Source organism: Manis pentadactyla, chromosome 1 (assembly GCF_030020395.1).
Source record: "Manis pentadactyla isolate mManPen7 chromosome 1, mManPen7.hap1, whole genome shotgun sequence".
NCBI lineage: Eukaryota > Metazoa > Chordata > Mammalia > Pholidota > Manidae > Manis > Manis pentadactyla.
Genome location: NC_080019.1, coordinates 126,621,889 through 126,910,246, shown reverse-complemented (window position 1 = coordinate 126,910,246; position 288,358 = coordinate 126,621,889). Strand labels below are relative to the sequence as shown.

The following is a 288,358-nucleotide window of genomic DNA, read 5'->3' as shown; positions in this document are numbered from 1 at the left end:
AAACCAAGTATTGGGCCTTTCTAAGAACAAGGTAATTCTAGTGCTCAACCTAACATGGGGAGAATAAAACCAATACAAACCCTTTTACCCCAAGAACATTCCACTGTTATTTCTCAGTCTCACCAAATCCATAGTGATCTTGTCCAGGGCTGAAAACCACTGGCAAGATAGTGTTCCTTTGATAAGATAGTGGTTAAGGTCAAGGGTTGGAGTTCAGAATACACATGGCTTCAAATCCTAAGTTTTACTGTATGATTTTGGGCAGTGGCAGCTTTTGGTCAAAGCAAACAGGTCACATTAGTGGAACTGTGCTCATTAGACTGATTGGATGGGTTATTTTGGAGTCCCCTCAGGTGAGGTGTGGTAGGGATTTAAGGATATACATAGTCTTTTGTGGGAGGTGGAGGGGACACAGAGTGGGAATATGAAGTTGCCCAAGACAGCCCAACTGTTTGGTAAGGCCTGGAAAGTTGGCAACAGAGTCTTGGTGGAAGGAAAACTAGCCATTAAGTAAGAAGGTCTTGTCCTGTTCCTGTGACCACATGAGTGAAGAAATGAGAGGACTAGTAAAGAGGAGACTACCTAGGAGGAAGGTAAACAGGATAGAATGTGAATAAATGGTTTGGAATGAAGGTGGTGGTGAAAGGAACAACCTAAGACGTATGTAGGGGAAACTGTGAGCTCGGCCACTGTAAGTTAAAAACTATTCAAATGTATGTTACTAATACTGTGATGTTGAAGAACCAGGACCAAATCGAGAGTTTGTAACCTGTGCAGTTGCACAGGACCTTGTTCTTAGAAAGACCCGGTACTTGGTTTAACACTTTTCTGTAGCCATCTTGGAATTCTTAATATTTTTAACAATGAGCCCATGCTTATTTTGCATTGGGCCCTAGAAATTTCACAGGCATTCCTGTGCAGCATGCCTGTTTTGGATGAGTAGTTTTTAACCAAAGGGATATCCCTCTCCCACAGATACTTGGCAATATCTGGAGTGACTTTTGATTTTCATAACTGGGGAGAATGCTACTGGCATTTACTGGATAAAGCCCAGGGATTTTGCTAAACATCCTAAAATCCAAATTTAAGCAAAGGATTATCTGGTCTATAAATGTCAGTGGTGCTGAGGTTGAGAAATCCTCATTTAGTTTGATGGCAGTTTTATTAAAGGCAGATTTATCTGGGTCTCTGGACAATATTATTGTTACCTAATTTGGGAAGGTGCAAAGTTAACTGGTAAACTCCATACAGTTCGAAGTTGCACATTTTGTCTAACATTCCTGCTAATGGAAGTATGTATTTTTATGACTGGGTTAAGGCATCATAAACTTGGACTAACTTGATGCCAGAAAAGACTCATTTGACTTGGCACCAATAATTAGTCCACCAGCAGCACCTGTGTAACTCTTATGATCCTTATTTTTTAAATCTGGCAGTGAGAAGATGGATTCTGGCTAAGCAGTCAGAAAAGTTTTTTCTAAGTGCCAAATCAAGCTTTTTGCTGTGTAGTTCACTTCTGGGTCAGCTTCCTATTAGCTCAGAGAAAACATCTCACTCCTTATGTTCATTGGTTAAACAATGCCCTACGTAAAGTAGGGTTTCCTTAAAGATTATGGGAATAAATGTAGCATGTAAGGAGGGTCTTATCAACTGCTTTTCTGATGTTTTTTTTCATTTGTTCTTATGGATTACAGAAATTGAGGCAAATAGCTGGCACACCAGAGATTATTTTACATAAACTAAAATTGTGAGTTTCCTCCCTATGTATGCAGAATTGCTTGAGCTACAGGGAAATTATTTTATGACCACAGATCTGACACCTACTTCTAAGGGTCTGGTCAATAATGTGAATATGGCAAGGGCTGTAAAAGGGAAACACATGATGGGAAGTGGACGGACTCATTAATGTGACTGGAAAAAGAAACATAGGCTGCATGCCCTAATTACTGTGGAACAATCACAGTAGATTTATGTGAGAGAGCCAGCAGAGCTGTTTTAAAATTTAAAATTTAGGCCTTGGAGGTTTACTTTACATGTCTCCTCCCCAGATTATCACTCTTCTGGAAAAATTTAAGGATTAATTGCAATTTAATTAGATTATATCTGAGGGAGATTTAAATGTACTCATGGATTCTAAATCTGATTTCTCTGCTTTCAAACTGTTTATATGTTGGTTTACTATTTTTTTTTTGTCATAAGCAGCATTTATTATCTTGGTACACCACATGTTGTTGTTGGTTTACTATTGATTACATATTGTAATCCCAAATGAATTTTAAAAAGTGATTTTCATGATATTTTGAATGTTTTGTTATACACATCCTGGAACTCAAGACCACAGAGACATTTCATAAAATCTGGAGTCTCTCAGGCCTTTCAACATCTGAAATGTTTAACATGAAGAGACAGTCCACACATTCAAAGCATGTATCATTCCTGACAAAAATCTCTTCATATATAATAACAATAAAAAAGGAATGGAATCAATCCTGTTTAAGGGAATGCTTTTAATGTATTATTTAATTGGATTTCTTCTACATGGACAAATCAAACCTTTTTCCTGAGAACATTTTGTAGGTTCATACTATTGTAATACTATTTTTCATCCTAAAGGTTCAGAGACAATAACTTACCTTATTGTCTACTATGTTTTCTTCTGAATTGATTATAATTAAATTATTCTTGTCTGGGGAGTTTATTCCTCTCTTTTTAAAGTAATCTTTCCCAATTACTAAAAAAAAAATAACTTCAGAAGTGTATTAGCCAGGGTTCTCCAGAGAAAAAGAAGCCATGGGAAATATATAAAAATATATGTATGAAAGGAGATTTATTACTGGAATTGACTCATACAGTTATGGAGGCTGCGAAGTCGCATGATCTCATCTGCAGTCAGCCAAATGGAGAGGTGATGGTGTCATTCAGCCTGAGTCTGAAGGCCTGAGAACCTGGGCAGCGAGTGGTGCAAATTCAAGTCCAAAGGCCTGAGAGTCAGGGTTGTGGAGAGCAAGGGGTGATGATACAATTTCCAGTCCTAGTCTGAAGGTCCAAGAACTGTGAACACCTATGTCCAAAGGCAAAGAAAAGGAATGTCTCTGTTCAAGCAGAGAGTGAATTCACCCTTTTTCAGCCTTTTGGTTCTACTCAGGCCTTCCAGGAATAGGGTGATGCCCACCCACACTGGCAAAGGCAATCTTTGGTACTCGGTTGCCAGATTCAAATGCTAATCTCTTCCGGAGACTCTCTCACTGATAAACCCAGAAATGATATTTCTCTAGCTATCTGGTCATCTTTAGCCCATTCAGGTTGACACATAAAATTAACCATCATAAGGTATTAAACTGGAGGGATAATTTACATAAATTATTCCATGTAGGACAAGGGTGTAAGGAAAAAAAGAAATATATTTTCTAAGACCTATTCTGCCAAAAATCATATTCTGAATTCCTAATCCCCACTACCTCAGAATATGATTGTGTTTGGAAACAGGGTCTTTAAGGAGGCAACTGATTTAAAATGAGTTCTTTATGGTGGGCCCTAATCCACTGACTGATGTTCTTACAAAAGAAGAGATTAGGACACATACACACACACAGGAAAAATTCATGTGAAGACATGGAGAAGACAGCCATCTACAAGCTGAGGAGAGAGGCCTGGACCAGATCCTTCCCTCACAGATCTCACAGGGAAGCAGCCCTGCTGACACCTTGATCTTGGACTTTGAGCCACTTGAGAAGATAAATTTCTGTTGATTAAGCCACCAGTCTGTGATATTTTGTCACAGCAGCCTCAACAAACTAACATAACATGTGATTAGTATTTGGCATGGACCATGGCCTTTTATTTTTTATCTTTCTAGCATCCATTGCAGTACCTTGCAAGTAGCAAAAGTTCAATAAATGTTTCTCTCGCTGCATACAATTATGTGGGATAAGAAAAGAGGATGTTTTTAGCTTTTGCAGTATACAGCACCAGATATCCATCACATGTTCATTTGTCTTCTTCCACAGCTGCCTTATCAGGGTCTGTACATCCCTGTGCCCTTGCATCTAAGTGGGATGTTTGATTATTTCTCCTTATCAGAGTATGCTAGGGTACTTCTTTCCGGCCAAAGATGGAAAATGCACATGTGCCTTCTCCATTCTCTTTTCCCATCTGCTTCCTGGGTGTCACAGCCCAAGGCAACCTCACACTGAAGATTATGGACCTTTTATGGTCCAGATTTATGGACAATTCATGCAATGTAGTGTTTTTGATAAAGCATCTTCAGGGGACTGTTAGTTGATTGAGAAAAGCCAGTCCTGTGTTAAACCACTGAGATTAGGTGGTTCATTTGTAGACTTCCTAGGACGTCTTGAAGTTATATGGAATTGTTATATTCAGTGGGTACTGCTATGATAAAAACCTAAAATATATGGCATTGACTGAGCAATCAGGCAGCAATCAAAGAGAAAACTTATGCTACAGGAAGAACCATGTTCCACAGTGGTAAAACACTGGGTAAAATGTTGCCTGTAATCCACTGGAATACCAGCTACTTGTTTATGACGGCTGTAGGGGTAAAAGGTTGGAAAAAGTCAGATATTAATAGCCTATGTTGGCTGTTATTTGCTGAGTTTAACAAGTTATTATAAGGAAAGAGATGAGCTCAGACAATAATTTGTTTTATTGAGAGCACACATGAAAGAGAATAAAAACTGTGCAGGAATTTTGGGCCTCTCTGGATTGGAAAAGCCTCCATTGCCAACCATAGAGAAGTGGTAAGGCCTAAAAAGCTTTAGTTTCAAGGGCTCAGCACTGTGTGTCAAAGATCATATTCATTGTGAAAGTTGTCCTTTGCTCTATTGATGTTTAGCAATGGAGCCACTAAAGAAAGGGAGAGTTCTTGGTCCTAAGAAACCAAGACATGAATCAGGTTTGAGGATAAAATCTAGAAAGAACTTCAGTGTTATTATTGAAACGTGGGCACAAAGAATTCAGAATATGGTTGCCAGATTCAGCAAATAAAAATACAGGACACCCAGACATGGCTTCTGTAATGTTTTGTCTAAGAAAGATAGTATGTGATATTTGGGACATACTTATACTGAGACATATGTTATTTGTCTGAAATTCAAATTTAATTGGGTCTCCTGCATTTTATCTGACAACCTTAATTCAGAAACAGTCTTTTGAAGGAAACTAGATTACAAAGAATTCAAGAACCCAAATAAAAGTAATCTTTGAGTTTTGGAGCCTTTAAACATGGGCCAAAAATTGCATAAGAAAAAGTGGGCTGTGAAATCTAAGGAGCACACTAGGGAGGCATTACTTCCTAATACCTTAATGCTAACTCAGGTGTGACCATGGAGAATAATGTTAAGGAAGAACCTTCCAGAGGTCAGGACCAATGGCTGCAGAGGACACTGGACAAGGGCATGCCTCAGGGTTTACTCAAGGAAATGTTTCCAGTGCTAAAGCATTAATACCTGCAGGTGGTTTTCCATTATTTCTGTGGATGTTGCTGCTGAGTATCCTAATTTTTCTTGTCATGCGTGATGGTGGGGTGCTTTCCCACTTCATCATTTATAGTGACTGTGGGGAAGTGAGTGGAGGTGGATAATGCCTTGTGCCTAATGACTTTCTAGATCATGAGAAGCCCTATCTGGGCTGCAGGGTAGAGATCCTGGACTTTAAGGCTAATGCCATAATTGGATGGCATTTGAGGTGGTTCTCTTAGAGGGAGGTGTAAGGCTTGCCCGTGTGGGAAGGAGTCTGCACATAGGTATTAGGCAAATGAAAGGGCTGAAAAACCCGTTAAGGTTTATTTTTCCCTGGTGTAGGTAGGAGTCAGTAAAATTTTCTGTCAAGTTCAAGTGGTAAATATTTCATGTTTTACAGACCAAACAAAATAGAAGACATAACATAGGTACTTACATAACAATCATTTAAAAATGTAAACCACATTCTTAGCTTGTGAGCCATACAAAAATAGGTAGCAGGTTGGATTTGCCCCAAAGTGTAGTTTCTGACTCCCAGTATAGAGCTATCGGTAGGAAACAGCTTCATACCCAGGCATTTTATTCCCTACGCTCCCTTGGATTTTGGTGAGGCCAGATGAGTAATTCTTACCAATGGGATGTGAGCAGAAATAAGCATGGGTCACTTCTGACATGAAGGTCCACATTTTCTTTTCTATGGTCACCTGATTTTCATGCACTGAAATACCTGGGAGTCAATAATTAAAAATCCAGAACCCAAATCAGCTGTCTCTCTAATAAGAAGATAAAGCAGATGTCTTCATTCCCAGGAACATATGCACTAGCATATTTAGTGAAAAAGTAATAAATTTCTATAACATTAAGCCATTGAAATATTGTGTATTACTCATTATTCAAAACACTGCTCATTTCATAGATATGCTTCAAGATTGAGTGCTTATTAAATATTGAATCCCTCTAATTCATACATTTGCATGGTCATTAATTTGGGGAGAGGAGATTCTTCCTGAAGCATCTATTACTTTTGACCTCTCTACTTCTCTACTAATTCTACTAATGAGAAATAAAATCTGATGTCCTTCTTGTAAAATGTTAATTATTAAATATTCATTAAAATGATCAGAAATCATTGATTCTTCAACAGATGCAAATCAGACACAGAAGAAAGTAGAATGATGAAATAAAACTGTGATGCTCCTGTAGTAATTCAGTATATTTGTTGTATCACCGAACAAAACAGATCAAAGGACTAAGGGTGTCTTAAGGCTCGTTTAACAGAATTCAATTACGGGATTAAGGCAATTTAATATGGGAAGATATGATTCACAATGAAATAAAGGTTCTATTTTCTTTTTTAGTATCTCCTCTAAGCTAGAAGTAGTTTCTTGGTATTATTCTGCAGCTAAATATCACTTTTCTTTTGCAAGATTAGACAATTTGATACGCATGAAAATTTGAAATGCAATTTTAAGTCAGGGGTTTTAAAAAATGTATAACATACTCGAATGGTCACACTGTGTAATCCAAAAATTTCAAGTGAGTTTGACTTTTCTGTTTTGGTATTAGAAGTATGTATTTCATCATCTGCAATAGTTATAAAGGGATAAATATGGAAATAGGTATCAAAATATGGGTAGATATATCTTCCATAATCCACACAAATATTTGTTGATGTGATAAGTCAGGCTAATACTTACATAAATCATGTATTTCAAAACAAATAATGAATACTATATTCCTTAAATGGTGGAAAGACGGAAACAAAATCCCAGTTGTTAACTCGATCCTGAGCTGCTCTACTTGTCTGGTGCCTTCAGTTTTTGAAGCTTTCTGGAACCTGGTCTACTGAGGAATTTCTTACTGTCAGCACAGGTGTCCATTTTCTATGGTCCACTAATTCAGTTAGCATTTGTTCATAAGTTTTACAATTTCTTGAATTTTTTTGTTGTTTTACCTTCTCCCATTCTTTTTATTTTTGTGAGTGCATGGCTTTTTTTGAAAAAAGAAAAAAGAAACCAAAATAACTTTTGTTGGCATATCTATGAGGTTTCAGGAGAATGTGGAGCTAGCTAGTTATCCAATGCACCATGCTTATTTGTAAGTTCATTGTATCCCTTATTAGTAGGATAAACACTGTTTGGTGATGCTCAAAACTAGGTTTTGTACAAGCAATCATTTCTTAAGAAGGAAATGTCTGCTTTTTATCAAAATAACAACAGACCTCTTAGGAATGAACAGGAACCAAGGATCAGGGGCCTCAGTACTCATGCCATTAAAACAGAACAGGGAATGGCCAACAGAATCCACTCAGGTTTGTTATAAATCACCAGGATCTTACATGAGGGATTTAATCTTATTCTTCAGGAATCCAAATCTTGTACCAATTTACTCTGGACTAGGAATGTACTTTTGTTTTCCTCTTAAGAGGAAATTAGGAAAATATAATGAACACAATTTATTCTTAGATATGTTGGATTTGGTGGGGTCAGGCAAACTTTTCTCTAAAGGGCCAGATAATAAATATCTTGGCCCTGTGGGCCATATAGTCTCTGTCACACTATTCAACTTTGTCATTCAAAAGCCACCACAGACAACAGGTAACAAAATGGCACTACTGGGGTGTGCTGCTATAGACTGATAGCTCAGCAAGGCCAGGGAGGCATTTCATTGCACAGAAAACAATGGAGGAAGACAAATGGTTATGAACTAGATCATGACCTCAAACTATCAAATAGCAGTTCCTGAAAAATAATCTTTATCTAATTGGGAATCTCTTTTTACCCAATAGATTCACCCATAGCTGCTAAAACACAGGTACTTCCATAAACCATCTGTAAAAAAGGGGGCTCAAAGACATGGTTAGCTAAAGTCAAAGTGATGGGAGTTTATATTGATACTTCTTTTGTTTTTGTTCTTATTTTATCGCTTTGAGTTCCCTTAAGCTCTATGAGATATTGTAAGGTAGTGATTCTCAAACTTTAGTATGTCTAAGACTCACCAAGAGGGCTTGTTAAATTACAAACTGCTGGATCCAGCTACAAGAGATTTGATTTGGTAGGCTTAGCATGCTGCCTGGGAATGCATTTCCAACTTTCCAAGTGTTACTATGTCAATATAATCACCCAGGGAAATCTTCACTTAACATCTACTTAAGTAAATTCTCTAGGATTTGGACCTGGGCATATGAATAATTAAAAATCCCATCTTATGAGACTTCAGTATTAAACTGGATTTGAAATCAGTGGAGGTATAATTTTTTTTCTCTTGGCGCTTTTGTAGAATAACTCTGTTTTTGAAATCTTGCTTGTATTTGGCTAGCAGTAAACCTGATTCTTAGTTATTAGAAATGGATTTCTGAGAGAACAATATCTCCATTTGAGAAGTTCACAAACATTGAACAACTACTTACGACCATGGAAGATCTTAGAGTTTCTGAAGACTCATATTCTAGAAGACCAGATCTCAGACTCTACCTTTTTTGTTGTGTCTTTTATGGGTTAAGAAAATTTGACAAGGAAGTCTGTTGTTTTCCAAGTTCTTTCCTGATGATGGTGGTGATAATGGTGATAATGATGATGATTTAACAAATAAATGGCCATCTTTCTACATTGCTATTTACTAACACTCTGATGGCCGACAGTAGTAATTTTATCTAATGAAGGATTGAATTCATTTTGTGTGTGATATTAGATTTTAGAATACAGATGCTTGTATTAGATTTTTATAGTTATGACATAATCTTTCCTCTCCTACCCTAACTGGGAAGACCAACTGTGACTTCAAAACAGTCACATTAAAAAAGTATGTGCATTAGTAATACCTGTGGATTTATGGAAAATGGTAAAACAGAAGACAGACAAGTAAGACTGGATTGTAAGTTGCTTAATTTTTCTTAGAAAACAGCTATAATGCTTATTTTTTTTTACTACAAACATCATGTGATTTTGTGGGGGATTCAAAATAAATAATATTTATTATCTTTTCTGAGCACATTCCACTTGTTCTTTTTCTTCTTAATCATTCTCTTGAGTAAGTTAGACTTTTAAATCCATTTTCTCTGATGTTCAGAGTTCTTTTTTAAAAAATTTATGTCTTTCCTCTTGGCTTTTTTTTTTCTGCTTACCTCTACTAAGATTCAAAGTTTAGTGGAATGCTACTAGACTTTCTTTGTAGGAGATTTCTGTTTACAGGCTCCATCATCCCCTTATCTATTCGATTCTGATTTGACATTTCACTTATGAGTAAAGTTTTGAAAAAGCATGAGAACCTTCTGAACTTTCCTTCCAGTATGTTTTGACCCTTTTTGATAACTCTGGCCCTTTAACATATATATTGATTGATTATAGGAAAGGACAATAAGGAAATACTGAGTGCAAATTAGTTATTTATTACTTTCAGTGATCATAACCTTGTGTCCTTTAAATATCACCTGAGGGGAAGGGGGAGGCCCTGTTCTTGCTCACGTTGTCGTTTCTCTTATTGGAATCATGGAAATAGTGCAGGTAGAAATTTAAGAGTGTCCTTCAGCTTTCTAGTAACTTGGACTTTACATATTAATAATTTTTGGAAAAATGTAATTTGAAAAAGCATATTTTAAGTTTTAATTCCTTGCTTTGACCTCCCCAAAATCATTTGGTCTGCAGATAACCCAACTGTCAATAAATGAAATATGAAAATAAGCCACATTTAGAAAGGAAAAATATATAATGACCTCGCAGGAAATGCAAGGAAGTCTGGTCCTTTGTAAGTTACAACCAATTACTAATGTGTCTTCTACTGCAATGTGGATTTATATTACACCACCAATTTTCTCTCAGGGGAGGGGGTCCAATTAGGAAAGAAAGCCCAGCCTCATAGCTCTTTTATGTCTCACTTCTGCTGTCTGCATCAAATTCCCCTTGTTTAATGTCCACTCAATTATTTTGAGTTTTACTTTTCACCTGCTTTGAAAATCTGTACAAATTCTCTTTCTTGCTCTTTCTTTAGATAGTATTTATTTCACTCTACCTGAACATCTGTGACTTTCTTTTCCTGTTCTCAGTCCATTTTTGCCACTATCTTTCCCTTTTGGAGAGATTATTTACTTCCCATTATTCTCTGTGTTTTTCTATAGTGCCCACATTCTTTGGCTGATGTGTGCTCCCAAAGGTCCTAAGTCACGAGGTTTGCTAAAGGATTACATTCTGGGCATCTGGTTCCTTTGATGAGTGATATCATAAGTCCAGCTTTTGAATCATTATAGGGGATACATATCTATTGACTCTGATACCCAGAAAGCTTGTGTTTTATTGAAGGCATGTGAACTTTAAATAGCCAAAATCAGGAGATGATCATGGCTCTAAAGGGCTTTCATTTAAGGCCTGTTTACCCAAGAGACATGAACTTTACTAATCTCTTCCATATAGAATTTCATAGAATATTGGAGTTAAGGAAAAATAGTGTAGTACAAGCAAACAAAATGGAAAGAGAAAGACAAACGATATACGGCTTCACTTTGGGATCCCAGCCAGCCAAAAGAAGTGACTGAGGCAATCCTGACACAGATAATAAATTGATACAAAAATTAATTAGAATTGTGAGGGTGGATCCTCAACTAACAGCCTATTTGTACAAAATTTCTTTCAACTAAATACAAGGGTTGAAAATGTCTTGACTTTTTCTAATAATATTTGAAAGAAGGCAAAAGAAAGGATTAGAGGGATTACATCAGTGTATAAAATTCTCATCAATAGGGAGTAACTGATTGTTTTCTAGACAGAAAATGATGGTAGGAACTTGGGGAGAAGAGACTATACCATTTTATCCTATTGTTTGTAATCATAAAGGACTGGAAGAAACGAGTAGTCCAATATGAATTGCCGTCTTTAAGAAGACAGATTCTTAAATATTCAGAGTAAAGTAATTCCATAGTTTGACGTTTGGAAGGATGAAATGTTTGAAGAGAAGAAATGAACTTTAAAATTAAATAAAACTAACTGTAATCACAGATGTTATCAAGATTGAAATAAAGGGAGATGAATATTCTAAAATGTTATCTCTATATTGTTATAGAAATAAAACAACATAGAAGTTAAAAGTTTAGGCTTTAGAACCAGGCTGCTGGAGTTTGAATCCCAGCTACTGCATTTATTCACTGAGAGATACTGTCAAATTTTCAATCTCTCAGTGCCTCAGCTTCCCATGTAAAAAGTAGAGGATGTAATTTTCCCTACATTTTAGGGTTTTTTTTTTTTTTAATAATTATTTTTTATTGAAGGGTAGTTGACGCACAGTATTACATTACATTAGTTTCAAGTGTACAACACAGTGATAAAACATTTATATACATAATTCTAGGTTCCAGCTATCACCCTACCAAGCTGTTACAATATCTTGACTATATTCCTTATGCTATACATTACATCCCGGTTACTTATTTATTTTACCATTGGAAGTCTGTCCTTTTTTATTTATTTATTTTTATTTATTTATTTATTTATTTATTTATTTTGTGAGGGCATCTCTCATATTTATTGATCAAATGGTTGTTAACGACAATAAAATTCTGTATAGGGGAGTCAATGCTCAATGCACAATCATTAATCCACCCCAAGCCTAATTTTCATCAGTCTCCAATCTTCTGAGGCATAACAAACAAGTTCTTACATGGAGAACAAATTCTTACATAATGAATAAGTTACATAGTGAACAGTACAAGGGCAGTCATCACAGAAACTTTCGGTTTTGCTCATGCATTATGAACTCTAAACAGTCAGTTCAAATATGAATACTCATTTGGTTTTTATACTTGATTTATATGTGGATACCACATTTCTCTCTTTATTATTATTATTTTTAATAAAATGCTGAAGTGGTAGGTAGATACAAGATAAAGGTAGAAAACATAGTTTAGTGTTGTAAGAGAGCAAATGTAGATGATCAGGTGTGTGCCTGTAGACTATGTGTTAATCCAAGCTAGACAAGGGCAATAAAACATCCACGTATGCAGAAGATTTCTCTCAGAACAGGGGGGGTGAGGTTCTAAGCCTCACCTCTGTTGATCCCCAATTTCTCACCTGATGGCCCCCCTGCGACTGTGCCTGTCTTAGGTTGTTCCTCCCTTGAGGAATCTTACCCATCTCTGGCTAACCAGTCATCTTCCGGGGCCATACAGGGAAATGTAAAGTTGGTAAGTGAGAGAGAAGCCTTATTGTTTGAAAAGGTTACCTTTTTACTTCTTTGCATATTTATGGCCTGTGGCTTCTATGCCCAGCATTTGTCTTGAGGTATCTTTACCACTTGGAAGAATTATGATACTCGGTAAATTCGACATGTGGCACGAATTCTATGTAAGGGTTGTAATTAGGAAGGAAGAAGAAAAGCTATAGAAGTAGCAGGCGGAAGAAAACATGGGAAGATTGATTATTTCTTTGACATATCTTCTTGTAGAGTAACTTCAGCATGTATAGGTTTTAAGCTACTAATTAAATTGCGCACACACGTTAACATAATAGGAGTATAGTTACATAACCAAAGCATACCTGTAATAACCAGCCATCTCCAGTGAAACCAAGAAAACCAGTTAGGCACCTTAGGCATTTGTGAAAACTTATCTATGATATGGTGGATATTGTCCAACTGAACTTGAACAGTCTGAGAGAAATCAGACAAATTAAAACAACCCATTCCTGGGGAATGTTCACATCCCTTATGTTCTTTTAACAGTAAATAGTCTGTAGTTGTAAGATTTTGGAGCGCTATAATTTGCACTTCTCCTAATTCTTGGTTGAGTTCCAACAGTATAGATCCAGTCAAATTTGTTGTTTTACTGTATGCAAAGGCCAGCTTAGATATCTCCTTCCTCATTCCCATGGCAAGTCCAGGAGCTGGTGGGATGAGTGCATCTACAGTTGTAGCAGTGCGTGGATCGTTGTTGGGGTTTTTTGCTGATCATCTTCTGGCATGAGTCTTCCAGAGAGTGCTGATGTTGGAAGTTCTCTTTCATATCGTATCTTAGTTCATTTTCGGGGTAGCCAAATTAGGCTTTGATCTTCTGTATAGACGCAAACAGACCCTTTGCCTACACTTTTATATGCCCTTTATACCCTTGTGTAGAACTCATTGGAGGTTACCACACAGGAACTGCCTTTTTTTTTTTTTTTTTGATATCACTAATCTACACTTACATGACGAATATTATGTTTACTAGGCTCTCCCCTATACCAGGTCTCCCCTATAAACCCCTTTACAGTCACTGTCCATCAGCATAGCAAAATGTTGTAGAATCACTACTTGCCTTCTCTGTGTTGTACAGCCCTCCCTTTTCTCCTACCCCCCCATGCAAGTTAATCTTAATACCCCCCTACTTCTCCCCCCACTTATCCCTCCCTACCCACCCATCCTCCCCAGTCCCTTTCCCTTTGGTACCTGTTAGTCCATCCTTGAGTTCTGTGATTCTGCTGCTGTTTTGTTCCTTCAGTTTTTCCTTTGTTCTTATATTCCACAGATAAGTGAAATCATTTGGTATTTCTCTTTCTCCACTTGGCTTGTTTCACTGAGCATAATACCCTCCAGCTCCATCCATGTTGCTGCAAATGGTTGGATTTGCCCTTTTCTTATGGCTGAGTAGTATTCCATTGTGTATATGTACCACCTCTTCTTTATCCATTCATCTATCGATGGACATTTAGGTTGCTTCCAATTCTTGGCTATTGTAAATAGTGCTGCGATAAACATAGGGGTGCATCTGTCTTTCTCAAACTTGATTGCTGTGTTTTTAGGGTAAATTCCTAGGAGTGGAATTCCTGGGTCAAATGGTAAGTCTGTTTTGAGCATTTTGATGTACCTCCATACTGCCTTCCACAATGGTTGAACTAACTTACATTCCCACCAGCAGTGTAGGAGGGTTCCCCTTTCTCCACAGCCTCGCCAACATTTGTTGTTGTTTGTCTTTTGGATGGCAACCATCCTTACTGGTGTGAGGTGATACCTCATTGTAGTTTTAATTTGCATTTCTCTGATAATTAGCGATGTGGAGCATCTTTTCATGTGTCTGTTGGCCATCTGTATTTCTTTTTTGGAGAACTGTCTGTTCAGTTCCTCTGCCCATTTTTTAATTGGGTTATTTGTTTTTTGTTTGTTGAGGCGTGAGAGCTCCTTATATATTCTGGACGTCAAGCCTTTATCGGATGTGTCATTTTCAAATATATTCTCCCATACTGTAGGGATCCTTCTTGTTCTATTGATGGTGTCTTTTGCTGTACAGAAGCTTTTCAGCTTAATATAGTCCCACTTACTCATTTTTGCTGTTGTTTTCCTTGCCCGGGGAGATATGTTCAAGAAGAGGTCACTCATGTTTATGTCTAAGAGGTTTTCGCCTATGTTTTCTTCCAGGAGTTTAATGGTTTCATGGCTTACATTCAGGTCTTTGATCCATTTTGAGTTTACTTTTGTATATGGGGTTAGACAATGGTCCAGTTTCATTCTCCTACATGTAGCTGTCCAGTTTTGCCAGCACCACCTGTTGAAGAGACTGTCATTTCGCCATTGTATGTCCATGGCTCCTTTATCAAATATTAATTGACCATATATGTCTGGGTTAATGTCTGGATTCTCTAGTCTGTTCCATTGGTCTGTGGCTCTGCTCTTGTGCCAGTACCAAATTGTCTTGATTACTATGGCTTTATAGTAGAGCTTGAAGTTGGGGAGTGAGATCCCCCCTACTTTATTCTTCTTTCTCAGGATTGCTTTGGCTATTCGGGGTCTTTGGTGTTTCCATATGAATTTTTGAATTATTTGTTCCAGTTCATTGAAGAATGTTGCTGGTAGTTTCATAGGGATTGCATCAAATCTGTATATTGCTTTGGGCAGGATGGCCATTTTGACGATATTAATTCTTCCTAGCCATGAGCATGGGATGAGTTTCCATCTGTTAGTGTCCCCTTTAATTTCTCTTAAGAGTGACTTGTAGTTTTCAGAGTATAAGTCTTTCACTTCTTTGGTTAGGTTTATTCCTAGGTATTTTATTTTTTTTGGTGCAATTGTGAATGGAGTTGTTTTCCTGATTTCTCTTTCTGTTGGTTCATTGTTAGTATATAGGAAAGCCACAGATTTCTGTGTGTTGATTTTGTATCCTGCAACTTTGCTGTATTCTGATATCAGTTCTAGTAGTTTTGGGGTGGAGTCTTTAGGGTTTTTTATGTACAGTATCATGTCATCTGCAAATAGTGACAGTTTAACTTCTTCTTTACCAATCTGGATTCCTTGTATTTCTTTATTTTGTCTGATTGCCGTGGCTAGGACCTCCAGTACTATGTTAAATAACAGTGGAGAGAGTGGGCATCCCTGTCTAGTTCCCGATCTCAGAGGAAATGCTTTCAGCTTCTCGCTGTTCAATATAATGTTGGCTGTGGGTTTATCATAGATGGCCTTTATTATGTTGAGGTACTTGCCCTCTATTCCCATTTTGCTGAGAGTTTTTAACATGAATGGATGTTGAACTTTGTCAAATGCTTTTTCAGCATCTATGGAGATGATCATGTGGTTTTTGTCTTCCTTTTTGTTGATGTGGTGGATGATGTTGATGGACTTTCGAATGTTGTACCATCCTTGCATCCCTGGGATGAATCCCACTTGGTCATGGTGTATGATCCTTTTGATGTATTTTTGAAATCGGTTTGCTAATATTTTGTTGAGTATTTTTGCATCTACGTTCATCAGGGATATTGGTCTGTAGTTTTCTTTTTTGGTGGGGTCTTTGCCTGGTTTTGGTATTAGGGTGATGTTAACTTCATAGAATGAGTTTGGGAGTATCCCTTCCTCCTCTATTTTTTGGAAAACTTTAAGGAGAATGGGTATTATGTCTTCCCTGTATGTCTGATAAAATTCCGAGGTAAATCGATCTGGCCCGGGGGTTTTGTTCTTTGGTGGTTTTTTGATTACCGCTTCAATTTCGTTGCTGGTAATTGGTCTGTTTAGATTTTCTGTTTCTTCCTGGGTCAATCTTGGAAGGTTTTATTTTTCTAGGAAGTTGTCCATTTCTCCTAGGTTTCCCAGCTTGTTAGCATATAGGTTTTCATAGTATTCTCCAATAATTCTTTGCATTTCCGTGGGGTCCGTCGTGATTTTTCCTTTCTCGTTTCTGATACTGTTGATTTGTGTTGACTCTCTTTCCTTCTTAAAAAGTCTGGCTAGAGGCTTATCTATTTTGTTTATTTTCTCAAAGAACCAGCTCTTGGTTTCATTGATTTTTGCTATTGTTTTATTCTTCTCAATTTTATTTATTTCTTCTCTGATCTTTATTATGTCCCTCCTTCTGCTGACCTTAGGCCTCATCTGTTCTTCTTTTTCCAATTTCGATAATTGTGACATTAGACCATTCATTTGGGATTGCTCTTCCTTTTTTAAATATGCTTGGATTGCTATATACTTTCCTCTTTAGACTGGTTTTGCTGTGTCCCACAGAAGTTGGGGCTTAGTGTTGTTGTTGTCATTTGTTTCCATATATTGCTGGATCTCCATTTTGATTTGGTCATTGATCCATTGATTATTTAGGAGCGTGTTGTTAAGCCTCCATGTGTTTGTGAGCCTCTTTGCTTTCTTTGTACAGTTTATTTCTAGTTTTATGCCTTTGTGGTCTGAAAAGTTGGTTGGTAGGATTTCGATCTTTTGGAATTTTCTGAGGCTCTTTTTGTGGCCTAGTATGTGGTCTATTCTGGAGAATGTTCCATGTGCACTTGAGAAGAATGTGTATCCTGTTGCTTTTGGATGTACAGTTCTGTAGATGTCTATTAGGTCCATCTGTTCTAGTGTGTTGTTCAGTGCCTCTGTGTCCTTACTTATTTTCTGCCCAGTGGATCTATCCTTTGGGGTGAGTGGTGTGTTGAAGTCTCCTAGAATGAATGCATTGCAGTCTATATCCCCCTTTAGTTCTGTTAGTATTTGTTTCACATATGCTGGTGCTCCTGTGTTGGGTGCATATATATTTAGAATGGTTATATCCTCTTGTTTGACTGAGCCCTTTATCATTATGTAGTGTCCTTCTTTATCTCTTGTTACTTTCTTTGTTTTGAAGTCTATTTTGTCTGATATTAGTACTGCAACCCCTGCTTTCTTCTCACTGTTGTTTGCTTGAAATATGTGTTTCCATCCCTTGACTTTTAGTCTGTACATGTCTTTGGGTTTGAGGTGAGGTTCTTGTAAACAGTATATAGATGGGTCTTGCTTTTTTATCCATTCTGTTACTCTGTGTCTTTTAATTGGTGCATTCAACCCATTAACATTTAGGGTGATTATTGAAAGATATGTACTTATTGCTATTGCAGGCTTTAAATTCGTGGTTACCAAAGGTTCAAGGTTAGCCTCTTTAGTATCTTACTGCCTAAGTTAGCTCACTTATTGAGCTGTTATATACACTGTCTAGAGATTCTTTTCTTCTCTCCCTTCTTGTTCCTCCCCCTCGATTCTTCATATGTTGGGTGTTTTGTGCTGTGCTCTTTCTGTGAGTGCTCCCATCTAGAGCAGTCCCTGTAAGATGTTCTGTAGAGGTGGTTTGTGGAAAGCAAATTCCCTGAGCTTTTGTTTGTCTGGGAATTGTTTAATCCCACCATCATATTTGAATGATAGTCGTGCTGGATACAGTATCCTTGGTTCAAGGCCCTTCTGTTTCATTGTATTAAATATATCATGCCATTCTCTTCTGGCCTGTAGGGTTTCTGTCGAGAATTATGACGTTAGCCTGATGGGTTTCCCTTTATAGGTGACCTTTTTCTCTCTAGCTGCCTTTAACACTCTTTCCTTGTCCTTGATCTTTGCCATTTTAATTAGTATGTGTCTTGGTGTTGTCCTTCTTGGATCCTTTCTGTTGGGGGTTCCGTGTATTTCCGTGGTCTGTTCGATTACTTCCTCCCCCAGTGTGGGGAAGTTTTCAGCAATTATTTCTTCTAAGATACTTTCCATCTCTTTTCCTCTCTCTTCTTCTTCTGGGACCCCTATAATACAGATATTGTTCCTTTTGGATTGGTCACACAGTTCTCTTAATATTGTTTCATTCCTGGAGATCCTTTTGTCTCTCTCTATGTCAGCTTCTATGTGTTGCTGTTCTCTGATTTCAATTCCATCAATGCCCTCTTGCATTCTATCCATTCTGCTTATAAACCCTTCCAGAGTTTGTTTCATTTCTGCGATCTCCTTTCTGGCATCTGTGATCTCTTTCCGGACTTCATCCCATTTTTCTTGCGTATTTCTCTGCATCTCTGTCAGCATGTTTATGATTCTTATTTTGAATTCTTTGTCAGGAAGACTGGTTAGGTCTGTCTCCTTCTCTGGTGTTGTCTCTGTGATCTTTGTCTGCCTGTAGCTTTGCCTTTTCATGGTGATAGGAATAGTCTGCAGAACTGGGACGAGTGACGGCTGGAAGGACTTCCTTTCTTGTTGGTTTGTGGCCCTCCTCTCCTGGGAGAACAGCGACCTCTAGTGGCTTGTGCTGCGCAGCTGCGCGCAGACAGGGTTTCTGCTTCCTGCCCGGTTGCTATGGAGTTAATCTCTGCTGTTGCTGTGGGCGTGGCCTGGCTCGGGCAGCTACTCCAAAATGGTGGAGTCGCGTTGGAGCAGGAGGTGCTGGGAGGCTATTTATCTCCGTAAGGGGCCTCCCTGCTCCCTGCAGCCCAGGGGTTAGGGTGCCCAGAGATCCCCGGATTCCCTACCTCTGGATTAAGTGTCCTGCCCTGCCCCTTTAAGACTTCCAAAAAGCACCCGCCAAAACAAAACAACGACCACCAAAAAAAAAAAAGAAAAAAATTTTTACATTAAAAAAAAAAAAAGTTTTTAATTTAAAAAAAAAAGAAGGTGGTCGTTCGTTTTTCTTTATTCTCCGGTGCCAGCCTCAGGCCTCTGCTCACCGGTCTTTCTGCCCTGATTCCCTAGTATTGGGGTCCCTATCCCTTTAAGACTTCCAAAAAGCGCTCGCCAAAACAAAACAGCAAAAAAGCAAAAAAAAAAAAAATGGTCGCGCACTTTTCTTATGTCCTCCGACACCCGGCCTCCAGTGTCCGCTCACTGTTCTTGCTGCCCTGTTTTCCCAGTATCGAGGGCCCTGCACTCTGGCCCGGATGGCTGGGGCTGGGTGTTCGGCAGCCCTGGGCTCCGTCTCCCTCCCGCTCTGCCTGCTCTTCTCCCGCCGGGAGCTGGGGGGAGGGGCGCTCGGCTCCCGCCGGGCCGGGGCTTGTATCTTACCCCCTTCGCGAGGCGCTGGGTTCTCTCAGGTGCGGATGTCGTCTGGATATTGTCCTGTGTCCTCTGGTCTTTATTCTAGGAAGGGTTGTCTTTGTTATATTTTCATAGATATATGTTGTTTTGGGAGGAGATTTCCGCTGCTCTACTCACGCCGCCATCTTCCGCCCCTCCATTTTAGGGTTTTGAGAGAATTAAATAAGTAATACATGTACAGAACTTACCAAACTTATTAGTGTTTGGTAAGTAGCAAGGACTTAAATACTAGGTACCATTTTAAAAGAAAAGTTATACAATATGGACAACAAAAAGTGTTATAAAAATATAAATATGGATATAATATATAAAAATAAATGTGTAAATATATAAATATAATGCACAGTAAGATAGTTAAAAGTGGGGGGAAATAACCCCAAGAGAACAGTCATACAATGTATTTTATTTCCCATTACAACAAAATGGTGAACAAGAAAGGTAAACTTACTGTGTTCAGTAACACAACACTGATGGCTAAAAAGAAAAGCAAATCAACTCCCATCTTTCTTGTGAATTATCTCATAAAAATGATTCACAGTAGGAAAGGGATAGGAATGAACATAATTCAAACCCAAGATAAATTAACACTACATAAGCAAACATATAGCATGGTTTAAATAACTAAAAGTTTTGTGCTTACAATAAATTTTGCATCATTTCATCAAGATTTTTATGACAAAGTGGAGATTGAGAAGATTCTGGAAAATTGGAGGAAAACAAAAGTTTTCCAGCATTCCAAAAGGGATGGAAGCAAATTCCACACTTAGTAACTGTGGTAGGAATAGTATTAATAGTAATAGTACTAAGTAGTAATAGTAAGTACTAGCAGCAGCAGTAGGAATGGTAGTTAATATCAGCTGTGTAACTTACCATAGACTAACTATACTACATAAAATGCTTCAATTAATTTTAACTTCAAATAAATTGTATAAAGTATGCATTGGTATTATTCATATTTCACATATAAGAAAAATAAGCCTCAAAGAAGTTAGTAACTTGGCCAAGGTCATGGAATGAGACAATGTTGGAACAGAATTAGAATTCGAACAGCCTGACTCAGGTGTCCTGAGTGTCAGTACTGAACAAAATACATTTTTTAAGTGCATTTAACTTACATTTACAGATGCATGGTGATACAGATATTTAATATAACAAATATGTAGGCTTTAATTAAAAGACAGTTTTGAGAGAAATAGAATATTCAGTAACTTTGCTATCTGTCTGTTCTGTTTATTGTTAAGACATAATAATGATTTGATGTTTGGGCAAGGTGATTTGACTTGCAATGCCAAACATTTACCTGATGGCTTTTTTAGATTTTGAGTTGTTTTATTTTCCAGCTAGTTGATTTCTGACACCATAGCATCTTTTTAACAAAAACCAATGGTAGGCAAAAAATGATAAATTGGGACCTTTAAGCACAATGCAAAGTTGATGCTTTGGCCTGTTTGTTGATGGTGTAAAGACTAGCAAAACATATTAAAAGGGATCCACCCATTTCTTATGAAAATAATTATGATGGTACTAAGGATTTGGAAACTATTATATAAAACCATTGTTTGGACATTAATAACATATTTGCACTTATTTTTTTCTCTAATTTACCTCACCCTGTATTTATGGGTACTTCATTAACCAGGATCCCTTGCCTTTGACTTCCAATTAAGTGTTAGGAGGCTTGACTTGTATGAGTATGGAAGACTGGATATAAAATCCTAGGTTGACAATCTTTCACTTTCTAGAGCCTGCTGTCCTGCATCCTGTTACAGCTGTCCCTTCCAATAGGGGCTGACGGTAGTGCAGAGCTGGGCAACCTTCCCTACCTCTCTCCTGCTTGCCAACTTCTCCATTGAGGTATAGACGGACCATTTTATTTTATAAGAAATTCTAATTGTTCTTCTTGATCCATCTCCATTTCTGTCCTAATTTTCAGCCTCTCATGGAGACTTAACAGCATCTTTTCTCTCTGTGTTCTTCTCCTATCAGCTCATTCCCCAGGGAGGCACTGATCAGCATTGAGATAACCCAGGGGCAGTGATTGCCTTATCTTTCTATGTGACACCAGCCTAGAGCAGGATAACAAAAGTAAGAATATAAATGAATGCCTTTCCTAATGCTAACTCCAGGTGACTCACTTAGGTTTGAAATACATTATAAAAAGACTAGTTAAAACTGTTAGTAGCCCTAGAGAACTAATACACATGATGAAACTTCTGCTTATCAGGTATTGACATGGACCACCATCTCAGATTATTCTCCTGAGCTTCATGTCTATAGATCCAACCATACTTCTTCCCATCTCCACAGCACCCTACTCCAGAAAACTATTTGAGGGATCCCATTGTTGGTAGGTTAAGATACAAACTCTTTCATATTATACTGCAAGCACTCCATCATCCAGCCCCTGTCTGCCTATGTAGGCTTGCTATATGCTAAACCCCATTCTTTTACACATGCTGTTTTCTTTACTGTGAATTATTTCTAGCCCCTCTCCTAATCCCCTTGCTTTATCTGCCCAGTTTTAATAATCATCTGGCCTCAGCTTATACACCTTCCTCTTAAGAAGTTTCCCTGATGCCTGACGACTGACTTGCATATCTACTGTTGTCATCGTGCAAAAGACATCCTTCTAATAGCACAGTTTACTTGTCTTTGTACCTCAAAAGATGATAAGCTCCTTGTAGCCAGGGATGTGTTTTCTTTACTGTAGTATTTCTACAACATAGTACAATACTAAGTCAATAGCTCATAATAGATGCTCAATTTTTTTTAATTTTTAATTTTTAAAAATTTTGTTATCATTGATATACAATCACATGAGCAACATTGTAGTTACTAGCTTCCCCCCATTATCAAGTCCCCACCACATACCCCATTACAGTCATTGTCCATCAGCATAGTAAGATGCTATAGAGTCACTACTTGTCTTCTCTGTGCTATACTGTCTTCCCTGTGCCCCTCCCATGTTATGTGTCCTAATCATAATGCCCCTTATTCCCCTTCTCCCTCTCTTACCACCCACCCTCCCCAGTCCCTTTCCCTTTGGTAACTGTTAGTCCATTCTTGGGTTTTGTGAGTCTGCTGCTGTTTTGTTCCTTCAGTTTTTGCTTTGTTCCTATGCTCCACATGTGAGTGAAATCATTTGGTACTTGTCTTTCTCTGCCTGGCTAATTTCACTGAGCATAATACCCTCTAGCTCCATCCAAGTTGTTGCAAATGGTAGGATTTATTTTCGTTTTATGGCTGAATAATATTCCATTGTGTATATGTACCACATCTTCTTTATCCATTCATCTACTGATGGACACTTAGGTTGCTTCCATTTCTTGGCTATTGTAAATAGTGCCACAATAAACATAGGCGTGCATATGTCTTTTTGAAACTGGGCTCCTGCATTCTTAGGGTAAATTCTTAGGAGTGGAATTCCTGGTATTTCTATGTTCAGTTTTTTGAGGAACCTCTATACTACTTTCCATAATGGTTGAATTAGTTTACATTCCCACCAGCAGTGTAGGAGAGTTGCCCTTTCTCTGCATCCTCACCAGCATTTGTTGTTTCTAGTCTTTTCTATGTTGGTCACCCTAACTGATGTGAGGTGATATCCCACTGTAGTTTTAATTTGCATTTCTCTGATAATTAGTGATGTGGAGCAATAGATGCTCAAATTTTAAAATATGTACACATTTGTAAAACTCTACCACGCTGTCTTTGGTTCTACTCTTCTGAATCCATAGTAATTCAAATATTATTATGTTCATGTGCTTTATTGTTGATCAACACTTTGTATAATATTTCACTTTTCGCATGTTTTATATAATATGAGAACAAATAAGCTTTATAATAAAACAGTGCAGGTCACACCTTTTTCATATTTTGTTGCACAGTTTTAGTATAGTTGTTGGTATATTGTAAGCTATCATGATTTTCATTAATAAGGAGGAAAAAAAATGATTCTTTGAAGAAAAATAAATTTCAGCCTTGGTTGTAAGGCTGAAATCTCCTTGGAGAGAAGCCTATTTTGGGGCATTCCCTAAGAACACATATCAAAGGGATAAAACTGCCCTGCAAGTAACTTAACTGCTAACCCAAACAAAGTCCACACTCTTTAAAGAAACACAACAGAATCTACATACAAAACTCTAAATTCACAATACTCAATATCCAATAAAAAAATATTAAACATTTATTTTAAGAGGCAAGGAAATATTACCCATAATGAAGCAATAAACCAACCACTATAAATAGCTGAGAGATATCTGTAATAACCACATGTTTTAGCTTCTGTGCTTGATGTTTCAACATCTTGGGGTCTGGTTAACTTCGCAGGGACTCCCCCTCCCAGGGTTGGACTATTCCTAGAGACAGTAAAGTACTTTTCTGCAAGCCTGCTTTCCATGTGCAAACCGACCAGTCCAGAGCCCTGACCCCAACCACCACCTTTATCAGGATTTCTGACTCAAGGCTGCTCCTATTCCCTGTCCTGCTAGGTACCAGGCAATTAGGAACAACCCCTATGTCTCAGATGCTGCTGAAATTACTCAAACTAGCCAGTCCCTGACCTGCTTATCCTGCTTGTCCCATATTTCTTACAGAAACAATAATAAAGTCTCCTGTCTACATTTTCTCCTTACCCCCTCTGCCTTCTGACCAGCGTGTGTGGCCCCTCATGGAGAGGTGTGCCCCTCCTCCTGAGATCCTGGATATAGCACCCTTTCGACGGTACTCATCTCCTCATGGTTGACCTTTCCATACCTGAATAATAATAAAACCTATGTTTTAAAAGCATGGCAGAGGTTATGTAATTAGCAGTCTAGCATGTCAAAACAACCTTCATAACCATATTCAAGTACTCCAGTATTGAAAGGACAATATAAATATAATGAGAAGAAGAAAGGAGAAGAGACAAGAGCAGCAGAGATTTTAAAAGTGGAAACAGTAATAGAATCTATCCAAAGTGAAACAGAGAGAAAGGGTGAACAAAAATAAAGAGTCTCAGCAACTTTGGGAACAATATTAAGTGGTTTAAGACCTGTGTAACAGAAATCTGTAGCAGAGGAAGGAGCCAGAAAATACTTAAAGAAATAACAACCAAAACAAGAACAGTGATAGAGTAAATCTTTAAAGTATCCAGAGGTAAAAGTCACATTACATCCAAATGAATAAACATGGAAATAATTGCATACTTTTTGACAGATACTATTGAAGACTGTGAGTAACATCCTTAGTATCTAGAAAGGTCACATTCTGGGGTACTAAACATTAGAACTGTGACATACTGATACTTGGGAGACATAATTCAACTCATGGGACTTTATATAGAAGAGTTGGGAAAGGAGAGTGACTAAGATGTGCTAACACACATATTGGTTGGAGATAATTAGCTCATAGTCATGTAGAATCAACATCTATGGAGGAAAATAAAGCAGATAAAAATGGCTACAAGACAAGGTTGACAGTGACTATAACATAATCGATTAATCCTAAGTTATGAAGCAGAGAAATTCTGCATTGAGACATTTTTCCCTGCTGTGTTAGGAAATGATAGGTTTTTAAGAATTCTGTTACCCATTTTGGTTTATAAATTCTCTAATTAAAAATGAGGTTGCTGTCTCATCGTTCCAGGGGTTGGTTACTAGGCTATGGAACCACTGATATTATTATTACTATATCAAATAAGGATAATGGTCATTTTTATTCATTTCTTTTAGCTCTTAAGTCAGGCTATGATTAAATAAAATTCCATGAATACCTTGATCACTATGAAATGAAATGTGCTTCACTATATTTGGCACTCTGTTGGTTACATTCTGATGTTTCAAAGTTCTTTTCTCAACAGCAATAAAATACTCAGTCTTGATATTCCCATTGAGAATAGACCTAATTCTTTTGACCTGGAACTATAACTAATGGCAAAGTTATAGAAAAATCACACCCATGTTAAAATAGATACTTTGCTCTTACCCCTAAAAAGACAAATAATGGAAGCATTATTAAAAATGAAGTCATGCTTTAATAGTTTTTGGCTCAAGAATTAAGTGCTAATTTATTTCTTCCCTGAATTTGTTGAAAACTGTTTTTATTGCTTGAGGTACTCCTCAAGAAATCAGGATTCTGGTCTTTGAATCAAGATTCCACCATTTTGCATCATATTTTTTAAGTTTTTGGCTTCATTGTATTTTCTCACAGCTGACCAGCTTCCTGAAAAAACAGGCCAGTTAACAGTTCTGGTGCCTTTATCATCTGAACTTTAATCACACAGAAGAGACAGACTCTCTCTATTTGCTAGAGTTCCTAAATATTCTAGCTTAGGACTGATATCCACTCCTGATTGATCAACTGTCTCCAGATGTGGAATCTCAGAGAAGGAGAATGCCTATCTTAGATCAGATAATGATCATTAGGCAAAACATTATGGTCATGGCATAGGGAACTAATGGAACATATGAGGACTCTCATGAACCATATGTATGGGTGTAAAGAAGTGGAACATGGAGTGAAACAATTTCTAGAAAGAAGAAAGTGCTGAGTAGCTATGTTCCCAAACAGGTGTCCTGTAGTTATTTCTTTAAATCTTGCTTAAATTATGTATTCTTTCCCAATTTATTTATTCAGTAGAACCTTTTGGAGTATCTTTGTGCCTGACAGTGCTCTAGGGTTTTGAAAACACGGTAGTGAATAAAACAAAGTGTGTTATATCATGATTAGTTTCTGGTGTGGGGTTAGGAGATGGGCCGTAAACAAACACATGAATAAACACCTTGTTCCATGGTGTAAGAATCAGAGGAAAGGTAAGCAAGGAAACAAGGCTAGGGAGAGAAGTGACAGTGTGGATGCCATCTTATGTGAATGATAAGCAATGCCTCTCTGATAAGGTGATATTGAATAAAGATCAGAAGAAAGTGAGGGAGTGACCCATGAGGTTCCCTGAAAGGAGAACATTCCTGATGGAAGTACGTACATATTAAAATCACCTAAATGAACAAAATTTTTGTTTTGATCTAATCATGGTAGATATGTAGATTTGCCTGTTTTAAGACTTACTTTTCTTTAAGTACTAAATAATTAAATATAAAACTGAATGAAGATTTTAACATAAGATTCAGTTACTCAGGCCTATGAAAACTCAAACTAAGGTAGACCCCCTATCATCCTTCTTACATAGGCATGATGCTTAAAAGAGCATAAATAGTGCCCACTAACACTTGAAACTATGTGCTATGGTAAAGATATAATATTATCCATGAAATAGGGATTAGATTTTCAACCTCTAAGAAAAACACCAAAAGTAGCAAAAATAAAAGGTTACATAACCTTCAAATTTCTCTTGATTTGTGTCAGAGCTCCCCAGTCATTCATATGGGAGTGACCAATTTGCCTTAAAAATCAGTCTGATGGCTGTTGATACAGGTATCATTACCATAGTTTTACCAAGGCAGTTAACATCAATATGGGTAGTGAATTTCAGGGGCATCTTTACACTCTATCTTGTTTACATGGATGCGCAATATCCCATTTGTAGGGATGGGCAACATCACCATGATCTTAATTGTGGAGACTGGAAAATGAAAGCTACTTATTTATTTAATGCTGAAATCTGAGATTTTAATCTTTTTGCTACCATAATGGACTGAGATGAGCTTTTAGAAATTCACAAGTAAGTCTATAATCAACCAGGAAGAGCATATTCTCTCATATTGACTATAAGATATTTCTTAAAAAGTATACAATTCAGTTCAACAAATTACAGTGCTCTGTTCTATTCTTGCTACTGGGAAGGTAGCAAGATATGTGATTGTAAGTTATCTTCACTCTTTGGCTATTTTCAATCATAAATGTAGCAGATTAACTTATAAACTGACTATGAAAGCAAAGAGGAGTAAAAATAAAATCAGTCACTGATTCCTGGAATGCATCCCAACTCAGATAGTAAATTACCTGATGTTTTGGGCAGGGTTTTCCAGATGCCCATTAATGTAATGATAATTTTAAGGATTCTAATAATTGAAGTTATTCTTGAGGACTCAAAACCAGCATTCAAGGTGATATCTGGATGGTCACCTAATGCTTGAGCATCGGAAAAGGTGGTGGAGAAGGTAATCAGACTGTTTCCTGGTGAGAGCCATTGGGCATCTTAATTCCCAGTGTTTTGATTGGTGTAGTCGTAGTTACGGTACCATAAACCAAACCTTTAGGTGCATTACCTTCATTCTCCACTATTAATGGAGATAACTCTCCTTTTTAGGTGGAGGAAATTGTGATCCCTCTCATGTCAAGACATACTATTTAAATCTGGGTGGCTTTTCAAGTATGCGACAGTTTTTCATCAGATTTGGCATTGGCTGCTTTTTTCCTTCACCAGACTCTCTCATGCTGCCAAGTTCTGGAGTTTGCATGTTCAGGTTGTTGAGGGTGCTGTTTTTCTGAGTGCAAATAGAGTTCAGGTTTCTCAAAATAGGGAGAATTATTGCTCCCTTCCCCCTCCCACTTAAAAATAAAAAAAAAATATGGTTCAACATTATTTGATTTGGGTTAAAACTAAAAATAAAATTCCTCCAAGTTGGGACTAAACAAGGAAAGCTTCTAAAGAACACTTTAAAAAAAAGTCACACAATTGAATGTAAAGGAGACAGATGAAGAATGGTATTGCATTTTAGCCCTGACAAACTGTCTCCTGGAAAATAACTACAAGCCTCAACAGCCAATGCTTTTCAAAAAAGATCTGCAAGCTTCCATAAAAACCTGATTTTGTTGTTGTAACCTCAGCCACACAACAGATTTTTAGTTTTCCAGTCTTCAAAATAGGGTGTTGCTTGATTTGCACATGTTCTTGAGAAAGTAACTTATCAGCACTCTTAGAATGAGAAAGAGTTTTGAGAATGCTTTCTCATAAGTATTGTCAGATTTTCATGAAACGACACGCATGAAAACATTGTGAGGCAGATCAAGCATTTTGGTCCCCTCTGGCCCTTCCTTTCAGATGTTCCTCCTCCCCTGAGGTGGCAGCACCTGCCTGCTTCTCAGCTGCCGAGGGTCCTCACTTAGAGGTTTCCTCCTTCAGTGACACAACCTCAGCATGTATGGAGTCTCTTTCCTCCAGTTTTTCTTTCAATCTATCTCCTTTCACTAACTGCCCTTCCAAAGAACCACTCAAAGATGCTTCTCCTATATTTCACTCAGTACTTTTCACTGTATGTTCAACATCTACTCTGGGCCAGACACTATTGTAGGCCTTAAAGATATGGAGATATTCAGGACAGTAGGTCCCTGCCTTAAAGGGCTTCATATTCTGGAGAGAAGACACCTGAATAAATAAGTAACCAAACAAAAGTGAAAGAATTGCTGGTTGTGATGATTGCCAAGAAGGAGATAAGCATCATGATAATGAAGAGGGATTAGGGCTGGGGCATGTAGGGGGAGGTAGGTGACAGAGGTAGTGTGTTAGGGAATGCAGAGAAGGCCTCTGAGATGTTTATTTGCTTAGACTTGAAGGTCAAATCAAAGCCATTTGGGCAAAGAGTGCAGGGAAACTATGTCCTAGAACCACCTGTTCTAGGACAGTGTGTCCGCGGAATGGCACGAGTGGCAGAGCCATGTGACATGGGATGGAAAGGTAGGGAGGAGCCTGTTTGATCAGTTGATTCATCATAAGATGTTTGGATTTTGTCCTAAAAGCAATGAAATGCTATTGTGAAATCAGTAGTTTGCTCAATTCTGAAATAATGTTTTGCCCTGGCACAGTATGAAGTCAGAAGCATGTATTTGTTGGCAGTGTAATACCTTGACCAAGTTAGTGGTTCTACAGTGAAAGACATTTCAAGCAATATGCAAAGCTATGTCTCACACCGAGGCAGAAAGAAGACTTTTGAAAGAGTTTCTCTAAGTCTCAGTAAGTAGGAAATGATCTGTACTGCCTGAATGTGAGGTGGTCTCTTGACATTTTTTTCCTCCCAGATGTTTTATTTCGGGAGTAATTTAGGAAATCTGTTTCCAGATTCTTCAGTAATGATCCTTCAGTAATGTCTGTGGCATCCATGTGACCTGAAAAAATTTGTATAAGATTCTAAAATTTTTAATTTATTCATTTGGAAAATTTGTTTATCAGATGTTACTCTCAGTATAATGCATCAGAAGTTAATGTCAATCACATCACAGAAATTATTAAGAATAAGAAATAGGAAAGCTCCTGTCCTTATGAAATATTTAAACTAAGGTAGTCTATGTACAAATATAACTGAGAATAAAGTCTTACAGAAGTAAATGTTAAGGTGGGTTATGCTTGTTTAATGTTCACTATCGTTTTTGGAATCTTTTTCAAGCTTCAGACAACTGTATCATATACCCCATAGTATATGACCATTTTGTCTTAGTTGCTCTTCTTAACAACCCTTTCACTAGATTTTGCTAATCCATTTTTAGGTAGTATTAGCAAACAGTAACTATAGGAGTTAAAAGAGTGTTCACTGAACTCACGGATGGCTTCATAGGTACACCACATGCAGGGCTACCCTGCGGGACCCCATTAACATCTTGAAATTCTTAATAATTTTTTCCTTGGACTTGTGTTTTGTAAGTGAAATTTGATTGGGCAATGAAGCATGCATTTTTTTTTTTTTTTACTGATTTCTGAAATAGTACATAGCCTGTCCTGATTGGACTGATTGCACATACTCCTATGGTCACTGTTCTCTGGGAGCCATAATTTCCTCTGTTTCTTTATGATGGTTAGACCATGTAGCCAGTTTAAATGCCAGCTGAGCATCAATAACTTCGAAAGTTTCAAAGTATGAGATAAACTTCCAAGATGAGAGCCGGGATGGCTACAAAATATTTTCTTGTAAATTGTGGTAAATCTGTCTTAAAATTTTTTAAATTTTCTAAAATTGTGTTACTAAATACTTATGCCTTTAAAACCATAGTTGCAAACTGAGGGCCAGTGGGTCAAATTCAGCCTACAATTATGTTTGACCAGCATAGAGATTCATAAGATGTGGATGTGAAAGTTTTTACTGGGGCCTTTAGTTCCAGGATGCCAATGGCCTAACCATTTAATTGTCTTTCACAAACTAGTTACACAAACTGGTTTACTGTTTCTGGGCTTTGAGAGCACTTACAGTGGTTCCCAAACCTGAGCACATAGCCAAATCATCTGTAGGATTTGTTAAAACAGATTGCTGCTGACCCCGTCCCTAGACGGTCTGAGGTAGTAAGGCTGGGGTAGGACCTGATAATTTCTAACAAATTTCCAGGAGATGCTGGTGCTTGCAGACCAGGAAGCCAATCTCGAGAACCACTAGTCTGAAACAGAAACTGCCATTGTTCCTGCTACCTGCTATTCACTGTAATAACCTTCACTTACTTCATTATGAATACGATTATGCACACGAAGCATGTATACTTTAATTAGTTGAGCTCACTGAATAGAAAGCAGAGCTGAGGCATCTTACATTAGCTGAAGAAATTGGAAGTCTGCCAGTTTTTTCTCTTCTAAAAGGGAAACTATCCTGCTGTTCACTAGACATACCACAATCCCATTTCAGGGTTCTTCCTTTTTTTTTACTCACATGATTTGCTTTTTCCCAAAATGGTAAAAGAGCTTTAAACTAATTTAATATAAAATGTTGTAAAGTTTTGTCACCTTCCATAAAGATCAAAAGCAATGAGGTAACGGAGCAAGACTGCTGGGACTGTTGGTGATGGATATTCACTGGGCAGGCTCTTATCTGACTGTCAAGAAGTTGTACAAGTGCCCTGAGCTCATGATGCCAAGATTTTCTGAGAGATTTAAGAACTCAGAGACAGCCTCCAGATATGCACCTCTAACCTGGAAGCCGCGTGGCTCCAATGTCCCAGTGGAATACAGAGACCCCTTGAGGCATCTCCCTTTTCGGTCTCTCGGAGGCTGAGCGTGTCAAGTCACTCAAACAAGGTGCTCTGTGGCCATGATCAGCCATCAACTCCTCAAACCCACACCTTTTAGAGGGTATGTGATACGGCAGTGTGGTAACTAAAATGCTTTTTCTAAAGCTAATGTGTTCAAAAATCCCTCTTTATGTCTGCTTTCCATTTGTTTAATAACTTTGCTTGGGTAATGGAAACAGATGATTTTAAAAGAAATTAGCATCTTAATTTTACCTTTTTTTCCATTTCTTTTTTGTGTGTGGGGTAGTTAAAGGGGAATTATTAATATGCTTTTATTTGAAGCACCGGTGTAATTTTCTCAAATACTTGCCTTTAAATGGGTTCATTAATTTTACTGATTCCTTCAACCATCATCAGGCATAACTACAGTTCATTTAGTTTTTTAACTCCGAGCATCCATTTTCCATAATAATGGGAGATTGTGAGAATGTGAAAATTTAAATGCACAGTCCTGTAATTATATGCTTGCCTTTCTAATTCTCCAGACTGCAAATCACTTGAGCTGGCAACTATGTCTCATTTATCTTTGTCCCACCCAACAGTGAACATACTGTTGCTCTACAATAAAGGTAGTTTAAATTGAAATGACTTCCCCAAACCCCATTCAGCTAATACACAACTTTTTGCTCTAGTTTTTCATTTTGTTAAAGAGGGGTGGTGAGCTCTATCTCACAGGTGTCTCAAAAGGACTAAATAAAAGAATGTACGTAATGACTTAGCTTCATGCCAGGTATTACATGAACATGCAATCCATGTTGGTTTTATTTCCAGTTATAAAGTAAATAAGTTACAGGGATGAAAAGTACAGCATAGGGAATATAGCCAATAATATCCTAGTAACTTCTTATGGTGACAAATGCTAACCACACTTATTGTGGTGAGATTTTCACAGTATATTAATTGTCAAATCACTATGTTGTACACCTGAAACTAATATAATACTCTATGTCAACTATACTTCAATAAAAAAATTAAAAAATGACTAAAAAAGGAAAAAATATATAGCTATTTTTACTGCTTTTTTGATTATTATTTGTATTAATGGTTTTGAACTCCTTGAATGTTTCAAGAGTCATTTTACTGTGCACATTAGGCTGATTTATGTTCTATGTTCTTTCCTTTTGCCCACTGTTTCCTTGAATGTGAAAATTTAAATGCACAGTCCTGTAATTATGTGCTTGCCTTTCTAATTCTCCAGACTGCAAATCACTTGAGCTGGCAACCATGTCTCATAGTTCTGTAATTCAGATTAATTTTGAAATCCTGACTTCTACAAAGTGCTCTAATCTACAATACATCCTCAAGGTTCAGGAATATATGATAGAGCAAAAGGAGAGGTGAAGAATAAATGTAAGATTTCCCTCTTCTTAAAGGAAAGCTTTCTGTCTGAGGTGAGAGAGAATGCATAGGTCCTTTGGTGACTGGACTGAGCAAGTACTACAGTACTATGGACTGAAGGATCTTTTTTGTCCAAAGTCATATTTCAGTCACTTAGTAATTTGTGGTACTCTCTTTTGCATCTCATTACAATATGTAATGCTTCATTAAATTCCTTTTCTGGGAGGGTTTAGTCACAAGATAATACTGGAACAAGAATCAGAAGACCTGGACTATTTTCTACTCTCTCTGCTTTTGTAAAACAAATCATTCATTGTTTTCTGGTTACCAGCCACCTTATCTGCAAACAGAGAAATTTTTATCATAAAAAGAATTTGTTGGTCACATGGACTCATGAATTTTCTTCCCCATGGTACCCAAGAGGCTGCCCAGGTTGTACACTACACAACTCATGGGTGCAATTCTCAGAGATCCGCAACAAAGCTGACTATTTCTTCCATTTCTTTTCATCCATGAAGAAGTGAATTAAGCAAATGGGTGTGGGAGGCTTTGGTAGTCATGCTGTTCCTTCTCTGGCATGAAGAATTATGATCTATTACATAAATTGTGCACATTACCAAAAGCAACCAAGTGAACAAGAAGGGTATTAACCTTATTTAATAGATTTACTTTCTGTTTTTTTAACACTTAATCTTTAAATGGACTGGCTTTTTGAAATTCTCTAGAATTGAGGATTTACAGGCATCAATAAATATGGTTTAGAATTATAAAACTGAAGATATTATCAAAAATGTCATTCATCTAAGCACAGTCTGTTGTTTTTGTTTTTTTAAGGACAGAAAGCAATCACTCACCTTTACATGCAAATATATCTAGCAGTTTCAAGAAAGTCATCTGTATGTATTAACCGTTTATAGTACTTCACATACAGGAGAATGTGGGACTGCGTTGTAAGCCCAAACCACACAGCTGTTAGCAATAAGGGGCTGTCTATGGAATTCAGGACTGAGGCCAGATTTGCCTCCGCAGCACATCTTCTTTTAAGCATATGATTCCATATTTCACTTCTCAACTTGATTTCATGAAACTCAGAAATTGCTACAGAGGGGGAATACAAGCAAAATAAAACCTGCTATTCATTGGGATAGTGCCAAAGGAAAATTAATGGACTATTCTGTAATCACTGAGTTGTCTCAATTGGGGAATTATTGGGTATTCTGGAATTTCATACAAACAGACCCATAGGTTGCAGAATCTTGAAATGAATGAAAGTATTAGATATCATTTCATCTGTCTTTGACCCAATTTAAGCCTGTGCCCAAGTTCTCTTGATCCTGCCCCTTGCCCCTGCTCTGGGCAAGGCATCACCTCATCACCATTAGTCCTCTATGTCTGTGCCTGTCTGTGCCTGCCTGGGGATGAAGCTGCACTGTGCCTGGTACCCCAGTCTGACCCCACTGCACCCTCATTGGCTGGATGCTTCTACCCACTTCTGGGCTGAGAAGAATCCATGGAGTGTGAGATCTGGCTTCTCTAGCGTCAGAAGAGAGACACTAGGATTGAGAACCTGAAGTCTGGGAGGCCTTAGATACTAGTTTCCCGTGGGGCAAACTCTCACTAGTGAGAGGCAAGAAACTAGAAGGAGCAGCAGGTATGCTCTCCTCCCTTCCTCCAGCAGATGGACCCTTTTGTGCCCTAGAGATGCAATCTCCCTGAAAACACCGTTCATGTCAAACAACAGACTGTTTTTCCTTTAACTCTAGTTCAACAACTTAACACCTTCTGCTTGTGTCCTTCCTGCTCTGTTGTCTTCCTTTGTCCCTCACGCTTGTTGCCCTGAAATTGCTCTTCCCACCCCACACCCCCATCCCCCAAAGAATCGGTGTATAAACTTCACATTAGACTGTTTTTTTGGAACTCGACTTAAGCCCTGTTTTATAACTCCTTGTTTATAGGGCAGGAAATGGAAACTCAGAGCAATTACATTACTTTTCCATGGTCAAAGACTGTAAAGTACGTTTTCAAAAGTTCATTTCCTTTGCTCTCCTTATCAAATATCTGTGATAAAGCCACCCTGTTAACACCCAGCTATGCAACCCTTCCCCCTTACACTCATGCTGATCCTTCTCTGTTGAAAAAAAGCACATACTTTTTGATTTTGCTATTTGCATATTTTCATCTCATAATTTTAGATGGGATATGCCTTATGCCCATGTAAACTATTAAGTTCTCTGAGAGCAAGGAGGTCATTTTGATTTTCTTATTCCCTAGAGTTCTGAAGATAACGAAGAATCTCCTTGGAAGTTTTATGAAGGGCTCTGCTACATCTGAAGAATAATTCTTCTTCCTTCCAGGGACTTCTACATGCACAGTAGGACTCCTGGGAAACCCTCCACTATACCCTGTTAAAAACACCAGTGATAAATTCTTATACTCCTGCACCCCCACAGATTTTACAACACTCTTTCTCTAACATCTTTCCATCTATATCTTTTCTATCTTGAACTAATTATTTTATATAAGAAGCAAATTATCCCTAAAAGCTGTCTTTTAAGAGTACCCACTGCTTCCATTATGCTTTTCAGAAAACTTGTAAGACCTAGTATATTGCTAAATGCCTTGGTGATATATACTCTTAATTAAGACACTGCATGATAATACATGTTTATAATAAAGGCAAGCTTATTAAGCCTTGTAAATAAAAGACCACTGATGATAGTAGAAAAATAATGAATTCAGAATAAGCAGTTCAGCATTCGAATCTTAAAGTCATAATGTACTTGTATGAATACCAGTTTTCCTCTTCCATAAAATGACTCTAATCACAGTAATATGTAGGGAACATAGACGAAAATGTAATTAAAAATTGTCAAAAATGGAATGCATGTGATGCGATCAAGTCAAGCACAGATCTTTGAGGTTGACAAATAAAGTAGTGCCAAGTTGTAAAGTCACTTGGGGGCATTTGACAGTATTGAATTTTCCTATCTCTTCCAACACGTTACTCTGACCAACAGGCCACCATTCTCCCAGGAGGATCCTTTGCAGGAGTTTTATGGCATTCTCCTTTCATGCACGTGGACTCATCTCCTTATTTTCCTTCCACACTAAAATCTGCTTCTGGGGAAAAATGATCTGTTATAGGCAGTCACAGTAAGGTGATGTCAGAAAGCATGGTTTACCACTTCCATGATTCTATGAATTATTCCAAGCCTTATCAATGAATTCAGTTTTTGGCCAGATTTAGAATTCTATTGCTTGTGATCAAAGGAACCAAAAGAATCTCAGCTAACACAAGCGTTGTGTGAGATAACCTAAAAAGAAAGGTTATTTGTATGAACTGGATTTATGAGGGGATTCAGAGAGATATTTCTACCTGTTGTATACTATTTCCTGAGAAGTCTCTATCTTTCTTATTCTGTTACCTATTTTGTTTAGGTTTTATTACTTCTCACCTGGATTATAGAAACAGTGTCTACCCTTATCTCTCTGCATTTAATATTTCCAAGCACAGTAATTCTGAGTGGACCATCTTGGCCACCACGTGCTCCACTGTCTGTGATGCCTTTGTTAGTTCTTCATGGCCTCTCTGAGTAGTTCCTCCCAGGAAAAGCCACATGCTTACAATCCATGCTTGTGAGGAGCATTTTCCTAGCAAAACATACAAACAGATTTGGTTTCTTCAGTGTTTTTCACATGCAAGTGCACATTACAAAGGGTCTCCTTGTACCATGTTCTCATGGTTTAGTTTTAACCTTTTGTGTAACTATAATGCCTTGTTCCACAGAGCTTATGCCCATTGGAGAATAGTAATAAGAAATTATCTTCCTTAGGGGTGATTTTTTTTCCTACCTAAACAGCACATTTAGATTCAATTTCTTGTGGAAATTCTGTGCCTAATTTTAAGTCTATCTAAAACTGACTCATCATAATACTACATGTTTGTGTGCATCAGGAAGTAGAGGAGCATATAGAATTTTTCAACCACAATTAATATATATACATTTAAGGGCCTAGAAAAATATATAGAGTTGTATGAAGATTGGTAAGTATTATAATAAAATTTGTTGCAGTTTTAAATGGAGGGGAGTTGAGCTCCACATTTTTTTTAATGTTAACTTCCTTCTAGTTCATTGCTTTCTTTAAGATATGTGTTCTTGTATATGGAAATAATGTAAATCTGAAAAAAACAGCCAACCAGATTATTATATATTGCCATAATTTTAAGCCTCCTTCAAAGAAATGTATGTGCATGACAGGAACCAATTATTTTCTTTTCCTTTAAATTAAATAACCCTATTTATTATATATCATTTTCTGTATCTGTTTTACTTTAATATGTTCATATCATGTCTTTACGTTATTTTTCTTTATATGATACTGGGACTAATTTTGTTTCTACACATATTAAAAACTTACAATTTGTTCCCTAATATTTCTTCCCTTTTCTCTCTTTTTTTCCACAGAAATTACTTAACTAGGTTTTATTGTTGAGTATTATGATTCTAGACATAAAATTTCAATAAGTATAATGGAGAATAGGTGTGTGTTTAAAATTGCTTCAACATTTCAATATTTTTAAGGTGAAAATAATGAACATTTTATGGAAACGATTTCCACATGTATAATTCCTGCTACTATGGATAAAGCGAATACTGCCAACATTCCCATTTCCTTCTACCATTCCAACCCCACTTCCTTCTTGAGAAAACATGAAGGTTTTAATGTGTTCATCCTAAACCCTATGTTAAGGTGTCAAGTAAAGTAATTGTCTTCTCTTAAATGCAGTTTTTGACTAAACTGCAGGCACCAGGTCATTTAAATAATTTGTCTAAGAGACAAAATTCTGACAATTTCTTTCTACCTCTGATGAAAGGCAGGACAGAAGTGACGCCAAGTCAGTCACCTGGGATTTGTGTGCAGACCACCTGTCATTATGATCTGTATAACCAGGATATTATCTTTTGAACTACTGGGATTACAATTCCCTAAATTAACAAAGAAGCACAACAATTAAATTATGAAGTAAACGTCCCATATGGCTAAATATTAGGAGGCTAGGTGATTAGTACATAGTTTCGAAAGGAACATGTCTGGTGTTTACTTCATTAATTTGTATGAAAGAGAAAAATGTTTATCACCTGTTTTTAAGACATCAGTTAGATAGTCATGTTTGTGTTTCTTCATATCTGAAAAGAATTTAAAACATTAAATAGAACTCCTCATGGTTCTATTTTTCATCCTTGATGCTTGCTTATTGATTTGGTTCTGAATAGTCCTGAACAGTTAACTGATCAAGGTAATTGAGAAAAAAAGATATCACTGGCTTTTATTTTATACTACTTTGATGTGTGTGTTAATTGTGATTAAATAACTTAGACACAACAGCTTAGTCATGATAGAGAATTAGTGGTTTTGCAAAGATAGTCTTACAAATAATTTTATAATAATATAGTAAGTGTCTGAAATGTACCCCTTAAAAAAAAGATATGCCCTTTCCATGATGTGTTTGACACTGAAATATGTTTTAGAAGGGTCATTTAAGGTTTGGCAACACTCTAATATCTCAAAATATCTTTCACAATTTTTAATACAATAGTACAGTGTTCATTCTTCTAAAAGATCATTCTTAAATTTGACTGATGGAATGACTCTTCATTAATTTTTAAATGTGCATGGCAATACTGAGACTTACATTATTCTTCTTCAAACTTTCTGCCTCAATTTACTATAAATTATATTTCCTGCAGTAACTTTTAAATTAAAATTTTGCCTCCCCTAAGTAGAGGATGGAGGTGGAGTGAGGTGGAGGTGTGGGGAGGGGAAACTTAAAATAAATTTAATTTAACAACTGAGAAGTCATGTTTCATGGCAAACAGTCACCTGGATGTTCTATCAGTACCATTTATTCACTCATTTTCCTGACAGTTATTCATCAGTTATACTGCAGTTCACTACATGGATTACAAATATTGACTGCCTACTATCAGCACTTTTTTGTCATTAAAGGTAAATAAAACATGGTCTTTAAGCTAAAAAGTTAATAGTCAAAAGGAGTGTCTCCTACATGCATAGATAAAAATGCATGTTACAATTCAGAAAATTAATGATTTTTTTAAATTTCTTCCTGAAATAATTTGAAGTTGAATTTTGAAAGTATGATTTTTATGTAAAGTAAGGGATCTTTCCAAACGAAAGCTAACAAAGACAAATTTTGGAATATGGGATAAAGTTTAAAATCCAGACTGAGCTCCTTCAGAAAGCAGAGGCATTCTGATTACCTCTGCAAGCCGGTTTACCCAATGAATTGAACCAAGGGAGAATTCTTAGATTTTTATTGTGGCTTTTAGTTCGAGCAAATTTCTTATTCATGGCTTATTTTAAATAATAACATGTTTTAAACAGAAACAAAAAAGTATTTATACTAAAAAAAACCCAATGCCTAAATATCATCAACTATTTAATGAGTGCTCAAGTTTTTTACTTTCATAATTTTTTTTTCTCCAGATAGTTTGTTTAAGACAGTTTCCAAACAATAGTCCAAGCTTTGCATCTTGTGGAAGGTCTCTTGAGTCTCTTAATCCATAGGCTTCTTTCTTTTTTATCCTTGAAAATTTTTGTTGAATAAAAAGAGCTGTTTGATGTGTATTTTCTTATGTCTTGGACTTCGCTGATTTCACTTGTGCATCATTAATATGTTCCTGTGCTTTCTGTAAATGTAAGATGCAAACATCTGATTAGATTCAAGTTCCAATTCTGTGGCAAGAAGCCTTCATAGATGGTCATGTGACTTCTATCAGGAGGCACATAATGTTTAATTGTCTCTCTTTTTGTAACACTAGGGCAATAATGTGACAATAATAAGACAATAAACCTTGTCTAGTTATACCATCTTATTGGAGTTTGACTAAATGATGATTTTCTAATTCGGTCATTCCTTTTGTTTTTATTAGTTGGACTATGTTTATAAAGAGGTTTTCCAAAAACTGTTTATTGTAAGGTACACCTTATATAGGAAAGGTATATTAAATACTTATTTTTCCCTTTATCAATCAGCAGAAGAGAGAGTTAGTTCCTGAACATCTTCCAAATATGGTAAACAAACTTTCTTCCCTGTAAATATCTTTAGGGATGCCTGGATTTTAGTATACTTGATGTGTCTGAATCCATCGCAGCTTTTATATTGAAGCTCAGTTTGACAGTAGAAACTTTAATCATTTCCTTTGGCCTTTTGGCAAAACCCTAGTAGCCTCCTTGCTTTCTGGTGAGACAAGATGTTCTAGGCTCCTCTTATGCACTTCCTATCTGCCTTAGTTATTTTTCCCCCAAACCCTACCTTCATTTCATGGGAAATGGTAATTAGGGGGTCTAATTGCTAGAATATGTAGAATTGTAAAACTCAGGATATTTACTGTGAACATACTAATGAACACTAATACTTCTGGTTTTCTCCCTGCCCCCCCAAATGTGCTTTTTCTGTGTGTTTTCCTATTGATTTGGAGACATGGTGTCAATGGATGAGGTAAAATGGTATTACTGAGGTGACATTTGTAACTTTCCAGACAGAGCACTTCAGGGCGAGTGTGTGATGTTCCTTGCTCTGTTTCATCACTGGAGATAGAAAACCTGTGTTTATTCAACATCATAATATGATGAATCTTTCATCACTCTGAGTGTTGGCAGAGAACACAGCTGCCCCCACTGATACACATTCATCTTGCACATATGAGTTAATCCCGTGTTGTTTAAGCCTCTGAGATTTTTAGAAGAGTGCATTACCATAGCATAATCCTGACTTATGTTAACACTTTTTTTTAATACAAAAATGAATGCTGGTTCGACTTTCTTCCTTGCTAAAATCCATAGTGTAAAACTGGCTAATATAGTTAAATTTCTATTCTTCACTAATGAAATTCATTCACTATTACAATGTTCAGGATTATTTATATTTCCTTTGACATTTCGTTTTTCTAAATTTTAGCACAATTACCCTAGGTGTCAACTGTCTTGCAGGTTTATCTGTCGATCATTTTCAGCAAGTCTGGATTTGAATTGCTTTGTCTTGGAACCAGTCTTTGGGGTGTACTGGGACACTGACTGGTTTAAGTGAATGTGTACATATTCTGCCATGCATGTGATCTGCAAAGTATACTATGTTAATGACTTGACTGGATGTTTCTCATAGGATACTTTCCATGTAGGTCGCTATATCACAGTGTAGCTGTAAACTTACTTTGTTATGGAAAATACTTTGGTGATGCACAAGAACTTGGAGCCCAAAGATAGCCGCTATTCCTGTTACATGACTACACGTAACAAAGCTCTCTGTAATGTGGCACAGTCAGCATATAATGATAGCACAAGGCAAGTGCTTAGTAAGTATTTACTAAATAAAAGAATACATGTTGCTATATATGAGCTCTTATATTTCTGGCAGGAAATAGATGAACAATATTGGAAGATTTTATATACTTTTTTTTAATTGGAAAAATTCTGTTACAATAAGTGAAAACAATGGTACCTTGTACCCATTTTTTTTTTTTTTAAAAAGCACGGTAGTTGCTGCTGGCATCCCACCTGGATTCCCTTTACAAGCTAGTGCATACATCCCCCAGATGCTACAAGGGTTGGCTGCACTTCCCCCACTACTTATCCCCTTCCTCCATAGGAGCTGCCTGGCAGAGAAGGTCATGCTCTACTGACACCACCAGTGACAGCACATAGTGAAGACTCACTAATATGAAAATAGAAAGACTGAATCCCTAGCCCCAAGGTGAGACATCTCAGGGTGTGAATCTTAAAGAGTAATCCATCAATAGATGGTATGCCTCAAATTTTTGTTTTAGGCTCTGATTCTAGAAAATCTCATCTAAGAGAGTTGGTTCAAGGAATAGCCTTCAGAAGCAGTCCCTAAGGATGGGATTCTGGAATTCAGTCTCCCACTGGCTATGTGACAGTGGGGACCACATCACTGAAGGTACTTGGAGAATCTGAGTCTCACCATTCCCTGGAATGCTGTACTGATAAAACTAACATAATTATTCCTGGTGAACTGCAGTATGATTCAGGTGCAAGTGATGCTCAGGCCTGTGCAGTATATTTGATGTTTGAAAGGTACAGGAAAATAGTATTTGGAACAACTATGATACTGGATGACTATTGCTCATGATTTCAAAAGAGAAAATGAAGGCTTAAGGAGGTTTAATACAAACTCAGAAAGACATGGGGATGTCAGAGGGTCTCACTGACAGTGTCTTAAAAGCTCTTAACTCCTATAGCCCTGAGAAATGACCAATTTAAAGTCTAGGCTTATAACCTACTGATACCAAAGTAAAGGCTCTACTAAGGAAAAAGTGGGGCCCTGACCTTAGGGTGGAGATGCTTTTAGGAACCTTGGACTTCTAGATTCCCCTGAACCCACTGAGCCTGAACAAACATCTCCCTCTTCCCTTGTTGAAGGATACAACCTCACTCTACCTCCTTAGCTTGAAGACCATTCAGAAGCCTTCAACATTGTAGGGTGCCTTACAAGGCAATGCTTGCCCTCCGCAGGGGCTATATTAACTCCTTTCCCCTTAGCTCTCTCCTACCCATGCTCCTCACAACTGGAAATAACTACTAGCACAAATTTAATTAAGTAGTAGCCAAATCAAAGCTTGTGTGTCAAATGAGATGTCTTTACTAAAGCAGATTAACACTGCCTCTGATGTGGCTATTGATCCACTGAATGTATTATTTTTCCAAGTCATTAAACAGTAGGATTAGAAGTAGCTCATGAGTAATAATTAACTGTGTTAATCCATTGTCTTGCCCCAGGGCTATGTTGACTTATTGTTCTTGGTCACAATACATAGTCCAAAGAGCCTTGGTCCTTCTGGATATTCTGCAGAACCTTCATTGGTCTACAGTATTGATGATAGCATGTTGATTGGAACTAATAAAAAAAACCAATTCTGGATGCTTTGGTAAGAAATATGCACTCCAGAGAATAGAAAATAAACTCTAAAACCTTCAGGATAATAACCTTAGTGTTATTTTAAGGGATGCAGTTGTCTGGGAAAGCTGGGTTGGCCCTTCCAAAGTCTAGGACAAGTTATTGAACTTTGCATCTCCTTCCACAAAAACAGAAGCACAAGGCTGGTAGACTTCTTCAAGTCCAGTTTAGGGACATTACACCTAATGTCTCTGGTTGTAAGTGGGGCAAAGAGGAAGATATAGAAGATATAGCTCCGTGGCCACTGAAGTGGTTTTGCCCATAAGGCCATGCCATCTGGTAGACCCCATGGTCCAGAGACAGCCGTAGTTTAAAACAGAGCAAGAAGACATTGTGTGGAGTCTCTGGAATACCCCCAAAAGACTCTGGCAATGAAAATTCCTAGTGTCCTGGGGCAAGGTCATGCCATAAGTAGTAGCACCTTTAGTAAAATAACTTCTGACATGCTATTGCGCCCAGATGACCAAGCGACCTGTGACCAGAGCTGCCCAACAGGAGCTGGATCCTCTCGGAGCCCTCAGGTCACAAGTCTGAGCACCATAGAGGGATGGTGATTGTCAGGGATTATGTGTTAGTAATTTCCAAAGAGGAAATAACACAGAGAACTAGAGGTGGGAATGTTTGAATCTTTCCTTCTGCATATCTCAGAAAAAAACAAAAATTCTTATGTGTTTATGGTATTTATTTGAAGCTCTAGTGAGAGATCCAAGACAGCTAGGTCTTTTTTTCCCCAAAAGTATGATGTTTTAAAATAAACGGACATTATTGAAAGCCATTTATAGGGAGGAAAAAAATAGTAATGAACTCTTTATTCATTGTCCATGATAATAAGCTTCATTTGTATTCTGTAAAACTCCTCTTTAAAACAAAAAGGATAATTTTGCAGTGGTTGTCAACTGATTTTTAGCTTTTTCACTTCTGGAAATCTAGACTGGGTAATATTAGCACTTCTCAATCCAAGGAAATGACAAATGATAAAAATCCCCTGTGAAAACAGTTTGGAGACAGAAAAGATGCTCAATATGTGTTTGCTTTCCCTTCCCATAGGGAAGAACCAGTAAGTAAGAATACCAATTTATTTATAAAAAAAAAAAAAAACTCTTTAGAGCAGTTTTCCCAAAGCTACAACATCAATAACTATCTTTGACCCCTTAATATAGGTTTTGAATGTATTAGAGGAGACTGGAGTATTATTCTAAGAGGATCTCAGACTTGCATGAACAAATAATACACATACTATATCTGTCTGAAATTCTGCAAAACCAGTATTTCCAATATCCATTAGCTATATGCCTGTACATTCTCAAAATGGAGATCAATTTCTTTCATTAACACTTCGGGAGTTGATACTGGAGGTTTTCCCATATGTAATCTTATTTTGGGTTGTCTGAGAAACACCTCAGGCCTCCTCATAAAGACAAACACTTGAATGAATTCACCTTGAAAACTGAGAATCCTTGAGAAACAAATGTGAAGCTGCAAGTTGTATTGGTGAATAAATTGCATTGTGTGATAATCACAGATGTGTTTTCTGTTAATATTCAGTCCATTGAACTCTGTTTAATTCATTTATTCTTTGTTTAAAAGGAGAAAAGCAAATGAAACTGGTAAATGGACCATTAAAGACTAAAAATGGAATAATGCCTTTAATTGTCATCTACTTAATTTGTTAATTAGGTCACATAGTTAATTTAACTGTTTAAAAAGAAACAACTAAAACTGTGCAGTGATCTTCAATAAAATAGCCATTTTGTTTATTTATTTTTAAAGAAATGGTTTTGAATTTAATTGACTCTGCCACTAAGGTAGAAAGCAACAAAAACCTAAAAGAGTATTTAACATGGTGATCAGTCAGAATACTTTCTGGAATGGAATAATTTCCATTCCTTCATAGTTGGCTGTATATTATTTGACGTATCCATTTTAAGTGATATTTCCATCCTAAGCTAAATTATGTATTTTCCAGTATAATCAAATGTTTTATAATCTATATTAGGAATTGGTAAACTATGTTCTGTGGGCTGGCCACATCGTTTTCTATAAATTAAGTTTTATTGGAACCTTGTCATGCTCATTGGCTTACATACTGCCTAGGAATGCTTTCACTGTACAACAGCATAGTTGATTAATTGCAGCCAATACCTTATAACCCGCATAGCCTAAAATATTTCCCATCTGTCCCTTTACAGAGAAAGTTTGCTCACCCCTTAGTTTAATACATAAAGTAATATACAATATATGTTTATTATCTGTACTATATACATAACTGTCTAGTATATTAACTTAGCAAATAGTAACTGCTTTAAAAATCTCTCTCTCTCTTTTCCTAATAGGTGTAGAAACATGCCCTGTTTTCACTTAGCATCTGTAGAAAGTAGGAAAAAAAAGGGTATTTATTTATTTATTTTCGGGAGGTCAGTGCCTCTTGAGAAGCTCTGGATGGCTTCTGGTAACAGCCAAGATCACCAGGTACTAAGTTGAGATTTGCTAGGCCAGTTCCTGAGAAGTATCCAGAAGGATTTCAAAGGCGTCTCTGTAAGTGATGGCAGAGTCCTCAGGCTGTGGCTTTGGATGGCCTCAGGTCTATTCCCAGGGTAACCCTCAAATGAGATGAACACACTTGGTTTCCACTCTTTAAAATGAAGTGAAACTTAACCCACTAAAATGACTATTTGAATAATTTGAAATAATGATGTTTATGTTAACTATACGACATACATATATAAGATAAATTTTGTAATATATAAATATAAACTACATACTTATACATCATAAAAACTGTTATTTTTATTTTAATGAACAAATGAGATATTTCTCCCAGAAAATGATTATTTAAGATTTTTAGGCTGTGGCAACATGCTAGAAATGTGATCTGAGAAACTGTGTCTGAATATTTTTCTTCTTGCTTCCTTTCCTTCTTTGTTTTTTTTCTGGCCTCAAGCATACACAAGATCCTTTGCATAGGGATACAGTAAAAGTTCTTGGAATTGGTTGGTGTGATTGTGGGGGTTGGAAAACTTGATCTTGCCAGAGAGGGGTGTTTGGGAAGGAAAGGCTCACAGTGTGGGGCCATTTTAAGAGGAAGTACAAAGATTTAGGTTTAATTCCAGGAAAAGACAGAACTGGGTAAGTCAACAGTTTCCATGGGTGGGTCATTATATCCAGGAATTCGGTCAGTATACATGAGGTCAGGATTCTGGGAGGTTTATCCATGCAGGAAAAGAAAGCCAACAAGGACCCTGGAACAGACAGGCTCTAAGTCCCTGGATGACACATGGAAAGGAAGAGAAAAAGTACGTACTTAGGCATTGATTTCCCATCACATGGATTGGGCCTCAGTGCAGGAAAGCAGGGCACGGGGTGGAGTAACGACCTTTTGGATTCCCAAGGGAGTAGCAAGATATTTGACCTGAGCCTTCAGGAAGTTAATGATGGTAAATTGAGGACTGACTCCAGGCCTGCAGGACAGACATATTGAGGGAAATTGTACCTGTTTTTAGGTCCTAGAGATAGAACTATTTGAAATTCCCTGCCTCTCTGGAGGGTAGGAGAGATGCTTCTCCCAGAACATGCCTTACTATCACGGTTGGCCTAAGCTCAGAGTTGTCCAGAAGACAGAAACAAGCCAGCGTCTGATACTCACTGGAGTTTCCTCTGAAACCATAAAACATATCTGAATTATACAACTGAATCCATTTGATTTGGCAATGGAAGAGGGTAGTGGGGAGAGCTCTTTGACAAATTTCAGAATAGACTTATTATTGAATTCATAAGTAGTAGCCAAAAGGTCTTATCGTCGAGTCTGCTTTTTGTCATTCTCAGATCAGAGTCAGATATCATGAAACCCTGATAATGACTTTAACTTGGTGATCTGATTCATATCTCATGTGTTTAGTTATTAATTCCTGTTACTGCATTTATTTCATACCAGAACCTGATTTCAGTTTCTAACATCAGCATGGTAACCCTCGTGTTCCCCAGGAATTAACAGTTTGATATGTGTTCTTGACTAGTTGTACACTCTGACGCCAATTAACCTGGTCAGTGACTCAGGAAAGGCCCCAAACCCTTCCACATGCAAAATAATAATCTTGATGCTTCTCACACTCTTTTGTTCTGCTTTCCCAAAATCTGTCCAACCAGATTGCTGCCTGATAGCAGCAAGTCAATGCCACTTGCACAGGGAACTCTCTCAGAGTAAGTGCTCCAAGAATATTTGTTTATTGAGTTATGATGACAAGCAAAGGATTTTAGTATTAGTGAGATTAACTTACATCATAGTGCGAAATCACAAGAGAATGCTATGAACTCTAGTTTTCCATTCTGAAGTTTAGATGAGTATGTACATACATATGTTTGAACTTCTGAGAATTTACCTATTTGCAGATAGTACCACTGGTACTCTAAATTATTTTAAAAATTAAGATGGATATTTGAAGGTTGGAAATTTAATTACAAATGCTTTACAGTGGGAAATTAAGAGGGATAATCTTAGTATTTAGTTATAAACCTATGCTTCAAATTGGAAGCTCTTGAACAAACTAGATTTGAGTCACTTCTCATAGCCTTAATGGAGGGAGACATACTTTTTATGAATGACAAGGAAACATAAGCTTGCTCTATTTTAGGTTTAGGTCTAGTTTGTCTAAGCATAAGCTAAATGATTCTGTTTCATTCATTTATGCATAAAATCATGAAGATAATAATTTTTGAAAATAAAGATTTCTATGTGAAGAATTTCAGGGAAATTAGAGATAATGTGGAAATTAATAGCAAATCAATTGGCCATTACAAGAGAAAATTTTAAAAAGGTTACAGGTTGGAAAGAAGTTTAAGAAGGAAAGTCAGATTGGTTCTTCCCTGCAGTATAGACATTGAAAAACATTTTTTTCAAAGTCCCAACTAAGAAAACAAGTCAATGAAATTGAGGAGAAAGGATAGCATCTTGGAGAGATGACTCTTCACTTTGGACTTGACCATGGTCAGAGACTGTATCTAAACTTTGCAGAGTGTAAATTAAGTTAGACTAATAAATCCATACTTTGTTAGGTTTTTGGTCATTTAAATTTACTGAACACTTGTGTATTGACACTAATTCAATCCACAAGGGACTAATGACTAATTTATTGGCATTAACCATGTTTTGCAGTGCATATTTTGCAGCCAACTGATAGTTCCTGAGATGACTTCATATGATATATTTGAACATTTAAAACATTTTTATTTGGGTATTAAATATGAATTGAAATTATAACTAGTACATTAAAAACATGATTTAAGTAGTTGCCCAAAGTTTTTGCTTTTGTTTTTTCCATACATCATGTAAGTTAAAATGTGAGAGTGCATCTAAAACAAAATGTTAAATATGTAATACAACATGTGCTATACAAATTCGGCAAAATGTGTGAAAGTAATGTGAAATTAACTGATGCTGTAGAAACCCTGAAAGAGAATTTCAATTAGTATAGAACTTTCCAGGAATTAAAATGCTCCCAATTCACTACTGGGGAATCCCCCCAGTTATTTGTGAAGTCAATCTGGAAATGAGAAAGTTGATTGGAGAGCATGGACTCCACAGTGAAGGCATTTGCCTAGTTTTGATAACTATCAGCAAGGTCATGTCAAAATCAGGACTCCACTTTGGAAGGCTGTGGTCTTGTTACAGTCTATGATGTTGGGGAGAATGTAGACTTGTTTAATATTTTTTCTTATATACTGTGCAAGAGTTCCCTCTATTATCAGTGGATAGTCTTTATAGGACCATTTTGTAGGAGCATCCAGAGAGGCTCTAAAACACTAAAATTAACACTTCTGAAGAAAACAAAGTCTCTGTCAGTTACTAAGAAGGATAAGAAGCTGGGAAGTCAGGCTCTCCCCCTGAGGGAAGCCCCAGCTGGAAATGCATTTCCAATAGGAAATACCAGATTTTAGTTAACGGAGAGGTGCTTTTGTTGAGTATGAAATAAGGCTATATTCCACTCTGTCATTATTTCTTAACCCTCTGTTTCTAGTCTGTAAAATAACTTAACAGAGTTGCTGAGAAGATTGAACAGAATAATGTCATATGGCAGGCACTCAATAATAATATTATGATTTTCTGCCCTGAGAAGCCAGTCATGCTTTTTTGTGAGAACGGTGATTTAGAAATTGAAGAAACCATATTACTTGGAGGCACATGTGGGGAGTGTGGGCAGCCTTAAGTACAGACCTGAAATCACTGAAAGGGAAAACATTCCTTCCACTGTGGAGTTCTGGCAGTAACGGCTGCCGGGGTGGAACTGTGTAGTGACACAAGTCGTGGAAGCACCAAGATTGCCCTGGCAGCCTCACGGGGAATTGACTGTAGCATGAGTGAACACATACCTTGAGCTTCCAGGAGATTCCGGGAGAGAAGGGATGACTGATTTTAAGTCCCAATTTACGGAAGGTCTTGGGAGCAGTGTAGCGAGATGCTATGGATTCTGCACTTGATGGGTTCCAGACCAGTTATGCGCCTGTGGACAAATTGTTTAGCCTCTTAAAGTCTGTTTTCTTATCTGTAATAAGGATGGTGGCATGCTGAGAAGCTTGCTGAGAAGATGAGAGAAATCCAGGTGAAGTACCTACCTTGGTAAAAGCACTCAGTAAATACTGCCTCCCAAAGAAAAACAAAACAAATAAACCAAAAAAACAAAAACAAAGAAGTGTCATCTTTCATGCTGTTGTGTGACACCATGTGCACAGTGACCTCACATGAATCCATTATCACATATAAAACAGGTATGCTCTCCTTTTTTCATACTGAAGCAGATTTCATACCGAAACTTTTGATTTTGGCACTTACCTATAAAAGCCAGAATAGCAGGGATTTCTTGTCCACATTTAGGATGATCCAGTTTTCATTTGCAGAGTGTCCTTTGTCAGAGCGCCAGTGAGCTCCATCTCTGGACATACTTTTGGAATAAAGACGAGCAGCTTTTCGTCTCCTCATTTAAAACAAAGTGCCCTTTATTTTCAGGGAATTGGTGATAAGCCAATATCTTTGAAAATATCTGCCCTAGCCTATTTGGTAATATGTTCCACAGAAATGAGAAAGCACCAAAGTAAGGAGGGTGAGTACCAATTGCTCTGAGAAGTCATAGCCTGAAGCCTTGTGCCCTGGGATGACACCACTGGGAAAGTGCTAAGCAGGCCAAAGTGTCACCTTGGAGCAGGATACCAGGACAGCTGTCTATGGGTTTGATTTCAGAGATGAGAGGAGGGTACCTCATTGTTCACAGTAAGGGAGGATATGACTGAGGGTCTCTTTACACTGGGGTACTCATAAAAAAAATAACATTGAAGTGTTGACACAGCAGGCTAATGCGTACAATAATTTCATTCTTTTCTGTTCCTGTTTCTAGATCTTTAGTATTTAGTTATGGGGCTCCTCAGTGCAGAAATTAATTCTTACACCATGAATGAGAAATTTACCTTGAAGAATGCCAAGGCATCCAGAAAAAGGAGTATTCAATTAATTAAAAGAAGACTACGGCCTAAATGTATCAGTGTAATGGCCTTTATTATAATTGCTTTTGTAAATGCAATACAGGAAATGTTTATGAAAAGTAAAGACCTTACATGGGTCCTTTCTGTTTGCATTTGTTAGCTCTGTTGCCTCTCTGAAGTTACTATGCAAAAATACCTCTTTAAACATTGAGGAGATAAAGATGAAGTGCCTTGTAGTTCTGATTATTCCTTCATTCACTCATGACAGATGATATGAAAAGTAATGTTAAGGCTAAATATCCAAAAACAAATTCATCAGTCTTATCCAAAGCAGGCATTTACAGTCAAGAGAGGAGGGAGAGAGAGATCTATTTGGACACAAAAGGAGAAATTTATACTAACTGGAAGGTGTAAAGGAATTTCCTGAAAGTCCTGGAAGATGATTGCTGTCACGGATGAGAGCAGGGTCTGGCTTCAGATGGTCTCTGTTCCAAGCAGACTCCACTACTTGTTAATAGTGTAGCCTTAGCTACACACTAGTGCCCTGTATCTTAGTATCTTCACCCCAAAACCAGTAGTAATAGAATCTACTTCATTGCTTGGAGATATCAAGTCAATTATTAAGTGGGAAACACTTAAAACACTACATTGCATTTAGTCAAACCTACGTAAGTGTTGGTTGTCATTATTATAGAAAAGTGTGCATGTAAGTTACACATTGGTGCTTGTGTGCTTCCCTTGCATGTTTCCTCATGAACTTGTTTTCTGACACTGTGATTCCAAGGTTACAGTATGGACTATCATCTCCTTCCCATCATGTGTGTGTTTGTAAAAATGCCTATTAGTCTTGGCTGCCAGCCATAGCATCTGACTTTAATGGTTAAGGAAACAGAGATGTAACTTTGAGGGGATGGATTTTTTTTTTAAGTCTACATGAATTAGACACCTAAGAACTAGTGACTTCTGAATCAAATTATGAAAGTTAGTATGTTTGGAATAAAAATAACTAAAGATGTTTAAATATGGACGTTTCTGAGGTAATCCTTTTAACTGTGTCCTTCACCTAAAGTAATAGAATGGAATGTTGAGACTAATTTAATTTTGATAGCCTGAATTTCAGTACTGTTTTAAATGTAGTTTAATCATAGCTTGTTAAAGACATCTGTGGTGTAATGGAAAGTTGATTGGATTTGGAATTACAATACTGCTTTCCAAACTGTTGTCTTCAGGAAATAGGTCTTGCAAGATGTTTAAGAGTGTTCTTTGAAAAGAGATTTCCTTAGCCAAATAGTAGAAAAATGCTGAATTAGCAGATCTGAATTCAGAATCCAGCTCTGCCATTTATAAAATATGTACATTTGAAGAAGTCACAATTTTCTGAGCCCCATTTTGAAAGAATCCAAAAATACTATCTCACAGATTTTTTTAATGGAATAAATAAGATAATATACATGAAAAGACCTAAGAAATGTATCCTTTCTTTTAAGCAAGCAGCTTATTTATTTGAGACATGCACACATATGTACAGATACAAGCACACATTCCCCACCACCTAAAATTTATAGAATTTAAAATATCACTGTATTCCTACTTTATTAAGAGTCTCTAAAATTAAGGAAAGCATACTGAATATGTTGAATAAAAGTAGTGACTGGGCATTCTTGTCATGTTCCTGATCTTAGAGGAAAAGCTTTCTGCTTTTCACCATTAAGTCTGATGTTAGCTGTGGTTTGTCATCTACGGTCTTTGTTATGTTCTGAGACAGTACAATAGTTGGAATAGTTTGAGGATAGGTATTAACTCTCCTTTAAATGTTTAAAATTGATCTGTGAAGCTATCTGGTCCTGGACTTGTATTTGTTAGGAGTTTTTTGATTATTGATTCAATTTCATTAATAGTAATTGGTCTGTTCAGAATTTCTATTTTTTCCTAATTCAGTCTTAATAGATCGTATTTCTCTAGGAATTTATCCATTTCTTCTAGATTGTCATATAATTGTTGGCTTGTAATTGTTCATAGCAGTCTCTTATGATCCTTTGTATTTCTGTGGTGTCAGATGAAACTTCCATTTCATTTCTAATTTTATTTATTTGATTCCTCTCTCTTTTATTCTTGATGAGTTTAGCTAAATGTTCATCAATTTTATTTATCTTTTCAAAGAATCAGCTCTTGGTTTCATTGATCTTTTGTGTTGATTTTTAAGCCTCTGTATCATTTATTTCTGCTCTGATCTTTGTTATATCCCTCCTTATAGTATATTTGGGCTTTGCTTTTCTTTTTTCTAGTGTATGTATAAAGTTATATTGTTTATTTAAAATTTTTATTATATCTTAAGGTATGCCTGTATCACTAAAATTACCCTCTTAGAACTGCTTTTGCTATGTCTCATAGATTTTGACCAGTTGTATTTCCATTTTCATTAGTCTTTAAGTATTTTTTTACTCCCTCTATAAATTTTTCATACCCATTGGTTGTCTAGTAGCATGTTTAGTCTTCATGTGTTTGTTTTCTTTTCACATTTTTCTTGTAATTGATTTTTAGTTTCATATCGCTGTGTTTGGAAAAGATGCTTAATATAATTTCAATCTTCTTAAATTTACTGAGACTTGTTTGTGGCCTAACATGTGATCTGTTTTGGAGTATGTTCCATGTGCATTTGAAAAGAATGTGTATTTTGCTGTTTTGAGATGTACTGTTCTGTATGTATCTGTTAAGTTCATCTGGTTTAATGTGTCATTCAAAGCCACTGTTCTCTTATTGACTTTCTATCTGGGTGATCTATCTAGTGATGTAAATGTAGTTTTAAACTACCCTAGTATTATTGTACTACATCAATTTCTCCCTTTATCTGTTAATGTTTACTTTATGTATTTTGGTGCCCCTATGTTGAGCGCAGAGATATTCACAAATGTTATAACCCTCTTGTTGAATTGATCCCTTTTTCATTATGTAATATCCTTCATTGTCTCTTTTTACAGTCTTTAATGTCTATTTTGTTTAAATATTGTTATCCCAGATTTTAATTCCATTTTTATGGAATATCTTTTTCTATACTTCCTCTTTCAGTCTGTGTGTGTCTTTAGATATGAAGTGAGTTTCCTGTAGGCCACATATATATGGGTCTTGTTTTTTTATCTACTCAGCTACTATATGCCTTTTGATTGTATATTTAAACTAATTATTGGTAGATACCTACTTATTGCTATTTTGTTGAATGTTTTCTGGTTGTTTTTGTAGTTCTCTGTTATTTACAATTCTTATCTTGCTCTTTTCCCTTGTGAGTTGATGACTTTCCTTCATGTTATGTTTGTATTCCTTTCTCTTTTTGTGTATTTACTACAGATTTTTGGTTTGTGCTTACCATGACGTTCATATGTAAAAGGTATATAGCAATCTATTTTAAACTGATGGTCACTTAAGTTCAAGTGTGTTCTAAAAGTATTACATTTTTATTAAGGTGTCATTGACCTAAAGAATATAATTTCTCAGATTCAAAAGACATATGCACCCCTATGTTTATTGTAGAACTATTTACAATAGCCAAGATATAGAAGCAACCTAAGTGTCCATCAGTAGATGAATGGATAAAGATTTGGTACATATACACAATGGAACACTATTCAGCAATAAGAAAGAAACAAATCCTACCATTTGCAACAACATGGACAGAGCTGGAGGATATTATGCTCAGTGAAATAAGCCAAGTGGAGAAAGACAAGTACCAAATGTTTTCCCTCATTTGTGGAGTATAACAACAAAGCAAAGCTGAAGGAACAAAACAGCAACAGACTTGCAGACTCCAAGAAGGGACTAGCAGTTACAAGGGGGAGGGGTGTGGGAGGGTGAGTGGGGAGGGAGGGAGAGGAGGGAGAAGGGGATTGAGAGGTATTATGATTGGCACACATGGTGTGGGGGATCACGGGGAAGACAGTGTAGCACAGAGAAGGCAAATAGTGACTCTGTGGCATCTTACTACACTGATGAACAGTGACTGCAGTGGGGTATGGGTGGACATGATAACTTGGGTGAATATAGTAACCATGTTGTTTTTTCATGTGAAATCTTCATAAGAGTGTATATCAATAATGTCTTAATTAAAAACAAATAAATAAATAAAAATGAAAAAAAAAGGTATCATTCATATGCATTCCTATGAAGGTTTCACAAGAAAAACAATTTGGTTGCTACATTCACCCATATTGTTAAGTCCCCCCCATACCCCACTGCAGGCACTGTCTGTGTAGTAAGATGCCACAGAGTCACTACTTGTCATCTCTGTGCTACACTGTGTTCCCCATGACCAGCCCCCCACACCATGTGAACTAATCATATTACCCCTCAATCCCCTTCTCCCTACCTCCCCACTCACCCTCCCACACCCCTCCCCTTTGTAACCGCTAGTCCCTTCTTGGAGTCTGTGAGTCTGTTGCTGTTCCTTTAATTTTGCTTTGTTGTTATACTCCACAAATGAGGGAAATCATTTGGTATTTGTCTTTTTCCGCCTGACTTATTTTACTGAGCATAATGTCCTCCAGCTCTGTCCATGTTGTTGCAAATGGTAGGATTTGTTTATTTCTTATGGCTGAGTAGTATTCCATTATGTTTATGTACCACATCTTCTTTATCCATTTATTTACTGATGGACACTTAGGCTGCTTCCATATCTTGGCTATTGTAAATAGTGCCACAATAAACATAGGGGTGCATATGTCTTTTTGTATCTGAGATCTTGCTTTCTTCAGGTACATTCCTAGGAGTAGAATTCCTGGGTCAAATGGTATTTCTATTGTTAGCTTTTTGAGGAACCTCCATACTGATTTCCACAATGGATGAACTAGTTTACATTTTCACCGGCAGATTAGGAGGTTTCCCCTTTCTCTACGTCCTCTCCAGCATTTGTTCTCCTAGTCTTTTCTATGGTGGCCATCCTTACTGGTGTGAGGTGATATCTCATTGTGGTTTTAATTTGCATTTCCCTGATAATTAGTGATGTGGAGCATCTTTTCATGTGCCTGTTGGCCATCTGAATTTCTTTTTTGGAGAATTGTCTGTTCATATCCTCTGCCCATTTTTAATTGGGTTATTTTCTTTTTGGGTGTTGAGGTGTGTGAGTTCTTTATATATTTTGGATGTTAACGCCTTATCAGATGAGTTACTTACAAACATATTCTCCCATACTGAATGATGCCTTTTTGTTCTGCTGATGGTGTCCTTTGCTGTACAGAAGCTTTTTAGGTTGATGTAGTCCCATTTGTTCATTTTTGCTTTTTTTCCCTTGCCCAAGGAGATTTGTTCAGGAAAAAGTTGCTCATGTTTATATTCAAGAGATTTTTTTAAAGCATTATATTTTTTAAGCCCTTGTCTCCTCTGCCATTTCATGTTTTTGACATCTTATTTTACATCTTATTATTTTGTGAAAGGGTCTTAAGACCAGTTTGTATAACAGGTCATTTTTAAGTCAAGTAGCTATTTTTGTTCTGTGACTTAGCCAAAGCTATCCTGTCTCCAGTTGCTATAGAAGACAAAGAAAGAATAAATACAGCAATTATTACTCTATCAAATATAATTAAGTCAAATCCAGAAAGTTTAAATATGCAAATAACTATGAATCTTTGCAACTGGTGCTGACAAGAGACTTCCATAAGTAAAAAGGAATTCTAAAAATTTATATTATGGATATTTTGTAGTGCATCTCAAGAACTTATCAATTAAAATTATTCTGCAAAATAATCTACAAATTATTGTATATAATATTGTGTAAAACATTGTATATAATTTACAAATCTGCATCAGTTACACATTTTAATAAAACTCTGAAAGTTATGAATGCAATTTTCTAACATATAGACTTCTGGTTTTCCTCATCTTTCTCCTCTTTTGAAACTGGAGTTTTTCCACTACTACTTCTCTTTATTGCCTATTTTCATTTCTCATGGCTCACTTCAATAGTATAGTTACAATGCGAAAGCAGGAAGGATGTGTAAGTATCACAGAGAATCATTAAAATGTATATCCCCAGGAAATTACTAGTAAGGAATGGGATAAATGAACAAAGGGCTGACTGTGATTTCCAAGACTCATTTTCTAATTTTGTAGTCTTTGGGAAAATGAGATTTCTTTTTTTTCAGTAGTGACACATGCTAGCTGCTAAATTAAATTTAAATACATTGAAATATTGCTAATGAAGAAAGTGTCTAAATAAAACTTCAAAATAATATAAGAAATGAATAGGCTACTACATAAAGAACAATAAATTTATAGCAGCTTTCTTGTAATATGAAAGATAAAATTGTTTATGTCTGATACATTTGACTATCCAATAATTTAATAACAGTGATTTTTAAGTTTAAGTTCATGAAAAGACTTTTTTGAAATACCAAGTGCCATAAATTTTCCTTCAGCTCAAAATGGTGCCATGGCATGTCCTTACACTTAGGGCTATTTTTGAAATAAAAAATTTGATCAATGAGAATACACAAAAAAGAAGACACTTTATAAAATTTCTTTAAAAATATTTTAACAACAACTAAGTTGGCTCACAGAATGATTTAGATGAGAGATCATCTTCTAAGCCATCAGTGGATAAATATTCTATGTTCATTTATACTCTTAGTAATAGGTTATTACTATCAAATTTATTTAAATTATTATTGAAAACTTTTAATAACAAAATATGCTAGTTTCTTTTCATTTCATTTCCTCATTAAATCAAGGCTTCTTCTGGTGAGGTTGCTGCTAAATTTAACAACACAAAAGACCTTAGTTTATGTTATAACCAGAATGAGATAAGCCAACAAATCATTTCATTATTCAGTGCTGAATTCTCCCTGGTGTTCTCAAAGTACAGGACTCCTCATTCTCTTCCTATAATTACTTATGGAAAATATGTATGAATGAGTTTTAACAATGAATTGCTCAGTGACTAATAGCTAAGGTGGTGCATAGTAATTATACATTAGCACTTTTCTCAGTGGTTAAATCATAGAAATATGGATTTGATTATTAACCAACAAATTGAGAAAGAAAATGCTAGAATAACAAATATTGATTCCCTATACCATTTGGGGACATAATAGTACCCCTATTTCATTTGTTTTAGAGAACTTAACTATTACTGAATCCAGAATATTTCCTTAAATCAAAGTTATTTTCTTTTTAGATTATCTGATATTTTGAATAGATACATACTACATTTTTATAATCAGATTATCTTTCTATGACCATTCATGAATGAATAACTTGAGAAGTCTATTTAAAAACATCATACTCTTTTAAACTGTTTGCATAGTAAGGTGAGCAAGTTGCTTACCAAGTTCTTCCATTGTGTTTCAGCTAACAGACCAGTTTTAAGACCTGATTCAGAGCATCCAAGCTTTTGAATATAAGAGACTCTTGCCTATAACAATTTCTCCACTTGAGAAATTTTGAAAAAATTAAACATGAAAGAATTTTGATAACATTTTTCTTCTCTATATTTTTTCCCAAATCCAGAGTTTATAAAAAAATTTATAGATACTTTCTAAACAATGTCATCATGAAAGTATATCATGACTATTATGGGAGTAAGGATATGGCAAAGCTGTTATCAGTATCATAGAGGACTGAAAAATCCTGAGTAAGGCTACATCAAAATGTGGTATATCTAAATTTTCATTTGTTTTTATTCATGTTGAATGATAATTTCACTATGATGCATTACATATGTGCTGCTAAATACAAGCATAAAATAGTCAGGTTTTCTTGATGACTCCGGTTATGTTCAAGGTCTGGAAACAAAGATTTTTCAGGCTTGGACTAAATTCTTGAGTTCATCTAATCCAGTTAGCCATTTTGATACAGGCTTTTTAATCAATCAGCTGTTTGCTTCCAAATATAAATGAGTAGCCTGAATGAGTGTCCTGTGTGATCAAAATGATACTTGTATTTCAGATCTGACTCTTTAATTTCCTCTGCTATTTTGGGTAAAGCACCTGGCCTCACTGCACTCCCCTTTATCAGGTATAACATTAAAATAATAATATTTACTAGGACTGTTGTAAGGACTTGATACAATATGATGAAACATAGTAAAAGAGTTTCTATTGTGTGAATAATTTTTAAAAAATGAAGGGGGGAGGGTGACTTGAGGTTTTTCAACCACTGCATGTAACTTTGCTTTTACAAATTATTTATGTGCAGTCTTTTTACATTACCAAAGCCAATAACTTTTTGTTTAGATGAGATTCCCTCTCTGCTTTTCTTGGAATTAAGTTTAGCTCACTGAGACATATCAGAAACGTTTCAACTGTATACTGCATGACAATTCCAAAAGCCACTGTTATTTTGACAGATGACAGTGGAGAGACGATATAAAATGGTTCCTTTGTGCAGTCAGTGTTATCACGGGAAACCACTGGCTTGCCTCTGCTCCTGCCAGCGCTTGAGGTCTTGAAAAGTCACTTCATTAACTCTGGGTGCCGGACGATTCATCTGTAAGACCAGGTCAGTCATCCAAGAGGATCACATCTGAGCGTATGTCCAATTATGTGAGCACAACCTTTTCTCAAGTTCAGATAAAAAATTTTCAAACATCCTCTTCTGTGGAGTTTCTTCAGGAATATGGAAATTTGATATCCAATATTAGAGTTTTCATAGTTCTACAACCTGAAGTTTTTCTTAGAGCAAAACAAGCTAAACTAGGCTTTTATTTGAGAGATAAAATTTATAGGTTTCCAATAAAATATGGTGGCAGACGCTGTTAACTATCAACTGGACAGCATTTTACCACCCTCCTTCTTTCTTTCCTTCCCTCCTTCCTAAAAATAAACCCTTAGCTTTTTTAGGAATTTGATCTGGTACATACATTTCAGGGAAGTCTGGGTTTCTCCAACCTGTGCCAAAAATCTTAATTAGTTTATTTAAATAACAGTAATTCTGTACTCTGCCTGGGATTGATTAAGAAATGCCATTGTGACTTACATCTTGCAAATGACACATAGAAGATATATTGTTGGTGGCTTCTGGGAAAGGTTTCTTCTTTCTTCAAAGGAACTAAGAAAGGGAATTCTCTCCTGGTCATAGGGTATTGCTGTGTAAAGATTTGGAACTTAGGTTTGAAACCATAAAAATAGTATCAGATAGGATCCAGTAAGAAATGAGAAACCACAGCAGTTACTCTAACAAAGAAGAATTAATGTAAATAATTATTACTCATGTATTGGAGAACTAAAAAACCAAAAAATAGAACATTAATATAATGGGCATGGTAACTATAGGAAGCATCTTCTTATGGCTGAGGGAACAGAGGAAAAAGTTTGGAGTTATTAAACTCTGAGGTTGGATGAAGGGGTCTTATGGCTACTGTTAACACTTCTGAGGAAGGAACACCAGCTAGCCGTCTCTGGTCTCTCAGAGGGTGAAATGAGACTGCTTCAGAGACTAGGAGCACCCGCAAACTGAAATCACCTGGCAGTGGTGGAAGGAACTGCCTCTACCTGTGGGGAGAGTTCTTACCTGGCTCCCTGATGGGAACTAGAAGTAGCACAGCGCGTCTCTTCTCCACCCTGCGGGTCCAGGCCGTCTCTCACGCCCCCTACTGGCAGAGTCTAACAGGGAGCCTCCTGACGTCGCAGAAAGGTGTTTTGCTGTATGGGGCATCACAAGCCCAGTGCAAAAGTTTGGCTTTGAAGCGGAAAGACAGTTGCTTAATGGCTCACACGGGGTATAAGTCTTGAGGACAAAAATCATCACTATGCAGGTAAAAGAGTGGGAAACAACATCGAACTCCTAAATCAGGCAACTCTGAAAAATCTCATTATGTGTTTTTGGGTGTATTATTAACTCCTTATTGTTTAAGTCCATTGAGTTAGATCTTCTCTTTCTTGATGCTTAAAGTGTCCAAATTATGAAACTGCAGGTAAATAGTTGTTCTGAAATACTGGTCATACCACTAAAAACTGACATAACAAATGAACACAATAATAAAGTTAAATAATTTAAAATAAAATCTCTATATTTTGACATGAAATATTCAGAAAAGAATTATCAAGGGTATGTGCAGGAATATATGCACAATTATTTTCACAGTACAATTTTAATGACAAAATTTTAAAAGTTCTAAAAATTGTTTTCAAAGACTACTTGCATAAGAGTAGTGTCCCAGTTCTCTAAATAACCTGTATATTCTTTCTTTTTTCTCCTCATTCTCTCTCTCTGTCTCTCTCTCTCACACACACGCATACACATTAAGCCCAGCCATACTTAAAAGCTAGGATGAATCTACTATCATTTTAAGAAAGATTAACTACGAATGGTCGAAGTATAGATGATTATTTATATTTTCTGTGGGATTTTCTGAATTACCCTTTTTTAACCATCAGAAAGAAATGGATTCCATTTGTAGTGACAAAATATTTTTAAAATATTTTTTCCTTTAGGTCTTTGTTTCAATGGTATCTTCTCATATAGGTTTTCTCTGGTATATAGTTTTCTAAAATTGTAATGTAGAGATTTTAAATTCCTCTTTTTCTACTTTATTGTCCTTTTTAGTGCTTAATACTATTGAACATTTTATACATTACATTTCTGTATCATATTCATTGTTTCTCTCCCTTACTAACATGTTTCAGGAGGGTCAGATTCTTTCCGGTTTTGTTCATTGTATGTTCCTAACACCTACAATAGTCTCTGATGTGTTATACAAGCTCAGTAAATATTTGTGGAAAAAATTAATTAATTTTATAAATGCATGTCTGTGATATATGCATACTATGAAGTCTACGTCTTGCACAAAGCAAGGCAAACAGTAATGGAATTAAAGACCCATCTTCATGAGTAAGAAATTAAAAATCAAAACCTTTTAGTAAGATTAGCAAGTGATATCAGATAAAACTCTACACACAGAGGCCTTTCCCTAGTCAATTTGATACCATCCAGAGATGCCAATATTTTTGTTAATGACCTTCACATTAAGGCTTTTCATCAAAGTTGAGAATCAAAATGTTCCTTTATAATGGTTTGAGGGTGGCTCCATTTCAGAGAGAGGCAAAAAACTCAGTGTAGAAGTAAATAAATGATCTTTATAGAGAATGTAAATACATTTTTTGGTGCTGTGGAAAAACAATTCCAAGAAAAGATGGTTTTCAAATGTTTGGACAGTTCTTGCAATTCCGGTTATTCTTGTACAGAGGCTAACACGGGGGTGGCCTTGTAGCAGTTCCTATGAATCTGGCTGGTGCCCCAGCTGCTGTTGAGAGCCATTGAAACCTGGCAGGAAATCAAACTCCAGTTCTTTAGTCCGCTTTCTTCTGCTGCTTGTTTGCTTTGGAGCTTTGAACCACACTCATTAATGAGTGTTAACAAGACCTTTTAAAAGGAATAAGTAGTAAGGAGAATAATAACAAGAGCATGAAGGAGAGAAGTCAGTCAAAAAGCAGGAATAAAGTGGAAAGCAAAACAGGAAGGAGGCATTCTACAATTTTTTAAGTGAGTGCATTCAAATATGGATGCATATGACTATCTGGTTCATTACCAAATCACGGAAACAGCATCTTCTCAAATCCATCACTTCCTTTAAATTAAATTTCCTCCATGTGAAAGTTACTGAAAGTGAAGTCACAGCATAATAAATCATACTAAACCAGATTCAGTTACTGAATAGTACATTCATTCTGGCTGGTAGGATCACTGAAATGACAGGACCACCAACATCCTCATCAGTTTTATGCCTTAAAAAATAAATAGTTTTGACGTTTGAAGCACTTGATGTTAGTGACTAAAATGTTAAAAGAAACCAAACACTTGGTTTGTTTTATGTGGATATCATTTGAATAAACAGTTAATAGAAAACACATGTACTCTTTCAGCTTATTGGAATACTACTTACTATCCTGAATAATAATTTACTCAATGATATTTGAGTGACTTAAATGAGTATGTAAGTACCTAAATTAAGCCTAGTGAATAATTTGTGCACTATATACAATTAGGAGAGCCTGAAAAGGTTAATTAGCGAGTCATTTAATCTTAACTTATTAACTAGTTCAAATAACATATATCAGGCACCTTCTATGTACTAAACATAGGTATTGGGACATACATCAGTCAGCTTTTTACTGAGGCTGTGCCACATAACACATAACCTGTAATCCTAGTGGGCTTCAAAATCGTGTGTGTCTTGCTCATGGATCTGTGTGCTATCTGCCACTCTGCTGGGTTCTGCAGGCTAGGGTGAGTTAGACTTAGGCATGTATAGAATCCACATCTAACTATGGCTATCATTCCAGGAACATGCTCAGAAATGCAGCAGCTACCGTGGACATGCTCTTTTCATGGAGGGAAGTCTTTGTTCTAAAGTAGTACACTATCAGTTCTTCCCATATTCCAATGACCAGAACAATTAAGAGAGCCAAGTTCAACATACTAGGTCAGTAAAGTATATTTTTTCCATAGAAAGAATACATATTTGCTGAGGAGTAAAAAATAAGGAAATCTGTCAAAAGTATAGCAATGAACAAAAGAGAAAAATATACCTACACTCATGATGTGTAATTCTTGTGGGAGATAATAATACTATAATATAAATTATAATATAATATAATATAAATATATTAATGTACATTAGAAGATAACATTTGAAATAAAGTGGTATAGCACTCTTGAAAAGGTGAGCTTTGAAGAAAGACTTAAAGGAGTGATAGATTAATCCATGGGAATGTTTAGAAGAAAAGCATTGCAAGCTGAGGGGTTAACCTTTGCTAAATTCCTAAACTAAGAGTGTGCTTGGCATGTCAGAGAAGGAAGAAGCCAAAGTGTCTGGGATGAGATGGACAGGGTAGAGAGAAGCAGTGGATGAGGTCAGAGAAGTAATGGTGGTAGGCACCCGGAGGGACTCATTATAGGTTCTTTAAGGCCATTATACAGATTTTGGCTTTCACTTTGTTTGAATTTTGGAGCCAATGGGAGAGAACATAGGTCTAGAGATACCCATTCAGAATCACCAGTGTCTAAATGGTATTAAAAGTCATGGAACAAGCGGAAATCACCAAGGAATAAGTGTGCATCATGAAAGTAAAGAAGACTAAGGAAGCATTAGGGCCACCCAAAACTCCCCAAAAGTCACTTTCTTGTAGAATATCCTTTTATGTCATGTATGCTCAACAATAGTACAGCTACAACATCTAAGTGGCTTCCTTGTCTATTTCGGTTAATGGCGGGCTGGCTGTGCAATCTAGGTGTCTGTTGTGGTGAAATAGCTATTGTTCTTTCTGATTAGTAGAATTGTGCCTTTTGGTTAGTAAACCTTTTGAACCCGACCCTGGTCTGATGAATTCCTTCAGACATTTATTTGGTCTCCCTTTTTAAGTTTCCAGTGATGGAATGGGCTCACTTCAACAACAGGTAGGCCATGACCTTGTTATCAGGAAATTCTTCCTGATAGTTACCTGATACTGCTCTCCCTATAGCTTCCATCTGCTGTTCCAGCCCTAGCCTTAGGAAAGTCACAAGGTAAGTCTTGTCACTCTTCCATTTTCCAATATTTGTAAGTTCAGTATTTTGGTTCACATATTTATAAGAAGCTATATTCTTTTTAAGTCTTAACTCCTCCAGGGAATACATTTTAATAGGTTTCACTGTGTAGTATAATAGGGCTAGTTATGCCTGTATACTACCTTGATCACTCTTTTTTGGGTATTTTCTAGTTTGTGGGTTATAAGCAAAGTGACTTTAAAAAAAAGACTTACCATTAGAGAAAACAATGAATGCATTCTGTTTTTTAGAATTACCATGAATTTATTAAGGCCTTAATTTTAAAACAGTTCTTTTAAAATTATTATTATTTTATGAATGCTTCAATTTTATAATTACCTCACAGACTATGACTTACTTGTACTGAGCAAATTGTAGAAAACACTAGTCACTGCCCATGAAAATAACTAATAGGTAGCTTCAAATCTACTCACATTTTCGTTCATTTTTTTGAAAAAAATATAAACATTTTTATTGAGACAATTTAAAAATCACTGCTGTTTTAAATCACTTTAAATGCTCAGCTTATCTCAAACTCCCTATTTATCACCTTAAAGCTTGTTTTCTTCTTGTAACAATATGGAACTATGTAAGTGAAGATTCATTTCTGAGATGTTCCCTTTAATTCTGAGTGAGTTTATGTTTAATCTGACCATAGAATTTCCCTAAATTGTTTCATTCTACAAAGCCTGCAAGAACACACAAATTCTTCCTGGCCATTAATATCAGGGTTTACTTCTATCAGTATTCTTGTCATTTCCACTTCACCAACTATAAAACCCTATTTTAAGTAAGAACCAAATTAAAAAAAAACTTCTAAGAACAAAACTAATAGCAATAACATTTAAACATTAAAAGCTTCTTATGTGCTAGAACTGTTCTAAATGTTCTACATTTGTAAAGTCCTTCAATCATCACAAAATAGCTTCATTTTAAGGATGAAGTAGCAAAAGTGCAGAGGAAACTTGCCCAGTGTTAATTAACCTCAGTGAATTGGGCGGACCAGTAGTAAGCAGCCGAGGCTGTGATTGTTCCTCGGGTAATGTGCTGTAGAGAGTGCGCTACTGACCACTAAGTAGTTCAAGTGGGGGTTGAGTTGCCAATCATTATTCAAAATTCAGCAGATATTAATTGAGCACCATCTGTGTTTGAGGCACCATTCTATGTGCTCCATACTCTACACAACATTATGGAAGAATGGATGAAGGACATATTACTGAGTCTGCAGGGCTGAACATGTGTAACAGTGAAGTGATACTGCAATGGACCTTAAAAGCTGAATTGAATTCCACCACGGGATATATGAGTGAAGAAAACTCTGTTAGAAAGATATCTGATACAAAGGGAAAGAAAAAGACAGTGTGGCTGCATGAAAGAAAATGAAGTATAAAGTAAGTGGTGCAATTTGGGCATAAGATGCCTTTGAGGGTGAAAGAGAAGGCAGGGTTTGTAAGATAGTTTGACTGTACATCTGTAATCAGGAATTTGGGTTTTTCCTGAAAGCAACAGGGTCATCTTTGAATGTTTCAAAGCAGAGGGAAGATCCAAACATCTATAGATTTACAAAGATATCTCTGGCAGTGTTATGAAAAATTATGAAGATTTGTAGAACAATTTATAACAAAGTACATGTCTTTTAAAAATGTTAATTATTCCATATTTTGAGGGGAGGGTCTCTCCTAGTTTGAAAATTAGAAAAGAAGTGTCTCAAATCTGTCTTGTGATGAAAGTCAGCATATATGGACCACAGATTTTTTTGCAGTGACTAATTTACTCTGGAATTTGGGAAACTCAGAAAATTTGAGCCCAACTCTTCAATGTTTTTGCAAACCCCAACAGTTATGAACAAGAATGTGAGCACAGATAGAGATTTAGTAAGTAGCTACTCTAGTAAGAACGGTCTATATAGTGGTACATCAAGTAAGGTTCAACTTAATTTGAAATGGAATTTTACTTGAACTTGAACTTCACCTGAATTTGAGCTTGAACTTCACTTGAAGTCCTAACTTCTCCAATTATAAATTATAGCTATCATCTAGATGTGCACTTCCAATAGTGGCTCACTTTTCAAGAAACTTAAAAATTACTTTTTTCATCTAGTGTACAATAAAACAATGACTAGCCATAGTACTGAAACTGGCACTAAGATGAAACTCTTAAAATAAATCTGTACCTGATATTAGACTGTGCAGTGTCATTCTTCAAATGCTTTCACTATGGAGTTCATAGTCTTGGTTTTCATCATGGTAAAAGAGATATAATAAAATAATTAATTGTCCAAACTTCACTTTCTAATATAAACAGATCCTCGGTTTTTATAGTCCTTGAGAGTTTATTAAATACTGTTTTATACATTACTTTGTGTAAGACAACATATTTTAACAATATTAAAGAATATCACATGAGTAATATGATTGCTCAAACAGTATTTTCTTTGAGAAGTACTTTAAAGTGAAATTGATTTTAAAGTTCATCTAATCCAAAATTCTCACTTGTGGATGAGAAACTGAAGTCTAGTGAAGCAAAATTAATAAATGGGCTTAGACTGTTTGTATCCAGGTTCACTGCTCTTGCCATAACACAATGCAAGCGCATAACAACTTTGTGAAACAGGCCTCAGGATTAGCGAAGTAATCTTGCAGACAAATTTGAGGCTCCTATAGATCCACTAACCTTCTGAAGTTCAGGTGGTTAGTGCATGGCTCCATCATGGATATATTTTACAGCCTAAAGGACAGTAGTATTGTCCTTAAAATAATTGCATATTTTGTTTATTAATCAGGCACTTTTTAAACAGGACGTTACCAATTCACAACTGGATCTTAGTGAATGATTTTATTTTTCAACAGAAACAGTTTTGATAATCTTTAAGCTAATGACCCATGGCCTGATTACCTTAACCTTAGGGTGCCTTGACTGGCTTCTTATTGGCCCTTCCCATTGTACTTTCACTAGTGTGAACGTGGAAAATCTGCATACATAATAAAACCCAGATCAAGTCAGATATTCCCAAACTAAGTCATTTTTGTCAACTAAGAATTTTTAGATTAGTGAAAATTTGCATAAAATATGCTAATATTTAATATACTTAGTGTACGCTAGGAAGTAAAACTGAATCTTTCTTTGATAATCAGAGGACTTTATTGTTCTAAGGCTTAATTTCTTTTTATTATTTTCTTTCTACAGCACTTTCAAGCATCATAACTGGAGAGATAAATTCCACTAGGCTTCCACTGTTGACAATAGAATTGACTTTTTAAAAATAATGTTTAATACTATGTTGTATTCTGAAAGACACATTCTTTACACAAATAATGAATAAATATATTTTTATATGGGAATAATAAGGTTGTTTTATTTTTATTTACTACTTGTCTTCTTGAGGTTAACAAAACAAATGTGAACACCTGCACTGTTTTCTCATTAAGGGGGTGCTGTGCTGACTAGCCAATGTACCAAAAAGAATCCTATGTTTCTTGGTGGCAGAGCAAATCATTAAATTTTTAGAATTAAAAGTAGTAGTAACATAATTTTAGTGCTAGAGTTTCATAGCTTTTGTGTGATAGATTAACAAAAACCACCCAAGAACCATAAGGAAAAATGAAGAAATATAATCCCACACCATTTTACTCAATAGTAATGTGTCTTAACAATATAACTTGAGCTATATGATTGCTTGAAATTTTTTTTTATTATTTCATTTCCATTTGTTCTGCAGATATTTTTATTGTGTGTCTAACAAGTTCTGGGTGTGGTTGTAGACAGTAAGGACAATGAATAGGACATGCCTCTTCCCATTAATGAGAATCAGTCTATTAGCAGAGATAGGTCAAAACATTGCCAGAGAATTCGCTAAGTTCAGTGATTGAGATGGACAAGTTCTAGGGCAATACTATCCAATAGAAATGTAAGAGAAGCTATAAGTGTAAGCCACACATGTACCTTTAAATTTTCTGTATGCCTCATTGAAAAGATAAGAATGAACAGGTGAAATGTATTTTAATGATATTTCAGATAACCTAATAAATGCAAAATATTTTCATTTTATGTACAATCTAAAAAAGGATTAATGAGATATTTTATGTTCATTTTCTCTATTAAGTCTTCAAAATCCAGTATGTATTTTACATTCTACAATGCTCCTCAATTTGCACCAGCCACAGTTGAAGTGTTTCATAACTACACTAGGCTAGTGGCTACCAAACTGGACAGCATGGGTCCAGATTAATGAGAGGAGTGATTATTCCTAGTTGGGAAAAATCAGAGATGCTGTAGAGAGGCGGGGGCTCTGAACGAGGACAGAGACGGCACAAAGCTTTGAGAAGTGGAGCAGTGTGAGGAGTTTCAAATCACATAGTATGGCTAGAATGAAGGGATAGTGAGAGGAGGATGGAGAGGTGGGCATGGGCCAGACTTCGAAAGGCCTTGCCTACCACTCAACACCTAAAAAGCTCCCATCCAGTAACTCCTTGGCCCTATAACAAGCCTGTGATATTAAATTTCAATGACCTGATCCTGTTGGGAAAAAGAGATGTTTAACTAGATTTTTTTTTTTTTGTGCCAGGAAAAAATATTCATCTTTTTTTTCTAAAGAAAAAAGAGCATATGTCTCCACTTGGAGGCTGTCGCTGGAACCACTAGCCTGGTTTTTCGCCTTCCTGGCTGTTTCTTACTTTGAAAGGCAAATTTGCAAATGACTGGGAAACCTACAGAATTAGCATGTTTTTCTTGGTCTCTATTCAGATGCCCACATGACATGTTTGAATCCTATGCTGGCAGAAGACAGTAAAATATTTGGATTGCACAGGAGGGATGGAAGAGAAAAGTGTTGAGAAATGTTTGGTACCTTTAGTTTCCTTTTACATGACATTCTTTCACACATTCATTTGTTAGGGTAAGTGATTCCTAATATTGTAGCTGCAACCACAGAATTCTGACCTTTAGTTAACAGAGAGCATTTATTTAAACATAGACTCTTGGGCAGGGACAGAGTACCCTAGAGAGAGGTCATTCATTCCCCTCAGAATAACCTGTCCTTGTACTTTTCCAACTGAGGAAGTAACAGCATTAACCTATGATCCCTAGAAACTGGGTCCAGCAAGTTACACACAGGAATATTTGCTAAGTTTGTTTTGTGAGTATTTAGTTTGGTTTTGTTTCACTTAATTTTTAAAAGAAAAAAAGGAGTATAAGATCCAGAAACTTCTCCTATATGAGAAAAAAAAAAACTATTTTTCCTCTCAAATGAACGTAAAAAAAGAATGTCACCTAAAAAGTACATCATCTATGCTCATCGCATTTCTTTCTACCTTTTCTTTCCATATTCAATCTAAATTTGACATATGTGGGTGTGTTTATATGCTTTTTAATTTGTGATACTATTAACTACATATTCAATTTTCTTCCTCTACTTTTCTCCTTAATAGACCTTTCTCTCAGTATTTACCCTCTCTCTCAAACCACACTTGAGGATTTGGCTAACTCTTATATGGTGTTTGTATTTATTTCCTATTGATGATGTTACAAATCATCACAAACTTGGTGTCTTAAAGCAACACAAATTTATTACCTCAGTTCTGAAGGTCAGAAGTCTTAAAATCAAAGTGTTGGCTGGTCTGCATTCCTGCTGGAGGCTCAAGGGGAGCCTCTTCCTTTGCCTTCTCCATATTCTAGAGCCCACGGTCTTGAGGCCCCTTCCTCCATCTTTAAGGCCAGCAGTGTAACATCCTCAAATCTCTGTTTCCATGACCTGTGCTTCCTTCTTCACAGCTCCTTCTCCAACTCTTGTTTTTATCTTTCCCTGTAAAGACCCTTGTGATTACATGTTGTCACCTGGATAATCTAGGACAATCTCCCCATCTTGAGGTCCATAAACTAATCATATTTGTACATCGTTTTTGCCATATGAAGTAATCTATTCACGGGTTATGGAGATTGGTGGGGAGAGGACATTATTCCACCTGCCACAGGCATGACTACAGCCTCCACCCATAGCCCCTAGCTGTCCCTTCATTTTCCAACTGCCTGCATGCACTCACGTGCATCAAACACAACAGGCCCAAAGGGGAACATTTCTTCTTTTTCCCACAAAACTGCTTCAGTTCCATTGGAACCCCACCTAACCCAAGAGGTGCAACCTAGAGAACTGGGGATTGTCCTAACCTGAGCATTTTCACTCTCACTTGCACCAAAGTCAAGACCTGACTATTTCTTTTAACTCCTGAATATTTCTATATGTATGTCCTTTGCTTCATTCCTACTATCTCTCCTGGTTTAGATATTGTTTATTCTCACTTGAACTGCTGCAATAACCTGTATTCTCTGTTCTCAAATTGCCCTCCAAACGTATCCCCACAATTTCATCTAAAATGCAAATTTGGCAATATGATTTCTCACAATTGAGCCTTTTAATGTCTCTGAGCTGCCTAATCTCATACACATTCTTTCACATTGCACACGAGGCCTTCCCAGAACTTATCTCTGCTTATTCCTGCAGCCACATACTTTATAACTTCTTATTACAAATTGTAGGCTTCAGTTGCTTGCCTGAGTTGTTTTGCCCTTTCTTGTGCTCCTTGACCTACACGAGTCTCCCTTCATAAAACCGGCCAGCCATGGCTCCGTAACAACATTGTTACATTGTGTTGTAATCATCTGTGTATGTGCTTTTCTAAACTGTACGTTTTTTGCAACATTTCTTATTTGATTTTATGGCCCCATCACTTAGCTGAGTCCTTAGCACAATATGCACTTTCAATAATAATGTCTTATTTTGGTTTGGTAATTTCATGAGCAAGAGGCTTTTACAATCCATTCAGATTATAAAGGGGGATTAATTCAAATGTTCTGGGAGGTATACAATTCACGAGATCTTCGGTCTAATGAATTATATTTGAGGAATATGGGAAAATGGAAGACAAAGGTAAGTTTTATAATAAAGATGGAAATTATATTGACTACCTGGAAAGCATAGATTTTGTTTGCTCAAAAGTGAGCTTTTGGTGAAAGAAATATATAAACATACTTTAAATAGAATTTGGTTGTCCAGAATTTCTGTGTGCTTGAAATGTGGCTCATGATATTTCCTTTTTATCCTTCACTCTCTTTTCTTTCCTTCCTTACCTCCTCTCTTTTTCCTTTTTTAAACAATATGCTTGAAAATTACCATAAATCACTGTTCTCATCAATGGCTTATTTTGGGGTGGTTTCAGACACAGGAATATTTTTCTTAAAAGATCCTCTTACACTCTTTTTTACCCTTTCTTGGCCCTACCCCTGACTTAACCCAACCATGACCTGGACAGCCCTCACTGCAGCTTTGCTTCCAACCCTCACATGTCTTTTTTTTTTTTTTTTGTCAAGAATTAGTTTGGCATAAGAAACTCAATTGCATCTAGTTCAGTTCATTTTGGGAGGTCTCAAATATCTTACCAAATTTAAGCAGTTACATTTTTGCAGAGAATCCATATAACTGCTGGCATTTGGTTTTCTTCAAGGTTATCTTACCTAAAAAGGAAAGAATAAGAAATTGGTCACTGGTTGAAATTCTGTAAAATAACCTTTACCTCAAGTAGTTCCTGCCATTTGTGTGTGTTGACATGGATATGCACAATCTTGTATTACCCAGAGCTCAGGTAAGAATGTTCTGAAGAAACAGGTAGGAAGGGTAGAGTCAAAATCCCTTTTCTAGAAATCCAGTATTTACACAAATATCACTGTCGAAATATCTACTGGCATGAGGAGCCCAAAATGACCAGGCAGAATTAGTAAGTTTATTCTAAGTGTAATCCTCAGTATTTCTCTTGGTAGTAGAGTCCTCCTTACCCTTTCCTTTCTCTACCAGGAAGCAGTACTTCTAATTCAGAAGGGCACAAAGTTGTTGAGAAGGGAAGTGTAATTTCCTTCAGTGCGTCACTAAAGTCATGATGTGAGAGGACATATTTCTTTCCACCTCTTAGTTCCCAAACCTATGTTCTCTGGCTATCTAGATCATGGTGCAATGCCATGACTGTAGCTCTCAGTACATACCTTGTCTTTAATGACAATGCTCCCACCCTATTTATTTCATCGACAACTTAGATGTGCCTTTTATAATGTATTTCAATGCTCTATCAGGCAAGAAACTTCATATAGTGATGAAGCATATGCTGTAAGTAATCCATCCAGTGGTCATGTGTCCAGAGTCACAGATCCTTTTTGTAAATTTGGTCCTGTCAAGGTGATGTTTGCTGTTATGCAGGATTTTTAATGAGTCTTTGCATGTTGGTATTGGCCAAGGCACTGTATGTTAAATAATCCCATATTCAGACAACACATCAATCCCTATAAGGGAAACTTGCTGCTTCTCCACACCCAAATGTTGAAGTACGCAAATCTCTTGTGTCTCAAGTTAGTGCACATAAGAGAAGGCTGGTTGGTTTTCTTACAGGTTGGTATTACTACACAATATTTTGTGTCAATCTTCTCTTGATAGGTTAGGCATTTAGCCAGAGCAGGAGCTTGATCAAGCTTGGTGAAAAGGATAAAAGGATTCTATGTTCTCAGGCCCACACATTCCCCTTCTATCAGAGCGTCTATCAGGGCCCATTGTGAAACCACTGGGTGGCTGATAACAAAGGTTTCTTACCTCTCCTGGATGGGTCATCGTATCTACTAGTTTAAGAGCTTTCCAGGATTTACTGCTTCCAGGCACTTGCCAAAGGATTAGGTACCCCTCAGAATTCTATTAACTCGGGTCACTTCTCTTCCAACACGAAATTCACAGCCAGAAAAACTTCTCAAAGCTCTGCCTACTCAGTTTTCCCTCTCATCAATATCTTTCAGAGTCATCCATAAATGAAACTGTGGTGTCACAACAATCTATTTTGGCTTACAGCAACATATTGAACTGACCCATCTATGAACCGGAACCAGATTGTCTACCTTCTCTGTCATTTGGTTGTAGGGCTCCCACCACGAAGTCATGGATATAAGGTAAAGGAGAAGTGTGGGGAAGAGGCATAGATGACATGAGATCTTAGCTCATATTTAAATAATTTTTCCATGCCCTCTAGAATTCCATTATATGGTAGATTCTACTGTGCTCTACCTAACTTATGATTTGGTGTATCTGACAATACTCAGCTCTTGGTGGGTGATTTCTCATCACGCTGTCACTTGATATCATCTGTTCTGTTGTCTAGCCTCAAGTAGGACCCAGAAGCATATGAGGAGTTGCTTTTCAAATGGTGATTTGTTCTCTGTAAACATGGTGTGGCCTTGCTCCAGCATGTGTTAATTTCTCTGTGGCTTGCCTGAGCCTGGACATGATGTACTTACCTATGAAAATCACTACTTGCATCATAGGATTTGCTAAGCCATTTGAGCCAAGTGGTAGGGTTACATATACCACAGCCTGAAACTGCTGCAGAATCATCTTGCTCTGGGCCACATTAAAAACTGACAGCTTTCTGAGACCCTTACTATGTGGGTAAAGCAGTATTCTCAAGTATGGCTGCATTATTTCTAAAACCTGAAGAGGCCAATTGAGGTTATCAGCACCTACTTTTCACCACCTGTGGTGGATTAGAGCCCAAGTGAAGAGATATGACTGGTTTTGTAACAGTTCTTCACAGGAAATGCACAGGGTAAGTGACAATTATATTTGACTTTTCAGCAACATAAGTTTGAACTGCATGGGCCCACTTATATGTAGATGTTTTTCAACAAATATATTGGAAAAATTTTTGGAGATTTGTGACAATTTGAAAACACATTTTCCTTTCTCTAGCTTACTTTAAGAACACAGTATATAAAACAAATAACATTCAAAATATATGTTGACTGTTATCAGTAAGGCTTCTGGTTAACAGCAGGTTATAAGTAATTAAATTTCAGGGAAGTCAAAATTTATCCTTGAGTTTTCACTGCACAGAGGGTATGTTTCCCCAACCCTGCATTGTTCAAGGGTCAACTGTATACAGATTATTAAATTATTTAGCTTCTTTTAGTGGCCATACATGGTCTGAAGGAAAACAATAGAAGGCTAACAAATAAGGTCACACAGTGAAACCAGAAGTTATTCTTTCTACCATTTAAATAAATTCAAATATCCTTCAGTGAAGAGCAGAATACATTCAAAACCAGGCTCTAGATCTGATAGTATGAGAGTTCGAGTAGAAAGAAGGCTAAATTCATATTCCTGGAAAATTCTTTTATATTAAATTCTGGGCCCTGATTGGGAAGGACTGGAATGTTGAGCCTGGACAGAGGCATTTGGAAGATGATGCACTTGAGAATCTTGAATTGTATGAGTCAGTAAAATCAAGTCTCCTCCCTTCTTTTTGAGAGCCCCACACTGACTAAAACTATGCAAAGGATTCACTCAAAATAGATGCATCTAAGGTGATATTGTCTTACTTACTCTCTACTTCTTTGTCCCTTAATTGGTCCTAGACCAATCATATAGTTAAGTCTCAGCATGACCCCACCAAGAAAATAATATTCCTGCGAGGGAGGAAAGGGATTATCTAACACATAGCTGCAGACCTGGCTAAAATGTACCACCAGGAACTGGGCAAACCTGGGTTTCTTTCATTTAGTCCTTTTTTGCTGTTTTATCTTATTCTTTTGTTTGGACCATATTCCTCTGCCTCCTCATTTTGTCTAGGTTTCTGTGTTTTTTCTTTGTATTAGATAGATCAGTTATACCTCCTGGTTTTGAAAGTAATGGATGTCTGAAGAGGGCGCTCTGTGACACCCAGAAGCTCAGGACTCTGCTCGCCAGTGCCTGGTGAGCCACATTGGTAAGCTATGGGCGGCCCACCCTTCTCCTTGTCTTCTAGCAATGGCTGATCCCCACAGCTAGCCTTTGCATGTCCTTTGCATGATATGAGGCACTTCTGCTGGGATTTGTTGTGGATGGAACTGTCCTCTGCTTGCCGGTCAGCAATGGTGGGCCTCTGCTGGGTTGAGACTGCCAGGAGTGGTGGGCATGCAGGGACGGGCTGCCAGCTATGCAGATGGAGAGTTTTGGAGTTAGCTCCTGCAAGTGTCTGAGCAGTCAGTCTGAGAGAGGATGGGAAAGGGTCATCTGCCTTCCCTTTCTCCTCTAGAGAGAGCGAGCCCCCTCTGACCCCTGCCTCTCTGGTACACTTCCCATTGCCTGTAAATCTTTCAAGCTGTGTTGGGTCTCAGTGGGACCTATGGAGCATGCCTGTCCTCCATAAGTGGCAGGAGTCTCAGACTCCCAGAGTGCTTCAGCTGTCCTTGGTGTCCAGCCCCATCAATCATCAAAGCCTGATGCAATGGGGACTCATGTTCCTAGAGCAGATCTCCAGGGCCAGGTGTGCAGAGTTTCTGAGCACTTACCCCCTTCCTGCTCCATTTCTCTCCCTTCTACTTAATGGGCTGGCGTGGGGGAAGGGCTTCAGTCTTGATTGCAGCTCTGCAACTTTACCCTTCTGTGTGTGGGCTTCTCTTCTTCCCCAGGTGTAGACGGTCCATTCTGCAGTCTTCAGGTTGTTTTCAGGGTGAGTTGTATAAATGCTGAAGTTGCTTCTTTGGTGTGTGTTGGGGGGAGGAGGTTTCGCCTTTCTTTCCTACTCTTCCATCTTTTCATCCACTAATGAAATTCTTAATGGGAAAACTTGGCAATTTAATTTGATTGGTGATAAAATTCTTGTAAGAGCTGTAAGTTTCATCTCATTGTAGGAATGCAGATGATCGAAAAGAGTGGGTACAGACTAAATTATGTTCAAGGGTCACTGTGTAAAAAAAATAAAACTAGGAAAATACTCCTAGATTCTAGAGATAATTGACAGCTTGGAAAAATCCACCTGGCCAGTTAGCTTTCCTCATTCTGCAAACATTGAACAGCATATTTTCATTATAAACAAGCAAAATGTAAGACTAAACTCTCAAATGCCTGTGATTACTAGTGTGGGCAGGGACTGCTATGGCTGGCTGGGTTTCAGGTTTGAGTGTCTGTGTAGACATGGCAAAAGATATTAGATCAGAGCCAATCTCCTCCAAAGTCTGAGAAGGGGGCTGTAGTGGGGACCCAGGGTCCTTCCCAGGGTTTCACCTTTGAAAATACTTCCTATCTGTGGGCCTTGACTTCAGAGACCTCCCCACCCATATAGGCAGTCACTTCCCAAGACTTGCCCCCCCAAAAAAGGAATGGTAACCCATGAAATAAAGCGCATTTAGTGGTAGTTCAGAGTTGCAACTGTTTTTAAGGAAGGCTCACTTATTTTCTTTGGTCTCAGAATTTCTAGTTTTTCTCTTGCTAAACAATTTCTTTAGATACCCTATCAATTCATTTCTGGTATTTATCTGGACATATTTATATAGAGACAGATATATTTGTTTTTTCCCTTTAAATATATCTTCTGCAAACCTAAATTAACAAGTGGAATGTAGCAAGCAAAGCATGCTGCTTTTATGGCTTGTACTATTTCTCAACTTATTTATACACCTGAATCTTAACAATAGGCTATTAGCTAGAAAAACAGGGTCACCCCTTAGTCAATAAAAGGAAATTAGAAAACATGCCTGGTTTTAACAGGTTTTATTTATATATTACAACATAGCCAGAGACCAAAATAAAACTATAACACAAACTGATTACTTTTAATTTTTATTTTAAAACATGTTAGAGGTTTCATGTGGTCTGGATTCCATCTCAATCATTTCCATCCTGGTCATTGACCATCCTACCCCTGACCTAGCCCCTACTCCTGGCTTCTCAAGTAGATTCTCAAGCAAAGTGTACAAAAGGAAACATATTTGTGAATAAGCTAAGTTTGAAGTGTTCATTAAAATAAGTTATTGACTATAGGCTTCTAGCTCCTTTCCTTAAGTGTTCTATGACCAGTTTACATAATTTAATACAACTCTGCTTCTTTTCTTAAAACAATCAAAATAAATCCACAGTCAGTACTGAATGAAAAGCTCTCACTTCCACTGTGAACCCTGTAATAACATCAAAATTCATTACATTTTTAGTTAAAATACATTTTCCCTTATTCTCTTCTCAGAGTTTGTGTTTATACCTGACTCTAAGATTACTTTAATCAGGGAGATACAATGCAATTTTTATACTTTGAAATAAACATTTATCCAGTTTAATGAAAAACTTTTTTCAAATACAGAAAACTTAGCTATGGGTTTTCTCTCTCCTGAGTAACTCAAAAGAATGCTTGGAACCTTTGGATGGCTTTTCATTCTTCAAATATTGAAACTCTCAAAATAAAGTTTTAATTTAAAAAAGGGGACCCCAACTTATTTAACTAGGAGTTCTGGGACCTATCCTATTAAAAGTGATGTAAAAATGAATCAGAAATTTCAAAAATCCAGTGGATTAAAATGTCTCATTATATTTAACATAAATCTGACATTTAATTTCCATTCCTCTTAAACTTCTGAAATACTATACAAATCAATTTTAATTGTCTCAACTGAATTTTTTCTACACTTCTGTGCCATGAACTAAAGTCAGTCAGAATTTTTTTAGAGATAAAGGTGTTACAATAAAGTTTTGTCCTGACAGTATCATAGCAGTGGTACCTCGATATTTTAAAGATGACCTCTCAACATTATCCTTAAAGAAATAAAAATGATATGGAAATAATTTTGGATTAATTTTATTTTTTCTACAAATAAAATATGGTTTTAAATAAATATAAGTGAGAAAATTGAGATTCAGTAATTCCATAGTTCAACTTTACATATTTATTTTGTTTTCTAGTATTTTTGCAAAGAAGACAATGAAAATGCTTATACTTAAAGTGTATGACATGATGATGTTATATAAATATACATTATAAAATGAGTATCATGATCAAGTTAATTATCACATCCATCCCTTTATATTATTTAACTATTTTTTTTGTGTGTGTGATAACACTTAAGATTTACTTTCAACAAATTTCAAGTACACAATACTGTATTATTAACTATAGTAACCATACTGTACATTACATAGTCAGAACTTATTCATCTTATAAATGACATTTTGTACACTTGGATCTAAATTGCCCCATTTCACTCACCTCCAGCCCTTATCTATAACCATTCTACTTTATGTTTCCATGAAATACTTTTCTTTTTCTAAATTCCCTTTGGATATATAACCAGAAGTGAGACTTTTGGATTGTATAAAAGTTCCATTTTTTAGCTTTTAAGGAATATCTTGGCTTTTTTATAGTAGCTATCCTAATGGGTGTAAGGTGATAATCTTACCGGGGTTTTGATTTGTATTTCCCTCATGATAGTGATATTGAACACCTTTTCATGTACCTATCATTATTATCTATTTGTATTTCTGTAGAAAAAAATTTTTATTCAGGTCCTCTGCCCATTTTTAAATTAGATTTTTCTGCATTTTTGCTATTGAATTGTATGAGTTCCTTATACATTTTGCATATTAACCCCTTATGGGATAGGTATACAAGTCTTTCACCTCCTTGGTTAAATTTATTCCTATGTATTTTATTGGTTTCAATACCATTGCAAATGAGATTTTTTAAAAATATCTCTTTCAGGTAGTCCTTGTTAATATATTAAAATGCAACTGATTTTGTATGTTGATTTTGTATCCAGCAACTTTACTGAATTCATTTATTCTAACAGCTTTTGGGTGGAGTTTACAAGGTTTTCTACTTATAGGATCATGCCATATGCAGACAATTTTACTTCTTTTCTGATTTTGATGCATTTTATTTCTTTTTCTTGCTTAATACTTCTGGCAAGAACTTCTAGAACTATGCTGAATAGAAATGGCTAAAGTAACCATCCTTGTCTTATCTCTAATCTTAGAGGAAAAACTTTCAATTTTTCACCAGTGAGTATGATTTTAGTTGTGGACTTGTCATAAATGGCCTTTATTATATTGAGATACATTCCTTCTATACCTGGTTTGTTAATACCTTTTATCATGAAAGGATGTTGAATTTTGTCAAGTGCTTTTTCTGTATCTATTGAGATGATCACATGATTTGTATCCATTCTGTTAATGCGGTATATCACATTTATTGATTTGTGTATGTTGGGCCATTCTTGCATCCCAGAGATAAAACCCACTAGATCATAGTGTGTGATCCTTTTTATGCATTGTTGAATTTGGTTTGCTAATATTTATTGAGGACTTTTACATCTATTTTCATCACAGGTATTGGTCTGTAATTTTCTTTTCTTGTAAAGTCATACAAGGACTTTATAAGAGTAATGCTGGCCTCATAAAATGTGTCTGGAAGTTTTACTTTCTCCTTGATTTTTCTTGGAAGAGCTTGAGAAGGATTGGTATTAATTAAATTTTTAGTAGAATTCACCAGTAAAACCAACTGGTTCTGGATTTTTATTTATTGAGAGGTTGTGGTTCACTGATTTAATCTTATTACTTTTTATTAGTTCATTGAGATTTTCTCTTTCTTCATGATTCAGTATTGGTAAGTTGTATGCTTCTAAGAATTTATCCATTTCTTCTAGATATCTAATTTGTTGGCATAGAATTGCTCATAGTATTGTCTTATGAGCATTTCTGTGGTGTCAGTTGTAATGTCTTTTCTTACACTTACAATGTTTTAAGTCATCTCTTTTTTATTAGTCCAGCTAAAGTTTTGTCAATTTTGTTTATTTTTCAAAAAAACAAACTCTTTGATTTTATTGATAGTTTTTATTGTTATTCTAATCTCTATTTCATTTATTTCTGTTCTAAATTTTATTATTTTCTTCCTTCTGCTGATTTTGGGCTCATTTTATTCTTAATTCCTAAGGTTTAGTATTAGGTTGTTTATTTGAGACTTTTCTTTATTCTTAATGTAGGTTTTTATCCTATAAACTTTCCTGTTAGAACTGCTTTTGTTTCATCCCATAAATTTTGGATTGTTGTATTTCCATTTTCATTTCTCTCAAGATATTTTCTGATTTTCCTTTTAGTTTATTCTTTGACCCATTTGTTCAGATATGTGTTGTTTTATTTCCACATGTTTGTGAATTTTCCAGCATTCTTCCTATTATGGATTTCTAGTTTCACACCACTGTGGTCAGAAAATATATTATAATATGATTTCAATATTTTTAAATATGCTAAAACTTGTCTAACATATATGATTTATCCTGGAGAATGTCCAAAGAGCTCTTGAGAATAATGTGTAGTCTTCTGTTGTTGGTTGCAATGTTCTTTTTATGTCTACTAGGTCCATTTGGTCTAAAGTGTAATTCAAATCCATTATTTCCTCATTTATTTTCTGTCTGATGATATATCCATTGTTGAAAGTGGGGTATTGAAGTCCCCAACTATTATTGAATTACTGTTTATTTCTGCCTTCAGATGTTAATAATTGCTTGATATATTTAGGTGCTTATATGTTGGGTGTATATATATTTATAATTATCATATCTTTTTAATGAATTGACCCCTTTATCATTAAATAATGATCTCCTTTGTGTCTTGTGACAGCTTTTAAGTTAAAGTCTGTTTTGTCTAAGCATAGCTACTATACTTTCTTTTGGTTAACACTTGTATGAAATATCCTTTACCATCTTTTCACATTCAGCCCATGTGAGTCCTTAAAGCTAAAGCAAGTCTCTTGTGAGCAGTATATATTTGGATCTTGGTTTTATCCATTCAGCCACTCTATGCTTTGTTAATGATAATTTAATTTATTTACATTTAAAGTAGTTTTTGATGGTTAAAAACATAGCAGTGATATTTTCTTCATTGTTTTTTGTACTTTCTTTGTCCTTTTTTCTTCTCTTGTTTCTTCTTTTTTGTATTTATGGGGTTTTTTTTTTTTAGTTTTTTGCTTTGTGGTTACTATGAGGCTTACACAAAATATAACAGTCTATTTTAGGCTGATAAAAACATAACTTCAGTTTCATACAATAATTCCAAACTTTTGCTTGCTACCCTTCCACATTTTATCTTGTTTATGTCACAATTTATGTATTTTGTGTTGTGTATCCTTTAAAAAATGTTGCAGGTACAATTTCTTTTAACTTTTGTCTCTTAATTTTTATACTAGAGCTTAAAGCAAATTACACACCGTCATTATAGTATTAGATTATTGTGAATTTGACTAAATTTATCTTTACCAGTGAATTTTATGCTTCCATTTATTTTCATGTTACTAACTGATGTCCTTTCATTTCATTTTGAAGAACTCCCTTTACCCTTTCTGCTGAAGCAGGTCTGGTCACGATGAATTCACTCGGCTTTTGTTTGTCCACATCTCTGCCTGGATTTGGGAAGTTTTCAGCCATTATTTCTTTAAATAGGCTTTCTGTTCCTTTCTTTCTCTCTTTCTGGGACTCCCATAATTCATATATTTTTTAATAGTGTTCCATAAATGGCATAAGCTTTCTTTACTCTTTTTCAGTTTTTTTATCCTTCGCTTTATAATTTAAAGTGATTTCTCTTCAAGTTTTCAGATTTTTTTTTTCTGCTTGATCCACTATACTGTTGAAGTCCTCTATTGTATCCTTCATTTCAGTCATGTTTTCAACTACAGAATAAGTTTGATTATTATTTGTATTTATCCTTTTACTGAACTTAATTTAATAGGCAGTTGTCAGTGAGTTAAGGTCTGGTACATCTAACCAGTTTCTGGTTTCTAGACTCATTCCAGGTTGAATTCCTATTTGTCAGTTCTCTTTCCTGGACTATCTAATCCAAAGAGTTGCTAAATATTTTTTGTACATGGTATAATGACAGTTACACTGCATACATATCTGTGATAAGGTGAGAAAATCTTCTTAGTAGTTTCCATTGGAATATCTTTCAAGAAAGCAAGGATATTTTGTTGGGGAAACACACACACACACACACACACACACACACACAACCTCTTGACAAGTTATTGAGAGTAGAAGGTGATATCTTTAGGGAGCTAGAAGTTGGTGGAAGTGTTCTAAATGAGATATAAAACTAATATACCTGTCAAACTTGGTGAAAGAGAGAAGATAGAGGAGCTACTCTGATGGCAGGAGGTCATCTGAAATTCTACCCATTTTCCCTAGGATGTTGAATGAAGTTGTCAAAGTCAGAAATTCTTGTTGTGAGTAGGTCTGAGTGTTTATATGTGTGTGTGTTTATTGGTGTGTACATTAACCAAGGGTGGTGATGGGTACATTTCTTACTGATATAAGACAAAAGCCCACATAGATGAGCAAATGCATAGTCAGAGAAAAGCCTGAGTACCAAAGTCTTGGCAGCTTCCAGAAACTATGAGGAGGATTCTGGACACTCACAGACTGTGAAATTGTGTGTCAGGCCAGGCTTAGCCACATCTCCAAGAATCAGAAGGATTCAAGATAAGTTATGGGCCACTTGGGACTGATAAATAAGTGAAGAATGATTCCTTGGAAAGAGAACAGAAGTGGGAGTCAACCCTTGGTTCTGGCTTTTCTCCTGATTAAGGAGAAAGAAACATCATTTAAATTGTAAAATGAGGACAGTTTTTTGACTAGATAAGCCAAAAAAATTCTTCTCCTACTCTGAGACCACAAAGACATTCTCCTATTAGCTATGTACTTTTCTCTTTCACATGTAGATATTTATTCCATCTGCAGTTTGTTTTTGGATATAGGGTGAGGAAGGAACCTGAATCTACATTTTTCTTATAATGAGCTGATCTTGCCAGTATCATTTTAAATTAATGTATCTTTTTCCCAATGGTTTGTGATGCTCCTCCCATATATGCTTTCTATACAACCATAAATTAGTTGAAATCTCATTATCTCATGGTCCTTTGTATGATCTCATTGTGGATTTATAGCTTAGTTTTCCTTCCCCTTTAACAGTATAGGGGAACGTTTCAGAGTACTAAAAAGATATTGCATGACTATTAATGTACCATCTTTGAAATTTTATGAAGAAGCAATATCCAAAATACTAAAATTAAACTCAAAACCAGAGTGTATAAATAGGAGGCACTCACACAAAGGTATCAGTTAGATTCATGTGTTAAATCTTCATTTCAAGGAACATTTATTGAGTACCTATGATATGCCAGGTGCTGACTGAGGCTTTAGGAATCTGGCAATAAAATAGGATGAGAGTTGCCATTTGTGTGGCTTTAGTTACCTTTGTTGGTCCATTGTTTTCTATTCAACAGTTTTCACATTAAACAGAGTTTTCACAAAACTCTGTAATAGACCATCATTGTCATTAGATGTTTACAGGATCTTGCAGTTTAGAGAAAACAAAAGAAATCATGTGACATAACGTGAGCTATAGGCATAAGAGCACAGTAAGAAGGTGTGGTATCCCACAGAGCTGTTAAATGGAAGGGTGACATTAACTTGGGACACTCACTCTATGTCTTTGTGACTTGAATTCTGTTATCTGTTAGAGTAACCACACTGTCATATTCTAAGGAGAGAATCAGGACTGTATTTAGTGGGCTAGAACTGATCACTGAAGAAAGGTATTATGGCTTAAGTTTTAACAACCAATCGCTCATTCAGAGGCCATTTTTGCCTCCTAGTATCTTGCTTACTCAAGGCAAATTCATGAACCATTCATCAAATCAAAAGAACAACTCCATGTTAAAGTACATATCACAAGATCATGCACTAAAATTCAGACTTTTGTCATAATAAGAACTCTCAGATTCTTGATTTGTTGTATGTATTTTTACTTCAATAAAAAACTTGTAAATTTAGTCCTCTACTTGTCTCACCCACTGCAGATTAGACACAGAAATCAGAAATGCAAAGTTATAGAAATAGTAGTGACAAAACAAGAGAAAAACAACTGATATTGTAGTATTATGTGACAGCATGAAAGGTGACCTCAATCTCAGAAATTCAAAACACAAAAGAGCATAACAAAGTAAAATTATGCATTTAGCATTAAGGCATATGGCCTTATGTCCCTCCTCCATTTGGCATAATGATGATTGTTCAAATTGGTGAAGAAAATTTACTCTTGAAGAAAAATTAAATGTGTATAAGTATCTCTGATTAAAAGGCAAATACATTTGTTTTGTGTCTTAGAATAATTTTTCTTCTGGAAATGAGTTTAGTTTTAGAAACAAAGGGAATATATTCAGATTCAACTCTGCTGTCAGGCACTGTGGTATTTTTCACAAATGTTAGTTCATTTACCTTGATACACCCATGGTAATAATGTATCTATTATTGATCATACTTTTATAGACTTAAAAAAGATGTACCCTAAACTGCTTCAGGAACTCATTCCAAATCACAACACTAGTTCATGACGGAACTGGAACTGGAATTGGTTCTGCTCTTTTTTCTTTGTGTGGTGCAATATAGTGCGGTAGCAAAGACCACTATCAAATCAATGGTCCCTCAGTTTGAATCGCAGGTTTGCTATTAGCCATGTAGCTATAAGAAGCCATAAGTCTTTTTCTTTTTAGATAAGGAAACATAGTCTTTTTGCTCAAGTCAAATACTCAAGAGGATTTGATGAAATAAGGTATATAAAACACTTTACCTAGTGCTTAGCACTTAGTACTCAGCTAATAAACAGAGCTATTCTATCCCTCTTAATTGGAGAGGCTTCTGTCATCTAAGAATGCAAAGTTTAAAAGAGACCTGAGTCCGTCAGAATTCAGATAAATTATCATTATATTTAGATTATATGTAATAAATGACAGGTAGTAAATACTCATTTTTTTTTGTAATAGTTGGTCAAACGAATATACTGAAGATGTTTTTGTCTGAGAGTCACCTACTTTCACATTCTTTTAGTGTCCAATCTCTATCTCCAAACCCTGGAAACCATTTTTCAAGATCTTACTATTTATCATCAAAGGAAGTAGATGAATGTGTGTTAAGAAGATTAGTATAAAGCTATCCCAGATAGTTAGGAGGGAAAAAACAAATCATATATGCTCAGTAGCATTATTCAAATAATAGTTTGTATGCTGACTAGAAATAATTAATTTAAAAATATTGAGATTCATATGAAATTTACCATATTTTATATGTCATAAAATTTACCACCCAAAGGCAAATTGATTTTCCAACAACCGATATAAAACTAAATTTCCCACATGCTCCCCTAGTTGTTCCATCCTCTTTCTATTCTCCACCAAGAATCTGGAGTGGCCTTTCAAAATACATACTGGCTCACATGACTTCCTATGTAAATCTCTCCATGGTTTCCCATTGTATGTAAAACTAAAGCTTATCTTCTATGGCATACAAGATACTATATGATCTGGGTTTTATTTCTCTGAATTCTTCTCTTTCCTTCTATCCTTTTCTATGCTTGTTGTGTAAAAGACACAATATTTTTTCTTAATGATCCTTGAATGTGTAGCTCATTACACACTCAAGATCCTGACACCAAGGACACCTTTCCACATACTGCGGCCTTCTTCTCATTTGGCTCATTATTTAAGTTTCTATTCAAATGTCTGATAATCCTCCATGATTCTTGCCTGATCACTTTTTGTCTGTCATTTTCTATGCATAACACTTACCAACATTCACAAATACATTTGCACCAAAGTATTGAATATGATATACTTAGTACAATATTACTAGGAGCAGTTTTGTTCTCTTCCATTCCTACCAAAAAATATTCTCGGTAGTATTTCCATTCACTCGCTGCCTTTTGATATCATCTTGGGCATGGCCCTTAATTTTTTGACCACTTCCAAGTGTTAGTTCCATAATTACCCTTCTTTTTTCTCTATTTTCTCCTTTTTGACAGTCCTACTAAGATAATATTAACTTTGATATCTACCATCTATAATATTTCCAGACCACCAATTCTTGCTTCATCTATAACCACTATTTTATTCAGTCATCCTTCAGTTTTTTTCCAACAACTGTATTTATCTCCAGTATCTCTAATGGATTCTTTTTTATAGCAACTGATTTTTGTTTCCTAGATGTAACATAACCTTTATTTATTATACTTGTTTTGAAGTCTTTTTCTGATTGCATTAGTACTATTTCATTGTGTGTGAGAATTTTGGTTTGTTGTTTGATTTTCATAGTTTCTACACTTCTCCAATAATTTGGGGTCTTTGACTGCTTTTTTTGTAGCATTCATAATTTCTTAATAATTGCGCTGCTTCTTGCAGTGCCTCCCCAGGTGAAAGGGAAGGATCTTCCAGAGCTCATGTGCCTTACTTTTCCAATAAGATGAGCAAATGATGAGATGATGACTCTGCCTCTAGCTTCTTCACCTTCTCTCAGCTCTGGCTGCCTTAGACCTTTACTTGATGACCCTTGTCAGTGGTAGCCCCCTCACTCCCACCTCCACCCCCTTTGGGTTGGTTGCACCTACCTAAAGGGAGATCCTTGTGACTGTTAGCACCTTTTTTTTAGTATTCTCTTCCATAGGCTTTCACAAGTGTCCTAAGGTGCCATCTTCCTCTTAGTTTGAATTTCATCTGCTCTAGGTTCTTCACATATTCTTGAAAATAACTTCGCCCTGTGTTTCTGAGAGATTGCAAGATTGCATACATTAACTCTTTAGTATCCCATATTTCTATCTGATCAAAAGAGATTATAGAATTTGCTCACAATGACTTGAAAGCAGAATGAAAAGCATAAATACTTTAGAATAAAAATTTTAACTAAATATAGAAGTGATTGCAGCTTTTCTTTAAAGAATCTAGAAATGTCCCAGTAAAACCTTGTATACATGTGTTTCCTAATAGAATCCCGGAAGTATCCTTGAAAGACTCATTCTTTGTCTAATACACCTTTGTGCTAAGGTGAATATTTATATTTGCATGGTGTTTTATAGTTTGCAAAGATATCATTATTGGCAAGTCATGGTACTAATAGGTCTTGTATCTATTATGTCATTTAGTACTCATATTTCATTGCTTTTCATAATATATTGCTAAGAATCCAGACAGTGATAAGAATCCATACTTATTTGGGGCAGATAAGGGGAATAAAATACTGAGAGACTGAAAAATTAAGCCAGAGTTATACATATGTCTTATCCAGAAATAGTAAGTTGTTGACTATTTTAAGACTGAGAAAATATGCTGCTCTTGTCTTTGAAAAAGTTTGATATAGCAACATGGATGCTTATGGGAGTGATTCCCTACTTCTTAAAGTGCATGTAAATTTGTCAGTGTCTACTGGATAAGATGTATGTATGTCTACTCTGTTCAGAATACTGTCATACTAGGAAAAAAAATCTCTTATCCAAAATTAATTGAGAGATACAGCCTAAGAGCACTGGCTATTTACAGAACTGGTATAAGCACATTTCTTACAGAAAAATAGTTGTCAGTGTTTTTTCATCTACAAAGTTTAACTTCAATCACATCTTTATATGAGTTGAGGGAATTTATTATGACAAGATTGAAAGAGGATTATTCCTTAGGTTCTATTAAGGCAAAATTTGATAGAGAAGGTTTAAGTTAACAGGAAGTTACTTGACTGGCAGCATGACTGTACTTGCAATAGAACTTAGTTTTAGAGAATACCAAGTAGCAAAACATATTCTTGAATTTATATATTCTCTGTCTTTTCTATGGGAAAACAGAAAGCTCACCTTGGTCCCCAGATTTCAGTACTTAAGCAGAGTTAATAACATAGTGACTTTCCCCACCCTTAATCTTGTGTTTATGAACCCAACCAGTGTAGAAGTTTCCGCTGAAATTGCTAGATTTTTTTCTTTTTTTTTTAGTTCTTTGGATATGATTTTTGGCCTGGTTCTGATGTTACTCATTTGTTTTTGGATCAGCTTTTACCATGTGGCTGGGATTTTTTGTGTTGTTGTAATACTAAATTGCACCATTGCTATTCTAAAAAGTGGAATGGAAATTCAACCCCAAAAAAACACCGTATTCAAGCAATGTTAAACATCTGACCTGAACTGACAAGGGCAGGGCAGGGCAGTATATTTCTTGCATCTGATTCTTCATGTTAGAAGCACTGAGTTAGGAAGTAGTGGATTTTCCTATACATATTATACTCAGCACTAAAAAAAATGTGACAGAGGTCCTGAGTTGACCTTGTTTTTAAATAAATATCAGCTCTAAAATGAAATCTTACTATGCAAAAACAATTTATTTTAGTTTAGTTTATAGCTAGAAGCAAAAGAAAAAAAGTGATGTTAAGTAACCAAATAAGAAGATTTTTAACTTCTTAGAGGGACATATTAGAGTTCAGTATATGTTGAATTTTCCTGTTCAAATAATCTGTATTTAATTAGTCTTTGAAAAAAATTAAGCGTTATCATTTTTCTTGAAAATACTTAACTGTGTAAAGTACTCTTATTTAAAGATGTAAATGAATTACTGGCATATAGTTGACACTTTGCTTTATATGGGATGTTTGAAACTTTAGGAGTACAGTATGAAATGGGTATTAATAAGGCACAAAATGGAGTTTCCCATTACATAAACATAAGAGTTGTCTTCTCTTGCCTCCCCCTCAATGGAGTTGCTCATTTTGCTAACACTATATAAATTTTAATTAGAACCTTGTTAGTGTTAAATGGAATTCACATCAAAAATAATAAAATGAGTTTACTGTAGTTTAAAACTTATTTTTACACACTAAAGCAAACAGATCATTGTCAAGTTAAAAATATATGGAAAAAGTTCCATATTTATCTATATAATAAAAGCATTTTCCTTTATAACCTTTTGTTGTCACCTACTAGGTAAAATATAATAAGGAGCTAATCAAAGAAAGAAAAAAAAATTATGTGTTAGAGGCCCTTAAAACCAAAGGAAATGTTAAATTAATAATACAGATATCATTATGGTAAAAATATCAATAGTTCGAAGGTCTTACAAAAAGACATAGCTGGCTAAGAGGCCAGATTATTCAGTGGAAATACCACTGAATTTTGAACCAACAAAAAATGACCTGTGAAAATAACAAAGCCAAAAAAATTTTATGTTGAAGTAGTTTTCTCAGGGTTCACACCCATGAAATAGCTTTGTCATGATTTTACATTGGCAAACATGTCATCAGGATCATAGTGAGGTAAGGAGGTAGACATTGAAAACTACCCCAACATTATTAACTAACTTTTGTCTTTTCAATGGTCTAGTTTTGGAAAACAGCATCAGATAATTTACAAGTCCTCAGTTTAATATTCTTAGTAAATGCTTGGCATTTACAGACTTTTAAATAGGAAAAGCACTTGAAAGGGTTTTGGTTTCTTTATGTGTACAAATTACTGTTTTTCAGAAAAAAAAGTTGAGACATGGTGAAAACTTCTCAGTGCTTTACATATGTTATGTCATTTAGTTTTCATGACAGCACTATGAAATAGCAATTTTATTATCTGTATTGTACAGTTGCAGAAACCAAACTTTAGAAAAGTTGGGCAGTTTGCTTGCACAGTTGCTAAGGGTGAAGTGAGGGAATGAATAACCTGTCTCCAGAGTCCATCCTCTCTGTGATGTCTACACTGCCTTCCTGTTTCTGGGTTCATGGCAGGATTAAGAAGGCAGGGAAGCAGTGTAATCGGTGCTGTGTGTTTGGGAGGGCTACTTGATCTGGAAACAAACAAACATGGGTTGGAATGGGGGTGGCAGAATGCCTAAGGCAAGAATTTTACATCCAATTGTGTAAGCAAGAAAAAGGAAGGCATAGGCTATCTCTGAGCAAACACTGATTTTTATTGTAGATCTGGGACTAGGTTTGTGACAGTTGAGAGTAAACTAAAATTGGTCAATGTAAACTTTAGCCAGAAATATGTAATCATTTGTTTATTCAAGAGCTATTCCTTGAGAACGAACCCCTTGTGCCAAGTGCTGAGGATACAGTGGCAGAAAAGAGCCACAAAGGCCCTGAATACATAGAACTTGCTTTATAGTGGAGGGAAGCAACAAGAAACAGTCAAATCAACTGACAGATAATGTAATTTCAGGTAGTGATAAGCTGTAAAGAACGTAAAACAGCATGAAGGGATGGAGAGAAAAGGGGAGGAAGGGTATTTTAAACAAATAGTGATCAAATGAGTCTTTTCAAGAAGGTGGCAGTGGTACTGAGATTGGAACATTAGAACCAATCCGTCTATATAAAGAGCTGCAGTAGTGGTAGTTTTCCAGGAAGAGGAATGCACAAACATAGGGTCCTACTGTAAACAAGCTTGATGTGTTCTAGGAAGAATTAGAAGCTGGATATTAGTGGGGTAATTTTTGCTGAGGGTAAGTATGGTAGGAGATGGGGTCATCTACTAAGTAAAGAGGGTCTAGATCATGTAGGATTTTGTGGGTCAGAATAAAGAGTGTGAAATTTAATTTAAGCAAAATGGAAGACTGCAAGGATTTAAGCAGAGATGCTATGTGAAAAATGGACTGGGGGTGAGGGAACAGGAGTTAACATGACAAGTCCAGTTCAAAAGATGGTAGAGTGCAATGGGCAAGAGATATTGGTCACTTAGACTGGATTTTAGGGGATGGAGAGGTGTTCTTTCAGGTAAATAAATAATTCTATTTGACATTTTGAACACGATAGGTTTGGTAAGTTTATTAACATCCAATTGGAGACGTAGAATAGGCAGTTGGCTACTGAACATGGAGTTCAGGTTGGTGTTGGGGATGTGGTATATTTGTATAGGTTGGTAATAAACATTTACCAGGGAAGAAAATGACAGGGCCCAAAGGGCTCTGATCACATCTAGAGGTCAGAAAGAGGAGATAAACACATTTAATTCTTATGGAAATGGAAAAATAAGAAAACCAAGGTTTTTATGAAGCCAAGAACAAGTTGGATGGTAAGTGTCCAGTGTATATAAGTCATATAGATGAAAACTCAGATAGTATACATAAAATTCCATTACAGAAACTTAGACCTGTAGGAAGAAATATCCCTCTCTTAAAAAGAAAAAAGAAAAGTTTTCCAATGCACACCTGAGCTGGAAAATACAAATGAAAATAACCATCTTTGAATGGTTGGTGTTAAAAGAAGTTGGATCAGTGTGAATTAGGAATAAATAGCTCCAAGATTTTGGCTCTCAAGGGAACCTGAGAAGAGGAATGAAATGGTGTGTTAGATGGATTATTTATTTTTGAATGTAATACAAACACACACACACTTTATGAAATGATTTAGTTGAAAACAATGAGGCAGAAAAAGGAGGCATATCAAGGGGATTTAATAAGGAGAAGGAAGGGATGACCTCCATAGGGTGCGATGCACTGAACAGAGTAGGGTGCCTTGGTATTGCAATGGGACCATGACAGAAACATGAATGCATATACTAGCCAGTTCATAGATTTCATGGTTGAAAAAATGAAGGGGTTTTCATGTAAGAGATTTGTTCAGAAACTCTACTAGATCTTTTCACAGGCAAAATCATTGTGAAGGGTCAGAATCACAATTCTCCCTATAATTCAAAAAACTTGAGTGCTTCCCTACTCTCTAAGGGACTATGCTGCCCATTGGTACGCATCTCAGTGATGGAGGGTGCCAACGAAAATACATAAAACAATGGTTGTAAAAATGGTCAGCTTTACTATAAAAATTGTATGCCCATAAACTCTGTATAAGTGTATTGATTTACATTTAAATTTGTTAAAATGAAAGATGTCTAATTGAAAAATTATCAGTTGCTATTTTTTTGTTTCAAAGTAACACATTAAAATATGAATTTAATTTAAATTTTCTTCCTTGCAAACCTCTTTTATAAGATACCACACAAAATAAACTTAAAACGTCAAGTTAATAAATGCTGCACTTCAAACAGTAATTGAGAAGTATGTGGTATTCAAAAGATGTTCTAAAACTTACTTTATGGATAGAAGTGCTATACATTAAAAATTAGAAATATGAGAATGGAGAAAATACAGTGGTATATAGGAAGCAAAGTAATGGAAATAAGCCGTTTTTATTTTTCCTCCTGTATTTATGGTTTGCCTTAACAAATTCATTACTTTTTGTTACTATGGAGGGCTACCTCAATTTTTTCAATGTAAAACAAAATACATTTAATATAATATAGCATTTTTTTCTCCAAAAATGTTTAAGCCTAGTTCATCATTCAAATGTAATGTAAAAGAACTTATAAAATGTCATTTATGTAACAGCTAGAAAATAAGGGAAATGATGTAAAAAATACCTGAATTCACTAATGTTAATAAGCTTTCTGAAATCATGATTGCAAGCATTTACATGAAGGTTAAAATAGGAAATACCTTCAATTGCTCCTTTGTCCCACCTGCCAGTATTATTTTTTCAAATCTTCCACATGCTTACCCAAATTGTTGTAGAACAAAAATATATTTATTATATTATTATAAAAATAATATACAATCATGAACATTCAGTAATATAAAAAAGTGCAAAATGATAGAAAAAATTACCTAAAATCTCTATACTCATATTAAGCACTCTTGGTATTTTGGCAAACAATTCCTGACATCTTTTTCTGTGTAGATAAAGAAAAGTAATCATATATACATAAGATATATAAATATGGTCTCTTATCAATTAAAGTATTTCCATATGAAATACTATCTCTTCATAATCTCTTCAGCAATCTTATGTGGCAGGCATTTATTGATATTCCATAATTTTGATAACATAAACAATGCTACAGTGAGTGTATTTAACTTATATAAATACACCAGTTCAGTTATCTATTAAGATAAGTACTCAAGATGAAATTGCTAGATATAGTATATGCATTTAAATTTGAGTCATGATATATTTAACATTTATAGATGTACAAAGAGCTCAGATATATAAAGCTGTAGACTTTAAAAGCTATACTTTTTCATTTTTACAATCTCAAATATAATTAAGTTGGACTATTCTAACAAGCACTTAGGGAGTCTTTGAAATTAATGAATAATTCTATATTTATTCATAGAAATTAACTTTGGTCATGTTATAATTTACACATTCTCCTTGCTATTTTTTTCCTGTTCCTTATTTTCATTACAATTTCAGTAATAAAAGACCTAAATAATTCTGTGATTATATCTATGTGGTCTCCTGAATGGAAAAACATCCAAAATTATTTAAGAAATGCCAGAACTCAAGTCAGGGTCATCTTAACAGATTGCTTAAATTTCACCAAATTTATTTCACAAATGAAAACAATTTTGAATATTCTTCTGAGTGATTTTGCCACAGATCTATTTCATAATACTGTACTAAGTTCAAATGTTATTTGTTGATTTCACTGCTTCAGAGTCTTACTTTACAGCTGCAAATGATAACTTCTCAGCTGCTCTGATGAATTTATGAGAGCAGTACATGAGGAGGAGGACTGCCAACTGGTCTGATAAATGACTGTGCAGTTTGAATAAAAACAAGGCCTGAAAAATTCATTTGTAAGGATTCTGTGAAACAACTAACATGGTTTTGATATTTTATTATTACTAATACCTCATCTGTCCATTCTTTCTTTTCATTTACTCCTGTCCCAGACGTGTATACCCAGTTACAATGGTGAAGGAGAAAGAGCATTAGCTTTATTCAAACAGAATATACCAAACAAGATTCGTGTATGTATCCTTGAAGCATTTACCTTATTTTACCTTAGTTTTCTCATTCACAAAAAGTAGATCATAGTTATCTCCAAGTAATAACTTACATTTATTTACCACTTAATTGTTTGGATTTGAAGGCAAGCATTTTACTGTAATTATTTATTGTCATACAAACATGATCCCCAAATCTTGTACACTTTTTAGAATTATTGAGAATCCCATACTGCTTTTGTTTAAAAGTGTTATATATATCAATATTCTCTACATTAGAAATTAAAAATATGTATTAACTTATTTAAAAATAGTAACTGTCATGAATTTGTTACATGTTAAATTAAATAATAGTTTTTCATGAAAAAATAACTTACTCTCTTCAAAAAAATAAGAAGGCTGGCATTATTTTACATTTTTGCAAATATTTTTAATGTTTTTAATTGAAGAGAACTGTAATCTCTGATCTGCTTTTGTATTGGGTTTGTCAATATGTTGTTTTTATGAAAATATATGAAGACTATCCACCTCACAGATATGTAGCTAGAAAGGGAAGCAATGTTTTAACTGATAACTGAATATTCTCCACTGCAGTGTGGAATGTGAAACCACATCAGTGAACATTTTATAGACTGTTACCTGAAAATTCATTGGTTTATCTTGCACTTTCCATGGACCATTTAACCCTGCATGATTTTGGAACATCATGCATTGGTCATTTGAACAGTATTAGTTCACTGAATTAGGCAGATTTTCCAAATGTTGACACATTTCATTATACAATATCAAAAACGGTATCATTAATGTCACCACTGAGCTTATGTGAAAAGTCATTAGTATTGGGAAGGTGCCAAGCTTATAGAGACAGATAAGAATTTCCCAAAGTTCTTTACTTGGATGCCTGAATTTTAATGAAGACTGTCCAGCGTTTTCATTTAAGTGACAGGTTCCCTAATTTCTGGGAAGGTATCTGCCCAATATCTGAGTTTAAATAACCATAGTTTATCTATCAGTCATTATTTCAAGTCAATATAGGGCTCCAGGCCAAAAGCAGCAGGTTCAGCTTGCAAATCAAGCATGATTTATTTTTCTTTAGGCAACCATGATAGGGGAGTATGCAAAGTATACTTCCTGTTTGTCACCCAGAATACTAAAAAGACGTGTGATGATTTAATAAAATTTAATAATCAAATTACTTCATCACACATAGCTTTAAGTGAATAAAATATTTCACATATGTATCCTGAATTTTATTGAATGTTACATTTATGCCTCAATGATGTATTAAGACAGAATCTTTATAGTCAGTGAGATTAATTCTAGCTCTTCATCTTTCTAGCTAAGAGAATTTACATTTCTTAAAATTCCTGACTCTTAATTTTACCAGAGATGATTAAATAAATATATATCATATGTAAATAAATAACAGTAATTAAAGATAACACGGCCTGCATGGTACAGTTATTTTGAGGATTAAGTGATTATTTAAGGGTTAGCACAGAAAGCACTCAATGTGTCGTGTTAAAATAAGAACATTAAAAGTTACTTGCACAGAGACCAAACTCATGTCTCCTGTTCCATGTTAAAGGCTCTTAGTATTCTAAGCCATCTTCTTCTTGCTGTATGGCATCAAAAATTTGCAAAAATGATTCCTTATTTCAGGTTGGTTAATGTTTTTCTCTCTACCAATTTTTAAAATCAATTGTGGTTCTCAGTAAAAGCTGTTTTTGAACATGAAATTTAGTCTTCCCTTATCATTTTGATCATCATGCTGCATTTCAGATTGAAGAGAAAAACACTTTCAATGTCCTAATAAGAATAATTGAAACTTCTTTTGAGTCCATTAGACATGACACCTCTCTGTTAAGATTTTTACAAATAGCTCATTCAATGTATCTGCAAAATAATCTCCCAGGTGAGATATTTTTTCTTGACTCCCCCTCCCCCATCCAATTTCTCTACCAGTCATCCTGTAGTAGTAATTATTGCTTTGAAGTTAAAAAAGTAAATTATATCTTTATAATCTTTTAATACCCAAAAGCTGCTGCAAATTGTAGGAAAATATGGACCTTTTAGACTGAGTTTTCCACCAGATGTTATCGTAGCAGATGATTTTATTTGTCACCCTCTATAGTATAGAGAAATGTGTTTTAACTGCCCTGGTATTTAGCACAAAAAATTAAACTGATATGACAATAGCAATCATCACAACAACGATAATAAAAACAAAACTATCCTTGAGTTTGGTTCTTTAATCTTTTCTCTATGACTTTTGTACTCACAGCATTTACTTAAAATGATAAAAAAAAGTAAAACATTTAGCTTAGAGTGGTATAGAAAAGGAGTCATGAACACATATGTTAACATTGCCAAATTTTGTTCATTTAAAATTTTGCCTAGATAATTTTAATTGTTATCAGTTTTGACCTTTATCATTACAAGTTATGCATCAAAATTTTCTTAAAATGACCAAGATATTAACATAACATTTATGACCAGGGAGAGTACAGTGAGGTGGACATCTGAGCATAAATACTTGTTGACTGTGTGTCTCTGAACATTCTCTACAATGTATCTTGAGAAAAAACAAAAAAACGAAGCTTTTTGTTGCTCTTTACTTTGTGACCATTGTAAAAAATAAAAGGAAATAATTGCCTTTCTTCCAGTCACCCCCACCCCCACCTTTATTTTGTTGGGGAGAAAATTCTGAATCTATTTCAAGGGTTCATTTTTATGTATGGAAGAGATGAACTAGATTAAGATCTAGACAAAGGTAAATTAGTCCAACCAGATAATGTGGGCTTGAAATGGGATAAATTTATGACAGACATTGTTTTAAAGATAAAAATATCTTGCACTGTTTAGTCAATAGGTATTTTCAAACATCCCACACTGATCTTAGTGTTTAATTTCTGTGTCATTGGTTTTCTTTTATCACAGTGATTCCTCTTGCTCTTTGTAATGTCTGTTCTTTTGTCTATCCAGAAATTTGCTCTGTTTTAACATAATCATTGCTGGAGAGAAATGGAAAGTAGTTTGAGTGAGGTTTTCTTTTATACCGAAGTTGTTATTGAATTTCAGTGATAAGCTTTAACAATAAACCTTAACAATAAAGACAAGATAATGTGTTTTATATCTGTTAACCATCTTTTCACCAAGAAAGATATTTCTACAATTTCCATAATTGCAGCTGAAATGTGACACAAGAATAATGGAACACGTGTTAACTATTCTTAAATTGGATTGTACTTTTTACCTAAATATGATTACTGCAGTGAAATTTAATATACTTTATTAGAACATATGAATATAGTAAGAGAAAATAAATAGCAGCATATAGGATTGGGAGCACTTTGATACATATATTTAAAGGGATTACCCTTAAAACATTATATGGAATAAATAGTGAAGGGAGAGGGATAAAGTAAGACCAATAACTGTGGAGGTTTAGATAATAAATCAGTTATACTTGTCCAGCTCTTCTTTCCTAGTTCCTTTTGCCAGATCATCTTTCTCTGGCCAATCTTTCTTATTTTTATTTTAATGCAAATGGCACATATTTTTGTTAAATATCTAAAAATATAAAAGACTGTAAGCCATGTAAAACAAATCTCTATCCACTGGTAGACTCCCAAACAGGTCCTCTGCAGCATTTCCTCAGGCATCACATGCAATCTTACATTAATCAAGGCTTAGAAGTAATATATTTTATTATATCTAGTTCTGTACTTCTTCCCTGTTATCTTATCATCCATTCTGAATGCTTATAATTTAAACATTCAGAAGATTCCTGAATTCTTATATTCAGTTCATAAAATCCAGCTTTCTATTAGACTTGTCCAGTTGGATATCTAAGTCACCACCAATCCTGTAAGTCCAAACTTACACCCATGATCATCATTCCTAAACCTGGACCTCTCCAAGGCAGAGTTCCCTATCTCTATGAATGGTATCATCTAGGGCTAAATGTCAGATATTATCCCTGGCATCACCTTCTCTCACTCATCCCCCATATCTAATCAGTCATCAGTCCTACTGATTTTACCTTTTAAATTTAACTTTAATTCATGTACTTCTCTCTTTCAGTGCCATCAACATCATTTTAGCCCAAACTGCTCTCATTTGGTATTGCTTCATTAGTTTTCTAGACGGTCTATCCACATCCATGTTACTCCCCTTTAAACTATGCCATGTATTGCAGCCTGAGGATGATGTTAAACTTTGAATCAGATGATATCACTCCTTTTCATGAGAAATTTTTTTGTATTCTTTGCATGAAAACCAAATTTTTCAAAACCTCAAAACAGCCTTCAAAGAGATGAAGACTGGGCTAACTCTGCAATCTTATTTGCACCACTCTCATTTCTGAGTCTAGCCACAGGTCATTCAGTTCTAAAATGTTCTGCTCTTCTTGTTTCATTGTCTTGCCCACATTGTGTTTTCTTCCTGGAAGACTTAATTATTCTTTATTCTTCCCCACTTCCTCCAAAAACATTCTTAACATTTGAAATAGTCACTGTATTTCTCCTTTGTAGCAATTAGTCACAGTTCGTTATTACATTTTTAACTATAGGATCATTTACTCTCTAATGCTTTCTTCTGGATAGGGGAACCTCCACTATTGTTTTTTTCTACTTACAGTCCCTGTGTGCTACTGAAAAGATAATTTCAAGGTTAAAATAACAGACATCTTGCAGTTTTCTTAAGCAATGTAATTAAATGTATAGGTGTCATGGATGAAAGTTAATACCTGTGTAACTCCAGGGAGAAAATATATTGACAGCCTTGGGCAAATTACCATTGAAACAGAAATCAGTCAAAAGGGAGAAATAAAGTGGAAGAAACCCGTTTATTGCTTACAAGCAGTCAACTTCTGCACGCTATGTCTCTTGGGACACGGCTGCAAAAAGGGACCCCACCCAACCTCTCCAGTCCAGATATACCCTCCCTCCCCCTTGGAAACACCTATTGATATGGAGATGGGTTACTTCTCTCCACCCCTTGGAAACACCTATTAAATTGAGATGCACTAAGGCCACATGAGAGATTCTGGAAATACTGCAAATTTACCCACAACCTACTTCACAATTTGTTGAAATACAAAAAGCAAACTCAGTAAGTTTAGCTTAGTCCCTTCTGAAAGCTTACTTTATCCTCTCACAAGAGTCTTACAGTAGGACAGGTCAGATGCCACTAGTTTGGGAAGTAAAGGAAATCACTGGAAATTAGGAATTCAATTATGACCATGCATCGGCATCACTTCTCTGATCCACTTTGTGTCAGAATCACATATCTGTTGATTCTTTCATCTGTTTATCTGTTTCTATACTTGAAAGGAAAAACATAAAGGCTATTATTATTAGCCCTTTAAAATCAAAACAGGTACACAGTTGTTAATCCTTCTCTCTTTCTGTTCAATCTTTCAAAAACCATTAATAACACACTCCATAAATATCATAAACCAAATTTTGCCAAAATTTATAAAAAATATCCAGGAGAACACTCTGAAACATTACATCTTCTCATTTTTTTTCACTAACATGAAATATACTTGGCTACAGTCAGTTCTGTTTCAATTTACTTTCTGAATGTGAGCTAAATGAATATAACAATTTTGTTCTTGTCAATTTTATGAGTTGTTGATCATCACAAGATGCTTACAAGCAGGACTTGTCATTGACATTATTTCAGGCTAAAGCCAAATACTGAGGGCTGCTTAATGCACTATTGCTTTCTAATTCTTCTTTCTTGCATTATCAGGAAAGTAACACTCCCTCTCATGTATAAAACACTGGTTTGGCAAAGTTTGATATATGATTAAAATCTTGGAATAGAAATGAGTTGGTATCTTGGCCATAGAGGATACTTCTGATTTCCAGTAAATAAATTTTATTACTGATATTTTCTGACAATCTCCAAAATATAGACAAACAACTATATAAAACAGAAAACATTAAAAAAAAGTATTTTTATACTTCTAAGATTTTTCACATCAGTGCAATATGTTCTAACAAGACCAATTCTTGTTCAGGAAAAAAAAATCTGAAGTGATGGATTCCTTGTGTTATGTCCCATTTTGCCAATAGATTCAAGTAACTGCCAAGACCACATTGGTGGGCTTGTGAAGGGTAATATCCATACTCCCCACCCATGGTGAATCATTCCATGGTGAGGCTCATGAAGGGTGGAGAAAGTCTCAGTGTTCTGAGGCCTTTTGAAAGAAAACATACTGTAAAAGTACAAGTCTGTTGCCCTACAGACAAGGATTCAGTGACATGTGGTTAGGACATCTTGAACTCATTATAGGAAACTTGAAAAGATTAGTAAAGTTTCTACTATGTAGTGTTTTTTAAAAATTATGATTAAATGTATATTTGTCTGTCTTTGTAAATCCTTTTGGTTTTTGTAATTTTTTAAGTGTCTTTAAAGATAAGACATGTATTCTATTTCACAGTAGGAATGTATAATTCCTAAGGGGTCTATAACCTATGAACTTTGCATGCACTGAAATCCTATCTAGGAAAATGTCCTTTGGGAAAGTGTCAAGTGTACATATCCTTTCTCTTTTGGCTCTTTTAATTCTGTTTTCTTTCTCTATCTATATATGTGTATCTATCTATCTATCTATCTATCTATCTATCAATCATCTATTTCTATATATACATTATATATAAATTTCAGCTAAAAATTAGAAACAGTGTGATAATCTGTATTTTCCCACTGAATTATTACTTTAAATAAAATAGCTTGAGAAAGAGGAATTCATTTTGATTTCAAGACATTTAAAATTTTGCTGCTGAGAAGCTTGAGACAGAAATGTTCATTTGTTTGGAGGATTAAGATGCATATAGCAGAGCAGAGGTTTCCCTTGATTAACTTAATGAAAGCTGGAATAGGGTGCTTAAAACAATGCAAATATTAATGTTACCACAGTGCTGAGCAATTGAAGCAATTTTCTCTGTGTGATTATATCATGGTGTCATATTAAAAAGATATGGGATTTCTACTCTCAAAGATGAGGGAGTAACATGAGCCAGATTTATACTCCTGCCTGAAACCATCAAAACAGATAAAATATATGAAATGATGGTTTTCAAGACACTGAACATGGTATAATTAAAGACAATAACCGTTGAAATATGGGAAACAGTAGAGTGAGTCATATACTGGCCCCAGGTTATGCCTTGAGAGGGCTTCTGTGTCACAAGCTATGAAGAGGGAACAGAGGCAAGTCTGGCGGATGCCCTGAGCTCAGGAAAGAGGAAAGAGAGGATAGGAGACCCAAAGTGAATAGTTTGCAAGACTGAATACTGGAAAGGAGAGTGCTGAGCAGAGAGGGAATTCTGAAGATTCTCAGGAAGTCTGCCTCACTTACTCATCTGAATTTGGATCAGTGCAAGTATGTGAGGAAATCCCCTGAAGCCAAGGAAAGAACCACATGAAGATATTAGAGTTAATGTGCTAGACACTCACAAGGCATGAGGAACAGTGCCTGAGCCTGCTAGATGGACTGGAAAAACTCCTGAATCATGGGTTATTTAGTGGACAGCTCAGAAGGGTATTCCCTCAGTGGTGAGAAGTATTTATGTCTTGTCTGAACACTATTCCAGTTCTGCCTAAAAAAAGCCTGAAAGCACAACTTGAAAAGATCAAACCATTTCCAAACAATTTAACTGCACCCCGGAATAAAGCTAAATTGATTTATCAGAACACAAAAATGTTAAGCAAACTATAACTCTAGGGGGGAATACACCTTCTGAGCCTGGGGCAAAATCCCTATGAAACAGAAACCAGTCAAAGTGAGAAATAAAGTGGGAGAAACCCATTTAATGCTTACAAGCAGTTGTCAACTTCTGCTCACAGAAGAGACCTGGCTGTGAAAAGAGACCCCAACCAACCTCTCTGGTCTATATATGCCCTTGTAGTTACCTACCGATATGGAGAAGGACTACTTGTCTCCACCCCTTGGAAACACCTACTGATATGGAGATGAACTAGGGCCAGGAGAGACATTCTGGAAACATCACAATATTACCCACAGCCCACCACTCCAGAAATCTCACCTCACAATCTATTCACTCCTCATCTTCTAAATGGCCCCTGTGTGAGGCAACGGGAGCACTATAACCAGATTCATAACATACAATAACAACAGCAATAAAATCATGGTAATACTCAAGCCTGTATGGCCTTGGCTGCTTACTTAGTAGCAGTAAAAGCAGCTGCACATGTTTCATCCCAGTCCCACCTGATGCCCTTTCATACCAACCAGTAAAAGGGTTTCATAATTTGTGCCAAGTGCAGGATAAACACTCTCCAGTAGTCCAAAAGACCCAAAACTCTTATAATACTGCCACAGTGGTAGGGATAGGGAAAGCCAGGACTTTGTCTATGACTGCTTCTGGGATAACTTGTTTTACCCAACTAGACAACCCCTAAGAATTTTACAAACAAACCAGGTCCCTGGACCTTGGTGCTGTTCACAGTCCATCCTTTCTCCTGTAGATGTTGCAGCAGGCTAGGAACTGCCCCTTCTAAACATGAAAGAGAATCAAACATGAGCGTGGTATCATCAATGTAGTGATTCAGCTGCCCTGTTTGCTGTTTCTTCCATGTGGTCAAGTCCTGGGCTACAAGTCCATGGCAAATGGTGGGACTGTAGAGGTATCCCTGTGGAAGGACAGTGAATGTCCACTGCTGGCCTTACGAGATGAAGGCAAACTGTTCCTGGTTTTCCTGTTCTATGTCAATAGAGAAAAAAGCATTAGCAAGATCCACAACATAATGATATGTCTCTAGTTCATGACTGAGGTTATTCATAAAGGGTGCTATAGAGGGGACATCAGCATGCAAAGGGGGTGTGACTTTATTCAAATCTCCATAGTCTAGAGCCATCTGGCTTTTTCACTGGCCACACTGGGGAATTAAAAGTACTGTGAATGTGCTGTATGATGCCCATCTTGTCCAACTCCAGTAGAGTTTCTTTAATTTCCTTGTGCAGCCCCCCACCCTCCTGCCATCAGACAATTTATACTGCTTAGTATTTGTCACCCACTGAGGTACAGGCAGAGCTACAGGCAGGTGCTCAGCGTGTCTCCTCAGAACTGCCTTTACCACATGTATCCTCAGTCTGAACTCATCTTCAGTGATCTGTAACCACAGGCCCTACAGGATATCTATCCCCAAAATATACTCAGGGATGGGAGAGATGTACACAGTATATATACTCCTTTGGGGGTAAACACCCTACCCCCAGTGGGATTTGGGCTTTCTTCACTCTAATTGCCCTATTCCCATAGCCATCTATCACAGCAGGGGTCCTGAGGAAACACTCAGGGTTGCCCTAAATCTGAGAACATTCAGCTCCTGTGTCCACCAGGGCCAGGACACATTGTACATTCATGGGGGACAAAAGAATTGCTAATTCTACATGTGGCCTCTGGTCCCCACCTTTGGGGACCTTGACCCCGCTCAGTCAAACCATGATTATTAATCATCATCCTTTGGGGGTGAGGGCCCAGGCAGAGCCTGAGTACTATTCCCCAGGGAGTCTTGCAGGGGCCCAGGCCAGACATGTGACTTTGACTCCAGCTTCCATGTCCTAGACCTGCAGCTCTGGCTTTAATTGGTGCCACAATTCTAACAAGATCCTCTTGGGCTGCCCATCAAGTTTTTCTTTCACTACCTCCACCTTTATCAAATCAACCCACATCTGGGTCCTCGAGACCTTCATGGAGCCCTTTGCACCTCCCCTTTCAGTCATGGCCCATACTTCCTTTCATGCTTCTATTGTTTCAATCTCACCCCAGATCTGCTAATGTACGAGTAGCCTCACTTATGGGTTGCCCTATGTGGGGGGCAAGAAAAGTCATTAGGGACCCAAAGAGAGATGGGGGAGCTGTATGGAGCACCAGATTTCTCATTCTTATGGTGAACAACTCCTCATCAGGGCTCTGGGGGTCCATATTATAGATGATATTTTTCATGCCCAGCTCACATAACACCTGCTGGAGCTCTGCATACATTTTCCAGCTAGTGGGTAAGTATGGTAAATCACCCTGATTAGGCCAAACTGCCCTGATGGCTGCAGTCAGCCAATCCAGAAGCACCTGATTCCCTGAAGTGTGACAAGTATTTTGCAACCACTGCTGGAGTGAAGGGTGAGTTATCAGGGAAGCCAGTCTACCTACCCATTTCAGAACCTGACATAACAGTGTTTTCCACCCCCATATCCCAAAGAAGCAAAAGCCATGTAGGCAGAGGTTCCAGGGGCTTCTGCCAAAGCCGGAATCTCAAGTCCACCAGCTCATCCTGGGTAAAGGGGCAGAGCACAGAGAACTTCCACAGCCTGGGGCTCTTCCCCCTGAGGAGCCCGCACTAGTTGTGTTTTTAGTTTCTTAATTACAGCTAGTTGGGCCTTTAATATAAGAGAGGCTGTTACCTTGGGTGGTGGCCACGGCAACAGATCAGCCCTCTGCTCCACCCCTCATCCTCTCCCAACATGTCCTCTACCTTCTCCAGGGCTGAAGGCACCACTCTTTCCTCCCCCTCCGCCACAGTCTTCTGCAACACCGATTCTCCTCAAGTGTTCTCCCGGCTGCTGCTAATGTATTATCTTGAGTGAACTGTCTTCTAAATAGCTCCCTCTTTTCCTTAACAGCATCCCGTAGGTCATCGTCCACCTCCTCCAAGTGGTGCTGGAAGTGTGTCTCTCCCCTGCCAAAGTCTCTCTTTCTCCTTGATAACACTTTCCAGTATCTTGAGGAAAAGACATCCCACAATCCCAGCTGCTACACGGCCACTCAGGGCCTCTAAACAGTCTTCTATCTCACTGAGGGCTAATTCCACAGCTTTCATTGTCTCTACCCTACTCCAATTCTGCAAAAGGCCCAACTCCTCTAGGAGGTGCTTTACCTTAGACCAGTTCCCCACTAGGGGCTCCCCAGTGGAAGCCCCACAGATAGGGGCTCCTGGGTGAAACTGCACCTTCCACTGTTGCAGCCATTATGTCCTCCCAACCATCCACAGCAGGGTTTCCAGGTTATTTCCCCATCATTTATAGGGACAGCCTGCCCAAGGGTTGCACCTGTGAGACAGATTTAGGGTTCAGCGGTCCTTCCAACTACCGCCAGATGTAGCTCTCAGGGGAAAATCCCAGGGCAAAATACCTTTGAAGTCAAAATCAGTCAAATGGATAAATAAAGTGGGTGAAACCTGTTTATTTCTTACAAGCAGTCATCCACTTCTGCTCTCCCATGCCTCTCTCCACCCAGTTGCAGAAAAAAGGCCACACCCAACCTCTCTGGTCCAGATATGCCTTGCTTGCCCTTGCAATTACTTATTGATATGGATATGAATACTTCTCTCCACCCCTTTGAAACACCTATTGTTATGGAGATAGCACTAATGGCAGGTGAGAGATTCTGGAAATATTACAATTTTACCCACATGCATTTAGTGGTTTATTTTTTAAATAAATGGGAACTGCATTTCATATATATATCAGGCCATTTTGTGCAAGATACTAGGAAAATAATTGTAAATTCAAAGGTACCAGTAACAAAGATTTGGAGTAGATGTTATGGGAATACAAAAGAGATAGTCAAGTCTGTCTTGAGGTAGAGGTTAGGAGAGGTAGATATTGAGGTTGGGTCTTTCAAGGAACAGTTTTAGGAGAAAAAAGGTGGTTGCCCTGAATCCTGAAAATTAAGAGAGTTTTTAATAGGCAGATGAAGGTTGAGGCAGAGCAACCAGGGAGAAAGAAAAGCGTTCTGAAGATAGAGGTAAACAGCAGAGGAGATGTTTTAGGGACAGTTAAGAATGCAGGGTATTAGATGGAGCAGTGGAACTCATTGAAGCCACCAAAAACAGGCAGAGAAAAGATCAGAAATGTTCCTGTATACCATACTAAAGTTTTAGAAGTTATATTGTACTCATTGGATACCCACTGGAGACTGTAATTAAGGGAAGAGACTGTAATTTACTTCAGAATGAGCTCTGTGTGACATGTGGAGAAAAATTTAAAGCATGGCCAGAAAAGAAGCAGAAAAACATAGATAATGACTATATTAAGGATTAATATAGTTGATGATAGTGGCAGTGAGAAAGGAGAGTAGAGTCTGAATCTGAGATGTATTAAGAATATAGCATCAATAGGTTGGATTCGTTGGGCAGTAGGGGATGGAGGAAATGGTGAGGAACATAAGGGAATGAAGGACAACTCCTAGATTCCTGACTTATGAAAAATATGTATAACTGAAATACATAAAGCATAAAAATTAATTTGGTTCATTTAATTGAGGATCGCTCCCTTTTTTTAGCCCACTTCTTGTACCAAGATATTCATTGCATTGATTGAAAGTCTAAAGCAGATGTATAAAAGTTTCAAAGCCATTCACATTAACATTGCAAGCAAACTGGTCTCTGAACATTACATCCTATTATGTTAATTACCTTGTCTTAGGCTAGTTATTCATTGAAATTTAAAATAATAGTTATATTTTTCTGATGTACTTAATATACTATGACTTGCATGTTAGAAAACTCAACTTTGAGATGAGCAGATATAAAATACACTTGAATGTAAGTTTTATGAGCTTTAGGAATGTCTGCCTCTATATTCTCAGCATAAGAACAGGGCTTTTGCTATATAATGATTTATATGAAATATACGTTTGGCCATTCAGATGACCAAAATATATGTCTCAGAGATATTTAGTCTTTATTTGCAGTTCCTGAAAATGCTTCAGAGCCATAAAGGTGAGATGGGTGTCTTGTTATGTTAATTAGGAACTTTTGTGCCCAAGGGCAGGTGCTGATTGCCTGGAAGGCCATCCTTGTGATTAGAGGGTAGGAACACTCAGCTCCCAGCCCCCAAGCTCCAAGTAGAGGAGAGGGGAGAGGGACTGAAGGTTAATCAGCCAATGGCCAATGACTTAATAATGACAATGCAATGCAATGAAGCCTTCACAAAATCCCTTAAGAACAGCATTTTACCCCTTTTTTTTCATTTTGTTTCCCTGTCTAAGAGAGAGCTTAGGCTCTTGGGAACCCAGAATGCTTCCACGTACCACCAAGTCAGGCCCCTAACTCCACCAGGACAGAAGCTCCTTTATTCCAGACTTTGCCTTATGTATTTCTTTATCTGGCTGTTAACTTGTATCCTTTGTAATATCTTATATTCAGCAGGTAAATATAAGTGTTTTCTCCAGTTCTGTGAGTCACTGCAGCCAATTAATTGAACCTAAGGGATAGGTCACTGGGATCTCCAATCTGTAGCTGTCAGAAGTACAAGTAACAGCCTTGCACTAACATTGGGAGCTGGGTAGGTGCAATCTTTTCAGGACTGAGCCCTTAATCTGTGGAATCTGATACTGTCTCCAGGCAGATAGTGTCAGAACTGAGTTAAATTCTCAGACACCTTGCTAGTGAGTGGGTCTGAGAACCCCTAACATAGCTTCACACATAGTAAAGACTCAATCTTGCTAATTGAATGAATGAACAAATGAATGAATGACAGGATTACACAATAATAAACACATTGTTTCAAAATTCCAATCTAATGATTTCTTCAAATTAAGGATTACTTAATAGCAAAATTTCTTTATTATAATAGCAGAAACATTTCATTTTAATTTGGTTTTCCAGCTACCAATTCCCTTTTCTGAAATGAAATCTGAATCATACCTGTACCCAATATTCTTTATTCATCAAATATAAATAATGTTTTAAAAAATTGTTTGGAGATATCCCAATGGGTGAGCTCTCAGAAGTACCTTGGACAGGACTCATTTTAAGAAATGTACATATAAATTGAGATAGCACATTTCCTTTTTCCTTTTGTCCTGTCCCCCATGGCTGTTTCCTGGATAGATCCCAAAGCAATTCCAAATTCCAGTATCCACAATTTTATGTGAAACTTACCTAGGACAAAGGCTGCTTGTATTTTTTTTCAGTGATCACTTTCTTTCACTGCCTGGCACATAAAAGATGGAGACATTTCCTGAATAATGGATTTTAAAAACCTACTAGACATCTCCAACATAATATAAACCTAGGGAGTATGTGGTAGAATTATCTTAAGAATGCCCTGCCAATAAACACAAAGAATTAATCAGCTCATACTTTTTTTTATTAGTCTGCCCCTCTCCCATGAGATATAACAGTAGTAAAATTAATTCATCCAACATTCTTTAGTATTTGCCAGATAAGAAGGGCTCCTCACCCCACTTCAGTGACAGGTTGATGGCTGCATTTTGGAAATGTTTGTTCATATCCAAAAATTGGGTTCAGGGTAATTTATTCATGTGAGAGATTTTTGGCAGAAAGTGCTATACTGTCACCTGGCAGAAGGAGAGAGGGTAGGAGACTCCTTTCTTTTAAGATATGCTTAATTCATTCTGAAAGAAAATAACTACAGAGTAAAAGTGAGAAGAAATACTTATAGAATCTGCAATCTGGGGTTAAAATCAGCCTCACCCCAACACCTATGGTAGAGTCTTGTTATCCTATATATCTGGGTATATTCCCTCAACTTTTCAGCTGGTTCTTAGAGATTCTCCACTTATATGTGAATTCTTTTGTAAGTCAGGTACAGACTCCAGCTTTGGCTGTTTTCTGATGCTGTGAATCATACATCCATAATTAAGGGCCACAGAGCTTTAATTATACAACTTCTTCCTATCACATCAGAGATGTTGTCTAGGCATGGAGTGAGAAGACCTACCTGTGGCCCAAAGAGTATTTTTCTCCCTGTTAGGATAACCCTTGACCTCCAATTTAGAGACATTTCCACATTTACCATGGGAAGTTTCACATCTACTGAATTTCTGACAAAAGCAGATGGTTCCTTCTGCCCCTTGCTTTGTATTATCTATGTTAACCACACTTGATTGCACCATACCCTTCTACCATGATGGCCAAACTAGCAAGAAGCCAGTCATGGATTGACCAGTAAACATTATAGCCTGGTGCAAGAGGCCAATCCAAAAGAGGACCTCCATAAGCAGAACAAGTCAATCAACTTGTGTGGAATAATAGAGCTACAGAAAATCTAGACATTTAAGGTCAAGATGTCCATATAAGTCTTGCTTTCTGCAAAGACTTAATTGGAAAAATAGAAGCAAAAATGTTAAAAGCCTAAGTTTTTTTTTTTAAGATTTAAATATCTCTGAATACCAGGATGCTTCAAGATCATAGCAATGATCGATTAAACTAAAATGTAAAAGACATAGCCATAACCAAAAGGACTTATGTATCTTGAGTCCAGCAATGGTAGAGAAAGACATTCAGAAGAGACCTTCATCTATGGGCTTGCTGGGATCTCGCTGGAGAAACAGACATACCATCTTTCTGATTTGTCACCCTTCATTTTGGCTTCATATTCGGTTGGTAACAGGATGGTTACCATGGTTCCTGGCATCACATGTCATATTCAAATTGGGCTACATTTAAAGGATTAATAGTACCATCTCTTTTCTAGGTCTCCTTCTTAGAGAAAGGGAATCTTTCTTAAAGGATTTCAAGTGGGTTTACCTATATATCCTATTGGCCAGAATTATGTCACATTCCCATTCCTTACCAGATCCCTACCAAGGAAGAGGGAATTATTATGGTTGGAATAGAACAGTTATCTGGTGCAATATGAATGTTTAGAAAGAGTCCACCAAAAATATCCACTACAATCCACCCCTTCTCATACATTATGTCAAAAATACTGATGTGAAAATAAAACAATCTGTTTCCCTAGTAGAAACAACTCATCCTCATCCAAGTTGAAATTCAGCATTTTGGGTGATGTTTAATCCCCATCAGGTTAAGGCTTTATATATATATACCCACACACACTGTGTTTTGCTCTTGGTTCAGAATCCTGAAGTATTTTCTATGCAGTCTTTTGCAGAAAATGTTTGCCAATTTCTGTTGACTTTGGGCTGGAAGAAAAGTTATTTACCCCAACACAGCCAATATACAATGACAAATTATTTTTAAAATGTGGTTCTAAATAGGGTTTGATTGTTGGTTCCCTAGGGTAACACTCTTCATGAATTTTGTTCCCACATCAGGCACTGGGAGGTTGCCAGCCCTCTGTGCTCCTTGGAATAGTTTGCCTGTTCTTTCCTTCCCTATGAGGACTTACAGGAAGTCCAAGTAAACTGAGGTCTCCAGAGCATGTTTCCATCCCCTTAAATCTAAAAAAGCCTGACCTGACTTCCAGGAGCAAATTTTATTTGTCCCTCTGGGACAAACCTTGCTGTCCTGATGGCTTCTCTACTTCTCTCTCTGTGTCTAAGAGGCATGAAAAGAAAGACGTGGTGGTTTTTTGGGAACGAGCACTACTTCCCTGAGAAAATGTCAAGATTATAGGCAAGATCCTCAGGAGAGGTTATGCTTGGTATTTGTTTACTCATGTCTGAATCTTAGTTTCCTGATGGGAAAGTGGGAATTACAGTATCTAATTCTCGGGCATATGTATTTGGTTTTCTCTTAATGACTTGGGACAAATGTGCCTGTTTTTCCCCTAGGTATTGACTGTGGGAAGCTTGGCATTCACTCACATTGTCCGGTGATTTGTAGTAATATAGTCTGATTCTAATAATCTACAACTTTGACAAGAGAATTTTGCTTTCCTTTCGATTTCTGTATGCACTTATTCAGAAAGTGAGTTTGTGGAAAACCTGTTATTTTAAAGTAAAGGCAGCATTTCTCCCTAAATTATCTTACTCTACCACTCCTAAGGTTTAATCTTCTAGGGCTGGAAATCTCATTAGTTTGTTGCCTGTAAGTGCCTGAGGAAATATGGAGAGCTAGGTCACTGAAACTTTTCAGTCATTTTAGATTAAAATATTAAAATATTTTAATATTTTTGAGGAGGGACAAATTTAAATTTGCTAATTAATATTAAAATTATTTATTTGAAATTATCATTTAAAATACCATTTTAGAATATTTTAAAAGGACAGACACATATAAGACACTTTCAGATATCTTCTGTTTTAAATCTTGAGTGAACTTTTACTGATATCTATGGTATACTTCTAAGCCATCCTCAAGATAGCAGTTGGGTCACCTTCTGTAAGGGAGCTTATTTCTTACTGTCAGAAAACCAAACCAAACAAATTTGCTGTACACACAGTAAAACTAATGATGAGAGAAAAGATATTTTTAAAGATTTTCTCTGATAAATACAGGGAATGCAATCAAGTGTCATGAATTATGTTTAAAATATAATCATGGTAGAGCTCACCGTGTACCGTTTTCTCATGATTTCATCCAGTATATTTTCTATTTCATATCATTAGACTAATGTCATGTTTAGTCTTGTGATATAGACCTTATTTTACCTATTGCTTCTGATTTTTATAACTATACATGAGAAGAAGCCATCATGGAATTAGAAAATTGGAGAGAGATGCTAATTTTAATCCAGGAAGTGTCCTATACATGGAAGGTTATTGAATACCTTAAAGTAAGTATGAAGTTAACACCTGTTTTTGTAATTTAAGAGAAGAGGTATCTTTCTTATTCTATGCTATTTTTGTATATTATATATTAATCAGGATAACTTCCCTTTTGAAAAATCAATACTGTTAATTATTTTTAGTAAACATTTTATTACAGAATAATATTTGCTTTCCAAAATTACTGCTACTGAATCTTTAAAAATTTTTTTTGTTGGATCCCGTTGTTGATAATCCATTGAAGACTTTTAAACTGTCATCCATATGTGAGATTGGCCTTCTTTTTTTTTGAAGAGCTGTTAAATGAATGGGAGTGTTAGGTTAGGATTCCCAGAGGCCAGCCAGGAATTGCACATTCATATGCAAGTGCTCCCAGGAGAATTTTATAAGGAGTTGGGGATGAAATTGAGCAAGGTAAGTTATTTTGTGAAAGTCCCAGCCTCAGTCCAATCGACACCAGGAGCTCTGTAGCATTTGCCCCTCCTCAAGGAAAGGAAACCTGCTTTTCCTCCAGAACCAGTCAGCTATTGGCCATGAGACTGCCTGCAGGGGATTCTAGGAAGGTACATTTTCAGGTACTTTGGGCTTAAGAAATCCAGTAGTCCAGGGAAAGACCTTTACAGAATGTAGTAGGAGCCAGCTGTTAGAGGTAAGGTGCGAAAAGACTGGTACAGGTATCCCAAGGAATCTAGGCAGATTACCAGCAATATCCAATCCAGAGATAAATCCTGGAAGAGAGGTTTACATGAATTTTCAGACTGGCCAGTCTAAAGCATGCTTCTTAAGCCACAAGAATTAAATTTGGCTCAGAGCAAGTAAGTTTGGTCACCAAATAGCTCTGAAGTTAACCCCTAAGATTAAGTGTATTCTCTCTGCATTTAGCAAAACTGTACTTCCCCCACCCGCAGATTTTATGTTAATAGAATTTGTCAGGAAATTTCAAACATGAAAGAGATGCTAAAATAAGAGTGTATAAAGCTATCAGTTCCACAGATGAAAATGAGAGGATAATTAAACACAATACTAATTATCCCAGGTTTTTTTTTAAGTTTGTTCATTATTAGCTCAAATATTTTGGCACAGATGTGAGATGGAATTTCTGTGATGTCTTAGAGAAGAAACTAAATCTATTTAGGTACAGATATTTGGAGGTCTCTAAAATTAGGTGGAGGGAGATTTAAAAAAAAAACTAAGCGAGTGTGATCACATATCAGTGTGTAATAAATAAATATGGTTTCTATTTTACAATCTAGTATTGTGTTCAGAGGTTTAGAGTTAACCATGCAACCTTTTAAAGACGTTGCCAAGCAGCAGGTATAAAAAATGTTGAAAATTCAATATATATTTAATTTTGGGTTGTCATATTAAGTGCATTTATGTATGTAGCAAATTTGGTGGAAAGTCCATTATCATATGACTTTCCTTCCATCTTCCTACTTTAATTATATTAACACTATTCATGCCATTTTGTTAAGAATTCCATTAGCTTTGTTCAGTTAAGAAAAGCTCTTCACTATTACCCCTGTCTCAAGTACCTTTTGATATAATATGTACAATAATATACATTACCTAAAAATCTTCTGATGCATAAAATATCATAAGTTTGGCAATAACTTGATCAATTTTAACCAGAGGGCTATACCTCTTAAAATGACTATATAAAGCAGTTATCTCCATTCATTAATTAGGGTTGTTTTTCTAAAACATTGGGCTGATGTCCCTGAGTTGCTCCTGACTGCTGCTCTGGACTGACACCAGCAGCGTCTCGGGGATTGCCTCCCCCAGGCCTTCTCAGCATACTGTTTCCTCTTCGAACTTCCTACGCTAAGCCGCATCCTCTACATGAGACCTATTCTGCACGCTTAGGCAATGACGTGAGGAGAACTCAAAGGTTTCTGATATTCATTTTTCTTCCTTTTCTCTATTGCTCAGATCCTTTTAGGATTACTTTGGCTATTACCTTTCCAACAGTCAGGTAGAGTTAAGTCAATATATTTAATAACAAAAGTTAACTTATATATCTTCATTGGACCATGAGTTCCTTCAGTCCAAACATCAGGGAATCTCCCATGAAACCCTGTGATCAGAGCCACTGTTTAGAAAGAAAGGAGAGATGTGTTTGCTTCATAGATGTGTGGACATTCTCCTGACAGATTCTTTCCAAACTATTTCTTTCAGGCCAAGGAGATTTTCAGTCTCCATAATGCAATGCTAACCTATCCCTTAGAACTGCCTTTTGTCTAGAATTGATTCTCTAGTGTTTTCTAAAATTCTTCAAGTGTGGGGCACTGAGTGGGGTCCTGTAGAGATTTACCTCTCACACATAGGTAGAAGTAGTGGAATGCACACCCCCCATCCCTGGAAGAGACAACGGGAGCAGCTGAGAGCACTGACCTCAGGCTCACTAAAGAACCCTTTATTTTTCCTGATGAAAAGCTGCTATTATAGCAGTGGAAGGAGTGTGGATGACAAAACAAAATCCTGCTTGAAAGGAATCGATATTATGTTTGTCATTTTAAAAGAAAACAATGCTTTTGATCAAATGATCACTATTAATCTTAACATATGTATTTGTATTAATATTTATATATGTGTATGTTTAAAACTGCATTATGTGTTAACCATGCTGAAGAGAGTTGATTCTGCTAGGTTGCATTCTTTAACCAAATTTAATTGCAGATTTTATGAATGATTTAAAATGAATTCTAGGCCAGCCTGAGGATGGTCTCAAACACACACTCAAGAGTTCCATTAATGCAGCCAATTAGGCTAGGCTTTGGAAAGCTTTCTGGATGGTTTTAAAACTCTCTGGACTACCATCTTTGCTTAAATTATGGTGTCAAGGCTCTTGATTTAGCTGTCACTTAGTCTGTCAAAATGACATTTATGATACAAATTTCTCATGCATCTAAATGTCTGTGCTTGGAATAGCATTTAAAAAAATAAGGTGCTTTAATAAAACCAGATTTTATTTTTTTAACTTTATTCAGTTCTTTGTCCACATGAGCAATTCACAGCTACAGTTTAGAATGGACTTGGCTTGGGAATATTACAAATACTTAAAATATACAAAATTGTATCTCTATGTGAATACCTGATCAGCTTTTTAAAAATGCCTAACAACAAACTGTCACAACCAAGAAAGGCCTAAAGAGACACAACAACTAAATGGAATGTGGTTTTCTGGATGGGATCTTAGAACAGAAAAAGGACATTAAGTAAAAACTAAGGGAATCTGAATAAAGCATAGCTTTAGCTAATAGTAATGTATTAATATAGGTTGATTAATTATTGTAAATGTGCCACAGTAACCTCAGATATTTATCGAATAGGAAGCTGGGTGTGAGATATGTAGGAATTCTCTATACTATCTTTGTAACTTTTCTATAAATCTAAAACTATTTGAAAATAAAAAGGTTATTTAAAAAGAATGCTTCACAACCAAAGTACTTTGTATATTCAAGTCATACATGCCATTTGTAGCAGATGGATTCCGTGCATTTTTCAATACATCTTAACAGCTCTTCTCATCATGAGGAGGAGAATCTTTCTCTGTCTCTTAAATTTGTGTTCACGTGTGACTTGCTTTGGACAGTAGAATGTGACAGAAGTGGCCGAGTGCCAGTTTCTAGTCTAGATCTTGCGAGATCTGTGTGCCTCCATTCTTTCTCTCTTAGTCCCTTGTTTTCACCATGTTGGGGGATGACTGATCATGAGGAACAGAACTGAGTCAGTCCAAGGCCCTGGGCATGTGACAGCCTGGCCAGGATCAGCAGGGCCGCCTGACTCTTACAGCTCATCACAGCTGACTTAGTGACCACTGAGGGTAGGTGAAGCCAGAGCTTCCACCTGACCCAGAGTCTCATACACAATCATAAATATGTCTTAAATGACTGAGTTTTTGGGTGTTTTTATTACAACATTATTTACATGTCACTCATACTGTGCACATAACAAACTAATTAATTACATGTTTACCTTTTACTTAGTAGAAGACGTAAGTAAAAAAGAATTGCTTCTAGTGCTCACAACAGGAATTTCAAATAAATGATCCCTTTCCTACTATATCCTATCCTAGCTTTCTCTAGTAAGTCTTTCGTTTTAAAAAAAAATTATGCCATGGAATTTAGTTTATTGTAAAATGCTTTTCTGCATTATAGTTTCCTGTCTTGTGATTAAAATTTATTTTATTTTTTTGGATATGATATGAGAAAGGATCTCATAAATCCTATTGTCCATCTCCTCTGAGCTTCCTTTTTTTGACACTATTCTCCACTGTTAATAGGAACTGTTCTTTTTGGGGTACCTACTGATGACCTGAACTTTCCTTGTCAGAAGTTCCACCGAGATTACAGCTGTGAAAATAGCAGTTAGATGATGAAGGCCCACATCTTGTCTTGCTCAGAACTAGCAGTGTTTGTTTGAGGTACATTATTACACTACCTCCGTGAGACATTATTGTCCTCAGTGCTTCAGTGAGGACTGGAGAAACTCCTGCCTCATACCTATTTTATAAAGATGAAATGACATGACACTTAAGGCTGAGCAAATTGCATGGATCATGATAATCACTCAGTAAAGATTGTTACTATTTCTCTCATGTGGCAGAATTTAGAAAATTCTTGCAATAACTTCTGCTAATATTTTACTTTACCATGTTTTTGTAACTGTATTTATGAAAAAATGGGCATGCTTTCTCATTTGGAATACTAAATTTTTGCCAGGTGCCCTAAAATTAGCTCAAGTATGGTAAGTAGGGAACACAAACAACAAAGGTAAAGAAAGGAAAAAACAGTAAGGAAGACAAAAAGGAAGAAGGCAGATCGAAGATGGAAGAAGTTTATAAAGTGGTCACCACTTACACACATGAGAGGGGACTAAAGGCTTTACCTCCATCATTCTGTGTAATCTTCCCCACACCTTTGTGAGACGGGTATGATTAATACCTTTTCAAAGTTGAGAAAAACATGACTAAGAAAGTTTGAATAACTTTACCAAGATGCAAAGAGAGTGGAACCAGAATATAAACTCAACTCTGTGTGACAGAGAAAAGGACTCCTCTAGCAGGTTGCCCTACTAAATATATCCACTCTAGAGTCTTCCATACAGGACTACTGTATTTAATGGGGATACCAGGCCTTCAAAAATGCCATGGATTTTGCTCTGCCAGTGAAAGCAGGCCTTCCTCTCCACAACTACCTTCCAATAGTATTTTCATTTCACTCAGATATATCATGATAGTCCATAACTGGAGTGATTTTCTTATATTCAGATGCATTTATTAAACAGATCAGACATATGTTTAAGTTGCTAATGCTGAGCCTCAGATTTTCACTGAATCTTAGCCCTGCTGTTCTTCCTGGATTGTATAAATCAGCTTTGCTTTTGGACTTTCCTTTTGGTTACTGGATTTTTAAACAAAAGTTAGTGAAAATTTGCTGTGAATATTTTAATATTTTTTTGGGGGGCCAAGAATAGGATTGTTAAAACATTTTGTATCTTCAACTCTACTATTTAAAATGTGTAATTTAGAAAACAAGCTGAGAGATTTTGTGGCAAAATTCCCTAATGTTCCTTTTTGTGTCTCAATATTGATGACACGAAGCGTAACACAGTGTGTCTTGGACTTTCTGATTCTCCTGTTTTCCCCTGAAGAGGAGAGAGACCTCTTTGCACAACTGTTTCAGTTGTAAATGTAGATTTTAAAAGAGCAGTACATCTGTTTCATGCATTAAGGGACTTCTATCAGGCCTGTAAATAAGATCTCCACCAGTTCTATTAAATTTCGAGTTATGAATGGGACTCTTTATGTGAAACATGAATGAGATAGTATTTCCCTGGGTGTGGTAGGGAACATTGATACAGTCTTGCACCAAAAAACTGCTGGTAGATTTCCTATCTAAGCCATTGGCTCTGAATTTTTTGTTCAGAACAAAATGAAGAAGCCATAAGTTAGGATCTCCTTTTCTCCCTGAAATTCTTTTTATAATAGGATGGAAATGGTTACTAGCAATTTATATGGAATATGAGTGTATGTGTGTCTAAATATATGTTTTATTGTAAAATTATCTTATGGCTACAGATGTTTTAATGACCTAGTACAAAATATTTTTCAGTGTAGAAATCTTAGCAGATACTTTACTCTTGAATATTTCTAAATGACTTTTGTCTAAAATGTTTAGAAAATAATCCCCCAAATAAAACAAAACACCTAGAATGAATTTTCAAATAATTACTTCTCTATATTTTCCTCTCTTTATTTCTCTAAATTTTGTTTCTCTATATTTTAATGGATCTATATGGCCAAAAAAGCTGAATTCACAATACTTTGGCTTTGATTCATGTTTCATTGATTAGGATAGTAAAATTATCATCATAATCCCTGAATCAATAAATAGTATCAAAATTAAAACATAAACTTGAAAATCATTATTAGTATTTGGATAACATTTCCTGCATTGCTGACATATGAAGCATATTTGTGTGAGAAAGTTCAGAGCTGAACAGATCCACCAGAGATAAAGTGATATTTAGTTTCTCCTTGTGTGTCAACAAAAAGCAGGAATTGCTTCTGAATGAATCCAAACTATTTATTAATGCTGTTTTCATGCTTTAATAATGGCAAATATTGATTCCAGGATTCCAAGTCCCCAAGATTTGGGGACAAGGTTGCTTCTTTAGCTCATTGTTACTTCAGGCTACTGGAGCATTTTCCCTCTTGTGAGTCCCGAAGGTGTTGGCAGAACTATTAGATTCCATAAAAAAGGCATGCAATGCTTATTACCTGCCTAAGCCTTCTTAAATGGAGGGGAAGATTGTTTTTCGTCATAAAATATGATATGTTCATTTTATACTTACCCTTCACTCTGATTGATTTGATGAACAACATAAGATTATTTTACACTGCAAACATACTTTATTAGTTGGAGGAATTTTTCCATTCTCTGCTCTTTCCAGAAATTTGGAGCATGGATCAAAGAAAAGCTACTCTTTAATGCAATTTATACTTTGAAAGAGTATTTCATGGTGATTCAAATCATATAATATTCAACCTGATATGTTCTATTTTAATTCCACAGTGATAGTGTATAAGGATTTCCAAACATGTTTTCATTGAAAATGTTTGGTTAATTCTTTCTCATGTAATAGCTAATACTTTAGTCTTCAAATGATAATGCTACCAAACATGTAGTGTTAGACATGACTAACAGCTGAAATAATTTTGAATATTTGGAAGACAATGGGGAAAAAAGTGAGGCCGCATGCCAGAAACAGATATATCTATCTGTCACTGTGAATACCATGGATTTGTACTGAATTTGTTAGTTCAACAAACAAAACGCAAATCTCTAGTTCTTTTATTGAGACTAAACTATATTTAAGTCAATTACTAGTTAATGATCAGGTCCCCAGAGAAAGCTATCTATAAGATATGAAGCAATTAGAAGAAATATCAGGATTTATAGAATGTGTTTCATGAAATGTCACTTCCTTGAATAGCTCTGGGAGGTCAGGCACATAATTCCCTTCACATATGGTGCATTTTTTTCTGTGCTGAATTTTTAGTGCACCAGATACAAATGGAGTTAGCTTGCATTTACATGGCTCCTTAAATATTATTACTCAACATTACCATATGATAAAAACTAATCTCCCTTTTTACTGGGCATATGGGTGTTATTCTATGGAAAGCAGCTGTGGCTAATTTAGTCATCTCTAAGAGTAACTCCCACCTGTCAAATGCATTTGAATCCATTTATTCCTCCATAATTAGAACATTCTATTGGTTGATATTTTTCTTTTCTCTTTGCTATTTACAGCAAGTCATAGTTCTGCTTTTAAGAAACATAGATTATTAAAATTATAGTTTTAAAGTGTTATTATAATAATCTTGTATCCATTAAATGCTTTTTCAAAAAAAATAATTACTATTTTATACAGATATGAATATTTGAATGTATGTGTGTGCAGGCAGGTATGCTCATATTTTTAAGTTACTATGAAAATGAATTAGTTAAAAATTACAAAAACCCATCTGTTACCATTATTATGATAGATTCAAAAGCAAAAAAAAGAAATCTAAAGCAATTAGGCAAGAAAAAAATGAGAAATACAAATTAGAAAGTAATTATAAAAATTATCTCTATTTGTAGATGACATGATCCTACATGTAGTTAGCATTCTAATCACTCAAAAAAAAAAGAACTGTTTTAATTAATAAATTAGTTCAGTCAATTTTCAGGATACAAAAATCAACATAAAAAACAGTTGTGTTTTTATACACTGACAACAAATAATCCAAAAAGAAAATTAAGGAAACAATTCCATTTACATAGCATGAAAAAAAATTTTAGGGATAAACTTAACCAAGAAGGTAAAATACTAGTACACTGCACTCTACAACACACTGATGAAAGAAATTAAAGAAGACACGTATACATGGAAAAACATCCTGTGTTTATCAGAATTCCAATGGCATCTTTTTTTTTTACAGAAATAGAAAAAAAAAATTCTAAAATTCATATGGAACCTCAAAAGACCTAGACTAGCCAAAATGATCTTGAGAAGGAAGAACAAAGCTGAAAACATCACACTTTCTGTTTCAAAATATATTTCAAAGTCACAGTAATTAGAACAGTATGGTATAGTATAAAACACACATAGACCAATGGAACAGAATACAGAGGGCAGAAATAAACCCACACATATATATGGTCAACTCATCTTTGATAAGGGAAGCAATAATAAGCAATGGGGAAAGAATAGTCTCTTCAACAAATGGCATTGGGAAAACTAGATATATACATAAGATTAAGACTAAAATATAAAATAAAAATTGGAAAAAAATAAAATTAGAACTCTACCTTTCACCATACACAAAAATTAACTCAAAATGGATTAAAGATTTAAATGTAAGACCTGAAAATGGAAAATTGTTTGAAGAAAACAGGACAACAGTTTCTTGACATTGGTCTTGGCAATGATTTCTTGGGTATGAATCCAAAGCTCAAGCCACAAAAAGGAAACTAGACATGTGGAACTGCATCAAATTAATGCTTCTCTAAAACAAATGAAATAATCAACAGAATGCAAAGGCAAGCTACAGAATGGGAAAAAATATTTGCAAGTGTTGAGTATGTAGAAGCTCTTGTGAAATGGTGCAGCAGCTACGGAAAACATTACGGAGATTCCTCAAAAAATTAAAAACAAAATTTCTATATGATGCAGCCATCTCACTTATGGGGATATATAACTGAAATCAGGATCTTGAGGAGATATCTGCATTCCCATGACCACTGAAGCATCATTTACTATAGTCAAGATATGGGAAAAGCACAAGTACTATTGGCAGAAAAATGTATACAGAAAATGTAAAATATACATATGAGGGAATATTACTCAGCCTTAAAAAGGAAAGAAATCCTACCGTTTGTTGTAACCTGGATGAAACTGGAAAACATGCTAAATAAAACAAGCCAGTTATTGAAAGACAAATACTCCATGATTCTAGTTATATGTGGTAAATAAAAAAGTCAAACTAATAGGAGCAAGCAACAAATTTAATAGTGATTGCCATGGCATGGGGCTAGGAGAGTGGGGAGATGTACAATGAGTAGAAAGTCTCAGTTATTCTAGATGAGTAAGTTCTAGAGATCAGCTGTACAGTGCAATGCCTTATTTACCAACATTAAAAAATACTGTATACTTCAAAATTTGTTGACAGAGTACATCTCATGTTCTACCCTTTTATGTGTTCTTAAGTGTTCTTACCACAAAAGATACAAGGAAACTTTGGGAGGTGTTGGTTATTTCTATAATCTTGATGATAGCGATTTCATGAGTGTTTGCATATGTACAAACTCATTGAATTGTATATATTAAATATGTGCATTTCTTTGTATATTGATTATACCTCAGTAAAACATTTTCAAATCCTCTTTTGTCATAAGGAATTGCTATTTACTTTTGGTAAAGTTGAACATTAAAAAGAATATTAATTACAACTGGAGAACTGCTTTTCACAGTATATTGACTGGAAGCTGTACTATTCTTGAGTGCTTATTAGTTTCATTTCCAAGAATTCTTTTTTTTTTTTTTTTTTTTTTTTAATAATTATTTTTTATTGAAGGGTAGTTGACACACAGTATTACATTACATGAGTTTCAAGTGTACAACACAGTGGTAGAACATTTATATACATAATTCTAGGTTCCAGCTATCACCCTACCAGGCTGTTACAATATCTTGACTATATTCCTTATGCTATACATTACATCCCGGTTACTAATTTATTTTACCATTGGAAGTCTGTCCTTTTTTTTTTTTTTTTGTGAGGGCATCTCTCATATTTATTGATCAAATGGTTGTTAACGACAATAAAATTCTGTATAGGGGAGTCAATGCTCAATGCACAATCATTATTCCACCCCAAGCCTAATTTTTGTCAGTCTCCAATCTTCTGAGGCATAACAAACAAGTTTTTACATGTAGAACAAATTCTTACATAATGAATAAGTTACATAGTGAACAGTACAAGGGCAGTCATCACAGAAACTTTCGGTTTTGCTCATGCATTATGAACTATAAACAGTCAGTTCAAATATGAATGCTCATTTGGTTTTTATACTTGATTTATATGTGGATACCACATTTCTCTCTTTATTATTATTATTTTTAATAAAATGCTGAAGTGGTAGGTAGATACAAAATAAAGGTAGAAAACATAGTTTAGTGTTGTAAGAGAGCAAATGTAGATGATCAGGTGTGTGCCTGTAGACTATGTGTTAATCCAAGCTAGACAAGGGCAATAAAACATCCACGTATGCAGAAGATTTCTCTCAGAATGGGGGGGTGAGGTTCTAAGCCTCACCTCTGTAGATCCCCAATTTCTCACCTGATGGCCCCCCTGCGACTGTGCCTGTCTTAGGTTGTTCCTCCCTTGAGGAATCTTACCCGTCTCTGGCTAACCAGTCATCTTCCGGGGCCATACAGGGAAATGTGAAGTTGGTAAGTGAGAGAGAAGCCTTATTGTTTGAAAAAGTTAGCTTTTTACTTCTTTGCATATTTATGCCCTGTGGCTTCTATGCCCAGCATTTGTCTTGAGGTATCTTTACCACTTGGAAGAATTATGATACTCGGTAAATTTGATATGAGGCACGAATTCTATTTAAGGGTTGTAATTAGGAAGGAAGAAGAAAAACTATAGAAGTAGCAGGCGGAAGAAAACATGGGAAGATTGATTATTTCTTTGATATATCTTCTTGTAGAGTAACTTCAGCATGTATAGGTTTTAAGCTACTACTTAAATTGCACACACACATTAACATAATAGGAGTATAGTTACATAACCAAAGCATATCTGTAATTACCAGCCATCTGCAGTGAAACCAAGAAAACCAGTTAGGCACCTTAGGCATTTGTGAAAACTTATCTATGATATGGTGGATATTGTCCAAATGAACTTGAACAGTCTGAGAGAAATCAGACAAATTAAAACAACCCATTCCTGGGGACTGTTCACATGCCATATGTTCTTTTAACAATAAATAGTTTGTAGTTGTAAGACTTTGGAGCGCTACAATTTGCACTTCTCCAAATTCTTGGTTGAGTTCCAACAGTATAGATCCAGTCCAATTTTGTTGTTTTACTGTATGCACAGGCCAGCTTAGATATCTCCTTCCTCATTCCCATGGCAGGTCCAGGAACTGGTGGGATGAGTGCATCTACAGCTGTAGCAGTGCGTGGATCTTTGTTGGGGTTTTTTGATGATCATCTTCTGGCATGAGTCTTCCAGAGGGTGCAGATGTTGGAAGTTCTTTTTCATATCGTATCTTAGTTCATTTTCGGGGTAGCCCAATTAGGCTTTGATCCTCTGTATAAACACAAACAGACCCTTTGCCTACACTTTTATATGCCCTTTATACCCTTGTGTAGAACTCGTTGGAGGTTACCACACAGGAACTGCCCTTTTTTTTTTTTTTTTTTTTTTGTTATCACTAATCTACACTTACATGACGAATATTATGTTTACTAGGCTCTCCCCTATACCAGGTCTCCCCTATAAACCCCTTTACAGTCACTGTCCATCAGCATAGCAAAATGTTGTAGAATCACTACTTGCCTTCTCTGTGTTGTACAGCCCTACATTTTCTCCTAACCCCCATGCATGTTAATCTTAATACCCCCCTACTTCTCCCCCCCTTATCCCTCCCTACCCACCCATCCTCCCCAGTCCCTTTCCCTTTGGTACCTGTTAGTCCATTCTTGAGTTCTGTGATTCTGCTGCTGTTTTGTTCCTTCAGTTTTTCCTTTGTTCTTATATTCCACAGATAAGTGAAATCATTTGGTATTTCTCTTTCTCCGCTTGGCTTGTTTCACTGAGCATAATACCCTCCAGCTCCATCCATGTTGCTGCAAATGATTGGATTTGCCCTTTTCTTATAGCTGAGTAGTATTCCATTGTGTATATGTACCACATCTTCTTTATCCATTCATCTATTGATGGACATTTAGGTTGCTTCCAATTCTTGGCTATTGTAAATAGTGCTGCAATAAACATAGGGGTGCATCTGTCTTTCTCATACTTGATTGCTGCATTCTTAGGGTAAATTCCTAGGAGTGCAATTCCTGGGTCAAATGGTAAGTCTGTTTTGAGCATTTTGATGTACCTCCATACTGCTTTCCACAATGGTTGAACAAGTTTACATTCCCACCAGCAGTGTAGGAGGGTTCCCCTTTCTCCACAGCCTCGCCAACATTTGTTGTTGTTTGTCTTTTGGATGGCAGCCATCCTTACTGGTGTGAGGTGATACCTCATTGTAGTTTTAATTTGCATTTCTCTGATAATTAGCGATGTGGAGCATCTTTTCATGTGTCTGTTGGCCATCTGTATTTCTTTTTTGGAGAACTGTCTGTTCAGTTCCTCTGCCCATTTTTTAATTGGGTTATTTGTTTTTTGTTTGTTGAGGCGTGAGAGCTCCTTATATATTCTGGACGTCAAGCCTTTATCGGATGTGTCATTTTCAAATATATTCTCCCATACTGTAGGGATCCTTCTTGTTCTATTGATGGTGTCTTTTGCTGTACAGAAGCTTTTCAGCTTAATATAGTCCCACTTACTCATTTTTGCTGTTGTTTTCCTTGCCCGGGGAGATATGTTCAAGAAGAGGTCACTCATGTTTATGTCTAAGAGGTTTTCGCCTATGTTTTCTTCCAGGAGTTTAATGGTTTCATGGCTTACATTCAGGTCTTTGATCCATTTTGAGTTTACTTTTGTATATGGGGTTAGACAATGGTCCAGTTTCATTCTCCTACATGTAGCTGTCCAGTTTTGCCAGCACCACCTGTTGAAGAGACTGTCATTTCGCCATTGTATGTCCATGGCTCCTTTATCAAATATTAATTGACCATATATGTCTGGGTTAATGTCTGGATTCTCTAGTCTGTTCCATTGGTCTGTGGCTCTGCTCTTGTGCCAGTACCAAATTGTCTTGATTACTATGGCTTTATAGTAGAGCTTGAAGTTGGGGAGTGAGATCCCCCCTACTTTATTCTTCTTTCTCAGGATTGCTTTGGCTATTCGGGGTCTTTGGTGTTTCCATATGAATTTTTGAATTATTTGTTCCAGTTCATTGAAGAATGTTGCTGGTAGTTTCATAGGGATTGCATCAAATCTGTATATTGCTTTGGGCAGGATGGCCATTTTAACGATATTAATTCTTCCTAGCCACGAGCATGGGATGAGTTTCCATCTGTTAGTGTCCCCTTTAATTTCTCTTAAGAGTGACTTGTAGTTTTCAGAGTATAAGTCTTTCACTTCTTTGGTTAGGTTTATTCCTAGGTATTTTATTTTTTTTGATGCAATTGTGAATGGAGTTGTTTTCCTGATTTCTCTTTCTGTTGGTTCATTGTTAGTATATAGGAAAGCCACAGATTTCTGTGTGTTGATTTTGTATCCTGCAACTTTGCTGTATTCCGATATCAGTTCTAGTAGTTTTGGGGTGGAGTCTTTAGGGTTTTTTATGTACAGTATCATGTCATCTGCAAATAGTGACAGTTTAACTTCTTCTTTACCAATCTGGATTCCTTGTATTTCTTTATTTTGTCTGATTGCCGTGGCTAGGACCTCCAGTACTATGTTAAATAACAGTGGAGAGAGTGGGCATCCCTGTCTAGTTCCCGATCTCAGAGGAAATGCTTTCAGCTTCTCGCTGTTCAATATAATGTTGGCTGTGGGTTTATCATAGATGGCCTTTATTATGTTGAGGTACTTGCCCTCTATTCCCATTTTGCTGAGAGTTTTTAACATGAATGGATGTTGAACTTTGTCAAATGCTTTTTCAGCATCTATGGAGATGATCATGTGGTTTTTGTCTTTCTTTTTGTTGATGTGGTGGATGATGTTGATGGACTTTCGAATGTTGTACCATCCTTGCATCCCTGGAATGAATCCCACTTGGTCATGGTGTATGATCCTTTTGATGTATTTTTGAATTCGGTTTGCTAATATTTTGTTGAGTATTTTTGCATCTACGTTCATGAGGGATATTGGTCTGTAGTTTTCTTTTTTGGTGGGGTCTTTGCCTGGTTTTGGTATTAGGGTGATGTTAGCTTCATAGAATGAGTTTGGGAGTATCCCCTCCTCCTCTATTTTTTGGAAGACTTTAAGGAGAATGGGTATTATGTCTTCCCTGTATGTCTGATAAAATTCCGAGGTAAATCCATCTGGCCCGGGGGTTTTGTTCTTTGGTAGTTTTTTGATTACCTCTTCAATTTCATTGCTGGTAATTGGTCTGTTTAGATTTTCTGTTTCTTCCTGGGTCAATCTTGGAAGGTTATATTTTTCTAGGAAGTTGACCATTTCTCCTAGGTTTCCCAGCTTGTTAGCATATAGGTTTTCATAGTATTCTCCAATAATTCTTTGCATTTCCGTGGGGTCCGTCGTGATTTTTCCTTTCTCGTTTCTGATACTGTTGATTTGTGTTGACTCTCTTTTCTTCTTAATAAGTCTGGCTAGAGGCTTATCTATTTTGTTTATTTTCTCGAAGAACCAGCTCTTGGTTTCATTGATTTTTGCTATTGTTTTATTCTTCTCAATTTTATTTATTTCTTCTCTGATCTTTATTATGTCCCTCCTTCTGCTGACCTTAGGCCTCATCTGTTCTTCTTTTTCCAATTTCGATAATTGTGACATTAGACCATTCATTTGGGATTGCTCTTCCTTTTTTAAATATGCTTGGATTGCTATATACTTTCCTCTTAAGACTGCTTTTGCTGCGTCCCAAAGAAGTTGGGGCTTAGTGTTGTTGTTGTCATTTGTTTCCATATATTGCTGGATCTCCATTTTGATTTGGTCATTGATCCATTGATTATTTAGGAGCGTGTTGTTAAGCCTCCATGTGTTCGTGAGCCTCTTTGCTTTCTTTGTACAGTTTATTTCTAGTTTTATGCCTTTGTGGTCTGAAAAGTTGGTTGGTAGGATTTCAATCTTTTGGAATTTTCTGAGGCTCTTTTTGTGGCCTAGCATGTGGTCTATTCTGGAGAATGTTCCATGTGCACTTGAGAAGAATGTATATCCCGCTGCTTTTGGATGTAGAGTTCTATAGATGTCTATTAGGTCCATCTGCTCTACTGTGTTGTTCAGTGCTTCCGTGTCCTTACTTATTTTCTGCCCAGTGGATCTATCCTTTGGGGTGAGTGGTGTGTTGAAGTCTCCTAGAATGAATGCATTGCAGTCTATATCCCCCTTTAGTTCTGTTAGTATTTGTTTCACATATGCTGGTGCTCCTGTGTTGGGTGCATATATATTTAGAATGGTTATATCCTCTTGTTTGACTGAGCCCTTTATCATTATGTAGTGTCCTTCTTTATCTCTTGTTACTTTCTTTGTTTTGAAGTCTATTTTGTCTGATATTAGTACTGCAACCCCTGCTTTCTTCTCACTGTTGTTTGCTTGAAATATGTTTTTCCATCCCTTGACTTTTAGTCTGTACATGTCTTTGGGTTTGAGGTGAGTTTCTTGTAAGCAGCATATAGATGGGTCTTGCTTTTTTATCCATTCTGTTACTCTGTGTCTTTTGATTGGTGCATTCAACCCATTAACATTTAGGGTGACTATTGAAAGATATGTACTTATTGCCATTGCAGGCTTTAAATTCGTGGTTACCAAAGGTTCAAGGTTAGCCTCTTTAGTATCTTACTGCCTAACTTAGCTCGCTTATTGAGCTGTTATATACACTGTCTGGAGATTCTTTTCTTCTCTCCCTTCTTGTTCCTCCTCCTCGATTCTTCATATGTTGGGTGTTTTGTGCTGTGCTCTTTCTAGGAGTGCTCCCATCTAGAGCAGTCCCTGTAAGATGTTCTGTAGAGGTGGTTTGTGGAAAGCAAATTCCCTCAGCTTTTGTTTGTCTGGGAATTGTTTAATCCCACCGTCATATTTGAATGATAGTCGTGCTGGATACAGTATCCTTGGTTCAAGGCCCTTCTGTTTCATTGTATTAAATATATCATGCCATTCTCTTCTGGCCTGTAGGGTTTCTGTTGAGAAATCTGACGTTAGCCTGATGGGTTTCCCTTTATAGGTGACCTTTTTCTCTCTAGCTGCCTTTAACACTCTTTCCTTGTCCTTGATCTTTGCCATTTTAATTATTATGTGTCTTGGTGTTGCCCTTCTTGGATCCTTTCTGTTGGGGGTTCTGTGTATTTCCGTGGTCTGTTTGATTACTTCCTCCCCCAGTGTGGGGTAGTTTTCAGCAATTATTTCTTCTAAGATACTTTCCATCTCTTTGCCTCTCTCTTCTTCTTCTGGGACCCCTATAATACGGATATTGCTCCTTTTAGATTGGTCACACAGTTCTCTTAATATTGTTTCATTCCTGGAGATCCTTTTGTCTCTCTCTATGTCAGCTTCCATGCGTTCCTGTTCTCTGATTTCAATTCCATCAATGGCCTCTTGCATTCTATCCATTCTGCTTATAAACCCTTCCAGAGTTTGTTTCATTTCTGCGATCTCCTTTCTGGCATCTGTGATCTCCTTCCGGACTTCATCCCATTTTTCTTGCGTATTTCTCTGCATCTCTGTCAGCATGTTTATGATTCTTATTTTGAATTCTTTGTCAGGAAGACTGGTTAGGTCTGTCTCCTTCTCTGGTGTTGTCTCTGTGATCTTTGTCTGCCTGTAGCTTTGCCTTTTCATGGTGATAGGAATAGTCTGCAGAACTGGGACGAGTGACGGCTGGAAGGACTTCCCTTCTTGTTGGTTTGTGGCCCTCCTCTCCTGGGAGAACAGCGGCCTCTAGTGGCTTGTGCTGCGCAGCTGCGCGCAGACAGGGTTTCTGCTTCCTGCCCGGCTGCTATGGAGTTAATCTCCGCTGTTGCTGTGGGCGTGGCCTGGCTCGGGCAGCTACTCCAAAATGGTGGAGTCGCGTTGGAGCAGGAGCTGCTGGGAGGCTATTTATCTCCGTAAGGGGCCTCCCTGCTCCCTGCAGCCCAGGGGTTAGGGTGCCCAGAGGTCCCGGATTCCCTACCTCTGGATTAAGTGGCCCGCCCTGCCCCTTTAAGACTTCCAAAAAGCACCCGCCAAAACAAAACAACGACCACAAAAAAAAACAAGAAAAAAAATTTTTTTAATTAAAAAAAAAAAAAAAAAAAAAATTTTTATTTAAAAAAAAAAAAGGTGGTCGTTCGTTTTTCTTTATTCTCCGGTGCCAGCCTCAGGCCTCTGCTCACCGGTCTTTCTGCCCTGTTTCCCTAATATTGGGGTCCCTGTCCCTTTAAGACTTCCAAACAGCGCTCGCCAAAACAAAGCAGCAAAAAAGCAAAAAAAAAAAAAATGGTCGCGTGCTTTTCTTATGTCCTCTGTCGCCCAGCCTCCAGTGCCTGCTCACTGTTCTTGCTGCCCTGTTTTCCCAGTATCGAGGGCCCTACACTCTGGCCCGGATGGCTGGGGCTGGGTGTTCGGCAGCCCTGGGCTCTGTCTCCCTCCCGCTCTGCCTGCTCTTCTCCCGCCGGGAGCTGGGGGGAGGGGCGCTCGGCTCCCGCGGGGCCGGGGCTTGTATCTTACCCCCTTCGCGAGGCGCTGGGTTCTCTCAGGTGTGGATGTGGTCTGGATATTGTCCTGTGTCCTCTGGTCTTTATTCTAGGAAGGGTTGTCTTTGTTATATTTTCATAGATATATGTTGTTTTGGGAGGAGATTTCCGCTGCTCTACTCACGCCGCCATCTTCCGCCCCCTATCTCAAGAATTCTTTTATTTATCCAGTCTATAGGTTTCTTTGAGGTGACTTTCTTAGCCTACCCAAGATCTTCTTATTTTTATTTTATTGCATGTACTTGCAGTGGGTAGTTTATTTTAACTCTCATAGTTTTATTAGAGATAGGAACCATTTGGTACCTAATGAGTTAATGTTCTGAAACTTTCATGTGGGATTTCCAGTCCAAGATATCTCTTTCTCACACACAAACACACACTATACTTTAGTGTATAGACACACCACCTCCACTTTGGACATGCAAAATGAAAGATAAATGAAAATTGCACAATTCTGGGGTGAGATAAGTGGCTGTTGTCGGGTGGGATGCTCTTAGGGTTCAGGAGGTTTAAGCAAATAGACTCCTTTCCCATGTTCCAGGGTCTCTTATACGTTTATGTCACTGGTTCCAGGGTAGGTGATCGGAAAGTTCTCTATCTCACCTACCATTGTTGCCTTGGGAAATCTCCTCATTATAATTTGTCATGTGATAACATATGGTCAAATTCTCCATCATAGATGTCATTCAAGGGTGGGGCTGCCAAAAGCTGAGGACCTTCTGCTTTGTGGTCTTAGTTTGGTTTCCAAAACCTTTCACTAGAGAAAGTTACTGGTACAAGTGGTTAACTTCTGTGATCCGCACAGACACTTAATGGAAATGTGTTGGATGGATACTTCGCTCATGTACTCTTTAGAACTGTTATAAGCCCTGTGGAGAACAGAAAATAAATAGAATGAGCCTTTACTGTCCTCATGGAGTTTTACTCATAAATAGGGCTTAATATGATTCTTAAAATTCTGAGTGGGGCAAAAAAAAAAAAAAAACCACGATGATCCTATATTTACTTTCTTTTGCAAAAACAACTGAAAACTAAGAAGTAGAGGGAAGTAATTTTAAAAAGAGTAACAACCATTTCCTAATAGGTATGTGCATACTTTATTGCTTTTTATATGAAAATATAAGTTAAAGTGGTGAATTTTAATTTTAAAATAACACCTTATAAACTTTTAAATAACCAGTGATTTTTATATGCGCCTTTATAATATACTGCAAGTTGTCTAAATGATCCACATCATAGATAACTCATTGCTGACAAAGTGACACCATACAGGAATTTGGGAACATTTACTGTATAATAATACAGATAAGGTTGTTTCAATTTTGATCTTTAATGCAAACATATTTTTAAATGTACATATGAAAATCTATACACAAATGCATAGGTCAAAAATTATGTTGACACAAGTGCCTAGTATTCTACACCATAGGCTTTAGGGTTGACCAAATAACCCATAGTAATAGTTAGCTTATTATTAACTTTAAAGAATAAGCTCCATTAAAAATCAACTCACTATGATTTATAATGCAGAAACAAAAGTTGTTGTAATTGATATTTCTTGCAATGAATTCAAGGCAGCACACAGGATTTACTGACAGAAAATGGTTCTTCAATAATGGAGAATTCCAACTATTTTTTTTCCTATACACAAACTGTGAACCTCTCAGGGAGTTTTAGTAGCCTATGAATAAGTATTTAGTAACCCTCAGTAATGTATTAAATTTAAAATACCAGAAATTAGTAACCCTTATTACACAGATGAGCTTCATATATTCAACCAAAAGCCTACTGAACTATTAATTATTTAACAAGAAGAATCTAGGAAAGGATTTCTTGTTCACTGGGAGGGCTTTCTGATCCCACTGAGACTCAGACTCTGAAAACAGCCTGTTGAAGATGACAAAGTAACAATTATTGTTGAGGGGGTATGATTTATATGTTGAGGTTTTATATGACAGTGACAATCATGGAATTTTTCTGTGAAAGTTTCAAAGCAGTAGTTATAAAAGAGTGATAAAACACAACCAGCCTGGAGGAAAACTAGTAAGATATTTTATTGCTGGTACTGTTACAGAGCAAAATCATCTCTACTTAGTGAGCCATCAAACAGCATATTCTTCAGCAATCATAATGATAAACCACAAAGGAACTAAGAAAAGGAAAGGGAAGGGCATTCAGACTCCCTCTTAGTAGTCAGTCATGGTGAAGCAAGGAAGGGTGGAGAAAATGGTCAGGGTCAGTTACCAGCTCCCACTGGGATGTGAAGCCATTAGGGACTGGCTGAGGAACAGCTGAGGACTTACCACTTTTGGCAAAGCATATGTCACAGTCTGGAAAGGCAACAAAAGGTCCCTTCTTATAGGGAAACAAAGAGATATGAGTGATCTGAGACCTAAAGTTCAAAGCAATATCTTTGGACTGTTCTCTAAGGAAAGTGAGGAAATCTCTGAATAAAATGACTCATTTATTTCCTTCTCCCGTATTGGTGGTTGTCAAATGTCAGTGTGTTTAAATATCATCTGAAGTTGCTTATTAAAATGCAGATGCTGGCAGTTCATTAAGTCCTGCAGAACTCTCATACTTGCATTTTAACTGACTCTAAGTGTGGACGAACTGCACTTTGAGAAGCATCATAGCCCCTCTCTACCCCCACTCCTTGGGCGATCACCTCCCTCATACACCACGGGGAACACTAAAGCCATCAGACTGAAGTTGCCCTTTAAAAATGTTTACAACTGCAGCCATCCATTTTCCTGACTTTTGGTCTTCATGGAACATTGTACCCTTTGATCTATCCAAGACTTATCTCTCCTTTCTTCCAGGCACTCTCATGTTCACAGGGTCATTATGACATGTCTTTATGCCTGTTCCATTTCTCTCTAGTACTTGATTTTCCACCAGTCTTTAAACATCCAATATCCTCTGCCTTAACATTTCATCCCTTGATTCTTCTTCTATCCTATAACTCCTTAACCCACTCTTCTTTTCATTTGTTGCTTTTTAAAACAGTTTTCTGTGCCCATTGCATCTACTTTTTGGCCATTATCCACGCTCCCTCTCTCTGGTTTACGCCAATGTATCTTCTCTGAAATTCCTCTCACTAATGGATTCTGTTAGCCCCATGTCAATGCTCCATTGGAACCTTCTTAGATTCAGGTTATTGGATATCTTATTTATTTCCCTCCTTTTCTTGAAACACTGTTTTCTCTTAGCTTCTTTGCATAGTTAAAGAATGATTTTGTTCCTGTCTCTTTCAGGGGAATAGTCCTCCATCCTTTCTGAGTCTCATATGCCAACTTGCCTTCCTGTAACACAATTATTCAGTGTTGGATATCCTCTTAAGCTTTTCTCTTTTCTTATTTTAAATCCAATCTATGTGGTCTCATCCTCTTACAGAAACATGAGTATCATGTATATGCCAAAGAGTCCCAAATGTACATCCATCAGCCGGACTTTTTACTTTGCACTGGCTTATACATCTAGATGCCTACCTGACAATCCCCCCTGCAAATATCTCACAGACACTTGAAACTTAAGTACAAACTAGACTTATGATGTCTTCCCTGCTTCATAATTATTAATATTTAATGTTTTGTTTCTTGTTATATAATCAGCAGGTACCATTTTTTCAGGCCAGAATTCTAGAAGTCATCATTCACTTCTCTGTTTATATCACACTCCATTTACAATTAACAAACAGGATTAACCTACAGCATAGATATCTGTAATTCACCCATTTGTCTCTATCCACACTCATGCCATTCTCAATGTAGGCCAACTTCACTTGTTTCCAGAACTACTGCAATAATAATTTCATAAATGGCTGCCTTATATCCATTCTTATCACCTTTCAACTTATTCTGTAGAGTTTCGGCCAATGATCTCACAAACATGAAATTGGTGCGTATCACTCTCTTTCACGTCACGAACCCAAGTGTGGTAAGGCCCAGGCTCTCACAGGAATATGTTGAAAACTGTTGGACTAGAGAGCATGTGCTTCCCTCTCTAAAGGGGGCAACTGTTACCAGCTATCACCAGCTTTGGCTACTCTTGTCCCACATGAGAATGCAGGGTCAGTGCTTCTGGCTGTCCTTTTTTTCTTAGAAAAGCTGTACTTATTTGCCATTTTCTTAGAGAAACACACATGTAATCATTTTTTTAACCCCTGCATTCCTCAAAGGACTTTAAACACCCATGACAGGCTGGGGTCTCTTCTATCTGTTTTACTGCCTAGCACATAGCAGGTGTTCAGATATAATGTCTGAATAAAAGCAAGAGAAGAACAGTGGAGAAAGTGAAGCATTCTTCCTGTGAAGGGTAAGGGGTAAGAGAGAAAGAGAGATCAGAATATTTAATAACATTGCTTTATCTTGAAGAGGGAATAGGATCATTCCAGTTGTACATGCTCAGGAAGTGTTTCTTAGGCTGAAAAAACATATGTAAATATACAGTTCTGTGAAATCAAGTGTCTGATTAAATGTTCTGTTAGTCATTTGGCAATACTGTGGTGTAGTCCAGGGGGATAGCTGTAGATTGAGACCATGAAACCACAGAGTGCTCTAGTGAAGAATTAGATCATGGAGTATGCTGCACCCCAGCAGTTGCACTTGATGTGAGTTCAAGAGCCAAGGATTTGTGTTTTAGAAAAAGAAATCTAGCAACACTATGAAGAATGGATTCTAGAAGAAATAAGGTAGGAGAAGAAACTCTAGGTAAGTAGCTGTTCCAATAAGTCAAGATAGAAGATGATTAAGGTATAAACTGTAGAAACAACACAGGGTAAGAGGAAGTGGATTTTTAGGTAATTAGGAGTAGAATAAATAATTCTACATTCTACCCCCATAGCCCAACATCATACTAGTTACTTGCTGTTCCTAAATAAATACCTCATTTTGTTTCCTCCATGTATTTTCTCAAACTGCTCTCTACACTGCATTTATACTACCTGAGAAAGGTAATTAATAGAACTTTAAAGTTCTTGCTCCTCAACATGTGGTCTCAGAACCAACAGCAATGGTCTCACCTGGGAGCTGTTAGAAATTCAGAATCTTGGATCCCATCTAGACCTAACGATTTAGCAAATGCATATTAACAAGATCCTCAGGGAATGCATAAGCACATAGAGTCTGACAAGCCCTATTGAAATCCCAGTTCAAACCTCACCTCACCCAAGAATATTTCTGGATTTTCCCAGTCTCTCCAGACCAAGAATACAAGCAAAGCCTATTTTTATTACATTTACAAGTTTCCATGTATAGGTTATTTGTATCATAATTAGTTATATACATGTCTTTTGCCATTCCCTAAACTGTCAGTTCTTAGAGTCAGAGACAGGTCCCCATCATCTCGGTAAAGCCCTCCTCGTGGCTCCTGTGTAGGACTGGACTCACTACAGGTTTCTCCCAAGAGACAGGGATAGTGACTTCTCTTGCTTCCATTGGTTCTAGGTTGTAACTTCATGTCTTATGACAATGATTCTTGTTGATTTCAGAACTCTCTTTTCCATCTCAAAAAAATCATTAGCTCCAATAAAGAATTATCCATTTTTAATTAATATGAAATTCCTCTGTATTTGGTAGTGTTAAAGATGCAACATCCATTCACTTAAAAAACAAAAAATCTGGATGACCTGATGATGGACTTCTTAGCATTAGCCTTCTAAATGCGACATTTTGCTGAATTTTGCTAATACCAACTTGAAAGTGATCTTCTACAGAGCTCATCATTGAATGTGATGAATAGATTTTTTCCATCTTAGAATCATTGAATTTCCTGTGGTGCATGGTATTATCTTGCTGTTATGTATTTGTAAAACAATGCCCTTCTTCATTTTTGCCTATTCATTTTAGGCTTAGAATTTTAGGAAAAAAGAAAATTCCACACTAGACTATTTGTATATAATTCTACAAAAGCTTTCCTTTTTTGGATTGCAAATTGAATTAAAGTTCTTTAAAAAAGTGGGTCACTCAAAACATCATTCTCTCATAAGGAGCAAAGTGTGCTTGAATGGTTTGGACTAAGTGTTTTAGATAAAAGAAACACTGTTTCTAAAATAACCTGCAGTTAACAGCTGGAAAAGAAGTAGTGGAGCGTTAAACTGTCCATTAGGCTTAAAGGATAACTTGGCTAAAATCCGTCTTTCCCATTAAAAGCATTGAGTGTAACTTTGGAATTTATGTAACAGTACTTGGAGGGTCTGTTAAACCATTTATTGTTTTTTCATGTATAATTTAGATTAAATAATCAATTCATATCAAATGGGTTATTTTTATTTTTAATGAGAAGTGCTATTAATGATATTATAGAAATTAAAAACAATGAGACCCTCTGGAAGGAACCAGTAGGTATTTTATAGTAAGGTGTGTTTTCAGTTTAAAATTATTCCACAGGCTTTGTTGTTGAGTTAAAAAAGAAAATTAGATAAAACTTCAGATGGTATTTGAAGTTGAGGAAGGAGGGGGGAGACAAAAGTGGCAACACACATCGTGGGTCTGAGTATCTTGGCGCGCCGTTTGCTGGTTTTACCGTCAGCATCCCCTCGTACCTGAGCGCTCTAAAGCAAGGCCATGAATTTCCTTGACTGAGTACCAGTCAGTTAAGGAAATTTTGAGGATTTCTGCCTTTCTTTCTTTCTTCGTTTTATAAAAGAGGGGATATTAGCGTTTATTGAACCTCTTCGATATGTTACATTTTGATAAATGCTATAATAATTTTGATATGTGGTTCTCACAATAATCACGACCTGGTAAAATGAAGATATTTATGCTCAGAAAGGAAATTTAATCTGCTCTAAATTACAGTGATAGTTTCCGAATAGGATTTAAACCCAGCCTACTCTATAGATTGAAGCTTCACCATTAGCCTTGCCTTTGTCAATAGTATCCTTCAGTTCTGTTGACAAATCATCTGTTTCACTGTTGCTCTTTGAAGAGAATGCACATTTTTTCCCCTATGCCTTGCATTTTCTATTTATTTTCTCCATTCCCTATTCCCACCTTTTTACATTTTCTAGCCTTAGGTTCCCTGAATTTCTGGCACCTGAAATCTAGGAAACTATGAGCCTCTATTTATTTGAATGAAGCTTCTGCCACATCCTGTCACCTCCAATTCCAACACTGCAATTACATGTATGTTGGACATTCTTGGCATATATTTTATGCTCTGTTCTTTTTCCTTTTGTCCTAATTTATTTTTTCTGCATGTACTTCTGTTTTAATAATGACATGCCTTTTAGTTTAAGACTCCTGTATCTTGTTACATCCAGTCTTTTATTAAAATTATTCATTGAGTTTTAAATTTTAAACATCCCACTCTTGGTTCTAGAATATCTGTTTGAATCATTTCTTATTGATTCCAAATTTTGGTCAAAATATCCATCCTTTCACATAGTTTGTCCATTATTTTTATAAATGTTCTTGTCCATGTTATTTTCATAGTTATTGTCTCTATTATCTTCAAAGATATTAAGAAAAATCAGTGTTTTATTATTCTAATAACTGGCTCTTCCATTTCTATTGACTGCATTATTTTAGTAATGTTTCTATTCTTATTTTGCCTGTTAATTTTAATACAATGAAAGATATTGTGTATGAAATAATAGAATCTCTGAATAGCGTTGTCTTCTTCCACAGGAAGAAGACCCTAAATTCTGGCAGGCAGCCTGAGTGGGAGCAGGTCTCTTCAATACAGTTAGGGACTTACCTGAATCAAGACTGCCTGCAGTTTTGGTAAAGCTCCTTCTGTTTGTGTTTCAACACTGTTCTAAAGATTTAGATCTTCAGGGGATCCCAATGGAGATCTTGGAGTGTTTATTAAAACCCTTCTCCAATTTTGGCTTCTTACCCTAAGACTACCAAAAATTCACCCTGAATTTCAGTGGCTTTTGGCTTAGCTTCTAAACTTCTTGCTCCGTGAAACTTAATAATTTGGCGAATGTCTCAAAATGACAATCCTCCAACTGGCACACCACTTCTCTCCATCATTTTTTCTTTCCATAATCTAGACACATCAATTCCTGACTGCCTCGGCAGCTCCAGACTCCAGTGTTGTCTTTCCAGACCCATGTTGGTACTTTAAATTCTTCTGGTTTCTTAGGTTTGGCCATTGGATTACTTCTCCAAGGAAAAAAAACACCTAAGTCGTAGGGGAAGAAACAAATTGGAGATGTAGGCAAATCAAGTGTTGGCTGACTTATATTTCCCAAGGATATTGGCCCCTCAGGTCCCGATTGCCTTGCCTTAGCAACTTTCTAGGGCCTTTATTTATATAATTTTATCAAGCTCTGACAGAAATATTTACCTTCTATATGCTAACCTATCATTGTCAAAATCATAAGGGAGCAAATAAATATAAAAATATTTCAGTGATTTTTGCATATTTTCCTTAAGTAAGCATAGGCATGTTAAAGTAGGAGAATTTATTATAATATAAATTCGTAAGAATTATTTCTGAAGAATATCAATAACCATAGTTTGAGTGCTAAAAGTTTTCTGATGAAGTATTATATGAAAACATGATTGATTTCAGGCTTTGAAAGATGTGTAAACGTAATGAACCTAAGTGCTAGGCATAATTTCTATACTATGAAAATTCAATATAGTATAAGACATGATAAACTGATTTGAACAGTTTCAGAGTTTCAAAATTTCAAGTGATAAAGCACATATTTTCAAAAAGATTCATAGGTTGATGAAAAACTTTGTACTAGCAGTCATCAACATATAATCATCAATGTATAGTTGGCAAAACAAAATATCCACTCAAATTTATCCATTTGTGTTTATCTTAATTTTTAAGTGACAATTTTTAGTATATATATGAAGTTTAGTTTTTCTTAGTAAACTCTTAGAGATCTATTTAGAATAAAATGTGAAGGCATTTACTTCTTTCAAGTAAACATATCTGTTATAAATTTGATTTGCTTTTTAGATATGGAAAGAAATTATACTAGGAATATTTTCCCAATATTAGCATTTTTATTAGTAAAGGTAATAAGATTTTTTTTTTCAAATTTGAGAAAGGCATACTGAAGGGAGGCAGTTGAGTGGAGATGAAAGTGCTGGAATTTAGAGTGTTATAATTGGATGAACTTGGTTTTTAATCTGAGTCTACTCACTGTGTGTGGGCAATTAAAATTTACTTAATTTCATTAGGAGTCAGTTTTCTTATCTATAAAATGAGGATAATGCTATTTAGTTTACAGTGTTGTTATAAAGACTAGAGGCAGTATATACAAAGCATTTTGAATAAAGATTCAGTACACTGAGACTGTATTGACAAAATGTGCAATTGTGAGCTTTGTAAGCACACAATTTTTTACTAATTTTTATGTGATTTTCTACCATATGTAAAAAAAAAAAAAACAAAAAAAGCAAGAAATGTTAAAGTAAAAAACCATAAGATAGTCCAATGAGTTAAATAGCTTTTTTGACATTTATGAACTTTGTAAACATTGCACAATGAAAGAATAAAGATAACACAATTAAAGATAGTACAATAAATACCTTCAATTTTATATTTTAGCATTACATTAAAAATTAATAATACAAATGTAAGTATATTATCACATATTTAGTTGAAAGCAATGCAATATTTATTTTTAAGCAATACAATTTTCTGAAGTAGAAGATGCCAAATGCAGAGATTGGAAATTCATTTGAATCTTGTTGATGTGCAGTAACATTTTACAAGAATGAAAAAACAAATTTTGAATTTCCATATATTCCTAGAATATAACAGCATTAGAAGATAGGATGATTTAACATTTCTATATACCTCCTTCAAAGGCATTATTGTTTATCAAAAATTTTAACTTAAATTGTTACTACTAAATCGTAAAATCCAAAAATATGTAAGGTACTCAACTTAGAGTTTTATAGTAGTATGTGCTTGAAGATAAACATTATTCTTAATAAATCACTTTTTCTGTCAATTAGATGTTATATTTTTTCAAATAATCAAAAGTAATCATAAAATGAGTGAAAAAATGTAAGCAAGTAATCAAATACATGCAATTTTAAATGATTAAAATTTTCACAGTGTATGAAGCCCTCAATGTTTCATTAGAAAAATTTTGAGTATGGTTTAATAGTACTACATAGGAATAAAGTGATCAGGCCTTATTTATTTCAATGACTTCTGAAAAGGACTTTGAAAAACACTTAGACTAAAAAAATCATATGAAAAGGAGCACATAGTAATTTTATAACACTATTGCATGACTTTTGATGTTATATAGTGACTTCCCATTTTGAACAACTTTAAAGAGAAAATTTGTTAAGCTGCAAAATGTTAGAATCACATTAGTCAGGAAAGGGTATGTATGTATGTTTATGGCTAAGTTAATAAAAAATGAAAGTATTGGCTTCATCTTTGTAAAGTAAACTAGGTAAATTAGTAGCTTGGGTGATAATTCACTTTTGAGATTTTATCCATTTCAGTTGTAGTTAGTTATTACTTGAGAATTTATGTTTACCCCTGTTCTTATTAATCACTTTTATACAAAATATGTTCAATAAATATTGAAATTTCTTAATTTCTTTCTACATTTTATACTCTACAAAGTATCAGAGTTTTGAGCTACTCAGATTTTAACTTATTTTACTGTGTTTGGTTTAATTTTTGTTGTTGTTTTGATTTTCATATACTAAATGAAGCAACTTGTTTTTCTAAGTTCTGCTTTGAGTTTATAGGCTCATAGCTATGATGTGAGTAATTCAACAGTTTTTCCCCTTACACATTCTTTTCACTGAAATGTCCTTCTTTAGGTCTCCAACTATAGGAAAATTTAGGTAATTATAGGACTTTTCTTTTGTGTATATTAGAGGAATCTGTGAGCAAAATAAATATCCCTTTTGTCATGTCTATTTTGTTTGTTTCTAAATCCAAATACTTCATGTCTTCTTATTTTAATACTTGCTTCAGTGTAAATCATGAAACCTCACATAGTGATAACTTTCTGTTTTACAATCATTCCCTGCTCCTGGAGAGAATTCTAATTCCTGATTTAATTTTACTCATGGCATTGATTTCACAGTAGAGTCCACATCATCTCAAGTTTCCTTCTGACTTAATAGTGAAATATTTGAATATGAAGGGTGCTAAGAGCTAATTTACTCCCAGTATTTATACTAAAACTAAGTAAGAGCTGTAAAGCTAAAGTGACTTATCAAATTCACAGAGCAAATGAGTGATAAAAATGGAAGAGGAAAGGATATGAAATGTAGGGCCTTCCATGTGTTGGGCTCCATGGTAATGACTTAAAAATATTAACTCCAAAAACTCTCAATATTCCTATAAGATAGATTCTTCCCAGTTTCATAGGTGAGGAAGCTTTATCTTAGAGTAAGATGACTATGCAAAATACATGTTGTTTTACTGGTGTAAGATGTGTAAAGACGTTTGAGCACCCATGGGAAGACCAACAATAAACTTCAGTGCAAATAACTAAAAGTAGGCATCTTGATGTTACTGTATTATTAATGGTCAGACAAGCACTGTCACCGTGGTATATCAGCAAAGGGCTTTCTAGAATAATCTGCAAGGGAAGTTTTCTCTCTTCGTAAGTTTCCATCTTTCTTTAACCTCCAAAGACCAATTAATCAGCCTTATTTTCTACCTTGCTCCAAGTTCAATCTTTCACTAAGTTCTTCCCTCAGTACATCTGCGGAAATCTCAGATGTCACATATCTCTGCTCTCTTGGCCAGCAATTTGTTTTCACATGACTGACTAACTCCCACTTCTACCTTCCAAGGTAATTATATGCTGATAAATATATTTTCTCTTTATAACATTAAATGCTACTTAAATTATTTGAATGATTTAATTGTGTGCCTTCAGATCTATGTCATAATCCCTGTGTGTTGTTAAGATGCATAAACCTCCAAAATGGAGCTGTTTTTTTAGAAAAGACAGTTCAAGTACTCAGGTACTATCAGGAATGTTACTTCGTTGACAGAGCTGCCTTCCTGATGTTGAATGTTTGTCATATGCATTGTGCCATCAAATCCTTTCACTCTCTATGCTAAAAAAAAAAAAATACCCAAATATCAAATAAAATAATTTGGCAAAGCCAACTTACATATTCTGTGAAAATAAAATCAGTTTCCCTGATCAATTATTTGAAAGATCACTTTAGAAAAACAGTCTCATTTTCATTACTGTTTAAAGTATTTTGTTTTTGTTCAGGGAAGAGGAGAAGGAGTGGTGTGATTTGTAGACTTAAGTAAATAAATGGGGTTTAACTGTATACGACTTAGGGTCGTTTCTAAGAGTCATTTAGTGTTTCTTATGTAACATTTGAATTATAGTCATAGAATTTTCTATTTTTTTTAAATCTGTAATTTTCTAAAGAATATGTACTGGATTTCAAATCGTTATTCTTTGGAATAATTAGAAAGCAGGAGGAGGAAGTTTGCTAAATAAAATATAGGGGGCCCAGTTAAGTTTGAATTTCAAATAGGCCTTTTCTTTTAGTACAAGTATATTCCATTGGGACATAGTTATACTGAAAAAATATCATTGTTTACCTAAAGCTCAAATTTAACTAAGTATCCTGTATTTATATTTACTGAATCTGGTAAGGCTAGAAGGGAGATTTATCAGATGGTACGGAAAAAATAGCTGCATTTTATCAATGAAGTTTTGGGAAGTGTTCTTGTAATTTAGATTAGAACTCTAATTTTATTAGTTGTAAAATGAGGAAGAGTTAGGTACTGTGCCTTCCTAGAGGAGGTCGCTGCATCCCACCGGTGGGACCAAGACTGCCTGAATTTTATAGATGAAGGAGATGCACAGAGATTGAGGAACTTACCTAATTTAGCAGTGGTACAGCTAAGACTAGTCTTGGTGACCACAGTTGATTTGTCTCCAAGGACCACTCATCCCCCACCCATCATTCTAAATGCTTTATCCTTTAGGAGGTCATTGCCACATACCAGACAGTTGTTCATCTGCAAAATTCTTCTTCTGCTTAATGTGCATGATAAGGCCAATTTTGCAATGTTGTTGTAAATGCTTGGTAAAACACATTTATATAATAATATGATAGGTACTTGACACAAATATTTATTTTCCTCGTTAAATATTTAAGCTTCTTTGAATCTCTGGGATCAAAATAAGATTCAGAAAAGAGGAACTAGGATTATGAAATTGAGAAGCCAAGGAGATTATTACAAATCTTTTATTTGGAAAGGGTTTGAATCATTGGTTAAAAGAAAAGAAATAAGGAGATAAATGCCTTCTTTTATCAGTGTATTATCCATAATCAAGCAAAATAAATTTTCAAATACTACATGGAAACATAGTGATGGAGATCCTGAAATATATTTTGTGAGGAAGAGAGAGAGAGAATTTATGCTAATTCACTTGATTTTACCAATTTTAAATATGAAATTTAGTATTAGTATTGATGCTACTTATATTAACTGTGCTGTAGTATTATTTTATGTTTTTATTAGGGCTCTCAGCTTTATCCCTAATTTTATTTCCTAAATGATTTTTAATCTCCTGTGATAATAATAATAGAAGCTAACACTATATGAGAGATCCTGTACAAGCTCTTGACCTGTCCCGGTTCATCTTAAGAAACCCTCAAGACATCTCTATCGGCTCTGTGTGTTATTATTCTCCATGTTTTAGATATCAGTAACCTGCAGGTCAGTGCACTCAGTGAATGTTCAAGGTCACACAGCTAATAAGGGGAGGAGCCAAGTCAGCACCCAAGAGCTGTTTTACTTACTGTGTCCTTCTACTCTACTTCTAATAATGTCTTAAATCCATTAATCATTCTGATTGATGGGTGCTTGTATCAAATCAATGCTGATGAATTTTAACTATCACCTCTGGATTTACAACCACTTTTTTCTGTGCAGTTCCAAACCCTTAGAACCTTGTCCCAATTTTAGGATTTCCTTAGTTTCCTGCCTTATTTTTTATAAATAACTATTTTAATAGTCTTTCTGATTTTAATTTTAACTTATTTTAAATTTAATTTAATTTAATGTTAAACCCTGATGGGACACTTTCTGACTTGAAGTTAGCTGGAAGTCCTGAGGCAACTTTGACTCACTTGTGCTATTTTTGAATATCAATTAGCAGCATCTTGAAATGGAATGGTAAATGGAAACGCCCTCACTTTGGAGTGGTATCATTAGAGTACAAAGTAGCATGAGGCATCTGGATATGGTGAATAAGATTTTGAGCTACCCAGACCTAGGTTAAGTCCTGGCCATAGTGTCATTAGTGTGTGCTCTGGGTTCAGCTGCTTAGCTTTTCTCAGCTCTGTGCTCATCACCTGCAAAGTGAGCATGCTAAGGCAAATCTTGGAATGGTGTTTTAAAAACTTACAAAACCATATTTATAGCACGATATAAATGGTGCACAGTTGATAAATGGTAGTTATTTTTATTAATATATTTAGAGCCAAGTCCATTGAATTTATTTTCCACAGAGATAAGAAAATGAGCTCTCTGACAGTGTTTTTCCCTGCAATAGGACTAATTTAACAAGATGGTCACAATGATGATCCTATAGTTACTGGACAATACAGATCTTAGTTATACAAATATGCTTATTGTGGTTTCCATTTTAAAATATCACATATGCTTTTTGTTTCTTTTGCTTTTCAGTGATGCGGTATTTTATAAAACTTATGTTTTATGACTGCTAATTTGGTCACTGAAATTAAAATAAATGGCAGCTCAAGATTCAGATTTCTAAATGAGTTCCAGAGTTCAATAATGCTACTCTCCAATTTTCACTAGATGTACTAAATATATCCAAGATTGCAGAATTTGGGAAGAAGAATATGCTTTCCTTTAAGATATCAAATGCATTTTCTGAGTAGACCATTGTGTCCATCAGGAAGTTTGGGAGAATTTGACCACACATGTTAATTGAATAATGTGTTAGAAAAACTCCTGTCAGCATTTGAAATTGATTTATTTGTTGCTACAAACTAAAAATATGTAGTGAGAAATTCTGTCCCAAGTACATATTAAGTTTTATTATATAATAGACCAGGGGATAAAAGAAAAATCCACTACAAAGAACACAGATGGGTACTTTAGTAATATTTATGAGAATTTCTGAGGAAGATAAATTCAAAATAATCATGGAAATCATTCGCCTTGTCTTCATACAACTTTGTAAGCAGTCACTAAAATAATCCCATAATGGTCCGTGTAACTAGTATAATTTTACTGAATTTTACTAGAAATAACCCAGTTAGAAATATGACACTTAACATTCTAATAAAAAAAGAAGTCAGATTATTATTATAATGGAACACTATTTTGTATTTTTTTCTCAACTTTCCAAATGCCATCAGATGTTAAACTCTTTTAACATGTTGGCTATGTTTTGTACTTTGCTTTTCTGACAAGCCATCTAGAACGTGCTGTTTTCTTTGTTGCAGTTTCAACAATTACACACTGATAGGTTGAAAGTTGTTTTCCAGAGTGGAGTTATCACTTTAAATCATTTGTTTCGGTCATTTGTTTGTTTTTTTCCCCTTGTGAATTCCTGCTACCAAATCTGTGTTGAATATAACTTCTTATGCAGATTCTAATTCTTACCAATCTCTTATGTCCCCAGGCTCAACAGCCACTGGAGTAATGTACAGGTTGTCAAAAAGCTTTTTAATTTTGCATAGCATCTGACCCCTGTTGTTCCCTATTAGCCTTTAAGTCTATGCTTTGGGGTGCTAGAAATGGCTGAAATGTCAACTAGGTCTTCTTTGATAAGCATACTTAGAGTTACCATTTTAATACAGCCATACAACTGAGTTTATTTCAAAATAGTATCAAGCCATTGGTTTCAGGAGTTTTGTTTTGTATCTGGTGTTTGGTGGGAACCAACAACTTTGATTTTGTTGTTTTTATTAATGCAATGAAATAATATTTAGATTTATAATTCAATTAAAAAATATGCTTTAAAGATATGTTGGCTTTCCATTTAGCATCTATTTCCAGGGACTGGAAAGTTAACATTTCCATTTCCTAATTACTTGTGCAGCTAGGGTTCTAGTAGTGAATTACATTCTCCAACAGATTTGGGGCATTTTCCTGATTCCAGGTCCCAGATTCTCTGGATTGTCACTATGGTTGTATGTTATTGAACATATTGAACATGTTTTTCAGTGGTGGTCAGACTGTGGCTAAGTGGTTACTCCATGGACACTTAATTCTAGCTCTGAGAGTCATTCTTGGGAGCCCTGAACAGACTCCATACTTCAATCCATCCATGGACTCCAGTGCATAGTTTATAAGGACGCATTTAAATCACTTTATTACTTACATCTGCTTAAAATAAAAAGGGTGGCTTGTTTTTCACCACTAAGCCCTAAATAATTCAAATGGACTGCTTTTGTACTCATTCTTTTGTGTGTGGTTGCAAAACAATCATATATAGGTAAATAGACTTGTTAAATAGCTAAAGCCTTTGAAAATGAGAGGTTAATCAGTAATACTTATTATACTTGTGTTCACTACTATATTCCAGTTTGTGTTTTGCACCATAAATCCAAAAATGTGTCATATTATTTCTGTCAATTCATACTGCCAACATGAAGCCAATATAAGCATGTTTTACAGGAGTCTGTGTAAAATTTTTAATAGCTGGGCTTGAAAATAATTCAAGTTTTAAAATTGGAAATAACTTCTATTTTATTAGGTAAAGAAAAATCTTAGAGGAAGGATTTGGTGATATGATTTATTCTGTTTGATATTAAAATTCCATAAGAATCTAGATTTAAGAAATACAAAAATATTGCTGAGTTGCACTTCTCTAGGACTTTGAGAAGTGTGGGTGACAGAATGCATTATATGAACATTTTTTATGCCTTATAAAAGTAACATTACATATGAATGTTTAATTCTATAGAACAATAAACTTATTTTCTCACTACTTTTTATATTCCTTTATGGTTTACTACTTTAGGCATTAAATCAAGAATCTAATATGTTGAAGGAAAAGGATTTCATATCAAAAGCTTCTTTCTTCAAGCAAATATTTGGTGGATTCCCACATGTCTACTGAAATTAAAACTAGTGACTATTAGGTATGTGTATCACAATATTCTTTTCAAGACTTTGGCATCAGAATTATTTAAGTATGTCATGCTATTTTGAAAGTCAACTATGGGTTTATGAGGGGGAGGGGACTATATAAATTACTTATTACAAGGTTAAGAAACTTTTGGATTTAAGATATAATATATTAATCAAAATTTGTGGTTTCAAAGAAAAGTAGTAAGTTGCATTGATTTAGTCTGATTGAAATAAAAAAGTCATCACTCAACTCACCTAATGTTTATCAATGAAGTCAAGCCATTTTTTACACAGATTTGATGTTCTTTTAACCATTGTAATGCACAGTTAATTGCAACAGACACATAATCAGCAAGTGCATATTGCAATGAGCTACTGTTATGGGATGAGCAAGGTCAGCTTAGACTTTATCGTTAAACACATGGGCTCCACAGATCCAGTATCTGGATTCAAATCCTGACTTGATCAAAAATAATTTCCATCATTTTGGGTATATTACTGAACTTAGAGCTTCATTTTTTTTTGATCTATAAAATAAGGATTATAATTGCATCTACTTCATATGATTGATATGAGAATAAAGTGAAATGATTTATGATAATGCAGATTCTCTCAAGTAAAAGAATTCTGCACCATTAATTGACTCCAAAGGCAAAGGGGGAAAAATGAATAATCCTGCCAGGGTAAAGATTGACTCAGATGGCAACTTGCTAAAAAATACTAGGTATATATTAAAATATAAGTGCAGTTTTAAATAAGGTATGAAGCAGCTCTTCAAAAGCTGTTTCTATTCAGGGTAGCTTTGCTAATGGGCAGTGGGCTGGCTGCTGGGCACAGGCTTCTTATACATTCTAGTATCCTCCACATGCTCTGGATGGAGCACACACCTTATCACCAGCATGCACACACAACTTGTCACCTCCACTGTCCTGCCCTCCATATGGGGAGACCTTGTTAAATTTATGTCAGGCTAAGGCAGAAGGAATGCTAAAGAAGAGATATCAGTGGAAAAAAGGGAAAAAAAATCATCAAGCAGCGCTTTGCACACCCCCATGTGTCTGTGGGCTCTTTCAACTTTTTGCACAGCTGATGGTACTTACGATGGAGGTTTCTGCCTTGCTAACCTGGGACTTAGCCAACAGGCTTGGAATCTGCCTCTGCCTCACATTTTCACAGTAAGAATATGTCTTCAATGTGAGTGGCAACCCTTTAGAAATTTTCTGCACAAATTTTTGTGCAGAAGGTAATCCAAGCTCTTGTATGTTGTATTGCTGAACAGAACCTCATTATTTACTTGAAAACTAGTTATTCTATTGAAGTAGAAGGACCAGTTGATGGTCCAGTTTTCTGGCTAATAGAAGTGAATTATATTGATTGTGAGTCCATATCTCCACCCAAAGTGTGCATTTACACTAATAAAAGTTGATGACAAAGACAGAGAATTTCATTATACAAGGAACTAAACTCACACACTCAACTTCCAGAGCCTTTTCCAAATTGAGTGATGGTGTTAACATCAGTTCTCATCTCCTTCTCTGTGGCTTGTTCTGCTATCAACTTGAGAAATTGCAAATTCTATTATTTTTCTTCATTTCAAAATTTCTTAGCCTCCTGCCACCATTTCCATTCTTCTATAGACACGACTACAGACTATATGTTGTCATCCCTTAGAACTCCTCATTCAATTATTTGAACAAGGAACTCTGTTATGGATCTGAATAAAAATGCTAACTCCCTCACTTTCTTTAGACTTCTACTCAATTTTCACTTTATCATTCCTTGGCTATGCTACATGATATAATAGCTCCCCACCCATAGAACTCCTTATCTGTATACTCACCTATATTTTCCTTTTAAAACATTTATTGCCTTGTGTCATTATATATCTTGTTTGTTTTGTGCTTTCACTAAAAAGATGAGCTCATTGAAGATGGAAGCTTGCTGTTCATTTTTATAGTGTTGTATTTCCCAAGTGCTCAGTGCCAAGCACATAGTAGGTGCTCAAGATATATTTTCAAATAATGAATGGTATTACTTTGGCCACACAGCACACTCAAATATCCAGAGACTAGGAAGGGAGAGGTGTCTAATATAAAGAATAAAAGTTAGGGAAAATAAACCAAAGAGAGGCATCAAAGTCCTTAAATATCCACCAGAGAAAAGCCTTATATAAAAACGATTAAGTCTAGAGAAAGTTGGTAGATTCCCTTTATATTTAGTTAATGTCTAAGGAATCTGATGTAAAGTTTTGCAGCAAATATGATGGTTGTTATCATAGGTGGACACAGTATAATCTGTGTTTTGGTTGGAAATTGAGGAGGCACATCCACTGTGATGGGAAGAGAATGAAAGCACGTCCTCCCATGGAAGGTGACTGGGGGGAAATCAGATGGTTCTTGGCTCAGTTTTTCCAGAGAAGAACTATTAGGCACCTGGAGGATGTGGTCACAGATGGCTCACGTTCAACAGGGAGGAAGCAAGCTGATGCTGTCTTAGATACCTAGGACACTGGTCTACACTCACAGGACACAAAATTTGGAAATACCATTCTGTTGTCTACTGGCCAAAGAGGTTCAAATATATTGCTGAATTTGGCTCACTTTGACTCAGAGCTTGAATGAGACTGTACCTAATTGAAGTATGTTAATATCTCGGTGGGTGGGTGTGCCTTAATCACAGTGGAAGTGGCAAACCCCCTCCTCCAGTGACCACCTCCCACCCATTCACCATCCCCACTCTCTCATTCCTGGTGGACCTCCTTTTGCCTCCATCAAAACCTTCAGCACTCAACTACTCCTCCCCTCTCTTTAGTCTGTCCTACCCAGCCTCCTGGTGCAAATCCACTGTTTTAGTAAAGCTTTCCAGGCTCTTTAAACTAATTTCATGCTTTGTGCTTTTACCATAACTTCCTTTGATGTCCTCTTTCCCATCTCTTGCACACAAGAAGCAGAGACAAGAATAAAATGACTGAGTTGGTCAAACAGTACCATTCTACTTTGTTTTGCTGTTCAGAGTGAGCTGTCCTCTCATTGTTGAGAGACTAATCTCAGAACAAGTTCCATGTTTTCTCTACCATCAGCAAGCCCTGTACATCACCCAGCCCCACTCAGCAACATGTAATTTTCTACAATTAAGATCAACAAATAGAGGCCTCCCTTCACTCCTGATTTCCCCAAATCTTCTCCTTTGTGTCTTGGGAGGTGGTTCTGTTCTCTTCTCTTTCCTTATCTTCCTAATCCATCTACGCTATTTCCAAAGGTCACTCGGAGCTCCTAGGCTTCACTTTCTCTCCCTCCTGACAAAGCCCAAGCTTAGAGACTGTTCCTGCAATGGGACTATACTTTTTCCTGAGTTTTTCTCTCATCAATGTATTATCTATTCCTCTTTCTAGTTCATCTTGTTCTTTCTTCAAGACATATGTAGACACATGTAGAGTGACAGTTCCTCATCTTCCCTGAAGATAAAAAGCTACTCCAATTACAGTTAAAGATAAAACTTCCTAGGTCAGTTTCCTGGATTTGTGGATATAATGGATCTAGGACAAGGCCTGATATTTTTAACAAACATCTCCTACACCCAGTAGTTCTAGGACAAGTTTAGGGGAAAAAAAGATGCACAGGATCTATTTCTGATGCTTTTTCTTTTTTGGCTTCTGTGTTGAAAGCCTTTTCTAATTTCTTGGCTTTTCTATGCAAATGGCTCTCAAATATTTATTATAAATCTATATTTTTTTCCTCTGGTGCTTCAGTTATTGCTAGAAATCTCAAGTTGACTGTGCTCATCAAAAATATGCTTGTCTTTTCCTTAAATTCATAACCTTTATTTTTAGAACAGATGTAGATTTGCAGAAAAAATGAACAGATGGTACAGAGATTTCTCATATAACCCAATCCCCAACAGTTTCCCCTATAACATCTTGTATTATGTAGTATATTTGTTATAATTATTCAATAAATACTGACATATTATTAACTAAAGTCAAATGTCCATAGTTTATATTAAGGTTCACTCTGTATGTCGTATAGTACTATAGATACTAACAAATAAATACATAACATCATGTATCCCATTACAGTATCATATAGAATACTTTTGCTGCCCTGAAAATCTTCTGTGCTTCATTTATTCATTCCTTATACCTTTCCCTTGAAGTCCTGGAAACCAGTTTCTTTAGCTGTTTATATTTTTTTGCCTTTTCTGGAATATCATACAATTGGGATCATAGAGTAGCCTTTTCAGAGTGGTTTTTTGCACTTAGCAATATACATTTAAGTTTCTTTCATGTCTTTTTGTGGCTTGACAGCTCCTTTCTTTTTAGTAACTGAATAATATTCCATTGTATTAATACACCAAAGTTAGTCTATTCACTCACCTATGAAAGGCATTTTGGTTGCTTTCAGTTTTGAAGAATCATGAATAGAGTTGCTGTAAATATTTGTATGCAGGATTTTGTGTGGGATAACATAACACAGAAGCACAGGTGCTGGATAGTGGACTAAGACTGTATTTGTCTTGGTAAGAACTGTCTTCCAAAGTGACTGTACCATTTTGCATTCCACCAGCAATGCATGAGAGTTTATTACTCTGCACCCTTTACAGTATTAGGTGCTGTGAGTTTTGTAAAATGTTATTTGTTCTAACAGATGTGTAGTGGTATCTCACTGTTATTTTAATTTGCAAATCTCTAATGACAAATGATGTTGACTTACTCAACATAGAGAGATATCCAAAATATCACACTAGCAATAATAGAACCTGAATCTGTTTGACATACTTGTTGTTTTGAATTTGGTTATAAAATGGTGTGTTGTTTTAATTTGCAATTCCCTAATGACGTATGTTGTTAAGCATCTCTTTATTTGCTTATTCACTATCTGTATCTTCTTTGGTGATAAGTCCAGGTCTTTTGCTAAGTTGTTTGTTTTTCTTATTGTTGAATGTTCAGAGTACCTTGTATATACTGGATATGAATCCTTCTCAGATATTTGTTTTGCAAACATTTTCTCCTAGTCTGTGACTTGTCTTTCCATTCTCTTAAAAAAAAATCTTCACTGCCAAAAGAACAAATACTATGATTAAAAAATGGGCAAAGGACCTGAATAGACATTTTCCCAAAAAAGACATACAGATGGCCAACACATGAAAGATGTTCATATTTACTAACCACTAAGGAAATGCAAATCAAAATCACAAGGAGAAACTGCCTTATACCAGCAAGAATGGCTAATGACAAGAAATAACAAGCACTGATGAAGATGTTGAAGAAAAGCTAACCTTCACCCATTATTGGTGGGAATGTAAATTGGTACAGCCACTATGCAAAGTAGTACAGAAGTTTCTCAAAAAACTAAAAATAGCAATACCATACAACCCCACTTCTGGGAATTTACCCAAAGAAAACAAAATCATTAATTTGAAAAAATATCTCACCCCAATGTTTCTGTCAGCTTTATTTACAATAGCCAATTCATGGAAGCAACCTAAATGTCCATCAGTAGATGAATGTATAAATAAGATGTGGTACATAGATACAATGGAATATTACTCAGCCATAAAAATGAAATCTTTGCATTTGGAACAACATGGAGGAAACTAGAGGGTATCATGCTAAGAAAAGCGAGTCAGACAGAAACAGACAAATACCATATGATTTCACTTATATGCGTAATCTATAAAACAAAACAAAACAAAAAATCAAAAACAGACTCATAAATACAGAGAATGGTAGTTTTCCTATGAGGGATAGTGGTAGAAAAATGGGCAAAATAGTTCAAGGGGATAAAGAGGTACAAACTTGCAATTATAAAATAAGTAAGTCATTGGGATGCAATGTACAACTTAAGAATGTAGTCAATAACATTATAATAACTTTGTGTGGTGACAGTACCTACACTTATTGTGGTGAGCATTTAGTAATGTATATAACTGTCAAATTGCTATGTTGTACACTTGAAACAAATAAAATGTTACATATAAGCTATACTTAAAAAAAAATGTAGTCAGATGTCCATCTTAAAAAAGTCTTCAATTTTGATATAACATTTCCTACTTTATTTTTTTGTCTTAAGATTCCTTTTAAGAAATTATAGTAATAATAAAGGCAGTTTTTTGTTTTTAATTTCTGTTTACCAAATGGAAGTTTGGCAGCCCAAGATGCTGCACCTTAAAGTTTTCATTATTGTTAAAGCTGTGAGGGTCTATCACTCTCACAGTCTGGGAACCTGTGATCAGAGGCTGTTTCCTGAGATCCATGGCATTGCTCCACTCTGCTGGGACTCCTGCCTCTCACTGTATGTTCCACAGTACTGAGGTTACATGCCCATGGGGCAGTTCCTACTATCTTTTTGGGCAATGACTTTTTCTTGTGGTACCTTGCTCAATAACTATTTGGTGAATAAAGTAACAAGTGAGAATGCGGACTACATGAGGAATCAGTTTTGAATGGTGTTTAAGAATCCTTTTGCATTATCAGTAGTGAATAATTAAACAAGAAGCTATCCAAGCCTGCATTTCTGAAGGGACTCCTGCATTTGGGTGGTAAGGAGATTAGGAATGGCGATCACTCTTTACACTTCAGGTCGTGTTGCTGACTTCAGATTTAGTAGCGTGGCCAAGCACGAGGGGTGAAGAAGGCCCCCACCCCTCAGCCAGCACTGTGCTGAGAGGTGGCTTTGCACAGTCCTGTGCAGATGAGCAGGAAATTCCCTCACCAGAGAGCGGCTTCAGGTGGGAGGCTACCTCGAAGTAGGCTGGAGGGGTGGATACTGTGCACAGGTGTTGCTCTGTAGAGACCATTCTTTTTCATCACATGGAGGGCTGGGGAGAACCTTTTGCTGAGTGGTCAACACCACAACAAACTAGTTCTGATGCCACAAGTGACTGTGTTGAGGGCTTTGTAGCAACAGCCATTCCTGAGCTTCTTGTTTTATGCCCTTGCTTTCCTGATTTTCATCTCCAGCTCAAACTTTTCCTGCAAGCTTCCATACCCTCAAATCCAGCTGTCTGTTCAACATTGCAAAGTGATCTGAAAGACACTTGATTCTTTCAACATGAATGTCAACTCCCAAACTTCGCAGAACCTCTTCCTTCTCTCCCCAGTTCCTATAACTGGAATTACCATTCCCTACAGTCATTGCTCAAGCCAGGAATGGGATTGTCCTTGTTCTCTCTCTCTTATTAAGTCTCCCATTTTCTCACTTCTGTCATCCAAGGTGGTAACATGCCTTATAATGTCTCTTAAACTTGTCAGATCCTTGCACCTCCGTTGCCCTCTCACCCCATCTCAGCTGCCTTCCTGTCTTGGTTGGTCTCCTGAAATAGCTGGCTCTCCACACCCCCAAGGGCATCCTTCAATACAGTCTCCCCACTACAAACTTATTGGCCTTTTCAAAATGCAAACAATGTTCTTTCTTGCTCCCAGTTCTGCTTATTTTCCAGCCCCCACAGCTCTGCCTACCCCTCCAGCTCCCACTCTCTGTTGCTTTCTGTGCCCCAGCCATCTGGTCAGGTCTCTTTAGCTCCTCAAGAGGACAAGCTTCCTCCTGCCACAGGGTCTTTATACCTGCTGTCCCTCTTGCCTCATTCATGCCCATTTAATCTTCTCCTCTCTGCTCAAACCTCATGTCTTCAGGAAGCCTTTCCTGGTCCCCATTTAGGCCAGCTTGCTGTGTCTTCTGCTCACGTAGGAATGGAGCCCTTCTCTCTTACCAGCCATCTCAGTGGAAAGACGTGACCTGTAGTGTGATAAAATGTTTGGTGTGTATCTCCACCACAAGGTAGCACACCACCTGGGAGCAAGAATCTTGCCTCTTTTACTGAATGTTAAATAGTGGCCCCACTTAAGAAATATTCACAGACTATTTACTGATGGAATGAGGGGGATGGTCCAGGGAAAGCTGGGAATTACCTGGTTCCTGGGTCATGGGAGATATTCCCATTTTACAGGTGCAAAAGTTGAGGTACCAAGAGTTGAAGTATCTGTCTTGTTGGTGATAGAGCCTTGTTTCCTCATCCCATGTTCCTCCCTTGAGTTCCCCCTTAAAATGAGAAAATGATGGGTTCTGAGCTTTTGCCACACTTGCTGCAGAGACACGGATTCTCCCATCATGTCTAGACTTTAGTCTGGGCAGCAAGACCTTCCCTGACCACAGTATCAAACCGTGAGTCATGCTTCTCCACCCCCTCTTGCTAACTTGATGCCTTACTGCTTTAGTTTCCTTGGGCTGCGGTAACAAATCATTTGAAACATGGTAACTTAAAACCACCAAAATTAATTTCATGGCCTGGAGTCCCAAATCCATACTACTGTGCTGAAATCAAGGTGTTCACTTGGGAACTGTTAGGGAAGAATCTGTTCCTGCCTCTTCCAGCCTTTGGTAGCTGGTGACATTCCTTGGCTCATGGCTGCATCGTTGCCATCTCCAAGGCCAGCACCTTCTAACCTCTCTCTGATCCGTCTTCATGCAGCGTGCTCCATGTGGGTCAAATCTCCATCTGCCTCCCTCTTAAAAGGATATACCTGAATACATTAGTGGCCCATCCAGATAACCCAGGATGATATGCCCACCTCAAGATCCTTAACTGAATCCCATCATAACTTTTTTGTGTGTGGGGGGGGCATGTAATGGAGCATTCACATGTCCCACAGATTAAGAGGCATCTCTTGGGGGCCATTTTGTGGTCTCCTACACATGCTTTAGTTTTGTTCTCTTCCACTATGTTTATCACCACCTGGTACAGATATGGTGTTTTCTGTCTATATGACTGTGTCCCCGAGAATGTCAACTACATTGGGCAACTTGTCTGTCTTGTTTACCACCTGTTCTCCAGTGACACAATGCCTGCACATAGTAGATGCTCAATAAACACTTGTCAAAAAGATAGAGACAGACAGACACATCATGATAATGAGAATCCACTGTGGTTATAAAGTAAACATGCAAAACCAAAGGTGCTTCTGTGTACTAGAAGCATGGAGCATCTTGGAGGAAGACTGTGGAACTCTGCTCAGAGATTCCTAGAAGAGTTTCTTTCTGAAAGGAAGAAAAGTGGGGAGACAATGTTTCTGAACAGAAAAGAGCCAGTATGGCAACATCTCAAGTTTTCCTGCAGGGATAAAAATGCCAAAAGTATTTAACCTGTATCTTTCCCAAGTGAGCCAAAGGAGGTTCATTCAAAGAATTTATAGCTGTGCAAAGATATGACATGTAGATGAAAAGGAAGAGCAATTTATGGCACTTAACATTACCAAGAGTTAAACATTTAATAACATTATAAGACACGGAATGACACCTTATTTTGGCAGAAAATTCAAAGAAGGCCAGGAAACACAGCTTGAAACAAGACCCCAGTAGGTACAAAACATAAATAATAAAGCCATACAAATCAGAAAGTGGAGAAAGTGTCACTTGGTAGACATCTCTGACATGGGTAACGTTTTGAAGAAAAAAAACCACAAACAGGTAAGAGCCTCCCCTTAGGCATGTCATCATGTGGGAATAAATCTTGGGATGGGGCTCAGATCTCAGCCCCACTATGCCCTCCTGGTTTTGCAACCTTGAAGACAACTTACCTCTGCAAGCCTCAATAAGTGGTTATTGATCCCTAGTATTATTGTGAAGATTCAGAGGTTCAATGCCTATAAAATAATAACATGGTGCCTGGACATAGGATGTGCTTAATAACTGGCAGCTAATTCCATGTCAAAAATGATACTATGTAAAATCTGGAAGAAAGTGTAGGAAGTACCCCTGTGTGCATGCATTGGAAACAATAAATGAAAACATAGAGATTATCATGATAACGTATGAGAACATACAAATTCAAAGTACGTACAGCCTATCACACAACTAATTAAAAGGGAACATTTTTTTATATGAAGCTGATGCACAGCTAGTTATATTCAAAATCACATGCTTGGTGTAATGTTTATCCCACCTATCATTCAGTTTTTATTAGGATCTTCTCAAAACTAAGATGGCTTACAGTTGGCCAAAGTTAGAGACTTAAACCAATACTAATTTATGACATCACTGTCTGTCAGGCAGGAGTCTGGGTTAGCTCCAGTGGTTTCTCTGCTTTGGGTTCACAGGCTAAAAGTGAGATGCTTACCAGCTGAACTCCCATTGGCAGTCTTAGGGAAATCCCCTTCCACGTTCATTCAGGTCTTCAGCCAGACCCAGTTCCCTGTGGTTGTGGGACCTTGGTCCCCTTTCCTTGAGGCTGTTAGCTGGCGGCCACCCTGAGCCCCTAGAAGCCTAGTTCTAGTCTTTGCACAAGGTCTTGCATCTTAGAACCGGAAAAGGCAGGGCACATCCTTCGGATACCTGGGATCTCTTTGATACATCATCTGCTGCATCTCTCCTCTGCTTCCAGCCAAAGAAAATTTTCTGCTTTCGAGGGCTCATGTGACTACATGGAGCCCACCCTGATAAACCAGGATAATCTCTTTGTTGTCACATCTATAATCTTGCTTACATCTGCAAGTCTCTTTTGCTGTACAACATATACACAGATCCCAAAGATTAGGACATGCATAACTTTAGGGCAGTGCAGTGGTGGTGGTAGGGGGCCGGTACTCTGCCTCTCACATGCATTGTGTGTTAAATTACGAATGAGCCATTTTGGTTGCATAGCCAAGAAGAAGTTCCTGCACCTCGGGAGGTCCCGAGTTCAGTGGAATTTGATTCTTGAATGAAAAATTCGTTAGGTTCCTCCCCACAATAATGAAACCAGAATTATACCAAAACTTAACAAAATTGTCAAAATGAGGTAAACTTTATATAGACTTTATCTTTATTGTATTGTAAGCCTTGGTGTCCTAAACAGAATAACCGACCCCAAAGGTGTCTACCTTCTAATTGCCAGACCTGGGAAAGGTTACCTTCCGTGGCAAAGGGAGTTTGCAGGTGTGGTAAGGTAAGGATCTCAGGATGGGAAAATGGTCCTGTGTTATCCACGCAGCCTCAGTGTAGTCACAAGGGTCCTCATAAGAGAAAGAGGGAGCCAGTAGGGACAGAGAGGGCATGTGGTAATAGAGGCAGCTATCAGAGAGGAGACAAGATGCTGGGTGGCTGACATGAATATGGAGGAAAGGTCCGCAAGTGGAACTTTGGAATGTAGGAAGCATCTAGAAGCTAGAAATTCAAAAGGAGACTCCAGAAGGATCCAGCCCTGCTGGCACCTTGAATTTAGCCCAGGGAGACTGATTTTGTATTTTTGTCCTACAGAGCTGTAAGGTAGTAAATTTGTGTTGTTTCAAGCCACCAAGTCTATGGAAATCTCTTACAGCAGCAATGAAGATGAATAGGCAGTAATATGGGGTACTTACAGTCCAGTTGTAAATACCTGTAGGCCTCAAGGAACCAGGGGGAGGAGAAGTACAGGAAGCCCAGGGAAGAGAGCCATGCAAAGCCAGTCCTTAAGAGGAGCTCAGTGTCAAGTTCAGAGGCAGAGCCAGAGCAAGGTCACCTTTTCATCAGGGACCAGGAGTTCCACTGCCTAGGCTCATGCTCCATCTTCCTTCCAATCTCCTTCTGAGCTTCCCCATTGGTGAAACCACAGGAAGCTGGAGGGATGGAATCTTTGTGGCCAACTCCCTGCAGTCAGCAGCAGACAGCAGGTATGAAGGATACACATAGATATAAAGGACAAGCCATCAGCCCAGAGGAGTGAGGTCCTGAAGGCTGATCAGAGGAGGATGTACATCCTTTCAACAGAGGTCTAGAGCCAACACCTTCTGTGGTGGCTTCCCTTATTAGCTCTGCATCAAAATCATGGCAGGAGCTTAGAAAAACTGCAGATTCCCAGGCCCCACCCAAGAGCAACTGAACCCAGACTAAGCAGGGAAGAGCCTTAGAAGGGGTAGTTTACCCCTGAATTGTCTTCTTAGCTACCTTGTCTTTCCATTAGCCAATTCCAAGCATAGTGACTTCATATCTTTCTATTATATCTTGATACTCAGTGTCTTACTTCACCACAAAATATGCTGAATCTGAATTAAACAGATGAATCACTTGTCTATCATTCACATGAATGTTGCATCACATGGACTGCACATTAGAATGCACTCTTGTGAAAAGATTCTCAAGAGTAGTCTCTTCTGGCTCCACAGTAAATTAGAGGGGCCTTGACTTTAACGAAGCATGCCTGGTGGAATGTCATTCTGCATATCATTCAGTTTTTATTGGGACTTTTTCCAAAACTAAGGTGACTTATACTTGGCTTTCATGAATAGAGCATAATCTTAACCAAAAAAATGTGAGGTCTTCACTCTGGTTAACTTGGCAAAATGGTGGTGGTTCTTCAACTGTCCATAGCTGCATTTAGGTTTAGATTTCAATCATGTTGTGCATTTTTCTAGTGAGCTTTAAAGTTGTAGTTCTTTTTGGAAAAGTTTGAACTCAAGTGAGCCATTACATTTGTGACCATATAACTTATTGTCATAAGTGAAACGATTTTATGAGTGGAAGAGGAGTTAGCCATAATATGCAGACACAGACCGAACCCCAGCAGAGCTGTCCAGGGAGCACTGGGATGTGTGCCCCTGGCCACTGGTGACCCAGAGCCAGGAGAGAAGGGGCCGAGGGCCAAAGTCTGCTGCACTTTCATTGCATGGATGTCAAGGTCCGGCTCTGTTCTGGCCAGGCTGGTCACGGGATAGAGTCCAATCTGGCTGCTGGGAGGACGGAGGAGGTGAATGGGAGGAAGTATGGTGGAGTGGGCCCGGCAGGTGGGACGGTCACCAGAGTGACAGTGATCCAGAGCAGAGAGAGTGGTGGTTTGCACTGGAGAGTGGTGGCTGAGAGGCAAAGAACAGAAGGAATTTGAAGCAGGAATCTGTGGACTTTGTGATGGATTGGGAGTAGAGGGTGACAGATAAGGGCAGTCAGGAGGGATCCACAGATGCCTGGGCTGAGCAGGGGAGGGGAGCTGGGCTATCCACTGGCAAGGGCCTTCTGGAGGTAAAGGGGGCAGCCATGGCTGGCTTCCCCAAGGGTGACCACAAGTTTGTGGCTCATTGTGATCCTCTGGAACAGGCCCTTTCCCCAGAACTGATCCATACATGGGAGATAGGAGCATTTGAAAGGACCTCTGGGAACAGGTCCCCTGCACAGGTTACACATCAGTCCTGCCTGGCTGTTTCTGCCTTTGTGTGTTTTCCTTTGGCCAGAAATGCCCTGCCCTTATTCTGTTTCACATTCTTTTCCCCATGATCATATAAAGATCCTTCCATTCCGTGTCTGGTCCCAGAGTGGATTTCACTTGGGAGCATTACAGGCTTTCAGGTCCACCCAAGATCTAATGGATCAGAATCTGCTAAAAATGGTTCCTCTGCCTTATACACTGTGAAAGCACTGTAGGTAACTACTGTCATCCTTTGGTGTTCAGCTCAGGGGCCTCCAGAGAGCCCTTCTTGACCTTCCACCCCTGCTGCAGGGACAATTAGAGAGCCAGGCATGGGGCCAGCAAATAGTGCACAGGCCAGATTCACGGGCCCTTCTAGCCCATGAGCCTTTGTCTTCCACTGGCTGGGCACTCTGGGGAAGTAAAATTATTCATCTTGGTCTCCCCACGGACAGCAGCATATTGCATCATCCCAACTCAAGGAGGAGGTGCATCACCCATGGGAATCTCACCCTGCACTCAATCCTGTCCTGTGCCTGCCCTTGGAGACCCTGTGGTGGGAACACCTGAGAGGTGAGACCACCTGATCCCCAGGGCCGTCGAGTGTGCTGGAAACCATGCAGAATTCCAAATGAACGTGCCTACTCCACACTCTGTTCCTTGGAATATCGGGATTCTGCAGTGTGGGATAATTGAGGTATCTCTGTCTTGTTGACATTTTTCAGGGTTCCCTGCAGAGATTCCCTCAGGTTTACTGAAAGTCTTGCCAGCAGCACACAGGGTTATTAGAAAAGGCCTATGAGTCATTCTTCATTCCTCTTTTCTAACCCCCAGCCACCCAAACACAGCCCCGATCTGTCCACTCCCCATCTCCTGGTGCCCAGCTCAGTGCCAGCCCCCTGTGCTCCATGTAAATCCCTGGAGCCCCTCCCCACTCCTGCTGCCCACCATTCCATGCTCTCTACAGCCCACACTGAGGATCTCTGGGGCCCATGGGCCTCGTGGGGTTGGTTTGTCTATCACTACTGCAAACACCAATAACAGTGCTGAGGACACAGAGATGCTCTGTACATGTTGATTGATTAAACACATGGACGTGAGTGAACACAATAACTCCCACGTGGTCACATGGAGGTCACATAGGGTCAGGGGTGCTGGCCATTCTCCAAATTCCTTCCTGGCCCTTGTTTGCCGGCTCTGGCCCAAGGCTGCCTCCCCTCCCTGCACTCCCTGGGTGGCCACCTTTTGCTCCAGGAGAAAATGGGAGGACAGGATGACAGTGGGTGGGGACAGCTTCTGCTGTGACTGATACCTGGGAGCTCCCATTCCTATCCTTTTCTTGCCCCCCACAGCTCTGGACCTGTCTTGTCTCATTCTCTTCATCTGGACCATTTGAAATGAATGGAGACCTGGGATGCATCTCCAGCTCCCTGAAATGACCAGCAGAGCACCCCACAAGGGCTCCTGGATCAGATGGAAAGCGCATTGGGCAACAGGCAGCAAGCCCTCCACGGCTGTGTGGGCTCCACAGCTCTGCCTCCAAGTGCCAATGTCCTGTGACCACAACTGACTATTTAGAACCCTGCAAGTGTTCTTACTGGGCTAAAAACAGGGTGTAGGATGGATTGTCTTCTTGTTGGAAGCTCCAGAGGAATATGCGTCCTTGCCTTTTCCAGTATGTTGAGACTACCTGCCTTCCTTGGCTTGTGGTCCCTTCCTCTATTATCAAGGTGCGTCACTCCACTCTCTGCCTTTATGGTCACATGTGTGTTTTTGACAATTTCATATCCCCCCCCTTTATAAGAACCCTTGTGATTTTACTGGACCAGCCTGGACGAACCTCCTCCCAGGATCCTTAACTTAATCACCCCTGCAAAGTGCCTTTTACCATGAAAGATGGCATGCTTTCAGGTTCCAGGGAACAGAACATGGACCTCTTTGGGGGACATTATTCTGCCAACCCCTAGAGCTACTGTGCACAATGGTCAGATCAGGAAGTAGCCATGTACACCCGTTACTTACAAGCACAGAGGTCCATTCCCGAAGAGGTCACTGAAAGTGGGTGGTGGTTGTATCAGTGAAACTGGAGTCAAAGATGGCCAACCAGGGCCAATTGTTTTAATTTTTTTTTCAGCACTTAAAGTGGGAACAGAAGCTAAACAAGGAGATTAGGATGTGGTTACCAGGATAAAATAAAGTGTTGATTTTTAAATCCATGCTCTACACCTGGACATTGATCCGAATGATAACATTTTCCTTGAAATTTGTCTATTACAATTCCTTTTTTTAAACAAAGAGATTAAGACACTATAAAGCTATCTATTAAGCTACAAATAATTATAGGCCTTGTTCCTGGAATAAATAGTATATCTCATACATTTTACCTTTTACAAAGGAAAGCATATATTGAGATTCCTTAATAGTGTGCTCAATTAAGTCAATTGGTCATTATTTCCAAAAGTGACATTTGGCATAAGAGATAAACAGAAAAAGGTGAGATGTCCAATATATAATTTGTGATAGATATTTCACATCACTGTGTAAATCTTCACCAGTGGGAAATGTGGCACTTTGTACTATTGTCCTGAATTAGTGTAAAAAAAAAAGGACTTTAAAGTATTTTTAAATATATCATATAAGACCAGTTGGTCTGTCATAATGCTTTTCAACAGCTCTTCCTTGTCCTTTTGAAAAATCCGTCTAAAAGAACATAAAGAGTTGATATATAAGGAGCTTTTTATTTTCAGCAGTTTCCCCACACAACTTACTTTTTCTTTTTTCCTTAACCACTCCAACATTATGCTATGCATTCTTTTTTAAAATTATTTTATTTATCTGTTATTTTAAATTTTAAAATAAAGTACAGTTGACAATATTATATTACTTTCAGGTGTAACACTCAGTGATTTGACATGTGTATCCATTAGAAAATGTTCACCACGATAAGTGTAGTTACCATCTGCCACCATATAAATTTATTATAATATTATTGACTACATTCAGCCAGCTGTTATTATTGTCAGTTTTGTGTGACTATTGAATTTAAACCACATGCAACTAGTGCTGGGGTAAAGAATAAAATGCTGCTGTCAAGCCCAACTGTATCCAAATTCCAGTGGTTCTGGAATCCTTATTTCAGCATATTTGGCTATGCTCCATCTCCTCCCCTTTGTTAGATGCAGAGCCAGAAAGGGACCTCTGCATCCTCATGACCATGCTGTCACCCCACTTTCTTCTGCTCCAGGAATTGATCTCTGACTTCTCTTCCCATCAGGGTGTGAGTGCCTAGGAGGCAGGGCTGTGGTGGGACTTCTTGGGGCTCTCTTGCCCACCAGTTTTATCACTGTCAGGGGCCTTTCCCAAGCTGGTTTACACTAAATGCTCACAGAATGGATGCACAAACACAGCAAGTGTGAAAGGGCAGGATTCTGCAAGTTCTACTCAGTGTTCTTCCCAAAGGCAAGGTTTTCCGGCTGCCAGAGTGGTGGCTCCCCATGTGACCACCTCTGACTGGTTTGGGTCACATAAAGCCTGTCCCCAAGTCTACAAAAGAGAAGAAAATTGAGGAATGTAGGAATTCTGTACAAACCAAATGTATTTAATTCAAAATTCAAAATGTGTCTTCTACATTTTAACAAAGAAGACATGCAAATGATCAATGGACACATGAAAAAATGCTTCATATTGCTAGTAGTCATCAGGGAAATGCTTATCTAAACCCCAGTGAGATATCACCTCACAGCCATCAGAATGGCTAGTATCAGAAGGACAAGAAATGTGGAGAAGCACAAGAATATGGAGAAATTGGAACCCTTGTACACTGTTGATAGGAATGTAATTTGGTGCAGCCACTATAAAAAAGGTCAGGAGGTTCCCCCCAAAATTGAAAACACAAATGCTGTACAATTCAGGAATTCCACTACTGGGTATTCACCTTAAGAAATAAAAACATTAATTCAAAAAGATTTATTCACCCCTATGTTTATTGTATTATTATTTAAATAACCAAGATGTGGAAGCAATCAAAGTGGGCATTGATAAATGAATGGATAAAGAAGATGTAGAATATGTGCACAATAGAATATTACTGAGCTATAAGAAATAATGAAATATTGCCATTTGTGACAACATGGGTGGGCCTAAAGGGTATTAGGCTAAGTGAAATTAGCCAGAGACAGACATTTACCATATAATTTCACTTACATGTAGAATATAAAAAATAAAACAGACAAATACCCAGAAATAGACTCATAAATACAAAGAACAAATTGGTGGTTGCCAGAGAGGTGGCTGGGGGAACAGGCAAAGTAGGTGAAGGGGATAAAGAAGTAAAAACTTCTAATTGTAAAAGAAACAAATCACAAAAATGAAAAGTACAGTATAGGAAAGTATAGTTAATAATATTGTAATAATTTGGTATGGTGACAGATGGTTATAAAAAATCTGCTTATATTTAATCCCACACCCCTTTGCCTATTAAATTGTCACCTCCCCATTCTGGCAACCAGTAGGTCACATGACCTGGTTCTGAGCAAATGAAATAAATCACTCTCATCTTTTCATGCCCTCATGTCCACATCTCTACTCTTTGACCATTCTATAATTATTTTTTAACATCAAAAACTGTTTACTAAAAATGACTATTCAGTTCTTCCAGTTGTTTAGGCCAAAGCTCCAGGAGTCACCCTTGGCTCCTCTTCCTCTGACACTTCCCATCAAATCCATCAATATATCCTGTTGAGTCCATCTTTAAAACACATCCAGAATCCAACCAACTCGCAGTACCTCCATTTCTATCTTCCTGGTCCAAGACATCATCAACTATATCTTGAATTATTGCAATAGTCTCTTAACTGGTCTCCCTGCTTCCTCCCCTGTCCCAGGAGAGTGCATTCTGTTCTGAACAGAGTGGCTCAGTTAAGGGGCTTCCCTTAACGCTCCACTGAAAATCCTAGTCCCCTCCACCTTCACTCTCTTCTCTACTATTTCTTGTCCACAGCACTTACTATCATATAACCTATTACATATTTCATTTATATTTTATGATCCTTTTAATAAGAATCTCATCTACAACAGGGATTTGTTTGCTTTTTCAGTGCTGTTGACAGAGTGTCTATAACTTTGCCCAGTACAGAGTAGATGTTCAATAATATACAGACGGGTAAATAAATTGCTTTCTAATTGGTTTTATAGATATTTGGACACAGGCATTTTCTTTTCTTTTGGACCCTCAGCAATAGGATATGTGTCTAAATATTCTTTGGAATCTCAAACCTTTACAAAACTATATCTTATACATAACTAGATGTTCAATAAACACTTGTCAAGTGAAAAGAAAAATAAAATATCATTCTATAACCAAATTCAAAACAGAATTTAGATTCTATTATTGTTAGTGTGGCATCTCAGATATCCTTGTATATAAGTAAGCCAACATTTGGCATATATCACTTTAAAATGAACAGAATATTAAATTTTGGGTTATTTCCTATGTGATTACATAGTTGGGCAAGGATACTTTAGAAATACTTCTGTAAAAAAGTGTTTAAAACGAAAGAGAAATTTTATACTAAAATATGCTTTTATAAGCATTTTTAAGTTAAAATAGACTACAAAAATATAACATAAAGCAGTATGTAAATATAATTAAAAATAGTATATAAAATAATAAAAAAATGGAAAGCATTCCTCCCACAAATGAAAATTGATTTTATGGGTGTATTTAAGATTTCTATTCATGTGAAAATTACAACATATATATATATATAGATATACTATGTATACACATTACATACATGTGTGTGTGTATATATATATGTATATACATTTCTGTACCTTGATTTATATCTCTATGTCTAGTTGTATAGGTAAATACAACTAGAGAAGTTACATCCATTTCCTAAAGTCTTTGATGGAATTTCCTGATGTCCCAGCAGAATCCTCATATGACTGATGTCCATTTTAAACAGAATACTTAATTTAACTAACAAGACTTGGCAGACATATGCTAAAAAATAGACAAACACTATCATAGTCTTTATCTTTGGTTTCACCACATTGACTTTTGTTAGGTAAAGCTTTCCATACCAAACTTTCTTCTTCAAAAGCATGTTTTTCTTTTCCAACAATGATTGTATCTCCTATCTGAAACTTCTATTCCCCATGTTACTGTTTGTTAGTGAGACATTACTCATTTGAAGGTAAGAGTGGATTAGCTGTCACTTTAACTGAGTATTCCCTACCTACACAGGAGTCCGGCAGAGTGGCAGTCTACATAATTTACTCACACTTTTGGTTATAGCTGAAACTTACATTGGGTGGTCCTTTTAAAGTTCAACATTAGTAGCACACCAAATCCTGAACATATTATGCTTATGTAGAACATCAGAATATAACAATAGGACCCAACCACCATCATGTATTATACTTCTGTATTAAAGAAAAGTTTATTCCAGGTTGGGGGAGGAGATAAGAATTCCCACAATAAGTTGTAAAATTACTTCAAATTCTTGGCAAAGTTTATAAATATCTCATCAAATTTGGGTGGCCTGCATTACATAGTATGGCCAAGTGCTGCTATAGGATCATGTAGGCATAGATGTGTAGGTTGGGGCAGTAATCAAAATGTCAACAATCTTGACATCTCAATCTCTTATGCTATTTTCACAGTATGAGAATCCTTTTCACTATTTCTCACTCTTTTGCATGTATGGACAGTAAGGGAAGATTCAAAGGTTGGTTAATTGTTACTCTAAAACAATGACTACATGGCTATTTCTCTTTAAGGCCACTTTTTTCTGTTTCTGCTGCACGGTCTTTTGATGTTGCCATTGCTTTTACATTTCTATTACTCTGGCAAGGATTTTAGTTGCATAGAGAGAAAATATATTGTAGTGGTGTAGGAACATAGCCACCCTGTTAAACAGCTTGGGTGTGAAACCCAAAAAAGCTCCTGAATTTATGAAGTACGTAATCTTGGGAAATTATTTGTCTGCTCTCTACCTTAGTTTTATAACCCTCCTAGGGTTTTAAAGAAGAAGACTTCATTGAGCTGATTTTTTTAAAGACTAGAGTCTGACTACCATAACAGGTGATATATGAGGGTTTGTGGCTTTTATTCTGTTTTAAGAATAGAATAGAGCAAGTGGGAAAGCATACTGCAAGGCTGGGGAGAGGGCTATGCAGGCTGTCCATGGCGAATCTTTGGGAAGCCCTTACTGTATAGACAGAATGTGACTGGTGACCTAGGAGCTGTGTATATGTGACCCCTGCATCCTGTAGTTCTTGGACTTCAGGCTCAGGAGTTGCTTCAAAGTGTTTTGGGTCATTATTCACATGTACTTGTGGGGACAAAAGGGAACTATTTTTAAATGAGATGTGTAAAAATGGTAAAAGAGAATACTTCCAATTTTGTGGAAAAACACAAAATGGGGCTACATATATATACAATCCATATTGTTGTTGTTAAAATCCCTTTGTCCCCTAAGAATTAAAGGAGAACCCCAGCTGTGATGGTGGAAGTTTTGTGGGAAAAGGCATCGGTGTTTTTCAATAATAGCTCACGTCTTTCTGAAACTGTACATGATTTATGAAAAAGATAAAGCATAAACTAGAGTTAGGTGGACTCAAATTGCTTTAGGAATTTTTGCCAAGCAAAGCAGTGAGGAAATTCCAAACTCCTCCATGTTCTGGCTTCATTCCATTTGAATATATAAAAAAGAACAGACAGCTTTCATACTTAGAAGACAGTGACTTGGACATAGCTTACCTTAATTGTTTAGAATACTGGTAGTCTTCATGAACTTCAATGTTCCTTTTGAATTTTTTATATTTTTTATGTAAATTACTTAAGTTAACAGATCCTAAATTTATTAATTTTTTACTATTATTATAATGTTGGCAATTATGTTTCTTTCCCTTCTGGATACTATGAGTTACCATTCTATTAACACATTTTAATTAATCCCTTAGTGGCTTCTCTTTACCCTGGATTTCCTCCATCCTGCTGGCCCCAGAGAAGAACCTGAATTAAGACTGGAATGAAGATAGTTTTCTTTGGCATGTGACTAGTGATAGCAAGAGGTGGGGAAGAGAGAAAGCCAAGCCAGAGGGTTGAATTGATACCTCTGGGCTTGGATCCTGCTGGGTACTTCTGAGGGATTCTTTGAATTGTGCCTCAGAATCATCCACTCAGGGAATTGTCCACTCAGTTTCTCACGGGAGTAAGGGGGCATTACCCATAGACTCCTGCTTCCATTTATCAAAGGTTGCTTCACAGGGCGTTAACTCTCTCTCCCATTCACCGAAGTCGCAAAAGGCTAGCAAATGGAAGGCATGCAATGCAGCTGAGATGAAGTGCTGTCAGACTGCATTTGGCCAAAACTCGTGGCTGCAGCAATGACTGGAGGGAAAGGTGACCATTGTGGATATGGGCAGGCACAAGAGTGTCTAAGAGAGCTTGCTCTACAGGGAGAAAGCAGGAAAAGTGCAATGCTCAAGCTATTTCATTCCAATCTCACTGAGCAAATGTACTTACTAAACATGAGCTATGCTGTGTATATCATTTCAGTACTTGCAACAGTCTTCTACAAGGGGATGGAAGATTCACATTTATTGACTCTTCCATTATATGATAATTTAATGAATATTGTTTTATTTTTTTACATTTTCACAGAAATTCCACTGGGGTAGTTACTGTTTACTCCTTTCCTTCAAAGTAGGAAACTAAGATTCAATTAATTAACTCCTTCAAAATTGCTTTGTCACTTTGTCCTCAGGTGGTAGCGCACACCACTCCCTGTTTTTGTTGTTGTCCCACTAAGTCACCTCCTCCACAGCACTGTTTCAGGTGCAGAAGGTTACATTACAATCTGTCCTACAGAAGAAAAATACCATGGATTATAATAAAAGTATTGTGATGCTCGTGAGCAGCTCTATGAATTTTATTCCTTTTGCCCTGGGCAATAGTTTCTCATGTGCTTCAGTCCCTCTAATCCAGTCTAGCTATGGAGAAACATCCAAGTCTTTTAGATTTAAACCTTATAATTTTACTTTAATTCTTTTAAATATTTTGCCTCATATCATTTATATACTATCAGTAGTTAGTAAACAAAAATAACGAGCTTTTTCAAATATTCATCACATAGAAGATAATTTATAAATCAAAATTTCAGGAGATTTATGATTTTATTAAAGCCTTAAAATGAAATACAGCATAAGTAAATTATTTTTTCAGCCAAACGTTTTCTCCTTTATATATTTTATACAACTTTTTATAAAAGTATTCTCTACTTTCCAGCTGAATATTTTATTTAAACATTAAGAATAATACACATTTTATGTCATTGTAAAAATAATTTATTACCTTGTTTTTATTAAAAACAAAGGACAACTATTTCTTTAATTTATCTATTTATGTTCCCATGTTTTCGTGAACTCATGAATTTTTTTTTGGCTGGTTAGGTTATTCAAGAAATATCAAAAAATGATATCTAAGTTTTTTGTTAAAAAAAAGGGAAACAAAACAAAACCCTGGAAGCATTGCTGGCCTCCAAACATAACAGCCTATAGGGTACATATCTGCCAACCAAGCCTATTAAAATTTATATTAATAATTTAGCCTCTTCGTGTCTTTTATAATGAGGACTTCAGGTCATCACACTCTCATCTTATTTTAATTATATTATTTGGCACTGTATTATGACAAAAGACATTAATTACATCAAAGATGTGTGACTTTGACTTTGGATACCCAAATCATTAATATATAATTTACCTGAAATAGGATTACACTGAGAATGTTATTTCTTTTTCCTTCAAGATTTTCTTTTCAGCTCACTGTTAGCCTGGGTTCTCAGAAATCAGGACCTGAGGCAATAATTTATGTGCTACTATTTTATTACAGAGTGCAATTTTAGGAAATTGGAAATGAGGGGAAATAAAGGAAGGCAATGAAGGACAGAAAGCAAATGAGAATATACTACCAACTAGGTCAGGCACAAATTTCTTGATCTCTCAGAACTATCTGCCGAGAAGCCATATGAAGTTCTGTCCCTCAGGACGGTCTGTGGTGGGACGGGGATATTAAGACTTGTTGTGCTCCACCAGCACACGCCCTACTCAGAATTCATATGTTGAAACTATACTCCCCAGTGTGAATTATTAGGAGGTGGGGCCTTTGAGAGGTAACCAGCTTAGATGGGGTCGTGAGGGAAGACCCATGACGGAATCAGTTGCCCTTGCAGAGTCATGAGAGCGCGCTTCCTCCTTTACGCTCTTGGCCCCGTGAGTGCTCAGGAGAAATCAGCAGTGTGCAACCGGCACGCGGGCTCTCACCCGAACCTGACTGTGCTGGAACCTTGATCCTGGACTTCCAGCCTCCAGAACTGTAAGAAACATTTCCGTTGTTTATAAGCTACCTAGTCTATGGTATTTTCATTATGGCAGCCCAAATGAGCTAAGAGAGGGAAAGGACACAGCCTATGAGTTCCCACCTGCATTTGGTCAGATTTACCTTCTAGGTATTACTTCCCTAGCACTTCTTACAAAGGAGGATGGGGGAGGGCACAGTGCTCACGGGGTAGCGTGCCACAGAAATGTGCCCTGATCAAGTCGTTAGTCAGTCACTGCGGCAGGAGCTGGGCACGTACCCTCAAGAGTTGGTCTCCATGGCAGATATTTAGGAGAAACAAGTGAATAGAAGACAGACGAGTCTGAGAGGGTCTAAGGTGCACAGTAAGAAGCCTCTGATTGATCAGTAAATCATGTCATATATTGCTGTCACATCTACAACAAATAAAACTCGATTGGTTAGTTTAGTTAAATTTCCATTTTGTTAAAGTCTGATGATTACATCTGAACTATGAAAGGCTCTGTATCTTTGGAGTTAAAAAAATACTTCACCCCTACACCCAAATAAATAATTTCACCCAGAGTTAACACATTGCAGACTTTACATACATACCTTGTATTCTTTGTAGAACCAGTTCTTTGGAAAAGTGGAATATTACTTGAAAACAATTTAGAGGCATCTTAATAATCTAGAAAAGAAGTAATTAATAATCTTAAAAAGATTAATAATCTAGAAAAGATATGAGTGGTTAAACCAACTTCATTTTATTAATTAAAGGTCACCACCTGAATTTAAAGCCTTGAGTTATCTCAAATAACATTTAAAAGTATGTAAAATGTTAAAACAAATATCATCCAGATAAGCAGAATCCAAAGGCTGATGTTACAATGGTGTCTAATATCAAATTACTTTCTATGTATTAACTTTAAATAAATAGGCTGTTAAAAAAATTACTCACCAGAAGTGTACATGTTGGTGAATATTATTCACTTCAGAGTAGCTATTGGGAAAGATTACTCAATGATTCTATCAGTACTGCATTTTTTTATTTTGAAGATGAATTTTCTAAAAAGTTCATTTGTTACAATGTAATTTCCTAAATGACAGCAAATTACTATGCAGTCACACATATTCTCTAAGTATCTAAGTCTCTGGGGTGGTGGTTAGTCACTATCTGTTAGTAATCATAATGGCAGTTGTAATCATACTGGCCAGCATAATTGCAGTATTAGTGGTCATGATAATAGTACTAGTACTAATGGCAGCTGTAGTAGTGGTCATAGTAATATAAGTAGTAAGAACAGTAGTTTTACACTTTAACAATATATTATGAAGGTAAATGTCTCCTGATTTACTCTCAAATATCCTGATTAGACATATTTAACACCAAGAAAATACTTTAGAATACACAGGATCTCAGAAAAATCATTTTACTCCAGAACAGAGGAATATATCAAGGTGTTTTTGAAGAAGGTAAGCAGAGGCTTTAGCCTGTCCTTCACACCTATCACCCCCGACACTACCCACTGACAATTCCAACATCTGTTTTCCATTCTGTTTTGTTATTTTGCTGTTGTTGTTTTTGTTTTTTTTCCTGCCTTTCGCCCTTGCTTTGGAACAAACACATCTAGGTCCAAATCCTGCTGAAGTAATTATGATCTGTATGTCAATAACCAGTTTGCTAACAATTCTAAGCCATGGCTTCTCCCTTACAAGATGGGTACCTTGTGTTGACCTCACATTGTGAGGACTGCAGGAGATTAAATTCCAGGGGTGAGATAGACACACACGCTCACACATGCACAAATGCATTCACATCCCCCTCACATTATAATTCATTTCTCCTACTCTCTCACTGCAATATTCCCACAAAGCCATGACTTTCAGAATAAAATCTGTGTTCTTAACCACAGGCTCATATCTCCCCATTTACTCTCTCCCTGCTTCTCTTAGCTCTATTCTAGAGAACTCCCTACTCATCTTCTGAATTCATCACACCTTCTCATCCCTCTTTACCTGTGAAAGTCTTCCTTCTGCTTTTTTTTTCTTGAATCACTCTTAAATGTAATTTAAAGCTCCTCTCAAGGGTGAATACATTTCTTCCTGTAGAAAATAGTAACCTTCTACCCAGATCTGGATACTTCTCTCTCCTACCTGCTTATATTGCTTTGTGCTCTTTATTATAGATTACACATGGCACTGGACATTGCAATTACTAGTTCACATTGTCTGACTGCCACACAGAATGTCTTCTTGTTGGTATCTCTGATGGAGCAGAGTACCTGGCATTCAATAAATACTTGCTGAGTGAATGAACAGGTAAATCTAGCTTAATTTCAACACAGAGTTCAATTGAATTTGAAGAGGGAACCACCAATAAAAGGAAAGAGATCAAAGAATGTTACTTTAAAAATCACACTTATGTGTTTGTATTCTTAAGAATGCACCCTTCTATTGATTATGTTACTTTATCATCTGTTAATTGGGCATGTAAATATTTTTTTTGTTGTGTGTTGTCCCTGAACTGTCTACACTAGATTATCAAGTATGAAAATGATTTCATGAAAACATGTCTATATTCCTAACTCATCATTTGTTTTTATTGCAAAACCACAGAATTAGGTTTGTCAAACACAACTGCAACATATTTGAATAACGGTAAACTGAGAAAGAGAAGTGTTCACTTCCATACGCTTTCATGCTGAATCACCTGATTCTATGCCTGTAAGTGATTGATCTTTTGAACTATTTTTTTAATCTTTCTCTTGATTCATTACCCAGTCCAGGTGCCTTTTCTCACATGAACTGCTGTGGAAATTATCTGGCTTGTCTCCATGCCCTTGATATCTTGACTGTCCTTTCCAATCCTCCTCCACCCCAACCTTGATATATAGCATTCCCAATAGAATTATTGTTCTGACTCAGCAGCTCATTATGTTACATCCTACCCATATGAGATCATAAAGCCTATGGATAACTTTCTTGCTCATCCTCTTTAATAAAGTCCAAGTTCAACACAGTGGACAATTACTTCCAAAATCCAGGCCCAATCTTTATAGCTGTGTCTCTGGCCATTCTTCTCATATCTTTCAGTCTCCAGCTCTTTAACAAGTTTCATCAATACTTTGTAAATTTGTTTATATTGTTCTGGTGTTTATCTTGATTTCATGATTACTTCCTTGCTCCAAGATCTAATTCAAATGCTACTTTGCCTATGGAATGTTTCAATTTTCTACAAATCAAAATTAATTATTCCTTGTGTGTGTGTTTCCATTGCCTGAATCTCTCCTACAGATAATTTTAAATTGTTCGCATATCTTCCCCCAATCCAGGTTTGTGAATTCTTGGAAAAAAAATTTATTTTATGTAAGTTCTATAAAATTTAATAGATGTGAGTATATTGTGTGTGTGTGTGTGTGTGTGTGTGTGTATTGTGTGTATATGTGTTTTCAATAGATAAATATATACTCATTGGATAGAATTCTCTTCACAAATGCCCAGAGCACTATGTCTATATCCCATCCTTCCAAAGCAACAAAAGCCCTTAAAGTGGGTATATTGCATTATCCATGTCTAGCACACTGGGACTTACTATTTCCAAGTAGTGCCCAGCTCTACAGACATTTCCCAATCTTCTTCCTGATAAAAATCATCTGTCCTGAAGCCCTTTATCTCAATTTCTACTCTTTTCTGTAAAACAATTTGAAACAATAATGTCAGTGATGCAGTTTGGTTGCTGACCCTGATCTGAAGTCATATATCTCACAGTATCTTTAGCAGAGGGTCCTGGAAAACAACAAACTCTTAACAAAAAGAAAAAGAAAAGAAAAGAAAATGTAGGTTTGCTAAAGACATAAATCTATAAGTGATCACAGAGATAAAAGGTGAACTTTCAACATGTTTGAAATAAAGTTCTAGAAATAGGGCAAAAATTCAGTTTACCCCTATTACCATTGCTCAAATGTGGTTGATAAATCCAAAACCAAGATGGGAAAGCTGGACAAATTTTCATCTTTAAAAACTCAAGGTAAATTTACACTTCACAAAATAATGTTATTCCCAGAATATCTGGTCAATATTAAAAAGGCTCATTCTAGTCAATGCACTCAAGAACAGTTTTACATGAGGATAAAAATTGATTACAAATACATCCAGTTGATTTTTCAATCTATATAATGCCAGAACCCCTGCCTCTCCCAATCAGTATTTGTGGAAGAATTGTGTTGATGTAACCAAGGGATTTTAAACATTTGGGAGATCTCTGAGGAAAATATAAACATGATGAAAACACAGGGTTTTAAAAAAATATATTTTATGCCTAGTATAGTGTTCAGTTCAAAAGAACTGAACTCAATATGTCTAAAGAATCATGAGTGAATTTTACTCTTTTGATTACATTTTACTAAAATAACAGTTGATGCTAAAATATGCTAATACTGAAAAAAGATTGAATGGAGAGAAACAACTAATTACACAGCTACTAAGTCTGCAGCAATTTGTCAGGGTTGTCCATTATTTTACTTCCAAGACAAGATGTAATTTATCATTAAGTACAGTTGAAAATACACCTTCTTATCTATCTGGCTGTGTGCTTCACTCACCCTCTCATTAAAGTAACTCTCTTATAAATCACTGCAATTTCTTGTCCTTAATCTACTTTTATTTTTGTCATTATTGTTTAGCTTTAAAACTGTTACACATGTTCATATGTGCTTTAGGGAGGATATGTTTGCTGTTATGTTGCATATTTTCATTTGCTCTTTTTTAATCATATGAACATATAAAATTTTATTTAAGAATTTTTAAACCTTTACATTGTTTCCAGAGGAAGAATGATAGAATGATTTTTTCCCCAATATTATTATTAATATTAATAATGAAGACCTAGCAGAATAAATTACTTATATTTCCAAGACTCAAAGTTATTGCTTTTAATTTAGTCTAAAAAATAAAGGCAAGCAAGTAAATAAATAACTGGTTTAAATAAGTTGTTTGAAAATAAGTACTTCTAGACTCAGCAAAATAAAATTTCTTTTAGCATCCCAAGTAGCTTGTCCAGTGAAAACATCTAGTGCTTTACAGAGGGCTGGACCACGTGAGCACCGGGGGCAAGCTGTAGTGCGGTCTAGTGATTTAGTTGGTAGAGTTATCAAATGACTGTTACTGGATTTTAGGTTGCTTCGACCAGTGTCACACAAAGACAGGCTTTAAATGGATGCGTGAAGTTTTCTTCCATATTTACCATTAAGAGTACAAGCTACTGTACTAGTACTAGTACTGTACTAATGACTAGACCATTCTAAGGAAAGGAGTAATATAATCAATTCTAATTGATTAAGAAATGAATGTTTGCAATTGCTGATAGTTAATGATAAAATTTGTTTCCATTTTGAATTTTATATATACTTATTTCTATAAGGATTGAAGAAAATGCCTATTAAGTTATTGGAAAAATCCATCCATCAAGATATATTATGGGAAGGTCTATGTATAAGTATTGGGAACAAAGTATAAATTTAGGTCTTCTTAAAATGACTCTCCTCTCAAATAATTTTGTTTTCAAAGGTCACATCTCTTGGGTAATGACTAATTTTCTCCTGGTGATTAGTAATCACAATTATGTGGAATGGTGGTTCTCGATGACTTTTTCTCCCAGTAAATGAAACAACATATTTCAAAATTAGGACTCTGGGACATTTGGTTCTTCTAAATCACATTTTTTTCTCCCAGTAAATAAAGCAGCCAATTCATGAACTCATATATATTGCCATATTTCTATACCAGGTGTTAGAAAGTATTTAATAATAAATTGATAAAATTTCAATAAAATGTCATTTGTTTATTAGCATTCTCTTTAAATGTCTAAATTTATTACAACTTGAAAAACTGTTTTTCAATAGTTTCAGCTATGTAAACATTAGAATGGAAATCATATTTTCATTTAATCATTTGGACATCTGTATCAAACATCTGGAGGGATTTGAGTCAATTGTTTTTTCTTGATCCAGCTTTGATCCAGCTGTTTGGTGCAGTAAAGATATCATCTGTCAAGCACATCAAGTCTGCATTCTTATCACGCTCTGCACATCTGTTTCTGACATGACTTTTAGCCAGCTTCTATGTAGGCAGAAGCCAGTTTCTGGGCCTATTTTGAAATCTTGAGTTTGTTTTTAGTTAAGGAAGAGGGCGGAAAAAAGAAACATATTGGAGAAGAAAATAATGATACACTTATAATTCATTGCTTTTCTATTTTGCCCCAGGCTCTATGTGGTATGATGTCGGTCATGTATTCTATGCTGTTATCTTTGGCTTTGTGATCCGTTAGCTATTACTAATACTGGAAAAAAATAACTTAACTTTTCTGGGTCTTAGTTCCCAAATTCACAATATGTAAGGGTAACATGGCTCATTATGTTTAAAATTTTGTTGAAAACATTACATGATATCTCCCTCTTAAATTTTTAAGTATATAGTACAGTATTTTTAAATATAAGCACAACATATAGTGTTAACTATAAACACAACTATAAGCATAGCAGATCTCTAGAACTTCTTTGCCTTGCGTAACCGACTTTATATCCATTGAAAAATAAGTCTATTTCCCACAGTTAATTTTTAAACTCCGTGTCTGTATTTTCTTCTGACAATCTCATGTAAATATTTAAACCAACATTATAATCGATATTTACTTAGTGTGTGTGTATGTGTATGTATGTGTGTATATATACATATGATATATATACACATGATATATATATGTAATATATATATGATACTGTTCAAAACAAATTAAAGAACATAACCTTTCAGAACTGAGTTTTCTTAAATCTCTGACAGCTGATTTTTATTTAAGCAAACATAGAGAAATATACAAATGCAAGCAGAAATGTACAGTTTTATCAACCAGAAGGTGATGCAATACCAAATCCTTAATGCATACAGCTTGCAGAGCCTGAATATCTGAACATTTTGCTTATAAAAATAGTTTTCACTTACACGTTTGGCAGTTGAAATGATCATCCCACTTTTATTTAATCTTGGTGGATAAAACACTGAGATTAGAACTTTAGGAAGGAAATTACATTAGGTTTTCTATATGTATAAGATGTTATTACACCAAACTGAACCTTTAAATATGTGATTAAATCAATATAACAGACTTATGATGAAGGTAATGCCTTCAGATACTTGTTATTGTTTGTTAAAATTAGAGGGAAATTACAAACACACAAATACACATACATGCAATTGGAACATAGTGGAGCATTAATTTTCTACTTCTATAACCTGCCATAATTTTCCTCTGCTATTTTAGGATTCTTCAATTTAGCAAGTGATATCTTTAGAACAAGACAGATTAGGTAAGAACAGTTGAAGTGAGAAGGAGAAATGGGGTGGGGGGGAATGGATAGAAACATACACCCTAGTGCCTAACAGTCAACATTTGAATTCTGACTTGCCCATTTCCAAAGTATATGACCACCATGAAAGTCATTTAATGTCCCTGTCCCTCAGTTTCCTCATGTATAAAATGTGTATAAGGGTGATAATGGAATTGTTATAAAGAGAAATGATTTAACAAATGTTTAGTATTAGAACAGTGTCTATCCCCCCCAAAATGATCAATAAATGCTACCCTTTTAGGATGGTGTTAGATACACTAAGTAGAATGGAACAAATATAGGGAATGAAAGCCCCAGTATTCTGTTAAAGTGGGTGTTGGTCAGGATAGAAAACTCTACTGGCATGATGAGCTTTGGATGACATGAGTTACCCATGTGCTTTAAAAACTTGGGAACTGGTATGCAGGAAACTTACACATTTTTTTATTATTAAACATCTATTTATTCCCAAATCTAAGAGAAGAACCTTATTTTTGTCAAAAGAGCCTGCTATAATAAATGCTTGGATTTTAGGATGCAGTGAGAAACATTGTAATGTCTACAAGCATGTGCCCTTGTTGGAACAACAGGGAATTTGATGTGGGGCCTACTCTGAAACATGAAGCTGTATCTTAATATTCTGCCTCTTGAAAGAGGGTTGAGCTCACAGAATTATGGTTGAAGAGGTTCTGATCCCTGGGAAAAAATATGGCAGATTAATGGAAGCTTTCAATATACATATTGTAAATAGGAGCAAGAGGCAATTGGGTCCAAGTACAGAAACCAAAGGAAATATTCAATCCTATTAAATATAGCTATAGTCAGGTTCAGGGAGGGAAAGCACTAAAACAGGGCTTCAGAAGAAAGAATAACATTATCATCTAGTCCTATACATTGTTTAGCATCAAATGATATTGAGTTCTACTGTTTTAGGGTGGGGATGTAGGTGTGGGATGAGAGATCTTCAATATTTTCTATCTCAACACCACATTGGTATATTGCAGCCCTTTCAGAAGAGACAGTTGGGGAAACTAGGGAAAGATAAGACAATGATTATTCATATCCATCCAACAGCTATCAAACTGGTGTCACCACAGACTCTTTCGTAACCTGCTTCGTCTCCCAGTGGTAATCCAAACTTATCTCAACATTTTTCGGTACCATTTCATTCAGCATTACTTTTCTTAGTTACTGATTGTTAAATTACAAAGAACAGAAATGCTCAAGGAAAGGGAGATTCTTTCTGGGGTGTTTAATAGAATCTAAGTGAAGAAAGTGTTGTCATTGAATAGGTGACTCAAGAGAGGCAGTCCTGAGAATTTAAAAGGTATCAAAATGCAAGGCAGCTAACATGTTAGTCAGCTTGGTCTCCTATAAGAAATTACCATAGATTGGGGGGCTGAAACAGCACACCTCTATTTCTCACAGTTCTGGAGTCTGGAAAGGACAAGATCAAGGTACTAGCAGATTCCACGTCTGATAAGGGCCCTCTTCCTGGTTTGCAGATGACTCACTTCTTTCTGCATCCTCACATGGTGAAGGGAGATCCTCTCTTTTCTTCTTGTACGAGCACTCATCTCATTCATGAGGACTTGACCTCATGTCTTAATTACCTTCCAAAGGGCCCATCACAATGGGGATTAAGGTTGAAATGAATGAATTTTGGGAAGATGTGAACATTCATTCCATAGAAGCAGTCTGTCTAGCTCTCTGAGGCCATTTGGTCTCTTGGTGCTGCGTCCCTCTAGAGCTCAACACCATTTCATGAAGTTCTCTTTGAGCCAGATTTTGGATCCATCCACAGATGATTTAGCATGACTGAACTAAAAAGATAGTATTATTACCCAAATTGATATAAGCTTCCAGATCTACTGCTCACAAATAAAGCACTGGAAGCTCTGTGTTCAAAGCTGATTTGCTCAGTTAGACTACATGCCCACCCAGTTCAATTAGCCATTATAGGGGTTCATCTCATGGTATAGGTAGCTTCAGGAATGAACCCCTTAGGGATGGAAGCAATTTGTCCTGGTGGGGCATAGGTTGAGTAGGAACACCAAAAGACTTCCATATATTATCTCTTTTATCAGCTGACCATCACTGAGACTCTCAGTAGGTCAGGTTCTGACTGTTCAGTTCTCATAGTAATGTGTTTTTCTTCCTATTTTGGTCACAGCATTCGCTACAAAATACCTCATTTTTAAAATCTGATTATCACTTCAAGCAGTCTATGAACTCTCCAAATCCAATGATTGAATCCTATTTATTGTATTCGTGGCATATCGCATAGTGTTTTTCACACAATAGATCCTCAGAATGTGATATTGACCTAATCTTCCATGGTGAGTCATTGAATCAATTATAACACTCAGAGGGTTGTTTAGAACTTCCATGTGATTTAAGGAGTCAATTATACATAGATAGGGATGCTGCAGATTACTTATAGAATCACATTTGATGTAGCTTAGCCTAGCTATCGTGGATTTTCACTGTATCATAAGTCACTCTGTTGCCCAACTTCCAGAGTTTTCTAAAATGATAATCAGCAAGGGCTTGAAAGGTGCTGTGCAGAATTCTGATAACTATTACCATCTTCATTCCCTTCTACCAGATGTGAAATGCATATAGTAAAGACAGTGATTTACAGCAATTTCCATTTTTTTTTCTTTTAGCAGTATCTCCCCACTCCAAACACTACCTCTTGATCTCCTAATATGGAGGTTCTAAGCCACTAGTCAAAACTACATTGGCATATGGAGATCAGAAACACACAGTGCCAAAGAAATAAGAAGGATTTAGAAACCCAACAGATAATTAAGAACCAGAGAGTATGGCCATGAGAAGTGGATAAGAGACTAAATCAAGGAGCATGAGCAGTCTAAGCCTTTGGAGGAGAATGTTTCAATTTTGTAAAGACAGAGAAGCTAATTCCCAGAGATCTGTAGGTGAAAGTTGGTAAGAACAACTTAATAGGAACTTAAAGGCAAAAAGATCATTTCCTGACACCCAAATCAGCTGAGTGATTCTTTTATTTATAATTCTCTGAGTACCAATTGTTTTATATCTAGGACTGGATATAGAGATGGACATCCTCTTATTAGAAATGTATTATATGCAAAGTTTTATCCAAGGCATGTGGAGAAATACGAAAGCATTTTTTTACAGGTCATTTTGGTTGATCAGAGACATGCTTTTAGGGAGAAAAAAAAACCCAGGTCATTCATCTCAATGTATGGAAAGTGACAAATCAGAAGTAGAAGTAGAATACATGGGGGCATTGAGAGTTCAGAAAAGGGAGTGATCATTGTGTTCCATGACTGTCTGAAAATGATTTACTAAATAGGATGGATATCATTTGGAATCCAAAGGCTGTATGAAATGGAGGTAATTAGAGAGAAAGGGGAAGACATTTCAGAGTTGGTGATAAATGTGAATAAAGGTGTGGATGCTAGATTGTATAAGGCATGCTTTCTATCAGGATGACTGAAATAAAAAATGTTCTGAGGGTAATAAAACATAAATGAAAGGGAAGTTAATGACCAGACTGCTGTGGGTGAAACCTTGATACTATCCTATTCTGTAGAAACTATTAAATATTTATGAACAACAGAAATATAACAGGACAAAGGTGGTGGGGGAAGATGTAGGTGTAGTATTGTGGATCACAGGTTTTAAATGCCGAAATCACTCTATATTGCCTAAATCAAAATTTCAGAAAGGCCAAATGAGAAAAATGAAGCAGGAGAGAATTTGTTGAGATTCACTTGGCAGTAGAATATCAAAGAAGCAAAATCTAACAGAAAGATGGACAATTTGTGGCTTGATTAGCATTGGGGGATGTGGATCAGTGAGTTTCTAGAATAAACCTTTTTCTTGAAAAAACCTGAAAGTATTTAAATTTCACAGATAGATTCAGAGAAGAGCAAGCAAACAGAAACTAAACTTTGGGTGGCACTGCCATTTTGGAGGTGGGGATTTGTATCAGATTATACATCCCAGTGTGGCTGCGACTCTTACACACATTCCTTATTATCTGATTTCTTGACCCCAGCTCTTACTACAGTTACCTTTTCCTACAAGTTCATATCTTTTCCTGTCAGAATAGCACATTGTCTTCTCTTCAACCAATGACTGAGTTTCTTCTCATCCATGCCTGAGTTACTTTTTTCAACAATTTGACTTATTTACTGTTTGTGGTAAAGAAACTGTATGTACAGTGATGTTCTGAGACTACTCTTAGCTAAGGAGGTTATTTTTACAATATGTCTACATTTTGGGAAAGAGGATTGTTTCATCTCAAAACCAAAATATATGAGTTGTTTTTATTGCTCTCCTTTTTGTTTTTACTTTAAAAGAAGTAATATTATTCTCCTCATATTCATTCTCTACTTTATCATTGTGTTTGGGAAAGCAAAGTAAATTGGAATTTCCTTATTTTTAGAACAAAATTTAAAATTTTGTCACTCCTGCTGACAGAAGAAGAGAGGCAAGGTATATGGAGGCTAGAAATGCCTGGTGATCAGAGGATCTTACTTGAGAATGATTCAGTCTCTTTGTAAGGCATAAAAGACAATTGTGGGACTAAAAACTGAAAGAACTGTAGGGAAATGGGAAATGCACATTGATGAAGTAATACTGAAATTTTATTTCATTAATCTTATTCATTTGTTTCTTATCATTTCCACCCTACCTACTCCCACATATAGCTTTGAAAATTTTTCCCAAAACTACTTTGTAATATTTCTCAGAAGAATCATTTATCTGCTATTTCTTTGTTCCCAAACACACATTCAAAATCTCCTGCAAGAGGTTACACTGAAAAATCAACCTCTAGAAAGGAGAAAAAAATATTCTGGTCATCACAAGTGTCTTGTCTATATATGGGCATTCCTGCCATCATGTAGCACATATAGTTCTCTGGGAACAGATCACTGGCAACTTATTAATTCCACTGCAGCCACTCTTCATTTAAGGTATAAGCATAGATAATGTAAGAGGTACTCATGATGTCTACGTTTTCAGACACTAAAAATGGCACCCCAGGGTTGAGAGGCAGATGAATAAGTGGAGCACAGAGGATTTTTAGAGCAGTGAAACTATTCTGTATGATATCATAATGGTAGATACATGTCATTATACATTTCTCTATACTCATAGAATGTACATGTCAAGAGTGAACCCTAAGGTAAACTCTGGACTTTGGGGATAATGATGCATCAATGTAGGTTCACCAGTTTTAACAAATATGCTACTCTGCTGGGAGACACTGTTGACGGCGGAGGTCATGCACTGTGGGTGCAAGAGATACACTAGAAGCTCTGCACCTTACTTTCAAGTTGGCTATGAACCTGAAACTGCTCTAGACTGTTTAAGTTGCCCTAAAAATAAAAATGAAATAAATAAATGGCTCCCTTTTTAAGACAAGGACAAAATCCTATCCAAAGATATCATATATAAATATCTATCATATTTAGAATAGCATTCAGCATATAATATTTGGAAATACTGTACCTTTGGAAAATCTTTGCTCATCCTAAGTACAAAAAAAAGGTTTTTTTATTTTTTGTTTTTTTTTTTACCATTATAATCCTGTTTCACTGATGTTGTTTTGATACACTACATTAATTTTTCTAGCCTGAATTACATTCCATTTCATATATCAACATATTTATCTATATTTTTGTGGATGGATTTGTATTTTTTCTCAGGTTTTTACTTTTACAGTGTTATGAAGATTCTTATACATGCTTTCTGGTGCATAGATGTAGAGATTTTCTAGATTATTAGCTTTCATATTTTTGACTCTAGAAAATGTATTTTATTCAGCAATCCTATATAAATCTTCCATAAACATGAGTGTGCATTCACATATGTGTTTGTAAAATTAAAACCAAAAAATCATAAATGAACTTTTTAAGAAATCCTATTCTACCCTACTCTATTCCTATTCTATTCTATTCTGTTCTATTTTATGAAAAAATATGTAAATATGGAATAGGTACAGGCATAGATATGAACATCTATAGACAGAGATAGATGGATAGACTTTTCCACATGGGCAAATAATTGTTGAAACATCATTTGTTGAAAAGTTTACCCTTTCCCTTACATAAAGATTACCTTCTCCATCACAAATTAAAATATTCTTATAAGCAAGAATATATTTCTGGAATTTCTTGTCTATTTTCCATGTTTCTATCCCTGCCTATCTCTCTGTTGTCTTAAGCTCCCTCCATTTACACCACCTCAAAAGTCTTGGCTATTCTTGGCCCTTTGTTCTTGAATATAAATTTTTAATAAATTTTTAAGAACAGTCCTGCCAACCCTTTGTTTTGTTTGGCATGCTATTGAATCTCTTGTTATAAGAGTGAATTTTTCTTTCATGAACAGTCTAACTCTTCATTTAAATTTCGTCTACCATAATTCAATTAATTATTTACTTTTCTCCACAAATGTATTATACATCTTTATTTTTCTGATACATTAATAAGTACATAATGCTTATGTTGTTATTAATGGAACCTTAAAATTCTAATAATGATGTGTAGGAATGCATTCACCTTTGATATATTAACTGTATATCTACAAAATTTGATAAACTAATTGTAACATTTTATGAAATTTATGGTTTTTCAACATATAAAGTATAATGTAAGAAGAGCAAATGAGTTACCTCTTCCTTTCCCATTTTACATCTTTTATTTCTTATGGCACACTAAAGTTTTAAAATGTTTCATGTGCACTTTAGCAGAACACATTCTGAAGTTACTGGTACAGAGCTATATATAAAGCCCATTAGTCAAGCATTTTACTTACATTGTTTAAGTTTTCTCTATAGTTAATAAACTTTAGTTCTCAATTACCAGAAAGTTAGGTTATGTTTCTCTACCAAGAGGGGAGTTTGTTTTTTTACATGGTTTTCAGTTTGTGTTGAACATATTTTGCTGCTACGTTATTAGTACAAACAAATTAGAATTTCTACTTCATCCTAGTTAAAAATCTTATGTTATGTAGTACCATTGTTTCTTTAATATTTCTTTCTGCTTGAATTTGTATCTTTTGGTATTATTTAAGTATTTCAAGTTTCCTTTTTGTTAATATATTCCTATTACATATTTTTCCAATGTTCTAATTTCAACTGTGATTATAGAAATTTGAGAAATTCTCTTACTAAAGTTGTTGATAAAAGAATTGCCAAAGAAACTTTTAATTGCTTTTCAAGCTTATATTACTGCCAAGCTGTTTAACAAGAAAAAGAATGAACTTGATTAAGGTTATATGTTTTTAAATTTTTCCATTTTTTAAAATTTTGGTATCATTAATATACAATCATATGAGCAACATTGTGGTTACCAGATTCCCTCCATTATCAAGTCCCCACCATATACCCCATTACAGTCACTGTCCATCAGCATAGTAAGATGATATTGAGTCACTACTTGTCTTCTCTGTGCTATACTGCCTTACCTGAGACACCCTTTCCCCATGTTATGTATGCTAATCGTAATGCTCCTTATTCCCTTAATCCCTCCCTTCCCACTGACCCTCCCCAGTCCTTTTTCATTTGGTAACTGTTAGTCCATTCTTGGGTTCTGTGACTCTGCTGCTGTTTTGTTCCTTCAGTTTTTGCTTTGTTCTTATGCTCCACAGATAAATGAAATCATTTGGTACTTGTCTTTCTCCATGTGGCTTATTTCACTGAGCATAATTCTCTCTAGTTCCATGCATGTTGTTGCAAATGGTAGGATTTGTTTTCTTCTTATGGCTGAATAATATTCCATTGTGTATATGTACCACATCTTCTTTATCCATTCATCTACTGATGGACACTTAGGTTGCTTCCATTACTTGGCTATTGTAAATAGTGGTGTGATAAATATAGGGGTGCATATGTCTTTTCGAAACTGGGCTCCTGCATTTTCCTAGGATAAATTCCTATGAGTGGAATTCCTGGGTCAAATGGTATTTCTATTTTGAGCTTTTTGAGGAACTTCCATACTGCTTTCCACAATAGTTGAACTAATTTACATTCCCACTGGCAGTGTAGAAGTGTTTCCCTTTCTCCACATCCTTGCCAACATTTGTTGTTGTTTGTCTTTTGGATGGTGGCCATCCTAATTGGTGTGAGTTGATATCTCACTATGGTTTTAGTTTGCATTTCCCTGATGATTAGTGATGTGGAGCATCTTTTCATGTTTCTGTTGGCCATCTGAATTTCTTCTTTGGAGAAGTGTCTATTCAGATCCTCTGCCTATTTTTTAATTGTATTATTTGCTTTTTGTTTGTTGAGGCATGTGAGCTCTTTATATATTTTGGATGTCAACTCCTTATCAGATATGTCATTTATGAATATACTCTCCCATATTGTAGGATACCTTTTTGTTCTACTAAACGTGTCCTCTGCTGTACAGAAACTTTTTAGTTTGATATAGTCCCACTTGCTCATTTTTGCTTTTGTTTCCCTTGCCCAGGGAGATATGTTCATCAAAAAATTGCTCATGTTTATATTCAAGAGAGTTTTGCCTATGTTTTCTTCTAAGAGTTTTATTATTTCATGACTTACATTCAGTTATTTGATCCATTTTGAGTTTACTTTTGTGTATGGAGTTAGACAGTAATACAGTTTAATTCTCTTACATGTAGCTGTCCAGTTTAGCCAGCACCAGTTGTTGAAGAGGCTGTCATTTCCCCATCATATATCCATGGCTCTTTTATCATATATTGATTGACCATACATTCTTCAGTTAATATTGGAACTCCTTATTCTGTTCCACTGGTCTATGGGTCTGTTCTTGTGACAGTACCAAATTGTCTTGATTACTGTGGCTTTGTAGTACAGCTTGAAGTTGGGAAGCGAGATCTCCCCTGCTTCATTCTTCCTTCTCAGAATTGCTTTGGCTATTTGGGGTCTTTTGTGGTTCCAGATGAATTTTAGAACTATTTGTTCCAGTTCATTGAAGAATGCTGTCAGTATTTAGATAGGGATTGCTTGGAATCTGTAGATTGCTTTATGCAGGATGGCCATTTTGACAATATTAATTCTTCCTCGCCAAGAGCATGGGATGAATTTCCATTTATAAGTGTCCTCTTTAATTTCTCTAAAGAGTGTCTTGTAGCTTTTAGGGTATAGGTCTTTCGCTTCCTTGGTTAGGTTTATTCCTAGGTATTTTATTCTTTTTGATGCAACTGTGAATGGAATTGTTTTCTTGATTTCTCTTTCTGCTAGTTCATTGTTAGTGTGTAGGAATGCAACAGATTTCTGTGTATTAATTTTGTATCCTGCAACTTTGCTGAATTCAGATATTAGTTCTAGTAGTTTCAGAGTGGATTCTTTAGGGTTTTTTATGTACAATATCATGTCATCTGCAAACAGTGACAGTTTGACTTCTTCCTTACCAATCTGGATGCCTTTTATTTCTCTGTGTTGTTTGATTGCCATGACTATGACCTCCAGTACTATGTTAAATAACAGTGGGGAGAGTGGGCATCCCTGTCTTGTTCCCAATCTCAGAGGAAAAGCTTTCAGTTTCTTACTGTTCAGTATGATGTTGGCTGTGGGTTTATCATATATGGCCTTTACTATGTTGAGGTACTTGCCCTGTATACCCATTTTGTTAAGAGTTTTTATCATGAATGGATGTTGAATTTTGTCAAATGCATCATCTCCATAGATGCTCGTGTGATTTTTGTCCTTTTTATTGATATAGTGGATGATGTTGGTGGATTTTTGAATACATCCCTGGGATGAATCCCACTTGATCATGGTGTATGATCCTCTTGATGTATTTTGAATTCGGTTTGCTAATATATTTTGTTGAGTGTTTTTTCATCTATGTTCATCAGGGATATTTGTCTGTAGTTTTTTTTTTTTGTGGTATCTTAGCCTGGTTTTGGTACTGGAGTGATGCTGGCCTCATAGAATGAGTTTGGAAATGTTCCCTCTTCTTCTATTTTTTGGAAAACTTTAAGGAGAATGGGTATTATGTCTTCTCTAAATGGTAAAATTCAGTGGCGAATCCATCTGGTCCGGGAGTTTTGTTCTTGGGTAGTATTTTGAATACTGATTCAATTTCATTGCTTTCATTGCTGGTAATTGGTCTGTTTAGATTTTCTATTTCTTCCTTGGTCAGTCTTGGAAGGTTGTATTTTTCTAGTAAGTTGTCCATTTCTTCTAGGTTATCCAGTTTGTTAGCATATAATTTTTCAAAGTATTCTCTAATAATTTGTACTTTTCCTTTCTCATTTCTGATTCTGTTTATGGGTGTAGATTCTCTTTTTTTCTTGATAAGTCTGGCTAGGGGTTAATCTATTTTGTTTATTTTCTCAAAGAACCAGCTCTTGGTTTCATTAATTTTTTCTATTGTTTTATTCTCAATTTTATTTATTTCTTCTATTATTTTTATTCTCCAATTTTTCCTTTTTTAAAACAAAACTTAGTAATTTATTGAAGTAACCACATAAAAACCCTGAATATTTATACATTTGCAAAAACCTGAGGTCTGAAGGATGGAGCTATCTTTTTAATTGGCCTGTTATAAATCTAAAACTGAAAAAAAAAGAGAGAAGGAAAGAGAACTAAAAAAGGAAGGAGTTTATTCTTGGTGTGTAAATCTGTCTTCTCTGAAAAATAAAAAAGTCTGTTCATCCTATATCATAACTTACTTAATTTTGCATCTGTCACTGGTGCTTTTATATGTGCTAAATTGGAGGGAGTATGCATTATTTAATGCAAAGAATGAAAATATGTTAAATAGCCAGTGAAATCAATGAATATCTGAGTCAAGCATTATATAATATTATTAGAAATTCATATTAGAAATGTACATATATGCATGTTTTCATTAATTATATATTTTTGAAAATACATACAATTTACTATATTAATAATTATATCAGTATTGCAAGTAAACCGCATGTGTAGGTCCACAATTAAACACAATAATATCAACTAGTATTTTACACCTTTATCATTGACCATTAAATACTGCTTATATCAGGCACAAAAACTATTGGGTGAATATGTTTTCCTCAATATTGCTCTTATTGTATGTGGAATTTCATAACATTTTGTATACAATACAAATTACTTGGGGCTTCCAGAGGAAATTTTAAACTTCCAGAAAATATTTGCCTCTGAACAGCATTCAGCAAACATTTCTAGGAGAAACACCAGGCCTTAGATTTGGATTCTGATATAAAGTTCCTTTTACTAAACACTCTGATAACTCCTGTAGGTGGCTGTAGATAATGAAAAGTATATGGGCATACTTCTTCATCTACTTGAGGTAAGGAGAATACAGTATGAGTATTGTTTTTTCCCCATTGAGCCTTTCTTCCCCAATATGTAGTACAGAATACCAAAATATTCTTTAAAAATTGATGTAAACAAAATGTTAAGGTATACAAGAAGTAAGTGATAGAGTCAGAAAATACTGGAGGTTCAAGCATTCTGTGCATAGTGTGTGGGACAGAGTTTATGCTAAATGATGTGCATAATGTATCATAGAGCATATGAAAGAATGCTTTTGAGTAGCTGAAATTGTGTTGGCTGCCAGAATCTTTATGTTTTGTGTGAAGAGTTCAAAGCTGATTGTGGGGAAATTATTTCAAGAAGATTGGAAATGATTATTGTTTTTATAAGAAATAAAATTGTGTTTTACAGTAGATAAAGCAAGACTATTGGAAAAGTCCTATAGTGATAGAAGAATGATTTGCTGAGGCCCTGGGTTTTGTGTGAAGCAGAGAAATAGGCATATAATGAACATGTCTGCTTTTATTAGTTTGTTAGGGCTTCCATAATGAAGTACCACAGACTGGATGGTTTAAACAACAGAGAATTGTTTTCTCATAGTTCTGGAGGCTAGAAGTCTAGGAGTAAAGTCTCTGCAGAACTGTTTTTTTCAGAAGCCTGTCTCCTCAGCTTGAAGATGGCTGTCTTCTCCCACTGTCTGCAGTGGTCTTCCCTCTGTGTGTCTGTGTCTTAATCTCCTATTATAAGGAGATCAGTTATATTGCATTAGAGCCCACCTGTATGGTCTCATTTTACCTTGTTTATCTCTTTAAAGTTCCCATTATCAAATATAATCACATTCTGAGGTACATATGAATTTTGAGGGGTTCAGTCCATAACAATCATGTCATAGAGAAAATCAAAATGTTTCTGTAGAAGTTTCTGGGATTTAAGGCTCAGGAAGAATAAAATTAATATGTGAATAATATAGAAATAAGTTGATTAGAAAATATTTTGAGAGGACAGGACTAACAAAATTTGAGACCCATTGAATTTGAGTTGACACCTGGGCATAAAGTAACTACAGCTTAAAGAGAACACTATATATTTCCTAGAACTAGGGTTTCCAAAATGTTTTGATTGCCTGGAATGTCTGCTTTATGACTATTGTCCCATTATAATTTGAATAGAGCCTTCTTTCACTCTTAAAAAATGTTCCGGTTTAGAAGATAAATGATAAGATCAACCTAATTGGAACCTTCAGTGAATCCTCAACATGAATCCGAGAAGAAGTCAAGCCTAAACTCTCCATAAATCTGGGAAACTGCTGATTCCATAGCCATCCACTCATACATTCAGTGACTATTACCTACAGGTATAAACTATTAGCCTGGCACACTGCTAAGTGCTAGAAAAGAAATGATGAAGATGGCATGAATTTCTCTCTTCACCATCATAGATTATCATTGACTCCTTACAATGAGATCAGGTAGACTGTGCTATTATCTTCTGAGACTTCAGGGAAGTTGAATAACTTGACTTAGGCCACACATTTAGTTAAATGGAAGATGATCTCAAGTTTGTGTCTCCAAATGTCATTCATTTATTCCATCTGGCAACTCTAATTCAAGAGGTAAGTTTACTCTAGAACAGAACCAGTGAGGACCAGTGGGATTTCCATCAAACCATATTCTTATTTAGTCTTCTCTGCAAAGCAATCTTGAAAACAATCTTCAGATGCATTTTAGAGTTGTCTTACTAAGCCGTAGAGTCACTCTATTGACAAACACATTAAAAATATTCAACTTGATGATAATGAGTTCAATTTTCTTTAAAAAGTAAACCAATTAGTAGATTTTTTCCTTTTTCTATTTCTCTGGATGATGCAAATACAAATGCTGAGATACCCCATGGTCTCTGCAGAGGTGTACTTCAAATAATAGGTGAGTTTTGTGTCATAAAAGAGCAAGGACATTGTGTCACAATCAGAGCCAGGATTATTACTAAGGTTTGCTACTTTGCTAAATACTTAAAACAATCTTGCATTATAGAGAAGTCTCTACTCTTAGCTATGCAATATATAGATAGATAGATAATAAATCTATTGAGTATTCATAAAAATACATCAGACAATATATTTTTTTTCTTATTGGATAACCACTCAAAGTCAAGAAGAAGAAGCTTCTATTCAACCAAGATTATAGTTAGAATTTTAATTGTACCATTTATATTACGGATGGTTTGATTGCTGTTTCCAATTCATCACTCTTCCCTCTATGGTTCTTTGCCATACTTCACATTTCACACTTTTTCTCACTGGCAGTGGAGTATATTTCTCTGCTTCATTTATGCTGGGTTCTGCCATGTGACTTGCTTTGGTCACTGGAATATAAATAAAAATGACTGTAACAGTTCCAAATCTAGGCTTATAGCAGCGCTGCCCATTGATGCTTATGCCTTTTGCATTTCTGTTACCGCAAGCAGAAAAACATACCCCGGGTGACCCAATGGTAGAAGAAGGATTAGAAACATGGAACAGAGTTCCAGCCTCCAGTTTGGTACAAGTCTAACCAAGCCAGCTGCTTACTCAGCCAACTTCCAGCTGACCAACTGGCACAAGGCCATGAATAAATGAGTGTTGGACATCATTAATTTTAAGGTAGATTGTTACATGGCATTATTATGGCAATAGATGACTTACCTACCTATATATTCAGGAAATGCCATTAGAACTCTTATGTGTCAGGCACTGAGTCAGAAGGTGATAAAATAGTAGACAAGGGCACAATGTTATGTGATATCATAAACTACAGTCTACAGAATGATAGACAAAAATACATGGATGATTGAGATATAATGGGGACACATATTTTGACCAGAGAATGGTGTCCTCGGAGCAAATGAGATGGTGCCTTATTTATACTTGTGCGTTTGGTGGAACCTCTGCATGGGAAGTGCTGACCATGTAAGCAGTAGAAATAGAAGTTTGTCTTGCAAAACAGGTATGGGAGAGTGACGTGTACTTCAAGCAGATTTAGTATGAGTGAACAGAAGGCACCAAATTCTTGAGGGGCTAGAAGAAGATGAGACTGGCTCTGGTGAGTGTGCAAGGAAAGTGTACATGGAAGCTTTTGACATCATCAGCCAGCGCGGCACATTGTTGGCTGGGCTGAAGGGTTTGGGCTTGACTCAGAGAGCTGTGGTGGTGGTGATAGGAGGGAATTCTAGCTTTCTTTTACTACATCTTTTATTACTTAGTTGTCTTTGCCATGAGTGGGTGAGTTTATCTGTGCCTCACAGCCTGATAAAGTGCTCTTCCTGGAGCACATACTTAATGCATTCCATGCGTTAAATAGTTTTACAAATTTATATTTGCCAGTTTCTGGAAGGCAAATAGGGATATGAACAAAACAGGTGGTTTGTCATGTTTAATACAAATTTAGGAATACATGGTGGATTGACTTATTAGATCATCTTGCATGTCTCTCCCTACCGATCAGGACAGAGTAAACACTGGACTGGTCATTTACTAGTGGTTTGTCTTGTCTAATTTTATATAATCAAGTGAAGTGGATTTAATTATCTGGGGTAAATACCCTTTGCCTCAATAGATTTTGCTGCTAGGAAATGGTCTGATAATCTAACCAAATTTCCTTCCACAATTTTATACTATTACTTCTAGTTTTGATTTAAAACCATCTGAACACTCTACTCTTATCCTGTGAAACAGTCACACTATCACTTAATACTAAGGTCTGGTTTTGTTTTCTTACTTTCCAGACACTGATTTTTTCACACATATATTTTTCTCTGAATTTATTAGCTCATATATTTTAGATCCATTTTGCTGTATTTTTCATCTGGGCTTTGAGCATTTATATTCCCCTTTTTATTGTCATCTTCACTGGTGTTTGCATCATGCCCCTGATGAAGGTTAGGTAGTGAGCTATTCGTTCCCCTTTCACAGCCATTCATAATATGTTATGTGAAATAAAGGTCTCAAACTGAACTTTGCTGGGACCTCTAGGAGACTTCCTTACAGTTATGCACTCTGTCATTATCATGAATTACTTTTTCCCTTTCTCCTAGGTTTCAAAATCTGTTAACAGTGAAGCATGCAAGCCAAATGAAAAATGTTCAAATGTGTGTTCATGAAGGCTTCAACAAAAGAGAACTGATTAAAATGGATTCTCTTTTTAGACATCATAGAGCCTTAGGTTTTAAGAGTCCTTTCAAAACAGACAATAACTACATAACAATTTTGAGGCCGTGGCATTTCTTATTAGAGAAATGTTAGCAGAGATTTGACTTTCCACAGTGCATGGGGCATTGGGCTAAGGGTTGAAGCAAGAGATGATTAGGGAAGTGTTTTTGCATATGTCTGGCTACTCTTGACTTGAAAGGGGCATTTATTCTAGAGTAAGGAACCCTTTTGCTGTGTCATCAGGACACTAGTATCTTTCATTCCAAAGAACACTGTAAAAAAAATAATTTTTTTGTGTGGTCTTGTTTGGAAAGTTGTCAAAAGAGTGAGGACGGGGATAAGGAGGAAAAGGGTACAGAGTTTGGGCAAGTATTTAACTATTATAAATAACATTATATATAAGAGACCCTCTAGAAAAACTATATTAAAGTTTCTTCTGTCTAAAGGAACTGAGCCAGATTTTAATCACTGTATTTACTGTGCTTACATGAAGTAATCCATGTAAAATGTCATGCCTAGCCTGTAGTTGGAATTATTTACATTGATTAATATTACTAATCTGGATGAATGCTGCAACTCCTCCATGTATGTCCATATGGTATCATATAAGCCCTTTGTGAACTAGACAGGTTTTAGAAAGTTGACTAATTTAGCAGTGGCATTTTATTGAGTTGTTAAAAAAAATTTTGCCTGCTCAACAGTATGTAGGATTGGCATGAATTCATTGGCAAATATTTTATTTAGGGATAACGCTTTTTTTCACATTAAATGAAAACAAATTGAGCAAAAATTGCTTTCTCTCTTAATACAAATTCAAATTCTAAAGTAGTACAATTTAAAGTTCTTAAGCACTAATCTGATAGTTTAATTCTTTGACACCTAGCCAAAGTGTTTTCATGTTTTTTAAACAGTTTTTAATGTGTGATATGAAAGCAAAACAGAACAAAACACAGTCAAAAGCTGTTAAAAGACATTTAGATGACTCAAGAAGCCAGAGAATTGAGAATTAGATGCACAGGTCTCATTCATTATGTTCTGTTTCTATCTGGAAAGTATGTGGAACCTCTAAGACAAAATTTAAGATACAAGTTATTTAAGAATAAAATTAATTTTAGCTGCCTATCCTCAAAATCTTTTAGGATGCCAGATATGAACTTATTGAAATTCTCTGCAACAGCCATGTTTATCATATATGTGAAGTGACATCTACAAGTAATCACTAATAAAAATGTTTTCTGAGGATTATTCTGATTACTTGATTATTTTGATTATTGATTGATAGGTAATGTGAGTCATTTTATTTGTTTATATATGTGTATTTTTTTTAACATTTACTATGTACTAGACATTGCTCTAGAGGCTAAGAATTACAATAGTGACAAGAACAGATACGATTTTTCAAGGACCTTCCATTGTTCCAGATATGGTCACACATAAAGAGAGAAGTAATTAATCACGAATGCAATGACAATGTGGTAGGAAGTGTGGCTGGATAGCAATGAGGCAAGCACACATAGCAGTGGGTGGAGGAGGAAAAATAGCCAGAGGTCAGATCAGGGCCGCTGGGCCAGGGTAACACATGATGAGAATTTATGCTGAATATATGGAGAAACCAGTAGCAAGATCCTGAAGTCTAAACATAACCATAAGTCTAAACATAAACTATCATGTTTTGCAATTTTATTTTCATATTAAATCACCCCATTGCATCTAGTGTCAGCACCACAGAAAAACAATTATCTTGATTTCAAGGATTAATGGGGATACAAGTTAACAGGAAGGAATCTGAAGAAGACCACACACCAACAATCTTTGACCAGAATTTTATATTTTTTGTCTCTGTAGTGTAAGCACTTGATAATCAATTTCATCTTTCAATTATATTTGGTGAAAGCTCAGCATTCTCCCCAGCCTGGTCTCTGGCTCTCTGTGTTTAAATAACCACATGCTTCAGAAACTGACAACTGGCCATCAGAGTGAATGTATTTCAAATTCCACTGGAAGGTGCCCTTCGAAGCTGTGTGTTGACTTCTGGTTTGTTAAGGAAATTTTGGGTATTTCCATGAGGCTTTGAGATCATATTATAGAAAGCATCTAAAGCTCAATTTGTCAGAAAATCAAGTGTTTCTAAGGGGAAAAATAACAATACCAGGCAGAGGCTAACCTGGTAAGGGGAAATGAAGAAGGGATAGAACAACTCATGTTTAATTAAGGTAAATGTAAACAGAAATCATAAGTGGATGAGGTTTTGTGTTCTCTATAGATCTAAGAGTTCCTAAAGATTTTTAATGAAAGTCTACTTATCCAAAAATAATTATTTTTTAATGCACTCACTCATTTAGGAATTCTTTTTATTAGTAGTACAATTAGAATATGAATGCTGATATAAGGCACATTGAAAACAATGGTTTCACCAAAATATGTTTAAAACGTAAATAACTATAAAGATTAATGTTTGGAAACTAGTATGATTAAAATATATTTCTAAGACTAGAATCCTAATTTGGTTTTGTATCTTAGTATTTAAAACATAATATGTACTTAAATGCTATTAGTTTACTGTGATTTCCCTTTCAAATTTGGCCCCTCACCAAAATAGTCAAAACTGCTAAGTATTGAGGATAAGGAATTCTTTCAGTTTGATTTGCATATTTGCTGAGCACCAACTGTATACAAGGCCCTATTCTAGGCCCTGGGCATACAGTGGTGAACAAACCAGACTGACATCATAGCCCTCTGGAACTTAATTTTGCAGATGTTGGGCTTTTAGGCCTTTTCTGCCCTTATTCTTCCTGTTGCTGTCACTAAAACAAGCTACGCTGTGTAGCTCATTTTTGTGCATGTGTTTAGGAAGGCAGCATGGGCAGCCAATGCCAGGTTAGCATGGACAGAATAATAACACTCTTCATATTTTGAAATCATGAATGGCTATCAGATTTACCTTTTAATCACATGACTTCATGCTTAAAATTACACACACATACACTCACACCCTAGGTGAAAAATGTAAACGTTCATAAATACTCTTTTGAATCAATTATTTTTCATCTCTGAGTTTTGGCAGATTTATTGTGGTAAGATATACAAAGAAGATATCGAACACATGTCCTGTAAAAGTATTTTCAATATCTTAACGTTTGAACTAATAAAACCATTTTAAGTAAGAATACATGCATTTGCAATATTTAATAATACCAATGGCTATGTGAATGAGGTTGAATAAGTGAAACTGAATATGTACATAGTGGGATTTCTATGAAAAATTAACATTAATCCTTTGACAATTACCTTGACTGTTTGAAGCAAGACAAGTATGGGGTAGATTTCCCTGCTAAATCTGTTAGTCTTTGTTACTTCAGTTTACATGCTGTATATTAGTCAGCTTGGGCCACCAAAACCAAGTATCAGTCTGGGTGGCTTACACAGTAGAATTTTATTGCTGACAGTTCTGGAGGCTGGAAAGTCCAAACTCAAGCTGCTGGCAAGGAAAGTTTCATTCCGAGGTCTCTTCTCTTGGCTTGTAGGTGGCTGTCATGTCAATGCTGAGTTTACATGACTTTTTTGTGTGCACACAGGGAGAGAGAGAAAACTAGCTCCCTAGTGTCTCTTCTTATAAGGGAACTAATCTCATCGTGAGGTCCCCACCTTCATGCCACATCTGACTCTAATTACTTCCCAAGACCTCATTTCAAAACAGTTACACTGGGGATAGGGTTGCAATATATGATTTTGAGGGGACACAAACATTCAGTCCATAACACACCAGATATTCTCCTAACAGCCCATACATTTGAAAATAATATACTAAGAGAGGAGGTTGGGCCTTAAACAGTCATTTCATTATATGTCTAGGATAATCAGTTATTGATGACACTATCAAAATAATTCCCAGGAGTCTATCAGAGCACGCACAGCTTCTCATTGCCATACTGAGCAAGCCAATGCATGTGACTATCTTCCTGGAACCTGTCTCGACAGGCTGAGGATGGATCTTCCTAGAGAATTTGATGCTAAAGTTCTCTTAAAAAACACTAGTCCACACACAGCATTGAAGGGGCCACTAGAATGGGATACTTGATGAATTCACTGTGCTGGGTCAGTAAGTACTGCTCCCTTCTTGGGGAACATACTGTTTTAAACTGGGCACCTATGAGGTCAGCCTACAAAGGAAAAATGCAGAGGAGCCCATAGAGTTTGTGAGATGGAGCTGGTGAGTAAGTGGATGGTTATGTGGGATGGGCAGCTTCCAGGATGGCTCGTAGGGACCCTGCCTCCTGCTGCTCCTGCCTTGGAATGTGAACTAGACCCTAGACCCGTTATAATGAGTAGGATAAGACAAAAGTGATGAGATGCCACTTCTGAGGATAAGTTAGGGCCAATTCTGTATTTACATAGTAGCTTATTAGATTTCTTCCTCGCTCACATCAAGGTAAATCAGTTCAGGAGAAGAGGGCATGCAGGAAAGCTAGTTAGCTAATTCACAAAGCGCACCCATCACTACCAGCCTACAGACGTACATTCAGCCATGTGCTCATGCACCCTCACACACACACACACTGCAGTGACAAAAGTAGAAAATCCTTGGAATATACAATCAGTCTTCTCACCACTGCATATTCTAGAAGGAAAGGGCTAGAAGTAGTCAACAACCATTCCCTTTATACAAGGCAGCATGAGAAATGATTTGTGAGGCCCCCCAACCGAGAAGACCAATAAGAAGTGATTGAGCAAGAAAATAACTTCCTGCTTTTCTTTTTCTGTTACAGCATGAGAAGACTAAGCATCGAAATTGTCCTTAATGACATAAAAGGTGATGTTTCAATAAGAAAAGTAATAAACAGTACCATTACTACCCTCTGGCACCTAAAAAGCTTACTCAGCTCTCATGTTACCTTGGAGAAAAGCAATCATACTTTAAAAGAGATGCTTATCTTTGGTCTTCTGTGATTCACAGCAGCCTGACTTGAAATAATATAGGAGAAGCTAAATAAATCAACCTCTGGCCTCTGTTTATATTTTAACTAAAGTTGCAAGAACGTTCTCAAGCTGTTTTAATAAGAAGTTGCAAATTGTGTTGAAAGCAAAGTGAAATCAAGTGAACATGGTAGAATGCTACAGTGTGGAGAGATCAAAGGCACATGGGTCACGATAAATACACAAATCCTGTTCTGTATGCATTGTGGAGGTCCATGTGGTGTCAGGTGGAAGCAGTGGGCAGAATCAGAGAACTTGAAGAGAAGCAGTTTAAGGGATGTGGATGTGCCTATACATGGTGGAGCTGGAGTTGAGATGGGGGTGTCACTGGAATTCAATTATTTTAAGACATGTGAGGCCACATGTAAGAGTGAGGACAGGAGAGAATGAGGTTGTAAACCGGGTGATGAAGCCCGTGAGAAAAATGTCATGAGAGTTCACCATGCCAAAAAAAAAGGAGGAGGTTAGGTCTTTCATTATTAGGTTAGCTATTCAATTACTTCCATTTAAATGGGGCTGTTTTCTGGGTAATTATTAACCACATGAAGTATCAGTTTTGGGCCAAGGCCAAGAGTTTCACACAAACTTAGAAATACTCAATGTGTCTTATGGAAACACGGAATCATACCTAGAAGCATGATGACCACCAGTCCAATCTGGATGAGTGTCTGTGTTCATGTCTTGGGGCCTCAATTTTATATGGATGTTATGCCTTGAAACATATCTGGTATGGAGCAAAGAAAGACTCAAAACCATTATTGTATCAGAAGTAATTTTCTAGGAAAGAGAAGACTCAAGGGGGCTTCTTGAGTTTACTCTTTCAGGTAACAGAGAAATTAAATTGAGTAATTGTGATTCTGGAGACAGACTAGAATCAAGGGATGGAAATTATTGAAAGGAAAATTTTATGAAAGGAAAAATAGTTTGACTGTCCCCACCTGCCATGGAAATTGCTTCTTGAAGTAATGAGTCCATGCTATGGATTCACAACAGTTACACAGTTCTGACACATTCTGAGGTCCAGGAAGAGCATAACTGATATTTTAACATCACACTCAGGAGACTGCCGTGCCCATTGAAGCTCTCATCCACAGGACGTGCCTGCAGTGGGTAGACAGGGGCTGCCCAAGCTGTAGTCCCTTCCCGTAAGATGACTTTTGTCATATATTCTGATTCTAAAAGTAATTCTCTTCTTCTTGGTTTATCCTTATCTTTTAAAATTTCAAGCCCTAAACGAACAAAGCTTTTGGACTTTGATTTTTCTCAGTAAGTTTAATTTCGTAAAATTATTTCTATATGACATCATTCCAAGGTTCATTTACATAGTAAGAACTTTGAAATGCTCCTTTTTGAAAATACCTTGTTTTGTGCTCCATGAGAGCTATAACTGAATTGTTGTTTTAACAATGCTTTGAAAATAACAGGAAGAATGACACCTGAAAACCTCCATAGCATTTTGCCTCCTACCTGCCCCACAGCCCTCTCTGATTATTTACTCATCAATCCTGGGGTATTCAGTGGACTTTTTCTTCTTTACTGTGGATGCACTGTAACTGGTTAGAGAAATATTACTCATGAGGAGTGACCCCGAAGAATTGTTGCTATTTTGCTTTTGTCTGGCTTTTGCTGTAGCCCCTCCATTTGGGAGGCAAGCACACTGTCTCTTATTTGTATTATTCAGCTTTGTCTAAGGTCATGAAATTTTCCTTCTCATACAACTCAAACCTTGATTCACTTTCAAATGCCTGTTAAAAGTAACAGACAGTGAATTGTTTATCAAGAGATAAAAGAAATAATCTGTGGTAGTAACTATTTTTTATTTATTCTTTGTCCAGAAAGTACATTCCTTGAGTTATTTTCTCTCCAAATGGAAAGAATTTTTAATTAGCATAAATATGATTCAGCTCTCATAGAAAATGAATAGGGCTTTGAGCTTACAAATCTCTCTCATGTTCCGATATTGTTTTGTGTGTGTACAATAACTGGGCTTTATAAAAAATCTCTACTGTCAGCAAGGGTACATCACGATTTACAATGTCTACATTCCAAAGGGAGTTTTATCACTACTTAGAAAAGTAGCTGATTTACGGTTAGTGGTGACAGCAAGAAATTGTACTTTCTACAGTGGAAAAAAATCACAGAGTTTATTGCAAAGGTTCCCTTCTTTTAAGTTGAGGGGAAATTGCAATTAATGATGAATAACATGCTTGGCCACCTGAAGCCTTGTTATGTCAAGTTGTCTTTGTTCTAATGGCAATTGCATGAACAACAACAACAAATATTTTTAGAAATTGCTCAAGGGCGCTTCTCTTTGCTGTGCAGATACTTTAATAATACTTTTATATGATGCCCAAATATGGCAGTGATGCAAAACAAATTACTTTTGTGTGTTTAATAGCCTCAAACCCTGCTGATTTATTTTTAGCTTCACCATTCATCTCCTTGTCTGCCTTTTCCTTACTGTTCTGACACAGCTCTACATTTTAAATGTATTAATTTAAAAAAAATGGACCCACTTCTCTATTTGAAACTATGAGAAGACAGCAACATAAATCCCTCAGTAGTGTGGAAAGACACATTTATTTAATGTTTGAAAAAAAACAGATTTAAAAACTTTCTGCTTTAACTGACTTTGAGTTCTTGGAAATGTGAGCCATTTTCTTGTTTGTTTATAAATTCTATTTTCTCTAGAGTGAAACATCTTTTGTGATCTTTTCTTATGCAATTCTTTGGATTGGCAACAGGGCCCTCTTCTTTCAGTAATTTGCTTTTCCAGTCTTATCTTCCTTTCCTCCCCTTTTCTTAGGTCCCAGTTTCCTGAGGTTGCTAATTCTCTACCCAACTGCTGGCTTACTTCACCTGGTATTCTTCTTGACAGAATCTCTCTTCATGAGGATCTTTTCCCTTAAATGTCACTTTCCCATACCATATCCATCTTTCAAGACCTGTGTCCCAGATGTGCTTTGACTCTAACTATTTCAGTGGTATTACAGCTAGCGAGTGTGTCCTACTGTTCTCAGTGTTTATGGTACTCTTTCACTAGTAAACCTTCATAACATGAAGATTAGGCTGATTTTCTCCAAATTCTATGGCTGTATGTCTGTTCATTTATTTATTAGTCTGTGTCTTTATTATGTATTTATTGCTGTATCTCTCATTGTAAAAGTACTGAGAAGTTGGTGGAAGTCACTTTCTACATGGAAAGAAAGACTTTTGCACAATCAATCCCTGTTAAGTGCAATGAATGTTATGGTAGGACATATACATATCTTGCCTAGTGGCTCTGGCAGATGAAACACATGACACAAAAAAATGTATGTATCTGCCATTGATTGGACATGCACATGATTATTTGAAGGCTCATAAAAACATGCAAAACAAAAATGTGTGAGGTTGACCTATTAGTATTTTTTCTATTAATAGAAGTGCTTTCCCTTTTCTAGGGTGAAGACATAAACCACATCACAATGCAACACAGTAAGAATAGGCTGAAAAAAAGGCAAGTATTATCCTTTTGCATTGTTCTGATTATAATGAATCCTTCAGAGTTCTTTCTAGAAACACCAAGCATGTGGCCATGATAAAAGTAAAAAAGGATTTTTGGTTTGATTTACTGATCAACAGCCTCCCAAGAAATGATAGATGAGGATGCATAAAATACATGGCATAAGCCAAAGTGACACGTCCTTCTGTCACACTATGACTTATTGGTTATTGCTCTCAAATAGAAGCTAAAATTTGAAGATGTATGTTGTGTTGTTAATGTCATTTTACTTCTTTAACAGCTGCTACAATGTTTTAAAAATATTATGTTTTTCAACTACAGTGGGCTTACCCATAAAAATGTTAGCACTTATTGTTTTACCATGTCCTATGTAATATTTCCTACTTTGTACCTTCATTCCTGTCTCAATTTCATACCAACGCTGAAAAATAGGCATTGTCTCTATTTTGTAGCTAAAAGAGTTGAGACTTAGAAAGATTATATAAGGTGCCCAAGACTACATGGTTAGAAACTGAAGACATAATTTGGGAACCCAGGAATGTTTAATTTCTAATCATAAACTTCATACTTTCCTTTATACCACACTGACTCCCACAGGAAATCATATCCCTTAATGGGATGTGATGCATGAGCTAATCCTATAGAAATGTTGGATCTCTTTGTGTCAGGCAGTACAGTTTAAGTGCAGTTTATAAGCATAATGTGAGATTAGCATTTATGGAAACTTCATAAGAAGAATCACTACCACTTCCACCTTCATAAACACCAATCACAATATTAATGAAGTATCAATCTTTACATCAAAGAGAATTGACTCCCTAATGTGCACCTAGGACGGGTGTACCAGGAGGTACAAAATCTACCTGCATTGCTAAGAGTTTCTAGAACACAAATACAAACATTTCAGGGCCTTAGAAAAAGTAGAGAAAGATTTCTAACAGAGATAATTAGTCTTTATCTTGTCTGTGATTTACGTATGTCTCAATTCTAATACACAAGTTAGTAAGGCTTTCAGCTCAGAAATTTAGTTTGGTTCTATATAAAAAAATCTTGGTATACATCAGGCCTAAAGTTACTTGAAAGTAAGCTTTTGAAAATCATTTAAAAACATTAAGTATAAGGCATATATGATACATAGTCAATAATTCTTGAATAGGTAGAACAAAGAAATATTTAAGGAATATATTAGGCTTTTAAAATAAAACAATCTATTTAAGGAATATGAAGAGTGTTGAAATGAAGAAAATAGCTAGAATTTCATGCATTACATTTCTTGTCATTACTCACAGACTTTCAGGCAAACTAGTATTGGAGGACTGCTTTTGAGAAATGAAATTATTAACATTGAAAAGGAGAGATTAAAATCTTGGAAAGTGATATTATTGCCTTTATGTTTATCTAAAGGAATATTCATGCCAATAGTAAAATAAGATACTTCTTCATTAGGATTCAGAACTCTTTTTCCTCAGAAATTTTTCCCTTCGTTTTTTTCTCCTTTAGAAAACATGCCTCTAAAACACCTCTCAGTTTTGAGTTTAATGAATGATTGAATCTGCTTATCTTGTCTGCATGTCTGTTCATCCAAAATTCAACCTGATTTATAACTGAACACATTACCAAAACATTAGGAATATTTAAACTGTAGATTAATATGTTATATATTCTACATAAAATAAATTTTCCTATTCAGTGAGTTATTTAACATATTTTACAACATTTTACTCGTGTTTTTTACTGGTATGTTTTTTTAGCAGAAATCACTCAGAATTCAGTGAATGTATTTGGTTCATAATCCCAGTTTGCTTGATTAATATATCTAGCTAATGCAGGCTTTGAAATTCTTATGTAAAAATAAGGAGGTTGCATTAAATGACTAGTATGGGCCCTTGAGTTTTAAAGCCTCTGATTCTGAAATCATATGATGCTGAAAAACAAAAATTCGGGGAATTTGCTTGGGTGTGGTTGGATAACATTACATTTGGCATCTCCCCACAGTGTATCAGAGTGTTCCATTTTCACTAACATTTTTAGTAGGAGAAGAATAATTTATTTGTGAACATGAACATTACTAATAAGTGATATTTTACAAATAATGGCATAAGTGCTGAGAAATTAGCTACAAGACTCTGAAATGAGGAGAAGAAACAAAAGCAGGCTATTCAAGAGAGGTAAATAAAATGTTGTGCATCTAAAGAAAAAAGAATTACAAATCAGATCATAGGAAAACTTCTGGAAAATATTATTGGGTGTGGGAACATAAAAGTGAAAAGAAAGAATAATTCACTTATGAGTTATTGTAAAATAAACTAAGACAAAGTTACTGTAATTTTAGGCCACAGAGACAGCTATCTAATAAACCCACCAAATTTTATAACCAATAAACTCTGTGATTGAGTGTCCTAGAAATGCAAGTTTAAGATATATAAACAGACAATAGAGAATTCTGACTTTTCAGGGTTATAATCACAAAATTCTCAGATACCAAAACGCAGTTTTCCCCATTAAATGGTTATAGCAGCTAACCATTACTGAGGGGTTAAGAGATACTATGTGCCAAGCATTGCTATAAGCGTATTACATGCATTCACTCATTCAATTCTACAGAAATACAGTATGAAGATTTTTGCTATTATTTTTGATGTTTTACAGATGAAGAAATTGAAGTCAAATAGTCAGGAAGTTGGAAGATAGGTTTGAATCCAGGTGGCTTACTCCAGAGCCCATACTTTTAAGCACTTTGTCTATGATTCCTTGTTTTTTTTATGTTTACATTTTGTGATTATCATATATTAGCGATTGGAACCAGAGTTGGTCAAGCTTTGAAGAAATTTTCCAAAGCAGAGATTTATTACAGCACAGCTTTGATGGGCTTTTCAGAAACATCACATTTCCACTGGATTTTATATTTAGGCTCCAAAACCCATTGTTTTGGAGAACATTGTTTCTTGTGAATGGGTCAAAATGTTTGTTCTTTGTGTTGATAGTTTCCATTTCTGATCATGATAGAAAATCTAGTTAATTTTTCAGTTGTTAACACTTGAATACAGATTATTGTCTCACTCAATGTTTTAAAATTTCTAGAAGTTCTGGAATCATTAAATAAGCAGTTCTGTTAAATTTGTTTATCTTATATACCCTTTAGTATTATCTTTAAATATATTTTTTATATTCACCTAGAGCCACTTCTTGGCCAATTCTTCCAAGCTTTCTTAATTCATTTTTCAGCATGAAGAGGTTTAAACTCATAACAGTAAGCTATATATGCTTAGCCTTATATAGTATTAGATGTGTTACTTTTACTTAAACTTTCATTATAGCCCATAACTATTATGATCACCACTTATTACTGCTTTGCCCAAACCAATAAACATCATTCTTCTCTTTCTCGATATATGATTCTAGTCATAAATCAATTTTAGAATGATAAGTGTGGGGGAACTTAAAGCTCATTTAGTCCAAAGTCCAATTTTCAAGGATACCAGACAGTGTAAATTGCTTTCTCAAATTATAGTAAAAATTATATTAATTGCAATTATAAAAGCAGCAATATAGTTATAAGAAAACTAATATTTGACTTTTTAAACTTACAGATCACTTTTACATGCATTATTGCATTGATCTTGAAAATTCTGTGAATAGGTAGAACAGATATGATTATTGTAAAGGTATACAGTGGAAAAAGCCAAGTGTACAGAAGTTAGGTGATTTTTCTTAAGCTCATATGAGCTGTAAACATGAGATGTAGATTCAAACTCAAAACTTCTGTTCATTCTTATCTTACACTAACACCTGTTTTAATTTTTTTTAATAATTATAAGTATTCTAGAAGAGGTTATAGGACATATAAGTAACACCCATACATATACAGTATCCAGCTCATTCAAGAAAGGAAACATGACTGAAACAGTTGATGAGCTCAACATGTTCTTTCATGATTTATTTATTCATTCATATTCATTCATCTCTTAATGGATATTGTGCTCTTACAGCAATGCTGCAACAAGCAATAGAAAGATTAGAATTTCAGAGTACGCATATTTCCGGTTTTGTTTGATATGCCAAGTTGCTTTCTCACCAGGCATGCATAAGATACTCTGTTGTTCTCTGTTGTCAGCAACATTGTGTGTGTGTGTGTGTGTTTGTATGCATGTGTGTGTGAGAGAGAGAGAGAGTTTTAAATTTGGCCAGTTTTATGGATATATGAAATGATTTTTTTATGATGGTTTTTATTTACATGTCTCTGCTTACTGATGAAATTGAACAGTTTCAAACACACACACACACACACACACACACACGTGCCTATTTGGAGTTCTTCCTCTAAGGTTTGCCTGTGCATAACTCCCATCTCTCCCCTTTTCGATAGTTTATTTTTTCATCTTGTTGATTCATAGGGGTTCTTTACAAATTTTGGATAAGAATTATTGCATATTATGTTTTAATTATAATTTCTTCCAGTGTCTGGCTTTTATTTTCACTTTCATATACCTGTTTTCTTAAGTGGAAAAATTTTAAATGTCTAATATTTATATTTGTCTTTCTGGTTTAACTATGTAATAAATATTTCCTGTCCCTGTGATAAAGAGCTAGGCTCTTACACAGTATTTTAAAGTTTCCAAGTTGTTTTTTATATTGTTTATTGCTGGTATATGGTAATACAAGTGTACTGTGTTCCTTACTAATATCAGTTATTAATTCTAATAGTGTTCTTGTAAAAAAGTTTTAAAGTTTTATACTTTTAGGTTTAATGTGTCTTGAGTTGGATTTTTATGTGTATATTCTGCAGGTATGGATCCAATTTAATTTATTGCATGAGTAAGTGTCCTAGTACCATTTATTAATAGTGTATCCTTTTCTATTGATCTGGCTTCCTCTGTCATAAAACTGGTGAGCTAATTCTACTTAATTTATTTCAATCAGTGATATAACCACATTTATTTATACTTGCATATTTTATGATTTCTATTTTTTTCTTTAGCCCTCCTGTAATTTTCCTGTTTACTTGTTTTTTTTTCAAATGGAATATGTTTTTCCCTTGTTTTTAATGGTTACTGACATTTTATCATGCTTTCTTAACCAATCTGAAGTAAATCAACATTTCTACCTTCCTTCAGAACAACTCCCCCATAAATATAATGCTCAAATTTTAATTAATTTAACAGTTTTTCCATCTAAACAATTATAAAAATTACCACTTAGCAGTGGTGGCAGAACAGTTGAAGCTATGGTGATGATTTCATGCTGTAGAAGCGAGCACCCCTTCTCCCAACTAAACACCATAAAGAATCCTGCTTTCCTGACCTCTGTTTGAAAACTATAAAGAAAATGGGTCTAAATATATTAGCTGTAGCAATTCTGTATTCAGTCTTCAAAGTGAAAAGTGGCATTTCAAAATAGAATTAATTTTATATATATTTTAAGAAAAGTGCAAGAAGTTTAGCAAAGGAAGCCTCATTTAACAGCCTCATTTTATAGTATCCTTGGAGAATCCTTGGATAAGCGTCTTGGGTATGGGTAGTCTTCTTCACTGTTTTAGTAACCCTGTAGCTGGCATCTGGGAGCCTCGATACCTTTTTGACATCTGGGAGCCTCGATACCTTTTTGTTTTTGTGCCAGTTTTCATGGCAGCATTTTCCTCTTCTTCCACAAAAATGAAGGGCTTGCAATCTTGTCTACTGAGAAAATTTAGCATTGGTTTTGGCTATCAGGCAAGACTTTGAAATTTTGGTCTGTTGGTTGGGTTACATTCTTCAGAAAAAGTATCATCCTATATCAACAATTTTAGGTAGAGGACTAAGATGCTCATCAAATCTCACATTTTAATTTATCTCAGTGTAAATCATCAAAGACTTTGAGGACTGTAGTTATGTTCAGGGAGTTTATCAATTACCTGTAAAGGAATAAATTATATTCATAATGAAATGCAGGTAAGTCTGTTACTTTTTTATTGCAGTTGTAACAAGTTACCACAAACATAGCAGCTTAAAGCAATGAAAAGTAATTGCCTCATAAATTCTGTAGCCCAGAACTTGGAGTAGGTGTGACTGGGTCCTTGGCTTTGGGTCTTCCAGGCCAAAATCAAGTGTTGGCAAGACTGCATCGTTTACTGTAGGCTTTGGGGAAGAATCTACTGAGCTTGTTCGGGTTGATGGCCAAATTCAGTTCCTTCTAGTCCCCACCTCTTTGCTGGCTGTTATCTGGAGACCAGCCTTTGCCTCTAGAGCTGCCAGCACCCTTGTGCTTTCCAGACAATGCCTTTAGCAACATGGGACTAATTCCTTCCACAGTTTCAACCTCTCTGACTTTCCCTTTCATCTTGGTATTATCATAAAAATGTTTTGATATCCTTTGAAATCCACACTTTGAGAACTGCTTCCTTATTTTAATGGTTTCTGCCTATATGATTCTTCTGAAATTTACTCTTACTTTTTGTTATCACGTCTATGCAATTGATCCGTATTAATGCATGTTACATACAGAGTTTCATTTATTTTTCACTTCTCTATTGTTTTCCATTATATAAATATATCACAAAATAGGTATGTAATATTTTGTTAATACACATTTGGACTGTTTATTTTATTTTAGGTATTTATTTTTTATATTACAACAACACTGCTGAGAATGTATACATCTCTCCAAACTAGTATTTAAGAATTTTATCAGGGCACAATATAGAAAAGGAATTCCTGAGTCAAACAATGTGTAGCAATATTTCAAGATAACATCAAATTGTTTTCCATAAGGATGGTGGCAATTTACATTCTCATCAGGAATATATGTGAATTGCCATTGCCCACATCACTGCCAATTTGGTATTGCTTGTCTCTTTTTTATTTTCACAGTTATTAGTGATTATGTCCTCTAAATTTTACCTTCAAAGTGTATTTCCATCTAACGTGAGCAACTCTCATCCCTTACTTGTTTTGATAATAATAGAGATTCTCAGCTAGGTTACATTTTCATTAGATTTCTAGCCATTTGGTTTTAAGCAAGTTATTAAACCTCCTCAGACTTACTTTACTTACATATAAAAGAGGGAAAATTATAGTGCTTAACTCATGGGATTGGTGGAAGGATTAAATAAAATATTGCACAGAGGACCCTTAGCACAATATCTCACAGAGTAAAACCTCTGAAATAATTGTAGTTGTGGAGGTAGTGGTATGTAGTGAGGACATGTGATTTTTCTTAAAAATTATCTTTAACTTGAAGATTTTATGCAATTACAAGTATACTGGAGTGAGATTATTTTTCTAATTTACTATTTGTTATTACTATTTACCATTTTTAATCATGGAAATCCATGCTGGGGAAACTGCTTTATAATCGTTTTCCCTTTTAATATTTAAATAATTTAATCAAGATAAATGTAGCCCTGACCAATTTAGCAAATATTGATCTTCAGTATTTCCAAATAGTTACAGAGCATTCTATAATACTTTTTGTGCCCTGAAGAGTTTTTTTATGCTATATGAAGACAAATATCTCTTTATACACTTAAACATACCATACTTCAATGTAAATGATTTCAACTGATGTATCTGTTAACAGTGATATAACTATGAAAACCTACATATGTTATATTCATGTATTCAAATAATGTATGAAGACAGAGCACCTACATTGTCTTGAGGTTTGAGAATGCAAAGGAGAGTGAAATGGTGAACAAAGCTATTTCATGGAGCTTACAGTTTAGTAGAGAAAAAAACATCAAAAGTGAACAAATAAGCAAAATTTGCTTAAATTTTATGAAAGAAAATAAAAGCGAGGGTATCTTTTGAGGTGGAACCTAATGTAAATAGTGTGGTCAGAGAAAACTGTTCAGAAGCGGTTAGATGTAAGCTGATCAAGGATCAGATGAGCAAAAGGGAAGTAAGGGGAGGAGCCTTCCAGACAGAGGGAACAGTCTGTGCAAAAGCCCTGTGATGACAGAGAGCTCAGCGAGTATGAGCAACTGACAGGAAGATTTTGCACAGGAGAAAAGATTTGAAAGCAAGGCAGGCACCTGGTCATCTTGGACGGCAGAGAGATTAGCCTTAGATTTTAACCCAAGTGAATTGAAAAGGCATTGACTTGATCCGATATTCAAATCCTATTTGATTTGTCTGTCTGCTCAATGGACAATTGACTGCACAAGTTGAGAATGAATGTGCTAGATAGCATGAGAAGGAATGCTGGCAATGAAAATGGCTGGAAATGACTGAGCTTGGGACTTGAACATGGAGCTGTCTTGCTCCAAAGGTATGCATTTAAATATTGAGCTTGTCTAGGGACTTCTGCAGAATAACAGAATACAAAAGCAGAATATCCAAACAGAATCATCAAAACAGAAAACAGAATATCAAAAGCAATATAATTAGCAATCTGGATTATCAAAACTATGTTATTATTTAGGTACTCAGTGCCTTTTAGCTCTCCTTCTGCAGACTATCTCGATGATAGTATTTCTTACAGTAGGAAAGCAGAGAGTAAAAGGACTAAAACATGGAAGCATATTGAATGTGTAAGGAATAGCTTGGAAGGAAGAGGGGGTTAAAGAAAAGCAACAAAGATTAGATTTAAAAGTTCAGAAAGTTCTGTGGACTAGTTATCTGGGGGAAAAGCAAATCATCTTGAGTACATTACTGCCTCTTATATCATAAAGCCTGGAAAAAATATTAACTGATATACATTGTAATATTCCACTTCATGAACAATGCACTGTGTAGTTTACTTTGAAAAGAATCCAAGGCTACCCTTTAAAACTGAACTTGTCAGAGAGTTGAAAGGGTGAGATTGACTATTTGGAAATTAACTACAACTGAAGTGACTTGCAGGGACAAATGAAAAAAAAGTAACAGAAAGGAAGCTGTGACAGCTTGAAGAGAAATAACGCTGATTTTTACAACACTGTTCTCTGTTCTAGAGTGTAAGCTAGACATATATTAAATTCTTATTTAAGTACCTACACTGTCAAATATACAAACAACAGATCAACACACTGTTCCTTTATGCAAACAATTCCAGTCCACTGTACAATACCTAATCCCATGTTCCTGCCATTTTCCAACTTGAATCTTCTCTTTTGCAGCATGAACTAATAATTCACTCCTGGCAGAGTTACATGTTTACAACTGCTGGAGTATCTGCCTCCCTCTTAAGGGCCATCCATCTTCCTCTAATAAGGTTTATCTTGGCCTTATTGGCTCTGAGAGGGTGGGGTTCACATGGAGTTTCTCTTTGCTTTTGATGTTCTGTTTTCTGTTTTGATAACTCTGTTTGGATATTCTGTTTTTGTATTCTGATACTCTGCAAATTTCTGTGTTGTTCTTCACTTGTCCTAGCTGTGGAAAGGTAATTTTCTTCCAACTTGTGACCAGTAGAGTAGACTTATGCCAATAATGGTGCATTTTATCAAACTGCCAGCCTAGACATAATGTCCATCTCAGATACAGCCTTAGCCAATATGTAAACCATAGGCATGTGTTCTACCAAGTGAGCCAGGCCAATTTCCCTCCAGCACGCCAGAAGCAGTCCTAAATTTATAACAACCAGCAGTTGCTTTTAGCAAAGAAGAGCCCAATTGGCACTGAGTTTCCAGTCCTTCAATATGTGTACTAAAATGTTTTAGAATATGTGACAGGCAGCTAGCAAAATGGTACTGGACTCTCCACTCCTCTTTCCTGCATCTGTGTCCTGCTCCCTGCTCCCAGAATAGAGACACATCCCTCTGTCTCTATTTCCCCAGGCCAGATTGGGTTTGGAGAGACAATACACTGAGATTGGCCTGCATATTTAAGTTTGTGTCAGAGTTCAGAGGACTGAGTATGTGTACAGCAACTAGAAAAAAAAATCACAATCAGAGTGCATTTTTTATTTAGGTTGGAAAAAGAAAGTAGTATTATTTATAAAAACACATTGGGAAGTCATTATTGGGCTATTCTATTTTAAAGTGCAAAAAAAAAAGAAAAATAGAAGAAAAGAAACAAAAAAAAGGAAGGAAAGAAAAAAGGAAGAAAGGAAGATGTACTCTGGACTTATCTATATTGTTCTGATTTTCCATTTAATAAATGGTTGACCATTTGCCAGAGTACAGTCATTTTTCTGATAAAATATTATGTATCTGGAATTAACCACATTCTATACCAAGCTAAATAAATTGAAATATTGTTCAGACTTTAAGTAGAGAGCTATATCAATCAGAAACTCATGTGGTAGAAACATCATAGCACTTTGAGTCAGATATAGCTGAGTTTGCTTATGAATTATATTATCTTGGGTAAATTAGCTAACCTTTCTGATTTTAATTTCATTATCTGTAAAATGGAGATTTAAAAGAACCCATTTCATGAAGGTTCATGAGGAACTAACTCAGCATACAGATGTCCCAGGCACATCGTACATGCTCAATAAAAGCCTGTTCTCTTCCTTGTTCCTACCTCTCCTTCTGGAAGTGTGAGCACATATGTGTTTTTGGGGTATGACTGACTATGTTTATTTCTTTCACCTTCCAGCTGAACCTCATCCTTTCCCTGGGTTTCTCTTCCACTGATAAGTAAGCCAAAGACTTCCACTTGGTTTTATTTTATATCTTATACTTTAACTTTTCTTTCTCATTTTTGATATCTACAGTTTATGGATATTCAATACTGATTGCTATAACGTTTTCCAAATCCAGGAAAAGCAAGTAACTTCATTGTCCCAATGTACTTACAGATTTGTAGGTGAATGGATGGACTATTTTATGACTAAGAGTCTGCAATAATTTGTTCTTAATTTATTTAACCTGTAGATAGGTCCTGATTGAGCACGTGATGAGGAAAGGTCAACTTTAATTACACAACTTAACTCTGCTGCAAGTTTCATAACCAGTTTAACAGTTTTGTTAGAGTTGCTATCATATCATAAATGCACATATTGCTAGGAAATGGGTAATACTGGAAATAGAATTTTTATGAAATTTATTTAAAAAACTTTACTCAATAATGGAGCCCCTTTGCAACTTCAATGCAAAATAGAGTGAATGTTCACTTTATTCAGAATGTTCACTAATATAAATATACAATCTAGTTGTATATTTATATTAGTATATTAAAAAACTAAATATACCTAAAGCATAGCAATAATTTAGTCATGTGCCTCAATTTGGGTTTTGGAATTGTTTTGAGTAATGATGTAATAATAAGACCAGGACAAGTTAAGGGAATATATGCTGATAATTCAAAAGGGAAAAACCCAGTTGTAAAAGATATCAGAATGAACATGCTGAAAATAATTTTGCGGAAATACATTGCAGTTTACTGTTTCCTTGCCAATATAACTAATGGGAATATGTTTTATAGGGCCATGTATGGCTAAGGCTATGTCCACCTCCTGATTAGTTTTATATTTTTGCTATCTCATAAAATAAAGACTTCATTCCTACCAGATTAATAGAATTGCTCAGCTCAACTATACATAATTCAATACCTTTGGAAATTTAATTGTATGTCATAAAATTGGGAAGGTAATGGAAAAGTCTCCATTTTCATTCTCATTTTATTTTCCATTTCTTTGTAATTAAAGATAATATCGCATGACATAACTATATCTCTGTGGAGGACATTTCAGATCCTGATACCTCCGTGGTCTGTCTGAATCATTCTTTACAAGACATAATATCAATCTTGCAGAACTTTACTTAGGTTACTCCTAGGTAACCAAATAGCAGTGGATAATAATATAGATAACTGTGATTTTTTTCTAATATGCACCCATTACATGTTCATTCTTCAATTTTAATCAAAGCAGAAAACTTTGAACTTAAGAACTGAGACCTACAGTTGTGAAATATGATCATTGCTTATGTTTTTCCTTTTATTTTCTATTTCTTTTTTCTCCTTCTTTCTTTCTTTCTTTCTTTCTTTCTTCCTTCTCTTCTCCTCTGCTTTCCTATTTTCCCTCCTTTCTCTCTTTTATTCATTCAGCCTTTTTAAATGTCAGCAAAGTATGTTATTAATAAACATATCTTTCCTTCTATTCAATCAAAGGTTTGCATGTAAATGAACAAATACATATCTCTGACAACCAAAAATATTTATTCCATATTTAAATGTGCCTAAAAACTTTTTCCACAGAACAACAATAGGAAAACATTTTCCTTTTTGAAAGGAGCTGACACTGAACTTCCTCTGCTGGATCAATAATACCCTGGTCATCCTATGTAAAACACTGAGCAGCAGTTTTTATTATTATGACTTTTCCTGTTCTTATTGGTTCATCACCATTCCAACCTTAATTTTCTTAAGATCCTGTTCAAATATCACATTTTACTCCATGGAGTGCCACTTAAGCTTGAGAGATTTTTGTATCCAAAGAAAATGGCTAAAGTGAGGTATTATCATCATATGACCCTAGTGGAATTTGTATGATTTTTCTTTGACATGATGCTTTAAGAACTCAGCCAGTGTGACAAACTACATGTCATCCATGACCTATGCTGTGTTCAAAGAAAATGTAAAGTATTCCTGAATTTGGCAAATTAATTTATTATTTTGGGAAAAAACACAAATTCTTTTAACAACTGCAAAGTAGAGCTATAGCGCTTTCTATTTTTAAGTTAACTTTCCTTGATTATTTTTAAATGGGTGGCTATCCTATTTGTTTAGGAAAACTGAAATCTTTTAACATTCTGATCTAACTATAGCTATACTCTTCATGGGCAATTTGCTTATTCTTGGCAAGTTTTATTCATTTTATTTACTGTTTATTTTGTAATAACTAAAATAACAGCTAGCCATGTGCTTCAGTTTTTATCAAGGTTTTTATATCATACCATTTACTTTTCACAATTTATGGTGGACATATTATTAGTATTAATATTATTTTACATTTGAAGTCCCTAAATCTCAGATAAATTAATTTTCCACAGCTATGTAAGTATTCATGAGAGGGGAAAACCTGAAACCCTATCTGTAATTTCTCATCTAGTATTTCTTTGTATTCTGCCACAGCTTAAACACCTCATAGAGGTACAGCACGTGTGGCTACTTCAGTTTGTCTCTGCATGTCTTTTATCAATCTATTCTTTATACTCACTCTTTAACATTGTGAATCTGATCATGTACCTCTGCTCTTTAAAGCCTGTCTCTGGGTTCCCATTACTCTCTAGATCAAGGCCAAAAATATTTACATGGACCATGAGTCACTGCAGCATTTCCCTATTTACCAGACCAACCTCATTTCACTTTTCTGGTGCCCTCTGAAATTTAGTCACATTGGACTTCATTTAGATTTTGGACTTCCCACTCCAGGGATTGCCAACAAAATGGTCACGTTATCGGGAATGCTACCTCTACTCATTCTCACAGTCCCAAATCTGTCTTTCTGACTTCTTTCAGATCTCCAATTAATACTATTTCCCTGCACCTCTGAAATGTCTTTTAAATCCTTAAAATTATCCTATCCAGAGTAGTTGACTTCCTGCACCCATGTAAACCACTACTGCCTTATTATTTCTACAGAGTGAGTTTTGAAGAGATGACATAATCTAGTTGTATACTCACATTTAATCACTTTGACTTTAGGTCTGCTCCCTAACCTCCTGTTTCCTAACTCTCTCTATCTTGATGAATATAGCTGAATGCAGGCTACAGGGGATTCTTCATTTGTGAGACACTTCTATTTTGTAGGAGAAAAAGCTACCCCATTTCTTTGTCCTTTCCTTTTATTAAACTGATATAGTCTCATTAATAATTTGTGTGTTAAATATTTTTAAAAGAAATGAAAAACTTGATACACCTCTTTTAATAAACACTGTGCTATGATATCTAGTGAAAACTTTTCCACTCTATAAACATCCTTTTGATTGACTATTTCATATGTCTGTTGATTCAGAAGTGAATTTATGCATGATTCTATGCCCCATATTACAATTGCCTGTTTTGTTGAATCTTAGGACTGTTTTCTAGACTCAGAAGACATTGTATTAGAGTTTCCAAATGAGTTTCCAAACTTTGTTGGCTTTAACAATAAATCTTGCTATTTGGTGTTTTCTGGAAAGTATATTTTCTTTACCATAAAAAGAAAGGATATATCTGCTGTTTTCAGCTTGGCAGACTCCGTATGTATTGTTCTCCATTTTCTGATGACTACAAACTCACATGTAGCCAAGCATAAAATGATCTCTGGCCAACTTGGTCAGCTAAAATATAACTCCATCAACCAAATTGTATCTTCCAAGAGATTTCATCAATCTTTGAGCTGGTTTTCAATTCGTTTAGTAGGAATTATAAATATTCAATAAAGATCATTAGTAATGGAAATATAGTCCACAGATGAATGATGAGCAGCTAGAGCTGTGCAAGGCACATAGGAAGTGATCAATTAAAATTTGTTGAATGAAATACACAGGATGACATAGTGGAACATCAAAAATATAATGTTGAGCTGAAACAAGTTAAATGAAAAACAGTGATATTATATGATTTACGTAAATAACAAAACCAGTAAAAACTGATCTATGCTGTTAGAATCTACAACAGCAGTTAACTATGGGGGATAAGAGGTCTGATGGGAATCGCAGGGGAGTGGAATTCACCTCTGTAGGGCTAGTGATGCTCTGAGTATTGATCTGCATGCTGATTACATGAAGGTGCTTAGTCTGTGAAAATGCAAACAGCTGAACACTTGCAATATGGATGTGCACTGTAATGAATTCTGAAAAAAATAATTGTATAAATGAAGATACAGCATTTTTAAAAGCTGCAATATCAATGAAGAAACATACATTAAACTTGTACAAGAACCAAATAATTGTCCTTTTTTACACAGGGACAAAATGCTCTGAAATCTTGCATGTTGCCAATTCTATAAAATCAAGTATAAAAATGTATCATTAACTGACCTTCCTGATATTTGACAAATGCAGATTTAATGGCATCATAGTTTTTAGCTAACAGTGCAAGCTAACCCACTAACTACAGTTCATTTTGTCCACCCCTTCTCCAGTGATCTGTCAGAATAATGGTCCTGGTGCTTTAGTTCTTGGTGCTTTAGTCTAAGTTGTAGGTAGGACAACCTGATATCTGTTCCCTTGGAAATTTTGTATATAATTTTTGGACAAGGATTATATAGATGGCAGAATTTTTTAATAGCTCTACATCTCCCAACATAAAATTCTACTTTCATTTATTTCTTAACAAGAATGTAATTCCCTACATGATATGAAAAAGACCTACAGGGTAACAGTTAATAGAAGTTCATTTTTCTAACTTAAGTCATTAATTACAATAACACACACAGAAATAAGGGAATAGACAACTCAGTTAAAATAACTACACAATCTGGTGTTTAAGGTACTGAAATGTATTTTGGGAACAGAAACATAGTTCATGATCGCAGATGATTGTAGTGGGGTCTGGGGTAACAACTCAGACTCCCCAGTTAGGATGCAAGTACTCATTCCCCCAGTTACTGGGAGTACTGGCTACTAATGGCCTTTTCTCTTGAAAACTGAGCTCTGCTAAAGAGAGCGGTTTTGTGGGAAATCACACCACCCTCCCAGGGGTAAACCTCCAATGAACTTTTGAAGCAGTGTATAAGGCCCTGGCCCTTTGGTTAGTGAGTGACACTCTGAAGGCCAGCCCATCACCTCTAGGGACCATTGCAAATGCATCCCTGTTCACTTTCACCCTCTGTCCTGTCCTATTTCTCTCCCTCCCTGCAAGTGTTGTTTCTGCAATCACTCCTCAATAAAATCTCTGCATGTAAATTTGCCTCAGAGTCTGTTTCCCAGGTTGACAATCTAAGATAATGAGTACCAGAATTGTTCAGAGAAAGAAGTTGCTAAAATGGGATTTTGAAGCTGGGTCACTTGCCTGCCAGCTGGCTCTGAAGCCTCACCATGGGTGGTATGTAGAGCACATATCAATATTACAACCTGTAATGGTCCAATTGTCCACATGTCTGGATTGAGAACAGGGATGGGTTATTGGTGGAAGAAAATGCACTGGCATGGGTAATATGCCAGATTTTTGAGAATGCAGGTAAAGGGGGAAAATGTAAGGACTGTAGAATTTGGTGGTTGTTGCTGGAGGAAACTGATGAATAAGAGGAAAACAATGAAAGTTGGGAGTGATTAGCACCCAATTAAAGACTAATTATTAAGGCCAAAAGCATTGTGGGTAGGGCATAAAACAGAGAATGGGTCGGCTGGCTGGTGAGCAGCTGGAAAGGCAAAGGTTGGAAATAAGGGACAAGGAGTTTATGAGCCAAATAAATAGACCCTGAGGGAAGGGGAAGAACTCTGAAGTCATTTTTGTCATGCTAATGTCTACCAGGGAGCATCTTTTTTACCCCAATTTCTAAGGCTTCTTCTGCTATTGTTTCTTCTCTGTTTAGAGAACTTTCTTAGCTATTATTTTGTGGTAGGTTTGCCAGCAGAATATCTTAGATTTTCTTCCTCTGAAAATATTTTCATTTCCCCTTCAATACTGAAAAGATAATTTTGCTGAATATAGTTTATGGTTGAATATGAGTTCTTTTCTTTCAGTACTTGAAAAGTGCTGTGTCACTTCCTTCTGACCACCATGGTTTGAGAAAATCTCTATTATTCAAGTTAGTGTTCTGCTGTAAGTAGAAAATCACTTCTCTCTGGCTGCTTTTGAGATTTTTTTCTTTGTATTTGGTTTACAGAAGTTTGTTGTGTGTCTTGAAATGGATTTGGGGGTGTTTATCCATGTGGGGCTTGCTCAGGGTCTTGAATCTTAGGTCTGTATCTTTCACCAATTTGAGGAATTTTCAGCTGTTTTTAAAAAAATACTTTTAGAGTCCCACTATCTTCTTTTGGAACTTTGATGATGCAAATGTTAGCTATTTTGTTTTCTTGCTGATGTTTATATGGAAGAAATGTTATTGGCAGATTCTTGAGTTCACTGGTTCCATCCTCTGTCACCTCTAATTTAATTTTGAGCCCATTCAGTGAGGTTTTATTTATTTTTTTGCTTATTGAATTTTCCAGTTCCGTAATTTCCATTCAGTTATTTTTTAAAATAAATTATTCTTTTGCTTGATTTTCTCTTTTTTAATTTGTTTTAATAGAACTTGTAATATCTTCTTGAAGCATTTTAATGATGGCAGCATTAAAGCCCATGCCAGATGATTTCAACTTTTGATTCATCTCAGCATTGGTGTCTGTTTATTGTTTTATTTTTTTCTTATTCAAGTTTGTGATTTTCCTAGTTTTTAGTATACTGAGGGCTTTTCTATGGGATATTTTGAATATTATGAGACTCTAAATCTTATTTAATCTGTTAAGGTGTAATGCAGGGGCTGGGGGTGGGGGTTATGTTCAGCTTTCTGCTTGGCCCATTGGCACCACACAAGCAAAAGTAGAGAGAAGACTTACATCACCTTGCTGCAGACAGATGGGGTGTAAGCCCAGCTCCTCTTTTAGCTGCACTGACATGACAGAATTAGGAAGGAGAGGGCTGAATTGCACTGCTTTCTGCTTCTGTGTGGGGTTTGAAACTCATCTCCTCCTGAGCCCCACTGGCACTAGGGGAGGAGACAGGAGGAAGTGGAGTACAAACTAACCTTGCCTCTTCCCATGTTGTTCTGTCTCATTATGCTGAGCAGAAGTGGAGGCTCATTCCTCCTGGGCCTTGCTGATAACAAAGGGGGCAGCGTGCCTTGTAGTGCTCCTTTGCACAGCCTTGTTCAGGCTCTTTGCTGCCACATGCAGCTCCCCACTGGACTCTGCTGCTACAGAAGGTAGAGGTGGAGGGTGTAGGTGTGGAAGTTATTATTTCTTATTATTTCAGATGACACCTAGTTGTGAATAGCTGGCCTCTGCACTCTCTCTTTAAATATTCTTGCTTCTGTGTGGAGGTGCAGTCTGTTTGTTGCTGGAACCACTGACATGACCCTGGGGGAAAAGTGGAGCACCACCTGCTTCTGGGGTTGAGATCAGTGTGCTATTGACCCCTCCTACACTCTCCCTGCAGGTGAATCAGGTCTTCGCCACCTGCTTCCACCAGGAGAGGATTGGCAGATCCATGCTCTACTCTGCACCTTTGACAACACCCAGCTGGAATGGGATGGAGTGAAATGGAAGCCCATCTGTTTTTGCAGGGCCAGGAGGAGATGAGTTGTCTTCCCAGCCCTGCTGACATCCCTGAATGGGGAAACTGGAGCCCTGCTGCCTGCTTGTGCAAAATAGGGCGGTGGGATTTGGTCAGCTCCCCACTCGGCCCCGTGTAAACAGTGAGTGGGGGGAGGATATGCCACAGTGTTTCTCTGGGTGCTTGGCCAGAGAAAGGCAGCAATTGCCAGAATAGTTTTCTTCTACTAGGCCACATGTGTCCTTTGGCTAGGGGAAATGGGCTTTTGTTTGATTTTGTGTGTGTGCGTGTGTGTGTGTGTGTGTGTGTGTGTGTGTGTGTGTATGTGTGTGTGTGTGCGCGCGCGCACGTGTGGTGGCTCTGTTGACAGTTCTACATTAGAGGCTCCTGCAGCAACCTGTCTGGGATGTATGGGAGCCAATAATAAGACCCAGGAACTTATCACCATGGTGCTCAAGTCCCAACATCCCTAGGCAGCCCACCTACTTCTATCTTTCAGACTCTTTTTATGCTTGTTTGCTTTGTTATTTCCAAGATTACATTGTGAATGTATGGAGATATTCCAGCTTGGCTGGAACCAGAAGATTGATCTCCTGCCTCAAGGAGGGATAACTCTAAAAGGCCCACCTAGCTCCAGAAGTCTAAGACTGTTGTGACTACATTGAGTTTTGACATCACCCTCTCTCTAATCCTTTATCCTTCACTCATCCAAAGGAGCTCTTCGTAGGAGCACCCTACAGTAAATGACCTGCAGTTAAATCTGTACATCAGAGTCTGTTTTCCACAGAACCTGACCTGAGACACAGACTTGTTATATGTCTGCAGGAGGAGCTGGTCACGTGACCTTCTCCACTCCCCAGATATGGCATCCACATCCTTTCAGTTTCAGACCTCAGTATTTCTGACAGGACTGTCGCATTCCGTTCTCTAATCTTTATTCACTTCCTTATAAATTTCTATTTAGTTATTGTTTATACTTAATTATTTCTATTATTTTTTCACTGATGTTCATTGGCTACTCCCACAAACTCCTAGGACTCTCAGTATCTGACCTTTAAAATCTTTGTGAAAAATTTAATAAAATTTAGTCATATTCATCTAACAAAATTTCATTAAAAATTAATAAAAGTTATTCATATTCATCTAACAAAAACTTGTTAGAATAAGCTTTTGTTCTAATCTATCCCGCAGAATTCTGGTCAGCCCAGAATTTGTCAGCTCTATATTAGATACTTAGTTTATCCCTGGTCTCATCGCCTATGACTAGTGAGACTAAAAATTGTGATGCCATCTTTTGCCACTTCCTCATACTGAAAGCCTTTGGAAGACCACTGTGGTATGACACATTTCCCTTCCTTCATTTTTTAATATTTGCATTATGTATTGGCCACTCTCTATTTGCATTTGCTTTTCTTTCTATTATTTTTCTCTTGCCTCTCTTCATCTCCTGCCATCTATGCCTTCACCCAAAATCTGGCACTGGGGCTGTTTTCCTTTTCTGGGTGGCATCATTTACTCCATCCACAATATTTCTGTGTGCTGAGATACCCAGTGGCTGGAAGGAATACAAAGAACTTTCCAGTAAATTAGCTTAAGATATGGTAATTGAACCACCCCTGTATTTGCAAAAAACTAATAAAAGAACTGTAACTCATTTTGAACTTAAAGATTTAGTTACAATTGTGACTGCAACAGAATGGTCAGATCCTGTAGCTTCTACTACCTATTAAGCTCACTGAGACTGTATTTTACATGTGGCTCTAGTTTGCATGCAGAATGTATAAAAAGCTAAAGAGCAAAATGTGGTGTGAAAAGGAAATATCCACCCAGTATCTTTGGCTAGTGGATACATAAATTAACCCCATTCTTTGTGGAAATTGGATTTGTACTTCCCAGCTAAGAAATGGGCAAAAGGCCTTTTCTGAAGTTCTAGATTTTTTACAATGTCACTTGGCCATGATATATGCTCTGATTATTATTCCTCTCCCTCCTCCTGCCCATACTCTCTGGGCCACCTGACTCCCGTGTGCTTCAACCATAGGTCTTTCTAAACTGTGTGTGAAGTTTCATTGACTTAGGTTGGATATTTTCTTGATTCATATATATATATATACAGAGTTTCATTGACTCAAATGCATTTTCTAGACAAAGTAAGACTACTAACATGATAGCATTAGCAGAACAGCTGAACCAAAAGTTATTTATACTAACAAATCTGATAAATATTTAATTTTTATCCAGGTATGTAGTGCCTTGGTATATGTTACTCAAAACCAGGTAGCTTCAAAAGTCTCTTTCAACATTGGGAATCATTAATAATGTTCTTTAAGAACCATAACCCCACCCTTTTTCTCTTTAAAAGCATAACTATCTATAACTTCAGGAAAAGCAATGTAGACAGAGAAAGGAATATATCAAAGTCAAGCTCTGGTAAATGCTGAATCGAACAGTCTGTAATAGTGTGCAAGATACTACTTCACAGTCTATTAAAAAAAAATGCCAAGCTTTGTCTTAGAAACAATTTGGCTCTAAGCACTGGCTTCCATACACCAAACAGTGTAGAGAACAAAAAGCTGACTATGCCAAGAGTCCCAATAGCGTGAGAAACTCAATACATTCTTCATCCAGAAGTTGTAGAAAGCTATCTTTTTTTTTCTCAGTAGATTTTAAAATGAGAAAACCAAGACTTCTCAAATGAGTCATACCTCAATAACTAAGTATTTTCCCATGTAACTTTTTAAACTAGAGGTTGAACTTCAAGCTCATTAAAGTAAATTCCATGTAAACTTGTACCACTGGGTTGGGAATGAAGGGGCCAAGGTAAAATGGTGAGTGGAATAACGTATCTCCCAAGCTGGATTTTGAAACTGATGCTTTTGCTTTAAATAACTCATATCTCATCAAACTGATTTCACTGGAAAACACTCATTCAGGTTAGCACTGTAACAAGCACAGTATAAACCTGAATGACTATGATGTCCACTGGGGACATTTATCAAAATTTGATATTTTAAAAGACAGTGTTTCAAATCAAGTGTAAATGTACTATGAAGGCACTTTGGGTATGGATTGGTCAACATCCACAAGGCAAGACTAGTCAAGGGCTTTTCTGGAAATGATTTTAGCTTTATATTCAGGCAGCTCTGATTTTAGAACTGCCACTTGAATATGTGATCATAGTCAGGTTATTTAATTTTCAGTAATGTTCTCTGCTCACCCTAAAATGGGATTATTTTGCCAACAGACATAACTCATCAGTTTTAGCTCACTTTTCAATTCCATTTGTTTGGTAAGGTAGCTGGAATCCAATTTCAATCGAACTAAGAAGGAGTCGAATGGGTGGTTAATCATGTCTGCCATGAGTATCCAAGGACTCGACAACACAAATCCCCAGATTTATTGGTAATCCTCTATTTCAAAGACTTTTCAAATACTAAATAAGAAAAAATATAAAGCACAGTGAGTGAATATGGACATGGGGAGGTGTCTACTCAAAAAAATAATTGAGCAGAATGATAGAAAGTCATAGTGCTCAAAAATGCCAGATTTCTTTCAGGGGAATATAAGAAACTGCATCTCTTAGGAGGGCAATGTGGTGATGACCAAGGAAAAGTGAAATAAGTGATATGTGTCTGCAGAGATGGTAATCTCATGTACAGTTTCCCTGTCTCCCATACCCTCCGTGATCTGAATGTGGAGGCCACTGTTAATGTGACAATGTCAAAAGGATGAAGCAGCTGGTATACACTGCCTGGTGGATCAAGTCAACCAAACCAATGGTGGACTTTACAGATGTGGAAATAAACTTGTGTTGTGTTCAGCCACTGAGATTTGGAGTTACAGCATAAGTGATCTATCTTGATTAATGTGGGAAATAATTAAATGATAACTCACATCTGCATCTATTAGCCTAAATAACATTTCTGAAGTATCACTTTGCTGGTAGCATAAAATAAAAAAACAAAGTTCAAACTCTGAATGCTTTCATCAAATTTAACAACAATCAAATAAACTATAATGTCACTATAGTGACATAATGTCACTATAATGTTATTTATATCAGACACTTATACATGAATAGTGGCAGTGGTCTGATTTTGTCCACTGCCCTCCCATGTGAGTTAGTGGTACATCTTGTCAGGTTGACGGCAAAAAAGGGGCCATATTCATCTCATTAATACATCATTTAGTAGTAAACAGTGCCCCCCTGAAGGAGAGTTCCTGGAGATAACCAGATGTTCATGCTTTCATAACAAGTAGAGGGGAAGAATTGTCCCTCTTGTTCTGATAGACTTTGCCATGTTGGGGAAGGTTCCTAAAGCAGTAACCATGAGTAGACATGGATTAAGGAATGTGCCAGCTCAGTAAAAATGGCAGAGGAGGTCTTCTCATGCCCAGTAATCAATTGTCCATTTTGATATGTCAACTCACTCTTACTAGAGCCCAAATAATCCTGATGGATGCATCAGGCACCATGTGGGCATAATTTCAGGCAAAACAGTTGATTTAAAACTGGGATAATTGCATAGAGCTAGGTGCAGCCTTCTGGAAACATTCACTGCAAAATTTTCCACAAGAGGATGGGAAACAAAGCAGCTTTGATTTTTATTAAAACTATATAATAAGGTATATGGTCCCATATTCTCAGTGAAACAAGAATAAAAATATCAAAAGAAAAAAGCAATTTAGAACTGGAATCATCACAACTACTGACACTGTTTTATGTAAGAATAAGGATTCAGGGGAGAACCAAGATGGCAGCGTGAGTAGAGCAGCAGAAATCTCCTCCCAAAACCATATGTATTTTTGAAAATACAACAAATACAACTACTCCTAAAAGAGAGACCTGAAGACACAGGACAACAGCCAGACCACATCCACACCTGCTAGAACCCAGAGCCTTGCAAAGGGGGTAAGATACAAGCCCCGGCCTGGCGGGACCCGAGCACCCCTCCCCTCACCCCAGCTCCTGGTGGGAGGAGAGGAGTCGGAGCAGGGAGGGAGAGGGAGCCCAGGACTGCTGAACACCCAGCCCCAGCCATCTGGACCAGAGCGCAGACACACAGTACATGTGTGGGGTGCTGGAAAATAGGGAAACAGGACAGTAAGACCTGTGAGCAGGTCCTGGCAGCTAGCTCCCCTGGGACAAAGAAAAGTGAGTGCTTTTTTTAAAGGGGCAGTGACCCCACAGCTGGACGGAAGCGTCCTGGGACACTTAGACCAGCAGCTGAGAATCCTGGGGAACTCTGGGCGCCCTAACCCCCTGGGTGTCAGCACAGCTTGGAGGCCCCTCACAGTGATAAACAGCCTCCCGCCTGTTTTCCCCGCTGACGCGGCTCCACCATATTGGAGAAGCAGCCTGAGGCTGGCCATACCCACAGCAACCGTGGAGCTCCATAGCGGCCAGGCAAGAATCAGAGGCCCCATCTGTGGCAGCTGCCCAGCACAAGCCTCTAGAGGTCACTGTTCTCCCAGGAGAGGAAGGCCACAAACAAGCAAGAAAGTTCTTTCTCTTAGCTAACACACGCACCAGCTCCCCACAAATATCTCTATCGCCATGAAAAGGCAGAAGAATTTGATACAGACCAAGATCACAGAGGCAAACCCTGAGAAGGAGATAGACCTAACCAATATCCCTGAAAAAAAAGCTCATAACCATGCTGATGGAGCTGCAGAGAAATATGCAAGAGCTAAGGGATGATGTCCAGAAAGAGATTACAAAAATTAAACAATCTCTGGAAGGATTTATAAGCAGAATGGATAAGATGCAACAGGCCATTGATGGAATAGAAACCAGAGAACAGGAACACATAGAAGCTGATGCAGAGAGAGATAAAACGATCTCCAGGAATGAAACAATATTAAGAGAACTGTGTGACCAATCCAAAAGGAACGATATCCACATTATAGGGGTGCCAGAAGAAGAAGAGAGAGAAAAAGGGATAGAAAGTGTATTTGGAGAAATAATTGCTGAAAACTTCCCCAAACTGGGGAAGGAAATAATCGATCAGACCACGGAAGTGCACAGAACCCCCAACAGAAGGAACCCAAGGAGGACAACACCAAGACACATAATAATTAAAATGACAAAGATTAAGGACAAGGACAGAGTTTTAAAGGCAGCTAGAGAGAGGAAAAAGGTCACCTACAAAGGAAAACCCATCAGGCTATCATCAGACTTCTCAACAGAAACATTACAGGCTAGAAGAGAATGGCATGATATATTTAATGCAATGAAAGAGAAGGGCCTTGAACCAAGAATACCATATCCAGCACAATTATCATTTAAATATGAAGGAGGGATTAAACAATTCCCAGACAAGCAAAAGTTGAGGGAATTTGCCTCCCAAAAACCACCTCTACAGGGTATTTTAGAGGGACTGCTCTAGATGGGAGCACTTCTAAGACCAAATAGATGTCACCAGAGAAAATAAAATCACAGCAAAGAAAGCAGACCAACAAATACTAACTAAAGGCAAAAAATAAAATCAACTACCCACAAAAGCAGTTAAAGGAAACACAAAAGAGCACAGAATTAAACAACCAACATATAAAGAATGGAGGAGGAGGAATAAGAAGGGAGAAAAATAAAGAATCACCAGACAGTGTTTAAAATAGCTCAATAAGTGAGTTAAGTTGGACAGTAAGATACTAAAGAAGATAACCTTGAACCTTTAGTAACCATGAATCTAAAGCCTGTAATGGCAATAAGTACATATCTTTCAATAATCACCCTAAAAGTAAATGGACTGAATGCACCAATCAAAAGACACAGAGTAATAGAATGGTTAAAAAAGCAAGATCCATCTCTATGCTGGTTACAAGAGACTCACCTCAAACCCAAAGACATGCACAGACTAAAAGCCAAGGGATGGAAAAAGATATTTCATGCAAACAACAGGGAGGGAAAAGCAGGTGTTGGAGTAGTATCAGACAAAATAGACCTCAAAACAAACAAAGTAACAAAAGATAAAGAAGGACATTACATAATGATAAAGGGTTCCATCCAACAAGAAGATATAACCATTATAAATATGTATGCACCCAACACAGGAGCACCAACGTATGTGAAACAAATACTACCAGAACTAAAGTAGGAAAGAAAATGCAATGCCTTCATTTTAGGAGACTTCAACACGCCACTCACTCCAAAGGATAGATCCACCTGACAGAAAATAGATAAGGACACAGAGGCACTGAACAACACACTAGAACAGATGGACCTAATAGACATCTATAGAACTCTATATCCAAAAGCCACTATTTACAATAGCCAAGAAATGGAAGCAACCTAAGTATCCATCAGTAGATGAATGGATAAAGAAGATGTGGTACATATACACAATGGAATATTATTTAGTCATAAGAAGGAAAGATATCCTACCATTTGCAACGACATGGATGGAGCTAGAGGGTATAAACCAGCCAGGTGGAGAAAGACAAACAACAAATCATTTCATTCATATGTGGAGTATAGGAACAAAGAAAGACTGAAGGAACAAAACAGCAGCAGAATCATAGAACCTAAGAATGGACTAACAGTTACCAAAGGGAAAGGGACTGGGGAGAAAGGGAGGGAAGGGAGGGATAAGGGTGGGGAAAAAGAAAGGGGGCATTACGATTAGCACGTATAATGTGGTGGGGGGCATGGGGAGGGCTGTGCAACACAGAGAAGACAAGTAGTGATTCTACAGCATCTTACTGTGCTGATGGACAGTGACTGTAATGGGATTTGTTGGGGGGATTTGGTGAAGGGGGGACCCTAGTAAACATAATGTTCTTCATGTAATTGTAGATTAATGACAACAAAATAAAAATAAATAAATAAATAAATAAAAAACAAAAAGCAAACAAAAAAAATAAGGAAAAATTTTTTCTAAAAAAAAAACTGGGATAATTTCACTTGTGCTTCTCAAAAAACATGAAGCTTTTGTTTGGTTCAGCTGTTGTAAAGCACATGATTCTTTTCCTTTATTTTTTTTCCCATCTTTGCCTGGACATATTTAATTTGTAAAATATATATATGTTTTTTTATTTCTTTTCAAGTCTCCCACAGTAATCATTAAGTAATCCCAAACTTCTGGGGAGGAGATTGGTTTGAAAATCTTGTGGATATTTTTTCTAATGACTAAACCATACTTCTCTCAAACCCAAGAAGTCCTAACTGGACGTATAAAGCATGATTTATATGTTTTTTATTCCTAAGAATTCCTAAGAGAAAGAATTGCACTCTGTGAAGAGATGAAAGTCAAGCTGAAGCAATTAAAATTTGTAAAAGGCTCTCAAACTCCATGTTAAACTGTCATTTAGCTAATGAATTGACAAGTGAATTATGTCACATTCTCTATCTTGGTATGGAACATTTTATGTATTATCTTTTGGAGGCAATAATTTGCCTCTAAGGTTAATATCTGGAGTGGAACATAGTAGTTGTTCTTCCTCGATTAAAAAATAATCCAGTCTATGTAACTTAGATGATCTGTGCCTCAACACTGCATAAGATGTAAATCTGCCTTACAATGACTATAGTTACAGCTACATAAGATAAATTTAAAACAGAAAGCCACAAATACCTATCATAATATAAGCACAGAAGTAAGGAAAGATAATTTCATGCATGGTTAAATTATTTAGCCTTGAGACCAGCATATGTATCTGGTATTGACATTAGACATAATATCACATGCCATTGTGTTTTGCAATGATGTAGTCATGGTCCAAAATGGGAAATGGGTTTCTACTCTAAACTTTTCCTACTTAACACTTTCTCTTACAGATCTGTACTTTGAGCATGGAATGGGTATATGTGGATGAAGAGAGCTTCTCATCTTTCTATTTTTCTCCCACTCCTAGCTGTGAATTTACAAGGATTTTCTCTTCTTTTCTCTATTTGATAGGAAATTCTTCTATCATGTCTTTCTCCTTCTGGAGGTTTCAATCAGTCCCTCTTCCCTGTGGCCATATGAGAAGACTGGCTGTAGGACAAATTTCAGGGGGAGAAATGAAAGATTAGTTTAGTATTTTCAAAATATTACCTATTTATATCAGTAATAAAAGTGTTATATACTTTTTTTTCAACAGAAGAAGTTGAAGAAACAAATGAAAGATATAAACTTAAAATTACTCAAATTCCCATCATTCCAAAATAGCCATTGTGAACATTTTGGTATATGTTTTTCTAGAATTCTCCCTAACCATACATATTTTTTTTAAGAAAAGGGATATCACAAATATTATTTTTACCTTCTTTTACTCATTTAACATTAGGTTATGAACAACTTTCTTTGTCAATGGAAAGTAAATCTGTATCAGTATTTCAACAGCTGTATAATATTCCATTTTAAAAAGTATCGTAATCTGTTTAACAAGACTCCTATTTTTCTTTCCCTGTAATGAACATCTGTGCATGTTCGTCTTTGCAGAACTACTTGGTTATTTCCTTAGGATGAGTTCTCTGAATTAGAATTAGGAGAGTTAAAGGATATATATGTTTGACAAGATTACTTTCCCTCTTAAATTGGGCAGCAAGCAACCAAAGCTCTAGGAAACGAACTTTGTCAGGTAAGTGTAAATAATCCACCCTTTATCCCCAGGATGACTACCTACCTAGGTGACCTTTGTAGTTTCCCTCCCTCCACTTTTGAGAAATTAATTTAAAAAAATATTCTTTCATCTATATGAAACATGTTCCTTCCAACCAAACTCATTGCTGATTGATTACATGGAGTCCCTAAATAGCGACTGACAGCATAATTGGGCATAGGCACTAGCTATTTCTGGGAAGTTTCACTCTATCCCAAAAAGTAGATTGCAGTAGTTTAGCACAGGATTACTATGGAGGTGCCCAGACTCCTCTTTAAGCACAGGCAGGGGTGTGCTGATAAACTGTATCTCTTGAAAAGAAAATACCCCAATTTGTAGCATTTGACAATGTCTGCGGTATAAATAGTCCTATACCCTGGCTTATTTCAAGTTACCAACTAACTTGGAAAATTAAGAATGTAACAATTAACTTTTACAAGCTATTGAGACTGCTAAAGCACACCGCTGGCCTGGGCAATTGTCCTGAAGGTGTTCCCAGGACTCTCTCCTCAACATAAACTGCCTCTTATTCCATGTCATGGGTCTTTACAGCTAAACACTATCAAAACACCATCACTGCCTCCATCTGTGCCCGTTTCTCTGCTTTTCTGATTACATTTGGGAACAAAGAACCTACATAAACTTGTTTTTGGATGTACAGACTGGGACATGCTAATATCCCCTCTGTCCTCCCAGAGTCGGAACATCATGTGGTAAAAATCCTAATACAAGTTCCACTTGGGGGCCCTCTCCTCCAGCCTGCCATAAGCATTGTAAACAGATCCAGTCACCAAGACCCAGAGAATTCAGAATCTAGGAGTGAAGTTGATGTTCCTCTGGAGATATTCAACTACTCTTCTATTTAGTATCAGGATTAACAAACAATAAGAATCCTTATTCTCACTTCCAAATTGAGACATTGCTTGTAAAATACTTTGTAATCTGTAAAAGAAAAGAGCACCGTTCGTTTTTATTCTTTGTCACCTTGATTTTCTCTTTGATTCTTCCTGTGAGAGTCCAGATTCCTGTTTTGTTCTCTCATTTGCTAATAATCAATAACCCAGCAGAGAGTGCTCAAATTGCAAACACTACAACATTACAGTTTCACTTGGTACCATAGACTGTATGTTTGGAGAAAGTAACTCGAATCATTTGTGTCCCTGGGTTTACAGCTATTAAATGGAAATTGTAATAGCTGCTGTTCACTTGAGCCGAGAATTATGAAATATTTGGGTTTATTCAAACTCCATGTCTGGAATGCTTTCTAATCATTGCCTTTGTACTTAATAAATTCAGTTGCTTTCCATTTTTCAGCCAGTTATACTAAAGTTGAGATTGAAACCTGTTTGCATATTTATTTGATGCCAAGGGAGCAAGCTATCAGCAAATGACAAACTTAAAGGGAAATATACCTATATGTGATTTTGTAAGAGGTCCCAAACTGTGCATATTCCTCAAGAAGAGAGAAAAGAGAATCTACAAATTGACTTTTCCTGCAAGAGGAATATAAGCAAGTTGAAAGCCTTTCATGTTAACAAAGTCCTTACAAAGAAGGACTGGACTTGGTCCATGGCTCAGGAATTTGCAGATATAAAGAGTTAGTTATCTTTTACTCTGGCTCTGCAGTGCGTAGTGTGAAAATATTTGCTGTCAGAAAAGAAAACGTTGGAATGCATAAATTTCACTGACAAGGAGAGTCCAAGAAACCCTTCACCACTGTCTTTATATTTCTGACTTTTATTCAATGTTTACAATATGACAGAATCACTTCTTTTTATCCATCAATTTCCCCCACCCCAAGTTTGTTTAAATCCTTCAAGTATTTGGTATGTAACTAGCTGTTAAGACATGCTGTGAACATTCTGCTCGTTTAGATTCCTAATACTAAGCAGTTTGATATTACATAGCTGATAGGCTACTCTTTCTTACTCTTTTTTTTCCCCTGAAAATGTCATCAAATTTTAGGCAAAAAAGTGTATGAGGTAATAGGACACATGTGCCAATAGGATATTAATTTCTAAAAAATGCATCCCAAACATTTGATAGTGTTACAGGAACACTTGCTCAGTTACTCCCCAAAGGGTGTAACAAAAGCTAAACGTGTCTGTAAAGTCTTTTATAAAGCATGCATTACATTATGTTCGGGTGATTGTGGTTTTAGGAGTGTTTTTTGAGTGCACTACATGAAATCCAAGTGTCTCAATCTCAGTATCTGTCATGAACAGCATCCACTCCCCAAAAGAAAACATTTCAAGCACTCAGAATTGTATCATTTAGGTAGATAGTTGGAACTTTTAAAACCTTTATGTCAACAGAAAATTACTTTAGTCCCATTCCTTAGCTTTAATTAACACTGATTTTTCAATGTTCTTATTAATTCATACTATGTGGACACTAGAGCATAAGAGAAGCTTGTGTGCAAAAAGGGTTGAAAATCTTGACTCCATTAGAAAAAGCAATTTGAGCATTTGTATACCCAGTTGCTTCTTAAATCTACTGTATAGCACATGTTTATATAACTTTGAGACTTGACATTTTTTCTGTGTGTTGTCCAGTGAGAAAAATGCAGTGTGGTAATATTGGGGGTGAGCAGCAGGAATAGGACTGGAATTGTCCCCTGCTCTCTGCACAAATGAGCCAGTAGGAGAAATTCAATGCCCTGAATTGCCCATTAGCAGAGTCCAGGGGCAAATTATTTGCACATTGAGACCTTTCTTGAAGTCTTAATCTAGTTTGAAGTTCCTTATTTTCTCATAAAATCTGAAAGTTTCCCTCATCTCACTGAGCACTCCTTGTAACAATATTTATCTCTCAGTGTTTGTTTAATGATATGCTTTCCTGTGGAAGCCATAAACTCTGTTTGGCAGGGTTGGAGGCTTACCGCCATGAACTGTACTTACCTTTTTCTTTACCCTAAGTACCCCATGCTCACCCATTCTCTTCTGCAATTTTGTTGTGGTTTCCAATGAAGTTCACCAGAAAGGGACTAAATGCTCTCTCTTCTCTTCCGTCCACATCCAAGGCTCTTGATTAGGCTTAAGATTGGCTACTCTTGAGGTAGATGCTGGGTTCTGGTCCAAGGACCCTCAGATTGAACTCTCATTATCATTCCTGTTGATGATGATTTAAAAATCACACCCAGAATTACATAAACTTCACATAAACCCAACTTTTTCTAAAGTTTCTCTGCTTCATGGGTTCTTATGTATATATGAAGGAATTTCTTTCTTTGAAACAACTGAACAATAACCATCAATGCTCTCTATAGATAACACTGAAGTATTAATGTTTCTAAAATTTTATCATGAACATTGGAAGAAGTTTACAGTGGTCTCACATGTAACAATATGCATCCTAGATTCCACAGTTAACATTGTTATTGTACTTGTTTTATCATATAGTTACTTGCATATCCATCCTTTATATCCATCAGACTATCTTTGTTTTAATGCATTTCAAAGTAAATGGAGACACCAGTGTACTTCACCTCTAAATAGTTCAGCATCTAAATTCATATTGGATTAGTACTTTAAAATTATTTGAAATTTTGCAGTGTTGTCAAACTGTTTTCTTTAAAATTAATTTACATAATATTAATTATTTACTAAAATAATTTTTCTTAAAATTATACTATCTATATTCATATAGATTAATTCTATGATTTTTAGATCCTTTGCATATATTTGTCATATTTCTAAAACAATGTTTGATGGAGACCATTCAGGTGGGGCAAAATCTACCAGACACTCCCATTTGCTAATGAGAGCAGAGAAGATATTGTTTTGGTTGCTAATGAGTTTAATTTGTTGAACTTTGACCACTGATTTATTAGTAGAGTTATTAAAAATAATTGTCTTCAATGTGTGAAATTACAAGGAAAATTTAAAAGAGCTATATAAATTTTATATTATCATTGTTATTTGCCTCTGGAATTTTTCATTTGTTTATATTTTATACTAAAATATTTAAATTTACATCCAGGAATACATTTTTTTCACTACAATCTGAAAGTGCATATGTATATACTTATGCAAGCATTAATTTATGACTCATATTTTTCAAATGTATTTAAAGAAACATATCAATATATTAATTTAATTAAATAAATACTTATGCTCATGCATCAGCCATGTGTACTAGTCCCAGGAGAATTAGAAGGATGAGGATGGCAAATCCTTAGAAAGTCAATTTGAGTTTTTTCATATCAGCAGCTAGTGTAAAAATTGTGGACATTTTTAAGAGAAAAATTATGTAATTAAAACTATTTTAGGAACATGATTTGGAAAGATGTGTGTTAGACTCATAAATGAACAATGAACAAAAGGTTTTAAGTTTGGGGAAATCTGTTAAGCCACTGTAATAGTGGTGAATTCTTTTTTGCGTCTTACTTATGAATTGGTTTAAAGGATTAAAATATATTAACATATTTAATCTTCCCAATAAACATGTGATGTTGGTATTATTTCCATCGCCATTTAACAATATAGACAGGTGCAGAGAGAATAAACAGGCCAAGATCACAAGTACAGTTAAGAGACTAATATAGTTCAAACACATGAGTTTTGAGCTTCTGGAACATATGAGTTTGGTTGTAATTCTAAGATCACTCAAGGTCAGGGAAATAAGAACTCGGTAACAGTAGGAATGGAAAGAAGTGATCAACTGGATAAAACAGAACTTTATTGTTTTACCTATAGTGTCAGTTGATAGGAGGAGTTGAAAAAGTGAAAGCTAATATAATTTTTTAGTTTGGTGACAGAAATTCTTCTTATGTGTAAGTCAGGATGAGATTATAAGTTTTAATTTAGCAACCTGTGTAGCGTTCACAGAGCAGTAAGTTAAAGTATGCAAGAAGAGATTTTGGAGGATTTTGAACCTAGGCTAGAGAGCAGGAATAGAAGTCAATCAGATGTACACAGAACAGATCCAAATACAATTTCCTACACTTAACCAACAGGTTAGCCCATAAACAGAGTAGCCAGTATTTGCACAGTGTGGTAGAAGGTGAGAGGATTAAAAAGGACCTGTTTCTACTATTAGAATTCTCATTGTAGGGAGGTAGATTCATTAAGAGTTTAACATACTGAGTGAGTCTCTTCTAAGGTTAGACCTGCTTCTATCAGGGAGCATACTTTGTTGCCACTTACTCATGTAATAGTTTTAATAAGTTTCTGTGTATTTTTCCCGTAAAAGTCTATATCCAACTTGTGCTTTTCTGTGAATTTTGTAAATCACATAACAATTCCTTTGTGAAAAATGAATATATAAGTGAGGAGATGGCTAAAGAAAATAAAATGTGTTCCAGACGTTGACAATAGCCATTAATTACTTAGGAAGCATGAACTTCTGCAGAGGGGATTGTGTCTGGGAAAGGAGGTGATTAGCAAGAAATAGGCTCCTCCTCTTGGAGGAACTCCCTCCAACATCTTAGAGAATTGTGACTAGCTCTTGATATAAAAGGAAACTAAACAAATAAAATAGGTCTTAGTAAATGGGGAAAAAAAAGGACAAAGTTTTTAACATATACTTACATCTACAGTGTAGCATATTCATAATAACTTAAGGATCCTGGGTGACCAGATGTTATGTAAGATGCAAGATGTGCCTTACACAGATCTAGGGTTTACCATTTACAATTGAGTCAAATAAATTTGTGCGCTTATTAAAATAGTGGTCAATCAAGTTTTCAGGGGAATAAAGAGGGCTGAGTTTAGGTAGAAATACCAGGAAAAGAAGTTTTATCTCAACCATATGCACTATGGCACACATTAAGCACTCAATTATTATTAGTTGCCTGAGCAACCACACAAATGAATAAATGAAGGAATGACAAATGAATAGTTGGACTGGTTGGATAAGAGTTAAGAGGAATATGGCAGTAAAAGGGAGTTTGACCAAGTATGCATATATAAGTGAAATGCAAACTGCAAACCTTAAATTTAAGAAAAAACTTAATTGGAAAAACATAGAATCAATTTGTATTTAAATTTAGTAACATAAATTTTCAATATAATACTTAAGTTTAATCATTTCAACATGTTAAATTAATGGAACTGCATTAGGAAATAATTAGTTATAGCTCTAAGATCGCATTTATTTATCCTTCCCTAATTACTTCTCAGAGGACCTGAAATAATTATACTTCCACTCCAGCTATTGACTCTCTTGGCAATGCTTAACTTTAAGTATAATCGACCATTTAATCTGGTTTAAAAAATATTTTTTATAAACACAATACATGTTCATTGTAGAACATGTATTTCCTTTATAAAACCACATATTTCAGAAAAAGGAAGCTAAAGTAAGCTAAAGCGAAAGTTGAAATATTTGTTGTTAAAATCTTTTCCAATACTCCAACCTCAGTGAACAAGCCAAACACAATTAACTTTGGTTTGAGGGTTTGCTCCATATTAGGAATAAGATCCTGGTGTTCATGCAAAAGTATTAGGCCAAAATTGTGTGTCTTGGTCCACTCCAGATGCTATAACAAACTACCATAAACTAGGTATCTTACAAACAACAGAAATTTATTTCTCTCTGTTCTGGAGGCTGGGAAGTCCAAGATCAAGTAAGGCAGATTCTGTGTCCAGTGAGGACCCACTGCTTAGTTCGCAGAGAGCAGTCTTTTTGTCCTCACTGTGTCCTCACATGGTGGAAAGGGCAAGGGGCTCTCAAAGGTCTCTTTTATAAGGTCACTGATCCCATTTATGAGGGCTCTGCTCTCATGACCTTATCACTTCCAAAATTCCCCACTTCCAAGTGCAATCACATTAGGAATTAGGGTTCAATTTTGGGGGAGACACACACATTCAGTTCATAGCATTTGGTCAGACAGTATTGTAGGCTGCCGTCTTTTTAAATTTTTATATGTGTTCCTGACTTAAACAAACAATCCTGATGTTCTCTTTTAGAAGAAGAAAGTGAAATAGATTGTGAGGTTATAAGGGTTATAAGGGAAGTAAGACTGATTTCACAAAGAAAAGAGAAACCTCCTTCAAGATTTTATGTGACTTCTTCATTTACTATTAAATGAATTTAGCAAATATAAGTTGAGTATTGGCCAGGAGCCAGGCACTCAATGAGTTAACCAAAATGAACTCTATTTTTTTCTGTATTAGCTCATCTAAATTTCAGTTTTGGAAAATATACTAGTTGTAAGTTGATGTGATGACTTGTATCCTGAGGAAATTCCTTGAAAATAGAGAATACTTATGTGTTCCTCAGATATTTTACTAATAGATTCTGTAATTTTCTCTATGAATCTATCCATACATCTATCTATCTATCTATCCAATATGATTATGCATCAAAGTTTACAACAAAATGGCATTTTCTTATTCCCAGAGAGAAAGCATTTTGTCAATAATGATATTCTGGATGTGCTTTCCTACTTATTTCCTAATAGTTGATTTGAAATGGGGAAAACTTTATTAACTTCAGTAACTCTGGAAACCTCATTTAATGAGAAAGCTAAACCAAAATTTTTTAAATAAACAAGAAAGCCATGCCCAGTAACCCAAATATCTTAGAAAAAGGCACAGTCTGCAGAAAAAAAATCTAAAAGTTCTTGGAGAAATTGAAATTCAGGGAAAATATAAACCAGTGTTTTCTATTACAAAATACATCTTTGATTAAATATATATAATGGTGTTTACACAATGACTCTGCATGTCCAAAGCCCATAGACTAATTAGAGATTACAGGATAATATTTCAAGCTACTAAGCCCTTCTTCATTGAAAGTAACATCAAGAAGTGATGTCAAATCTTCAGATGCTAATAATATTCTTTCAAGCATCTGACCTATTTTCCTTAGGACAACGCTCCAGTTTTCCCAAATACTTGTCATTTGGATTCATGAGCAAAAATAGTTACTTCTGCTTTTTTATTTGTAGTTAGAGGCAGAACTTAAAGAAGAATGGATGTTTTCTTCCTTTTGCTCATATGCAATTATAAAATAATGATGTGGAAAGCAAATGATGTGTTGGGAGGTCAAACATCAAATTTATGAGAAAACACTGAGAAATGTTTTGTGATACTTTAACTCTTTAAAAATGACAAAACAATCAGAATAATGCAATAGCTGGTGGGAAAGAGAAAAAAACGTCTCTCATACAAAACGTTAGGAAGTTTAATTGAAAATTGTTATATTGACATCATGAAGAATGATCCAAGACATAGGCAATTATACTCCTGGAAGATTAGTTATCTAGAGGACAACATAAATTGTTTTTTCGTAAGGAGTGGATTGATCTCATATTTGTTGCTCTCTGCAACAATGGCACATATTGAATTCAATACCATCATATGAGGGTCAATATTTAATATTGAACTTCTCAATATTTACATAATAATTGTTCCATTTTCAAAATGTTCCATTCTTAAGAAAACCAAAAAGAAATGTCCTGCAGGAATGGATATTCCATTTTTCTCCACTATTGCTATGCTTTTCAAATTTGAAATTTCATCTGTTCATGAAAGTCATTCCATATATTCTTAACCTTACTCACCCCCAAAAATCTCACAGTTGGTAGAAAAGTAGTTGAAAGGGATCTCAGTTACTGTGTGTGTGTGTGTGTGTATGTAAATATATAACACATTTTTTTTATTATGTGGTTTCTAGCAATATTTTTAAACCTCATTTCTTTCAGCTGCTACATTTCAGAGTACTGTAGCAATATTTGTTTAAGCCAAGTTATATGAAATTATATCCTAATTTCTAGGAAAAAAGCATTCTAGGAATAAAGTATATAGATGTGGTGGACACCAATAAGCAAAGTGTGGGCAGGGATAAGGTAGCCTTGATTTACTGAAATTTAAATCTTCTTGAAAATTCAAATGAAGGAAGAGAGTAATGGAAATGAGAAATTACCGGGACACACAATAATGAATAAAACAAAAATTATTTTGGAAAGACTTTGAAAATAAAAGATAAAAAAGTAAAGAAATCTTACTTAATGGGACTACTACTGTTAGAACTAGGTATAATCAAACTTTGCTTCCGGCATCCGATGGCTCAACTTTTCTAATGTTGTATGATCATTATACGTCTTAAAATGTCATCACAAGAAGATTTTCTCCTTGATCTGAATTTATGAAGTGCTCATTGTTAAAGAGGGAGCATAGCAAAAACTATTCTAGCTACCCATTAGAATAAATACACCTTTGATACATGTTCACAATGTACTTTCAGATTTTTTCTGAAGGCAGTTATCTAATAGTTTATGTTGAGTTAGAAAAAGTTCTATGAATTAGCCAGAAGTGTAATTCTGTCCCAGGTGTAAATTGCATGTCCAAGTAAAGTCTTAGGTAAAGTCTTAGTGAAACAGGGACCGTGGGTTTAGGCAGAGTAGGGTGAGGGCCTCCAGAAAAAAGCAAAGCATAATTGCAGTCGTAACAATGCAACAATGTGCAAAGAGTCCCTATCAAAACTCTGTGTTAAGCATTATACAAAGTCAGAGTCACATTAATTCTCTAGGGTAAAGATACCAAACTAGGAATGTAGTGAAATCAGTTAAAGCTCAAAAGGCCAGGAGCAACTTGGCCTGGAATGTTGGAATGTTCCTCAGATAAAGAAAAGTCATAGCCTATGAATTCATTGTATCAATTAGATCATGGCATTGTAAAATTTACCTTAACCTGCTAAAAGGCCCAGTTTATTTTTAACTTTACCTATATGCTGTGTTTCCTTCTCTAATCCTGATCAAGTAATCTGCAACCTAGGCAAAAGATTAATTTGGTAAGCAAGCCCAGCTATATAAATATAAAATTGCAATATTTCCAGAATCTCTCCTGGCTTTAGTGCATCTCTATACCGATAGGTGTTTCAAGGGGTGGAAATAAATGGTCCATCTACATATTGATAGGTAATTACAAGGGCCAGCAAGGGGTTATCTGGACTGGAGAGGTTGGGTGGAGCTCTCTTCTGCTGCAGTCTGGTCAAGAGAGAGACAGGATGACTGCTTGTAAGAAATAAATGGGTTTCTTAAACTTTATTTCTCCCTTTGACTGATTTTGGTTTCAAAGGTGTTTTGACCCATAGTTCCCCCCCAGAGTTACAACCAGCTACAAACAGCCCAAAAGGTTAAGAAATAAGATTCTTATTACACTTTTTAGCAAACAGACAACAACTCAGTCCACCTTGGGGGCAGGGCAAGCAGTCTTAATTGATATGCTCCCAAAGGGAATCTGCTATCCTAAAGAATTAGAGCAGCAAGTTTCTTCTGTTAGTCATCAAAAATGAGCACTCTGGGACCACTTACCAAGTCTGCACCCCTAGCCCTTTACCACATTCCTAAAAATCCTCACCTGCCTATAAATCCCATAGACAATGCACCACCATGGGCTCTCTTATCCCCTCCCGGCATGCACCAGGAGCTCTGTTCTATCTCTAAATAAAAGCCTCTCCCTTGCTCTCCTATCTTGAGTGTTTGCAAAGTTCATTCTTTGACTCTGTGAACAAGAACCCTGGTATCATTAGTAAAGTCTTAGAGCTATGCTTGTTCTTGCAGAATACTACTCCCTTAAAGAAGACACTTGCTTCATTACTGAATTTCTCAAATAATTCAGTTTGGCAGCAATATACTTTATTATTCCTGCTGAAGTTGAGAGCCAGAAAACTTAGAACTGAGGATATGGTTCTTTTAGAAGGCTAATTGGAAGTTAAATGCTCAATATATTTAAGAATTCCTGTTCATTTTCGGGAAATGGTTGACGTGGAAAATCATTTGAAATCCTATTTATATAGAACCCTGATGGAGTACCGGGAAATGAGTACAGTCCTGCCTTCACATCGTCCTTACATTAGTAACAGATTTAACATTGAATTTAACCATAGTTCTTGAAATGACAACTATTAAAACAGAAAAGGTGTATTTTCTTCCACTGTAGCAACATTTTATTCCATAATAATCATGTCTTATTGAATGATGTTTATTATACTCACATTATGAAATTGAGACATACACTAGAGACTTGTGCTTCATATTTAAAAAACAATGCCCTCAGATAACACAGCCATGAATATCATTCAAAGAAACAAATTAAGAGGATTGACAAATGGTTGATGCAAATGATAAATGCAGCAGAAGGAAAAAAAAGAGCTTTACTAAAGCATCCCCATGTGCCTGTTTAATAAAAGGCTGTTTAAAATCCCAGCGAGAAATTGAAGAGCCTGGTCTTCTACAAAAAAAAAGATTAAAACAGATCTTAATGCTCCTGGCAGGTAAATTTATATTAGAAGAGGAAAAACATTCTTTGAGTTAACATTTAACAGATGACACTGATTAATATTTCTTAATAATATAATAGTAAGCCAACAAAAATTATGGATGCAAATTGTGACTATTTCTCCATGTAAAGTGTTGTCACCAATTCTTTCAGAGTAGGATTACCCAAGAAAAATGTAATATGTAATTTCATTTTTTCCAAATGTCACATAAAAAAAGTAAAAAGACAGGTAAAATTAATTTTAACAATATTTTTAATTTACCCATATGTCCAATAAATTGCCATTTGAACATATAATCAAGATTGTTATTAATGAGGTATACATTCCATTGTGTTCTAAGCCTTCACAGTCTAGTGTACATTTTATGCCTACAACACATCTTAGTTTGAAATTGGTGCTTTTCAAGTGCTCAATAGTCACAACTGTGTAGGGTTACTGCACGGGCCATCAAACTACACACATTGCATACAGCAACATGTCTCTCAAAGATACTTAATTTTAGTTAAATAAGAGATAAGACTAAAAACCGTTCAAAATATTTAAAGTGGTTCAGCAACAGGAAAGCCAAGTTAATGTAAATAAGATTAATGACATGAAATTAAAAGGAGAGAACGGGAGAGAAAGGCTTAATCTAACTTTAAGACAGAATTTTGAAAAATTCAGTTAATGGCAATGAATGGTACTCATAACAGTAAGTAATTATGTGATTATGGTAATACTTTGGAGTGATATGTAAAGAACTACCTTTCACTTTAATTCCACAAATAATTGAACACCTAGCATATGCTTGATCATGATAATAGGTAAGCAGTGGTTCTGCTCTCCAAGGACATAAAGTCAAATAGAGGCTGAAGGTATTGGGGTAGCGATAAAAGCATATTGTATTTTTGCAATAGATTAAATTTATTCTATAAACTAGTGGAAGACAGAAAATGTAAATCTAGCGATAATTAAGAAGAAGGTTTTATTAAGCAAGCCTATGTAACAAATCGATCTGTTCAGAAATGGACTCTGCAGCCCTGTGATTACTCCCTGCTGGTGGTATGCACAGGAACCTTTGTGATTCCATACTGGAGGGGACAGAAAAGAGGTTCTTGAGTTCAGAGGGAGGGTGCCTCACATGATATCTAAGATTCTTTCCAACCATATGACAGTATGATTATATCATTACTGTGAGGGAATTTCTCATTAGAATTATTTTCATACTATAAGTACATGATTTCAAATGATTTGAATGTAATTCAATATGCATAGCATCAATTAATCTTTTGCTTTAGAAGGGAGTTATTCTAAGGTACTATTTCAGCATTAGGAATTTGAATGTACATTAATAATAACTGTTAATAGAAAGTTAGTAAAACTACTTTCTTTAAAGCACTTTCACCTTGATTCCTTCTGTTGAACTGTTTCTCTTCCCTCAAACATCCTATTTTTATATTAACTCCAAGCTTATTCAAGTGAATGAGAGGAGTGAAAAAGAACCACCCCTTCTAAACCAAAGAGAAATATGATGGGGAAAAGCAATTTTCCTCAAAGTAAAAGTTCTAAATGCATTCTTACTGCTTTATTTAAATATTGTTTAAACCCAGAAAGTTAGACAACTGATACATTCATGTAAATTCAACCATGAGTTCTTAAATCAAACACTTACCCTATTTTACATCAATTTACATTTCATCTATCAGAAGATGACTTCCATGGAAATGGCTCACCTGTAAATGTAACCTATCATTGTTGCACTTCCTAAGGTTTTCCTTATTGACAAATGATATCTGCTTCCTCTTCTATATATAAAACTAGGTCTATGTATCGTTGGCCAGTGTTAGAATAGTTTCCAAACCTAATATCCTTTCTTTGAAATTGTGATGTCTTTAAGATTATGTGAGTCTAATAAATAGATGTAATGGAATATAATGAGCATTTAAAAGTTAAGCTGTTTACATAATCGCGATAGTATGAATAGGAAAAGAATGTGGCTAATGGCCTACACACAGCTGGAAAAGCAAACAGGACTCAGAAGCAAGTGTTCTGTCTTAGAGCTGATGGAACCAGATTTTTGAGTGTATACAATGGAGTTTTAATGCAAAGTATAAACAGCTACACTGCAGGCATCACAAACATCATAAATAACAACACCAAAACATTAAGCACGCTATGGAATTGAGAATCTTTTACTGCAGTACCACTGTGTAATGACACTGTCTTGTCTCTCACAGTTTGTGGACCAAGCTCAATATTGATACGCAGAAAAATAAGATCTTCAAGGAGTAGGGTATTGAAAACATGGGAATGAAAGCATTCAGAGGCACAACATCTAATGACATAAATTTTGAATTTATATATCCTCACTAAGCAGTAGAAGACAGTATTTCCAAAGGCAATTAGATAAAAACAAAGTATTTCTGCTCCATTTGTAAGTTTGAACCTATTGCTGTTTCAATTTTCTCTATTCAGATTCTTCAGCAATCAAAATACAATTTATAAGTGCCTAAAAATAATGATCTTATGAATAAAGCATTTTTTATAATTAAGTAGATTTGAAAATATAAATCAATTATTAAAATCAAATATATATTCATCCACTTTCAGATTAGCATACTTAGATATAATAAAAGGTAAAATATGCCTAAATGGTCCTAATCTTAGGTTCTTCCAAATCAAAATTAATAATTTCTGAAATCAATAATGAATGTTTAAATTATTAACAAATCATTGCTGTATTTTCTCACTTTGAAAATACATTTTAGAGAAATTGTTATTGTGAATTAGGTAGAGTCAGGCTGTTGCTTTCTACTGCCATCAGCGACTCTTACTCTAACTTTCTGTCTACCACCCACATATTTTTGTGATGGATTTCATTCTGGTACTGGTTGCCTTGTGGCTACAGGATAGTTACAGCAACATCATGTTTAAGTTCTGTCATGGCTTGAATTGTGTCCCCCCCAAAAAAGACAGGTTGGGGTTCTAATTATAAGTAACTCCAAATGTGACCTTTGGGAGGTAGACTCTTTAGAAATTAGGGGCTAACTCAATATGACTGGTATCCTTATAAAAAGGGGCAATTTGGACATAGAGACATGAGTGGAGGGAAGATAATGAGAAGAGACACAGGGAGAAGATGGTAGGCTGTAAGCCAAAGGGAAATGCTCAGGACAGATTCTTCCCTCATGCCTCTGAGAAGGAACCAAACCTTGGACACCATGATTTCAGACTCTTAGGTTTTCCAGTAGACAATACATTTCTACTGCTCAAGCCACACAGTCATAACACTTCATTATGGCAGCTCCCTAGCAAGCTAACAGATTCGAACCAAGAAGATGGGAAGTCTTGGCTTTTCCAACTGTTCCTCTTTTTTTCAAGAAAGTACCTGTTCTAGAAAAACCCCAGCAGACTTCTACTCAGGTCTTACTGGCTGGTATAGGGTGTATGATAACCCCAAGATACAAATAAAGGAGTGGCTAGAGGGAGCAAAGAAAGTCAACCCACCATGTTTTGGCTTTTAAAATTTTTAGTCCAGAAATCTCATTTATTTTGTTATTTCTACACATCTTTATTTTACGTAGACTTTTAATTATTCTATGAGAGTTTGGCTAGCTATACTTATGAAGATGAATATGTAAAGTAAATTTATAAGATTGAAAGAGAAGATAGAATGGCAAAGAAGGGCATTTAGGTTTCAGGGAACTTGAAATAAAGTTACTATGACATATTCTAGATATATTATTTATTTTCCTTCTGTAATTTAGTAATTTCAGATGTTCTACACATTTTATCTCATTGAAAGTCATCTGTTTATAATATAGTATAATACTGATAATCTAGAGGTATCTAATACTAAATGCTTTTTATTATAAACATATTTTTATCTTCATCAAAATAGGGGATCCTAAAATGACAATAAGAATTGGGTTTGATATTGCAAATGTCTTTATTGCTTGATTTTAGCTCATGTTAATACAATAATTCAATGTCATTTCAGAATTCTTTTCTTGAATAGTCATCCCAGTGCTGGAATTATCTTTACTTGAAGAAGACAACCATTACCCAAATTTCCAAAGCAGATATTTACTGAAGGAAATATATTCTTTATGATAAACCTAAATCTGGCCAGAAAAGAAATTTTCTGCATGAGAAACTTAACAATGTTTTTGTTTATCAAATATTTTTAGGCTTTTTAAACTAACAGTTTTATCATTAATACTTCACGATTAATTAAAGGTCTGAATGTAGTAAGGTAGCTTATAAGTGATGTTTTCTGTTTTACTCTGTGAGAAGTCTAACCAGTCACCAAAATCTGGTCTCATCAATTGTACTATTAAATAGTAGCTAGAAGGTAGTTGACAAACCAATTATTAAATTTGCTCCCTCTACACCACCTCTTTATTACTCTGTGTAATAATCGTATTAATCATTTCATTGTACTAGTTGTACTAGTCATTACCCAGTGAAATGGAAGTAGAAGTGGTGCATGCCACTTTGAGACCAGGCTTTCAAGAAGTGGTTGTGACTTCCTTATGTCTGTCCTTTCTGCTTGCTGGTGGTTGATGACAGTGAGGCCATGGCATCTACAATGGGATGGTAGAATAACAGAATAAAGAGTCTGAGTACATGAGTGGCAGCATGGATGAAAGCAAGTTCCTTAACGTAAACAACTTGCCCAAAATTTAAATATGAACAGGATATAAACTTCCATTAGTTGAGCCCCTGTCTCTTTGGATATATTTTTACAGTAGCCAGCCTATTCTAACCAATGAGACCTTTTTTTTTCTTTTTTTTTTTTGCTGTTTTTATAGAATACTTTAAGTGAACAACCAGTGTTTTTTAGATTGCAATTTCCATAACAGTAGGATTGGTGTGTTGTTAACTGCTGAGAACTTACAGTGCCTGTCATTTCGTAAGTACTTAATAGATGCTTGATGAATGAAAGAAGAAAACATTTTAGAATGCAATAAAAGAAAATGATGTTTAGTGTTGTCTGACTCATGCACAAACATATGGATCTTATATTCTTAGCAAATATCTAGCTTTTGTATTTCAACCTAACTGAAATGTTTCTCCTAATGGCTTCTTGACAGAACATTCCCAGCTGTTTCAATACTGCATAGCAAAGCTCTGACAGCTTTTAGAGCAAGAGTCAATATTAGTTAGTAATCCATCTGCAATTGCAACTATTTTATTTCATCACAGTGACAACTTATATTCCTTCTGCTACTATTTCCTTTGGGATTGGTGTTGCTGAACTTTAGTATTCACAGCTAGTCTCAGAACTACAACTATAAATACCTTTGAGTTATTTATTATTAATTCCCACTCAACATGTTATAATTAACTCATAATAAATCCTCCCAAAATACCATATATCTTACATTTTTCATTAGGATCTAATAGGAAAGAAATTGTACCACTTTCCCTTCTGTTAACAAGCCATTTTTCTGCATCTCTTTACACCAGATGCATTTGATAATGCATTTTAGTTTGACATGTCGATTATTCAGCTCCATCAATGATCCAAATTATATCTTTCATTCTATAACAGAATACATTCAGAAGTGATGAAACTTCAAGACAGGGAAGACTACATTCACTGACTAATGGTAATCCTGGAGGCCTTCTGGCATGAAAGGTGAGGATATGTGCAGTAATGTAAAGCCTATTGTCATGTATTGTGTTCTGAAGAATAAAAGACCCTCTTATTTTCAATTTTTCATTTGTATTCTAGATTTATTTGAAGAAATTTTAGCACTTTTTGTTTTGCTTTGTTTTTTAAAAAGAACCTTACCTCTACTATTGAAGTAGTACATAGATGAAGAATATGTATGCTTTTCAGTTTTATGTAGTGTGTGTGTTTGGTGCTTTTGTGTTGCCCTGATTTTTTAAATAATTTTGATGTAATAAAAGACCAAAGAATCTGAGAATTAGAAGAAATTTACTGTCCAAATAATTAAACCCTCTTGTCTATTGGATGTTCTTGAACAGATGTTGTTGAAAACCAATCTAAAGGCAAATTTGCAGATGAAAAGTACCATTGCTAGTTTTTCTTTGCTGATGCTATTAAATAGAATGTCAGCCTTGCCTTCTTCCTCTATGGTTATCATACTGGCTGATGCCTCTGCTTAAAAATAATAATTTAAAAAATGCCAGATTTGTTATGAACTATTTGGAATAGGTTTTCAATTTGAAATGAAGAAAATGAAGAAGTTCTGAAGTTGTGTCCACGGAACATTAGAAATATGTGTACGCAAGGTTAGGGCTATTGCTCGTGGGCACACGAATATAGCAGATAGTGTTCTTGGTAATACATACACTAGATCTCAGGGTTCTGGGTTCCAAGTTTTAGAAGGGTGGTAGAGAATGTATTTGCATAGCTGCTAAAGCCTTATGAAGTAACTTTTTTCAAAAACATTTCAGCTTTTCTCAAATATTTAGGAATCTAGAGGTTGTGTATTTAACCATTCTTTTTTTTCCTTTAGTTAAGATGACATGAATTAAATATTCAAATGAAATAGATGTTCTTTCCGCTAATAGTTTTGGTAAACCCTTGGTTTAGGATACCACCATCTGAGCAGAACAAAAGCAATGTTTCTCAGTGGTGACAGCAGCTTTACATTGACCTTAGCTAGCCAGAACTGTGTTGAGTTGTAAAAACTAATGCTGTAGTTGATTAAGCTTATTTTGAGATCCTTTAGAGAGGGGCTGTTTCATATATTTCAGTTTGTATGCTGAAAACAAAAATTCTAAATGGAAGAATTCTTTGTCAAATTGTATAGCAGAGGTCCTAAAAATATCAAAAGTTGACTGTTAGGTCCTAAATGCATATTCATTAGAGTAGTTTGAATGATGTTAAAATTTGAAGAAGGGTCATGAAACAAGGTTTTTAGGCCTTCCAAAATAAGTGAAATAACAGTATTTCATTCCTGCTTCTCTTAATCACTATGGTTATAATAAGTTATATAAGTTTGGCTTTCAAAGATGAAAGGTAAGACATGAAATTTCAGGTGACAAAAAACATCTTGGACAGTGGATAAAATGGGATTAAATCATAGCATCTGGTGTGTGCTCTGTGGAGAAAATCAAGTAATAAAATGATGGAATACTGCACTAGAAGGACAGAAAAGAGAATGCAAATCATAAATAATAAAATAAATCCTTGAATCCACAACCCTGAGATGGGTTGAAGTCAGTCTAACAGGGAAAATGAAGACAAATGATGAATCAAAGATGGCAAGAAATTAACTTCGAAACTGAAGAATGAAAGTATCCCAAAGTTTACAGGGAATGTAAAGCATATTGCTTTAACCCTTAAGAAAGAAACTGCAGTAAGTTGGATATTTTGCATCTAGCTAACAGTTGTGTCTGAAGTGTCGTGGAGATAAAGGAGAATCATCCTTCTCCCAACTTCAAAATAAAATATATATATATATATATATTTTTTTCTTCAAAATTACCAAAAAATAACTATTTTTAACATGTTATTAGAGAAGGCTAGAACATTTTTGCAACTTGGGTGGATTTGTCACTCTTTCTTAACTGAAGAGTTTATATGGTAAGTATGATTCGAATCCTAATGATTTTACTGGCAAATCACATAAAAATCAACACGTTTTTGAGAATTATATTTTCAGATAGCATGAATCTAAAACTTAAATTCTGCATAATTGTACTTCATGAAAAAACTGATAGCTCATGTGACAAAACCTAGGAACAAAGATTAGAGGGCAAAAAATAAAATGATTTTTATGCAGGTAATCATTTCTTTTACTAGATATTAAAACTTAAAAACAAACAAACAAGCAAACATCACCTAATTGGCTGAATCTACTGAATTTTGGGTTATTCCATTTTGCAAGTGCTATATAAAGTATAATTCTTTACTTCAACTCACTATTCAATTATATAGAAGAAAATACAGGAGTAAAGGAAAATTACTGGGTGCTATTATGTCTAATGATGTTTAACACAGCGACAAAAAGAAAATACGTACTTGTACAGAAATCCTATGATTTAGGCCAATTACACACTTGGGAGGGGCAAGTCCTGTTGAATGTGGAGTATATTGAAATGTCCAAGTTATTTTTCACATGTTTTGGGTCTTTTTTTTCTTCTTTTAAAGAGTTTTTTCCCACTATTTAAAAACCCAATGGGATTGTAATGGAAATGGGAAATGTAATCCATATGGTTTAGAATCTTTTACAATTAAGTCATGAAATTACTGCTCAAAATATTTTGACCATTTAAAATTCAAGGTCTTTTTATAAACATAATATACCCACAGAAGAAAATCATGCAAAATTCATACAATTACTTTTTAGTCAAATATTTCACTTCCAAACAGTTATTTCCATGTCAGTGTTGAATGATATATTAAACAAATACATGATACTATGATATTAGTAGTAATGTATTATTTAAAACTTATCAAGAGCAATTTACTATTAAGTAGGAAAAAACTTGAGTTCAGTATTCATGTATCTATCACCAGTTCATTATCCAAATGTAAATATTCCTGCAAACGAATCCAACAAGGGGAACTTTCAGATGCACTCAAACCTGTTACTATTCTGCTGATACCTTTGGGAAAATATAAACTTTTCAGGTGAATAATATGAGCATTTGATGTTTGGTGTCTTCCTTAAAATATCTATTGGGTAAGTTCTTCATTCCATCACACTTGATTCAGAAATATAGTATTTAATACTCTCATGAAAATATTTTAGAAAAAGTTGATTTTTCTTCTTCATTGGGTAACACCATTTATTCTTATATCCATGTTTTCTTGTCTCTGGCACTAAACAAGTTATTTAGAAAAAAAGTCTTATGTTGGAAGAATCCCCTACTTTGTAATTTGCATTCATAATGTATACTCTGAGTATTAGTCATCATTTCTCATTTACAGGTGAGGTAAGCTTAGCTTTACTCGCTGTGTGAGTCACACTGTGGGCTGGATGTTCCCAGGGAGTCCTCTTCCTTTGCCTAATTATACTTGTGGGTATTGAAAACTTCCTTTCCTTTTTCTTAGCTAAGATTGAAAGAATTTTAACAAACGTTTCTGTCATTAGAGATTATTTATTCAAGCAACTCTAAATTTGAATGGTGTAATAAATTATAAATTGAAAGAGAGCATTTAAGAAAATACAAGGTACAGGTATTGCTAATGAAACATTCTTAACCATAGTGCTTATTCCTTTGTACAAAAACATTGGTATAATGCTTATTATTATGAATATACTTACATTTAAAGCAGTTTTTAATTCACAATAACCTATATTTTGATAATTCTGTTTCTTATAAATTATAAGCAAAATTATAGATAGGTGTCATGTACAATTTCTAAATAAACACACTATTACGGTTTTCAAAGATAAGGGCACTTGCTGTAATAACTACATGTGAGTGTGTAATTACGCATGTGTTGCTATTGTTGTGTGGAGATAGCACGATCAAGTTACACAAACAGAATACAGCCATATAGCTTACATTCTAAAGTGTGCATTATGAAATCATTTGCAGCCCTACCCTGAACTTCCACAGAGAAAAATTACACAGATGGCACAGACACATGGGCATTGTGGTTTAAAAGTCCTGTGGAAGGTAAGATGAGATAAACTCATAAAGCAGAAATCCTCTTCCCTTACAATTATGAATACTGTGTCCTGGAAAGACCACAGATCTGGAGTCAAACATATGGAACTGTAGTGTTTCCACCTGGGCACATTATTCAAAAACTTTCTGATTCTTAGTTTCTCCATTTCTAAACAAAAAATCAGGCTGCTGAACTTTTATATACATTTGTATGAAAATGTTTAGAAAATAAGCATGTAATAATTAGTTGTTCATGTTTGCATTTCCCTTCCAATCACACCACCACATATGAAATGCTACTTTAATACCTTAAGCTTCTTTACAGAAGGTTAATTAAAATTAAAGTAAAATAAATGTTATATGCAGTATCCTGTAACATGTTAATTCCTCATTTGATAATTAGAAAAGTCATCATTTATTAGAAGACTCAGGTAATTGCCAAATGAGTGCATTAACCAGATTAAAGTTCTGCATGTGAGAAAACTAGGAGAATACTGAGTCTTCATTGAATTGATAATAAAATATAGATCAGGAGCCAATAATTGTGTTACTTAGTATTTACCCAAATGAGTTTAAAATATATGTCCACACAGAAACCTGCACCCAGATACTCATAACATATTTAATCATAATTGTCAAAATCTGGAAGCAATCAAAATGTCCTTCAAGAGTTGAATGGATACATACATAGTGGTACATCCAAACAATGGAATGTTATTCAGCATTAAAAAAAAGCTATCATGATGTGAAAAGATGTGGAAGAAATTTAAATGCATATTACTAAGTGAAAAAAAATCAATCTGAAAATGCTCTATACTGATTCCAGCTTTATGATATTCTAGAAAAGGCAAAACTATGGAGAGAGTAAAAAGATCCATATTTGTTAAGGATTTAAGGGGAAAGAAAGGTGAATAGGCATAGAATAGGGCTTTTTAGGGCAATGAAACTACTCTGTATGATATTACAGTGGTGGATACATGTCATTACGCATTTGTCCAAATGCACAGAATGTAAAAGACCAAAAATGAACTGTAGTGTAAACTGTGGGTTTGGGTTATAATGATGTGTCAGTGTAGGCCCATTGGTAGTAACAAATACACCACTGCGTTATAGAATGTTGATAGTGGGGAAAGCTGTGCATGTGTAGGAGCAAGGGCATCTGGGAATTCTCTGTATTTTCCACTCAGTTTTGTTGTGACTCAAAACTCTAAATAATAAAGACCAAAATGTAGATGGTGGACACTGATTTAAAAATTTAGTAATTTTACAGAGAGAAGATACTAACTTATCTCTGGTTTATGTAAAGTCAGCTTTAAATTTTCTAAGAAAGAAGATGTCTATGTATTAGCTAATTAGCTGAAAATATATAGAAGCAATAGTCATCACAATAATAGAAGAAATTAAATATTATGTTGTGCGAAGAGGCAGGAAGACACACAGCTTCAAAAACACCTGTATTGCCTACATTAACAATGGCAATCCTCATGACTCCAAAGCAGATACTATAACACCCATCATGTGCATATAAGGACCCTGAGTCTGGTTAGGTAATGCTTATCCCAAAGTCACAGAACTAACAAATGCTGTGGGTGGCTGCAATCCCAGAGGGCTAACTTCAAATATTGTGCATATAAACTTACGTTACTTATGTATACTAAATATAGTATACATCTCTTTTTCGGCAATTTTTGTTAATGAAGCTGATATACTGTTAATTGTAATGAGAAAAATTCACAGGAATGTACCATGCATTACTCTTGAAGGTGAATTGACTAAATAAAATGAAAATTAAAAGTTAGATTGGGGAGTTCCAGGTGAAAAGATGGCAGAGTAGGAAGGCAAGGCAGAAACCTCCTCCCACATTCAGCCAAGGAAGCAACTACAGTGCATACAGCTAACCCTGGGAATGAAGGCTGTAGAACAGGACTCCTATACCTGGTGAAGAAGAGAAGACCACATTGAGAAGTGTGAAGTGGCAGAATGGTGATTGATCTGAACCCAAGACCTCCTCCCATCCCAGCCCACAAGCAGGAAGGAGAGGAATAGGGTGGGGAAAGGATAAGCATGCAGGAATCCTGCCCACCTGGCCCTGAAGATCTGCTCAGGGAACATGAGTCCACCATTCACTGGGCTTCAGTGATGTAGGTACAGGACACCAGAGAGAGTTGGAGCATCCTAGGAGGCAAGAGTCCTATTGCCTGTGGAGGACAGGCATGCTCTGTCAGTCCTGCTGAGACCCAACACAGAGGTGGCAATTTGAAAGATTTACCAGAGAGATGGGGTTTGGAGGGAGCTCTCTCTAGAGGAGAGAAGGCGGGTGGACGATGCTACCTCAGCCCTCCCTCAGCCCAACTGGTTGCATGTCTATGGAAGACAGATCCAAAAGCACCATATCCCTCACTCGCAGCTCAGCCCCACAGCACACCTCCCCGTGCACTGGCCCACCTGGCCTGCTCAGCCCAGCAGTGGTCTGACTTTTCTGCCTGGTAGTCAGGAGACTTCCTGAGCTTTCTCAGCCCTGTCTCAGCCCAGCCTGTTGGGCATCAGTGGTATCCAGCTCCAAATGTTCCACCTCCCTCCTGGAGACTCAGCACCAAGGTGCTTCCCTGTGCATCAGCCCTGCCCACCCCCTCTGGCCCGGCAGTGACACCATTGCTGCCTAGCAGGCAGAGAGTAGCCCCACCACAATGATCCCAGCAGAGGTAACTCCCAGTACACAAAGGGCACTCTGAAGTGAGCTGTCAGCACCTGTTGATAGAGATCTGCCACTGCTGGCAGACAGTCAGAAAGACAGCCCTGTCCACAGCCCACCAACAGCACCTGTGGTTGCACTGTAAAGGAGAATCAGGCAGTGCTGAGCAGAGTCTCGAGCTTCTAGGCACCACTGGATGCCTTCTTCATAAAGCCATAATTTTCTACACAGGGAGGCATAGCGGATCCATCTAATATAAAGGAAGAAACACAGAAACTCAGACAAAAATGAGGGGACAGAGGAATACATTCCAAACAAAAGAACAAGATAAGATACCAAAAAGAGGACTAAATGAAACAGATTAGCAATATTCTTGATAAAGATTTTAAAGTAACAGTCATAAAGGTGCTCATTGATCTGGGGGAAATAATTGATGATCTCAGTGAAAGCTTCAACAGAGAGATAGGAAATTTGAAACAAAGCCACTCAGAACTGAAGAATACAAAAACTTAAATGAAAAAATAAAGTGGATGGAATAAATAGTAGACTGCTGGAAGTAGAGGAAAGAATAAATGAGATGGAAAATAGAGAAGAGGAAACTTGCAAAGCTGAGGAACAGAGAGAAAAAAATTTTCTAAAAATGAGAAGATGCTAAAAGGGCCGTGTGAAAACTCCAAATGAAACAATATTCATATAATATTGATCCCAGAAGTAGAAGAAAGAGAGACAAAAGAGTAAAAAGTCTCTTTGAAGAAATAATTGCTGTAAACTTCCCCTGGAAGAAGAAGAAAATCTAAACAGACCAACTACTAGTAATGAAATTGAATTGGTAATCAATAAACTCCCAACAAACAAAATCCCAGGAGTAGATGGCTTCACAGCTGAATTCTACCAAATATTTAAAAAAGAGCTACTATCCATCCTTCTTGAAGTATTACAAAAAAATAGAAGAGGATGGAATACTTCCAAACTCATTCTATGAGGCCAGCATCACTCTAATATCAAACCAGACAAAAAAAGAAAATTATAGATCAACAGTCCTGATAAACATAGATGCAAAAATCCTCAACAAAATATTAGCAAATCAAATTAAAAAGTACATCAAAAGGATCATTCATCACAACTAAGTGGGATTTATTCCAGGGATGCAAGGATGGTACAATATTTGTGAATCAAGCAATGAGATACACCACAATAACAAAAGGAAGGCTGAACACCATATGATCATTTCGATAGATGCTGAAAAAGCATCTGACAAAATTTAACATCCATTCATAGTAAAAACTCTCATCAAAATATCAAAATGGGTACAAAGGAAATATACCTTAACATAAGAAAGGCCATATATGACAAACCCACAGCTAACATCATAATCAATGGTGAAAAGTTGGAAGGTTTTCCTCTAAGGTCATGAAAAAGACAAGAATGCCCACTTTCACTACTTTTATTCAACATAGTACTTCAGGTCCTAGCCACAACAATCAGACAAGATAAAGAGATAAAAGGCATCCAAATTGGTAAGGAAGAGGTAAAACTGTCACTATTTGCAGATGACATGATACTGTAGATAGAAAATCTTAAAGACTCCACCAAAAAACTATCAGAAATAATAACAGTATTCAGCAAATTTGCAGGATACAAAGTCAACGTACAGAAACTCTTTGCATTCCTAACAATACAATACTACTCAGCCATAAAAAAGAAAGAAATCCTGCGATTTGCAACAACATGATGGATCTATAGGGCATTATGCTAAGTGAAATAAGCCAGGTGGAGAAAGTTAAATACCATATGATTTCACTCATATGTGGAATCTAAAAACAAAACAAAACAAAATGAAAAAAACAGTAGTAGACTCACAGACACTGAGAGTGACTGTGATTACCATGGGGGAGGGGTTGGAGTGGGTGGATGAAAGAGGTAAGGGGGATAAAGAGGCATAAAATCTCATTCATAATATAAATTGTCACTCTGATGGAACTGCAGCATGGAGAATATCATCAATGGTTCTGTAACATCTTTCTATGTTCACAGTAACTGCACTTGCTGAGGTGAGGATTTAATATTGTGTGTAACTGTTGAATCATTCTGCTGTATACTTGAAACCAATATAAAATTGTATATCAACTGTACTTCAGTAAAAAGTTAGATTGATTTAATTTTATATATAAAATAAATTTTATATATAAAATACATAGTCCAACTGAAATGCAACTATAATCTAGAACAAATCTTTCAAACTTCTTACACAGTAGTACATTGTTGGATAAACATGAAAGATTTATAAGAAAAACTTAATGTTAACCCATTATTGTCTGGTTAACAATTTTTATTTGTTTAGCCATGTATAGAATTAAATTTCAATTAATTTAGCCTATGTTTTAAAGTTTTCAGACTTATTTCATGCTTTCTTAAGAGATTAACAAGGTTATCAACTCATAAAATTATATGAAAATTTTCATATAGTTTGGTATCAACTAATATATAGTATAATATATAGTATTTCTTTCTACACATGGTTTGTTTCATTCCTATGCTCATCCATGAAAACTATCCATGAACAATGAATTACATCACTAGCTTGAATTCTAAATTACGGAAAGTTAATTATCTGACAATGTCTTATAAAATGGAGAGAGTATAATGCATATATTCAAAAATTTAAGACAACAGTGAAAAGCAGGCAATAATATGAAAATATTTTTAAGAAATACAATTATCTGAAAAGCAAATTACAGAATGCATAATTTTAGATTTGTTGGGGTTTTATTGGAGAAATTATGTTACCGTTGGGACAGATAATTGCTGTCAAACTATGTTAAGTTATGTATTAGTTTTTATTTCTTTTAGTGTCAAGGGTAGATATTAAAGGACTAACCCTGAATGTGAAATTTAGTTGTTTTTTCATTGACTTTGTTTCAAAGTTGTTAAAATCTCAGTTGACCAGCTGGGTGCGTCAGTGCAGGTTTAATGTTCTTGCATAGACCAGGCTGCCTGCCAGTTGCTCATTACTTCCAATTGCACAGGCATATTTATTCACAGTGTAAGCTATCAAGATTTTATTTGAAGAAATATGCACAGTTAACATTTAAAAGATCTCAGTTGTCATGGTAGTTTATAACTCTTTATCAAAACAAGTCATTCAAAGAAACTAATCCAAACTTACTCTGAAATTTTCCATAATATTTGTGATCATTTGTTTATATATATTATTATACTTATTATAATAAATGTTATAAATAATTAAATATTTAGTATATTAAATGTATTAATCAATTATATAGTCAAGTAGAGTACTTAACAACATTAAATCATCTATTTTAGCATAAACTGTATTATAGTTATTCATCATTTAGAGTAAATCATCATTTATAGACACGGAACAACAGTATTAGGTCAATGACATCAGAATCACATTTTGCTAAGAGGCTCTGACTACTTTCCTTGTCCTTTACATGGTATCATAGGTTATAAAGATTTTAGCATAATCACTGTTAGCCATTTGAAATCATGATGATTTGTTGCAAAGAGCTTAAAATAACCTTTGGTTTCCACAAATTTTAGAAAGACATTTATAATAATTACATCTGGAAGTAGAATTTGGACACTATTCCATTCTGCTACTCATTCTACAACAGTGAAAATTGAAATAGAAAGAAAATTTCCATTGCTTTAGTTTTGTTTCATGTTAATGTTGCAGGAGTTTGAACATGAATGTTGCCTGAACACATCTATATTTAAAATGAAGTCATAAATATAACATTGCCATTTAAACTGGTCTATGGCAGTCAAATGCATGTATATGTTGATTAAAAAGTCACTTCATTCCAAATTTCCAGTTATAAAATAAATAAATCACGGAGATGTATGTAACATACTGCAAAGTGTCCACCATAATAACACTATAGAGCATATTTGGAAGTTCCTAACAGTAGATCTTAAAAGTTTTCACTACAGAAAAAGAAAGGTTTTTATAACCAAGTATGGTGACAGATCTTAACTAGATTTATCTCTGTTCTTTTAGTAATCCTGAGCAGTTGATGGCTAAAGATGGAGAGATATATAGCAGGGCAACAGCTCAACCCTGTGTTTATATACTAGGTTCTTTGCCAGCTCTGTGGGAGGGACCTGCTTGCATGGTGTGACTAGAGGAATGACAAGCATGCCAAATGACCTTTTCCCAGTTCACTACAATGTTTCTGAACTTTTCTGAATTAGACATGCATTAAGGGCTCCACCTGAGAATGCTTAAGAGACTGTGACTGAAAGCTAAAAAACAATTAGCTTGTAGAGTTTATTTAATTACAACAGTTTACTATGTAGCTGTAGGCAAGGCTTGGAAGGATTGACAAAAAGGTAAGTAAACTTTGATGAAAAGGGGGTAAAGAAAATACAGTAAGATGCTATTCAATTATAACTCAAACTCATCGAAGAGTACTTAAAGTCAAGCTCTCTTTGTTCATACATCATTATGTCCTAATGATTATATCCCAAAAAAAGCCTACTGATTTAAAAAAGCAAAAAAGAAGGAAAGAAAAGAAAACAAATGTAGGAAATACATGACCAAAATGTTATATCTGAGATTCTTTAAGACCTCTTCTGTTTTATACAGAAAACAAACTAGAATTAGTATCATCTCATAAATGAAATACACAGATGTTGGCTTATTTATTGTATAATGTATGCTCATCTGCAAATTCAGACTTCATTATTTGGTTTTATTTTTCAATTGTGAAATGCTTTAATATTGCAGAAAATTTATATGAAAAGTGTATTTTAAGAAATATTAGTCAATTAAATATCTATGTAATTACCACCCGGTTAAAAAAAGAAAGAACATTGCCTGTGGCTTAAAAGTCCTGTAAATCTCTCTCAAATTACCTCCCACTTCTATTTGCAAATCAAGAGAATCTTGGTGTATTAGTCAGGGATTTTAAGAAAAATATACATCTTAAATATATAAGGATAATTGATTAAATTAATAATATACTAATAACTGTTATAATTGTATGATTAATCAATGTAGGTAAAATTACAATATTTCCCGAATCTCTCACCTGGCCTTAGTGCATCTCTGTATCAATAGGTGTTTCTAAGGGGTGGAGAGAAGCAGTCCATCTCCACATCAGTAAGTGATTACAAGGGGTGGAGGAAGCAAGGGTATGTTTGGTAAGGAGAGGTGTGGTGGAATCCTTTTGCAGTCAGGTTGTGAGAGACATGGGTGAGCAGAAGTAGATGACTGCTTCTAAGCAATAAACAGGTTTCTCCCACTTAATTTTTCCCTTTGACAGGCTTCAGCTTCAAGTTTATTTGCCCTGGGCTGAGAACATATTTACACCTGATGGTAGTAGGCAGGACATCTGAACCCAAAATCTGTCTTCATGGGTACAATGCTTGGGCAGGCTGCTCATAGAGATGGTAGGGAGATTTCTGGAAATCTCCCTGTGGATGGTGGGGAGGCCCCAGTGGCTGCTACAGTTGGGGGTAATGGCTCACCCTTACCTCCAGCAACAGTGGTGGGTGCTGCTTCACCCAGGAACCTCCTATCCCTGGGGCTTCCTCTTGGGGAGCCCCTAGTGGGAAATTGGTCTCAGGTAAAGCACCTTCTAGATGGGTGAGCTCTTCCCCAGAATTGGGTAAGGGTGGATACTGTAAACTGTGGAAGGCCCTCTATGAGATAGAAGACTGCTTAGAAGCCCTGAGGGGCCATGTGCCAGCCAAGATTGAGGGATATTTGTTTCTCCATACAGTGTAAAGGGTTATCAAAGAGAGAGATAAACTTTGGTATCACTTGGAGGAGCTGGACAATGACCTGTGGGATGCCCTTAAGAGACACAATTATTGAGAAGACAGGTCATGCTCCTGGAAGATATGTTAGCAGCAAGGAAGGAAGCAGCAGGCAAATCCGTGCTGCAAGAGACCATGGGGGAGAGGGAGGAAAGAGCGGTGCCTTCAGCCCCTGATATGATAGAGGAGATGTCAGGAGAGGATGAGGGCGTGGAGCAAAGGGCAGAACTGTTGCCAAGACCACTGCAAGAGCTACCAGGCCCTCCCGTATTAAAGGCCCACCTAGCTGTAATTAAGAAAATAAAAACACAACTGTAGACTCCTCAGGGGGATGAGCAGCCTCCTCCCCAGGTTGTGGGGCACTCCATGCTCCGTCCCTATGCCCAGGATGAGCTGGTAGACATGAGCATTTGATTTTGGCCCAAGCGATTGGAATGTCTGGCTACATGGCTTTTATATCTCTGAGATATGGGGGTGGAAAGCATTGTTATGTCAGGTTCTGACATAGCCAGTAGACTGACTTCCCTGACAAAACAGCAATTAGGAATAAAGTGGGAGTTTCATGTACCATATAACACTACTGGGGTAGGCATGATAGAGAGGTACAGTGGTTTGTTGAAATCTGGCCTTAAGTTGGACACCAATAGGCAACAGGGCTGGTCAGTTCCCTTATGGACAGTGCCATGGCATTTGATTGAGAAGTCCCAAAAGGAGCCTTGAACCCTGTGGACATGCTAACACACATTGTTACCTCTCCTATACATTTGTATGTACAAAACAAAGAGAAGTTATTCAAGACAGGATATGGCCAGCAGAGCAACATCCTGTTGCCAGCCCTAACAGCTCAATGATATTTTAATTAAAAAATGTAGTTTAACATTATTAGTAATCTTAAGGAATACAACCTGCACCATTTACTTTTAATCCTCATTTACACAGGGAGAAAACAAGTTGTACTGGACTTGTCAAGAGAAGAAGTGATACCTTCTGTGAAGGCCCAGTGATGCTGATGGAAGTTACTATGGAGAGCTGAAAAACAAGAGTCATACTCATTTTACTCAGAAGTGTAATTCCTAGTATACTGAGATCAGTTTTTAATCATAATTGATGGCAATGTGCTAAAACCACAGTGTATTATTTGTGGAGATACAGCAAATAATTAAAGGATGAAGCCTTCAAAACTTAAATGGTGTTTGCACTAAACCTATAAATAAATATGCTCAAAACCAAAAGAGTTCTTTGTAAAAAAGACTATTGATTTAAAAAGATGATAGAAACAGATGTTCAACATTTCATATATAAATATTGGTACTTTGTGGGGTTCTCTTAAAATAGCACTTTGAGTTGCTGAGACTAAAGCACATGCAATTGTTGACACATGTAAACGAAAGATATTTGCTTGGACAAAAGATAATTGCTTGGAAGAATCTGTGGTATGAAATTAATCAAATACTACTTTCCAGTGATATTGTGTATTTAGGAACTGAGTGATGCTTATAGCAGACCAATTAACAGAATAACTAAAGCCATCGGGTTTTTTTTTATTGCAACTGGACTAACGTACCAATACTGCTAACGTGCATTCTTTTGGCATACAGCATTTTCAACATGATGTTGATAGATGGAATATTTTCTTCATTGTTAACTTAAAATGACTAGACATGAACTGCAAAATGCTATGAGTGGTTAAACAATGTAGTTTGGAAATTAATCGTGGGAGGAATATGTTCCGATAGCACAATATTTATGAAAGAAAATATTCTGGCATAGTTTCTCAGATATGAAGCTTAAAACAAAATGAAGGTCAACACACTGCTTTGTCTATCAAAGTCTTGCTATGCATAAAATGTCAGCCTAAATAAACATAGAGCTTAATTGCTTAGTACCACTTGTGAATTAAGTAAATGCTAATACAATGAATTTGAGATCATTTTCTTTATCAAGTGAGAATAATAAAAGCTGATTATAGACTCACATTATTACATGAAGAGGCACGACACTTTTGCAGAAGAAAAATTCTGTTGGAAACATTTGAGTTAATGAAAAAAACTCCTAATATTTTAGTAAGATAAGAAACCAATTTGGTTTCAACTTACTGAAGATGTTCAATGGTGGTGTAGGGACCAAGGGCAAACCACCCCAAAATGTGTCACTTTGGTATGTAGATTATATCCTAGCTGAAAACAGTCAAGGCCCAAAAAGACTCAGAAAAAAATTTTACCTTCCCCCTCTAATGAAAAAGAATTTAGATGGAGGACCTGCTCCAGGAAGGCAACTATTCCCACAGATAATTACATTATGATAAAACCTAAGGGTGGTATAGGAGAAATGTAGCAAGATCTGTTAAAATTCCTCTCTGTGCCCCATTGTTTCTTGTGGCCCAGCAAACATTTGTTAACACATTAAAATTTACTCTTTTTATATTATACACTCTTTAAATATTACACATATCATTTACTCTTTCATATTCCTGTGAATTGCTTCCCTTGCCCTTTGAAGTCTGAGACCCCCTACCCTCTTCTCCTCAATTCAGGATGATGTATATACCTCATTGTCCCTGGATGTCTTTGGAATCTAAATCTATGGACTCCCAGTATGTACACGATTAAACTTTATGTTTGCTTTTTTTTCCTGTCTATCTCATGTCAATTTGATTCTTAGACAAGCTAGAAGAACCTCAAAGTGTGGAGGAAAATTCTTCCTATTCAACAATACCTAGGATTGCTTGTTTATATGATACTTTGTGTACATTTTTTAATGATCTTAACACTTCTAGGTATGGTAGAATGAAGGAAATTTTTCAATGCCAGTCTAGATTGGAGGGTAAAAATCACACTTAGAGGCCTTGTAAAAGTTAGTTTTTATAAATTTTATGAAGTTAATAACAGTAATCAATGAAGTAGATGTTAATGTTAACTCTTTCAAACTTGCAAATGATATCACCAAAAATTAAACTGAAAGTATGGTGGTTTTTATGTGTCAACTTGACTAGGCTAAGGGATGCCCAGATAGCAAATAATTTATGCGTATATCTGTGAGGGTGTTTCTGCAAAAGATCAGCATTTGACTCCATAGACTGAATAAAGAACACTTCATCTCTGTGGGTGAGCATCATCTAATCCACTGAGGTTCTGAATAAAACACACAGCAGAGGAAGTGCAAATTCACCCTCTGGCTGAGCTGGAACATTCCTCTTCCCCTGTCCTTGGGCACTAGCACTTTTAGTTCTTGGGCCTGTGGACTCAGACTAGCACCTACACATGGCTCTCTTAATTCTTAGGCCAGGGCTTGGACTGTATTGGAGAGGAAGAAATTTCCTCTACCCCTTGAACTTGTAGCTGGCCTAAGAATCAAATTAAAATAACACAAATTAACAGGAGAAAAAAAAAAAGCAAATTTACTTTATTACATATGGAGATTCCATAGAAATCTAGTCCAAGACAGTCAGGAACAATGAAGTATATATGTCATCCTGAACTAAGAAGAAAGGCCTGTGATCTCAAAGGGAAAGGGAAGCAATTCACAGAAACATGAAAGAGCAATTATTTTATAAACAAATGTTTGATGGGCCACACAGAAACAATGAGATACATAGAGGAATTTCCCATATTCCTCCATATCTACCACACCTAGGTCATATTATTATGCAGTTATCTAAGGTGAAGGCTCTCCTCCTGGAGCAGTTCCTCCATCTAAGTCCTTTTTTGCAATTGCAAGGTGGAAATGTCTTTCTGAGTCTTTTGGGCCTTGATTGTTTTCAGTTCTGAAATAATCTGCGTGCCACAAGGCTCGTCTTGGGTGGCCTGTCCTTGGCTCCGACAACTGGAAAAACACTCACTTTTCCTGGGCCTTCAGCTTGCTGGTGGCAGATTATGGGACTTCTCAGCCTACATAATGATGTCAGCCAATCCCTCATAATACATTTTTTATATATCTGTATCTATTTATATATTCAATTTGTTCTGCTTCTGTGGAACTGGAAAACCTAATACAGATTTTGGTACTGAGAGTGGTTTTATAGGAGCAGAATTTTAAGGATGAGTTTTTAAAATTGGTTCTGGGGCTTCTTTTTAAAATTGGAACTGGCTCTCCAACCTGATTAGATTTAAAGATTCGAATAGCTATTTCTAGTAGTAAAGAGAGCACTGACTGTATATGCATAAACTATTTATAGAGATATATAAATTATCTGCAGTGGATAGTCCTACTCAATCACTCATAAGAAGCAAGGAGCTAAGTTATGACAATTTTGAACATTTTTGGAAAACTGAAGAATATAATGACATTAGCTGGTTGCTCCTAATATTGCTGAACAAAGTGGTGAAAGAAAATTATGAGCTTAGGGATATGAATTATCTGAAGTATTGCATAAATGACCTAAGAGATTCTTTGCATGCCCTGAAGGAGACCCTTATCTTCTGCAGTGTTAGGACCTAAACTGCTGAAAATCAAATACAGAACTTCATTCTACCATTGGTTGAAGTACAAGTTGAACCAGCTTTGCAGGGTGTCCACTGTTGAAGTGTGCATTGTTTGGGAAAGAATGGCATTTTGTATATTGGAAAGAGGACTTGCAGAAACCCCAATGAGGCTGGGGACATTGAGCCCCTACATTCTAATGAGTCTTCTTTGCCAGTGGACAAGGTCTCCCCACCCCCAGGGACAGCAGCACTTTCACGCTTAGTGGTGGTGGCTGCCCCACTTCAGTCTTTAGGGATTAACCTTGAATTGCCTCAGTGAACAGCAATGATCTCCCCTGAGGCAGGTGTCATGCAGAACAATGCCAATTTTCCTCGGAACCCTCCCCATAAGCCCTGTTGTTTCAATATTTATAACTAGACTCAAATCTCAAGAGGCCCCTAAAGATGAGGTAAAAGTGTGACCTTGGGCAGATGTGCTTAAGTTTGAAAGAACTACTTGATTTTTCTAATTTGTAACAGCAGTGACCCAGGGAATTTATGTGGGAATGGACACTAAAGCTGTGGGATAGTAGAGGGAGGAATATAAAGTTGGATCAAGCCAAATTTATTAATATGGGCCCACTGAACAGAGGTTCTGCATTTAATGTTGCAGTTTAAGGGATTAGAAAGGGCTCTGACAGTTTGCTTAATTGGTTGGCTGAAACATGGATCAAGAGTGAATTGAAATGCCTCACTGTCTTGGTTTAATGTAGATGAAGGAATTAAAAGGTTTAGGAAGATTGGAATGTTAGACTTAATTTGTCATTTAAGACCTATTCACTCATACTGGGAGGGTCCAGAAGAGATATCTTTCACCAATATTTTGAAATGTGTGAGGGGAGCCTCTTCACCCTTGGAAAGCTCCGAATCTACTCTTCCCTGTAGGCCAGATGGTACAGTGGGAACTGTAGTCCCTCAACTGGAAAAACTAAATGCAATGGGAGTAACTGGATCTAGGGGTGACAGGGGTCAAGTGGCAGCTCTCTGTCATGGAAGGCAAGGTGGGTGTGGTTACCGTAATGGACAGCAGCAATCAGAATAGTGTGACTCATGAAGATTAATGACATTGGCTAGTTAATCATGGTATTCCTAGAAGTGAAATAAATGGGAAGCCTATTAAATTCTTACATGATCTGTATAAACAGAAAAGTTCTAGGTCAAGTGAATTTGAATCATAAAAATGAAGTCACACCCCCTCAATCAATCTCTGGGGTTAAGCTAGTTTACAGACCCAGAACCTTTTAAAGGAAGGGAAGGACCTCTTTATAATACTGAAAATCTATACTATTAATCATTCTCCCAGACTTTCCTCAAAAGACCTATGGCCTTTTACCAGAAATACTCTCCATTGGGGAAAAGGAAATTATCAGGTATTTTGACCACTACAGGCTCTAAAATGACACTAATTTCAGAAGACCCAACACATCAGTGAGGTCCACTAGTTACAGTAGAGTCTTATGGAGGTCAGATGATCAATAGAGTTTTACCTTGTCCTTAGAACAGTGGGTCCATTGGTTATTTCCCTAGTTCCAGAATGCAGAACTGGAGTAGCCTTACTTAGCAGCTGGTACAATCCCCTACATGTGTTCCCTGACTTGCAGTGAGGTCTATTATTTTGGGAAAGGTCAACTGGAAGCAATTAGAACTGCTGCTATCTAGCCGGCCCTGGCTCCAAACATGATGGAAACATAAACTGATAGAACCAGCTAATGATGAAACACTGAAGGTGAATTTTGAAAATATACCACCATCTGCTGTATTTTTAGATACAAGTTAAAAACAAATAAGAAGAGCTTGCTGAAATTAAAGACTCTTGTTCCTTTCCAAACCATACATGTCTGTGAGATTGGTTTCTACATGAGCGTCATTCAAACAAAATCTAGAGATAGTGCAGATAGTCATCATATCATGCATTAATATCAATAAAACCTAGATTAGATGTGTTGACAAGAAAGAAACTATTTGCATTAGCCATATCAAAAATCTTAAATACTTATATACAGAGTATTTCTAAAGTGTGTGTATTAGTATTTATTATACAAAATTACATTCACATAAATTTTGTTTAGTAGGGATTGTAAAAAGTGTAGCAGCAATTTTCTATATTAATGGCCTATGTACATTCTTTTAATAAACAATATATGCTATTTTGAAATTACTTTCTTTATATATTATGTTAAAATGGGAAGATATTTTTGATTCTCAAAATAAATTGCTTTGTATTTTATGTATGTTTTATTTCAGTTTTCTAGTAACTTTTTAATATTTTTCCAAAATACTCTTCCATGATATATTTTAAAAAATGTGTTTCTTCCCTATAAATATTACTTTTAACTTTTCTTTTCTTTTTTTTTTTTTTTATTGAAGGGTAGTTGACACACAGTATTACATTAGTTTCAGGTGTACAACACAGTGATTCAACACTTATATACATGATAATTCTAGGTACCAGCTATCTCCATACCAAGTTGTTACAATATTTTGACTATATTCCTTATGCTATACATTACATCCCGGTTACTTATTTATTTTACAATTGGAAGTGTGTATAAATAAGTATATATATATATATATTTTGTGTGTGTGTGTGTGAGGGCATCTCTCATATTTATTGATCAAATGGTTGTTAACAACAATAAAATTCTGTATAGGGGGGTCAATGCTCAATGCACAATCATTAATCCACCCAAGCCTAATTTTTGTCAGTCTCCAATCTTCTGAAGCATAACGAACAGGTTCTTACATGGAGAACAAATTCTTACGTAGTGAATAAGTTACATGGTGAACAGTACAAGGGCAGTCATCACAGAAGCTTTCGGTTTTGCTCATGCATTATGAACTATAAACAGTCAGTTCAAATATGAATACTCATTTGATTTTTATACTTGATTTATATGTGGATACCATCTTTCTCTCTTAATTATTATTATTTTTAATAAAATGCTGAAGTGGTAGGTAGGTACAAGATAAAGGTAGAAAACATAGTTTAGTGTTGTAAGAGAGCAAATGTAGATGATCAGGTGTGTGCCTGTAGACTATGTGTTAATCCAAGCTAGACAAGGGCAATAATACATCCATGTATGCAGAAGATTTCTCTCAGAACTGGGGGGGGAGGTTCTAAGCCTCACCTCTGTTGATCCCCAATTTCTCACCTGATGGCCCCCCTGCGACTGTGCCTGTCTTAGGTTGTTCCTCCCTTGAGGAATCTTACCCGTCTCTGGCTAACCAGTCATCTTCCGGGGCCATACAGGGAAATGTTAAGTTGGTAAGTGAGAGAGAAGCCATATTGTTTGAAAAGGTTAGCTTTTTACTTCTTTGCATATTTATGCCCTGTGGCTTCTATGCCCAGCATTTGTCTTGACTTCTAACTTTTCTTATGTTGAAATAATTATAGAATCCCAAGGAATTACAAAAATAGTAAAAAGAAGTATCATATATCTTTCACCATATTTCTCCCAAAGATGATTACTTGAATAACTATAAGGTAATATCAAAACTAGCAAATTTAAATTAATATGATATGTGTACTTTAATTCTGTCATTTTATTAGGTTGGTGTAACCAACACCACAATCAAAATACCATAAAAGTCTGCCTAGTGCTACTTTTTTACAATCACACGCCTCCTCCACTTCCAATATCTCCACCCAATGGTAACAAAAAAATGTGCTCTCCATTCCTATAATATTATCAATTTCAAGAATGTTGTGTAATTAGAGTCATTCAGTATGTGATATTTCAAAACTTGTTTTTTTTTACTCAGAATAATGCCCTTGAGATCCTTTTAAGTAATAGAGGTTGGAACTCCAATGTATCTTTTGGCGACGATACGATTAAACCCATAATGATGGCTAACATTGGTCTGCAATTTCTTCCTCCCTCCCTCCCTCCCTCCCTCCCTCCTTCCCTCTCTCCCTTCCTTCCTTCCTTCCTTCCTTCCTTCCTTCCTTCCTTCCTTCCTTCCCTCCTCTTTCTGTCTCCCTCCTTCCTTCTCTCCCTTCCATCCATCCTTCACTCCTTTCGTTCTTCTTCTCCTTCCTTCCTTCCTTTCCTTTTTTTCTTCCATCCTTCCTTTCTTTTCAAGGTCTTTTCAACTTTTGATGTAAGTATTAGACTGGCCTCCAAAAAAGAGCTAAATATTATCCCTGCTCCGTTTTCTGATAAAGTGTGTGTAATTTTTATTTCTTCAGTGTTAGATAGAATAAACCAATAAAACTATCTTGGCCCTACATTTTCTTTATTGTAGCAAATTCAGTTTCTTTAAGGAAGTATAAGATGATTCAGATTTTCTGTCTTGTTAATTGTATTTTTCAAGAAATTTTATTATTTATTTTATGTTGTCAGCTTTGTTGGCATATAGTCTTTAATAGTGTTCTCTTATTATTCCTTAACATTTTTAGGCTCTAACTCCTTTTATTTTACTGCTATCATTAAAACTTGTTAACTCATTATTTTTTCAGTCATGCTACCATCTGAATAGAACTTCCCTCCTATGAACTTCATCATTTATTCTTCTACCATGTTTACTGAATACCCTGGGAGTGCTAGGTGGGAGCTGGAAAGCAGAGGCCAAGACATATATACTCTCTGCCTTCATAGAACTCATACTCTAGTGGATAGTGTGGCTATTAAGCAGCAATTTAGAATCAAGTTTATTTGGTATAATGATAAGACTTCAAGAAAGCCTTCATGAATCTGAAGGGTAAATAGAATTTAGTTAAAGACAAGAAGGATGTACTTTCTAGCCAAAGAGAAAGCTAAAGAAAAATTCTAGAAGCAAGAGATAAAGTATAGTCCAAGAAGTTAAATAAAAATACAAAAATAACTTCAGTATTGGCCGATGCAGATTGCAAAAAGAGTTTTTTGAATTAAATTAAAAAGAGATTGCATTAAGGGAGTAATAAGAAATGATATGGATAAGCATGCATGACCAAATGATAGAGTGCATGAAAGTCATAAGAGGTCTGACATTTTCCTAAATGGAATGGGAAACTATCATTTGGACTATGCTCTTTTGCTTAAAATACTTCAATAGTTTCCCATTCCATTTAGGAAAATGTATTTTAAACAAAAGAGCATAATGATAAAATTTTCATTTTTCAAGCCAACTCAGGGGTCAGTGTATAGGATATATTGGCAAGAAACAAGGTTAGAAGCAGGGAGGCGAGTTAAGAGTCTGTTCCAGTGATCTGTACAATATATGATGGTGCCTTAGCCAGGAAGTAACAGTGGAGTTGAAGATAAGTAAATGGATATATTTACCAGAACTGACTCAACCTCTTGTTTAATTGGAACTGTCAATAAGGGAGACAGTGCAGGCATGGGTGACACCGGTTTCTGGCTTAGATGCTTTGTGGTTGACCTACAATGGTATGAGAAACAGATGGAGAAATTTGATTCCAGGGACAGTGTTATTTTTGGATAAAGAGAGAAATTTGAGAGAGCTCTTGGCTACCAAGCAGAAAAGCAGTATAACACTGTTAGCCTGTCTGAACTCTGTAAAGATTGGAGTAGGTAGCTTCAACACTGGTACACAATATTTAGTTTACAGGTACAAGCAAAGTGAAAGTGACTCTGGGTCTGAACTGAATTAGAATTTTGTCAGACTTGTTGAAATGGAATAATTCAGACTGAGTACTGCTATAAAAGCCATTGAAAGACTGGATCATGGAATCTAAGCTTGTCAGGATATAAAGTAAAAAGGAAGGAATAGTTGGGTGAAGATAAAGTGATTCAATGGCTCACAGCATTGTATAAAACAAGAGCTCTATACCGAAATCTTACAATAATAAATAAGTGAAAGTAGCGATGTGGTGATTTGTCCCAAATTCAGATTAAAAATTACTCAACAAAAAGCACAGGGCAAATATTTCCAAAATGATGTAGTCAGCAGCCCATAGAGCCTCCCTGATTACCTCACAGCCATAAATATTCCAAGTTTTTTGACACCTTGCTATCTTCTTGCTTGCTAGATCCCATCAATATAGTTCTCAGAGACAATTCTGCAACAGTGTGATTACCAGTCAGGAAGAGATTCCCTTAGAGCAATACCTTTATACAGATAAATGTAAAATTACTTGACGGTTGGAATTAGTGTAGATATTCTAAGTAGTAATCTGAAATAAACCTTGAATTTGCATTTTTATAGTGAATTGAAAGGCAGACTCTTCTCCATGGGAACTAGCTTCAAAGGGTGGCACCTACTTAACACTCATTTTAAAAAAACTGTTTTAAAAATATCTTGCAAAGTAATTTTTTGATGGTTTTGGGTAACACATATTACATTTTAAACTTCTGAGTTGGCATTTTCCTCTTTTTATGCTGAATCTGTCAATTCGTTGGAATTTGTAATTTATGGCTCTGCAGCAATCCAATATTCTTTATCCTCAAGTGATCCTATTCACATTAAAATTTATGTTACACTGGTCAGAATCATTTAAGTACAAATTATATTTTGGAATCATGATATGATGCTTCTGAATGTGTTGTACTATGGGTGATATCCCTGCACATCTTTTTCCTGAAAGATCTTTGATAGTACAACAGAAAAAAGCTGAGAAATTAATGAAATGTGAAGTCCTTAAGCTATCTACCATAATACCATCTTTTTGAATAATTCATTTGCAGTTTCAAATGTTAATCGTCCTTCTTAATTTGGTTTCACTAATCTTTATTTATATCCTACTATTTACTGGAGCTTCATATAATCTAAGATTTTGGGGAAAAAAAACATCAGTAGCAGCCTCTAAATTCAAGTGCTTTTAATCAATCTTGTAGTGAAAGCAAACATCTAAAAAGATCATTTAACTTGAAGTTTAGGGCACATTTTTTGTGAATATTTATCAGCTAAAGGTCTGGTGGAGCTGAAAATGCACAAACACATATATGACTACACTGATCATCATGTGGTTGTGTTTTATTTGAGTAAAAATAATCTGTATCGGACAAAATAAAGCTAAAATGCTTTATTTTGTCCGATAGAGAATATTTAATGTTCCATTTATTGCCTAACACACAATAGCTTCCCTATAATTATGACTTTCCTAGTCCATGATTTGTTTTTTAAACCAGTTACAACGGTAACTTGAAAGCACAGAAGCCAAATACTTAGCAGAAGCATAAAACTGCACCTGTCCACTTCAGCTTGAATCTCTGCACATTATTTCTAGCTCCAAAGTGCTTATTCATGAAATAGGTGACCTTGCTATTCACTTAGAAACTGACTTTGTATGTTAATAACATTTCTCCAAATTAACCTACTTACACACAAGAAAATACGGATGTATTTTAGGGAAACATTTGACTGATTTAGGTGAACTGTTTTTTGTTTTCACTTCCAAGATTTTTCTGAAGGAGAAAATCTGACATCTCATTTTCACTGGTCAACAGGTGTTCCATGAAGCATTGCCTTCATACTTCCAGGCTGTGCAGTTTGGCCCCCTTGGGAAGCCAGAAGAGCCAGATATTCCCTGGGTCCAATCTGGCCAGTGTAAAAGCAGGGCAGTCTTTCTTCATCAGCCAATATGGGGCTTCATGGTTGACCAAATGTTAGTGGTGGTAGAGCAACCAGAGTTGTCTAGACTTGGAAGTCTACGGTTTATCATTCTGTCTGTCCCATAGGAAACAGGCAAGGGTGAAAGTCTGGGGAAAAGTGAATAGGTGAGTGGGTGGGACTGAGAGGATCTCATGTGGTACAAGAACTAGGTCTTCTATACTACCATTGTTTTTTAAAAATGTTGATATTCCTTTTCACATGTAATTAGTGATTTTGTTCTTCAGTTACCTCCATTGAGACTATAGATAAGAAACTTTCTTAACCCTTACCTTGCATCCCATGATATCAGCTATATTGGTCACAAAGGCTAAAAAAAATTTTCCTTATCCCACCAAGTTCAATGAATATATTCAACCCTCAGTAGGGCTCTTCCCAGTGGTAATTCAGACGACAAGGCTCCTTCTATTTACTACCTCCCACTGTTAACAAGTTCAAAGTTCTCTACAATGTTGAAGTCCTCTGGTGATCCCCTAAATCTGGACTTGAAACTTAAGGGTAAATTGCTTTAAGGAAATGACCTACTTTATTTTTACCCAAATTCCAGCAGCCAGAACTACTCACACTCCTTTCCCTTCTACTACTCTGGAATATAAAACAGATTTACTGAGTAGTTAGCATTCTCTGCCAAACTATTAGGTTTTCCAAAGAGGGAAGGGAATATATACAAAGAGCAATTTTAAGAAAGAATCCTGACAAAAAGACATTTGGCATTCCTACATTATTTCCACCATAGTGTTGCTGTCTACACATCAGAGTGTATTGTGCTTAGACATATATAATACTCTTGTGCAAGGTTTCAGCTTTCTTCAGTTTTGAGGGGAGCATGCATTTTTGGTCACTGTAAACTGATATTCTATAACTTTAAATTCAACCCACAGAGTAATGTTGTCAGGGAAACAGTAATATTAAGAAATGCATCAAATTCCTCATCTCAGCCCATTCCCCAAAAGGCATATTAGTCTAGTTGGGCATCCTTAACAGTAATCAAATTGGCAAATATCCAACTAATATTTTGTGAGCTGAGAAAAAGGTTTTCTCTAGGAAAGGAAAACAGAATACTCAAAACTAGCAAAAATATTTAATATAATAGTTTTTTAAATGGAAAATATGATGCCACACTATTTGTAGTTAGGGCTTAGCACATAGTAAGCATTGAATACATGTGAATAAGTATCTGCTAAATAGTGCATTTCTGTCTCATTATAAATAACAAGTTTTGCTTCTTTGACTTGAATAATAGTCGATAGCTGTCCTATAGAACGGAAACAATTTATGAGACTTCTGCTTGACAGGGAATCTAAATATTAAAAGCCAAAAATGTGATGTTCCCTTAACTCTGATGTCAATTACTGTATTTTCAAAGGACTATCATCAATTGCTAATTACATCAATATTCATATAATTCTGTGGCAAACATTTTCACCTTTTTAAGATTGCATTTTCCAAAATGGCCCATCTTTTGTGCTCTTTTTAATGTGACCTTAAGGTCCCTTCTATTGTATTTGGTGATGTGGTGGATATGTAGCTTGCCCACTCTCCACGTTGCAATTGTGCATACCTTTCTGATTGCTTCAACCCAAACAATATGGCTGAAATGATGCCATGAAATTGTCAAATTTGATTCTGAAAATGCTATGCAATCTCACCTTGCTCTCTTGGCATATTTACTTTCAGTCACATTCTCAGAAGAAGTCTAAATGAGACTTAAGGAAACTAATTATATGTGAAGAGGTTGCTTGTCAGTGCCCAACCAAAAGCCCAGCTGAGGTCTCAGACAACAAACAATATCAACAACCAGGTATGTGAATAAAGACACCTCCAGATGACTCCAGCTTCTAGCCAGAAAGTCTTCTCCTATGTAGCCCTATATACTGTGGACATGACACAAGCCACCCTGAACCCCAGCATCTATGACACTAGTAAAATAGTATTTGTGTATGTGTGCATTTAACGCAACTAGGTTTGAGATGATTTGTTATGCAGGAATAGTAACTGAAACAATTGCTCATTCAAACATAATTTCACATTGTAATTCCCCATTAAACTTTTTTTAGTTTTTTCCTAACTTTAACCGTATGTAACAATGTTGCATAGACACTTCACCCTCAATTGTTTCTATTTGACTTGGCTTCCACCAACTGTTCTTCACTGAAGAAACATTCTTCATTGACAATTGTACACATATATTTCCATTCAGTCTTCGGTTTGACTCTGATATTTATTCTAAATATTTTTGACTTTACCATTATTATATGATTTGATTATGGAAGACACTGGATTCCATGGGGGAAAAACTGTTAGTGATTTTTTCTAAACCATTAGATCCCCAATGCATAGCAAAGGACTGATGCATGCATGGTAAATGGCCAGTAAACACTGCACGAGTAAATGCATATGCATATGCAGCCACTTAAATCTGTTTCAGAAGTGTAGATAGAATGCTGGAAAAGCAGAAGTGTGCAATGCTTGACTTGTTATTTCTAAATGGAAATTTTCTATTTAGCTTATTTGTGCTCTTATTATTTAGTTAAGGATTTAAACATTTGATGATGAAATTGAATAAAATTGCATCACTGTATCATCCTATATATATTATAAAAATTGTAGCTATTCACTTGGCCAAAAATGTTCTCATCATTCCAATAATAATAACATGATGACAATAGTAACAATAGCAGCTAACATTTCTTACATGCTTACTATCTGTGTGCCAGAAATTATCCTAAGCTCTATGTGGGTCACTGAATTATTTTTTAAGTCAAATTTATTGAGGAATAATTTACTCACAAATTCACCCCTTAACTTTATGCAGTTCTATGAATTCCAACAAATAAATGCATGCAATCAGGAAACCATCACAATAAAGGCATAGAACATTTTCATCACCCCAAAATATTCCCACATGCCACTTTGTGGCCAATCCTTTCTCCCACACCCAAAGCCTAACAGCCATTTTCTGTCTACACAGTTTCACCTTTCTAGAATTTCATATAAATGGAATCATATTTTATGTAGCCATTTGGTGTAGTTTATTTCAGTTAGCATAATACATTTGCAATTCATCAATGCTGTTGCATTGTTTTTTTGTATTCCATTGTAAATCATAATTCCTATACCTTTTCCTAGTTGATGGGAATTTGGATTTAGTTTTGGGTTGTTATGAATAAACACCTGTATGTAGGTATTTGCACAAACATATGTTTTCATTTCTTTCATCTTTACCTAGAACTTGGGTTTGTTGCACTGTGTGGTGAATGGATGTTTAACATCTTAAGAAACTATCGTGCTGTTTCCCAAAGTAGCTGTGTCATTTTGCATTGCTATCAGTGCTGTATGAGAGTTCTAACTCGTTTGCATCCTCACCATACTTGATATTGATAGTTTCACTTTAAAGCTATTCTAACAAGTGTTCGTTGATAATTCATTGTGGTTTTAATTTGCATTTCTCTAATAATGATATGAACTATTCATAAATGTGTGATATTGATAAAGGGTTCTAATATTTTTCCCATTTCTAATTGGAGTATTTTGTAATTATTAAGTTGGGAGAGTTTTCATATATTCTTAACACTAGTCCTTTATTACATATATATTTTGAAATATTTTCTCCAAATCTGTGGCTTGTCCTTTGATTTTCTTAACACTGTCTTTCTGAAAGCAGAAGATCTTGTTACTATTTTTATTCTCATTTTGACAGAGACCAATATATACCATAATTTTTCTTTTATGATTCATGTTGCTGGATATCAAATCTAGGACTTAAGCCAAGGTTCTTTTTTTTTCCTTATAGTTGTTTTATAATTACCTCCTCTGTATGGCACATGATGTGTTTCAAGGTTTATTTTTGCATAAATACTTACAATTTTTACCAGACCATCTGAGAAATCATGTTAACTTATTTCATCTACATCATTGTAGATTTTATGATCCTACCATATGATAGTTAAAATTAAAACCCAGAGGGTAAAACAAACATAAAAACTACATTGAGTTGATTTATTAAAATATCCTTTCAAGTAAAATTATTTCCAAATTTGAAATTTGTTGAATATAAAATATTTGATTGTTGAAAAATATTTGGTTGATTTGCACAATGCTCTTGAAAAATATTTTTTTCTTAAATTGTGATAAATGAGTAAGTAACAAAATGAATAGATACAGTCAAATTTGAAACATTTCAAAGCATCTGTACTTAGTACACTTTAAGAAACAATTAGAATTATTTAATTAAAATAGGACTAGTTCTTGTAGCATCTTTGTTACCACATCAATACTCTGGAAAAGAAAGGTAAAATTTATTTATCTGTTTCTTGTTAATTTTTAACCAGTACTTGTGAAATATAGAACCTAGAAATTTTCATTCTTAGGAACTGAGAAGCAATATATAAACAAATGAATATGGCTGCAATCCCACTACAAGGGGTTAGCTAGACTGACTGGAAAGGGTGCGGCATTTCTGCAGGCCCACAGAATCTGTTCGGAATCATCTTGGGATTCAGGATTTTCAAGGCATTGCTCACATATCCACGTATCAAGTTGCAGAACTTCTCTTTCTGAATAAGGACCCTGACATGGCTTCACAGACTTGCTGATTTTGAGAATTTAGTCTTCACTAGAACTCTGCTTATGTTTTTTATAATCAAATTTGGGACCTATTACTCAGTTCTCTCTGCCTGTGGCTATAGGGAATTAGAGTCTCTTTATGTGTGTCTAGGATGTCTGATATTCACATGTAGTCTGAAATGGGTGATTAGTCACCCTCAGCCTTTCACTGTCATTTTCTAAAACACTGATTGCCCCCAGAAAAAGCCAACTGATTCCGTGATCCCTGTAATGTTTTCCTCCTATGAACTCGCAAATGCCTGGGCTTCTGCTCTCACGACTGCATGTCCTTCCACCACAGCACTTTACCAGGCACCCTGCTATTTCTTCCCAGGACGATCTATGTTCCACCATCAGCCATCCGACCAATGGAACATAGACAATGGAAACAGAATTCCCATTTAGACTCTGTTTTATAAGTCCATTCTTGGCACCAAAGGTAGTCTTTCTCATGTTCAATAAATCAGATGTAGAGATGGAGGCTCACACACCCTTGGTTTATTTTGGGATGCTCTCAGTACCAACACCTGGAGGAAGTGGAGGGAGTCCTCAGATTAGGCAGTCACACTCTGATGTAACTTTAACAGAAGCCTTAGCTAGTCCACGGGGAATTGCAAATGTTGTGACGACCTTTCATAGATGCTCTTAATTGAGGCCAAAGGGCCAGGCTTTGTACCCCTGCACTGACCCGGCAAGGCACGTGCACCCTCTCTGGGACGAGGAGGAACGAGGTAGCTCTGGCTGGTGGAGAGCAAAGCCTGAAGAAGGCCTTACTTCTGGGTTGCCAGCAGACAGATCCCCAAGTACATGGAGATGAAGCACTTCGGTTTTGAAAGGGAAGATCTCTGAATCACACCACAGCACCCAATCCCATGTTTGCTGTGTTTAATGAACCCAAGAACTGACACAACACACTATGTCAGACCCTAAAGGAGAGCTGTGAACATTAGCTGATATTTGGAAGAGATGCCCAAGAATCTTGCTTCCTTGTTTGTTCTCTTGCACCCTCAATTTTTTTCAGTTCTTTCCTCACCAAGTTCTGAAATTCCTTCTCTATCTAACCCCCGCAAGAGTTGCTATTTGCTCTCCTGGGCTTGGAGCTCATCTCTGCAGCAGGGCTCAGGTTCATGGGTCTCGTAGGGCCTTCAGATCCCCTTTTGTTGTGTAAAAAATTGGCTGTTTTGATTTCCAGGTCTCTCATTTGGGAAATTCAGAGAGTAGTCATTGTCTGTTTCCTTAGAGTACATAAGAATTTGGCTAATTCCAACTTTCTGAATAAATTTATAGGTTATTTGGACCTTGTTTAGAAATACATTAGTTAATAAATTTAATGGATATTCATTGAATGTTTACTTTGCATTAACCACTGGACTGGTCCTCAATTATCTTTGTGAATGTTGGAATCGGATAGCTAGTCTCAATTTAAATGGATTCCCAGATATTTTCCCGTAACAGTTTGGGGCCTGCATCACCTAAGAGCCAAAAGACTATAGATAAATTAACTTGCTTCTTTGAGGTGTTTCCATACGAATCAGTTGTCTATTAATATAATAAGGCTGTATAATAAAACTCATGCAAAGTGTTATTTATTGCTTATGAATCCTGCATCAGTTGGGAATTTGGGGTTTAGCTGTGCTCATGCATCTGCAGCTCAGCTCATCTTGGCCAGGCCATACCATATACTGGCAGGTTGGTTGTCTGCAGGATGGTCTAGGACGACATTGGTTAGGACAGCAGGACTGCCTGCTACTAGATCTTTTATTCCCTAGCATGCTAGTCTAGACTTTTTCACCGGGCACTGGCAGTGTTTCAAGAGAAAGAGCCGAATTCTCTTCAAGGCCTCCTGAGGCCTCAGTTTGAACGTGGCACAGCATTACATCTGCTGCCTCCTCGGACAGAGTGAGGTGCAAGGCCAGCACATTTTCAAGGCTGCGTCAATAGACTTCTACCACTTAACGGGGTGAATTTTGAAAAATCACATTGGAAAAGGGTATGAATGCCAGGAGGGGAATGATTGAGGATATTTTTATAATTAAAATCAGCCTCAATATAGAGCGAAGCTTTCTACTAGGCAGTTTTTTTCTCCCTACACATTCCACAGCTTGTTCAATCTCCAAATTTTTGGATACCTAAATAAAACCTTAACTATTAGGTAGGATTTCTGAATCTATTTGCTACTAACAAACAAAACAAAATATAAAATATTCAAGGCTGTTCAAAATAAATAAGTAAATCTTAGCAAGCTCAAACAATCTAGCCAATAATACAAAATACAATTTTCATTTTCCTTGTTAATTCTATTTGATTGCTGGCCACCAAAATAAACACCAGCACAACTGTAGGATTTCAGTTCTTTCAAGTAGGAGTTGGAAATAACAGAAATAGAAATCAGGGGGATGCAAGGTCAGCACGTGATACAGCCTTATAATTCTGCTCTACCTGCTGTTCCTGCTGATACATACGTCTCACATACTAAGCACTCAGCTCAGCTGTACTGTGATGCCAGCTTTCTCTTATTATTAGTTTTATATCAAAGTGATTTCTGTAGTGAAGAAATAAAATGAATTGCAGGAAGGCAAAAATTCAGAGTAAGTTTGGTATAATTTTGGAAACTGAAATGAAGAATACAACAGAAAAGATTTAGGCATTTTACATCTATGCATGTTAAGTAAGATAAACTAAACAAACATATGTTCAATTGCTTACAAGATAATTGTGTGTGTGTGTGTGTGTGTGTGTGTGTGTGTCAGGGGTGTAAAAATTATTTTTTCTTTGTACACAGATGTCATTATGTAGAATATCTCTGAGGTCATCTGTAGCCATAAGGCTGAATATGATGATTAGCAATTATTTGTATTCTCTATTTGTGTCTTATTCTTTGACTTATTAAGTATATTTCAGGGTTTTTATATTATCATTAATAGCAGCTCATCGGTTTGGACATTGGCATCTTTTTTGTCTGTAGGTTTATCTGTTGCACGGCAGCTGTTTCACATTCGTGGAATTCCACTTCATGAAGATCAGAATTAAGAACCAATCCCACTGTCCTAAAATTCAATTTATGCTAGAATGAGTGATTTGAAAAAACAGACAGTTTAATTGTTGAGATATCATTTTCAAAATCAGTATGCAAGAGTCTTCTGCTACTGACAAATAGCTTTATTATTATTTGTGTTTGTGTTTTTTATCCATTTATGTAGATAAAGGTGATGAAATTTAAGGACAGTAATGTCTCCATGTGCTCTCTCTTGGACCTAAGCATTTCTTATCAGTGCGAAGTTGATTGCGAAGACACGTTTGAGGAAGAAAGCCTAAGGGAGCAAGCTCTCGACTACCTTATTTCTCCGGGTTATCATTCGTCATAGAATATCTGTAATCAACACAGCATCTCATTTGAGTGTTGATACTAAGCATTGACTTGGGGTCAAATGATTATAGAAGCAGCAAATATTTCATATAGCAATATATGTAGCAGTTTAGATAAAATAGTAAGTGATGATGGGTACATACAGAATTCTGTAGTCCAGAGTTTATCATAAAATAGTCTACTAGGAAAAGAGTTACCATGATCTATGCTGTTATCCAGGCTCATATTTACTGAAGTAATACTGTTTTTCATTGTTTAGTAATTTTTCTATTCAACATTGTTTCATTGTTTTTATCTTTATCACCTGATTTGACTCCTGACACAATCCAGTGAGATAAAGGCAGTTTTCCTCTTTTACAGATGAGAAAACTGAGGCATGAGTTCTTTAAATACTCCCCATATTTGACATTCATGTATTGCTAATACTCCAGAGATAATTAGATTGGCAAAAGAAAAGGGCAGTTATGTTATTCCATTCATAGGGATATAAAAAATGAACAAAGTGTATAAATAAGATAAAATTAAGTAGTGGTAGGCAATATGATATAAAAAAAAGAAAGTGGTGTAATTTAAAAGTTGTCACTGGAGCTCCTTTAAACTGTGTGAATAAAGCAAGGTATAATGAGGGATTCACATTTAAACTGAAACTTTAATGTCAAGACAGAACTAATTTTGTGGAGATCAGGAGAGTACACAACCCGTGGAAAGGCCCTTGAAGGGTAGAAGCCAATCTGGTGTGCTTTTAAACCCAGAAAGAAAGCCAACGTGGCTGGAGTGAGCGAAGTGTAATTGGTATGGCATGAAGTCAGAGAGTTAGACAGGGAACCAGATCCTGTAAGACTGGCCATTATGAAAGGTGTAAGTTTCATTATAAGCTAAATGGAAAATTATGGGAAGGTTTCAGGCAAGAAAAGATCTTGAATATGAAGTTAAATTTTTGGAAGATCATGTTGTTTGCTTCTGGACGAATGGGTTTTAGAGCTGGAAGCCCAATAAGGGTCTCTCGCAGCTGTCCATGTATGCAGCATGAAGACCCGGACTTGGGGAATCACAGTGACAGCACAGTGTAATAAACAGATAGTATACAGATTTAGCAAAAGTGTCCGAAGATTTGCATATAGATTAATAGAATAAAGAAAAATAAGGAATGAAAAACAACTCCTAAGATTTTGTATGAACACCTGGGCAGATAATGATACTATTTATCACATCAGGGGTAAATTGATGAGTTGATATGGTAAAGTTGGTCTACTTGTTAGAATTAAGTCAAAATGTCACATGAGTAGGTGATGCATATTCCTCAAGTTCAGAGAAGAGGAGAAGGCTGTTATTAATGTCGGTCTTATTAGTCATATACATTTAAAGGCATGAGACTAAATGAGATCCAGGGTGTAGATAGAGAAGGGAGATCAGGGCATTGGAACACATCAGCATTTAGACTTTCAGCAGAAATATTTTTAGAGATAAAATTATTATTGTTGAAATATTTTCACCTTTTATTAATGGCTGTAACCCTAGTGATTTATGGTACCATTATCTCATACTTTATATGTATATAATCCAAATTATTAGCTTTTAATATTAGATGCTCTGTTCTTAATTTTCAGCTTTCACCTTTATTTATTTTTTCATGGAAAAGGAGTTTCTTCTTTGTCATGAATGGAATTTGTGGTAAGACTATGTTGGCACCAAATTTACATATTTTTTTTCAATGACAGTATTCATTAACTCTACACTTTTTCCCCAATAGGAAAAAAAAGACACCCTGAAATGCAGGAAATAACTGTTAAATAAAATGGAATAACTTCCACATGAGGCTCTCAGAGACAATTATTATAACCAGAGTAGATAGCTTTATATATAGTTGACCCTTGAAAAACAGGTTTGAACTTGTAGGTTCACTTATACATAGATTATTGTCAATAAATATATTGGAAAATTTTTCAGAGATTCATGATAATTTGAAAAAACACTTTCTTTAGCTTACTTTAGTGTAAGAATACAGTATATTAATACATTTAACATAAAAAATATGTGTTAATCTACTGTTTATGTTCTTGTTAAGGCTTCCAGTCAACTGTAAGTTGCTAGTAGTTAAGTTTTTTGGTAGCTGACAGCTATATGTTGATTTTTCTTACTATACTGGGGTCGGTGTCCCTAACCCCTGTGTTGTTCAAGGGTCAGCAGCATGTCTTATTTCAGATTGCTTCACTGTGTATAGTAACTAAAACTTTTGTTTTTCTCTACCTTCAAAACAAAACAAAACAAAACAAAAACTCTCCCTTATGCACAGAATGACGTCAATAAGAACAATCACACATGTACACAACACAGACCTTTCATAAAAGCAAAAAAGGAAAGGGAACGGAACTGTTGGCCAAATGTGAAATTGTGCCTGAAACTATTCTTGTTAATTATTGTTGAAAACAACCCATCAATGGATTAGGCTAAACTTAGAAAATTTCATAAAATGAGAAATGCGCTGCTTCTGTGGAGGCACAAAATCCTTGGGGGGTCTTATTTCCAAACTAAGAAGCATTTTGAACTGCATGTGGGGTATATTTGTATTGAAAGGATTCAAGTACAGTTAGTTTTCAAGGTTGAGGGGCATTTAAGATGGTGAAGGAACAGGGAAGTATGCGTCAAAAATTATCAAATAAATGCAATTTCTTTAACACTAGCCCAGGATCTGAATTTGGATACTTTGGGAACCATATTTTAAGTCCCTCAAGGAGAGTACTTACTATTCAAATCATGGATAATATACTCCAACTGAAGCAACTGTTTTATAGATCTGTTCCATCAGGAAAGTCTTTCTTCACATTTTCTTGCTGGCACATCTAGTTCTTAAGCTTTCTTTCCTCGTGTGCTGACAAAACAAGGACTCAGCAAAACCAGTGCCTAGGCTGTGTGAGGCTGTGTGATTTGGGGGTGGGGTGCTGTGGCAGTTAGAGCCCTTGGAAAAGCCTTTACACTATAGTGATGCCACAGGTCTTCAGTTTATCTTGAAAAGGCTTGGCTTGAGTTCAGGGTGGGGCCTTTTTTGCCTTGATGTGAACTTCTAACATACTCTCTAAACTCTTCAAATTGTGAACGATGCAAACAAAATCTAGTTCATTTGTTTCTCATAGGATCCTGCCACAAAATTTGAGGCTGGTTTGAAGTCAGAGAATGTTAGTAATTTGGGGAATGTTTATTTCTTTTTCTGTTTTCTTAAACCCTTGCTATATGGTGAAACTACTTCCTAGGAGAACAGAATGTTCTCCAAAGCTGAAGAACCAACCCTGCTAAGCAAATATTCATGTCATCAATTACCATTTTTAAATGTTTCAAAACATTCTTCGAAGTAATCCTTCCTCAAATCCTGTTTGAAACTGGATTCATATAATGGTCAAGTGTGTAAACATCTTGAGGAATTAAATGGATGAAGGCAAAATGAATTGTGTCATGTATAACATTGTTATCTTTAAAGGAATGCCTAGAGAATTTCCTTCTCAGGATGCTGGTACATCCAGATGGAGGACTGGTAAACCTAGTAATTCCTAAGTCATGGCAGGAAATGTGCTGAGGATTTATAAAAAGTAAGTTTAGTGAAGAAGGGAGCTGAAATACCTGAGTGTATATAGAAATAGGCTGTTTATTCCAATTTTACATGATCCTTTCTATTCCATTTTTTTTTCCATTTGTCTTTACCCAAAATTTGCCAGGCTTCTTTCATCATAAGGACTATTTCTAACGCTAATTTGGAATTCTATTAAGTAATATGATAGCCACTCAGTGTTTTATTGAATTAACAAATATAATTAAGAATTAAATATAAATTACTTCCAGTGTTACATATATTATCAATGATAATAAAATCAAATATTCACACCCTTTCAAATTGCCATCAATAAATTACACTATTAGAAATATTTTTTTCAAAATAACTACATATAAAAATAAATGTAAGTATACTTGTGAGCATTGAGCAAAGATTCTTTTTAATAAAGCAAGTTACTTAAAAAACCTTGTTTTCTCCAATAATGTTGCTACTGAAATGGATGATGTAAAAATACATATAACATTGATTAGTACAGAAAATAATTAAACCCATTAAGATATAATTTATTCGTCCCACTCATTACCACTGCCTGCTACATTAACAGGACCTTGACAAATGAATCCTGGCAAAGGAATTTTCTTTGAAAATTTAGAACTTTAAATGTGTGAAATTTTAAAGCACATATCTTGGATTTAGGTGTAACATATGTATTATTTTACAGCCCATGAAAAATTCAGGGCTGTGAATATGGGGGGGAGGCGTGACCTTATTTCTCTGTTGGATCTATTCCACATTGAGCTTATCAAAATTTGAACTTAGATTCCCAGTGAGCATTATGTAAGGGGTGTTTTAAACATTCATCCCTTAGCTGACCTTAAATCTAGAAGGAAATGTCAAATTTTCCTTTGTTTATTGCTTTCTTCAGTTTTTCATTCTTGTATTTCTTCCTTCTTTCCTTCCTTGTTATGACACAATTGTGAAATTTTGAATATGAACTGATTACTAGGCAATTTTTGAGATTATTGTTAATTTATTTGTGGGAATGTAATTGTGGTTATGTAAAAGAATATCTTATTCTTAGGAGATGCATGCTGAAGATTTTAGAAATATAGTGTGATGATGTTTGCAATGTATTTTCAAATAATTTCAAAAATATATACACATAGAGGCATATAGAGCAGATCTGCCAAATTTTAACACATATCAAGTCTAGGTAGAGAGTATGTGGGTGTTATAAGTTTTTTCCTATTCTTCTGAATGTTCAAAAATTTTTAATATGACATTTGGGGAAAAAAAAACTGTGTTGGTCAATTTTTTGTCAGTGTAGCTAGGCTATAATACCCAGTTGTTTAATCAAACAGTAATCTAGATCTTGCTCTAAAGACCTTTTGTAGATGTGGTTAATATCCACACCCAGTGTACTTTAAGTAAAAGAGATTGTCCTAGATAATCAGGGTACGCCTCATTCAATTAGTTGGATGTCTTAATTAAAGAACTGAAGTTTCCCTGAATAAGGGCATCTGCTTGTGACAGAAGCTCCTGCCCGAGAGCTCCACAGGCCTGCCCCACGGACTTGGGACTTGCCTAGCCAGACTCCAGAATGAGTGGAGCCAATTCCTTGCAAGGACTCCTTTCATATGTAGCTTCGACTGGTTCTGGCACTCTGGGTGAACCTTGACTGATAAAGAAGACCCTTTCTTCCAAGCATAGAGTAGGTGTGGAGACATATAAGTTCAAAAAAAAAAATACAATATAAAGAGGTAAAAGCTATATAAGAGATTATCACAAACTTCTATGATACACTATATGACAGGTCACTAGCTCAGACTGGGGGCACAATTTTGAAGAAGGCTGTGCAACTTCCCTAAGGAAGAGAAGCAGGGTTCAAGATCTGAAAACCATGCCATAAATGAAAAAAGGAAAAGAAAATTATTTTCAACTATATCTAAAATTAAGTGGGTTTATTAACATAAGAAAGGTAGCTTTGGGCATTAGATACAAACACTGGAAACACTATTTGAAGAGGGTTGCATGACTGTATTGACTTTTCTAACAGCCAACTAAAAGGTGTAAGTTATGGGTAACAGCATTTTTTGGGGTATACACACCTTCTGATTTACATACTTTTTGAAGGGCTTACTGTAAATTAAAGGTAAAGGTAGAGGATACTTAAGTTTGCATTTCCTATGTGGATGGCATGACTACTTGTCAAATAAAGTTATTTTTTCATAATTTTAGCACAAGTTAAACTTTCTTAGCATAGAAGATTACCTTTTTAATCTAGTCAACTAATTTACTCTGAACTTGTTTATAGAGATTTTAGATTTAAAACTGGAAATAAAATGCCTAAAATCTAAAGATACCATCATTGGAAAAGACTAATTTCTATTTCCAGATTTCTCACTTTAATCCCAAATAGCCAAAACAGGAAGACTGGAATAAGCAGCACGGAGGTATGAAAGGTGGTGGTAAGAGATGGAATGAAGATAAGAAACAGACTTCTGCTTGAACCTGGAAAAGTAGAACCATCAGTTTCTTTCATGTTCTAAATAAATGACAACTTTTGACCATATTAATTTTTGTCAATCTGAGTCATTTTTTCTTCTTATTATTTCCTTTTCTGTCCATTTCAGTCTCAATATATGGCTTTCTACTTCTTATTGAATACAGTTCCTGCTAAGAATATAAGTTTTTTTCAGAAGTCTTTTTTTTTTGTGGTCAGAACTTTCAAGACCCATCTAATCAAACTTTAAATCAAAGCATGGTTAGTTTGCTTCAATGAACAAACATGAGCTGTGTTTATGAAGGAAGCCTAACCACTCAGATGTCTTTCTGTCTAGGAAGAAACTGAAAATTGAAAGAACAATTCATTGGCAATGTTTGTTTTGTCTAACCTAAATGTGAAATAACTCACAACTGTGTTTTCATTCACCCATTGTTCAATCACCGAAAGCTTCATAAGAATCTAAAGCAAAAATTGCTGAAATATATATTTGGGAAAAATTAACCCTAATATGAATATGGAATGCCAAAAGAAATAAAATGGTTTTATGAATACCTTCTACAAGCAGAACAGTTTCTAAATGGAAGGCAATGCAGAAAACACTGAATGAGGACAGCCAAAGCAGGAGGACAGATTGAGCAATGTGGATTCATCGGAATTCTGTCCCCTAGATCAAGACACATGGCAAATCAGAGTTGGATATCTGCTCAAGCTTAGAGGCTGGCTACATTCACCCAGCTTTCACAATTTCTGATACTTATGAAAGGCATTTTCAAGACCACACATAGCACCTGCAAGAGAGAGAATAAGGTACTCGCAATGTCACCAACCCTAGTGGATCATTGATTTAATAATCTGTGATTTTAAACAACAATAGCAATGACAACATTTTAAAGCTAAAACTTTTTAAAAAAATTTTTTGCATAAAGACCATGATGCACTAAATATTTTGGGGATTTTCTTGCACTACAACAATAAACAACGTTTTCAGTTTGAGGAAAACCTTTTCCCTGTTTTCTGCTCAGTTCTAGAAATGTAAGGTAAACTATGCTGCTTTTTTTTTTGCTTTAAAGCATTATAAAGAACAAATGATTCCAAGTGTCTCTATACCCTGTCAGCTTCTTCTCCCAAGGCTGGTCAGAGAGGTACACTGAACATGCTACAGATCATTATTTTATCTATAAAAACTTGTCCCATGGGTGTGAAGCAGAAAGAATAATTGTTGAAGTCAGGAATGGCCTGTGTCCCCACCCTTGTGATTAACTCAAGACAAGAAGGGATGAGGCAACAGCAGATCCTGGAAAACTCAAACTTGAGATAGAAACCGTGCTCTTGTTTTTCTCAACAGATTATGCTATAACAGTGCCAGACGAGCCTGCAGTTTTGGGAAGAAAGACCAGGAAGGGAGAATAGGCAACAACAGCAAGGAGAAATGTCCTCATTTCTCAAATATTCTTTTATGATTTAGAGTATTGTTAGAGTGCCAAAAATGACTTTTGTAGAGGTTTTTGCTTGATTAATATTCTTGTCTGTGTTTTTCTGAATTTTTAATTTTTCTAGAAGAGTATTTAAAATTTACTGTATATTTGTAATTAAACCAAACTGAAGTTAAGTGGTGAAAGCAGAAAGAACTTTTCAATAATGCCAAATATTGTCAATGAGCAGACAACTTGGAATCAGAATCAGGGCCATATTTGGTAAGTTAAAAAAACAATTAGTACTATTATGTACAAAATGAAAACATATAAACTGCATGCTGTTGCCTTCAACAAATTTGGAAGTGGAAAATGGTTAGGCTAGAACTGTAAGCAATGTGGTCTCAAGGAGACACAGCTATCTCTCTGTCTGCCTATTTATTTATGTGTTTTTTAGAAGAAGGAGAAGCCTTATAAATTTCATGTCCTCAGGGAAGGGCTCCTCACCGTCAGCACTGCTGACTCTTGGTCTGATGATTCCTCATGTGCAGGCAGGCAGTCCTGCACTCTTCAGGGCGGTCAGCAGCCTTCCCGGCCATTCCACACTACGTGCCATTGTGATAATCAGAAATGTCTCTGCGCATTGGCCAGGGTCTCCTAGGGGGCAAAATTGTTCTTCTCACACCCAATTGAAAAGCACTGCTTTGAGGAAAGAAAACAATGACAGTGAGAATGGGAAACAACAATTTGAAAATATTATAACTTACAGAGAAATGGCACAAAGAAAATTTTAAAAGATGACATGGAGAAGAATGGCACAAGGAAGGGTGGGTGAAAATACAGGTTTGGGGAGGGTATGTTCATAACTGGAGGCCTCTCTATTTTTTTCCCCATTAATGTAAAAGTAGAATAGCTATTAACAATGAGAGGGTGGTTTGATGTTAGTAAGCTTTTAATGGTTTGACCAAGAAGATGATCAGGGTTTTGCACAAATAACTTGCCAGGAAGTATTGAGGGAGTAGCTGAGGTTGAATAACGTGGAACGGTGCCACTCAATGAGCTAATGAGCTCTCCCCAGGCAATGTTCAGCCTCAAGGGAATCAGTATGTAGAAAATGAATGGTGAGACTGATCGGTGTTTGAGAATTAACAGGGCAGGTGTGACTCTGCAGTAAGATGAACAGAAATTAGATCCCAGGATAGAGTGTAGGTAAAATGATTGATGATTGGGCCCGGGCTCAGGTACAAAGAAGAGAATCAGGGAGAGTGGGAAAACCAGGGAGAAAATAGTGGAATATTAATAGATTAGAGGTTTTGATAAATTCCAAAAATACGGTTCCTGTAACTAATAAAGTGGGAGAAGTGAAACTCTCAAAGAAATGATGTTATTCAAAGGACTGGGTGCATGTGTATCCATGGGAGGAAGAGAGACCTGCCAATGGAGAAATAAAGACAGGCTCTGTGCATTAGATATACACTGCTTTGAATGTCATATCTCTTTGATAGTCATATATGTATAAATATATTGTATCTATCTTTCTTTCTATTTAGTTAACAATTGAGAGTATTGTTTTTAAAGCATTGATTTCTTACAACATGGTGCAGAAGAGTAAATATTCACACATATTCTATATTAGGACTCATTAGCTGTAATAAAGAGCTTAGTTATTTTTGTCTCCCACTGTCCCTTTGTATAGATGGAGGGGAAATTTTTCCTTTGCTACTGGATGAAATCTTGATAAGGATCCCATGAATTTCCAGTCTCTTTCAGACAGTATAAAATCCTTTGGTCACCTTAAATTGCAAACATAATCTCATTATTTCAGTAAATTAAAGTGTCTAGTTACATATCGCGTTCGCTCCTTGTGGCGGTGATGACAGCGATACGTACACAGACCTGGTTCACTTCAGTTCTTTATTGTTGCTCGGAAGGTCGGGAGAAGGTGAGTGAGAAGAAGCAACAGCTGGAGAGAGCGAGTGAGAGGAAGAATGAGAGGAGAGAGAGACTCCTTCTCTTTCCTGCTTATGCCTTATATAAAGGAAGCTGGCCTATGGTGATCAAGATCATGCGTGACCTTTAAGCTGATTGGTAGCATGCCTTCTGCATGAGTTGAGGACGAGCGCGGAAGCATGGGGCAAGCCTATAGGAGCAACTTCCTTATGCTAATGCCACCAAACCAGGAAGGGTGGTGCCCAGGAAGCGGGCGCCATCTTAGGGCGTTGGTCAGCTACAGTGGAAGGGCGGTGTTCAGCCATAGTGGGACTCAGCCTCGGCCGTAGACCGGCCCCTACATCTCCCCCTTTTTTGTTTTTTAACACAATGAGGCTTGGGGACCATGCCTGTCTTAGGTTGTCAGGGAGGCGCAGCATCCTTACCCGTCATAGGGCAACAGACAGCTAAGGTCTGCGCCCTGTCTTAGGTTGGTATGCGTACCTCCTGATCTTACCCGTCTTTGACTACTGGTCCAACATATTGAGCTACACCCTAGGGGAGATGCCTTCCTCTATAGCTGCCATGGCCTGCACCAGAGCCATCCACACTTCCCGATGTTGCCGTTGCATGGAACAGACTTTTCTCCCAAGTAGGAGAAGACCTACAAGGAGTAATATACCCATAGCACCCATTCCTGACCATGCTTTGGTGGCATTTAGCACAGCTTCAGCAAACTGAGCTACAGACAGCACCTCTACCTTTTGGGAACTAACATTCAATATTTCTAGCCGTAGCTGAGTGGTGAGCACGTCAAACTCACTGGACCAATTGGCAGATAACATCTTGCCTAATTCCCTGGACAGATTGGCAGCTTTAGAGAGGTTATGAAAAGGAATGCCAGTAACACATAGAGCTGTCAAAGGGCAGATATGGGAAATTAAGTGTACTATTGGTAGAGAAAAAGGCAGGAAAGGTATGTGCAGTTTCAGTCACCGGGAGTGGTAGAGGCCAAGCCTTCACCAGACCCCATAGTTCTCTGGGTTCCGCTATCGCCTGCTGAAGGATCAGTAGCAGGATCAGCATCAGTGGGGTCGGCATCTCGCACTTCCGGTTCTGGTCTTGCCACTCTCTGTGTCAGGTGTTCAGGCACCCAGATGGGATTGTTTCAGTCCTGTGGGAAAACACAAACAGAGCCTCGGTTCCAGATTAACACTGGATCCGGGCCTTTCCATGATCCTTCCAATACATCCTTCCACATAACTGCGGGCATGTCTTTAGGCCTGGAACGGCAATTATGCCGCTCTGCTGCACTGTGGCCATCTTTGTCCAATGTCAAAAAA

General features: G+C 36.2%; 2 long non-coding RNA genes across 2 annotated transcripts; both read left to right on the top strand.

Moving 5' to 3' along the window:
• Window positions 1–73,384: 73,384 nt before the first annotated feature.
• Window positions 73,385–200,667, top strand: LOC130681499 (uncharacterized). The gene is made up of 4 exons (XR_008994863.1): window positions 73,385–73,571; window positions 74,620–74,729; window positions 75,415–75,455; window positions 200,628–200,667. It is a non-coding gene; the product is annotated as an uncharacterized LOC130681499 (long non-coding RNA).
• Window positions 200,668–244,988: 44,321 nt separating this feature from the next.
• LOC130681679 (uncharacterized) lies at window positions 244,989–283,726 on the top strand. The gene is made up of 3 exons (XR_008994976.1): window positions 244,989–245,206; window positions 271,330–271,453; window positions 283,564–283,726. It is a non-coding gene; the product is annotated as an uncharacterized LOC130681679 (long non-coding RNA).
• The last annotated feature ends 4,632 nt before the right edge of the window (window positions 283,727–288,358 follow it).